This window comes from Cardiocondyla obscurior, linkage group LG03 (assembly GCF_019399895.1).
Source record: "Cardiocondyla obscurior isolate alpha-2009 linkage group LG03, Cobs3.1, whole genome shotgun sequence".
NCBI lineage: Eukaryota > Metazoa > Arthropoda > Insecta > Hymenoptera > Formicidae > Cardiocondyla > Cardiocondyla obscurior.
The window spans coordinates 6,551,605-6,839,962 of NC_091866.1; the positions used below are offsets into that span (position 1 = coordinate 6,551,605).

Here is a 288,358-nt window from a genome sequence, read left to right on the forward strand (position 1 = left end):
CAAGAAGTTTCTTGGCGATCTCAGGTGTCACGTCGATGGGCCGCATGCCGATCGTTCGGTGCTTGCGCCTATTATACTCGTCTACGAGACGCGGTAGCGCGTCGCACCACTCGTAATTGCCGTTGAGCGTAAACATCTTCCACATAATGTTTTTGAGTGTGCGATTGAATCGCTCAACTACTGACGCCTTTAACACCGAGTACGTTGAGTAATGATTGACACCGCGTTTCGTGAAGAGCCGTTGTACGTCGGTGTTGTAAAACTCTTTTCCCATATCGGTTTGTAAATTTTTCGGACATCGCCCGCTCTTTCGCATCAACTCCGCTAAAGCGTCAGCCGTTTCGCTGCCGCCTTTATTCTTCAGCGGTATTGCCCACGCATACTTGCCGAGTACGTCGATGACGGTGAGAATGTAACGGTAACCTCGGTTGAAACGCGCGTACGGTTGCATCTCGACGATATCAGCCTGCCACAAATCGTCGTATCCCTTGACCACGACGCGTCTTCGCGGAAAGTTTCTTCTCGCCGGGGCGTGTAACTCGTCGACAAGTCGCCTCCTCTCAGGACCCGTGTCGTTAGACTTGCGTGATTTAGACATGATCAATCACGTCCCGCAGCACGCCGATTCTGTCGCTTGATTCCTTCAGTCGATTAATTTATAATCAAACCAGCCTCACGCAGTTCCTCGATAATTGACAGAATTTCATTGTCGTGAGCGTTGTGACCGGCTCGACGCGAAGCATCCAGCAATCTAAGACGATCCACGAGCTCGTTGGGATCGTCCCAGTGCACGTAGTCGATCGCGTGATCATTCAACGTCATGAGGTGAGGTAATCCTTTACCGGAACTTTTTCTTCTCGATTTCCTGGCCGAATCGCCCGACATCAGCGGTGCGATCACCTTCAAATACTTTGAGCCTCTGTTACCCATGACGCGACCGTCGTCGCTGAAATTTTTTTATGCGCGTTCGTCGATTCGAGTATGCTTTTGTAGTGACGTTTATCCGCCTCGGTGTAAGCAGTTACGTCGGGTACCTTCTTGAAAATCAACTCATACAGACCTTCCGTTCCAGGATATCTCTTACCAGCGATGATTATATCGTCGTTCTTATGGTCGAATTCAACGTGTTTGTTCCCGAGCATTACTTTGTTTGTGTCAAAGTATATACCGAAAACGTCGTCGATATTTATTCTTCTGTCACCGCTCGCCGCTTCAAGGTACATCGTTGCCAGCGATACGCTGGGTCGCGGTGTCGATACGCCAGGTCGCGGCGTCGATATGCCGGACCGCGGCGTTGATGTCCGGGGCCGTGGCGTCGACGGAGGTTCGACGTTTTCGGTCGTAACGTATGAATCGACGGTCGTATCACCAAATGACGGATTAGCTACAATCGTATCACCCAACGTTGCCGATGACAACGAATCGTCAAACGTGACGTTTAAACGCCGTTCAGGTTTTGATGTCGACCACAATCGTCGCTCCAGTTTCGGCGTCAAACGCTCCGATTTTGACTCCATCTTCGGTACCGCGATACCGGATTCCTCGACGGTCTCAACCATCCGTTTTAGAGGTTCGACGATGGGCTTGAGACGCTTCTCCGACGCAATGTCGGCGTCGATCGTGTCGGTTTTTATGGCTCGATGTTTTCTGCGAATCGCCTCGCTCGTCTTCTCGATCTCCCGCGTAATCTTTTCACGCTCGCGCACGTCGTGGTTGTCATCTTTCCCCGTCATATCGATCAATCGATTGTATCCCCCCCGATCTGTTCTCGACAAAGCGTCTTCGACGACTGGATGTCGCGCGATTTCGACAACCTGTTAAATCAACTCGACGGTACCGCGAACACGTCGAATCCTCGCCTGTATCGCCCGTTGTCGAGCGGACTGTCCTTGTCGATCACCGCGAAACCGTGATCGCGTTGCCAGCATTCGCGACACAACACGCTGAACTCGTCGTACGACATGTCGGTGTTGACGTGATCGTTGTACACGTGTTTCAGATTTGTTCCATCCTGTTTTAACAAAATAAGCAGATTCGCGTTATCGCGTATCAGATGCTTGGGTATCCTCGCGTACGACTGGTACAGATAGAAGCAGTCTACGTTTGAGTGACGACCCATCGCGAAGTACTCCCTCACGGCGTCTTGCTTGTCGCACGCGATATCGTCGAAGATGAAAATCGAATGCGGAAGTGCCTCACCCGGTGGAACGACGTCGCTGTTGTTGGAAAACGTGAAATAGCCTATCTCGTCGATCGGTGTCAGCAGATGTTCCAAGTACTGATACTTGGGCTGTTGCAGCGATTTCGAGTACACGTACACGTTCTCAAAACGCAAACCGTGCGGACTTTCCAACAGACTGATCAGAACGTTCGTTTTGCCACAGTTCGATGGATCGCACACGATCGCGCGCACGGTGTTTGGCAGCATCTCGCCGTGCCTGCGTATTTTCTCTCTCTCGAGACTATCCATTAATCGTAATCTATCATCACAATTCGCGACGCGTATCGTCTGCGGTTGTCGCACGAATCGCATCTTGTCCCCGCTGTACGGAGACAACCGCTCGCGCGCCTATTTATAGTCGCGCGAACCCGCGAATAGCTCATTAATCGATATGTATCTCGCGCTGAAACATCCTCTTGACGTGTTGAACTTAACCGCGGAACAGTTGAGCATCATACCAAAGGACGTGTTACTGCACGTTTGCGGTGATTACATTCATCACGTGTGGGACAAACTTCCCGCGCACTTGACGGAAGATCCGGAGGTTCGAACCTACCGCAGGTGCCTCGAGCATTACAATCAACCCTGGCAAGAAACGCACATCGACGGACCTGCTCCGTTAATCCGAGAGTGCGGCGAGTGTCAACGTCGTCTACCGATTCGTCGGAAGTAAAGTGCTGCGGCAAGGGTCTGTTGAATCGCGCGATAAACGCCCTTCCCTTCGAACTGCACATCCCCGGTTATCAATTTTGCGGCCCGGGAACTCGATTGAAGGAACGCATAGCGAGAGGTGATCGAGGCATCAATCCGTTGGACGAAGCGTGTCGCGAGCACGACTTGGCGTACGCGCGAAGCAACGATCTCACGGACAGACACGCAGCGGACAGAGAACTCGCCAAGAGAGCGGGAAAACGCGTTATAGCGAGAGATTCAGGCTTACGTGAGAGAGCCGCCGCAGCAGCCGTGTGGGCTGCGATGAAAGCTAAAACGAAAATTGGCATTGGTATGTCCACTACGACTAGGAAGAAGAGGTTGAGGATTGTGAGAAACAGAACGATTACGAAGAGGCGGAGAAGTACGATTCGCAAAAAACGCATGCTTCCAACAGCAAAGCGCGGCGGCATGCTGCCGATTATTCCGATTCTCGGCGCAGTCGGATCGCTTGTCGGTGGAGCTGCAAGTATAGCGAGAGCTGTAAACGAGAGAAGAGCTGCGCGCGCAGCAGCCGGTGGATCCGGCGTACATCTGGCCCCGTACAACGGTGGACGGGGTCTCTCTCTCAAGCCGTACAGGTACGGCAGAGGTACGACTGTTGCGAAGAGAGGAAGAAAAAAAAAACGTCGGGAAGACGTTAAAAATGCCCACGGGTGCTACTACGAACGTGCAATTGAATCATCTGGCCAGACGTATGCGCGTTCCGTATTTCAGAGGTGTATTTATGCGCGACGCCCTACCTACAAGTGGCGCACGTACAAACGAGAGCGGTATCGTGAACCTGGATAACGTGACGGGTCCGGGGACTCACTGGGTAGCGTACGCCAAAAGGGGAGATCGCGTCGCGTACTTTGACGGCTTCGGTAATCTCCGACCGCCTGTGGAATTGGTGCGATATCTCGGAGTTAACGTCTCATCGATAGAGTACAATCGACGATCTTATCAAACATACGATCAGAGTATCTTCGGACAGCTGTGTCTACGTTTTTTAAGTACAATCGACGCGATTACGTTTAAAAACTGACGTCGCGACGCACTTTGCCTCATTATCACTTCAAACATGTCGATCACGCTCACGTTAACCGGTAGGAGCAGTGTTCTCCATTCGAGCTACTCACCGGCGTTGGATCTCAGTGACGGTGATTACTAGCTCGGGCTCACGGACTTTGCGACTTACAACACCATACCGAACGTCGATTCTACGAACAACAAATTTTACTATGGCACGGACGGTAAAGAAATTACGATTCCCGAGGGATCGTACGAGATACAGGCCATAGACAAATTTTTGAAACACGCGATGCCGCGACAACGCGACACCGTCGATGGAAATCGTAATGAGAAAAGCGAGAAGAATGAGAAGAATGATGATTTCTCGATAGCGATTCGCGCCAATTTCAACACTATGAAAAGCGAGATCAAATCCGCGTACGTAATGAACTTTTCAAAACCAAACTCGTTGGGACCGCTTCTCGGATTTTCACCGCACCGCGTACTGCAACCGCGAAAGTGGCACGAGTCCGACTTACCGATCAATATAATCAATCTGAATATTATTCGCATCGAATGTAACGTAACCGCGGGAGCGTACTGCAACGGCGAACGCGTGCACACGATTCACGAGTTTTCACCGAAAGTGCCACCAGGATATAAGATCACGAAAACGCCCACGCAAGTCATTTACCTGCCGATCATCGTGCGATACGTTACGGATCTCACGATACGCGTCACCAACCAGAACGGTCGACCGTTCGACTTTCGCGGAGAGGAGATCACCGTCAGATTGCACGTGCGACAACAACAACGACGACCACAACGATAACGTGGTATATTAATACCGAACAAAACGAGTCGCGTTACAACGATCAGTTTCGGTGCTGGGACGATCCAACAGCCTGAACCGCGACAACATATCGCTGTAAATAGCGTTGGAAGGATAAGAAGAAGAAGACTAACCGAAACAAACGTTGAATTTCTGAGATCGCTCGGATTCGCTGTGCGAAATAATTTTATCTGAACGATGGCCGACATTCTGAATATCCAAGACGAACCGGTCTTCGACGATCGAATCGTCAAGATTGAGACTCACGCATACAATCCGTTTGCCAATACGACGTTCGGATACAGCGATGAGATAAGAATACCGATACAGCAACAAGATCTGTACACGCTGCCGCACGAGAGTTTTCTCTACATCGAGGGAAAATTAACGAAGGGCAAGGTGGTTGCGGGAGCTGACGTGACTCTCGGAGACAACTGCATCGCCTTCATGTTCGACGAGATACGATACGAGCTCGACGGTGTGGAGATCGATCGTAACCGAAATGTCGGCATAACTAGCACGCTGAAAAATTACGCGACTGTTTCGTCCAACAGGAGCGTGATTCTGCGGAACGCGGGATGGCTCAGTCCCACGATCAATGCAAACGGTTATTTCAATTTCTGCGTACCGCTCAACATGCTGCTGGGATTTTGCGAGGACTATAGACGCGTCGTGATCAACGCTCGTCACGAATTGATTCTCATACGAGCGCGCAACGACAACAATTGTCTGGTGGGCAGTTCCGCGGTCGAGCCTAAGATTGACTTGCTGAAAATACAATGGCGTATGCCTCACGTACTTTTAAACGAGGTAAAGAAATTGGCGATGTTGCGCACCTTGGAGAGCGGTCGATTCGTCAGTATGGGATTTTGCTCATGGGATCTGTATGAGTTTCCGCTACTGCAACTCACGACCAAGCACTCGTGGGCCATCAAAACCGCCACGCAACTCGAGAAACCTCGATACGTCATCTTCGCTCTGCAGACGGGTCGAAAGAACATCATGTCCGAGGACAACAGTCGTTTCGACGACTGCAAACTGACCAACGTGAAGCTCTATCTCAACTCCGAGTGCTACCCGTACGACGATATGAACCTCGACTTTAGCAAACGTAGATACGCGATTCTCTACGACGCGTACGCGCGTTTCTGCAAAGAATATTACGGCTACGAGTATCTCGAACCGAATCTCACCGTCACGTCGTTTCTGCTCAACGGTCCGTTCGTCATCATCGACTGCTCGCGTCAAAACGAGTCGGTTAAAACCGCTACCGTGGACGTGAGATTGGAGTTTGAATGCAAGGACAATGTAGCGCCAAATACCACTTACTGTCTCATCATACACGATCGTTTGGTTCAATACAATCCGTTGACCAACGTTGTACGTAAGATCACGTAGAAATGATCTTCGACGTGTGTATGTAAAGCGGTGAATCGACGAACGTTGCGTATTCACTTCCATTCCGTCGTATGCGTAACGTCGATAGAGAGAGAGATTGTCATCGTCGTCATGAAACCATCAAAGTATCAACCGTCTTGTTGGTGCGAGAACGCGAGTCGCATGAAGGAAGATAAAACTACGCAAACGGATCCTAGACCGACGGATCACTTATTGAACAGAGGAATGACGTATCGAGTGACATCCACGGGAAACACAGTGGTTGACGTAGCCACGCAAACGGATAAGAAGTCGCGAAGCGAACGACTTCAGGAACGCGTGACGGATTTTGTCTCGAAGCATTTAAAAAAGTAATACAATTTGGAAAAGAGGGGGATAAAATTAAAAGATTGACGAATACGCTCGCGCGTGTTCAGTAACGAAATTTCCTCCGATCGAGTCGCATCGTTATCATCATCATCATCATGTCCACGCCAACGTTCGTCGATCTCCAAGGATATCCCATCGGACGACGTTTCGTCGTGAAGGAAGCGGCGGTGCTGCGAGGTGGTACCGTTCTTGCGCATTACGTCTTTGCAAAGCCTATGCCATGGGGTTTTGTATCGCGAGACGACAGACGCCTCGTTACCTGGTTGGTACGAAATCATCACGGTATAGCGTGGGAAGACGGGGACGTTCCGTACAGTCAGGCTAAATGCCAGATCATCAGGGCCCTACAGAACGAGGAAGATTGCTACGATCACGCCATCGTATACGTCAAAGGACTCGAGAAACGCGATTGGCTGCGAGATATGCTTGAAGAGGATTACTACGGCGACGACTATGACGATGGTCACAAATTCTACACGGACAATCTGATCGTCAGAAACATCGAAGATGATTTCGAACATGTTGAATCACTTAGCGATTTAAACGATTCGAATACTTTCCGCTGTAGGAGACATTCCAAAAATTGCGCCGTGCAAAATGTATTTAAATTGTACAATTGGTGGCGTAACCGTCAAAATGATGATAATGTATAATTTTTGAATAAACTTTTTTTTTTTTTCATACTTATACTTCTGCGCCTTTGGATTATTTTACCCCTCTCCTAATTACCCTCTCTCAATTACCTTCTACCAATCACTTTCTCTTAATTACCCTCTCCGATAATTTGTTTAACTGCGTTTTATATTACCCCACTCTATGCAAAATTTTAAATAATGAAAGAGGGGATTTTTTTTACAACCGTCCTCGACTCGAGGTACCCTCTGATCGTGCGATCAGTACATTTTTCGCTTTGGCCGCAACAGCAGCAACGATTACGACAACGTCTACGATTACGTCTACGATTACGAATACGACAATGTATTACACCGAGAGAAATTGCTACAAAGTGCGTCGAATTGATTGCGGTAATGAACCCTCCTCATCTAACGAGTAAGTATTTTTTTATTATAAAAATTATTTACTTTAAAATTAATATAATAACATTCACGATTGTTCTTATTTAATTTCCAGCGTCCCACCGAAACGATACGTGACGCGCTTACTATGCAGACGATACCCGCTGACCCGCACGGGATACAAATATCTCGAGATCGGCGTGAACGTTGGTCCGCGTAGTTTTGTGGAGATCATCGTAGGCGATAATCGAGGAGTTGAATTGTCGATGTTGCTTGACACCTGGAAGGAACTCTGCGAGCATCGATGGACAATTCAGAATATGCTTCGCGATCGACCGAAGCAACCATACGACTGTTTGAACATAGGTTCGCTCACAGTGCGAATATGTTATATGAACGAAATGAAACTTGTGCGACTTAAATCTTTCGACGCACGTATGGCTATGACCGAGGCTACGTTCACGCGAATGTTGGATTTTGATGATTGCGTCGCTTTGAAATTCAACGTACTCACCAAAGCCCTACCGAAGATCGACGACAAATACGAGCAATTTTGTAAAATCGCTTCCGCATCAAGAAGTCGTACCGAAGCGGTGAGCGCTGTACGCAGCAGCGATTCCTTCGACGAACAACAAATTATAGATTGTGAAATGCTTGCGATTATAATAAATGTGTAAGAAAAAAAAAGTATAATGAAATATATTGTATCGTATATTTAGAAAATATATACTTTGTAGTCTTTATGTAACATTTTTAATTATTTCTATTCCATCCTTCATCTTCTTATAATTGTGAGGCGTAAGTCCACCTCGTGAATCCGCCTTGTTCGTATGTAACGTATGTATCTGAGAGAGAAAGAAATAAGATAAGGAGGAGCGATTACCCGGGGGGTGTGTACAGCGTCACCCGCATTCGAATCGTATGAGCGCATAAAAGAATCGTTGATAAACGATAGGCGGCGCGAACGAGTGTGAGCGAGAGGGAACGATGAGCGCGCCATACTTTGCGTTCAACGGGTGCGAGCGAGAAGGGACGCTGGGCGCGCGACACTTGTGCGTTCAACGGGTGCGAGCGAGAGGAGACGATGGGCGGCGCGAACGAGTGCGAGCGAGAGGGAACGATGGGCGCGATACTTTGCGATCCGCCGCTTGCCGCCCCCGTCGCCGCCCGTTGCCGCCGCGACGCCACACGACCCTTTTTAAAAAAATTGCGACTCTTTTGAAAGTCGCGATGCCGCATAAACATGCCGCTGCGCGACGACACGCTTATCATTTTTAAAAATAATATTGCATTTCAGAGTTTCGATGTTGTTATTATTTTCTAAACAATTTGTTCCTAGAATCGCCGACACAGGGGCGATTTATAAATACCCGCCCCTTCCCCGCATGACGTCATTACCCCTTGCCCTAGGTTTCACGGACCCAGAACCGTTAACACCCCCCCTCCCCGCGTGACATCATTACCCCTCGCCCTAGGTCACATGGATACTCTAACACGTAGTGATCCAGAACCGCTCCATGCGTTCAACGGGTGCGAGCGAGAGGAGATGATGGGCGGCGCGAACGAGTGCGAGCGAGAGGGAACGATTAACACCCCCCTTCCCGCGTGACGTCATTACCCCTCGCCCTATGTCACACGGATACACTAACACGTAGTGATCCAGAACCGCTCAGTATACATCTACTAGCGACCAACTGCATCTCACGTTGTCTTCGTGTGATCGGCTCTTATCGGAAAGATTAACACCCGCGTTCTCGTTATTGTTATAACCAGCCATACCGTATTTACATCCCGGCGGTAGCACTACTTACGTAAAACTCAATTCTTTACACGTTGCTTCAACTGTTTTTATTCCTATTTTCGCCAATGTTCGCTCAGTATGTATTTCAAGGCTGAAACCATTCTCATCTGCATTATAAGTTTCTTTAACTCCAATAATTGGAATACTAGATTTTACGTATGAAATAAACGATTTTGAGATATCTAGTAGATTTTCTATACTTTCAAGCGTAACTCGCGTCCTGAATGTTGTTATCCTACGAATAACAATTCTACGTACATTCTTAAATTTCCAAATCCACCATTTACTTGCCTTAAATTCGGGTAAATCCACTTGATCCTTTGCTTCCAAGGCTCATAATCTTATATTCATATCATGTATAATAGTTTTTCTATCACAAGCTTTTTCAAATCTTTGCAATACATATTCCGTTATAAATGCAAATTTGTCTGCATTTGTTCCACCTTTCTTTATACTCATTTCCCATCTATGTAGCTGTTATAACGATTTAACTTTGCGAAAACGATTTTGTACTCTACTTAAAGTTCGACGTGTCTTTTTTCCGCTTTTCCAAAACTCAACAGTTTTTCTTTTGTAATGAAAACCGATTGTTTCACCTTCATCATCAATAATGCATTCTTCAGATTCAGATGTGTCTTCTTCTCTTTCTGCTGGTGTAATATATTCTACAACTTGTACATCGTGCGGTTCTAATGGATCAGCAAAATCAAGCATGTAATCATGTTCAAATGATGATATTGAACGTGTATCTTGACATTTTTGTATAATGTCACGAATTTCAATATGTACTTCAATTTCAAATGCAGTTAATGGTGTTTGTATGATACTTGCAAATTGAAATGTTGTTGCTAACATATTAATTACGTTTGCAATATTCAACGATATCATATTAAAGAAAATTCTATCCAGAAATAATCACAAACTTTTTAATATAATAATGAAAGATTGCTGCCTTAAGTGAAACTGGAAATAATGTTTCCGACATATTTATATAAATCAAGAGAGGCAATAAAACTCATTTTTATTAAATAACTTGAAATCATTTTTGTTTGCAATAATGTAATATAGTGTTACTCATGTGATAAATAAGAGAGTAAAAACATCCGCATCAAGTTAATCAGAAAATTTGATAAGGTTATCGACACAAACTGACTCCGTTTCATTTTTGTTGTTATTTCTCGTCATTCGACAGATCACGCAAAGTTCACATTTACTTTCAATTTCATAATCGGTCACTCGAATTGAAACACGAACAAAAAAGTTTTATATTAAAGATGAAATATTACACACAAAGTTTCACAATGTTGAATATTTAAAGATTCTCTAACTTTTTTTATGGAAATCTTATTATTATTATTGAGCGTATTACCCTGATTAAATTTTTGTTTTTATAATGAGAAGCTTTACGCATATAAAGTAACAAATGAATTAAAAATTTGTTAGTTGCGGCTCAAAAATAATTCTTACGAAAATAAAGTATTTTCATATGTAGAGGTTTTTCACTTTCCTCCATATAACTCGGAAACTATTGAAGATGTCAAAAACAGTTTTATACAAATGTTTTATGGTTAAAACACCTTCGTTTAACTGCAATAATAGAATTAGAAAAAAAATTTTTTTTGTAATTTTATAAACAATTTTGTTAAACAATTTTTTTATCTAATTCTGTTACTGCAGTTAAATATAGTTGTTTTTACTATAAAACTTTTGTATAAAACTTTTCTTGATATCTTAAATAGGTTTCGAGTTATATAAAAAAAATCAAAAAACCCTTCTATTTGTAAAGGGTGGTTTCACTCCTTTAAAGTGAAATTTAGCACAAACAAAAAATAGTTTTGTGTTACAGATGAACTACTCTACATGCCCACAAAGTATCATATTTTTTTGAATTTCCGTGTTGCTTAAACCTTCCTTGTCAGTCATAATCAATCATCTGTATATTGCTCCATTCAAGTTGCAGGAGATTTAAACTACTTAGATAATTATCTGTAATATACAGGGTGTCCCAGACATAACGAAGGATACTGGGAGAATAGATAGAATTGATTGAGACAAGTAGAAAAGTCCTGTACCATTTTGCAAAATTCTCAACCGTTATTGAGAAAAAAATTAAAATGTATAAATTGTATAGGCGTAAGAGCGACAAGGATGCTACGCGTGAGTGAGCGCGACAGGCGACGGCGCCATTTCTAGCGTTTCGCCTGTCGCGCTCACTCACGCGTAGCTTTGTCGCTCTTACGCCTATTTATACATTTATTTTTTTAATAACGATTGAGAATTTTGCAAATGTACGGGACTTTCTACTTGTCTCAATCAATTCTATCTATCCTCCCAGTATCCTTCGTTATGTCTGGGACACCCTGTATAAGCGTTTTGTATTTTGCGGCAATCACGGTACAGCGCTATCATTCTCGTCAGTCGCCTATTGGTCAATTAAATTGCGAGAGCCAGTCTGGACCCTCACTCATTGCTATTGGGCCATGCGGCTTTGCGTTGCGACACCGAGCCGTTTCTCCCACCTCGAGCATGCCTACTGCGATATCTGTGCCACGTAAGGAAGCTCGCCGCGTGAACACCACTTTGTATTGTGGCGGCCGAAAAGCCGACACAAAAAGAAAAACGGATAAGCGAGCGCCAGGAGAACGGCAATTTGGCGAACGGTAAAACGCAAATAGGCATACAGCCGGGTATGCCGCGGCAACGCGATTGCGGTGATAATGAAATAAACAACTGCTAGGCGCCACAGATAAACAATTAGAAACCCACGAACAAAAAAGAATATGGACCGATATAAATAGAGCCAGGATGCGCAAAAAGAACCACGAGATAGCCAGTTTCGTCAGCCTTTTGAAACGCGCTACCTGTGCTCTGATAAGATGCATGGTAGCGAAGTAAAAGACAAAAAAAAAGCAGACTATACGGATGCCGCCGAAACGTATACAAAGAGGCAAACGACCACCGTTAACATTAAAGTGGGTGCCTGTAAGCCTTTAGAAATCAACTGAACGAGACGAGAATAACAACATACTAAAGGTCCTCGAAGAAAGAGTTTTTCCGCCAGGAACACCAAGGATATTAAAAGGGACCACCGCACTCCAGCCGCCGACGGCGAAAGCCAAGTACATCACGGGCTTCGTGCTTAGGTCCTGAGTGCTGCACAAGATCGATCTGAATCCACCTCGATTGACAAGACCGCCGAAACTTTTCTTACGCGGGTCGTACGATCAAAGGATTTGGCGAGATATATCGCCTAACTGGCCGAAGCCGCCACCAGCATTAATAACAAAACTGGAAGAGAGCGTTGCGACACAGACTGACAAGCATCTGTTTGCACACGCACTGACGGTAGACGATAAGGGGATCTAGACTGACCTGTGGGCGATTATCTCCGCATTCTCTGAGTACGAAGGACCGGTACATTATCCCGGGGACGAAAAGTGGGGCCCGATACGCGTCACCCTGACGGCTCCTTATATAACGCATCGAGAACGATTGTAAAAACTTTTGTAACGGGAGAAGCCCGGCACCGCAAGGTGCACAATATTAAACGAAAGATAATTTGTACAGTGTAAATAAAATATAAACATTAATTATAAAGCTCCGTCATCTTAATTGAAGAACCTCGCCAAGACCGATCCTCCTACGCTCGAAATTAATAAGCGTTCACAGGTATCATACCTTCGACTTGGTAATATACACACTACTTATCTCCAGTCATGTTATGCGATACATTGTGTAATCAGAAAGTTCTGTAAGCTGCTGATAAATAAAGTTAGCTTGTTAAAAAAGCATTTAGTGAAGGAATCGACCGCCACAAGAAATCATTGTTTTTGCAACGTCCCACGGCCTTACAACCGTGCTAAGAAGCGGCGGAGTCTGCCATTTTAACCACTATTCATGTTATAAAGTCAATCTGTCATCAAACCAAAGTACACGAATTTTTGATTTCGGGTTTCCAAATTTATTGTGGAGAAGATTCAAAATGTTCTTTCGAATTTCACAAAGTGATTTTTATGACTATCTCGATAAAACTCGGCGGACCAACGTTAACGCCAATCTCCAAAAACTTATATCCTGTGACCATTATTCTAGCCGGTTATTCTTGAGCCTTTTGTTGCTAGAGGCTTGGAATATAACAATAAATATGATTATGTCTATGTATTGCACATGAGCGAATGTAGCGGTTCGCATTCTGTTTATAAGAGTAGTGTTCCTAAATTCATTCTTTTTTAATGTTGCAATCTTTCTGTCAACAACTGTACACGTAACGCGAAACACTAACGTATCTCTTGATGCTATTATAGCTACAAAATAAATGAAATTCCCCCAAAATTATAAAAAAAGATATTTTTGGCTGTCCACAAGTATTTTTTCTATTGTTAAGGGCGATAGATCTTGATCAGCTACTGATATATGTAAACTTTATTTAATTAACGAAAAGAGAATACGTTGCTCTAACAACTAGTACGAGTATAATTATATAGAAAGTACTACCCGTCCTAAAATCAAAGAGACTCGACAAGAGCGCCTCGCATGTGCATTGCCTTCTATAAGAAACAAAATTTGTTTGCCGCCAACGCGCCTGATTCGAATTACAATATTAAATTCAGAGTGAAATTAAAGGGAGTTTACGACAACATTTTCTTTTATTAATTAAATAAATCGGGGTTTGACGTAACAAAGTAAAAAAAATATTTTTTGTACAAATATGCAAATTTCTAATTCTCCGTTATTAATAATGTAATTGTTACACATATTATTTGTGTAACTTTACATGTATTTTTACAGTGCAAATTAACGCGGTTTGTAGTAGTATGCGCATTAATTGGTGTGATTGACAAAACCGCAACTAGTACCAGTTTACGGTACAAACTTAATGTACTCTAGTAGCATTTGACTAATTATTTATTCACGTTTCATACATATAATGTAACATATTTTAAACAATAATGTGTTTTATATAATAATAAAGTTATATTTTTAAACATAGAATACTTTATTTTCCATAATTATAATAATCATGATAATTATAGTAATTATAATTGTTATCGTAATCATCAGTTATAGGTGGTGTCCAGTTGTAACATTGTGGAAAGTCCCATGGTATTTTTGGAAGATCGTATTCTTTACCAACATGTAAAACAACATTCATTCCAGTTGCGGTATGCCATGAGAAGTGACAATGAAAGAACCACCAACCTGTAAAATATAAATATTCTTATTTTTGTATTTAATTAATATTTTATTTTTTATTTTTTATTCAATTTAATTAATTTTATGTTATTAATTTTAAGTAAGTATACAGGGTGATTCATAATGGATGAAACTCCGTACATATGTACACGTGTATATGAATATCCCCCCAAAATTACCCTTTTTTAAAAAAAGGTATAAAAAAGCGTCAAATATAAGCGCGCAAAATTAAAATAACTACAAAATAAATAAAATTACCCTCAAAATTAGATTCCCCCAAAAAAAACATAAAATGTTTACTGTAATATTGAATATTCTCTATTAAAGTTATGAGATCAAATATTTGCGCCAAGAACCTAAAGAATCTACAAAATTTTAAACAATACAAACCATGTAAAACCGTACAAAAATAGATTTAGGTTTGTCCCGATGATATAACGTGGTAATGTAAAGAAAGAAAAAACAAAAAATCTTGGCACTGCAAAACCAAATCTTTAAAATCTCAATTATAATTTTGTTTTTTGCGTTATGCTACGCATCAGATTTGATTTTGCAGCGCCAAGATTTTTTGTTTTTTCTTTCTTTACATTACCACGTTATATCATCGGGACAAACCTAGATCTATTTTTGTACGGTTTTACATGGTTTGTATTGTTTAAAATTTTCTAGATTCTTTAGGTTCTTTGCGCAATTATTTGATCTCATAACTTTAATAGAGAGTATTCAATATTACAGTAAACATTTTATGTTTTTTTGGGGAAATCTAATTTTGAGAGTAATTTTATTAATTTTGTAGTTATTTTAATTTTGTGCGTTTATACTTGGCGCTTTTTTATACTTTTTTTTTAAAAAAGGTAATTTTGGAGGGATTTCATTCATTTTGTAGTTGTAATATTTAACCAAAAAGAAGTAATTTTAATTGTTTAAACAAATTTTTTTGCAAAGATCGATATCTATACAGTCGATAAATCAAGTACCATCTAGCGGTGCGAAAATAATAACACCACACACTTTCCTTTTTGAAATAACATAATATTTTAGGTTAATATATATGTTATTATAACTATCACCAGAGTCGATAATAATAAAGTCGATAAATCTATCTGCGCCATCTAGCGACGCGAAAACGAAAGGGACTTTTTCGAGACATAAAAATGACGACTGAAAATCTTAATAATTTTACTCTTGTAACCAAAATTAACATCGCGATATCTTTATTTATAGACAACGCAGCGAAATAATAAAAACACTTTTATTATATAAGTCGACCCTAATCTATACTGTTACGCCGAGAACGGGGTCAGCGAACGTCTCTGCGTTCGCGCTACTCGCTCATTCTTCTCGCACTCTCTCACCCGCGGCACTCGGACTCCGCAAAAGAAAAGAGACGGTTTAAGAAAAAGGAACGATAACGATTTAATCAAACATTAACCAAATACAGAGTGACATCCGCGCCGAATAAAGTCACGGGCAGAACTGTCATTTTAACCATTAATAATAATCCTCGTTCCCCTGGCAACGGGGAACCGAAACCTCGGAGCGAGCCGGCAGCTTCATGCTGCTCCGGCGTAACAATACAATAAGCCTATTAAGAAAGCGATTGGTTGAACCGTTATTGAGATCCGGTAATCTACGGATTTCTCAAAACGTCTCGCGTATATAGAGGCACGGCAGTGCCTCGCTGCGCCTTTACTTGGCACGAGGCATTATCGTGCCTTTTGATAGTGTTCGTATTGTCGGAGCGCTCGGTCGGTAAGTCGTATTTCCATCCATTATGAATTACTTTGTATAATATATTATTATTAAGTATACATAGTGTCTCATAGTAAACTACCACTTTTTTAGGAGTAGATAGAATTAGTCGAGACCAATAGGAAAGTCTTATATTGCTTTGTATTCTATACCCTGATAGCCAAATGCCAGCAGATTCGATCATGACATGACAGCAGATCCTAAGACGTCTGTGTCCGCATTAGTCATTAATTTTACTGGAATACTGTGCTATCATGATATGACGACAGAATTGCAACAAGAACGGAGCACGACATGCCGTAATGATGTGACGCGACAAAAAAGAGGCGAGTGAGCGAGGCGAGGCGACGACGCGTGAGGCGGAGTCAACAACGACACGCGAGCGAGACGAGGCGACAATGCGCGCGTGAAGCGAGCCGACAATGTGCGAGGCGAAGTAAAGAATGCCTCGTCTTATTCGCGTGTCGTTGTTGACTCCGCCTCACGCGTAGACGCCTCGTTTCATGCGCACATTGTCGCCTCGTCTCGCTCGCGTGTCGTTCTTTACTCTGCCTCACGCGTCGTCGCCTCGCCTCGTTCGCTCGCCTTTTCCTTGTCGCGCTTAGGCTAGACAAATTTATTATTTTTCTCAATAACTATTAAGAATTTTTCAAAACGGTAAAGGATTTTTTTACTTATCTTCCCAAAACCTACCTATCCGTATAAGATTTTACATATGGGCTGAGACACCCTGTATATGCTACCTATATGATTTTTGATTACGAGTAACGTGTTCCTTTAACGGAAGCATTGTGAACTGTTCGTCGAAAATCTCTTTTAGAGCCACATTGTGATAGCATGTTGTGTTGTGTTTCTGCTACATTTCTGCATTTACATTATGATAGCACGTCATGCCAACAGAAACATAGACAAATACGGAAACAGATGTTTTAAAATCTGCTGTTATGTCATGATATAATACATTGTGCTCGATTTCTGCTGCGATTCTGACGGCATACTCTGATATGGCATATTCTGCTACAATACTGTCAGCATCTTATCGACATAATATGAAGCATATAAATTGCAAACTGTAACACCCCCCTTGATGGTCGTGGCTGGACGTCTGTCCAGCGGGTCGCCGTGGAAAACGGCGGCATTTATCGCGATCTAGGTCCGACCAAGTGTCTCGAGATTGTGAAATCAATGCAGTCGGATTTTAAATAATCTATACACAAAGGCCCACATTCTGAGCTCACTTTTAGAGGCGCCTTTATAAAAGCGCCTCTAAAAGTGTGACCAATTTTAGAGGCGCGCTGCTAAAGTCGCCCGTATTTTAAGCACACATTTAGAGGCGCCTTTAAGATAGAGGTACATTTATGTGTATCATGTTATCTATCTTAATTATTTCGCGTTCAATGCCGCAAACTGTGTATTGCGAATAACGCGCAAAGTTAAATGTGATGTTTACGATCAGTCTGTTGTGTTCTGTTGTTGCTGAAAGTACGAAGCAAGGCTAAGAGCAAAGTAAGTATGTGTAAATGAAAGAAATATAATAATCGTTTAAGTGCTATAACTGATCGCTAACAGTTTTAATATTTTATACCGAATATTGTTAATAATGTTTATAATAATGTACATTGCAATATTGTAAAATAGTATTACAATCTTTTTTTATTACAAGTTATTTTCCGCGGAATCACGCGCTCGATGTACCGTGTTGTCTGACTGTTTTTTAAAAGTTTTTTTTACACGACTCGTCGTCTTCCCGAGTACGCAGGTATTAAACGTATTAAAAAAAACATCACGTGTTGGTCACGTAGATCGCCGATCGGACAAACGAAATAAATAAGGCTTTACATAAATGTACGCGGTGTCTAATTTATCCGCTCTGTACAATTTCATTTTTACAATTATTTCAGTACTTAAACGATTAAAAAAGGTAAAAATCTGAAAAAATAATATGTAATTAAAACGTATTTTATGTTTCAGATGGCTGATAAACCAAAAAAAAGAGAAAACTTTACGCAAGAGGAGAAATCAAAAATTTTAATATTTGTAAAGGATAACGCAACAATTATGGAGGATAAAAGTAGCAACGCCAAAACTCAAATTGCGAAAAAACAAAAATGGAAGGAGTTGGCGGAATTAATGACAGCAACAGGATCGGCAAGAAGTTCGGAGGAAATACGATCTGCCTATCAGCGCTGGAAAACGGCAGTAAAAAAATCAATAAGTGCTTACAAAAAGCACTTAAAGGGCACTGGCGGTAGACCATCCGTTGCAACGCCCTCAGAGACAGATTACGCTCTCTGCGATATCTGTCCTGAGGACTTTGAAATGGATCAAAATATCCACGACAGTGATGGCCAAGTAAGTTTTATAAAAAAATAATAAAATATGATATATAAATATATATTGCACTAATAATATGATAATATTTGTTACAGAGAAGCAGCGGTCCAACTATTACCGAAGAGTTTCGAGATGAGAAATTAATATTGGACCCTGCTACTGGGTAAAATACAATTAAAGATAAATTTTATAATTTTATTACCGTAAATAAAAATTTTTATTATTTTATTATTTATTACTTGTTTCAGATCTTTCATCCTTCTGGAGACGCTCAACAGTACGCAGTCATCGACATTGGCAACTGAAGAGCAGCCGGGTCCCTCCACCACCATCCCGGAGGAGACACTGTTTAGGAGAAATGTAAAAAGTAGACAGATAGGACGAAACGGTAGAACACGAAAATAAAGAGCCGAACAAAGAAATGCGAAGACGTCAATATGACAACACAGTCCGGGTCAGCGACCGCTGTAACCGACGCGAGTTCGAAACTTAGGTCAGGGAAAAAGCGAGGAGATGCGGGGGATACATGTAAATAGACCCGCGATCATCTAAATGTTAGCGTTAGTCCAAAAGTCGGAAAAAACGAACGATATAAAAAGAGAGAGAAATTTAATCATATTTGACGATTACGCGGGCATTTCGGCTTAACTCCGGTCATTTGTAAACTGGTTCGCACCATAGTCTTGAGGAAAGACGATACAATAAAGGCGACAAATTTTAACAAATTTGCTAAAATTAATCATCCATCACGAGACGCTCCTCTAAACACGGGCGGAGCCGTGGAATCGCCTACATATTTTGGTCCTTCGAGCCGGATCTCATTCTGGAAAAGGCGACCAGGGAAGGACGAGACCAGACAACGCCGGACAGCGACGTGAGATTCAGCCTACACCGGAGAAGGACAGAGACTCGGATCGGCGTGGACCACGGACGAGAGGAAGTGACGAGGGCAACGCAGCTGGGTCACAGCCGAGTCACGATCGACGAGACGACGACGAGTCCGGGTAGGGTAAGCTGTATAGATACTGCACCAATTCAAATTTATTTGACGACTTTAATACGGACATAGCGCTCGGGGTTAGCGGAAATACATTAAATTCAATCAAGGCGCGTGACATTTAATAGGCGAGACATGTCGACTGCCGCGAACGATCGCGCCAGCGGCTCGGCATCGGATTCTGCGGCGGCAGAAAATGCGAACCTTGCGCGGGTGTTAGCGCAATTCAAAAAACGGCGTAGCACTTTAAAGGGTGCATGTACGCGAATCGAGTCATACGCAAGCGGCGTTCGAGTTGTCGACGAAGACGTGCGATCGCAGGCGAGAGAACGGCGTGCTCAGTTGTCCGATTACTGGAATGAGTATCACGAAGTGCAGTCGCGAATTGAAGACTTGGACGCGACGGAGGAGAGAGATAGAGAGACGTTCGAAGCCGCTTACTATGCTGTGGCCGCGAAATTAGACTGCTTGTGTCGACCTGCCGTTGTGGCAACTTCCGCGCGATCAACGCCGACACAAAGCGGAGGCACGGAAAACGGTGGCGAGGCAATAAACCATGTACGCCTGCCAAAAATTAACATGCCGAGTTTTTCTGGCAAGTATGAGGAATGGTTCCCGTTCCATGACTCATTCCAGAAATTGATACACGATAATCCGACACTGCCGAGCATTCAGAAATTTTAATATTTAAGAGCCGCGCTTACCGACGACGCGAAAAATGTTATCGAGAATCTCGAAATTTCGGACTTAAATTACTAGAGCTAGCGTGAACAATGTTACGCGAGAGATATGATAATAAGCGAGTGATTGTTAACACTCACATTCGCGCGATACTCGAACTGCCGCGGATGCTCAGAGAAAACGTAAGCGAGCTTTGTCGCATCTGCGACGGCTACTCCAGGCATTTGCGGGCGCTTGGAGCATTGGGGCGTAGTTCCAAACATTGGGACGACATAAAAATTTATATCATTAGCGCGAAACTGGACAGCGTAACGCTTCGCGAGTGGCACGCGTCTTTAACTGGCTCGGAATTGCCAGCATTGAAAAAATTGACAGAATTCTTAATTAGAAGGATTCAAATGTTAGAATCAGTAACGCCGAGAGATGCGATATCGTCCGGGCGAGGCGACGAGCGCGCGCACGGGCGAAATGAGAATAGAAAGCATGCTCTTCACGTGGCCGCGGTCGGAAACAGGTGCGGGTATTGCCGCGGTGATCATGCGATACACGCGTGCGGAACATTTGCTGCGCTGTCGGTCGGACAACGCATTTCGGAAATTCGGAAGCGAAAGATCTGTTTAAATTGTCTGAAATCTTCAACGCATCGTGCGGCGCAGTGTCCGGCCGGGACATGTCGATTGTGCAAATTAAAGCACAACTCACTCCTGCATTTGAGTCAGGGGCCGCGTGATGACGCGGGCGGCCGTCGGTCGCTTCCGTTATCTGCTGCGGACGACGGTGCCGAACCTTCGAACGAGGTAGCCACTATGTTAGCGCGGGAAACGGCCGGGCGTTGCGTCGATTGCGTCTTTTTGTCCACCGCAATTATTTACGTTTTAGACGGCAATAATGTTAAGAAACCGGCGCGCGCGTTGTTAGACTCGGGATCACAGGCGAGTTTCATAACAAAGAGGTTCATAGAGTCGTTGAACCTGAAACTGCGGCCTGTAAATATCGCAATAACAGGTGTCGGCGCGATAACGACTCAAGCGACTCAGACCACACATATTAAAATTTGCTCTCGCACAAATTCTTACCGCACAAATATAGAGTGCATTGTAACGAGTAAAATAACGGACAAGATTCCGACGACCACGGTGAGGCGCGATAAAATAACGATACCCGCGAATCTCGAACTGGCGAATCCACAGTTTTATAAGGCGGCGGGCGTGGATATTCTAATCGGGGCGGATATATTTTGGGAGCTGGTGTGTGTCGGGCAAATCCGGACCACTTCACAGCATCCTACATTGCAAAAAACGCGGCTGGGATGGATTCTGGCGGGGCGTGTGACTGGCGATCCGCGTGTGTCCTCGAATACGTGCGCTGTGCACGCGGCAATCACAAACGCGGGTTTGCACGACAAAGTCGAGCGGTTTTGGCAAGTCGACGAGCTAACCGAATCCCCGTCCAGAACGATAGAAGAGAAAGAATGCGAGGGGCATTTCGCAGACAATTGCGAGATTGACGCGACGGGCCAATACGTGGTAAAGTTGCCAATCAAAGAACGGGTGATGGCCGCAATCGGACGATCTCGAGAAATCGCTGAAAGGAGATTTTGTAATTTAGAAAAGAAATTCGGGCGCGACGCGGCGCTTAAAAAAAAATATGTTAAATTTATAGACGAATACATAAAGTTAGGACATATGAGAGAGGTGTCCGCGCGCGAAATGGAAAGACCGGGGGCGATATACTTACCGCATCACGGCGTATACAAAAAGGGCGACCCAAACGCAAAATTACGCGTGGTGTTTGATGCATCGTGTAAGACGAGCTCGGGCGTATCTCTAAACGACGCGTTGTTAAAAGGACTCACCATTCAGCAGGATCTGATATCAATTTTAATGCGATTCCGAAGTTTTACGCATGTATTTTCAGCGGACATCGTAAAAATGTATCGCCAGATTCGATTGCATGCATCTCAGACGCACTGGCAACGAATCGTTTGGCGCGAATCGCAGAGTTCCCCGTTATCAATTTTTGAGTTAAATACGGTTACGTACGGAACAAGCGCACCGTTTTTGGCGACCAGATGCCTTCAGCACCTGGCACAAAAACATGCGGCGGAATATCCTATCGGATCGCGACATATCCTACGAGATTTTCATGTGGACGATGTGCTAACGGGCGCAAATACCATTGCCGAGGGAAAACGCGCGCGAGATGAAATGATCGAAGTACTGCGCTGCGGCCGATTCGAATTAGGCAAATGGTTCGCCAGTCACAAAGATTTGATACCGGACGATGCGGCGGTTGGCCAGGAGGCAATGAATTTTGATGGAGACGAGTGCAAAATTCTGGGGATTCAATGGAATCCGGCGGACGACGTCTTCAATTTCAAAAACAATTACGAATATAAAGGTGATCGCGTTACGAAGCGAACGATACTGGCGGAGGTCGCGAGCGTTTTTGATCCGTTGGGTATCTTGGGACCGGTAATTGTGATCGCGAAAATCATTCTGCAAGACATATGGCAGTTAAAAATTAGCTGGGACGAATCGCTTCCGCAGAGTGTCCATCGACGGTGGACGCAATTTCGGAATCAATTACATGACTTGAGCGAGTTGCGGATTCCGCGCTGGACCGGAAGTCGAGGCACGCGTAAATATCAATTACACGGATTTTGCGACGCCAGTGAAAAGGCGTATGGCGCGTGTGTATACGTAAGAACAAACGAGGGCACGAGCGGGTACCGAGTCGTGCTGCTGGCTTCCAAGTCGCGGGTGGCGCCGATTAAGGCAATGTCGTTGCCGAGACTGGAATTAAGCGCAGCAGTTTTGTTATCCCAGCTGATTGGGAAAATTCGTGACTCGTACGACGGTCAACAATTTGATGTCGGTTTGTGGACGGATTCCATGATTACGATGCAATGGATAGCGTCACCGTCGCGAAAATGGAACGCCTTCGTCGCGAATCGCGTCGGGGAGATACAACGTACGACACGATTGCAAGATTGGAGACATGTGCCGTCCGCCGAAAATCCGGCCGACATCCTGTCGCGAGGAATAAACGTGCATGAGTTAAAAAATGCTTCGCTATGGTGGAGTGGCCCGGATTTTTTGCGATCGGACGAGGAAATGTGGCCGAGCAAGATAACCGGCGGTCTTTCGGATACAGATCTACCGGAGCAGAAACGAATAATTGCGAATCCAGTGATCGCGCGACAGATGATAATTTAGTCGTTAATAACGAAATTCTCCGACATAAATAAGATCACACGAATTATAGCGTATTGTTTACGGTTCGGCAGAAAGGGAGATAGCGAACACTGTGACGAACGAATTTCTCCGATAGAAAGCAAGGCCGCGCTGCTTGTTTTGATCCGAGGCGTGCAAAGAGAGGCGTTCGCGGAGGAATACCGTAATTTAAAGAGCGGACGCACGTTGCAGAGATCGAGCAACATCTTATCCTTGGCTCCCTTTCTGGACGACAACGACATTATTAGAGTTGGGGGGAGACTAAAAAATTCTGCGATATCGTGCGAAGCCCGACACCCTATATTGTTGCCGAAAGCGCATGAATTCACCAGGCGTTTAATTCGAATGGAGCACATAAACACGCTGCACTCAGGTGTGCAATCGACACTCGCCGCGGTCAGACAGCGATACTGGCCCGTCGCGGCGACGTCTACGGTCCGCGGCATCATCCGGGAATGCGTGACATGTTTCAAGGCCAAGCCTGTAACATCGCAAACTAAAATGGCAAATTTGCCCAAAGGTAGAGTCACCGCGTCCAGACCGTTCACGCATACCGGAATTGACTACGCGGGCCCGATTTTAATAAAAGAAAGCAGAAGGCGCAATGCGAAAATGTGTAAAACATACATTGCGGTGTTTGTATGCTTCGCGGTCAGGGCCGTGCACATCGAAATTGTAAGCGATTTAACGTCCGACACGTTCATCGGTGCGCTAAAACGATTTATATCGCGAAGAGGTAGGCCGGAGTGCATTTACTCTGACAATGGCACGAACTTCGTCGGGGCCAATAAAGCGCTAAAGGAAATGTATGAATTTGTAAAATCCGAGCAGACGCAGACTAAAATCAAAGAATTTGTACACCAGCGTGAAATAAACTGGAAATTTTCGCCGCCGTATGCGCCTCATTTTGGCGGTCTCTGGGAGGCCGCCGTAAAATCGATAAAAACAAACATGCACAGAACATTAGGCAATGCTCATCTCACGTACGAAGAGATGCAGATAGTTCTGTGCGAAATAGAAGCTATATTAAATTCGCGTCCGCTAACCCCATTAAGTTCGGATCCTAACGATCTCTCATGTATGACTCCGGGTCATTTCTTAATTGGTGCAGCGCTATACAGCTTCCCTGTTGCAGAACTGACACAGATTCCAGAGACCAGACTGTATAGGTGGCAACGAGTGGAGCAGCTGCGGCAACAATTCTGGCAAAGATGGAGCCGTGAATATTTGCACACTCTGATTCAAAGATCCAAGTGGCACCGAAGCAAGGGGGAGGAAGTAAGGACAGGCCAGCTAGTCCTAATCGAACAGCCAGGATTGGGCCCGCAGCAGTGGCTATTGAGAAGAGTCGTCGAGGTTCACCCGGGAAAGGACGGAGTGGTGCGTGCAGCCACGCTAAAAACGAGAAACGGCGAAATTAAAAGACCACTTGTAAAATTAGCGGTACTGCCTCTCGATCAAGGCAACGTTAATGCGAAATAAGTATTGTAAAAAAAAAAATGACTACGGTGAAACCAGTCACGCCTAGAACGAAAAACGAAGCAGAATCTAATAACGACAAACCCGCTCGAGGGGAATTATTGTATATTTAATTGAAGGCAATTCCTTCAAGGCGGGCGGGATGTTTAGGAGAAATGTAAAAAGTAGACTGAGCCTTAGAAAAACCAAGGCAGCGAGAGGCCCGTGATTACCGGATTATGTGGTGCAGACAAAAGCAATAAAATCAGGTAACACAATGCGTCGTACGGATGGTAGAAGTTTCCCCACCATCTCTCTTTAAAAATGATAATAAAATTCTGGAAGGCTCGGAAGGGATAACTCCTTGAAGCGGGGGTATTTTATAGACATCTTATTCCTAAAAACCAATGGATCTCGGGAACTCCTCACCAAAATCTAGAAACTAAGGGCGAAAACTTAGAAGTTTAAGAAAATAGAGAAGGGATGGGGTGCGAATGCCCAATAATTGTAAGATAGGAAAAGTGGAGGAACAAGCTCAGCAAATAAAAGATTTGAATTTCAGAAAAGTGAAAATTCGGGAATAGTTTTCCCCTTTTCCGAGCTTATAAAAACTTGTGTTTTGGCGGAGCACTCTCTCTTGCATCCCAGATAGCAGCGAAAACGTTTCTCTAAACTATCGCAAGTGCCACTCAGTGCAAGATCGCAGAACACGCATTAAGAAAAAGCATCGAGAAGATCTCCTAAAAGTAAGTCTCAACGATTAATTATGTATTGTCGCGAAAATTGATTCCACTAAATGTATTATTTAAATCAAGTGTTCTTTAATTTCAATCAAAGAGAGAAGGGAATGTCCGAGTCGGAGTTCCGGAGTTTTGATTCTATCCGTTAGATTCCGTGGTAAATCAAATGTGTGAGAAAAACCGCTTCCGAATATCGGCTAAGATACGCCGTCGAATAACCAGCAACTTACTGTGGTTCACGCCGCGAAATATTGCTGGAAGTTTGGCGACTATCCACGGCTAAGGAAACGGTAAGCGATTCTCGCCAGAGATGAACTACGAAGATTTATTCATGGACGAGTTAAAAGGTTTGGAAATCGTTGGTAACGAGTCTCCTTCGACCCTTTCTTTGTTAATCTCGTGAAATTTTATTTAAATAAAATTAAAATTAAATTGTAAATTTTAGTGAAATCCAATAATAAGAAAACTTTAAAGAAGAGCCGGGCGCGACGGAACAAACAGATCCAGAATCTAAGAGAGTTAGTACGCCGTTTTTTTATCCAATACTTGCTCGCGGCGGCGCCAAGCGAGGAGGTGTTTGTGTCTCCTGCGCGCAACGAGGAGAGACCGTGGTCTCCACGTCTGGGCGCTCCATCACCGTCGCCCATCCATGGAGACCCAGAACCGTTATTCGGATACGTCCCGCCCGAGGAAATTCCTAACGACCATCTCGAAACATCGGCCGACATTCTGAATCTTTCAAACCAGTCCACGGAGCCGGGATCGGAACAATTCCGCCCCACGACTTCATCTTATACTCCAGATTCATCCCTCATCTCCGAACCACGGTTTCCCGGAGGTGAGCTTCGCGCCTGTTTCTCTCCTCTCTCACCGCCTCCTTTTCCGTTTGAACCCGAGGAAGCCGACTCTCTGGGCAAAGATAAATCCATCTCTCTCCCAGAACTAGACTTCCCCGATCAACTTCCATCTCCCGTCCCGAGTATCGAGGTTCTCGAGGAGCATCCGGAACCAAGAGAGGTTAGAGACCCTCTCCTGGAGCTCCTACGCAGGGTTTGTACTCCGTGGACAGATTCCTGTTCCGGAAGGGGCCTACTCCATCGGCCCTGACCATTTTGAACCAGAAGAGATCAGGAGACAGGCAGCTCGTTCTGCTCCTGATTCTCACTTTTTTATTCATTACCCCGGGGTGGAATTTCCTTTCCTAGCCCTGATGCGGCTGATTGACCTCGTTTTCCCAAGGACCACAGCGAGGGTGATTGAAATAGAAGAGATCACGTTAGATTGAATCACCGACACATTTGGTTAAAAGACATTTATACATAGACACATACACACACACACACACACATTTTTGTAAACACACTCCGTTTTTTGTTACAATGTTATAATTATATCTACTAATTAGATTAAAATCATTTTCATATTTCTTAATTTTTTTTGCCAGAACGTTTTTTTTTTTTTTTTTATATTTTAAGCGAAATTTTATTTTTATATTTTAAGCGAAATAATTAATATTAAAATTGTTAATTCTGTCTGCCAAAGCGATAAATCTCTTTTATAATTTTAAACGTAATGATTAGTATTAAATTTGTTAATTTTGTTTTTGAAAATTCTGAGTTAATCATTTTATAATTACTCCATTATCCTTTATATGCGAATAACTACGCCTGGTTCTATCCCAGAGAATAAGGATTCACCTCCTTTTTCTAAAAAAAAAAACCAACTACGCGCTCAATCTAAATCCGAAATTCTTGAATATTTAATCTGCGCGTAAAATAGCGTGGTTTCGAATCTCGAATCCCACGCAAAATTCGGTGGTGCGTCAACTCCCTACCTTACCCACGAATACCTTTCCTGAGGATTTCCTTCAAATAATCATTTAATAAAAATATAATCCTCTTGACGTAACAATATTAACAAATATAAGTAACTAATAGTAGATGAAAATGGTATATTTATAAATGAATAAACTTTTAAAGAAACAAATTGTTAGGATGTTGAAGTTATTTTGTTATTATTTCGTTATATTTATCTCTTTCATACAATAATAATATTAACGTGGTTAAAAATTTAAATTTAACATGGAAACAGAACATTGAACGTTTATGGCGTGATATTCGAAATGGATACTAAAATATAGAACTCGTGAATATCATTACGTACATTATTTAACAGAATTCATATTTAAACAAAAATATATGTATCGTGAACAAATATGCAAATTTTTTGAAATAATGGCAACGTTATATCCCCTGTCTAAAAATACTACATCTAGCGAGTCTTTAATAATCTAAAAATAACTGATATATTTTTCTACTGCTTTAATTTCGTTTATAAATATACTACTTCCACCTACGTTTAGTCACTTATACCCATCAATATACTGCAAATAACACTCATATTTTTTAAACTTTCGATGTTTATAACTTTTCAATAAAAAACGAGCAACAGCTAAAATTTCTTCAAGGTCACTCAAAAGAATGACCTTAAACACATATGTCAAACTCAAGATGATCGGAGCTGACTCTCCTAAAATGCATAATTATCTATTTAAACATAAATGCAATGAAAATAACGCGATGACAGTTTATCAAAAGGCACGGTAGTATCTCGCGCCAAGTATAGGCGCAGTGTACTACCGAGACTCTCTTACGCAAGACGCCGCTTGAAAAAATCTGTAGATATTTGTTTCTCGCTAACGGCTAAACCAATCATTTTAAGCTCTTTGTATAGCTTAAGGTCAATTTATATTGTTACACCCGGTATGGAGAACGGCGCGAAACTCGCTGTCTTGCAGCGGCGCAAAGTCCGAGTTCGGCGACGTTCGGCATGAAGAGTTTTAACGTGAACATTCCGCGAGTTTCGAGTTAGCTGTCACCCGTTGCTAGAGAACAGCTTGTTGTTTTTAAAAAGAATAGTCAGTTTTACCCATGACGTTGACAAGCGATGTATGTCGAGAGGCTAAATAATTAAATCCGTTTCTTTTGTAATATTTGAGTTTTTTTTTACGACGAGAGTGACGCGGAGTGTGAGAGTGAGTGAGAGCGCTGCAGCGGGGAATGAGTGTGAGAGAGTGAGAGGCCGCTACCCGAGTTTCGCCGTCGTGCGTAACAATATTATAAAAATGTTTTAATTTTTCTGCTATAACGTTATCTATAAACGGAGATATCGTGATGCAAAGTTTTCTCTCAGAAGTAAAACGATTTAAGAAACGTCGTTATTATTATAATTATCATCATCATCGTCGTCCAATCCGATGTACTTTTCTCTTTTTTGTTATGACGCTGATTTCTGTACTTTTTGTTTTTCCGCCGACAAATAGCGCTTAAGCTGCTCAAAAATTTCAAAAAGATGATATGTGAATTTTGCATTTATGTCGCTAGAAGGTGTGGATTCGATGACGCATATCTGTCTTCAACGATATCGCCTGTGTTTATTGACATATTAATGATGCAGTAATAATCGTTGAACTGTCGTTATAACCATATAACTGGTTTTATCTCATAATTAACAGATCTTATTTATTTCGTCAAAATAAACTCAAGACTTATAAAATTAATAACAATTGTTGCTATTATTACGTTTGACGCTGTCTCTTTGATAACTTGTATCACTACTGGCGATAAACTTTTCGTCGTAATGTTCACTGCACTTTTAACTTTCTTAAAAAAAATTTGGAAGTATGTTACCCCGAAAACAAGAGCATTTATTTCCATGGGAGAGTAGTTCGACAAAGGAATAACCAATAGAAAGATGATAGAAATGTTAAAAAGATCTTTTTTCATTCCACGCAAAACTATTAAACTCGCCCAAAACTCAGGGAACAAAGACTTTTCCGTTACAAACGAAATATTTTTCTCGGGTGACTGACACCTCGGCTGTGTGATAATCTACGCATTAGAAAACTGATGTACTGTGGTAAATAGGTTGAAAAACACGTTTGTGGGTGATCAACTAATAAGGGAACGAACACAACTGTTTTTCACCGATTTTTATGAATTATGGATATGTTGAAGAACATCGATAAATATAAGACTCGTATTTTTTTTTTGCTTATCTCGACGTTTAAGGGTTGAATCAGCCCCTCGAAAATAATAAATATTTTTGTTTTATGCGAATATGTTCTAGACTATAAGAAATATAAGAAAATGTTTTAGACAAAAGTTTTGTAGTATTTTATGTTCTTTGCAACGATGTATTTACATTATGCAAAACGTTAATTTTTTTAATTGTCTTCCCCTCCTTTAATTTGGCAAAATTAAAAAATTTTATAATGACAAAAATTGAAGAGCATTTGATACCTAAACTATCCGTACAGTTTATAATATTATGTCCTGGCCATTTAATTTTTAAGAATATGGGCAACATCGTGCTATAGGTGCCATACTGTAGTGTCCTTACGTTATTGCTCTTTAATTGTGTTTTTTTAGTTTAATAATTGAACAATATAGCATGCAAATTGTGCAAAATTTATCACACTACTATATTAAAACGCATAATTTTAAAAATATATACATATATTATATAATTTAAAGAAACGTATTATTTAAAATAAAAGTATGGTTGTCAAAACATTGCTAATATTTTTATTATTATTTTTCTCTATTTCATTAACGTATACATATTTTAAAGGTATATATTCGTTGCAAACATGGTGTTCATGACAAAAATGTGTTACACAAAGCAACTTTTTACATCAAAAACAAGTTATTATAGCAATATCGTCACAAAGGTCACGTTTTACTTCTAAATTACGTTGAAAACAGAATTCAACTAGTGTTTCAAATTCTGTCGGTTTATTTTGTATACATCCACTTTTAAATCACGCATATTTTATAGTAATTAATAATTAACTTAATAATTAATTTCAAAATATTATTTCTAGCATAAAAAATAATTTTAAGATCTAACAATATCACGGTATAAGAAATGTATTTAACAAAATTTTTCCATAGTTGAAAACCATATACATCTAATGGTTGTAAATTTCCTTTTATACCGCAAGGAATAGTGTTAGAATTTTAACTGATAATTAGAGAGTGGCCCGTCGCGGGGCAGCACCTCTTGGCCAATCGTGCCAGATCGATATTGTATTTCGCGTTTGATTTTCGCCTGCGATTCTCAAAGGCAGAGAGCCCAACTGGAAATCGCAGCTTTTACGCGTACAGATGCAGAGGCTCGTCCCTGTGAAGTCAGGCGCTTCGACTGCCGTCGGATAGAGGAAAAGGCCAGAGCTATACACTACCTGTCCTTTTTTTTAGCGGCGTCGTCGGTAACTCAGTAGTGTTGGTATCGCGCAAGCATGATGGTAACCGCTCGAATGCAAACGGCTACTCTTATTTACCATGTACCATGTGTTATATCCCGAGCCCCTGGCAACAGAAAGCTCGAGAATAACGATGGAATGTCGCACGCGCGCGACCATTTGCTTGATCGGCAGAATACCGCCGATCAAGGTAACCCGGCATTTCCGGTCGGGACGCGACGTTTCGAGAACATTCGCGGTTCCACCCGCGAATCTGCTGATTGCTATGATTTTTGACATAGTGTTACGTCTGGAGCCGTTTCTTGTATGATCGCTCTCTCAGTAAGCACAGTTTTAATAACTCTGACCAGAAGCTGAGGTCCACGTACACGGAGATGATTAATCAAGCGAAGGCGTTACCAATAAAAAATTAGGAGGAAGAAAAATCTATTCTCATACCCCGTGAGATAATCCGTACGGTAGCCGGAAACGTACAGCTCATTTCGGCCAATAATACAGTTGTAAAACCTAAATTGATCTTACCATGATATCGCCTCGAGCAGTACGGTTTTGACTAATCAACGGAAAGTCGTAAAACAAGACAAAGACTCCCGCAGCCGTTGGCACTTAACTCCCCCCACCCCGAATAGTAAGAATACGAACCCTATGACCTCCGTTTTCAATTTTATTACCTAGATAAAATAGAGACGCCGACTCTATAATAAGAAATATTAAGATATACGATGGGCAGATGCGCCAAAACAATAAGCATTTCGCAACGATCATCAAAGGAAATAATATGTATAATCGCGCCTGGCAACAGCTAAGGAGCTTCAAGGCAATCGGTGTAATAAAAACTCCGCAGGATGACTCAGAATTGGAGTATAATCAGGAAATAGGGAGATGAGACAATACTCCCACCCTTCAATTTTTCTGCTATATAAGGCCCGCGATTTTAGGGCGAAGACGACTACCGAATTAAGATCCAACGTATTCATATCGTTACCCTGCCCGATTTCCTTGCGATCAAACAAGTGGCCCATGCAGAACGTCTGGATCAAAGACTCGACGCCCTCACCAACCTATTCGAACCGAAAATACAAAGCCATTGTCAAGCCTACGCCGTTCACTCCAGAGGAAGCCGCAACAATGACCGCTAGACTGCAACTTACAACCAGCAGAAGTGAGTTGAAGATCAGATCATAAAGATCGGAACGTTTAACAAACCGTAAATTATAGTGCCGTATCCCATGAATCTGACGCGACAACCACCCACTGAGATCCTGCGACCTCCTCCATCCGGGACATCAGCACATCTTAATTCAAACCCTTCGCGTCTATTAACAAATTCTATCACTTATACAACACCAGATATTACTCAATCGGCATCCCGATGCGAAACTGTTCCCCTACCCTCTCAATCTAGCAAAAGAACGCTAATTTATCCTCAGTTTGAAATAGATTCGCATTTATTCCTTTCAAATTCCCAACCTCCTTCCAAGCCCGAAACATACCATCCGTTCTCCGATTTAGATTTTCCTACTTCAATAGCCCGTCCACCTACCGTTATTCCTCACCCTGAAGAAAATTCTCTTCCTACCCTCCGGATAACAATCCACCAGCTTCCCGTTTTTGCGACTCTGAAAACTACCCATATCCCTCCCACCGAAAATTGTACAATTGCAAATCTCATTTACCACGCTGTGGCTATCATATGTGTGGTTATCAAAGCGCAAGGAATTCCGAATTTCGTCCATCAATTCCTTGCTCGCCATGCTCATTTTCAATCGAGCAGCCTGAAAGAAATTATCTTTGGCCAGGCTCTCACCATTTTCATTATAACCGAGCAGAGATAACCAATTGTACCTTCGGGTCAACGCATCCTCCGCCCTTCTTTCCTAGAACTTCCCATTATTCCCATTTTTCCCCGCCCTGCCGACACTCTCACGCACACTGCCATTCACACATTCATCAAGAAAACCACATGTAAAGATACTCATCTACCGAAAAATTGTACACCCGTGAACATTCACAAACACTTGCAATAATTTAAAACAAAGGAAGAATTTAATTGTAACAATTATCTAAGCAATAGTTACCGTGAAATTGTAAAACCATTTGAATAAACCAATATCATTTTTTTCAACACCATCATGCTCTGGTTTTTATTTGCTTAAGACTAGCGCGGCCCTGTCCCTATAAATAAGATTAGATTCTTTTATTTAAAAGGGGCCATAGGCCGCACGCGTTTCGAAAGGAGTGTCATAGCGCCTATTAAAGGCGTTGACCCCCCGACTCGAAACCTCAGCTCGTGCGCCTCTGCCGCAGCGGTACCGTCCCTTCTTTTAGCGGCGAATAAAAGATTTTGCCCCGTTGCATCGTTAACTTTCCGATTTCCAGCTTTCGGACGTAACAATAGCAACAGCAGGGCATATATAGGGGCAACCGCGGTCCGGACGGGCAGTCGTAATTAAGTGTATCGTGTGAAATCGACGATTGTAAGCTACAAAGAGGGAAATAAAGAACGTGAAACAGTTTAATATAAAGGGTCTTTATTCTAAGCCCTGTTTTTCCTCGCCATCAACCCAGTACACATATATCTCTCCGGAGAACGGAACCCACAGCACCTTTGCGGTGCAACACATGAAACTTACCATGTTACCATCATTACCATGTAAAATAAAAATTGAAAATAAATTATTATTCATAAAGAATCTTTCTTTTTTCAAACTAAATCACTTTCATCTTATAAGTTAGTAGTACGAAATGAGCAAAATTAATTTTTATAAATTTGTTGCTAATTTGTTGTTAAAAAGTAATTGCCAAAAAAAAAGTTTATTGCTCTCTGCTTTTATTATTATAAATTTTTTAATAATGTTCTAAAAAAAAGATGAAGTTGATCGCAAAGAAATTTAATTGAGATAACGCTTTGTTGCTTATTTATTGCTAAATATTTGCCAAAAGAAAATATTAAATTGCTATTTTCTTTTCTTAGTTAACAAATTGATATCTTCTACGTAAACGCTCGTTATCAGGTAACGGTTGTTGCTATATATCGATTCGGGATTTCAAATAATTTGTTTAAAAACTGAAAAGAAGTCATTCCAATTATTTAAACAATTTTTTTTACAAAAAAGTCACTCATCGGATTCGGTCGCCGGATGATGTTGCGAGTGACATAGTATAGTCTTTTCTTCAATATTAACATTTTTGCTAGTTAACAAATGGATATCTCCGAGATCGAGTGTTCGATTTTTATAATTTTTTTTTAACAACGTTACAGCATCGTCCGACGACCGAATCCGATGAGTGACTTTTTTGCAAAAAATTATTTAAACAGTTTAAACTTTTTCGTAATGTAAAAGTGCAATACTCAAATTCGGCGAAGTATTATATGAAATGGAGAATAAAAATAATTTGTTGATTCGCAAAGCTTGCTATAATTTCCCTGTTATTAGTCAAAATCCTTGAACTAGTACGCGTGTAAAATGCCGCAAAAACGAGGAATATCAATCCGCGGCGTGCGGCGTTGTCTGTTCAATGAACTCGCCGCTGTCCGCCGTTGCCGTTTCGCTTAGTCGAGTAATGCTCTATTGCCTGGTCGATACCTTGCTTTTTCGATTCGTTCGCCGCCCGCCGTCCACCGCCCGCCGCTGACCACTTGTTGCCTATGTTGATCAATTTGCTACTGACTGTCCCTTTTTCTATTAAATAATACTTGCCGTAACTTGTCGCGAATGTGCTACAACTTTCTACTTTTTAACTGTTATACATTTTTCAAAATGTTGCATAACATTTCTTGTCAATCTAATGTAATCCAACTCCAGATTTCGACGTAAAAACTGCAGTACTTTCGTCAAATATGAATAAGTGGAAATTTTACAAAGGTTGAGCGAGAGATGTTTAATAAATTAAACCGATTACGGCGCTATGTAAATTTTAATTTCTTATTTACACCTTATCATCAGTTTTCTGTTCGGCAGTTACAATTCTGAAAGTTTATCCAACCGATTAGATTTACTCGTGCGTTGGTGAAACCGGGCCTAATTAATGAAAGAAAAATTTCCAATTTTTAATTTCATATTTTTAAGACTGTACTTCCGAAAATGGTGTCCTCCCGATTTTTATGCCCCTCCGTGGATTTGTGTATCTTAACGTGCTATTGACGAATCCCATAGTCAAAGTTGGCGGAAATGGATATTTATGGCGAAAACCATAAAAAACCATAAAACGATTTTTTACGTTTATCTTTTAAAATACTGCAAATTTTAAAAAATGTTTCAAACAAAAGTTGTAGAGCTCATTAAGATACACATTTTATGTTTTATACATTTTTACCGTAAAACAAATATTTACTTAGAAAATTAAATATAAAGATATTAATAACACAATTTTTATATTTTAACGATTTTTGGCTAACTAGTATATTAAAATGGCATAATAACAGTATTATTTACATATTTTCTCGCTAGATGGGTTGACTGTTATTGAGTTGTACTTCTCGATAGTAATTTTACTTTGAACAGCTCATATTAGGAGAGTTGTTTTGGTCGGAAGTTGGTTAGACATTGGAAACTGTGTTGATGTTTACAGTGTGCCCGCTTTCTCTTTCTCTCTCTCTCTATAGATATTTTTTGGTTTGGTTTTTAATATAATGGATCAGAAGTATAATATTTTTACTTTAAATTTAATTTTTCAAGATCGAGAAAAACCCTTTTGTTGGTTAAAAGATTTATAGTTAATTCCTACTGAACGATTTTATAAGAAGCATTACAAGAAAATAAAATTGGAAGACAATGGTTCGTTTTTTGGTCTTTTTTTATGTACAACAAAAAGTTAGAATCGACATTTATTTACATGCAATTGTTGAAAACATTTAATTCGAAAGGTGTCATATTTCAGCAACTGCATGTATGCTAATTACGTACAGTTTTGCGGTTGGTTTTACTTATGAGCAAACTATGCGTGAGTGTAGTATTATTAAAGGACAAACTATTTCAGTAGAAACTGTTGCTGATAGATTTTATTTTTGTAGAGAAGTCTGTTTGGCTGTTTTAGATAAGCAATTTGAAGAAGATGGTAAACTTGGAGGGGTTGGACAAATTGTAGAAGTAGATGAGTGCAAAATTGGACGTCGAAAGTTTGAACGAGGACGTATTGTGGAAGGAGCATAGATTCTTGGGATGATTGAAAGAAACCATTCTTTCAACTGTCGTTTGGAGATTTGTCCCGACAACAAAAGAGATGAAACTACATTAATAAGTTTAATAAAGAAACACGTTGCAAAAGGGACAGAGATCCATACTGATTGTTGGAAGGGATATGTTAATTTAAATCAACACGGTTTTTTGCATCTTAATCATTCGGAGAAATTCGTTAATAGTGATATTGGGGCTCATACGCAAAATATAGAGTCGTCTTGGAGATGGACGAGACGATTTTTTTTTTTGTGGTATTCAGAAAATATGTCTTGCAGATCATCTTTGCGAGTTTTTATGGCGACGACAATTAAAAAAACTTAATAAAGATCCTTTTATTTAATTGATAACAAATACTAAAAATTTGTTATCCAGGATATAAAAGTTAAATGTTATGATTTTTTAAGAATTTTTTTTCGTTATTCATTTCAATTTGGTTATTTAGTTTTAGTTTATATAAAGTATGTGTTACGTATTAACTAAATGTATTCTCACACTATTTTTGTATTGCGCGCGATTTGCTCAGCGAATCGTAACACGAGCGGAACGAATCTACCCGCTCTTCAACTTTTTATGTATAACAGCGCACGAGCCTTAGCGAGCCGTCTTTCACTTCTTCTTTCTGAGTTAATAAGTACACACGTGCTAAGAAATATATATTAACAGTTTTGCTCATACAATGGTATTCAGATTTTCTCTCTCTCCCTCCGTCATACACAACATAATTGGCGACGAGGACAGCGAAGTTAAGTAAACAATCCATATTTATTGTACGAAAAGTTAATATACGAGGCGGCACAAAAATATGGCGCAATCATCATCCAGCACGGATAGTAAGCCCGCCATTCCAGGATCTTTTGCAATTGAGGCTTTCGATCCAGCTACAACCACGTGGAAACGTTGGGTTCAGCGTCTACAAGGTGCTTTCTTAATTTTTGGCATCGCTGGGAACTCAAGAGTTCCATATTTATTGCATTACGTAGGATCATCAGCATTTGATGTGTTATGTGATCGACTCGATCCAGTCGATCCTTTTTCCCAAAGTTTCGATACGCTGGTGCAAAAATTGGAAGAGTTTTATGAGCCAGCTCCTTTGGAAATAGCAGAAAATTATAAATTTCACCAAAGGAAGCAGGAGGCAGGAGAGACAGTGCAGCAATATGTGGCAGCATTACATAAGCTAAGTATTTATTGTAAATTCAGAGAATACTTAAAAACAGCCCTACGGAATCAGTTTGTATTTGGTCTACAAAATAAGAAGAGTCAAGCCCGTTTACTTGAGCGGAAAGATTTAAATTTTGAGGAAGCAGTCAAAATCGCAGTAACAATGGAATTATCTGAAAAGAGTTCCGAGCAGATGAAAACTGGTAATGCATCAACCTCCACCATCGATTATTTGAAAATAGGAAGAAAATTGCAGCACAAGCACGGCAGCGACAAGAATTCAAAGCAAAACTACAGGAAGCCTACAGGTCATACTAATTCTAATTCTAATTTTAGATGCGAAACAAAAACTAATATTAAGTGTTTCAGATGCGGTAAAGCTCATTTAGCAAGTAAATGCACATTAAGTCATGACACTAAATGCTTTTATTTGTGGAAAAAAAGGTCATTTAAATATAGTTTGTTTTAAGAATACAACTACGAACAATCAATTACAGGAGATGCTAGCATTGGAACATGATGATCATCGAGATAAATATTACATTGTACTTAAGGTAAACGATAAGCAAATTAAGTTTGAAATTGATAGCGGTGCCGCAGTCACAGTTATAAATGAAGCAGATTTTAATCAACATTTTCAAAATGCGGTCTTACAAAAAACAAATTTACAATTAATATCATATTGCGGTAATATTTTACAAAGTAAAGGTTATGTTACAGTTAACGTTCAATTTAACGAAATTCAGAAAGAGCTTAATATGTACATTGTTAAAGGTCATAGAAAACCACTCTTAGGTAGGGAATGGATTAGACAATTGTCAAATGGACATAATTTTTTAGTGTGTGGCGCTGCAGTAAATAATATAGCTACGTCTCAAAATAAATTGCACACATTGCTTAATAAATACAAAAAGCTTAATCCTCCGGAATTTTCAGCCATCAAAGGCATTCAAGCTAAATTAACATTGAAAGCTGATGTTACACCAATATATATACGCGCACGGCAAGTTTCTTTTAAACTTATTCCCCTTGTTGAACAAGAATTAGATTCTTTGGAAAAGGCAGGAATAATAGAAACAGTATCAACATCAGAATGGGCTACACCGATTGTCCCCATATTAAAAAAAAATGGCAAAGTACGAATATGCGGAGACTATAAAGTTACTGTAAATCCGAGTTTAATTATAGATGATCACCCCTTACCCACGATCGACGAATTATATTCTAAATTAACGAACGGTGTCAAATTTTCAAAAATTGATTTAATTCAGGCTTATTTACAGTTAGAAATGGCACCTGAATATCGCAAATTGTTAACAATTAGTACATGTAGGGGGCTATACAAAGTTAATAGAATGATGTTTGATATTGCTTCCGGACCAACTATCTGGCAGAGAGAGATTGAAAATATCTTGCAGGGTATTTCAGGTATAGCTATATTTTTCGACAATGTAGTAATTACAGGAGAATCTGATGATTTACATTTGCAAAGACTTGAAGAAGTTTTAGAAAGATTGCATAAATTCAATATTCGTATTAATTTAGAAAAGTCTGATTTTTTCATTGACAAAGTAAATTATTGTGGTTATACAATTGATAAACAAAGGATACATAAAGATCAAAAGAAAATGGAAGCTATTAAGTCCATGCCACAACCTAAAAACGTATCAGAGGTCAGAGCCTTCACGGGCATGATAAATTATTATAGTAGATTTGAAAGAATTGCACAATGGACATTTTGGTGTAATTAAAATGAAAAATCTAGCTCGCAGTTATTGTTGGTGGTCGGGTTTAGATAAAAACATAGAAGATATTGCGAAGAATTGTACAAATTGTAATGCACACAGAAATAATCCACCTAAGGTAGATGTGCACGTCTGGCAACAACCTTCAGAGCCAATGCAACGGATTTATTTAGATTTTGCTGGGCCATTTTTGAGAAAAATGTTCTTCGTTATGGTAGATTCATATTCTAAATGGCCTGAGGTACATGTTATGCCTAATATTACAGCTGAAACTACAATTTTTAAATGTAGACAGATATTCGCAAACTATGGTTTACCCAAAACAATTGTAACTGATAATGGTAGAACTTTCATATCAGATAAATTTCAAAAATTTTTAAGATTAAATGGAATAAGTCACAAACTAACTTCTCCTTACAATCCATCGACAAACGGTCAAGCCGAACGTTTTGTACAGACATTAAAGCAAGCATTAAAGCGTACAAATTGCAATTCAGCAAATATAAATTTAGTTTTATGTAATTTATTGTTACAATATAGAGTTATGCTACATGCGTCGACAAATAAGTCACCTGCGGAGCTATTTATAGGAAGAAAATATGTACACGTTTAGATCTAGTATTTCCGATTAAAGAAGAGAAGATAGTTGATAAAAATTATAATAAGGCGATTAGAAGTTTTAATTGTAAAGACAGAGTATATATAAGGTGTTTATTTTCTCCTCGGAGGTACACCGGGACTTTCGCTTCCCCAATTTTCTGCTTACAATTTCATAAAATATATCTTAAAACTTCATTCTTATCTCTAAACTATTTCTACTTTTATAGTCTTCTTTCTTCTTACAGCCATTTCCTGAAAGTAAAACTTATATCCTACGCCTTTTTTCCTATTCTATTACCTACGCATCAAGAGAGAGAGAGATCACACATCCATTCATTCTTTACATTATTTTGCCTTAATTCTACCTTAAATTCTATCTTTGGACCCCCGCTTCCGACGCTTTTTCTTTCATACTTTCATTCACTCCTATTTTTCTCCCTTGTTCTTTCCAATTTTTCCAACCAATCAATCTCCTTTCCTTCCCCTCCCAGAATTTCCTCCACCATTTCCTCCCAACTATTCTCGTTTCCCCAGTCTATACATTCCTCCCATATATGTTCCCACGTTTCTTCCTTCTCCAAACAAATTCTACATTTTCTTTTCTCCTCTCCCACCCAATATTTATTTCCTCTCATTTCCTCCCCTAATCTAAATTTTGCCACTCTTTGCCATTTTTCTTCCTTCCACCCCAATTTCAAATATCCTGGTATCCCTTCCTCTTTCACTTTTTTATAATACTTATTAAATCTTGACTCTCTTATTTTTTTCCATCTTTCCTCTCTTTGCCATTCTTTATCCTTTTCCACCAAATATTCCCCCCTTATTTCCTCTCTTTTTCTTAGATCTTCCACCTCTTTTCCCGACCATCCAAATTTTTCAAAAAATTCCTCTCTTTCTTTTTCCCATTTTCCTTTGCTTCTTCCCTTCCTTGCTCTTCCCTTAATTTCTTCCCAGCACCATTTTGCTAGAACTCCTCCTTTCCCTTCTTCTAGCCGTTTTTCATATTTCCATGCTCTCATCTCTGCTCTACCTTTCAATTTATCCCTCTGTAGTTCTTCTCTCACCATATATCCTGGTACATATCTTCTTACTCCCAGCACCCATCTCAAGTATTTTTCCTGTAATATCTCCACCTCTTCTCTTTCCTTCCATCCCCATATTTCCACGCCATAATTAATAACCGACCATACCAGTTTATCAAATAGCCATATTCTTTTACTCCAATCTTTTCCGAATTTTCTTTTACCTATACTCCACACCTGCCCCATTATTCTTGCCGTTTTTTTTACTCTGTCCTTTACATGCTTTTTCTGCTGTCCATTTCTCATGATTATGTATCCCAAATACTTGAAACTTTTTACTTCCTTTATTTCTTCCCCTTTCCATACCCATTTAGTTTTTTTCCATCTCCCTTCCCCCTTTCTACACCTCATTATCTTTGTTTTCTTTACATTCACTTCCAATCCCTTTTCTTTTACATATTCTTCCATGTTTTTAATCATTCCTTTCATCCCTGCCTCATTTTCTGCCAGTAGCGCAATGTCATCCGCGTACGCCAGCGAGTAAACTCTCTTGTCTTTTATTCTTATACCCCCCCATCCTCCTTTTTTTAATTCTTCATCTATGTCTGCCAACAAGAGTGTGAACAGGCTAGGACTAAACGGACAACCCTGTCTTACTCCCTTTGTCATCCAGAAACTTTTCCCTTCTTTATCCTTTACCTTAACTTTATTCACCGTTTCCTCTAATATTTCTTCACACCTTCTTATCAATCCCTCCCTTACCCCTTTTTTCTTCATTGTTTCCACCAATTTTCTCCTGTCTACAGAGTCAAAAGCCGCTCTCAAATCTATAAACGCTATTACCATTTTTCCTTCCTTTTCCTCTATCTTCTTATTTAGCAGGTAATTTAACACATATATTTGATCTACTGTCCCCATGTCTCTTTTAAAACCGGCTTGACTCTGCGGTAATATTCCTTTTTCTTCTATTTTTTTTCTTAATCTTTCTGCTAACACAGATGCATACACTTTGTACGCAGTCTGTGTCAACGTTATCCCTCTATACTCTTCTACTTTTTTACCTTTTCCTCTTTTTAACACCGGAACTACCACACCTTCTCTTCATTCCTCCGGCATTCCCTCCCCCCTCCATACTCTTTTGCACATTTTCCATAATTTCTCTTTTACTTCCCCCTCCCCATTTCCATATTTCATTTTCTAAACCATCACTTCCTGCTGCTTTTCCTTTTTCAACCTTCTTATTACATTTTTAAATTCTTCTCTATTTATATCTTCCTCATTGTCTTCTATTCTGTCTTCTCCTATTTCTTCTCTTACTCTCCATTCCACTTCTCCTAACATTTTCTTAAAATATCCGTCCCATTCTTCAATCTTTATTTTTTCTCCACTTTCTTCCTTTTTTTCTTCCCTTGTTTACTACTTTCCATACTTCTCCTTCTGTTCTAATCTTTTCTATTTCTTTCTCCTATCTCACCTTTTCTTGCAATTTTTTCTCCTCACATAGCTTCTTATATTCACTTTTCTTCTTTTTATAATTCTCCTTACTCCCTTCCCCCTTCCTCCATTTTAGCATTTCTTCCTTTACTTCACCTTTTTTCCTTTTACAATCGTCATTCCACCATCTTTCTTTTGGTTTTTCCTTCTTCTTTATTTTCATTTCTTTTTTAACTACATTCTTTGTTTTTTCCAGTTCCTTACTAAAACTTCTCCAATTTTCCTCCGTATTGTTTTCTTTCTCTCTTTTTTCTTTATATTTTTCCCTGAAAATTTTCTTCTCCTTCTCACTCCAAACTAGTCTCGTGCTCTTTTTTATACCATATTTACATCTTCTCCTCTTTCCTCCCTCTATTTTTATTGTCACTATTAAGGGTAAGTGGTCTGAGTCCACTTCCTCCCCCACCTTCATTTCTACTATTTCTTCTTTTGATTCCACGTTACTGATCACATAGTCTATCACTGTTTTTCCTCTTCCCCCTACATATGTCCATTCACTCTTTTCATCTCCTCTTGTACAACCATTGACTATTCCCCATCCTGCTTCTTCCAAAGCTTTACAAAATTTTTTTCTTTTCCTGTAATTTTTTATCCTTTGTTTTCCTTTTTCTCTCTTCCTTATCTTCTTCTTCTTTTTCATCATCCCATAGCTCGCCCTCTTCTCCCGTCCTCACATTAAAGTCTCCCCCTATCAGATATCTCGTTCCTTCCTCTTTTTCATCTATCCAATTTCTCATATTCTCTGTTAAGTCTTCTAAATCCTCATTTACATATACCCCTGCTATTTTCCACCATATTTTTCCACTTTTTATCTTTATTCCTATTATTCCTTTCCTATCTTCAAATTCTAATTTTTTTTCTCCTTCCAATTCCTCTCTCCATCCCATCACCATTCCCCCCATTGCCCTCCCCTTCTTATTTTTCTTTTCTGCTCCCTTATTTATCCATTTGTAGCCTTTTGGCAGTCTGCTTCTTAACCCCTTCCATTTTTTTTCTTCCAATCAAGTTTCACACATATAAATCACCTCCCATTTCTCCATGTTCTTCCAGAAATCTTCATCCTTGTTTTCTATTTCTGCCACGTTCCAAAAAATTATTCTCACGTTTCTATCTTTTATCTCCGCCTTTTCCTTTCCTCTCTCCTTTTTCTCCTTTTTTTTCTTTTTCCTTTTATCTTTCCTTTTTTATTTTTCTTTATCCTTTTCTTTTCCTCTTTCCTCATCTTTTCTCTCCACTTTTTCCAACTCATTTACTTCTCTTCTTCCGCCCCTTTTCAAAAACTTGCATTTAATCTATCTGCTATTACCCTCTTCCTTTTATTTCCTTCTTTTTCAAACTCTTTCGCTCCATCCCATTTTTTCAATTCTTCCTTCAAATCATCTCATATCCACATTTCTTTATTTACCCATATCTTCTTGTATCCTATTTTTACCTGTTTTCCTTCTCTTTTCAATCTATCCGCTTCTCTCTTTATGAGCCATTCTACTTTCCTTTCATATTCTGTCAGATCGTCTCCTATCCATTCCGTCCTGTCCTTTAGTTTTCCCTTGCATTTTAATATTTCCAGTTTTTCTTTAAAGTTTTCCATCTTTACCCACACCATACCATAACCTCCTTTATTTACTCCTCCTATCTTATTTACATCCTCTATCTTTGCTTTCACATCTGTTGCTTCTATTATTTCTCCCACTTGTTCTTTCAACGCCTTTTTTTCTTCACTTTTTATCTTTATACCTCTTATTATTAAATTGTTTTTCTTCCATTCTTTCTTTTCTCTTTCTTTTGCCGATTCCAAATTCTCGTTCTTTCTTCCAAACTTAAAACCTTTCCCTGTATTTCTGCTGGTATTTCCATTTTACCTCCCTCATATTTTTTTTCCCTTATTTTTTTTTCCATCCCATCTATTCTTTTCTCTAAATCTATCTTCTCTTTTTTCCATATTTTCTTCAAATCTTCTATTTCCTTTCTGATTTGTACCTTTATTTCCCTTACTTCCTCCATCTGCGCTTAGATCCTTGCAAATCCACTTCTCATCTCCTTTATCACCTCTTCAAAACCTTCCTTGCTTATTCCTCCTTCACCACTCTCTTCTGTTGCTTTCACCGGCGATCTATAAACTTTTACGTTTTTCCTAAATCCTTCCAAACCCTCTATTTCGCCTTTTTCCTCCTGCCTTTCCTTCCTTTTCTCCCCTTGCTTCCACGCTTCCATAATTGGCAAGCTGTTGGCCCTTTCCCTTCTTAACAGTTCTACCTTTGCAGGTCTACTCATTTTCTTTTTTATTTTCTCTTCTTCCTTTTTCTCTTTTCTTTCCTCACTTCCACTCTCCACACTTTCCTTTTCCTGGTCACTCATTTTCCAAATCTTCTTTATCTCTTTTCCCTTTGTCTTTGTTACCTCTTACTCTCTCCTTTACCCCCTTGCCTTCCTCCTTTCCTTTGTCTTACACACGGTTTTTTCCCCGTCACCGCCGACCTAACCTCAAAAAGAACTCCGCTTTATATCTTCCCCGATTTTTCCCTTTATTCTTACCTTTGCTCTTTATCCTCTCTTGCCCTCCTTAAAGACCCTTCCCTCTTTCCCTCAAACCAACCCTTTACCTCTGAAAAACTTTTTTACTCCCACAAGACCTTTTTCTACATGCACTCGCTCAGACACACAACCGTTCGCTCTGCAATCGGAAACGAAAGACCTTGTAAAGACAGAGTAGCATGCAGGAATTATTCTGGCAAAGATAAGTGGAAGTTTGGAAAAATTCATACGCGTATAGGAAAGTTACATTACAAAATTGTATTAGATGACGGTCGTTTATGGATCAGACACGTTAATCAGATGCGTTTAATTGGAAATCAGACACCTACAATTACAGATAATCAAAACAATGATTGTTATTGGGACACTAGCGATATAATTACAGAAAAGCAAGATACTTTACTTCAAGATAAGGAAAACTTACAACCTACACATAACACAAATCATAGTAACTCTCAAAATACGTTAAGACGTTCAACTAGAGAAAAGAAGCGACCTGATTTCTTGTCATATGAACGAAAGGAATTTTTATTTTAACAAAAGAGGGTGTTACGTATTAACTAAATGTATTCTCACACTATTTTTGTATTGCGCGCGATTTGCTCAGCGAATCGTAACACGAGCGGAACGAATCTACCCGCTCTTCAACTTTTTATGTATAACAGCGCACGAGCCTTAGCGAGCCGTCTTTCACTTCTTCTTTCTGAGTTAATAAGTACACACGTGCTAAGAAATATATATTAACAGTTTTGCTCATACAATGGTATTCAGATTTTCTCTCTCTCCCTCCGTCATACACAACAGTATGATTGATATTTTTTCGTCTCTTTCTTTTATGCAAGTGGGTTAGCAAGTATTGTATAAATTTTACAAGGGGGGGTCGCGCTTAACGGAACACCAATTTTCTCCAAACTCACAGGGTTTGAAGATTGGTGTTCCTAGTAATACGTGGTAAAGTCATACGACGCACTACTCAAAAATAAGAAATAAAAGTTAGTTTAAACATTTCCTATGTCTTGAAGTACAGAAAAGTTAAACCTATTTTCGAAGCAGCGTGGTAGTCCAGAGTGGTCGACTCAGATCTAGTAAGCGTGGAATCACTGGTTCGATTCACGTTACGTATTTTTTTTTTAATTTTTACATTTTGGTATGAAATTTAACAATTATATATCTTATTTCATTATTATAAATACTATATGCGCCATAAATTAGTATATAGACAGAAAGCTGAGCTGGGATGCATCAGAGGATGCATCAGATGCTCTTTATCATTTAAAATATTTGTTACCCTCTTTTGTCTGAGCAATAATCAAGACGAGCTGTAATAAGGACGAGCAGTAGCAAACCAGAAGCCTCTTGAGCAAGTCGTTCATTTTTTATCTCCTCTCCTCCACGCATACACAATAATAATATTATATAAAAAAGAGAAATAAAAATAATGCAAGAATATCTTTTTTTACGAAGTTATTAATTTTATTAATCATATATACAATACATAAAAATAATATTATTAATTCTTAACATCGCGATATCCCTGGGTGGTATTTGTCATAAAAACATTCAAAACAAAAATTTTCCTTGCATCGAGCGCAAGTAATAAGTACTTTGTAACGGCTTAGTTAGTCGTCTAACAAAACAAATCAGTAAAACAGATTTTAGGGCCTGGGCCCCGTTTCATTGATCTTTCAGCGAATGCCCTCTGGCTGACGGTTTTTGAAGGAGGAACAACGGAGCACAAAGAAGTTGTAGTCGGACGCGGAACTCCAAAGCGAACGGTTATAAGAACGGTTGAGAAATTTTTTATGAAAAGAAATTTATAGGCGGAACTCAAGAAATCTCATCAAAGCACGACGAGATTGGCGGAATATCGCATTTATTATAAGAAATTAATAATAAACGTGGTAGAGAGCACGCACTGAAGAGCGCGTGGTAGAGAGCACGTGGTGGAAAACACGTGGTAGAGAGCACGTGATAAGATTGAAAAAATATAATTTTACAAGCAAAAAGACTATTAACACAGTCATAAACATGGAACGTACCGACGAACCTGGAACCCTCAAATATTCAAAAGCCAGAAGAAGAAAATGAGAGCATTGAAAATAAAATAGATATCCGCAACGCTGTGAAATATTACGAGGCGCTATTAGAACAAAATGGCGTCATTTCACAACCATCTTTTTCTACTATTTCTGAGGAATCAATTCTAGTGGCAGAGGATCTTTATAATTACACACAAAAAATTTTATTAAAAAAACATTTTATTACCGACAAAGAATTAATAACGATAGAGGAAAGTGAAACTGACAATAGTTTTGAAGAAGTACAATTTAAAAAAGAATCTGATTACGAACCAGAAAAAAACGTAGTAAAAGCATGGAATTAATTTCGCTTGATTATAAAGTAAAAGTTATTAATATAAGCGAAACAACATCGAACATGGAATTTGAAAACATTACAAAGAAAAGGATATTCAAAATTAAAACGAATAGATTCGTTAAAAATATGGGACGAACAAATAATAAGTGGTGGAACTATTTATGACAAATATTCTATAATTAATTCATGGACCAATGATCGATTTCTTGAGGCTCGACAAAATAATATGCAAGTTACAACAAGAAACTTGCAGCAATGGGCTTTAGCTGCTCCGAGCCAGTTCGAAAATTTTGATTTTAAAACTTCCAAAACGTGGCTAAAATCATTAAAATCCAAGCATCGAATTCGCCAAAGAAAAATTACAAGATATGTTTCGGAAATAGAAAGTGCATCAATCGAAGAAACCTTGACTGCTGCAGAGAATTTTAGAATACAAGCTCGTCATTTAATACAAAATTTTAATCCGAATATGGTAATTAATACTAATCAAACAGGATGCCAGTACCAATCTACATATAATAGAACTCTCGCAGAGAAAGGCGTTAAAGAAGTTCTAGTTAAAAAAAAAAAATATAAATAAAACAACACATAGTTACACAGCACAATATTGCATGACATTAAATGGCAAATTATTACCATTAGTTTTCGTCTGTTTGCAAAAGACAACCGGTATCTTTGAATCTAGAGTTAAAAAAAAGTCGATAAATATCTTAAAAAATACACAAATGTAATTGTAACATCGACGAAATCAGGAAAATTGACAACGGGTTTCTACAAATATTTTTTAAATACAGTTTTAAAATCATATGTTAAAAAAGAAAAGTTTTTATTACTCGTTGATTCTTGGGGAGGACAAACCAAACCAGAATTATATGAGGAAACTTTTATGGATAAAAATCGCTTAACGACATGTACGGTTAAAATAATTTCACCCAAATGCACACCTCTCGTCCAACCATGCGACGTTTACTTTAATAGGCAAGTAAAAAATTTTATAAAACACTTGCAAAATTGTACGTATTTACTAGAACAAAACCGTGAAATTCATTCTCGAGAAGATTGCATAAAAATTCAGTCTATTGTGCACCACCAACTTTCCTCAGAAATTTTTAATAATATAATTAAATACACATGGTTCGTCGCAAAACTTTTTGATGACAGGGAGATATTTATAAATGTTAACGAAATATGCTTTAATATGGATAATTTAAAAAAGAATTGTAATTGTACAAAAGTATCATTTATTACTTGCGCTCGATGTAGACAAAATTTTTGTTTTGAATGTTTTTATGACAAATACCACCCAGAGATATGCGATATTAAAAATTAATAATATTGTTTCTATGTATATATGATTAATAAAATAAATAACTTTGTAAAAAATATATTCTTGCATTATTTTTATTTCTTCTTTTTATATAATATTATAATAATGAAATAAGATATATAATTGTTAAATTATGCCCCGTCTCGTCCGGATGGATACATGTAGTAGCGTTCCGCGCTGCGTTGCTCACAACAGATTAGTTAAACCCAAAAAATAAAAATAGCGCTACAATCGCGCGCCATGTGCGCCAACCCTGCGCGTATACCGATGTCGCCTTATTGTCTTCTTGTTGCGGTTGCTTACAGCAGGTTTTTTCAAATTATTCATCATTCTTCGTGTCTTTCGACTTCAGTCATGGGTAAGCACTCCCATAAGTCTCGAAAAGGAGACATTCTCCTTCGGAGGACCGTTTTAAAGAAATCGAGGGGAAAATTACGCGCATTATGAATTTTATGTCGCACGTAGCTGACGAAGTTAGAACATCTTGTCGTTCCCCGTCGGTCTTGTCTGGTTCACACCTTCCTGTGGAAGTCGTTGAACAACCAGCGAATGCTGTGGATAATGAGCGCACGGCTATGCCGGCATCTCAACAAGGTGCGTACAGACATGCAGGATCTGCATTTGAAAAATGCAGGCGGCATAAAGTCGTATCCTCACGCCCGTCTCTTGCAGATGATCGGACGATTCACTTTGCAGTTTCTACAAATGCTGCCGAGGAAGGAGAGGTGTCGGCGCCAGAGGATGCTACCGAGGTTCAACCGGACGTATAAACAAAGGAGTTATTTGGATCGAACGTTGAAACAACAGAACCAATGCCCTGGAATGAACTGGTAGCACAAAAATGGCTGTCTTTGGCCCGTAAGGGCCTTCCGGAAGAAGATCGAAAGATCCTTCTTAAAAAATATTCGCCTCCTGACGAAACGGCTTTTCTCAGGGCTCCTAGACTTAATCTGGAATGCAAAGCGGCGCTAAAAACAAATCCGGTGGTAAAACAAGATGCTTATATTAGTAAGGTGCAAGATCAAGCAGGCATCGCTTTATACAACCTGGGAGAAGCTCTCTCAGACGTACTCAGACCTGAAACCTAGGCGATCTTGTCCGCAGAGACACGCATTGCCCTAAGCAAAGTTAGAGACAAGGGAAAGATCATGGCGGATCTTTTTTTCCGGATCTCTTTGCACCGTAGAGCCCAATTTAAATTGTTTAAAATCTGGTGGTCAAATCAACAGCGGACTCACTCCCTGCGGACAATTTTTTGTTTGGTGCAACATTTGGAGAGGAGATCAAAAAAGCCAGTTCCATGCAGAAATGCACTAAGGATATTGTCAGAGCTCCGCCTCTTTTATCCAGGAAGCCTCCTCCACCACTACAAGCATCTCAGGTACCTGCTGCTAGGCAGGGAAACGCCCGAGCCCTTCCGAGGTCGTCGCGGACAGTGCCGAGGAAATCAGGGGCGCAGGATATCCGTCGCGGGTCTGCTCACCGCTTCAGATCCCACACGAGAAGGCGCTAGTAGACACTTAGGTAACCGTAGGAGGCAGACTCTCACTTTTCCTTTCTGACTGGGAGAGAATTACGTCTGACCCCGCCATTCTGAAAACCATAGCTGGATATAGGTTATCTTTCAAAAACAGCCCCTTTTTTCAGCAGTGTGAACCTTCTGTTCACCTCAGTAGTTTAGAAAAACATGTTTGCGCTGAGGAGATTAAGAGATTAATTAAAGAGGTAACGGTGAAAACGGTAGAAGACTGATGAACAATATTTATCACCATATTTTGTGCTCAGAAAGTCTTCTGGTGGATGGAGATTCATACTTAATTTAAAGAATCTTAATAAGTTCCTGATTGTTCCTCATTTTAAAATAAAAAATTGGAAGACTATGATTCGTCTCATCTCGCCCGAAGATTTTCTAGCCTCAATAGATCTCAAGGATGCTTATTTGCTTATAGCTGTGGCTCAAAAAGATAGAAAGTTTTTACGTTTCAGATTTAATGATCAATTGTACTAATTTCGTGTTGTGCCTTTTGGTTTAGCACCGGCACCTTATATATTTACTAAAATTCTCAAGCCGATTTTATTCTCTCTTAGGGAAAGAGGTTTCCTGTCGGTAGCCTACCTGGATGATTTTTTGTTAATAGTTCCTTCTTATGAACTGTGTTATGATAATGTTTTTTTATACTACTAAGCTTCTTGCAGATTTAGGTTTTTTAATTAACAAAGAAAAGAGTGTACTCAGGCCAACTAAGTTTTGCCGTTTTCTTGGATTCGTTTTCGATACAGAATCTTTCGCTATTTCCATTCCAGCAGAGAAGAGAGCTCGTTTGCTACATTTAGTCAATTCTACTCTTTCGAAAAAAGATTGCAAAATTCGTTTTTTCGTAAGTGTTATAGACTCCTTAGTATCGGTATGTCCGGCAGTACGGTATGGCATACTGTATACAAAAATTTTAGAAAGAGAAAAGTTCTTGGCTCTTTCTGAATCGGACGGCGATTTCGAGGCACAAATGACGCTGTCAGATTCAATTAAGGATGACCTTTTATGGTGGAGAGCTATTTTAGAAGATAATTCTCAGTGTAATGAAATCAGATCTGGCCGATTTGCGCAAGAAATATTTACGGATGCGTTACTTACAGGTTGGGGTGCCATCTGTGGAGAGAATCGAACTCACGGTTTTTGGTCTAAAGAGAAAAAAATGAACCATATTAATTACTTAGAGCTTTTAGCGGCCTTTTATGGTTTAAAATGTTTTCTCTCATTTGTCGGATATGGATATTCTTTTAAGAATGGATATTTTAACAACTATGGCTTATGTGAATCGCATGGGTTCCGTTAGATTCCTGCATCTTTCCAACTTGGCAAGGAAAATCTGGTTATGGTGCGAAGTGGCGATTCGTGGCATTTTTATATTCGCGTCATACATCCCATCCGCGCAAAATTTCAAAGCGGACGCCGAGTCTCGGGTAATTTCAACCAAAACAAAATGGTCTTTAGGACAGGTCTTTTTTGAAAAAATACAGTCTCAGTTCGGACCTTTTGATATTGACCTTTTCGCAACGCATATCAATACGAAATCTCTTCATTTCCTGGCACCCGGATCCTCGTGCATTTGCAGTAGATGCGTTTTCCTTTGATGGGAGGAAGATTTATTTTTACGCGTTTCCTCCCTTTATTCTTATTTTGAAATGTTTGAGGAAAATTATTTCGGACAAAACAGACAGAGTCTTAGTCGTTCTTTAGTGGCCGACCCAGCCTTGGTTTTTATTTTTGCAACATTTAATCTCTGTTAAGCCAATTCGTTTTAAACCTGATATTAACATGTTGTCTTCCCCTTTTAGAGAGTGTCATCCGGCCTGGCAGAAAATTTTCCTGGTAGCTGTGAGACTATCCGCCAGGCTTTCTTGAATAGGGATACTCCGTCTGCAGCCGTGGAGACTATACTGGCTTCGATCGTGGATTCTACATTAGCGCAATATGCAAAACCGCTTAGACTATGGTGGTCGTTTTGTCAACATCACCAGATTGATGTTTTTTCACCTTTGATTGATTCATTTTTAGTTATTTTATCGTCAGTTTTTTCGGACAGTCGTTCTTACACTTTGGTCAACACGTACAAATCGGCGGTTTCTTTACTTTCATTAAACGAGGTGGGCTTTCATCCCTTGGTTAAGAGATTTTTTTAAGGCGTAGCGACTTTAAAGCCGCAACGCCCTCGTTATGAGTTTGTCTGGGATCCTTTCCCAGTAATCGAGCATTTAGCTTCTTTACACCCGCTCGAAAATCTTTCGTTAGAATGGCTTTCTAAAAAATTAATTACGCTTTTAGCGTTAAATACGGCACAAATAATGCAGACATTTGCAGCGATCCGGATAGGAAATATTACGATTTCGGATATTTTATCAATTAAAATTCCAGACAGACTAAAAACTTCAAGTATTGGGAGGGCCCAACCTCTTCTAATTTTTAAGCCATTCGTCGCCCGACCGGAGTTATGCGTTTATTCGGAGTTATTATTAATTATTATCTTAGTGTTACCAATCCTCTTTGTAAGGAAAATAGTGACAAGTTTTTTATTTCTTTCCGCCCCTCTTTCCACCCAGTTTCGTCTCAGACGTTAGGTCGCTGGCAGGGTGGGCGCACTCCCACCATTTTACGGGGGACGGAAGTTATAATGTAACGGGGACAGCGGCAGGCGGCAGCACTATCAGCCGCCATGTTGAATTTAGCTGTACCAGTGCATATAGCTGCACCGTTCCCGCCAATTTCATGTATGTGAATATAGCATGTCACTGTATTGCAGAGTGCATTGAAGTGTTGGTGTTGCTTTTTGTAATCATTGTGTCAAAGTGATTTGCAATAGAATTTGCAATAATTGCAGTGACAGTGAGTGCAAGTGAGTGACAGCAAGTGACAGAGATCAACGTACTCAACCAGGAGTGATCAGGAATAATCAGGAGTGGCCATCAGGACATCAAGAGTGATCATCAGGACGTCAGGAGTGACCAGGACATTGAAGATATTATAAAGTATCATTTGAGTAAGAATTTTGAGACTTCTTTTGGTAAGTACAATCTTAGTACAATCTAATAAAGATATATATTTATTTTATTAAAAAATAATAAAACTTATGTATATGTAAAATGATATAGAAGTTGTAATAACAATATAATTAGTTTCAGGTGTCGAAGATGGTACGTAGATGTTGTGTGCCAAAGTGCACATCTGCTTCAAGTATGCCAGTGCATAGGTTTCCAAAAAATAAAGAAAAAGCTGAAGCCTGGCTAAAAGCAATAGATCGGAATGATTTAATTGGTAAGTCTTAATTACAAAATAGAAATATTCCAGCAAACACAATGTTAAATGTAACGTACATGTTAATTGTAATTTCCTACTCAATAATATAACTGTTAGATCTGTTTTATAACAGTTACGTTATTGAGTAAGAAATTACAACTAACATTTACATTACATTTAACATTGTGTTTGATGGCATATAACATTAGCTATATTTTAAATATAAAACATTAAAAAGTAAAATTATTAATGTTCTTTATTTAATTTAGAATTTATTTGTTTACAGATTTACCACAGGAGAAGCAGAATGAATTGAAAATTTGCACAGAACATTTTACAGAAGAAATGTTCATCAAGGACAGATCCCGGCGATGTCTCAAAGAAGATGCACATCCTATATCAAATATTAATTTATTTAATACTAATATTAATAATGATAATATTACCGATATTCATTTTTCAAATACTACCGAAAATTCTACAAATAATGTTATTATGGTTGCAGGTTCCCATCAAGATAATATCAAAATTATTAAGAAAGAAGAAGAAATTAATAATCTAAAGTTAAAATTAAAAAGGCAAAAGAAGAGAGTTTATAAAAACAGAATTATTATTAAGAAGTACCGTCATAAATTAAAAGAAAGGAAAAGAAAAAATAAATGGGAACAAGTTGTAACAAATCTATCTGGCACCCAAAAAATTTTTATGGATATGATGTTAAACAACTTAAATGTTGGATTACAGGTATGCTTTTTTACTTTTTATTTACGGTAATTTTAACGGTGTTTATACCTAGTAAACACAACATTAAACGTAACATATGTGTTAGTTATAATTTACTACTTAATAATGTAACTGTGTTTTACACAGATGTGTTTTATAACATTTACATTATTGGTAGAAAATTATAACTAACACGTATGTTAAGTTTAGCGTTGTGTTTGCTGGGTAACTTAATTGAAACATTTTGAACACAATGTTCATTTTTAATCAATTTTTTACATTTTTTAAATTATATTTTATTCGTGAAAAAATAAGAATTTCGCAAAATTTAATATATTTCTTTATTATCTTCTCAACAAAAACAATGTTACACGTCATAAACGTGTTGTAAATTCTTAAGCAATAATGTAACTTGTAAAACATATTTGTTTTATAACAGTTACATTATTGAGTAGGAAATTTCAAGTAACACGTTTATTAAGTTTAACATTGTGTTTGCTGGGTAAGTTAATAGAAACATTTTAAACAGAATGTTCTGTTTTTACACAGTGTTAATTTTTTGTAAAAAGAAAGTGTTAAATAGTTATAAGATAGTGATATTGTTAAATTTAATTGGTTTTGTTATAAGTGTAAAAATATAGTAATAATAAGGTAAGCAGTAATATTAATAATCATAATAATAATACTATTTATTAACAACATTATAAACAATTATTGTTATTTTTTATATTGTATTAAATTGTAAACTTTTTAAATTTGAAGGATATCTGTGACATTTCCACGTACAGTCCAAGATCATCATTATCTTTAACGGATGAAGCCACACATGATTTTTTTTTACGACAAGAAGGGCAAACAATATACGACAGTCAAAATTACAAATGTACAAAGCAGGTAAAATGGTGTATAAAATGTTGAGAATATGTATAAAATGTCCTCATATATTTTTAATGTTATTTTGTAATACTTATATTAATGTGCACTTTTAATTTAAATGATTTTATAGTTGTGTGCATAAAAATTAAACGCTCAGTATTCACTATGTTTTTGTTGCTGTCGGACGATTGTAATATCTGTGATTTAACCGCTGAACAACTACAACATATTCCAAAAATATTCTTATTACAACGATTTTCGCAACATATTAACTATTTATGGAATAAGCTTCCTGAACACTTAAAGGCTGATTTAGAGGTTCAACAATACCGTCGATGTTTAAAACATTATAATTTATTGAGTTATGAAACGCATGTTGACGGTCCTGCGCCATTAATAAAAAACTGTATTAAATGTCTAAGAAAATTGGGCGAGGCTTGTTAAACAGAGCGATTAACGCACTTCCGTTTGAATTGCACATACCAGGGTACCAGTTTTGTGACCCAGGAACTCGATTAAACGAACGATTTGCCAGAGGAGATCGTGGAATTAATCCGTTGAATGCGGCTTGTCGCGATCACGATATAGCCTACTTACGTAGCAACAATCTCGCAGAGCGCCACGTGGCTGACAATATTCTTGCCAATAAAGCGCTGCAACGTATTAACGCAGAAGATTCAAGTTTTGGTGAAAAGGCCGCAGCCACAACCGTATGGGCAGCTATGAAAGCAAAAACAAAACTTGGTATGGGCTTATGTGTAGCAAAAAAGAATACGCTGAAGAAGAAAACGGTGACGAAACGAACACTTCCGATAGCAAAACGTGGTGGCGTTATACCGCTTCTGCCCTTACTGGGTGCTATCGGTTCGCTCACTGGTGGAGCCGCAGGAATCGCAAAAGCTGTAAATGATAAAAAAGTCTCACAACGCCAACTTGAAGAAATGAAACGTCACAATTACGCCATGGAAGGTCGCGGTGTTTATCTCGCTCCATACAAACGTGGTGGTGGAGTTTGAAAAAATAATGGAAATAAGAAAGGAAAAAAAAAAACGCCGATGAGACGTTAAAACTTCCCAAAGGTGCTACTACCGATATACAGTTGCGACAATTAGCGAAACACATGCGCATTCCATATTTTAGAGGCGTTTTTATGCGTGACACTTTACTGATTGGGGGAATACATCAAAACGAGAACGGTATTGTGAATTTAGATAAAGTTGAAGGATTAGGTACCCACTGGGTGGCATATGCAAAAAGAGGAAATCGCGCTATGTATTTTGATAGTTTTGGTAATCTTCGACCGCCACAAGAACTTGCTCGATATCTGGGGAATGATGCAACACAAATTGAATATAATCGCTTACTATATCAACGATATAATCAAAACAACTGTGGGCAATTGTGTCTACAGTTTCTACAGACGATTGATACACAATTTAAGAACAAACATTATGCGCTGTAAACTCAGTATCAAACATGTCGCTGACGCTCACGTTATCGGGCAAAAGTAGTATCCTCGCGGTGAGCTACTTTCCCGCTATAGATTTAAGCGATGGAGAATATGAACTCGGGCTGGCTGATTTTGAAACGTATTTTACAATTCCTAATGTAAACTCATCAAATAATACATTCTATTTCGATAATGCTGATGATGATAATGATGGAGAAAGTATTACCATTCCCGACGGCTCGTATGAACTGTGCGATATTGCCGAATATCTAAAACGTACGCTCGACGAGCTTCATATCAATGATGTTGCAAAGAACATGATTTCATATGGTAATGATGAAAAAGATTATCCTTTAACGATTAAATCTAATAACAATACGATGAAAAGCGAGATTAAGTGTATTTATCAAATAAATTTCACCAAACCATGCAACATTGGATAGTTGTTAGGATTTTCATCAGATCGCATACTCGAGCCGTTACGTTGGCATGAATCGGACGCACCGATACAAATTATCAATGTAAATGTTATTCGCATTGAATGCAGTGTAACGGGGGGTGCATACAGTAATGGAAAACGTGTACATACAATACATGAATTTTCACCTAAGGTTCCACCCGGATATAAGATATCTGAAACTCCAACACAGATCATTTACCTTCCAGTCGTCGTACGAAGCGTTACTGATTTGACGATTCGCATTGTAGATCAGAACGGACGATTGCTTGATTTTCGTGGCGAAGAAATTACCGTGAGACTGCATGTGCGGAGACGACTTTAGTGTGAGATGCTCGTTTTGAATAAAACATTGAACGTGAGACAAACTAAATACACAGCTTCCACCAAAGGGGTTCAATTATTGAAGAAAAAACTTACTACATCAAACGTAGAATTTTTAAAATCATTGGGCTTCATTGTGTGCAACATCTAAAATGGCTGATATATTGATTATTGATGATAAGCCGATCTTTGACAATAGTATTGTTAAAATTGAAATTCATACGTACAACCCATATGCTAACACAACGTTTGGATATAGTGATGAAATACGGATACCAATACAACAACAGGATTTGTATACGTTGCCATGTGACAGTTTTCTCTATATTGAGGGAAAAATAAAAATAAAAAAACCTGACGATAAGTTAACAGCTGCGCTAGGAAATAATTGTGTAGCATTTATGTTCGATGGAATCCGTTATGAACTCAATGGTGTAGAAATTGATCGCAACAGAAACGTTGGAATAACTAGCACTCTTAAAAATTATATATCGCTAACATCTGATAATGCTGTGATGCTGCAAAATGCTGGATGGAGTGAAACATCAACTACGTCAGAAGGATTCTTTAATTTTTGTGTACCCCTCAGTATATTGTTAGGTTTCTGTGAAGATTATAAACGAGTGGTTGTCAACGCTCGCCATGAATTAATTTTAATACGCGCTCGCAATGATAATAATTCCATTATTGGAGATTCGAAATTAGAGCCAGAAATTGAATTGCATAAAATACAGTGGCGAATGTCTTATGTCATATTAAATGAGGTCAATAAATTATCCATGCTGCGAACTTTGGATAGTGGGCGATATTTAAGCATGACTTTTCGCTCATGGGATTTGTATGAATATCCTCTTTTGCAGAGTACTACAAAACATTCTTGGGCCGTCAAGGCTGCAACGCAACTTGAAAAACCTCGATACGTTATCTTTGCTCTGCAAACCGATCGCAAAAACGTTATGTCTAAAAAATCAACCATTTTTGATGATTGTAAATTAACGAATGTGAAACTTTTTCTCAACTCTGAATATTATCCATATGATGATCTGAATTTAGATTTTGACAAAAAAAGATACGCCATTCTTTATGATATGTATATACGTTTTCGTAAAGCTTATTATGGCAACAGTTCTTATGAGGCTTTTTGCAATGTAGCAGCATTTCTATCATATGGACCATTTGTTGTTATCGATTGCTCTCGACAGAACGAGTCAATCAAAAGCGCCACTGTAGACGTGCGATTAGAATTTGATTGCAAGGAAAATGTTCCTGCAAATACAACCGCATATTGTCTTATTTTACACGATCGCATAGTTGAATATAGTCCACTGTATAACGTTGTGCGCAAGGTCTTATAAAAATTGCTATATCAGCAGTTTTTATCATATATAAAGAAACAATTTTATCTACACATCATTATTGTTTCAAACACGCGTTCATCATGATTGCGCCAACGTTTGTTGATCTTCAAGGTTTTAATATTAGGCGGCGATTTATTGTAAAAGAAGTTGCAGTGCTAAGAAAGGGTACTGTTCTAACTCATTACATCTTTAAAAATCCAGTGCCATGGAATTTTTTGACACAATCTGAAAAATCATGCATTTCTTGGACAATAAAATATCATCACACATTGTCATGGGAAGAAGGAACTGTGCCATACAACATGGCAAAACAATTAATTACAACAGCTGTAACAGGTGTAGACGGTGATGAAGTGTCACGTCTTATATACGTCAAAGGATATGAGAAATGTGCATGGTTAGCTGATATGCTCGACGATGATGTTAGAAAAGATTACACCATTGAAACCTTAGACGCTGATTATGAAGATATTGAATCTTTAAATATTTTAGATACTATTAATACCGTGCGATGCGGAAATCATCTTACGCATTGCGCTTTACAGAATGTATTTAAAATATTCAACTGGTGGTCGCAGCGCCAAAAGGAATTATAAAGATTAAAAAAATTTATGTTAACGAGGATGGCGATGAAGTGTAGCATCTTATATCAAAGGATACGAGAAACGTACATGGCTGATATGCTCGACGGCGATGTTAGAGAAGACCACATCATTGAAACCTTAGACGCAGATAATGAAGATGCCGAATCTTACAAAATATTTTAGATTCTATTAATAATCATCTTACGCATTGCGCTTTACAAAATGTATTTAAAAATATTTAACTGGAGCATCAAAAAGTTGTAAAAAAATTTTTATAAAAAATTTTAATAAAAAAACTTATGTTAGCGGATGGTGATAAAGTGTAGCACCTTAAAATATTTAATTAGTGGTTGTGTCAGGAGGAGTTATAAAGATTAAAATAAAAATTATTTTTTATGTAAAATTATGTTTTTTATTTTTAACAAATATATATAAAATATATAAAATATATAAAATATAATTATTAAAATATTTAAAATATATATTTTTAATCTTAATCTAAATCTTAATCTTAATCTTAATCTTAATCTTAATCTTAATCTTAATTTAAATCAGGTTTTTGGCGGCTGAAAAATATATATATATATAATTATAAATAAAAAAAATACAATTATAATATATTAAAGAAATATATATATTTATTTATTTATTTTTACCTAATTCCAACTTTCCGGTGCAAAGGTAATGTCCTCCTCCATATCGAATAAGCGGCGCAGCCCGAAAACATCACCACCTTCATGGAGGCCCATCCAAATATATTTATTATATTCCCTATCCCAACGGCGTTCATTTTTTATGGTATATTTTTTTTTTATATTAATAAATCCTTTTATACAAATTTCTTCCGGATCAATCCAACCCTAAAAATTAAAAAATTAAAAAATTAAATTATTTTATTTCTACATTCTTTATTATTTAAATATATTTTGTGTAAAAAAGATGACTTACGGGCTGTACGCGTGGAATTTTTAGTTTTAAAATGTGCTTAATCTGCACCTCATGATATGGTTCGCTGTCTATGTATATGCGCTGAAAAAAGTATTATGATACATTTTTTTTCATTAAAAATAGTTAGTATTTTTTACATGATAGTACTTACCCCAATCGCTGGATATGTCACATCAATGTGATTTTCTATACAGTCGTTATAAAATGAATCACCCATTTTTAAACAAAACTTTTATAATAAAAATTGGCTCGCAAAAACTTAAATGCTTCACGACTGAATAGATTTTCATCTCACAGCCTCTCTTATATATACATTTTTTGCATATTGATGCATTTTTTAACACGTGTCGATTTGACAGCATTTTTTTCTTAAGTGATTCGCACGGGTATATGTCACACACCTTAGGATAGTAAATGATAAAAAAATTTCAAAAGAAAGATTCGCATGAGTATATGTTTTAAATGTTTATATTATATTTCAAAATGTTTATATTAAATATATTGTTTATAAGAAAAAAATATTTGCAAATTTATATTTTTAATATAAAATAATTTCACATTATGTGCAAGAATGCATCTTGAATTTCAAACGTGTAGCTATAAGAAAAATTTGCATAAGTATATGTCGCATTTTTTCGAGATACATCTTTTAAATGAAATAATTTCTTAATCTCTCATTGCATGATAAAATGCATCTTAAGTTTCAAACGTGCTAAACGCTGTAAAAAGATTCGCATGAGTATATGTCACACCTTCGGGACTGCTGTTGATAAAAAAATGCTTTCGTTTTACTTTCTGACTGTCTGCAGTGAGCTCACAGCTGTAGCCTGTCAGTCGTATGCTGATTTTTTCAAGTGTAACGTCTAATTTCTCTCAAATGGAAAAGTGTTCGTCACTACTGCATATTCTTGCGCGTCGCGAGTTGGGGGATTGTACCCCATTCAGTGCAGGCGGTGTGTGGTGTGGTACACACCAAAATCGCAGTTTAGCTCAATTTAGCTTATATTTAGACAATCGCTTATCTCGTGAAAGCAGCCGTGGCGGAATATTAATATTAAACAGAACTCTTCGTTCAATTCCTGAAAATCATGTGAGTGACAAGCGCATATATGTACTTGATAAGCAGATAAACTTGTGCACCCACATAAAACAATCCGTTTTGGCGGACAGCAAATTGTTGCCGATAAAAAGAATGCAACAAAATTAAAAACGTAAGTTTTTTTTTTGTATTTATAATATATTAACGGTTGTTGCTAGCGCGGGGTGTTGTGAGGGGGAATAAACATAGGAATAAACACGGGTTCTAACTCAGAGGTGGAGGGCCGTGATGACGGGAGAGAGGTGGAATAGACGGGGGTATGAATGGGCGATAAATTCCCGTCTATTCCCACCTACGGCTACCTCTCCCCGCGCTCCTCTCATCGCGGATTTTTTTTCCCCGTCCCCTCGCCTCCCTCAACGCTCCTGGGTTAGAACCCGTGTTTATTCCCTACTTAAAAACTTTTCTATTTTTTAAATGCATGTATATCTATTTTCTATTTTTACTTATTACTACTTTTATATATTCTTTTTCTTTGAATGTGATTTTTTCTAATTTCTATTTTTTTCTGTTTTTTTGGGCTATGTATTATGTGGTATTATGTTTATTTTGCTTGGATTTGCTTGGAGGTTTTTTTAATCACATTTTGATTGTTTTATGCTTTAATATACTGTTTATTATTTTTGTATAGAACTTATATAAAATTATATTCTGTTACAGGGACGTCGATATACAGCGGAACAAAAGACCCTTGCATTGACTTTGTATAAGTCAATGGGAAAGCGTGCATACGGGCGACTTCGGAAAGTTTTTATTCAGATTCCTGCCATTAAAACTTTGCAATTGGTGCTAAATAAGATACCATTGTCCCCTGGGTTGAACCCTTTTATCCTGAGACATTTGAAGCATATTGCTAAAAATATGTCAATGAAGGAAAAAGTGAGCATCCTTATGTGGGACGAAGTATCAATACGACCCAAACTCACGTATAATATCCGGAAGGATATTATATGTGGTTTTGAGGATTGGGGCACCAATCGTACAAGCAAAATGGCAGATCACGCGTTGGTTTTTATGTTGCGAGGATTAACTTCGGGTTGGAAAATGCCAATATCGTTTAGTTTTTGTCAAAATCAAACAAATACCGCTCAACTCATTCGGTGCGTTAAGGAGCATGTTTCAAAAATTAATAATGCAGGCTTTTCCATTGTCGCTACGGTTTGCGATCAAGGGTCGTCAAATATGGCAGCCATCCACGGGCTGCTGCAACAGACATACACGAAACGTGATTTACAGAATAGAAAACAAAGTATTTATAACACTTTTGCATGTTAAAAGTACAAATAATTTATATTTACTTTATTAAAATATTTTTCTGTTTACAGGACAAACTTTTGAGGTGGGGAAAGCAGAAATTGTGCCACTTTTCGATCCGCCCCATCTTATTAAATGTATTCGCAACAATTTGTTGACAAAAGATCTTATTTTGAATTACAACAGAAGCAATACTAATACAAACGAAATTGTATCATGGGATGTTATTAAGAAGGCCTGGATAATTGATCGAAATATTAATATAATTCGTCCACAACTAAAAAAAATAACAAAACGCCACATTCTTGAAAAAAAAATTAATAAAATGCGGGTCAAATATGCTACACAAGTATTAAGTGGAACAGTGGCTAGTTGCATTGAAACGTTAACCAGAGCTAAATGTAAGTATTAACATAAATATATGTATTGTAAAATAGATACATGATATATAAATTGTGTAAATAATACCATAAATATTTTGTTGCAGGTACCGTTAACATCGATGATGAGAAGTTGGAAATTTCTCATGAAGAAGGAATACCAACAGCTGAAGTAATTAATTTCTTTAACAATTTATTTGATTCCGTGAATGGCAGCGCTAAATATAATACTGACGAAGTCGAGCTACGTAGTCCGGTTATTGAAGGTAGTATTCATCACGAATTTTGGACGAATGCGAAACATAAATTAAAAAATATTAAATACGTAGATAAAATTTCGCGTAATCTTGTAACGATTCCGACTCTTGCTAATTGGATTTTAACTTTAGACGGGTTTCAGAAATTGTGGTCTATTTTGCAAAAAAAATTGAACTTTAATAAATTTATCACGCGTTATTGTAATCAAGATCCATTAGAAAACTTTTTTGGCCAAATTAGAAGTCACGCTGCGCGATACAATAACCCAATTCCAAAACATTTCGAAGAATCTTTTATTACTTTATTAATCAGTAATTTAAAATCGGTATCTGTAGCTGGAGAAAATTGTGAAGTTAACGTTGACGATCATATGTTATGCAACTTAGAATATTATGTAGATAATTAGCGTTTTGATGATAACATTAATATCAATAATAATAGTAACGAGGAATCAGATTTAATTTCCGAACATAACATTACAGATAATTCTATTATAGCGTTAATTTTTGATCATCCGGAATTAATTATTTCAAAAATTTTAAAAGAACTTGATAATTGCTCGTTTTGCGAAAGTAGTGCCAAGAGTCGAGAATTTACCGTTTGTGCTAGGCAAATTGTTACCGCGGTTAATAAATTGTTGCGAATAAAAGGTCATTGGCGTAATTTATTTAAAATGATAGTAACGCATTTCGATAATTGGAATATAAAGTTAGATTGGATAGAATGTGATGAACACAGAGAAAATTTTTTTAAAGTTATGGTTAGAGTTATCGGACTTAATAGTATAACGTCGTGGTGCGAAGCAAAAAATAAATTTATTGTAACTGAAGCAAACTTAGATTCAGAAATTGTTAATAATATTAAGGATAGTAGAGTTTTACGCGGGAAATTTTTACAAAATTTGTGTAACGTTCGTGAATTAAAAAGAAAACGTAAATTGTAAAATTAGAATTGTTCTTAAAAGAAAAAAAATTATTATATATGTATATAAGATTAATGTAAGTATGTTTGTATGCATGTATGTATAACATGTATGTATGTATGTATATATTATATATTTGTTAATTTATTGTAAGTATGAAGTGTGAGTGTGTAGTTTAGCAAATGAGATAGGTAGGGTTTTTCTACTTGGCATTACTGCCTAAAGAAGTCATACTTTCTTTATGACCTATAAGCTAGGACATAAGAAGGTATGCCTTTAGGTTGGAGTAATGTTCAAGGAAAGATGCGGCGTCTTAGCAGGCGCAGGACATGTCGCATCTGAGAAGAAGTTTAGTTGTCTGAATGTTGCACAATTGCTCTGACCATAGGTGTATCATCGGAGCACAACGATGATACACGGTAGAGTATATTGTCATAGAACGTCTTTTGAATGTTTAATCAAGTGTTTTATTTGTATAACGTATGTGTATTTTGTATATTTGCATGTTGTATGTGTGTATTACTTTATGTTTATGCATGTTCATATTTTAATTGTGTATGTTTGTTACGTGTGTTATACTTATACGTTGATGTACTTATATTGTTATGTGTATGAATGGATGTGTGCTGAAAATGCATGTTGAACTTGTAAACGGGCGACATATGATGTTCTTTTCCTATTGTTGTCTAAGTTGGATTATATAACATATAATCCAATCAATAATTCAATAAGAGAAAAACAGTATGTTGCTTGTTTATTAGGTTGTGCATCACATTTTTTAACCACACCGGATATTTTAATACTCATTATATATCCGACAGTCCGAAGTCTGAAAAGTGGGACGGAAAAATGTCTTGCAAAATCTAATTTAGGATTTTGCATATTATTGTTGCATAATTAACTTATTATTTTCTCTTTCACAGGCATACAACTTTTAGAGCGTGGCCTAAGCGAACGAGAAACACAAATTATGTGTATCACATGGAATGCAATCAGCGTGGTAATCTTTTATTGACTTTTACTGCTTGGAGAAGTCCCTTGTCAGTGCTTTGGGACTTAGAAAATATTCTACTGTCATCATATATATAAAATGTAGGATGTTGCAGAAAGTATTCTGATTATGTATATACATCAATTAAAATAAAAAGTTTTTTTCCAGTATCTTTTTGCTTATATTTTTTATTGCAACATGTATAAATATATAAATACTGGTAGTAGTAAGCATGTGCGCGCGCGCGCATTCATTTCATTTTAGCGCGAATTCCACGTGACCTATTTTAGTTCGTCTTTTCCGGGGGGACAGCGATAGAGGCGCTGAAAATCGGTCCCCACTTTTTACAAGAGCGAGTGCACCCACCCTGGTCGCTGGGTGAAATCTGTTTTAGGAACAGCGGGCATAGATATTTATATTTTTTCTGCGCACTCCACCCGGCATGCGGCCACTTCTTTCGCGGTCTCGAAAGGCGTTAATTTAAATGAAATTAGACGCACTGCGGGTTGGAGTAACGCATCTAAGATATTCACCCGTTTTTATAACCGACCAATAGTCGAAAACTCTTTCCAGGCCTCTCTGTTAAAGTTACCTTGAGTCTTAAGGTTATTTTCTTTTTCTCGAATTTTATTTTGTGTTCTTTCTTTAGTCCTAAGCAAGAATTTGTTAGAAGCTTCTTTGTTATTTTATTTTATTAAAAAATGTTTTATTTGCTTCTATGATAATTTAATTTATGTAAATTTTCGCTCCTTGTGGATTAAAGACTGATTTTCTTTAATTATATCGCAATATTTTTTCGTTTTCCTAAGTGTTAAAAGATTTGAATTCATAATGATAATTGTTACCGCCACGGGGCAGCACCTCGTGGCCGATCGCCGGTGACGGATCGATATCGATCCGTCGTTCGATTATTGCCTCCGATTCTCGAAGGCGTTGCCGGCTCAAGTCTTATCATTGTCGTTTCAGCTGTGCCAAGCATCACCTCGTGTGCATCGACATGCAGTGTGCTTTTCGTATATTTCTTACTCATCGTGTCACTCATCAGATCACTCATCGCTTTGTCTTTAGTGCAACTCATCCAGATCATCCTCGCCGTGTGCAACACGCCAAGAATCATCTGGAAGACATCATCCTGCAGCACGAGGTGTGTTAAACCTCGTGCTCAGTAGCTTACCAGACGACGCAGCGTTTTGGCCTCATAATTAATATAATTGTGATTTCAGTTAAACTCAGTGCGGACTCTAAAATATATTCAGACGGACAGATCTCAATCCATAGTAAAACTCACGCGTGAACTCATCTAAGAAACACTCAGTGCAGATTTTATTTACCGGCCACGTGCTCATCGCGTGTCTCCGCATGATCTGTTCGAACGAAGAACATAACATCCTATTGCACCACGGAGGTGATGTGGGGTCCGTTCTCCGGAGAGTGTAGAGCGGCGGGACAATAAAGATAGACTTTTTCTTGTGTTGCACCGGAGCGGTGCACGGGGTCCGTCCTCCGAATATACACGTTCCGAATAGAGTTGGTAGTAAATAAATTATTGGTATTTGATACAATCGTTGAAGTATTTATTCTTCCTTGAATCTCGGCGTTGGAGTTACGGGACGCTACCTCGTATACTCCGACTGACTTGCACGAGCTTCGGAGCTCGTGCATTATATATTATTATTTTCGGTCTTGTCAGCGAAATAGCAGAAGGAAGTGGCCGCGTGCCCTACTGCCTTCTGCTGATAGCGCGCGATGTCGAAAGGCTGACAAGACGGATTCTTAGGCTCAGCAGATTCCAACAGTTTGGCAATCTGCTGAGTTGTATATAAAAATGTGGCGCATGCGGTGGTCAATGACCAGCGTGCGCTGTCGGGTTTACAACATCCCTTCCCCCTGAAGGAAAAAGAAAAAGAGTGAGAATTTTTAACTCAATCTTTTTCTTTTTTACAATTTATAATTTTTATAATTTACAATTTTTTATGCTTCTTCGTTCTCCGTCGCAGCGGAGTATTTTACCTTTGGTTTTAGCGTTCGCGGCGGAAGGGCAGGAGTTTTATTTCTATTACATTTCCTAACTAGTGTGATGGTTATGATTACAATGATGGTTACTGTTATGAAGAATGTACCGCCGCTGGTAGAGTACACAAGTATTTTATGTATAGGTATTTCGTTTGCCTTATCTACTTCGTTGTCTAACTCGTCGAGACTATTAGTTAATTGTTGTAGCTCTCGCGGGTTAGATATAATTGTTTTGCTTTGTAACTCATTTTGCTTTAATTGAAGATTTCTTAATATAATGTTTTTTCGGTCGAGTGTCAGGTTATATGCGGGTAAACGTGCCATGATATGTGATTCATGCACGGTTTTGGTTCGTATTGATATGTCAGCTGTTATTACCTGACATTCGCCGAAAATAGTAAGTTTACCGGTATTATAGATTTTAATAATATTCCTCGGGTGGTTTAAACAAAATATCTGAATTTCCTGTTCTTCAGTAGTTGAGAATATCCATGATTGAGCTTCGTGTAGGGAGATCCATATGGTCGCTCTTGATAGGAGGTGTCGGGTTTTGCACTGCGTCGGTTGTTGATCCGGTCTCGTGAGTGCTTGTATTTTGCACGCGGCATTTGCCTTTGCGTGGTATATCGGATGGCTTTGAGTGCACACGTACTGTTTGTCGCTGCGTTAGCATTTTTCTAATTCGGTCGCGGTTAATTTTAGGTAGTTATTATTATCTTTGTCAAAAGCGATTATTTCGTTGTCGTTATTTATGACGTTGAATATGTTTTTACTACTATACACGGGAATTGCCGTGACTCGCATTACTTCAAAATTTTCATATCCCACTATCGGAAATTTTATAATTGTTATTATTGCATTTTTTTTATAATACGCGCTGATCTCTGCGTATTCGTGGATGTACCAACTCTGTTCGTTGATACGAAATGGGAAGTGATTTCCCCTTCTTAAATTTCCTGCGGCTTCCTTTAGTTCCGCTAGTATTTTTTCTAACGGGAATAATCGCAGATTTAGCATATCGGGTTTTGAATGTGTCAAGAAATCCGTGATGTCGTGCACATCATTTAATGTGTCTGTGATTAATGTTCTTACTATAGACACGAAATCTAACGCGTACAGTCGGCGTGTTATCTGGTCGAGTTTCCAGCTCACTGCCGCTGTCACGTTTGCTAGATTTTTAATATGTTGGTCCATCTTATTTTCTGTTTCTCGGATGTGACCTATCGTTGTGTTCAGAATTTTTATCTGATTTTTTGCGATGTGTTGCAGAGTCTGTTGTTGCGAGTGTAGTATTTCCAGTTGTTCCGCGATTTGTTTCTCATCGTCTACGTCCATCAGGCCGAATAATGCTTTTCCTGCCTTTCCGACGAAATCAATTAAGCCTCTCTTCTGTGTTGCGGACCCATATATAACTTGCAGCCGGTTTATTGCGGTTGTTTATTTATCGTATTCGGCGAGCGCTGTATATAATAGCTCGTTGCACTTGCCACCTATGTTTTCTTCGTGTGCCTCATGGAAGTAATCGCAGAGTTTTTCTGCTTTTTCCGTGTAATTTTGTATCTTCCTGTATCGTTCTTCGATGGTTGAGACATCTGTCATAATTACGAACTTCCATGTAGACGTTGCCATTTGCAGAAATCCCTGGCTCTCATAATATAATCCGGGGGTGTGTGTAAACCGGGCGATTGAATACGGTGGTGTGCGTGTATCCGTGTTTTCACCTATGTCCCTGGCTTGCGTTACCGTGAACGCAAGTCTGAAAAATGAGTAGCCTTTCTTACTGTGTGTTAGTTTTGATTTTATATTCTTATGTGGAAGTGTCTGTCAGTGTCGTGGTGTCCAACGTCTACAGTGGGAACGTCTTTTTAATGAGGTGAGTGCATATTCCGATTAAAATTTCACTTATTTAAACTTTTTATTTTTGCACGGCTCAAGTTCTTCTTTCCTTCATTGCTGCCTTCTAATTTCAGAGACTCTTTAGTCTGTCTCGAGCAGTCTATCGCGAACGTGTCCGCGTTTTGTCCTTTTTTTTAAAAAAGTAAAAAAAAATTTTTTATTTATTGTGTTTTTTTTTTTTTTTTTTTGATATAATTAAATTCCTTATTCTATGTGATGTGTGATGGTGGTCAGTTTTTATAAATTTCCTCTTGTTTCCAGTGAGTGAGAACGTGTCATCGGGGTGCTATCGTTGCGACGAGCCCCGCTTTGCCCCCCTGTGCTTGGGACACAGTATGTCGCGGGCGTGCCTGCATTTTTGCCCGCAGTGCCGAAGCACCTATAGCCCGCGGTACTGCGAGGAGTGCTCCGTGGCTACCTTGTCGCCTAGCTCTACGGCGACAACAGTACCGGAGCACTTGGCAGGCCCGTCGACATCGGCCGGGGGGGCACCCGCGGGGCTGCCGCCTTTTCTGTATATGCCGCCCATTGGTGGATTCCCTCCGATGGTCTGCGGGGAGCTTATTACCGGGGGTAGTGGTGGAAGAGATTTCGGAGTTTTCCCATCTTCCACCCTTCCCCCCGGAGAGTCAACCATCTAGCCCCCTGCCATCGGAGGTATCTTCGCGGATGTCGTCACCGGTGGAGCCGAGGACGCCGGATACTGATCCTCCGGCCTTGGATTCTCCTTTTCGGTCGCCGCCCCCCGAATCGCCGCCGCCACCGTATTCTTTGGTGGCCTACCGTTCGGGGGTGTCTGCGGCCCCGGACCCAGGGCCATCGCCGGCATCCACCTTCGAGCTGCGTGAGGTGATCACCCGGGTGGAGGACCGGGACCTGTGCGTGCGGCTCTCCGAGGATGAGTCTCGCACTGTCGACATCTTGCAGGCTGATGGGTGATTTTTATTTGCCGCTTTTGGGCTTTGAACTCCGTCCCTTCAGGCTGCTGATCCGTCGTCCAGTCCTCTCATCCAATGCTCCTGGGTATCAATTTTCTGTTTGCTCTGTGGCATGACTCTTCTTTTGCTTGCTCTCTCTCTCTGCCTGTTTTACCGACTCGCCATCTCCTTTTCCTCTTAATGTTCGATAAATAGTTTTAACCGATTAGCGTGAACGCGAATGGTTTTCCTTCCCTTTTTAATTGTATAATTTATTTCGCCGTGTTTTTCTATTATTACATATGGTCCTACCCATTGCGCGTCGAGTTTTTTTGATCGCCCTCGCCGTACTGATTCGTCGTGTAATAGTACGGAATCTCCGACTTTAAATGATTTAGGGTTTGTTCGTATGTCGAAGTTTATTTTTGCTTTCAATTTTTCCCCCTTAGCGTGTTCTCGCGCTAAGAAATTTGATGCCCGTAGTCGTTCTCGGAGCTCTTGTACGTAATCTCCGTACGAATACGTTTGCTTCGGTGTGCCTGACACTGCTGTAGGCAGCAAAGCTTGATGTCCATATATTAGCTCGAATGGTGTGAAACCTGTAGCTGTGTGTGGCGTGGTATTATACGTGAACATAGCATACGGTAACCATTTGTCCCAATCTGTTTGTTCCTCGTTTAGATAATGCCTTAGATATTCAGCGAGCGTTCTGTGCGATCTTTCCAACGCACCATTTGTTTCAGGGTGGTAGGCGGTTGTTTGTATTTTTTCAATTTTTAGTAATTTGCAGGTTTGTTTAAACATTTCGCTTGTAAAATTCGTCCCCTGATCCGTGAGTAGTTTCTCCGGTATCCCATGCTCGAATACGATCTTCGTTATAAATGCTTTTGCCACGGTCAGCGCTTTCTGGTTTGTAATTGGAATCCCTTACTAAATTTCGTTAAGGCGTCTTGAAACGTTAATATATATTTGTACCCTTCGTTTGACACGGGGAGTGGCCCTTCAATATCCAGGGCGCATTTCTCAAAAGATCGTTTAGGTGTATCCGTAATTGCCAGTGGCATTTTTGTTTGCCTACTTAATTTATTTTTCTGGCATGTTTCACATTTCTTTATGTATTTTTCGACATCCTTTGTTAGTCCGTGCCAGTTATGTTTTAATCTCAATCGATTTATTGTTCGTGATACTCCCTGGTGTCCTCCCAGTGGAGAGTCGTGATATTCTTTTAAAATTTTTTCTTTTTCTTCTGTCGTATATTCTCGTGTTTCAACGGTTGTATTTATGCTGACAATTTTTTCGAGCGGCGGGTTTCTACTGAGCGCGTCTGCGTTCGTATTTTTCTTTCCTGCCTTATGTAGAATTTCGTACGTATATTCTTCTAATTTTAGTTGCCATCGGATTAATCGCGACCCTGGATCATTTACATTAAAAAGCCAGGTTAGTGGTTTATGATCCGTAATGATGGTGAATTTGGTTCCGTAGATGTATGGCCTAAAATGTTTGACGGCCCAGACGATGGCTAGTAATTACTAGTAATTCTTTTTCAGTCGTTGTGTAATTCTTTTCCGCTTTATTTAATATGCGGTTTGCATAAGAGATTGGCCTGTCTTCTCCGATTTCACCTTGCGAAAGTATAGTTCCGATTGCTTGGTCGGAGGCGTCTGTGGTAATTAAAAATTTTTTCGCAAAGTCTGGGTAATTTAATACCGGAGCGGTAGTTAATTTTTCTTTGAGCATTTCAAATGCTTGCTGCTGCTCTATCTCCCACTTAAATTCTTGGCCTTTTCTGGTTAGATTCGTTAGTGGCTTTGCTATTTTCGAGAAGTTAGCAATGAATTTCCTATAGTATCCGGACAATTCGATAAAAGATTGAATATCTTTGATTCTTTTCGGAGTCGGATAATTTCTTACGGCGGATATTTTAGACGGGTCGGGCCGTATTCCGTCCTCTGCTATTATATGTCCCAAGTACAGAACTTTTTTTCATAGGAATTCGTATTTCCCTGGTTGTAATTTTAAATTGTGTGCTCTTAGCCTTTTGAAAACTTCTTTTAGCCGTTTATTATGCTCGTGGAGAGTAGGGCCGTAAATTACTATGTCATCAAGGTATACCAGACACTTGATGCCTTGTAAACCAGATAAGACTGCATTCATCAGCCGTTGAAACGTGGCTGGTGCATTCTTTAGCCCGAATGGCATACGATTAAATTTGTAATGCCCCAGAGTTGTTGAGAAGCGGTTTTGTTCCGATCCATCTCATGCATCGGGATCTGATGATATCCCGATGCTAAGTCTAACGTTGAAAAGTATTTTGCTTGTCCTAGTTGATCTAGGATGTCTATGATGTTAGGAATCGGAAATGAGTCTCCAATTGTGATCTCATTTAATTTCCGAAAATCCACCACAATCCGAACTCTGGGATTTCCATTTTCGTCGGCTTTTTTCGGTACTACCAAAATGGGCGCATTCCATTGACTGGTACTTTCCTGTATTATTTTTTCTTGCAGCATTTTTTGTATTTCATTATTTACTTCTGTTTTATGTCGTTCAGGCAGTCTGTATGGTCGACTATTTATCGGTTTTGCCTTTTCATCCATGGAGATTTTATGTGCTACCGCGTTAGTACATGTTAAGGTATCTCCGTCTAAGTAGAATGTGTCACAAAAATTATCACACATTTCTAATAGTGACTTCTTTTCTTCCTCATTTAAATGCTCGGTGCGTAATGTGTCTCTCAATCTTTTTTGTCGTGACTGTACGAGCTCCGAGTCACGCGTTCCGCGCAACACGAGTATCTCTTCTGCGTCAGCGTTTTTAATTCTTTTTATATCGACGTTCGGCGTGCTAAAGACAATTTCGCTGTTCCAAGTATTTAATATACTTACCAGACAGATATTATTTATGGGTTTAACTAGACAACTTCCCATAAATACTCCAGGTTTACATACTTTCGCCTGAATGATTCCGATGTGGTCGGTATCGGTGATGGCTCGGCAAATTGTTTCGCTGCGAGGTGGCAGAAGGATCTGCTCGTACGGCATTAACTTAAATACGGCGTTGCCCATCGTCAGAGTGCCCCTTTTCAAATCGCATATTGCTCCCTGTTTTTCCAGGAAATCCATCCCTAGTATTCCCTCATAATCCACGGGGAAATTATCCTTTACGATATGTGCTTTATGTATTATTTCTGTTCGGCCTAAATTAATTGTGGCTTTGATTCGTCCTAGCGTGATTGCTTTGTGTCCGGTTACGCCGGTTAATGTTAGTTTGTGTTCATTTAAGGGGGTATTTTCTTTCAATTTTCCCACTTTTATTATTGTTATGGTTGCACCTGAGTCCAATAGGAAAGTTATTTTCCCTTGCTTCGCTTCTTTTACTGGTAAAGTGATTAATTTTAGCCCGCGCGCTTTTTCCTGTGTCAGCATTTGCGACACTTGATGCTTCCTTACCGTTTGCGTAGCCCACGTTGTCGAGTATCTCTCTTTGTCGCTGCTACCGGCGTCTTGTGTATATGCTCGTGTCGTGGTATTAACTTCGCGTTTTCTACGGTTACTTGATGCTTCGCGCGTGGCGCGGGTCGGGTTACGCGAGACCGTTGGTCGTCCGTGGATCTGCCAGCAGTTCTCGCGTATATGCCCGTTGATTTTGCAATGCGTGCAATATTTCGCGGTCGTATTTACCTTTTCGTTTGCGTCGGCTCGCGGTAACGAGAATCGGTTTGCGTGGCGGCTATTTTTACATTCGCGTCCCGTATGTCTTCGTTTTCCGCATTTCTGGCAATTTATATTACTCCGTGAATTTACTGGTGGGTATGATTTTTCGTGTTCCGAATAAACCCGCGCGGGGGTTCCCCGTTGTCGTTCTTCAATTGTGGCTCCCGCGACTGCCTCAGAGAGGGTCGTGTAATTGCGGGAACGTATAATTGTTTGGAGATGAGGATGCAACCCGTTTTCATATGTGACCAGCACTTGCTTTTGTAGAGAGTTCCATATACCTAATTTTTGTTCGTGCGAGTATGCGGTATCATCACTCAATGCGTCGTATAAGTACGTAGTTAGTCGGTCTGCTCTTGCTCCGAATGCTTGGGCGTTTTCGCCTGCTCGTTGTTTTAATTTAAGGAAATCGACTTGTAAGTGTACAACTTCTTCCTTTTGTAAATATGCTTCTTCTATTGCTTTTATAAATTGCCGGAAATTTGTTATTTTCTTAGTTTCAAATCGCATTAGGGCGCGTCCCCTTAATTTTGTATATAATACTTCGGCTAGTAATAACTTTACTTGCGTTGGTTTGATTCTACGCGCGGCGAATTCGCAGGATCGCGTAAAATCGCGGACCTCTCTTGCGTCTCCGTAAAAGGTCGGGACTATCTTAACTGCTTCTTTTAATGATATAAATTCATCCGACTGATCGAGTGTAAGTCTAGCGTCCTCGTCATCGTCCTCTTGTGGTAGTTGATCTATCATTCGCGTAAGCTGTAATTCGGTTCTTGGCGCGTTACGACTGGCTTCCAGTCGATCCATTCTTTTATTTATCTCTTGCATGGCTTCTAGTAGCATGAGAGTGGTTTCGTTTTGCGAGATCTCGGGTTTCGAGTTCGTGATAGGCGAGGAATGAGCGTGTTCGGATCGCTCTTCTTCCTCTGTATTTTCTTGAGGCGGATTTGCACTTCCCGAAGGTCCGGGATTTTCAGTCTCGTGTCCTTTGTCAGTAATTGTCAGCATAAAATTTTTTTCGTTAGCTGTGCGGATAGTTATTTGTGCGGAGGGACGCGTTTGTCTGTCGGGTCTCTCAATATTTTCGTACGTTGCTCCTGTCGGATCGTCGTCAAATTCGTCACTCGAATCATTAAAAACGTCCGCATGCCATGTGGCAGTAGGTTTCGCAGCGTGCTTTCGCGACATTTTAATTTTCAAATTTTCGTATTCTGCGTTATTCGCGGTCGCGTTTGTCTATAGCGTCTGCCAAAAACAGGAAGTCAGTCGTTCGGTTTTGTAAGAAAAGTTTTTTCGTTCACTTACATTAATAGTATAGAATGCATGTTGTCTTCTGCTTGGTCTTTCCTTTTGCTTATGCTTGTGTATTGGCGGGTACTGTAACGTGAGCTGCTTGGCTGTCTTTATCGTTGACGTTGTCCTCACCGTGTTTATCTTTCTGTTTCAGCCGTATATTACCAACAGCACCGGGCTGTGTAAGGGCGAAAATGTAGGGAGCCTTTTCTTCGGGGGCGGATCCCACCGTTGCCACCAATTTGTTGCACCGGAGCGGTGCACGAGGTCCGTCCTCCGAATATACACGTTCCGGATAGAGTTGGTAGTAAATAAATTATTGGTATTTGATACAATCGTTGAAGTATTTATTCTTCCTTGAATCTCGGCGTTGGAGTTACGGAACGCTACCTCGTATACTCCGACTGACTTGCACGAGCTTCGGAGCTCGTGCATTATATATTATTATTTTCGGTCTTGTCAGCGAAATAGCAGAAGGAAGTGGCCGCGTGCCCTACTGCCTTCTGCTGATAGCGCGCGATGTCGAAAGGCTGACAAGACGGATTCTTAGGCTCAGCAGATTCCAACAGTTTGGCAATCTGCTGAGTTGTATATAAAAATGTGGCGCATGCGGTGGTCAATGACCAGCATGCGCTGTCGGGTTACAATAATTGATTATTTGTAGCACTGTATTGTTTCTTCCTTCTTAATTACAGCATTTGACGCCACGCGGTTTGATCTTTAATAGCGACTGTTCGCTCGGGCCGCGGTTGCCCATATATATGCCTTGCTGTTGCTAGGCCGAAAATCTTACAATCAGCAGATTCGCGGGTGGTAACCGCGAATGTTCTCGAAGCGTCGCGTCCCGGCCGGAAATGTCGGGTTACCTTGATCGGCGATATTTTGCCGATCCTGCTAAATTGTCGCGCGCGTGCAAGGTTTCGTCGTTATTCTTGAGCCTTCTGTTACCAGGGGCTCAGGATATAACAATACGCCTTTTCGTGCTATTTTAACCGGCCACGACCGCGTAAACATCCCCGCGGCGTAACTCATAAATTTTTGTAATATCTTATTTTTATACATTTGGTCCTTCGAGCCGGATACAAATCTGATGGTTAAACATCTACATATATCCATCCGGACGAGACGGGGCATAATTGTAGAATTGAACGAACTTAGTGAAGTTCGATTGCAATTATGCTTGTCTCGTCCGGATGGAGGTTTCCTCCCGCCCAACTCCCAGAAATTTTCAGATTTGTATATGTGGGTTAAACTAATGAAGCGGGATCGGTATGCGCGCAGGGTCGGCGCACATGCCGCGCGAGTGTAGCGCTATCTTCATTTTTTGGGTTTAACTAACCTGTTGTGAGCAACGCAGTGCGAAACGCTACTACATGTATCCATCCGGACGAGACAAGCATAATTGCAATCAAACTTCACTAAGTTTGTTCAATTCTACAATTTCATACCAATATGTAAAAATTAAAAAAAAAAAAAAAAATACGTAACGTGAATCGAACCAGTGATTCTACGCTTACTAGACCTGAGTCGCCCGCTCTGGATTACCACGTTGCTTCGAAAATAGGTTTAACTTTTCTGTACTTCAAGACATAAGAAATATTTAAACTAACTTTTCTCTCATATTTTTGAGTAGTGCGTCGTATGGCTTTACCACGTTTTACTAAGAACATCAATCTTCAAACCCTGTGAGTTTGATGAAAATCGGTGTTCCGTTGAGCGCGACTCTCTCTTGTTAGTTAGGTTAGTTTTAAGTCGTGAGGCCCCCCTGTAAGGAGTTTCAACCCACTTTTGGCATTTTACGTTATTTACTATGTACGGTTCTACATAGGAATTTAACGTTTAAAGCGTAAATACGTCCCACCCCCTTCCCCCGACAGCCTAGGGGCAAACTTACGTTTACGCTTATACGTTTCACCCACCTTCCCCGACTGCCTAGGGGCAAACCTACATTTACGCTTGTAAATATTTTTATATTTAATTTTCTAAGTAAATATTTGTTTTACGGCAAAAATGTATAGAACATAAAATGTGTATCTTAACGAGCTCTACAACTTTTGTTTGAAACATTTTTTTAAAATTTGCAGTATTTCGAAAGATAAACGTAAAAAATTGTTTTATAGTTTTTTATGATTTTCGCCATAAATATCCATTTCCGCCAACTTTAACTATGGGATTCTTCAATAGCACGTTATGATATACAAATCCACGGAGAGGCATAAAAATCGAGAAAACACCAATTTCAGAAGTCCATCAATTTTTAATTTACAGAATTGTTAGAACGGGTAGAACATAAAAATATATTGCATTAATTTCTTGCTCTCACTCGTTCATTCTCTCTCACTCTTTTTCAATGCGCTGTGCGGTGGCCGTCGTCGAATCGGTCAACGACGTCGCAACTGCAGTCGTTTAGTGACGTCAATCAACTTTAACGACGTGAACGCCAATAGCAGAGAAGTCAACATACGTACGACTGACCATTGGTTCATTTTGATTTTAATTTTTTCAAACTATCGAATGGCATTTCGTTATACGTTCTGAAATTATGCGATAGCCAACCCACTTCGCTAATTTCGCTATTTTGCTTGGAATTTTGAAAACTAATAACAAAATCGGGTTCTTCGGTCAGTCGTGCACCGTCAAAAACGCAAATAAGTATTGTGTTGATATCATATAGTATCTTATTTATTACCGTAATTTAGAATCTAGATGTTTAGTTAAGATTCTTCGGGCGCGTATTTTTGCGAATGTGAGTGTACGATTAGTAGATAGTAAATTTACAATTGTTTTGTGGGGTGTACAGCGAATCAAGAACATAGTTGTAATCAATATACCTCGCTGCGCCTATACTTGGCGCGAGGCACTACCATGCCTCTTAATAACGCTGTTGTCTTAGTATAAATTATAAGCTAGGATTTAATGGTGCAATAGTGATAAGCTGTAATAAGGTATATTTTAGAATTATTTATATTTTTACATTTTTTGTTAAAATTATAATTTTTTATTAAAATGGAAGCATCCGTGATGGCGCAAGAAAGAAAGTCATGCAAATTTTTTGGACAGTTGGCTTTCTGACGATTGATTTAAATCTTGGATAGGTAGAGTACCTGATGATAATAGTCTTTTTCATTGTTTTATATGTAATAAAAATATGTCATGTTATTCGTCACATGTTTCTAGGCATATGCAATTTGCATGCCATAAAAATAATATAATAAATAATACATCAAGTAGTTCTTGTATTTCAATAGAGGAAGGTACTAACAAAAAGTCTGTAAAAAATAGAAGTTTTCAAAAACAATGACTTGATAATCCAAAATTTAAGCCTTGGTTGCGTGAAGTACCTGACGACAAAAATGCATATTTTTGTACTATTTGTAAGAAATTGTTTAAATGTGTAATTAAAGAAATATTTATTGACATGCAGAATCCAAAACGCACATTGATAATTTAAAAGAGTATGAAGAAACAAACGCAGAGTATGCAGAAACAAACGCACAGAACATAATAAAACATTTTTGTCTTTCGAAGATCGAAAAAAAAATAGCGGAAAATCAATATGCCGCGTTAATTGCTGACAAAAATAATTTATTTGATACTGCCAAAATAATTCTAAATTATTTTCAAGATGTAGGGAAAGATTCCAAAGTCTTGAAAAGTATGAAATTAAGCACGACAAAATGTTCGAATATAATTTTGAACGTTTTAGCTCTAATCGAGACAAATCGCGTAGTAGAAACGTTACAAAATACGAAATTTACAATTTTTATAGATGAAACGTCAGATATTACAAATGAAAAATGGATGACGTTTCACGTTTGATACGTTGATCCAGAAACACTAAATATTCATTCGCAATTGGTAAAATTAATAAATTTAGATGCAAAAGATTGCAGTGCAAAGAAATTATTTAATGCTTTTAAAACAGAAATGTGGAAATTAAAAATTCCGTTTCAAAACATTGTTACTTTATCATGCGACAATGCAGCTGTAATAAAAGAAAAAAATTTATTATTTAAAACACAGCTTGAAGAAATAAATTCAAAAATATTAACTCTTTCATGTTCGTGTCATTCTATTGTGTTGGTTGCAAATGTTGCATGTGATAATTTACCTCATGTTTACAAGAATTTTATTTAAAAAATGGCATATTATGTTAATAGTAGTTCCAAGCTCTCAGCAATTTTTCGCGAATTTTGCGACTGTTTTCAAGAAACAAGTCACAAACTATTAAGATTGATGAATTGAACGAACTTACCTTAGTGAAGTTCGATTACAATTATGCTAGTCTCGTCCGGATGGATAATCGTAGTAGCGCTCCGCTGCTTAGCAATCAACAGGACAAATTTAACAGGAAAAAACAAAGATGGCGCCACAACCGTGGCCCTCACCGCGTGTGGCGCCGCAAACCTCATAAGTTTAACCCAGCAAATTCGAAAAGCAAAAAAGGGGTGGGTAGTGGTGGGTCTCCATCCGGACGAGACTAGCATAATTGTAATCGAACTTCACTAAGGTAAGTTCGTTCAATTCATCAATTATGCGACGTCTCGTCCGGATGGATAATCGTAGTTGTTTAACCTAGAATTTGCTCACACAAAAAGAAAGAAAATATATTTAACGCAATCTGCGAAAATAAAAGGAGAATACAAAAGAAAATACACTTAGTACAGCCTGAGAAAAGAAAATAAATCATTCGTTAATACTAAGAATGGCCGACTGGAAATTCTCCTTAAGAATAGGTCTCTTATAGAATCTTGCAAAAACATCTGAAGATTTAGTCCATCCCGCAGTTCGTCTAATCTCTTCCAGGTTAATCCCTTTACTGGCCGCAAGCGAGGTCGCGGCATGGCGGGTGGAATGTGCTGAGAAGATTGATACATCTACCCCAGCAGCTCCCAGCTCGCTCTTCACCCAATGTCCTAGAGTCTGCGAAGACACTGGTTTGTAAGGTCTACGACAGGAAATAAAGAGTGGGTCACATCCAATTTCCCGAACTTCTCGAGATAATTCGATATAGTGTCTAGTGAGAGAAAAGACACATAATTCAGGGCGCTCCTTAAAGGGTTTAAATGAAAGGAAGGGCTGAGACCTCCCCACTCCCGAAGTCTTTAATTTATCTGGGATCTTGATCGTTAAACTATCCGAAAATCTAATGTTGGAAATTCGAATGGCCGCTAAAGTCTGCATCCTCTGGGCAGTGGTTAGAGCTAAAAGAGTAATTAATTTTCTGGAGATAATCTCCAAGGGAACGTCCTCGTAGGGGTATATTGTCGCCAAATGCTCGATAACCGGAGACGGGTTCCAAATAAAGTCGTATCGCGGGCGTTGCGGTTTAAGTGAAGCAACACCCCTAAAGAACCTCCTTACTAGAGGGTTAGAACCGATATCATTATTAGAAATTAGAGAGATCGCCGATCTGTAGGAATTAAGCGTCGAATAGGAGGAAACCTCTAGCAGTCTGTCCGAGAGAAATTCTAGGAAAGCCGATACTGGTGGTGAAAAACAGTCTACCTGTTTCTCTAAACAAAAATTCTACCACAACCTGAGTGGTTTAGTGTATTGGGCAATTGTAGATGGCGTAATGGATCCCAAGGTGGTCTCTATAGCTACTGATGGAGTGCCTCTTAACCTAAAGGCTTTGCAGATAATCTCGCTGCCACCAGGGAAATCCTTCTCCAGGCTGGGTGAAACTCCCTAAAAGGAGAAGACAATGCATTAATATTGGGTCCAAAGGAGACCAGAGGTTCAATTAAGAGTCTACTGAATAGAGGGAACCAAGGTTGAGCCGGCCACCAAGGGACAACCACAACTCCCTCTGCCTTATCTGAAATTATTTTCCGTAAAACCCTCAGAATCAAAATGAGGGGGGGAAAAGCATAGAAAAAGAAGTTGCCCCAATCTAACAAGAAAGCATCGACTGCCCAAGCCTCAGGATCCGGGAGCCATGAAACGAACCTTGGACATTTCTTATTAATAGACGACGCGAAGAGGTCTATATCAAAGGGCCCAAAGGCCGAATTAATTTCCCTAAAGTACGCTGCTCCCAGGGACCACTCGGTTTCCTCTGAATTCACTCTCGATTCAGCATCCGCCTCAACATTCAGGGAAGAAGGTATGTAGGAGGCGAAGAGAAAAATGTCCCGATCTGCACACCAGAGCCAAATCTTCCTAGAAAGATCAGATAAATGCGGGAACTTAACAGAACCCATACGATTAATATATGCTATAGCCGTAGCATTATCTATCCTTAACAGGATATTAACATGGCAGAGATGGGAGGCAAAGCATCTCAGGCCATGATAAACTGCCAACAGCTCCAAATAATTAATGTGGAATTGTTTTTCTCCAGAAGACCAAAAACCATGAGTACGGCTATCAGCACAGACAGCGCCCCATCCAGAAGTGGAAGCGTCCGAAAAAATAGTCAAGCCAAAATTACCCGGTCTAATCTTATTAATCTGCGAGTTATCCTCAAAATTATCCTTCCACCAGATAAGGTCTTCTCTAATAGACACAGGAAGCGTCATCTGGGCATTAAAATTATCATCCGCGTCAAGTAGAGCCCGAAATTTCACTCTTTCCAGAAGCTTAGTGTGTAAAATGCCGTAAAGAACCGCCGGACAAACAGAAACTAATGAGCCAATAAAACTGGCGAACTCACGAATCTTACAAGATTTTTTACTTAAGAATGCAGATGTAAGCTTCAAGAGATGAGTCCTTCTATCTGGTGGAATAGCAATTGAGAAAGATCTGGTGTCAAATAAAAAACCCAGAAATCTACAAGAGGTAGATGGAATGAGAACGCTCTTTTCTCTATTAACCAGAAAACCTAATTCTGATAAAAGATTTAAGGTCGTAGAGACGTTAACAGAGCATCTGTCAAAGTCCGGAGCTATGAGTAGGAAGTCGTCTAGGTAGGCCACAGAGAATAGACCCTCTTTCCTAAGAGAGTACAAAACTGGCTTAAGAATCCTAGAAAATAAATATGGTGCTGAAGCCAGACCGAAGGGAAGTGCCCTGAACTGATATAGATGTCCCTGAAAACGAAAACGTAAATATTTTCTGTAGCCCTCATGAATTAAGATTGTAAGGTAAGCATCCTTTAAATCTATAGAGGCTAGGTAATCGCCTGGTGAGAGCAGACGCATAGCTGTCTTCCAGTCCTCGAGCTTAAAATGTGGAGCTATAATATAATTATTCAACTCCTTCAGGTTTAATATAAATCTCCAGCCGCCAGATGATTTCCTAAGGATGAAAAAAGGTGAAATAAACTGCCCCTCACAATCAGAAACCAGTTCAATCGCTCCTAAATCCCTGAGTCTGTCTATCTCAAGGGCACAAATAGTTTGCTCAGAATCAGAAAGGTAGACAACCGGTTCCGATAATTGCACAGCAGGATGTGCTCTAAACGGAAGTTTATAGCCACTGACAGCCTCTAGTATAACCTGATCTGTTGTGACAAGTCTCCAGCGTGGGAGAAAACTGGCCAATCTGCCACCCATTCTTACCTGAGCAACGTCTATCTCCTCCTCGAATGAGACCTGGAGCGGTAAGTTTGCCGTCGACTGCTGGTCTGTGCCCCTGTACCCCTCCGATTCACCTGTCTCGGATTCCGTACAGGGGCCTGGGCGTTTCCCGGCTTGGAAGAATTCGCCTGAGCCGACATATTGACAGGAAGAGCTCTTCTAGATAAAGAAGGGGCTGCCTTAACAATGCCCTTGCTAGACTTCTCGATAGTGGTTGCTTTCTTTATCTCCTCTCCAAAGGCAGCACCGAACAGGAACTCGTCCGCCTGTAATTGGTCCGCTGTACCCTTGGCCACTAAGTTTAAGATGGGCAGAATCTGAGCCCTACGGGCTACCGAAAGGCGGTAAAAAAGGTCCGCAATGATCTTAGCGCTGTCGTTAACTTTAGATACAGCTGAGCGTGCCTCCGGACTTAAAGATTGTTGCAGACTAGGCTTCAGAAAGTCAGACAAAGCTTCGCCTAGCGCACATAGAGCAACGCCAACTTGGTCTTGATTTAGACTATTGAAAAAATCTCTCTTCACGACCGCATTATTTTTTAGGCCTGCCTTGCACTCAGGGTTCAGCTTGGGAGCCTTGAGAAAGGCAACCGTGTCAGGTGGGGCGTATCTTTTCAGCAGAGTCTGGCGCTGGTCCTCAGATAACCCCTGGCGAGAAAGGGACTGCCACTTGTTAGAAATTAATTCGTTCCAGGGCAACACCTCTACTTTCTGCAGCTCCTCCCCAAATAACTCTCTTGTTAGGGCACCAATTTCCTCCACAGCTTCCTCTGGAACAGGTGAGGGAGGAAACTCTCCCTCGTTCGGGATGCTTACCACATCTAGAAGGGAAAATTGAGAATCAGCCGAGAATTGAGGGAAGGTTGTGTCGATAGGCAGCCTGCATTTCGCAAATGCAGATCCAGCCATCCCGTACACACCTGTGGGCTGTGGCGCCGGAAGAATTACATTCTGCGAATCCGAGCACCCAGAACCCTTCACCCGCCTCTGCTCGTCCTCCGACGGCGATAAGTCCCCGCCTCTCTGTTGAGAGGGGGGAGGCGAAGGTGAGGAATGTCGAGAAGGTCGTTCTCTAACCTCAATCAAAGCGTCCGACAAAATCTCCATAAGCTGGTCCATCCTGCTTTCGAGCGTGGAAATCCGCTCGTCTGACGGCGAGCGCTTTCTCTTCTTGGACTTATGGGACGATTTACCCATATCAAAAACGAGAATAAAATGTAAAATATCACTGAAATAAAAACTTGCCTGTTAATTGTACGTGCAACAGGAAAACAATGAGGTTTGCGGCGCCACACGCGGTGAGGGCCACGGTTGTGGCGCCATCTTTGTTTTTTCCTGTTAAATTTGTCCTGTTGATTGCTAAGCAGCGGAGCGCTACTACGATTATCCATCCGGACGAGACGTCGCATAATTATGTGAAACGTGATGACTTTCTCGTCATATGTGCGTTGAAAGAATTTTAGTCTTGAAATACTATAAAACATTTCTTGACTGACATGGTTGTGAATGAGAAATCGAGTGTAGCTAAAAATTTATTATGTATTATGCGAAGTATAGACTTAAAGACATATTTCTTATTTTTAAAATATGTTTTACAATTCCTTAATAAATTTAACATATTTTTTCAAGCAGTTGAAACAAGAATACATCTCTTACATCCAAAATTAATGCATCTTTTGATTCAATTGTGTAGAAACTTGTGTAGACGACACGCGAGCGAAATAAAGTGACAACGCGCGTTGTCGCCTCGTCTCGCTCGCCGCGCGCTAATTCCGCTCATCACCTTTAAGATATACTCGCTGCTGTCTATCGCGTGCTTACTCAACCATCGCTTCCTTGTCGCTCTTACGCGTACATAAATTTAAATTTTTTCTCGGAAACTATTCAGAATTTTTCAAAATGGTAAATCTTCACGATTTAACGGGCCCGCTCGACGAGACCGCGCTTTTGTTTAGTGTAGCGCGTAATTACGTGGTGGCACCACGTCACGGATCGGTAATTTATCAATATTCCGCGCCACGTGCGGCTTTTGCCGGTTCTAATCCTCCTTCTTCTTGTTCCGGACGTCATAGTGAACACTTGGCTTTTGGATTTTCTTAGTGATTTTCGTGGTTTCTCATCGTGTTCATCAGCTCCTGACCAGTGGTCAAACGGTATTGCTTATTTCGAAGTGCGGAAATAGTTCTCATACCAAACAGTAAGCCGGCTCACGCAGTTCAACGGATACAGCCTCACAGTCCGTGTTGCGGCACGTTGTCGCGGCGTGCTCGTTTACGGCGTTTTCGCACGTTTGCTCAAAGAAATCGGAATACGCCTCACATTGTTTTATCGCTCACTCATTTTATGTATCGCCGCGCCGGTTTCGCTCATTTTTCAGTTTCGTCAAAAGAACCGCTCATTTTCATGTAATTACTTGCGCGCGCGAGGCAATCATTTCGGTGGTACGTGGCCCATTCCGGTCATCGAGTTGACTCGAAGTTTCGGTGATATCGCGCTGCTCCTTCGAGCAGGGGCATAAAATCATTGTTGGAGGATACCATTTTCTCTAACAGTAAAGGACTTTTCTTCTTAATTCGATTAGTTCTATCTACTACTTTCGGCTCCGTCCACTGATCACCCTGTATATTATTAACAAAGGGAGATCGCGCTCAACGGAACATCAATTTTATTCAAATTCGCAGAGTTTGAAAATTGGTGTTCCTACATTAATATTATCGTTTGCTGTTTTCGAAAAGATCCTTCGGGTGAAGGAAAGTCGCCTTTGCAAATTTATAATGTGGAAACTCCTTTTCAAAAAACTCAAATGGATATTTTGGGTCATTTTCCTTCTTCATCTTCAGGGAATAGGTTTATTTTAGTTATGGTTGATTGTTTTTCGAAATGGGTAGAGGCATTTCCTCTGAAAAATATTAGAGCGAAAACAATTGCTGCGGTTTTCGTTAAAGAAGTTGTTCCCAGATACGGAGTACCTAAAGAGGTACAGTGACCGGCAATAATGTCGCACTGCGGCGATGGCAGCTACCGCGCGTGAGGTGGGGTAGTGTGCGTGAGGCTTCACCGCGGATCGCGTACGTGAGGCGCGGAACGCCAAAAGGAGCGAGAGGACGGGGAAAAATTTGGAGGGAGGCATTTTCATGCTCCGTTCTTGTTCGTAACCGTGCGTGTGAGAGACAAAGCATGAGTGAACGCTAAGGAATTATTATAGGCGCACCTTCGTTCTCTCGCTTGCACGCGTTCGTGTTTATACGGGCGCGCAAGGATAGAAGTAGATCGCAAGAATACGCGAGAATTAATAGCGTACTCATTATATAATATCGCCTCATTTTACACGATGTGGATTTCAAGGAATTGACCCGTCCATGCAGTGGAAGCAGTACATATCGAAACCAGAACGACAACAAACAATAGCTCAGCATCATACGAACGTTAGCGCCGGACATTTCGGCACCGCTAAGACCATTGTCCGCATGGCCAGGCTTTTCTATTGGCCAGGCATATTCCAGGACATCGCTCAATATGTAAGGCGGTGTAAAAGTTGCATCGTTTACAAGGTATCTCCTACCAAACCTGCCAGGAAACTGCAAACTGTACTGGTGACGGCACTCTGGCAATAAGTTTCCATGGACTTGGTGAGATCTATACCTCGTTCACGGAAAAGACACACGTGGTTGCTGGTCATGCAAGACCGATTTTCGAAGTGGATGGAGCTTCAGCCATTACGGAAAGCCACGGCAGAGGCAGTAACGGCAGCCATAATTAAAAGAATTTTATATCGGCACGGTTGCCCCGACCAGATTATCTCTGATAACGGCACTTAATTCCAGTTTCATCTTTTGAAACGTTTATTGCAAGCTTGGCACATTCAGCATCGCACAACGCCGATTTATACACCGCAATGTAACCCGGTCGAACGGACCAATCGTACAGTAAAGACTATGATTGCTCAGTACACGCAGCAAAATTATCGACGTTGAGACGAACAACTTGGCTCTATTCAATTTGCGTTTAATACAGCGCAACACGACGCAACCGGATACACACCTGCTTTTCTCAATCATGGACGAGAATTAGCCCTCGCACATCCCGACGACCGTCGACACGCTACGTCAACGACGCCGCATTGCACGCAGCGCGCGCTTCACGAAGCCTGTCAAGTAGTACAGATCAATTTGGCTCGGGCTTTCCAGCGTCAGGAGGCTACATATAATTTACGCCGACGAGACTGGCGACCTCAACTCAGTGACTCCGTATGAAAGAGGAACATCCATTGTTACGAAAAGCCGACGGTTTTAACGCAATGTTTGCGCCAAAGTATGCAGATCCGTTTAAAATTGCTAAATTTCAATCACCTGTCATAGTTGATTTATGAGACAGCCAAGGGCGCTGGCATCGTCACATACATGTCCAAGACTTAAAACCGGACTCCCCACTAGCTCAATTTGACCAATCAGAAGCCAGTCATCTCCCTCAATCAGGATATATAAAGCGATCACAGTTGAGCCAGCAATCAGTCAAGTAATCGAACTTTTTGATGGAGAAGCGTGAAAAATTGAAAGAACTATTTGATAGCATGAGTGAGGGCAGCGAATCACCATCAGCCAGTCCACCACCTGGGGCCTGGCCGCCGCCGGTCGATTCAAGCCGTCGGTACTCAGTTCCTCGGGTCGGTACGAGCATCCAGAGAGGAGACGACGGCCAACAGCAGCATACCCGCTGGATAGAGGAGCCACCACTCGCTCCTCCAAAAGCTGCTCAAAGGAGGCAGGGACTACTCCCGGTCATGATGGCGTCCAAGGAGCCGGCAGCTGGGACCGTCGCAAACACGATCCGTGTCACGGGAGAGGCAACAACCAGCACTGTGTCTGCCACTCTATCGACAACGGCCACAAGCAATGGACTTGTGACGAGCGGCCAAACACAAAGACCGGTGAAGACCAAAAAGGTCCGGCCTGCAAAGATATTGAGTGCGGCACCATCAGCCGCACCTGGCCGGACCAGTGCCACCGGCCGCCCGTTTTCTACCAGCTCCGGAAGAGCAGCAGCCACCGGGACAGAAGGTTCAGACTCCAGACGGCCAATGGATTCCCGGTCTAAAAAATCTTCGGCACCGACAAAACTACTGAAGGACCCAGCAGGAAAGAATCGCGGTCCTCCCGTACGCCGCGGATCAACGATTAAAGCCATGGAGGTGTTGCGATCACCACAACTGGAATTAAAGACCGTGGCCGGTCTGGAAAGAGATGCCAGTGTCGAGTCTGGTTTCGAACCAGAGCGTGTGTTGGTGGAACAAGTGAACACTCAAGAAACCATGAGATCGGTCCGGCCGACATGTGCTCGGATCACACGGGCCGTCGCAACACCAACAACGGCACCAACGCCGCCGCGGACCGCGCCGCAAGCTACGGCAACAGCTCCACTGGCGACCACACCGGTCATAGCAGGGCCATCAGGCATGACACCAGCCGGGTTAATTCCAACAGCAACCATTGCAGCAGCAGGACGGGCGTCTGAAGTACCGCCAGTGCCACTTTCCCTGCCGTTGCCGCCATTTGCACCGATGATAATGCCAATCTTGGCACCTCTGCTAATCCCGCCGCCAGCTCCATCAGCCTACCTGGCGAACGCAGGCTAAAGTTCAAAACCTAGAATGCCGTTGCTAATACCGATACGGCTGCCGGATGAGGAGTGCATAACCGTGCCAATGTCCGCCATCCGGCACAATTGCAAGTACCGGGACCAGACGGCATCGGGCAAATGGGTACTACGGTTCTTCGCCCGACGGCCGCCTGACGATGTGTCGTAAGGTGCAGGCAGCCGCACCGTAAACAAGAGGATGATGTGATCTAAGGCCACGAACCCTAGAAACACTATCAACCCCGTGTCGCGATTTTACATCTTTTTGACCTAAAACACTGCGCGGGCCCGAATCAGGAATTCGCAACAAGTAGCGTGGGCCGACCAACCACCCGCAGCTGGTAACACGGGCCGACCAGCCGCTTGTGCCGCGCACTGTTACAGTTCGCTCAGGAGAGGGTTTTCCCTCTCTCGGACTGTCGAGTATATAAACCGGCTCAAACGAAAGCTAGTACCCTATATCGCTTTAGAGAGCACTCCAGAAGCAGTTCCACCACGACTTGGGCGCCCCCAAGCCTTCCTCGACCGGGCTTACCCGGCCTTCAATACCGCTACCACCGAGACTCTGGCGCTCCCGAGCTTTTCCCCGACTGGGCTTTTCCGACTCCAGCTACCGTTGCCATTCCGACTCGGACGCTTCCGAGCATCTTTCATTTTCCGGGTTCACCGAGCTCCGGACACCGCGGCCGACACACACATTTTCGCCGAAGACTCGCAGCCGCAAAGCGTTTGTTACACCCGACACGGCCTGGACGGCCGACCTATACACCTGCGTTGAAGACTAGCGACCGCGGAGACGTCTCCGATCGATACGGTCTGGACGACTCCCCCACTTTGTATGTTCACGATAAGACACACGACCGCATAGAATTGTGCAAACAACTCGGTCAGAGCGATCTTTACTCTGTACAGCCGAGACCTGAAGCTCGGTTACACGATTTTGTACCACCAGCGGAAAACAAAACATCTTCCTTGTAAATATTAACCTATGAAATTTCTGAAATAAATTAGTATTTTTGTTTAATTGCGTTTCGGTCTCTGTCCATACCCCGAATCCCGGCAAACTTTATTTCCGGCCAAAGTTACCGTGTTACACTTGTATACATATAAAATAAAAAACTACCATTTTTATTTGAAATTGAAATTGAGTAAGCGCGACAGGCGAATGGCTAGGAATGGCACCGTCGCTTGTCACGCTCACTCACGCGCAGCTTCCTTGTCGCTCTTACACCTATACAATTTATACATTTTAATTTTTTTCTTAATAACGGTTGAGAATTTTGCAAAATGGTACAGGACTTTTCTACTTGTCTCAATCAATTCTATCTATTCTCCCAGTATCCTTCGTTATGTCTAGGACATCCTATATATGGTTAGAATTTTGAAAAAATCGATTTTTATTTTATTTGATTTTCGTAATGTACATATATTCAAGTATACACAAAAAAAATTTTATGCCGATCTAAAAAATATTTTCGAAGTTATACGCACCTTTGTATAGACGTATCAAAGCGTTCGAAAGTACAATGCCGGAGCGGCAGTTGTTACCTGGAACGCTGTCACTTTTAGTTACCTGACTATATTGTTATGCATCTTTTCATTGTATGAAAATTCATAGAATGTCATTACGGTAATCTTCTTCTATACTAATGAGGTAAATTAAATTTTTTCTGTTCCCAAACAGGAAAATATTGGAAAATAGTCAGTTTGAATTGCTAAGCCAAGCAGTGAACTTGTGAGCTTGTTTGTACTTTCTCGTGTGATTTTTTTGTAAAAATAAAGTGCAGCAGAAAATTGAAAAAATCTTCGAAAATTTAAAAGTCGAGAACGAAGAGTCGCAAAAATGTTTTTAATCCAAAAACAGCTGAAACGAATAAAAGCAGTTTTAGTGCGTCTACGAAAAAATTAAAAATGCAAGACGAAATTTTAATTCCGCGTGATACGTCTGTTGAATATCGAATTTTAAACTTTATTACAGTGTTTGCAGCAATTTTTGAATATGTGAAGTGTAAAGTGAGTAATGAAGATATTAAATTTGATACAGCTTCTCAACAAAGACTGGGTTTTAAAATTGTTTTGACATGTGATAATTGTGCAGTTTGTACCGTACATTCTAGTAGTTTTGTCAAACATTCTTATGAAATAAATAAACGTTTCATACTTGCCATGAGAGTTCTCGGATTAAGGTTAAAAAGTGCAGCAAAATTCTGTGGATTAATAGACATGCCAGCTTTCTTATCACAGTGTACGTACGATTCAATTAATAATAATATACATGAATGTATAAAAATAGCTACCGAAAAACTGTTTCAACAGGCTTGTGCTGAAGAAAAACAATTTACTTCTGAACACCAAGGCGATAAAAATGCTACAAAATTAACAGTATTTGGGGATGGAGCATGGCAGAAGCGAGGATTTACTTCTTTGTACGGCGTGACATCATTAATCGGATATTTTTCTAGAAAAATTATAAACATTTTTGTGAAAAGCTCCTACTGTAAAGCGTGTGAAACATGGCGCACGAAACTCAATACTCATGAGTATGATAAATGGTAATGAAGAGCACAAAAATACTTGCGCTGCAAATCATTCAGGTTCTTCGGAGAAAATGGAAGTAGATGCGGTTGTCGATATGTTCCAGCGTTCAGAGGAAAAATTTGGAGTGCAGGACAAAAATTACATCGGAGATGGTGACTCTAAAACGTACTCAAAAATTTTGAAAGCTGCACCTTACGGTGATGATAAAGTTATAAAGAAAGAATGTATTGGGAACGTGCAGAAGAGAATGGGTACGCGACTCCGCGAATGTGTGAGAAAAAATGTGGAAACCATTGAAAAAAAAGTGGGAAAAAAATACAAAAAAAATTCTTAGTGGTAAAGGTAAGCTTACAAGCAAATTAATAAATAAATTGTCAGTTTACTATGATTTGGCAATTAGGAGAAATTGTGATTCTATTGTAAATATGTATAATGCAATCTGGGCTACATTTTATCATTACTGCTCAACAAACGAAGAACCTCAACATCAAAACTGTCCGATCGGACCGGAGTCATGGTGCAGTTAGCAGCGGGCAGCTGCTGCGAATCAATTATCAAATTATAAACACGATTATGAGTCACTTCTACAAGATGTTGCTGAGGCTGTAAAACTAATTTATACAGATCTCAGCAATGAAAAGTTATTAGAATGATGTATGGGTGGCTTTACCCAAAATAACAACGAGAGCCGCGACCAAATTATATGGAAAATATCTCCAAAAATAGTTCCAACAGGTTCAAAAATTATGGAATTGGTTGCATATGTTACGTCTCCGACTCCGCGTCTCTTTTTTTCGACATATATTAAAATTTTAGTTAAGGGGAAGATAGACCGTAGTCCATTGTAACATAAAAAAAAAGAACTTCAGAGCCTTTCAGAAGACAATTCATAAAACACTAACATATTCCGGGACAAGTTGTTGCGTGAAAGTATAAGAAACATGCAACAAATTGTAAACGGGCGCCAACAAAAATCAGACAAAGAATTTGTCTAGACATAATACAAAAAATCAAAACCTAAAGGGGCTCATAAATATTTCAACTTTGATAACCTGTCCGTCACAGGAAAAGAAAAAATAACTTTTTCTTAAAATTGTAATTGCGCATAGATCCTGAGCTTTAGAAAAACCAAGGGCGCGAGAGGCCCGTAATTACCGGAGTATGTGGTGCAGACAAAAGCAATAAAGTCAGGTAACCATACGTCATACGGAAGGTAGAAGTTTCTCCACCATCCCTCGATGGAAATGATAGTAAAATTCTGGAAGGCTCCGAAAAGATAACTTGTGGAAGCGGGGGTGCTTCGTAGGCATATTATTTTTTTAAAACCAATGAATTTCGGGAAATCCTCACCAAAATCTAAAAACTAAGGGCGAAAACTTAGAAGTTTAAGAAATAGAGAAGGGATGAGGTGCGAATGCCCAATAATTTTAAGATAGGAAAAGTGGAGGAACAAGCTCCACAAATGAAAGATTAGAATTTCAGAAAAGTGAATATTCGGGAATAGTCCTCCCCTTTTCCGAGCTTATAAAATCTTGTGTTTTGGCGGAGCACGCTCTCTTGCATCTCAGCTACAGCCGCTATAGTTTATTTGAAATCGACGTGAGTGTCAGACAGTGCAAGACAAACCATCTACTACAGAAGAAGCATTTAGAAGATCGCCTAAAAAGTAAGTCTCAACGTTTTATAATGTATTCCTGCGAAAATTGATTCCACTAAATGTACTATCCAAACCAATTGTTTTCTACTTGTAATCAAAGAGAGAAGGAAATGTCCGAGTCGAGGTTCCGAGGTTTTAATTCTGTTCGTTTATTCCTGTGATCTGTTAAATGTGTGAGAATGCCTGCTTCCGAATATCGGCCAGGATACGCTGTCAAATAACCAGCAATTTTCGGTGGTTTATGCCGCGAAATACTGTTGGAAGTTTGGCGACTGTCCACGGCTAAAGAATCGGCAAGCGATTCTCGCCAAAGATAGATTACGTGGATTCATTCATGGACGAGTCAAAGGCTTCGGAAATCGTTGGTGATGAGTCTCCTTCGCTCCTTTCTTTGTTAACCTTGTAAAAATCTGTTCGAATTAAATTAAAAGTAAATTATGAAATTTAGTGGAATCTTTTAATAAGAAAACCCTCAAGAAGAGCCGGGCGCGAAAAAAAAAACAGATCAAGAATCTGAGGGAGCTGGTCCGCCGCTTCTTTATCCAATACTTGCTCACGGCGGCGCCAAGCGAAGAGGTGTTCGTTTCTTCTGCGCGCAATGAAGAGAGACCGTGGTCTCCTCGTCCGGGCCCTCCGCCACCGTCACCTATCCACGGCGACCCGAAACCTTTGTACGGATATATCCCGCAAGAGGAGATTCCAAGCGTCCCATGCGAAAATTCGGCCGGCGATATCAACCTCTCGAGTCAGTCCACGGAGCCGGGATCGGAACAATTCCGCCCCACGACTCCTTCGTATACTCCGAATTCTTCTCTCATCTCCGAACCACGGTTTCCCGGAGGTGAGCCAAGAGCCTGTTTTTCTCCTCTCTCACCACCTCCTTTTCCATTCGAACCTGAGGAAGCCGACTCTCTGGGCGAAGATGAATCCATCTCTCTCCCAGAAGTAGACTTCCCCGATCAACCTCCATCTCCCGTCCCGAGTATCGAGGTTCTCGAGGAGCATCCGAAACCGAGAGAGGTTATAGACCCTCTCCTGGAGCTCCTACGCAGGGCCTGTACTCCGTGGACAAATCCTGTTCCGGAAAGGGCCTTCTCCATCGGCCCTGACCACTTTGAGCCGGAAGAGATCAGGAGTCAGGCAGCTCGGTCTGCTCCTGATTCTCATTTCTTTATATATTATCCCGGGGTGGAATTTCCTTTCCTGGCCCCGATGCGACTTATTGATCTAGTATTTCCAAAATCCACAGCGAGGGTGGTGGAAATAGAAGAAATCACCTTGGATTAATTCATACAAACATATACACACACACACACATATACATTTTGTAAATACTCTCTCGTCTTCCGAAATGTTAAATTTATACTTGTTTATCCGGCTTTAACCTTATTCATATTATTTAATTTTTACTGTAAGAACTTTGACATTATTTTTATATCTAAAACGAGCTGATTAAATTTTCTAAATTGTTAACTCTGCCATTTATCGTTCAATTTTTATTTGTAATTTAAATTATTATATTTAGTATTAAAATTCTTAATTTTGCGTTACTGAAATTATGAGTTAATTATTTCGTTATTACCCTGAAATATCCTACTTAAACGAACAATCACGCCTGGTTCTATCCCAGAGAATAAGGATTCATTTCCTTTCTCTAAAAAGGAACCACTTACGCGCTCAATCTGAATCCGAAATATTAAATTAAATAATCTGCGCGTAAAATTGCGTGGATTCGAATTTCGAATCCCACGTAAATTCGGTGGTACGTCATTTTCCTACTTTATCCACAAATTCCACTCCCGAAGATTCCTTCCAATTAATTAATTAAATAAAATTAATCTTCTTGACGTAACACATATTTAATGAAGGTACAAAATCACTTTTATACTATATGAATGCTATGGGCATTTCAGTCGGGCCCAATGCACATTTATATGCCGAATAAGAAGATGAAGAGCGCGTGACGATCTTCGACCGAAGAGCACATGAGACGGAAGAATGGAACGAAGACAACACCAACTGGAATTATTAGAAGCTGCCGAAGGTGCTAAAGGTTTATTATATGGCCCTAAAATAGATGACTTAATGTAAGTTAAAAAAACATTTTTACTGTGTGTAAAGTACTTTAAAAACTTTAAACGCGTTTGTTTCAAAACTGTGTTTTTGAAGACGGTGTGCACGATTTCTCAAAAACTACCGAACCGATCAGCCTCAAATTTTAACACAAGCTTTTAGAAATTAATCGAAGGTTTTTCGTCTGTGATAAATATTAATTTTTTTATAAACAATTTAAAGCCAAAATTTATGTCTTGTAAGATTTATTATATTTTAAATCGATTTTTGAGTTTGAAAAACCGCTATTTTATCAAAAAAATTGTTTTTGCTTATTTCTTCGATTAATTACAAGATTATACTTTACTTTAACTAAAAAAATTTGGTTTTTTTATTTCAAATGATCCAGTCTAGAGATATCGTGCACACTGCAAGACGACTTTTTTTAGAGAAGCTACCGAAAATCGGCTACAAAAGCTTTTAAAAAAATTTTTTTTACTAACTGAATATGTTAAAGTACTGTTAAAAGTATACAGAATATATGTACAGATTTTTAAATTAATAAATTCAATAGTGTTTTCAGAAAAAATTCATAAAAAATCGTTTTTTTTCGGCCTTCTAACCATATATAACCTCTTAAGAATTATTCAGAAGAGTGTAACATCCCGCTAAATTTGACCTTGTAATACGAAAAGCACGACAAATTTGGAAACTGCACAAGACTCTGTAGTGTATAGACTCTGTAGCTCTGAGACGTGCAGAATAAAATAGTCAAACCTAGCGGTTAACGATTGGTACCGCAATGGCATTTAAGAAGAATCTGTTGCAATATCACATAATGAAAACGCGAGACTCTCTGCAAAGTGAAAGAAAGTCGGGTTTTCTACCGAAATTAATGGCGATCTTCTTTACGTTCAAATATCGGTATTGGCCTAATTAATGAGTTAGATGAGAAAGAAAGAAAGAAAGAAAGAAAGAAAGAAAGAGATAGAGACAGAGGGTGGAAGGGGGAGGGAGAGAGGGAGGGAAAGAGAGAAAGAACCGCAGAACAGGTTTCGGTGAGAACAATTACCCACACTTGAATCTAGTAATTTTGTACAATTACGCTTTTTGAGGAAACAACCGCGTGCTTCAGATTCATTTTGCCACACCGATGCAGAAAATTAAGATTTTTTAAGACCGTCGGATGATCGCATTTTGCTCTTCACTTTTGAGTACATAGTTATCACGTGGCAGCCGAAATAATTTCGTGTCTGAACACCAATCCTCAACAATTATTTTCGGCAGCGCCACTCGAAAGTATTAATCAATAGTCTTGATCGATATGTGTGACGTACCGTTCTTTCACAAAACGTCAATTTTTATAAGATTTAACTCTCAACAATTACTTATACTTATTCATAAACTTACATTTTTTTAAAATCAGTCCAATTTCATAAACTTTTACACTTCATAAATAAATGTATAATTATAATAAAATTGTTAACCTGGATTATTTGCTTTCAAGCGCATAATCACGAAACCAGTATTTGGTACGATTATACTATCTTTAGGAGCACAATTTTTATAATAACCACTTTGCAAACGATTCATGTGGGCATTTATTTCTTTAGCTACATCCTCATCTGTTATTTCGTTTTTGTTGCGAGCGTTGATAAATTGGCCAGTATATAGTACACAAAAACTATATCCATGTAGATGAAATGGATGATTCATATTCGTCAGAGGCTCTGAAACATTATATTATTTTATAATTAATAACATTTTAATGTGTACTGTATAACTTGTTATTAGTCAGAAAATTATAATTAACTACTTTAGTCCAGTTGTAAATCAGCTAATTTTTTTAAACATAAAAACATTTTATAACGATTAATGACTATAATTGTTTACAGAAATCATACTGTTACGCCCGTTCCCGAGTTTTGGCGCGCAGGATTGTCGTGAAGACGGACGCGCCTGAAAACAGTGCCTGAAGACGGTCCGGATTATCGAAAGCTTGTCAGTCTGTTTTCCGTTGCTAGGAAACAGCTCTCTTCATGTTAATGTTTAGTTGTCAGTCTTCCTTGCGATTTAAACAAGGACGGACGCGCTTTGATTTAATTGCAATAAAGCTTCCTAGTTTTCTTTCTTAATTGTGTTCCGTTTCTTTTCGTATGAGAATGTTCCGCGGATATGAGTGAGGGGGAGAGAGTGTGGCTGGAGCTCGCGAACGCTGCGAGAAGTCGGAGTAAACCGAGGAGCAACGTAACAATAAATATGTGATTTTAAAGTACATCAACGTTTATATACATTAATCTTCGGTAACTATTTCTATACAGGGTGTCTCATTTTAATAGATCCACTCAAATATCTCAAAAACACTGTATTATATTGAAAAATGTTTTATACAAAAATTGTATGTTTTCGAGAAGGATATCGAATGGTGACCTTGACTTTGACTCTAAGATCGAATTTGCAGATTAATTGAAAGTCAATTTTCAAATTTTAAATGAAAACCCATATTGTTTATTTGATGTTGTATCTGATATCGATGGCGACGGCGCCATTCATAATCATTTGCCTGTCACACTCACTTACTCGCAGTTTCCTTGTCGCTCTTATGCTGGACATTTTAATTTTTTTCTCAATAACGATTAAGAATTTTACAAAATGTTATAACTTTTTTACTCGTTTCTAAAACATCTACTTACCTCAAATGGATTCTTCATATGTTATGACACACCCTGTATGTTCAGGATGGTCTATTTAAATTGAGACATTAAAATACTTCAGAAACACTGCGCTAAATCGAAAAATGTTTCATACAAAGGAGTATGTTTTCGACGGGAACATCCGGTGGTGACCTTGAGTTTGACCATGATGTCGAATTTGTAGGTCATTTAAAGGTCAACCTTAAAATCTTAAGTGGAAACCCCAATTTTTTATTGCAGATTTTTATTCTTCATCGAAAAGTAACTAAGTTTAAGTAAAAAAGTTACTAAGTGACTTTTGTCTGAAACATTTTATCAAAAAATGCCAACTTATGTTCTTAAAATGTCCTTAAACTATTCTCAAAAGTTATTTTCAAGATTATTTTAAGGTAATAAGATGACATATTTCGGAAGAATGTTTCAGACAAAAGTTGTGTGGTATAAAGATTTTGTGATATTATTGGTTTGACCTTCAGGTGGAATGTCAAGGAATGCGCACATATGCTGCTGTATATGCGATATAACAAAAACCCCTTACCGGTTAATAAAATTAAAAAATTAACGGAAAAACTTTTAAAAAAAAACTATAATAATCCTTAACAGTGTAAATCTCAAAATAATTTGCAAATATTATTCAAAGATATAAAAAAAAATTATAAGTGTTAGAAAATCAGTGTAATTAGTTAACGGCCGCGGGACAGCACCTCGCGGCCGAGCAATGATCAATATCGATTGTGTAATGTATACAAGAAGTAAGAGATACGCGTAGACAACGGATGACTGCGTGAGTTTGAAGGATGAGACGGGTGAATTAATTAGTTGATATGACATAGAATAAGGAGATGATCGAATGGTTAGTAGCAAACCATGTATTCAGTCCCAATGAAGCCTTCTTTACAACAACAACTCTTTGAGATCATTACAGATTGTAATGCGTTTGATTATTGCGATTTTTGAAAGGCATTACCAACATGCTTCCTGCTTATTATTTTGTTCTCAGGTAGATTTCGTGTTTCAAGTGCGATATCATTGTGTTTGACGTGAATCGATGCTTCAATTTCTCGCAAAAGTATCTTATTGCGTTAGTGTAATCTCATTTCTCATTGCTAGTGACACTCAGCAGCTTCTCACTAAGAATCGTTTCAAGTTGCTTAATTATTAGTTCTTTGTGCAACTCGTTTTGCTTCTCTGATCACGCGATGCGGTGAACTTTGTGTTCAGTAACTCGGGCATTTCCGAATTAAACGTTTTCATCGAATTAATATAATCGGTTTGGTGTCTGAATAGTTAACTTATTCAACCAAATTAGCTCTCACACTATTTAATTTGTACACTCAACCAAACATACTCTTTGCACGTCTCACGTGCGCGTCGCGTGTCACCTTCACGCACTAATATTTTACATCAGTTTCTTAATTCGTGCATTAATTTTCTGACTTAACATCTCGTTGCGGTAACTCATTTTTATACATGATTGAATTGGTTAGAGTCGTTGAAATTGAACAAAAAGCGTGACAGCCAAAAAGGGCAATAAATTCAAGCATGGAGATAAAAACATCATCGAATTTACACAATGTGGGAGTTGTAAGGAAATCAATGAATTAAATAGGACAAAGAAATTGGCGTGAAACATAGCAACATCGATAGACGACTATCAATGCAGCAAGAAACTCAGGAGAAAAAATAAAGAAAAAAACTCTACGGAATCTTAGTACTGTTACTGTTGCAATAAATGTAATCATATGTGTTAGATACGTGCCAACATTTGATCTTGACTAACACTTTGAAGGTTATTAAAAAGGCAAGTCGATTTCACCATTTAGGTTTCTCTATCTTTGAAATAAATACAAGAAAAATTTATACATGTTTCTAATACGCCCTAGACAATTTTCTAATTTGATTAAGATCAAATACAATAGCATTTAAAAAGAAAAACCGACCAGTTATTGGCATAATGTGTTATTGGATTATTTGGTAATAATAACCCAATAACTCAATTAGCTAGTTCAGGTAAGATCTACCGCTGACCTGGCTAGTTAAAGGCAAGATTGCATGTTGGAACGCTGTATGTTTGATTTATAACAAATGTTTAAAGTGATTTCGTTTGGTTGTTTGACAATGGGCTAGCCTGGTATAAAAAGCTTGCATAGACTTTTGAAACATTTCTAAGGGTATATTTTCTATTTCATAAATTTTTCTTGCAAGCAACTTCTAAATTCTATGGTTTCGTTGCGTACACCTTACTTTTTAGATAGCCCCATAGGAATTAGTCCAGTGGCGTTAAATCTGGTGACCCTGCTGGCCATTCAATGGATCCTCTGCGCCCTATTCACCTACCCAGGAATATCTGGTCAAGATATCGACATACACTGCGATTGTAATGAGATACAGCCCCATCTTGTTGACAATACATTTCTTCCATTTGATTATTTATTAGAGCTTGAATGACTGGAACTATTTCCTCACGAAACATTGTTTGATATTTTTGTTTATTCGAATTTCCATTTATAAAAAATAAACCAGCCTTCTGGCCATTAAAAATTTCAGCCCACACTTTCAGTTTTTGTGGATACTGTGAATGATTTTCCCGCAACCAGTGGGAATTACTATCACTTCACTATCTGCAGTTATGTCTATTGACATTGCCAATCAATTCAAAAGTTGCCTCATCATTAAAAAACAATGTTCTATAATAGCGGATCATCATCTATTATAGCCATTATTGTCTCACAAAATTCAACACGCCTGTCGAAATCATCTTCAGACAATTCTTAGTGCAAGTAAATTATAAACGGATGTCATTTATTCATATTTATAATTTTTGAGGCGAATTTAAAGGAAATATCTCGTGCTAAAGCAACATGACACAAAAAGATGTTAGGATCTTCAACAAAGGATTGTAATACAGCTAGCAACTTATCCTCATTTGTTGCCTCTTTTGATCTGCCAGATCTTGGGCGATCTTTAACTGTTCGTGTTTTCTCAAAACGTTGAACTGTGCGCACAAATGTACTGTCGCACCGTCGCCGGTGCCAGGAATCCATATTCCGGAGATCGTAGGGCTGGTGATGGGCGTCCAATAGTTTAAAGCCCAATAAATAAACTTTCTTTTTATCTCTTCTTCTCATTTTATTTATCCTTAATTTCACTTATTACTTAAATCGCGGGGAGTGCGCCGACTCACACCTCTTCTTATGTTACGCGTCGCTTTTACTTAAAACTTTGACTGTCGCGGAAGGTCAATCCGCACATTATATCTGCTACTGCCTCGCCGATTCTTCGGCTGTCAGTGCATTCCGCGAGGGCGTTAACTCTTGTCCACAATCTTCTGCTTACCAAGCGGAAGTATTGTGACATGCTCAAAATCGTTCTTAGTTGTTTCGGCTCGTGTAGAAATCTGCTGATTTCGTTAAATAGCAAACTTCCGAGTTACAATAGTACTTTTAGATATCTTATTATCTTCTTCACAAAACTGCTTATTAAGTAATTGAATTACTCTCTTATATCCACGAACTTGATCAGCCCAACCCATCATTAACAGGGTTATACAATTTGACTCAGATAATTCTGCTATAGTCAGAAAACTCACAAATCAATACTCAGCAAAGTTATCTCAAAAAATTAAGATGAATCGAGAACGGTATGCGCAAAATAAAGTGAGAGCAGAAGTGTAAAAACTAGTGATTAAACACTGTCCTAAGTGAAATTTATCTGAAAAGCAAAAAAAATCGAGGATTCTGTTGTGACCCGAACCGCGTTACAACAATAAATGTTGTACGGCATAAGATCTTGCAACGTAATTCGACTAAAGTTGCATCAGCAACCTACATTTAATTGAAAGATATAAAACAAATATTAATTAAGAAGAAAAGGTTGCGAGACCTTATTGCCGAAACTGATGAGGTTGCATTGACCCGGTAACCGAGTTACGGCCATGAAACCTGCTGACAGTGAAGATTCGATATATCATTTAAATACCCGCAGACCACCGTTCGCAAACAGTTGCTGTAAGAGAATCACACGCGGTGACGATCGCGAACATCACGTTTGTAACGTGAACCCGGGCGCGTGCCGAACGAAGACACCTCGCAGAGACGAGGACACGAATAGTTAGAGATAGTGCGGAGTGTAGTGGAAATGAGATATAATAGATGTGTTATCATATCAGTAAAGTTACTTTATTAAAAAAAATTGTATAATTCTTGATTTGCCACCTTCCATCTACGTCCTTTCTCGACGATCCCAAAGAACGGATCCCGTGCACCGGCCCCAGTGCAACAATTCGCATGTTCTAAGTTTGATGCCAACAGAGACGTGAAAACGTTTGATTAAAAACCGCTGAGTAAATTTTGTTCAATAAGCAAAAAAGAAACAAGCTTTCGTATGCCCGAACAAGAGTTCAATGATAGTACGAGTCGCGCAAACGAATAATAAAAAATAGCACAATGAATTGATTCAGAAAGATATGAAAACGTAAGACGATTGCTCAAGCACATTATTTTGCAGTTATGGAAAAACTAATCAACCTTTAGCGGCATTTTGTTATTAAATGATATTTTTCATGTCAACTTATTACACGAGGGCTTTTGAGCCGCAAAGCACGAAGTAATTTTCATCCTTCTTGCGCGAAACGTATTACTCGGGGGTTTTCGAGGTGGCCGAGCACAAATCTGAAATTAGAAATTGCAAATTTCTAAATCTAAGATGGCGGATAGAAAACGTTGGACATATTTTAAGAAACAAAGTTATTTTTATCCTTTTTTTAGTATTAAAAATAGTAAATCACTATTGAGAAAATTGACGTGACCTTTTAATGACATTCAAGGTTATGGCCGAGATCAAATCTATAACGTTTATCTGATAGCCACGGAAAAACAACTGTAGTTTCAATTTCTTTTTGCAGCTCTCAATTTCATAGCTAGCAATATCCCCTCTTGATTTTTCTTTTAATTTGTCAAAGTTATGAATCTCTCAATATCAATTAAAACTTTTGGTTGACTATGTACTAAGCTTTTCTCCTTAGCATTGTAAAAATCTGTCATTGCCCTAAGTATTGTCATAGAACTATAGCTCAGTAACACAACAGCAGTTGATAACTCTGGTATGATTTGGTTATCATACTTAAAATTAAATAATATCCGTTTCAGTTTAGGCAGACCTCAAAATATATCACTAATCTCTATGAATAATTGCTCATCACATTTAAGTTCTCCAGTTTTTACCCCCATTGAGGAATATACAGCGAAAATTCTATTAGGCAAGTAATTTCTTATTTATCTCTCCCTCTCTGTAGCATCAATGATAAAATTCTTATTCATTACAATAAGTATCGTATGACATGTTGCATATATGTCATGTTCTGAGTATGCTTAATGTCTTTCAGGTATTATAACATCTAAATCACTAATACTTTCCTTGAAAGTCTCTTCATCTTCTGTTTTTACTGTTATATTAGGATTACTTATATATTGAAGGTATCTATCGGTAAACTTATTCTCATATTTACAAAATAAACTAATCCATTGATTAGGTTTTGAAGCTGTTATTTTTACTCTGCCCTTTCTTCAGTTAGCAGCTATATTGTTATAAGTCTTTATCAGTTGTGATGTACTACCTGGGAAGAGAATATTATCACCTGTGTCATCAGTTTTTTTGTATACTCTATGTACTATATTGAAACGACCGTAATTCGCACGCAATCAAATATTAAGCAGGCGAGCGGATGCCTAGTGTGTTCGTCGGTATTACGGGATTCGGTTTAAATTAGAAAGCACCGAGACGTGGTTTTAATAAAAGAATAAACAAGGTTTATTTAAACAAATTGACAAACTGATGCGCGTATAAAAATGACGCCGTTCAACGTGGACAAAGACTTACAAATATAAAAGCGTCAGTGGGTGCGGTCGCAGTAACAATCAGACGAACGCAGTTAACGCGGCGATGCAATAAACGGTAAGCGCGGTTCGGTAGGTGGAGACGTGACAACAGACGCGTAGTACGGCGGGGTATCGCGAAGACGTCTTCGAGATCGTCGCAGGAGTGGTCGCGATGTTTTCGGGACGTGATCCACGTGGATAGACGTGGTTAGCGTTAGGCAATAGACGCGGTACAGGCCGATCGGATGATAATACGCAGAGGATCTTTACAATTCAGGTGGACGCGGAGCGGTTGAGCGAATATGAATCACTGGTAATGGCGGTAGGATGGAGCACTTGCAAGATGTCGTCTTAACCGAGAGTGCTCGGCCGAGACGGAAAACACTTCACTCAAGAGATTGACGACGGTGCGACAGAAGATCTGTCGGTTTTCCTCAAGTCACTCTGACGCGGGATCGAGATCTTTCGAAGGAGGCGGAATGCGCTCCACCCCACGAGCCGGTCGTTCATAACAGAGGTAACCGAAGAGAGTCTGGAGCGAGCGTCAGAAGTGCCTGACCGAGGCAGAGTTTGCTCTACCCCGCTGGTGTGCTCGCAGAAAAAGTCGGAAGATTCGGAGGTTCGCACTAAGCAAACGGATCGAGAACGGTGATCCGGAACTCCGACATCGCTTTTTTATATCCGAAAGTGATGATGGGGTTTGCGGTGCGGCGGAACATATGACGTATTCGCATGTGGCGCCTGGGTTTTCGGTGCAATGTGGCTCGGAACGAGGAGCCTCGGTGCCGCCAAATCATTCGGCGGTCTTCGGTGTGGCTCGGCTAAGTCCGCGCTTTGGACTTAGTACGAGGTTTGATGAACGTCATTTTGCCGTTCGAGCGCTTTCTTAATTAACTTAAAAATGTGTTGGGGCGTCCCACGCTCCAAGTTTTCGCCGAACGGTTCTTTGGCCCGGCGTCCGACTGATGACCGTTGAAGCGATGCTCATTTCGAAGGAGTTTGTTACAATATCTGTAAATCGTATTCCAGTCTTTCTAGTGATTAATAATGCACTTCCTGGATGTAATTTGTCATCTTTAAAAGACATAGATTAATTTCTAAATGTGAAAAATTTTTTAGGTGTTTCTACTGCAATATAGTCTTTTATTGTAAGCTCTTGGAATTTATATATGTCATTTTCATTTTTTAATACTTTGTAACCTTGAATGAATGTTTAGAATTCCATGTTTTCTAAATTTGGTTTTTTGTTTCTTAATGGTGCAATTCCAATAATTAAAAATTTTATTACTGTGATTGTACCTCGATACATAATATATATTAATCAAATTGTAATTGCGTGATGAAATTTCTGACAATGAATTAACTTTATGATTATTTCCTAAATAAATGTGTTTGCGCACGCATGTATGTAAGCTCGTTCAAGCGACCGAAATTTCCTCGATTGCCCGACACAAGCATGTCAGGTGTTTCCTTCGCGAGCGAGCATAAACGGATCATGCATTCGACGCGTGAGGATCGTCGCTCGATCGTGAAGGAGACAAATAAGCGGCCTGGTGTTTTTTCTAATAAATTCCGTTTAGGTTTGCCGGTTGAGCCTGGCTGATCTAGTCCGCCAAAGTTAGTCGCTCACAAATTACTGGGGCTGCAGCATCGCGCGAAACTTCTTATCGATCTCGTCGAGAAAAGCTCCTATCGTCGCGTCTCCGGCGCCGGAGTCTGCCCGCAAGGCCCGCTCAAGTCGTCATTATCCTGCGTATTGTAAAACACCGAGTGTGTGGTGCATTGTTCTTTTTGCTGGCGTAACGGATCGCGACCGCGATCACCTGGCTGCTTCGCGAAATTCCGTCGCGCGCAAGATCTCCGTTCGCGGAGGCCTCCAACTAGGACGCTTCACAAGATTTCCGTCGGACCGTCTTTTGCAGCATCTGCGGGTGAATCAAGATTTCCGTTGCGCTTATTTTTTTTCTCTTTTTTTCTATGTAAACTCCGTTCACACCAGCGAGTATTCATTAATGGAAATAAAATCAATGTTTATTTTTTGCGTTAATTATTGGTTAATTGTAATATCAATCGTGAGTTCCTTTCCATTCCCGTACAGCGTGACGCTCTAGTCAGGGCGAAATCGGCGTTCACTCGTACCGCGCGTGTTCACGCATCGCGTACCGTCGCGCACAAAATGACTTAAATTAACATTTAAAACTCAAGTCTTGTATTCTATTCGCTCCTGACATTGTGTGAGCCCTATCTTTATAAATAGAATTTAGTTCCTTTATTAGTAAGAGACTTAACGCCACACTGGCTTCGAAAGGTGCCAAAGTGTCTCCCCAAGACAAAGACCCTTATTCCAGCCTCAGCACGTGATAATTTTCTTGTAAAGATAACTTCTTTCCGTGTACTTGCCAGAACAACACAACACCTCTGATTACTCATTGTTTTTCTAGATTTCTAATTACTAAATGCCTGAGCACGAACAAAACACTATTTAAAATAATTATCTTTTTTGGCTAAAACGACCTATTATGAAATTTACATCAGTTGCTCATAAAACTGTTACTTGAGTGCTGAAACATGAAAGATTCAATAAAAATAGTAAAAAAAAACAGGCTATCTGCGAATTACAACAGAACAAAGAAAAACTATTTTTTTAATTTATACTTACCTTTATCATAAATTAATATATCTACGAGTGCTCCTAGTGATATATGATAAACATGAGTACACGTGCATGGTTTTGTGCATCTAGATGGCGTATAACGGTCACCACACATAAATTCATATCCATCATATTGTGAAATGAGAGGTCCGGGTGGATTTTGATACGAAATATTGGCAACTAAGCTATCCAAATGGGATCCAGTTGGAGAAACTAGAAATTAAAAAATTTTTATCACAATATAAATCATATATAAGTTTATTCGCACAAGATAAAATTTTCTCTGAATATTTATAACATATTCAAGAATTCCTGGGACATTTGTAGAATTTTTTATTGTATTACTAAAAATGTACAGTACCCTATAGTAAATTTTCACTTTTTGAGAAGTAGATAAAACTAATTGAGACAAATAAGGAAGTATTATATTGTTTGTATTTTTTATAATAGCCAAAACATGAACATTTAAAAATTTGTATTACGCTGCACGAAAAAAGTAATACTTTTCCACTGCATGCGTGAGTTAATCAATGCACGGATTAAGCCACTGTTTAGTGGCAAAGTGATCGAAGACGTGCGAACGAGTCAACCAAGAAGCTTGGTCCGTTTGCATATCTCGTCCGCACGTCTTCGCTCATTTCGCCACCGAAGATCGGTTAATCCGTGTCTCGAATAAGTCGTGCGATGGAAAAAGTACCGATTCTCCACCCAAAATTAATAGTAAAATACTAAATTTGTTAAATGTTTATATCACGGCTATTATCGTGAAAAATATAAAACAACAAATAACTTTTCTATTTGTTTCGATTCTATTTATATCGATTAGTTCTACCTACTCTTGTAAGAATAAGTTTACTAGAGAGCATCCTGTATTTTATTTGTCAAGATACGTAATTGCGTATTACGTCAAGTGTGCGTGCAGCGAAATTGACCACCGCGTATCATTTACGCAAAAACTTGATTTGACAACAGCTGAAATTTTGAGATTTCAAAAACGGCTGAAACGATTGAGTTTTAAGTAGGCCCACTGAAATGCTCTAGGTTGATTTTAATAATAAAAGTGCTTTTATCTTTGCTTTGCATAGTCTATAAGCTGAGATATAACGATATGAAATTGAAAATGCAGAGATTTTCTATTAAGAAACGTAGTCATTAATATTATTGTCAACCGGAAAGAGAAGACGATTTGTTCTTTTTGTTTTCGCATCGCTATGAGGCGCAGATAAGATGTTCTACATGTATCAGTTATGTTTAGTGACATGCGTAGTGATAGCAATTTTCATATTAAAATACGTTGTTACGATTGTCGTCGTCGTTGTCTACAAAACTGCGACTACAGAATTTGATTGCGTCGATGATGATTAGCATGTGTGAACCTCAAACAAAAATTGAAGTTATAAGATTAAACAAACTTGTAAAGTAAAATTTGATCTTAATTATACCGTTGGTCTTATCCGAATTAATATGTATTACTGTTGTAACCCGAGCCCTTAGCAACAAAAACTCAGGTTGCAACCGGCGAGTTTCTGCAAGCGCAAAGTAAATTGCCAAATTACATAAATTCGCCGATCGAGAATGTTCAACCCGGGTGATCGACCGTTATTCGCAAAGGTTGGTAAGTCCGCCGAATCTTGTTGGCATTGACGGATTTTCCAACTCCGCTTATAGCGGCGTTAAACAATTTAGGTCGAACTCTTAGCAATCTTGGAGAGAACTTTCTTGTACATCTTGTTACGCAGGATTTAAATCCGGTTTCTAAAAAGGCCTGGAATATCAAAACAAGCGACGAGGCCGTTCTGTCTACTTATAACAAAGTAAACAAATTTCTATTATCGCGTTGTCGCGCTCTTGAAGAGTGTGGTATTATATCTAGCACGAAAATTGTACGAGTTGCTACGACTTCACGCGTACATGTCGCGACCGTAGCTACGTCACCAATGTCAACTTGTCCGTTATGTAAAGCGCGTTACTATTTTAGGGCGTATTTATCACTGTGCTTCCTACAGTTTGTCTGGAGGTCGCTAAGAAATATAAGCGGTATCTCAATTGTTTGAGCGCCACTCATTCACTCTCGGAATGTAAGAGTAAATACACATGTCGAATATATAACAAATGACATCATTCTATGCTATACGCGGAGCCGGATGCCTCCGCTTCAGGTACTGCGGACGTCAACGGAGAGAACTTTTTGAGCACCTCCGGACCGTGTGTTAATACACTTTTCGCGTCTACGGGAGTTCGTTCTCGTAGTCAGGTGCTCCTTGCTACTGCTCGCGTTAAAGTCCAGGCAGTCTTCTTCTTCTTCTTTTCGCTTATATGGCACCTATTCCTAATATGACCGGAACAATACGGCCATGACTAACCAATAGACGGCGCCACTCATCGGCAGCGATATATCGATAGTCGAGAAATATGAATATAATAGATCGAAATTTTTAAATATAGTAGAAGCATAATGTAATAAAGTTATGAACAAACAGGAGAGTGCCCGAATAGGCTATAGAAAATTAAATGAGTAAATTTATAGATTTCGAAAAGGAGAGAAGCAAACGACAAAGCTTAACCTTACCTTAGGAGCAACGAGAAACGGAATAATAGAGCGGTCAATAAAACAGTGAGGCGATTCTTTAGCAATGTAAGAGCGGAGAAATTTAGATTTGGATTCAAATAGGGGACAATCGAAAATAATATGGTTTATATTTTGAGGTGTGAGATTGCAAGGGCAGCAATCCGTGGGAGACAAAGAGATGCAATGCAGACTTTGATTTAAGTTATAGTGCCCACTTCTTAGACGACTGATTAATGTAATCATTGATCTGTTTAAATCAAGGTTGTGAAACCAAGGTTTGGGAGAAGAATTATAGAAGGTTGAGAAATGAGTGGTTCCCTTGGACAAAGCGGCGTCAGACAAGAAAGTTTCAATTTTGAGAGAAGTTTTAAATATAGCCTTGGCTGTGAGGTCCGAAAAAGGCATGTAAAAGGTGGGAGAGGAGCCTTGTCCGAAGGCTTGACAAGCTAATGAGTCAGCAACTTCATTTCCATGAATCCCTACATGTGAGGGGATTCACATAAATGTGATGTCTAAATTATTAGAAAAGGCCTGAGAACACTTATGCTTGATGAGATGAATTAAATAGTTAGAATTGTAGGAGGTCCTAGAAACAATAGCATCGAGTACGCTTCTGGAATCAGAGAATATAATAGATTTCTGACATTCGAATTGAATGATTGCAACGAGGGCTTGATATATCGCCCAGGCTTCGGCTGAAAAAATGGAAAAACAAGTAGAAAGTTTGTGTGAAATATTAAGATTAAAATCTGGAAAGTGAATTCCGGCGCCTACGGACGGAATTTGATCATTTTTAGAGCCATCGGTGAAAAAGGAAATAGCATTGTGGGTAAGGTGAAAAGTAGCGGCCAGAAAAATATCATTGTAATTGGAACTTGAAGGAATATTTTTGACTTAAAAAAGAAGGAGAGGAGGATGATGATGGGTAGAAAGAAAGTCATAAAATAGAGCAGGAGGAATGACAGACGAATGGATTAGTTTTTTCATGTGAATACAAGAACTGAATTTTTGATAAAACGGAATATCTCTTAAAGCTCTGGCTTTTTTACTGGTTGTAAAAAGTTAACAGTGAATATCGTATGCACTATCACAGACCGGGTTTTAACTGAGAGATAGTTGTTTGTAAATATATTTCTAAAAAAGAAAATTAAATCTGATAAGGAGAGAAGGATCTTTGGCCTCATCTAAAATAACGTTGATAGGCGTGGAAACTCTAACCAAGGGCAAGTCTCGAGGCTTTAAACTGAATGCACTGAATTTTTTAAAAAATAGTTAGATTGTTGCGTACTTGAAAAATATGGCAGCCATATTCAATAACACTTCTGATCATAGATCTATATAAAGTAAGAAGAGCTTTGGGATGAGCACCCCAAGAAGTCCCGGCTAAGGAGGACATTACTTTAACAATTTTAAAGCATTTTTGTAAAATATATTCAAAGTGGATTTTACCAAGAAGTTTGGAATCTAAGTAAATACCTAAAAACCGAACTGTATCGCATGGAGAAAGAATATGATCTTTAATATTAATATTAAACTGGTTATTAAAAGGAGATTTTTTCCTAGAAAATAAAACAAATTGTGATTTGGAAGCGGACAGAGATAGACCTTTGTCATGTAAAAATTTATGAATGTTAGAGAGAGATCGATTGATAGAGTTACTGGCGATCGCTGGATCCTTATGGGAGAAGTAAATGACTACATCATCTGCGTAAAGCAGGATTCTTGTTTTTTTATCAATAATATCTGTGATCCTTCTAATATAAATATTGAACAAAAGTGGGCTGAGAATGGACTCCTGAGGAGTATCTTTGTTAGCAAGAAAAGCGTCAGAAAGAGAACCTTGATTAACGAAAATAATTTCTCTGTTGGATATAACGTTATAAAAAAAAATACGTATTTTTGCGGGGATGCCCAAATCTTCCAGCTCAGATAAAAGTAAATTGGGAAGAACGTTGTCAAATGCGCTCTCTATGTCAAGAAAAACGCAGAAGGTTTCCAGATTGTTGATAAAAGCCGATCTTATGTGATTAGTGAGGATGACCAAGTTGTTATTGCAAGATCTGAAATTATGGAAACCAAATTGCACTTCAGGTAATACATCAGAAGTTCCAAGAACCATCTTAATCGATTATAGATGCATCTCTCTAGTAAGTTAAGGAAACAAAAGAAGAGGGCAATAGGCCTCATACCTCTGCCACCAGATTTAGAGATGAAAATTACAAGAGATTTTTTCCAGATATCTGGAATAAATCCAGAGTTTAAAACATTATTAAAAATGTCCAAAATAACCGATAATGCGCAGGAAAGAAGGGAGGAAATAATATTATTATTGAATTTATCAATGCCTGGAGCTGATTTTTTATTAAAATTTGCAAGAGCAAACTTTAGTTTGCTATTAGAAATAGCCGAGTCCATCCAGACCTGTGAGGGAGAATTGTGAGTCTCCAAAATCAGACGAGATTCAAGAGTAAGAGGCGAGGAGGTAGGGCAGAAAGGGGGATAAATTTTGTTCATAATCTTAACGCAATCCTGCGAAAAGGCGGAGTTAGGGAGCCGAGGGATTGTTGAGGTGTTTATTTTTAAAAACCTTAGCAAGTCTCCATAGTGTAGAAGAGGAAGTGTTAGTGTCGTCAAAGCTTGCACAAACTTTATGCCAACTGAGAAATTTTTGTTTTTTGAGGGTCTTCCGACAGAGAGCTTTGAGCCTATTATATTCAATTAAACTTTGAAGTGTAGGTGATGACCTATAATTTTTTAAAGCAGTTTTTCTTTGATTGACGACAACCTTGCAGGCATCATTCCACCGTGGTGCAGAAGGAAATCTAAACGGAGAGGCGAAAGAGCAATTGGATTCTTTAATAGGGGAATCAGTAATGTCAGAAATAGATTTTTCTAAAAATTCAGTGAACAGAGAATAATTTTCTAAGTGATTTGAAGAGGGGTTAGTACTAAACTGGTCGAAATTATATTTAATATGACCGGAAAGTATATCAAAATTTTTTTGTTTAAGTTTAAACTTGTTACGTATTCTAGAAGTGGGAGGAAAGAAATTTTGAATAATAATACTTATGGGGAGATGATTACTGCCATGGGAGTCCTCAAACACTGCATGAGAGCAGAAGAAAGCCAAATCTTGAGAGGATATAGAGAGGTCGATGCGAGAAGAAAACTGAGTATTGTAACTAATGTGAGTGTGTGCCGAATCGTTCAATAAATGAAGATTGGCTTCTTCTAAGGCAAAGGCTAGATAGATCATCCGTGGGAGATTTGCGTTGACCGCTCCATAGCGGATGGTGCGAATTGAAGTCGCCTAAAAAAAATGACGTGCTCATAAGAATTTCGCAAATTGAATAAGTTTTGAAAAAGTGAGAATGGAGTGCGAGAACCTGGGTGTCTGTAGACATTTATAATAGCAATCCTTTTATTATGATTATCGTGGATAAGGACACCAATTAGTTCTACTGAGGAATGAGAAATGCTGGAGAGATCAATAGAGTAAGATCGCAAGTTTTTGTGCACCAGGATGCCCACTCCTCTTGCCTGAGGGGCGAGAGAGGGATTAATATAAGAAATAAAATTATTAAGTAGGAATGTATTAGTTTGATTAATTAGAGTTTCCTGTAAACACATTATATTGAATTCGTGAGAGAGACTTTAAATTTCAGCTAGTTTACTATAAAATCCGCAACAATTCCATTGAAGAATATTCAATGGAGGATGATGTTGTAGATTTGGAAGGGTGGAATTAAAACAGGGAGTAGATATAAATGAAGTCATAATTAAAAAAAATAGAATGAAAAAAAAGAGTACAAAAAATAAAAATAGGAATAGATTAATTAATTAAAAGGAGAGGAGAGAAGCGAGATTGAATTGACAGTTTGCAGATAGGATAGAATTTTTTTAAAAGAATCAAGTAAAATTTGTTGTTGAGAGCATCGAGCTGAGATTTATTACAATAGTCATGTAAAGTTGTGTTAATAAGGTTACTAATGACCTATGGAGAGCATGAATCTGACAGATGTGAAGAAGAAAAAGGAATACTTTCGTTATGTGAATTGAATTGCGAGGAATGAGAGAGAATAGGACGGGGATTAAGTTTAGAGCGAGGAGCTGACGGAAGATTAATGCGTAAATTTGAGGAATTATTGGAAAGTGAGGAATATGGAACCGAAAGAGAGAAAGAATTAGGGATGAAAAGTAAGAAAGAGGTAGCACGTTTAGTTGTTAAGCTATTATTTGAATCTGAGGGTATTTTAAATTTTGAATTAAATTTGGAAAATTGAGAGGGGCGAAGAGATTTAGGCTTGGCTAAGAAAGCAGCGTAAGATGAAGAATAATATAATTTTTCAGAAAAATTGGATGAAAAGAGGGAGTTAAGTACTGAGAATTGATTAAAAGATTCAAAAAAGAAGGCATGGCTTTTTTGAGAGGAATTAAGAAGTGGAAAGTTAGAAAAATCAAATCTGGGATCAGAGTTTTTATAAGTAGGATAGAAATAAAAAATTTTTTCTTTAGCAAGAAAATACGGAATATTTTCTGTAGGTGCGAGAACTTGAATTTTTTTTATGTTTGATTATTTCAGTGCATTCACTAGAAGTAGACCAGTGATCGCCTTTACAGTTAAAACACCTAGGTTTGCTATTAATAAATTTACACGGATTATCTTTATTGTGGGCTGATTCACCGCAATACAAGCATCTTGGTTTGCTCTTACAAAATTTGCTAACATGTCCTATCCGGAAACACGAATAACAAATTTTAGTCTTGGTAATATAGGGCGAAACATTGTGAAACATTTTGTAAATAGAGATTCTTTTAGGTAAAGATTACCCTTTAAACCGTATACATAAATTCCTATAAGGGACATACTTGGTACCATCCTTGACCCTAATCCTACGATTCAACATGTGTATATCCAGGATTTTTATATCAGAGCAAACTGATTCCAAAATATCATCGATAGAGAGATCTTGTGGAACATCTTTGCAATGCCACATCGTAAAAGTTTATACGAAAGGATAAAAGCTTTAAGTTTATAATTCAACAAGTCTGCACAATCAACAACTTTGTTGGCAGCATTAAAATCTTTAAACTCAACAAGTATTTTACCATAGCCATCTTTCTTACATTCTTTTATGTCTATCTTGAAAAAATTATTAATCGTTCTAGCAACCATAAGAGAATGTAGATTGTTATTACCCTTATCAGAATTAGAATTATTAGACGGAATGATCATCACGTAATAAGGAGCGCGATCAAGGTTAGAATATTGAACAGAGAAGAAACTAGATCGACTAGACTGAGAGGAAGGAGGAAACGCTAGAAGAGAGGAATTTTCGGAAGCCTGTGCATGCTTTTTAAATACATTGTAATTAAGATTAGATTTATTATTATTTATCGAGTCGATCGCTCTCTTACGATCTAAAGAGAAGTTGGAAAGAGAGTTCGAAGTAGAAGAAAAAAACTTATCTGCGAGTTTTTGTGCTGCCGTTGAGTCCTCGGAAAGTTCCATCACGCGGGAAACAGTTGAAGTTTGAAGGGGGGATGGATTTACTTTTTCTGTCGGATCATTGAATATCTGACTATGACGGTTACAGAAATACGTGAACTCGTTGAGTGAAACACTTTTATTTCCCTGCGTAAGCGTACAGGGGGACGAATTGCCAATAATGTCTGAATGAGAATGAAAGGATGTAGAAAAAGTCGGGGCGACGTTCTCGCCGCCCTCGTCTTCTGTGTCCGCAATGGGACACTCGTCATCCATACTCAGGAATTAGCCGGGTAAACCGGCGAGAATTAATGCACCAATATAAAGCGCAGAACCGAATACTAAAGTCTCAAACCAAACTAAAAAGAAGCACCGCCTGAGTATATCTGAAAGAAGAACCACAGAGCTAATACGCCGCTAGGTTAAAATATGTCCGCTCGTGACCGATACTCATGCGCAACTCCAAGTCCAGGCAGTGATGGGAATTTTAGCTCTGAGCAACATCGACGTTGCTGGAGTGGACAACCACGCACACACGCCGGCGTCCTGTCGGTGAGCGTGCTTCGCTCGGCCACGCTCGGCCTCGCTCGGCTTGTAGAAGAGGACAAATATATATATGTTTCGTCTTCTTTGCACCGAGGCAGCTACGAGCCGTAGCCTACGTCGGCCTACGAGTCTACGACTACGATGAGTGCACACATCGCGCGATGCGGCCCGCGTGAATCGCGGGCACTAAGATACATGTTTCTTTACAGGTTGTATATTAGAATACGATGTGGTCTTTCGCACTACCCAGGAAGTGCAACTTACAGTGCGTTAGGTTTTTTAACGTGGACCTTCGCCGGTAGCTATATCATACCACATTTTTAATATCTTTACCATTTCTAAATTGTCCAACACGCAAAGTGTCCAACACATTGCGTATGCTATATGTAGAAAAGATAATTATGCCCCGTCTCGTCCGGATGGACACTTGTAGTAGCGATCCGCTGCTGCTTACTTACAACAGGCTAATTCACACAAATAAATTTTGTGATGGCGCTACGCGCGGCGCCGCGCGCGTTGTCCCTGCGCGCGCCCCGACCCAACGTCATTGTTTTTCCTGTTGCGTTTGCTTGCGCAGGCTAGTTTTTCGGCATCGTGTTTTTCTGAGTGCTCTTATTAATTGACATTATGGGTAAACATTCGAAGTCACGAAAAAGGAGACACTCTTCGTCAGAAAGTTGTCTCGACAATATCGAGGAAAAGATTTCACGGATTATGGACTTCATGACGAGGGTAGCAGATGAAGTTAGCTCGTCTCGCCGTTCCCCATCTGCCTTGTTTGTTTCGCACGCTTCTTTGCAGAAAGTCGTAATTGACCAACCCGAGGCTGTTTCAGCGGTTACTGTACCTCAGGCAGGATCATCTGAGTGTTCGGTTACACCGGCACGTCAGCAAGGTGTGTACAGATATGCAGGTCCTGCATTTGTAAAATGCAGACGGCATAATGTCGCATTCTTAAGTCCATCTTTTGATGTTGACCGGGCAGTTCATTTTGCAGAAGCTGCAGAGGATGGGGAGATAGCAGAAGTTTCTGATGTCCAACCGGATAGTCTGGCCAAGGAATTATTTGGTTCCGATGCAGAATCTGCGGCGTCTATGCCTTGGAATGAGCTTGTAGCTCAGAAATGGCTCGCTTTGGCTCGCAAGGGCCTCTCGGAAGAACAGCGCAAGGGCCTCTCGGAGGAGCAGCGCAAGGCCCTCCTAAAAAAGTATCTACCGCCTGATACTTCAGACTTCCTCAGGGCACCAAAACTTAACCCTGAGTGCGAAGCGGCCTTGAAATCGAATCCGGTGGTCAAGCGAGACGCCTACACCTGCAAAATTCAAGACCAGGCAGATATAGCCTTATATAGCCTGGGAGAGGCGCTTTCGGACATGCTGAGACCGGAAGTCCAGATATCTTTATCTCCGGAGGCGCGCTCGGCTCTGAGCAAGTTCAGAGATGCAGGGAAAATTATGGCGGACCTCTTCTTTCGTATTTTGCTGCATAGAAGAGCGCAATTCACCTCGGTGTTGAACTTGGTAGCAAAATCGACAGCGGATTCACTCCCCGCAGACAATTTTCTGTTTGGATCAACTTTCGGGGAAGAAATTAAGAAAGCCAGCTCTATGCAGAAGTGTTTCAAAGATATAGTCAGAGCGGTTCCGCCTCTCCCTAGGAAGCCGTTGCAACCACTTCAATCTTTTCAGACATCTTCGGCTAAGCCGGGAAACACCCGTGCCCCTCCGAGGCCGTTGAGGATAACGCCGAGGAAGACTGGGGCACAGAACGTCCACCACAAGACGACGCATCGTTCCAGGTCCCGTTCGAGGAGGCATCAATAGAACAGGTACCATTAGGAGGCAGACTATCTTCTTTCCTCCCTAGATGGAAGGCAATCTCATGTAATCCGGTAATTTTGGAAGCCATTGCTGGTTACAAGTTGCCATTTAGGCATACTCCCCCCCCTCTCAACAATTTGAACCTTCCGTTCAACTTAACACGTTAGAGGAGCAGGCTTGCTCTAACGAAATCGGCAGATTGATCAGGAAAGAAGCGGTAGAGGCAGTAGACGATTGCGAGGGACAATTTTTATCTCCTTTCTTTGTTCTTAAAAAACCTTCAGGGGGATGGAGATTTATTTTGAATTTAAAGAACTTAAACAAATTTCATATTGTTCCGCATTTAAAGATGGAAGATTGGAAAACGGTGATTCGCCTGATTTCACCAGGAGATTTTTTAGCTTCTTTAGATTTGAAAGATGCTTACCTGCTCATTGCAGTAAATCATGAGGACAGGAAATATTTACGTTTCAGATTCAAGAGCCAATTTTATCAATTTTGGGTTATACCCTTTGGCTTGGCATCGGCTCCGTATATTTTTACAAGAGTTATAAAACCGTTGTTTTGCTCGCTTAGAGGGAAAAGTCTGTTCTCGGTAGCCTATCTAGATGATTTTTTGTTTATAGGTTCGTCTTATAAGCAATGTTACGAAAATGTCATCTCTACAATGAATCTGCTTTCAGAGTTAGGTTTTTTAATTAACCGAGAAAAAAGTATGCTCGAACCAGCAAAATCTTGTCGATTTTTAGGTTTCATATTTGACACAGAATTATTCGCTATTTCTATACCATCGGATAAGAGATCTCATTTACTTGAATTAGTCAATTCTACTTTTGCGAAGAAGAGTTGTAAAATTCGGTTTTTTGCTAGGGTTATAGGATCCCTGATATCAATTTGTCCAAATACTAAGAAGTTTGAAAGAGAAAAATTTTTAGCTCTCTCTAATGCTGAGGATAATTTTCAAGCGCGAATGACGTTACCAGCCTCCATCAGAGACGATCTTCTGTGGTGGAAGTCGACCTTAGAAAATGATCTTCAATGTAATAGAATTAGATCTGGGCGTTTTGATCAGGTAATTTATACGGACGCTTCTCTTACAGGATGAGGTGCGGTCTGTGAAAAACACCGCACTAACGGATTTTGGTCCAAAGAAGAAAAAAGGTTTCACATAAATTATCTGGAGCTTTTAGCTGCGTTTTATGGGTTAAAATGTTTCGCTTCGTAATTTTCGAATGTAGACATACTTCTTAGGATAGACAATTCTACGGCCATTGTTTATATAAATCGCATGGGATCAATTAAATTTCCACATCTCTCGGACTTAACTAGAGAAATCTGGATCTGGTGCGAGAACCGTAATATATTTATTTTCGCTTCATACATTCCGTCGGCACAGAATGTTGAAGCAGACGCCAAATCACGCGTGGTTTCAGATGAAACGGAATGAACATTAGGTCAAGTATTTTTTGAAGAAATTGAATCTTATTTTGGTCAGTTTGATATTGATCTTTTTGCTACGTATATTAATGCGAAGTGTAGCCGTTTCGTATCTTGGCGCCCTGATCCTCAGGCAATAGCAGTGGATGCTTTTTCAATAGACTGGAGTGATTTCTTTTTCTATGCGTTCCCCCCTTTCATTCTTATCCTAAAATGTTTAAGAAAAATAATCTTAGACAAGGCTGAAGGAGTATTAGTTGTTCCATGGTGGCCAACCCAACCATGGTTTCCGTTGTTGCAACGTATGACAGTGGATCAACCAATTCGTTTTAAACCGAATAGTAACCTATTATCTTCTCCTTTTAGAGAGAACCACCCGAATTGGCAGAAGATTTCCCTGGTGGCCATGAAATTATCCGCCAGGCCTTTTTAAACAGAGGTACCCTTGCGGCAGCCGTGGAAACGATGTTAGCATCTATCACAGCGGGCACAATAGCGCAGTACTCTAAACCGCTTCGTTCATGGTGGTTGTTTTGCCAACAAAGTCATATTAATTGTTTTTCACCACCTATTGATTTATTTTTAGTTTTCTTATCTACTGTATTGTCTAACAGCGTCCTATGCCTCAGTTAACCTACACAGATCGGCGGTGTCGCTAATTTTAATAGACGGAGTGGGTTCGCACCCGTTAATTAAAAGATTTTTTAGGGGTTTAGCAGTTTTAAAACCACAGCGGCCGCGTTACGAGTTCATCTGGGATCCTACTCCGGTGATTGAGTTTTTAGCCTCTCTGCATCCACTCGAAAACCTCTCATTGGAACTTCTTTCTAAAAAATGAATCACACTTTTGGCGTTGTCAACAGCTCAAAGGATGCAAACTTTCGCTGCGTTTCGGTTAGAAAATATCTCTTTTTCGGAGTCTCTAATTATTAGGATCCCAGACAAACTTAAGACTTCTGGTATTGGTAGGGCTCAACCGATACTGAATTTTAAACCATTTACTGCCCGCCCAGAATTATGTTTATTTTCAATTATAAAACACTACCTAGAGGTCACTAAACCTCTTCGGAAAGAGAATGCTAATAAATTTTTTATTTCTTTTCGCCCTCCCTTCCTTCCAGTATCGTCTCAGACGCTGGGTCGTTAAGTGAAGGCCGTTTTGGGAGCAGCAGGCATAGACACTTCAATTTTTTCGGCGCATTCTACCCGGCACGCTGCCACTTCATTTGCGGCCAAAAAGGGTGTCAGCCTAGAAGAAATTAGACGCACCGCGGGTTGGAGTAACGCTTCCAACGTTTTTGCTCGTTTTTATAATCGGCCGATAATAGAGAACACCTTTCAAGATTCTCTTCTAAACTTAAGTTAAGTTTTGATATTTTATTTTGATGCGTTGTACAAAAAGAATTTATGTTTTATTTTGACTTCGAAGTTTATTAATTTTGATTATATCATTTATTATAAGTTTGTGTTATTTTCACGAGAATTAAAGTTTGAATTCCTTGATTATATCACAGAGTATATCTGGTTTTTTCTTTTCTTACTTGTCATTTTTCGGTAGAGATACAAATCTGTGGGTTAAACATCTACAAGTATCCATTCGGACGAGACGGGGCATAATTGAAGAATTGAACGAACTTACCTAGTGAAGTTCGATTACAATTATGCTTGTTTCGTCCGGATGGAGATTCCCTCCCCCCCTAACCCAGCGTTTTATACAGATTTGTATGTGTTAAACTAATGGTGTTGGGTTGGAGCGCGCGCAGGAACAGTGCGCGCGGCGCCGCGCGTGGCGCCATCACAAAATTTATGTGTGAATTAGCCTGTTGTAAGTAAGCAGCAGCGGATCGCTACTACAAGTATCCATCCGGACGAGACAAGCATAATTGTAATCGAACTTCACTAGGTAAGTTCGTTCAATTCTTCAATTTTTTACGGAAGTAAATGAAAAGGAAGAGGGGCTATATTAGTTATTTAAATTTTTATTTTAATTAGAAATATTATTTAAAAATTGATATTTAACTAGGTGTCGGCTCCGGTCTCGTCTACCGCCTCGGCCTCGGCCACAGTTCATTTATTAACAATTTAATATTAATTTGTTAATAAATAAACTGTGGCCGAAACCGGGGCGGACGCCAAGTTATATATCAATTTTTGTATCAAGTTGTAGCTTCTTTTGATGGAAAAATATTATCAATATGTCAACTAATTTCAGAGAAACATGACACTAACATGTTATATTTTTGGCTACGTGAATGGTTGCGTACTCCTGTACCCTGTCTATCTGAAATTGTAGTCGATTAGTCGTTAGCATTATTAAATGCAATTAGTTTTGCATTTGAGAAAGTTAATTTAAATACTTACATTGAACAATGTATAGCATTTTTAGAATGTTCTAACAATATGCATAGACCAAAATGCATTATACGGATTGACATTGCGCATCAAATAAAACTAGTATACCGGTGGAATTGTTTTAATGGCAAACTTTAATGGCAAACATATGCGTATTAAAGATTTTTATGCACGTTACATTGGTCTGATAAAAAACGATCAAATATTATATGAAACTAATTGCGATACAGATATTAATTTTATCGACGAAGATTTGGTAAACGATTTAAATGATGAATGCGATACAAAAATATTAACTTTTTTGCAATCTGTACAAATTGAAAAACAACCAAGCGATACTGACGAAACGCCAAATTCATATTGGTGTCCACAATTCAGTAGCAACTTTATAAAACTAGCTAAACATTTTTCTTTATGGACAGCAGTAATGTCAACCTACGTAGCATTTTTTGCTTGCAGTAAAAAATATTTCAGATAGCTGTTACGTCCACGTTCTTTTTAATTTCTTTCTTTCTAGAACATTCTGATTCTGCTAGATGACTAATAGTTAAGGTAAAGGTCAAGTGGTTTATTTTTAAGAAAAGAATTATCTTTAAAACGGAAAATTTGACAAAAATGAATGAATCAGACGGCCCTACGATAAGCGGTGCACACGGCACCAATAAAAAAATCCTTCAAATTTGTATAAAAAACACAAACGGGCCGTTCACTCCATCATTCTCAAAAAGTTTCTCGACATCGGGCGTAATTATACCCGCAAACCGTGCGGGTTTATCTGGACAATCCAGTGTGCTACCACGACATTCTGACCAGAAGGACGAATCTGCCGATCCGTCAGTAGAACGAATTCATTCGTCAAATCAATTAGAAGCACGGGGCCCAAAACTTCAAATCAACACTCAGTAGTAAGTCGAACATTTATTTTTCTCGAGGAATTATTATAATTGTTACATTTAATATCGCTCAATTATAGTGAGCAGAACAATACCACGCCTTTCCGCGGAATCAGAACATTCTTCCGAGTATGATTATTTGCTAGAAGGGTTAAAAAAAAGACTTCCTTTGCCATGTGGTGGAAGCATTACTTGTAGAATTTATTATCCTGAGTTAAAATTATACGATTCTTATTGAGCATTCCATGGCCCCTCATACACTCCTCCTCTTATTGAACCTCCGAATTTTACTTTTACTTCTTATTATTATCTTTCCTTTAACCCTCCTACCTCTCCTCCAGTTAATGATCAATATCGAAATTTCCTAGATAAGGTCGCAGCCAAATATCCTCAGCCATCTCTATATTCCAGTGAATATCAATTTTTTCTCCACCATCCTTTAAAACTAAATATAATCTATCTGATACCGATATTGTCATTTTTGTATACCACCCTAAACATTTTATTCTTTTTATGCTTCCTGAGTCTCATCTGTCGAATTTCTACTCTCCTCCAGTCTCATAGCGTTCCTTCTTTCCTCTTTTGCGTATTTTATAATATTTTTGTAACCTTTTAATTGTAACTCGTTTTGAAAATATATATATATAAATATATACAGGGTGTCCCAGTTGATATAAAAAAGTTTTTAGTTGTAGGTTGGGCTTCGAAAAATAAGTAGAAAAGTCCTATACGGTTTTGTAAGCTAGGCGTTAATAACCGAGAAAATAACATGTAAAGATTTGACGCCTCCCGTGCGAGTAAGAACGCGCCGCTGAAAGCTACCGAGACGCTGGAAGTACGGCCCATCCCACGCGACTTTACAAAAATCATAGATTGGGCGGTTCGGTTCTTAGGTGAGTCGGAGGACGGTGCACGGGTAAGGGAAGCGACGACGCATGGTGAGGGAAGAGGTTTGGCCGTCCGAAATCACAGCTTACGCTATTATCGCGTTAATGTATATTATCTATTCAAGCATCGAGCAATGCGCGAAGGAAATTGTAGGGTTTATTTTCTATTCGTGTTCGCGATTATTTACTTGATTTAATGTCTTTATTATTATAACTTTAATAGATAAGCAACCTGATGAATAAAGTATTATTTTTTAATTGTTTCGACTATGGAAATTCTATTATTGCGGTATGAAAACGCTATCGTTTCCACACCACCTCGCGAGGTAGATAGCTTGGCGCGTTTTTTTAGTGGTGTCCCCAATAGGCCTAATCCACTGTTAAAAATTAGTGCATTAGCTGCTCAAAATGGTTGCCCTGTTGTTGAATGCATAATCGTGCTCTTTGAATAATTTGACGAGTAGCGCGATGTGCTACGTTCGGCGTAATTGTATTGAAGGCCGCTATGATGTTTTCGCGTACCTCTTCTACATTACAATCGCGCACATTCTCCACTCGATTTTTATGTATCACACAAAATAATCGAGGACGTTAAGATCTGGAGATCTTGCTGGCCACGAAATTGGACCATTTCGGCCTATCCACCGATCCGGAAAGTGTCGATCCAAGACCATTCGCGCGTGACGTGAATAATGCGGTGGTGCTCCGTCGTGCTGGAAAATCATCGTTTGCCGCATTTGTAGAAGCTCCTCTAACAAAATGGAAGATGATTTTCAAAAAATTGCGCGTATCTTTCCCCATCGAGGCGCGGAGGCAAAAGTATGGACCAATCTGCAAATTAATAATACAAATATTTAAAATTTGGTTTTTATTATAATTTTTATGTAAGAAAAATACTTACTACTCTATTGCCAATTATTCCTGCCCAGACGTTTAACTTCCATCTAAATTGGAAGGCACACTGACGGACGGCGTGTGGATTTTGATGTTGCCACATAATGAAATTTTTAGAATTAAATATTCCATTTGGAGTAAAAATTGCCTCGTCGCTCCATAAAATATTGTCAGGAAACGTCTCATCTTGACGACATTGAACTAAAAAGACTGTCAACATACATTATTAATTATTATTAATTGAGAAATTAAATTAATTATAAGTATCAGTTATAACAAAGTATACATACATATGTACACGTTAGACAAATGTATGTATACGCGTTCTCAACGTATTTAGAGTCAAGCAGGTCGACTAAATGTTGTCGCGTCGATTGTGTACGTACATAACGTTTACATCGACCTGCTTGTCTAACAAGATTAAATGTTTTTTCAAATTAAATGAAAACGATCAAATTGCTTGCAAGATTCACGATTCTGATAATAAAACAACGAATTGCTCGAATTAGATTTAACAAAAAGTTTGCGCGTCGATCGTTTTATTCGCTTTTCATGTATTTTGTCAAAACAATGAGTTTTAAGAAATGAAAAAATAAATACCTTGACAAAAGATTGCGCGTTGCATCTGGTCCCGTGGGAGAAGATGTTGCCCGTTGGTAGTGAAACGGATGCAAACCATCCTCTCGTATCACGCGGTGCACTAATTGTCTTGATACACCCACATTTTCAGCCACGCGCCGCACACTATTCGTCGGATCATTTTCGAACTCGTTTAGAATTGCCTCCTCACGATTAATGTTCCGACGAACACCGCGATCAAATTGCACTAACTGCTGTCTCTGCACACTGACAAAACCCGTATTTCGCGCACGCCGAACGCATCTTAAAATTGTCCCAACCGTTGGATGGGCTCGGTTGGAAAATCTTTCGCGATAAATACGGGCTGCTTCTAACGCGTTTTCGTGAGCCATCCCGTAACAGATTAACATATCTGTGTACTCACTAGCTGTATACCGCATTTTTCAAATTGAAAGCACTTAATGTCTCGCAACACGTTCGTACAAAGAAGCACTCGACTGTTAAAAGAAACAACAATTTAAAGTTATAAATATTGCTTGCGCTGCTTTTGTAACAAGGCGCCTAATATTATAACTAATAATTTTAATACCGGTCGGTAAATACATTCAACTTTTGCGTGATAATTCTCATTAACAAAAATTTATTTCGTTTTCTTGTATAATTTTTGTTTAATTTTTTATTTTTTTGAATAAAATTGACCACTCGCAAAAGTTGAATGTATTTACCGACCGGTATTAAAATTATTAGTTATAATATTAGGCGCCTTGTTACAAAAGCAGCACAAGCAATATTTATAACTTTAAATTGTTGTTTCTTTTAACAGTCGAGTGCTTCTTTGTACGAACGTGTTGCGAGACATTAAGTGCTTTCAATTTGAAAAATGCGGTATACAGCTAGTGAGTACACAGATATGTTAATCTGTTACGGGATGGCTCACGAAAACGCGTTAGAAGCAGCCCGTATTTATCGCGAAAGATTTCCCAACCGAGCCCATCCAACGGTTGGGACAATTTTAAGATGCGTTCGGCGTGCGCGAAATACGGGTTTTGTCAGTGTGCAGAGACAGCAGTTAGTGCAATTTGATCGCGGTGTTCGTCGGAACATTAATCGTGAGGAGGCAATTCTAAACGAGTTCGAAAATGATCCGACGAATAGTGTGCGGCGCGTGGCTGAAAATGTGGGTGTATCAAGACAATTAGTGCACCGCGTGATACGAGAGGATGGTTTGCATCCGTTTCACTACCAACGGGTGCAACATCTTCTCCCACGGGACCAGATGCAACGCGCAATCTTTTGTCAAGGTATTTATATTTTTTCATTTCTTAAAACTCATTGTTTTGACAAAATACATGAAAAAGCGAATAAAACGATCGACGCGCAAACTGTTAAATCTAATTCGAGCAATTCGTTGTTTTATTATCAGAATCGTGAATCTTGCAAGCAATTTGATCGTTTTCATTTAATTTGAAAAAAACATTTAATCTTGTTAGACAAGCAGGTCGATGTAAACGTTATGTACGTACACAATCGACGCGACAACATTTAGTCGACCTGCTTGACTCTAAATACGTTGAGAACGCGTATACATACATTTGTCTAACGTGTACATATGTATGTATACTTTGTTATAACTGATACTTATAATTAATTTAATTTCTCAATTAATAATAATTAATAATGTATGTTGACAGTCTTTTTAGTTCAATGTCGTCAAGATGAGACGTTTCCTGACAATATTTTATGGAGCGACGAGGCAATTTTTACTCCAAATGGAATATTTAATTCTAAAAATTTCATTATGTGGCAACATCAAAATCCACACGCCGTCCGTCAGTGTGCCTTCCAATTTAGATGGAAGTTAAACGTCTGGGCAGGAATAATTGGCAATAGAGTAGTAAGTATTTTTCTTACATAAAAATTATAATAAAAAACCAAATTTTAAATATTTGTATTATTAATTTGCAGATTGGTCCATACTTTTTGCCTCCGCGCCTCGATGGGGAAAGATACGCGCAATTTTTGGAAAATCATCTTCCAATTTTGTTAGAGGAGCTTCCTCTACAAATGCGGCAAACGATGATTTTCCAGCACGACGGAGCACCACCGCATTATTCACGTCGCGCGCGAATGGTCTTGGATCGACACTTTCCGGATCGGTGGATAGGCCGAAATGGTCCAATTTCGTGGCCAGCAAGATCTCCAGATCTTAACGTCCTCGATTATTTTGTGTGGGGATACATAAAAAATCGAGTGGAGAATGTGCGCGATTGTAATGTAGAAGAGGTACGCGAAAACATCATAGCGGCCTTCAATACAATTACGCCGAACGTAGCACATCGCGCTACTCGTCAAATTATTCAAAGAGCACGATTATGCATTCAACAACAGGGCAACCATTTTGAGCAGCTAATGCACTAATTTTTAACAGTGGATTAGGCCTATTGGGGACACCACTAAAAAAAAAACGCGCCAAGCTATCTACCTCGCGAGGTGGTGTGGAAACGATAGCGTTTTCATACCGCAATAATAGAATTTCCATAGTCGAAACAATTAAAAAATAATACTTTATTCATCAGGTTGCTTATCTATTAAAGTTATAATAATAAAGACATTAAATCAAGTAAATAATCGCGAACACGAATAGAAAATAAACCCTACAATTTCCTTCGCGCATTGCTCGATGCTTGAATAGATAATATACATTAACGCGATAATAGCGTAAGCTGTGATTTCGGACGGCCAAACCTCTTCCTCACCATGCGTCGTCGCTTCCTTACCCGCGCACCGTCCTCCGACTCGCCTAAGAACCGAACCGCCCAATCTATGATTTTTGTAAAGTCGCGTGGGATGGGCCGTACTTCCAGCGTCTCGGTAGCTTTCAGCGGCGCGTTCTTACTCGCACGGGAGGCGTCAAATCTTTACATGTTATTTTCTCGGTTATTAACGCCTAGCTTACAAAACCGTATAGGACTTTTCTACTTATTTTTCGAAGCCCAACCTACAATTAAAAACTTTTTTATATCAACTGGGACACCCTGTAACATGTGTGAATCCGTTAGAATAGATAAACTGGTAGACAAAGAAAACACATTTGCAAATCTCAATGGTTATTGAGAAAAATTAATTTGTCTAGCGCAAGAGCGATAAGGAAGCCACGCGTGAGTGAGCGCGACAGGCGACGGCGTCATTCCTAGCCATTCGCCTGTCACGCTTACTCGCCCGCAGCTTCCTTGTTGCTCTTGCGCTAGACAAATTAATTTTTTTCTCAATAACCATTGAGAATTTTGCAAAATGGTGTGGACTTTCTTTTGTCTACCCGAGTTCTGTCTATTCCTAACGGATTCGACACATGGGGTGAGACACCCTGTATATATATACAGGGTGTCTCAGCCCATATGTAAAATCCTATACAGATAGGTAGGTCTTAGGGAGATAAATAAAAAAGTTCTTTAACGTTTTGAAAATTCTCAATACGTATTGAAAAAATTAATTTGTCTAGCGCAAGAGGACAAGGAAGCTATAGGTGAGTGAGCGCGATAGGCGACGGCGCCATTCGCCTGTCGCGCTCACTCGCCCGCAGCTTTCTTGTCGCTCTTGCGCTAAACAAATTAATTTTTTTCTCAATAACGGTTGAGAATTTTACAAAATATTAAAGAACTTTTTTATTTATCTCCCTAAGACCTACCTATCTGTATAGGATTTTACACATGGACTGAGACACCCTGTATATACAGGGTGTCCCAAAGTCATGTAGACAAACTTTGGAACTAGGTAGATCTCGTTATTTTAAGAAGAAAAGTTCTTTACCATTTTTTTTTCCGAGTAATATTAAACGAGATATTAATTATTAAAATTATGTCTTTTGGGCGGAAATTACTGCCCTCCACAACGTGCGGAGACGCTCTATCCATCGGTAGTCCCCAATCCTTGCGTTTTCGATCATCGATAAGAAAAATGAAGGCGCGCGGGGTAAGACAGGCGGTTACGATCGGCCCGCCTAGATAAACTGGTCTAAACCAGGAATCAAAGAAAGGCGACGACGCGTAACAATACAAAGAAAATTATCGATGATCAAGAAAGCAAGGATTGGGGACTACCGACGGATAGAGCGTCTCCGCGCGGTGTGAGGAGCAGTAAGATCCGCCCAAAAAACCTAATTTCCAATAATTTTTATCTCGCTTAATATTACTCGGAAAAAAATTGGTAAAGAACTTTTCGTGTTAAAATAACGAGATCTACCTAGTTCCAAAATTTGTCTACATGACTTTGGGACATCCTGTATAAAAGGTGCCATTAATATATCGTAAGTGTTGTAAGAATAATTTTAATCATCTTAGGTTTGTTCTCAATCGCTGCAGCTCTACTGAACTGGTGCACACTAGTACAATAAGTTAAAGTAAAACAAATATAATTTTTTTTATTCTAACTTACTGCATCAGTTCAGCGTGCAGTGACTGAGAACATATCTTTTAATTGCCTAAAACATGTTAACCACGGATATAGTTCACGAAATTGATCATGCGATTTGTTTGAAAGAGTGACGGCAAACGTAGCTTATTTTTTAAACTTTAAATTTTAAACTTTTTTTATGCCAAATAATATTATATGGCTAGTATTCATAGTCGGTCCTTATTTTTAAGATTGTCTTAAGTACAGTCTTATTTAGTTTTAAAACAATTACAAAGTTATATTATCGTCTTAAAGCATTGCTTAAGATAATCTTGAAATACGAACTGACTATAAATAAAAAAATAAAAAAATAAAAAAATAAATAATGTATAAAAATGTATGAAATGAGTTAAACTTTTAAGCCGCGGGGATGGCAAACGCGATCGTAGCCGAGTCGCTTAAACCGAGAGAGCGGGTGTTAGTTCTTCGTGATTTTAGAAAGCTACGCGAAGAAAGCGTAATACGTTCGTGCTGTAGATTAATGAGATCCGCACTGAGTTTTCACTGATGAGTTTTCATTATAGTTTTTATGAGTTCTGACGCTGGATTGTCCAGTCGCCTTCGCACTGAGTAAATACTACCGCATATAATTATATTGAATAGTTCGGGTCACGAGGTTGCAAAAGCTGGCGAGTAATTGAACACGAGGTTCAACACGTCTCGTGCTGCCTTATGGTTCTTTGAAATGATTCTTCCGGTGTTGCACATGGTGCCGATGATCTTGATGATTGAGCACAATGAGACAATGAGATGAGCAGAACGATGAGTAGAGGTTTCGAGAACAAAGCACACTGCACGTTTGATGCACACGAGGTGATCTCTGTACCGTGAATGATTAAGGGACACGGGAGCCGGTAACACCTTCGAGAATCGGAGGCGATAATCGAACGCCGGATCGATATTGATCCGGAACAATTGGTCACGAGGTGCTGCTTTGCGGCGGTCTCATGTTCAACTATTACGTAATTTTTTAACACAAATCAAAAATTACAAATCATATTTGTCGCCAAAACATTGATATTTGCTGTCACTATAGCTATAAAAAAATTTTATTACAGATACTTGTGTTTTGTTATAATAACATAACAGTAAAATATTTTTTTTAGTACGGTTTATAATGGGATATTAATCCCAGTAAAATTTTAAGATGAGCATAGGCACGGTTTCGAAGTTATAAAGAAGTGAAAGTGATATTTTCTCATAATTCATCACTTTTCACACATTTACAGGGATTAATATCGACCCATCATTAAAAAAAAAAAAAAACAAGCATTTTTGCCGTCACTCTTTATAATAAATGGGAAGTTTGACAGAAATATCGGTTGTTTAAACAGTGCGTGCGTTTTATTAATCACGTTAGAGAATAAAAAATTAACTGGTACACATAAATATACCTTTATCTTAAAGGCGCTATGAATGTGTGCTCAGAATACGGGTGACTTTAGTAGCACGTTTCTAAAGTTGGTGCACAGAAAGGTGTTACATATGTTATGTTTAGTATTAACTTTATAATAATATTACAATATAATGATATAACTAGTGTTAGAAATTTAGACTAATGGTAGTTAAGTATGGGCCCGCCGCGGGGCAGCATCTCGTGGCCGATCGTTACAGATCAATATTGATTTTTGCGTTCGATTATTGCTTTCAATTCTCGAAGGAGATACTTGCATGACCCTTACTGCTTACTCATTGTACGGAGATCAAAGTGTGTGTCTCGTGTGTTTACTTTTGTGCGATTTTTGCGGTATTAAGTTATCACTCATCCTTACACTCTTTTCGTTCAACTCATCTTTTTGTGACACTTGTGATTCACTCAGAACAGATCAATCAATCTGCTGACTATCATTTCGTAGTACGAATCAAGATAACTCACCGGTCTGCACGCGGCGTGTTGAGCCTCGTGCTCAATAGATCGGCAGCTTCTCTCAGTGCGCAGCCCGTATTAATTATTATAGTTTTACACGGCAAGACAAAATCAATCAGTAAAGCAAGCGAAGAATCAATACATAGTGCGAATACTCAATTCAGACATTGTGCGAACACTCATTAACTGCAGTAAAACTCATCTTATTACCACATGCGTGATCACTCGCTTTCTGCGTGACCCCCCATAATCGAAGGGCATTTCAACTACCTTCTCGATCTAAGAACGATCTGGCCACGGTCGCACTTATCATCTTCGCGTCGTAACAATTGACAAGTTTTGTACAACTACTTTAGGAAAATAGTATAATAAAAGTTTATTAAAACTATACTTCTATTATTTTAAATTTAACAGTAAAATTTACCAAAATATCTTTTGTAGTCATGGTTTTTTGTTTCAAATAAAACATTCGGTTGTGCACTATAATTAAAAAAGTCAAAAGACATTATAAGTTGTTCATCTGATTTTTTATTCAATGGTATCTTTGTCTCGCCGTGGAGATATATTTTTTTCAGTTGGGATACACATAGACGATTTCCGCACTCTGTAGAATTTGGTGGATTAAACTGAAACGTTTAAGATGCAATAAATTAATATTTTATTTATAATATACACAGGATATGTCATACTGAACAATTATTTTCTCTAAGGTAAGTAGAACTTGTAGACAAGCAAAATAATCTAATACCAATATGCAATATTTGAAATTATAGAATTAATAATAATTATTCTTACTAAGCAAATAAAAATAAGCCAATCAATTCACCTTAAGTATAGTACAACAATATAACGGTAATAAATAGCAATGTAAAAAGTGTAACAGGTAATCATAACAAGGCAATTGTAACAGACAACAATCAGATTAAGAGATCGGTCAGTTGCCAAGCATTGAAAATCAGCCATGAGTCTATCAGTGGCTAAACAACAATAATCGCCCAGTTATTACTTTTTCGCGAATAAATGCTCGTCCAATGTTAGATTGAATAGATCATACTATACTTCTAGCGCATCGATCATTTAATACGACGCTCGCGTTTACTTTGTTGTACAAATTAAAAAAACAAGTTTAGACTATTAATGGAAAAGTGCAAAACGATATAGGACTTTTTGACTCGTCTCCAGAAATTTTACTTATCCATAAGAAATTATCCGTTTATTATGCGATACCATGTATAATTGTTTGAAAACATAATTATTTAAAGTATTAGGTGTACAACTTTGCTTCCGCCATCTTTTTCAAAATTTGGGGTTTTTTTTTGTAAAAAAGTGGTTATACATTTACAATTCAAAGTATTGTTTATCGCTGATGTTATGTATTTAGGAACAAAAAAAAAAATTAGGTGACAGAAAAATAAAGAATATATGCAAAGAGTAGTCAGGTTAAAAAACATAAGTTACGTCGGTAGCCCAGTTGCAACTGTTAGCCATCGTCCGTCAACAGCTTTCCTGGCAACAAAAGTGCGAGCGACTTTAAAACGTCGCACGAGATAAACGTGTAGAATGCATAAATTACCTGAGAGAGAGAGAGAGGGAGAGGCTGAGGGAAAGGGAGAGGGAAAGGGAGACGGAGAGGAAGAGGAAGAGGGTGAGAGAATATGTATGTGTGTAAATGTATATGAGTGTGCATGTGTTACTGTTCACGATTGCCGCCAAAAGAAAATTAACAACGTTTGGCGATACAGGCCGAACTTCATCGAGTTTACGCCGAAAACCAGTTAACGTGTGTGTATGTATGTGCGAACAAACAAAAGAAAGTCGCTAAAAGACAGTCGCGAAGAGTTGATCGCTAAACATAGAACAGAGTGTTTCCAGATTTGCTTACGAGCCACTGGGCGTAAACTCTTTTTCCATATATAAATAAATGTTCTCACATTAAGGCTGGTGTTTGATAGGAAAATAAAGTTTTATTTTATTTCAGTAGCAAAAAAGGTATTTATTGTAAATTGAACAAAACAAGGACTTTTCTTAAGTTGGAGACTCTGAATTCTCTCGTCAACATCTAGATTATACTAAAAGATAAAATATTGAATATAAGAAATTAATAAAAAAATAAATATGCATGCCTTATCTCACAAAATGGCGGACAAAATGGCAGAATATTGTAGAAAACAGACTTGTGGTCAAAATTGGCAATTTACTTCTAAGAATCAAATGTTAGAAATAAAACAGGCCCTACCAATTAATGAGAGCCAGAGCTACGTCTCCCGGGGGGAAACCAAAAGAGTAATATTCAGCAGGCCCAATCTCACGCACTCAGCAGCAGAATAATGGTACTTGGCAACGGCACGGTTTTCACCTGCCGGCCTCTCCCTGGTCTACACCAGACAATACAGTAACAAAAAAGACTTTCAGATTACGCAATCTGGCACACGGAAAGCTCTCTATCTAGTCGTTTATGGCACGCAAAAATTACACGACCTGGCACACGGATTCACTTCTCTATCTCACACGTCTCGATCACACCTAACTAACATCCGCACTGACTAGCGGCAGCCGTTGCCAACCGAGCTGAATCCGCCAATACCAATGCTTCCCGATGGCCGGCCAATCCCGACGCAGCCCCGCAGCCTCCAGTGCAGCGCGCGTATTCAATTTTATCGAAAGTCTCAACAATAAATGTTCATATTAACATAAATAAATCGTCGTTTGCACCCTACAAACTATGCAAGCTGATAACTTTGCGCTGGGCAGAGCCGCAACAATATATTGGAAAAAAAGTTAATAGTGGAATGACGTAATTTTTTTAGACAAAAGCAAGTTTAATTTGATGGAAAGAAATGGTAGAAAACGAGTGTCGTGGAAAGTTAGCAAACTATTAAATCCTAAGGATTTACAAGAAACAGTGAAGCATAAAAGATATTCCGTTATATTAGGTGTACAAATAAATTTCCGCCGTTTTTTATAAAAAATTGGGCATTTGTTACAAAAAAACGGTAGCTGTGTTCTAATCAAAGTATTGTCCGTCGTTTGCCACTACTTTTTGCCATCTTTCAGGCAGCATACAGATACCGCGTCAGAAGTTTTTTTCACTTTTTGAGTTTATCCACGAATTGATCCAATTTTTCGTATCGTCATATGATGTGAAGTGCTGTTCAGACAAGCCATGCGTCATCGATCAAAACAAATGAAAATTAGATGGAACAATGTCTGACGAATATGGTTTGGCGGGTGGGGTAAAACTTCCCAATTAAGTGTTTACATATAAGTCTCGACAGGCCTCAGTTTATGTGAAATTCAATGTCCTTGTTTCTGAATCATTCCCAATGATTTCAACCGATGTGAAACTGCTTGTTAAATCACTTTTAATGTAAGTGTATATTCTTCTTGCGTTTGGCACGAATCTTCATTAAGTAATTCTTCTAATTCCGCGTCGTCGTACACATTTGGCCTTCCGCTAAGTTCTTTGTTTTTAATCTTAAAATCATCGTTCTTGAATTTTTGAAACCACTCAAAAACTTCTTTCACTTAAGGCAGCTCCACCGTTTGCTTCTATAAACAATCGATGCGCCTCAGCTATAGATTTCTTCAAATTAAAGAAATTAATTAATAGTTCCCGCAAATGACGCTTATTTGGTTTAAAACTTCTGATAAAAATTAACTAATATGTCAAGGTTAAATTGTTAACAGGTGTTTAATTTTACGACAACGACGTTTTAAATAACAATTTTAACCATAACTTACTGGTGGGGCCAACTTTGATCAAACAGCGGAAACTTATTTATACAGTCAATAGTTTTGGGATATAATTCTACTTGCAGCGTTGTTAAGGATTATGCTAGGCCTTTTCTGGAAAATTTCCATCGGCTTTCTAATTCTGTCATCTTTTATTAACCAGCCAGCGTCTCTCGCCAGATCACATATGCAGCAGCATATGTGCACAGTTTTCTTAGAACCGTTCGTGCCTAATCTCAGGGTATCTAGGGTTAAATTAGTTTTCCCCCGTATTCTGCCTCGGCACCGTAGCGCTCGTTACGCTACGTTGCCGTGTGTTTGGCTATGTCCGTCGTGGGACTTAATCGCGGGATGGTCTTTTAGCCGGTCCCGCGCGCGTTTTGCTTTTATTAAAAAAGTTTTTGGATTGCACCACACCCCAAGTTCAGGAAGAACGGTTACTCAGTCTGGCATCCTACGGTTGTTTGGCTGATATGATGCTGTTTAAAAATGCATCGTTACAGAATTAATTTTTATAAACTATAAAAAAAAATCTGAAAATTTAGACAACAAAAGTGACTGAATTTTTAGATTTAATGTCTAAAAATAAATTTGAAACAATTTTGTTTTAATATTTAAAGATTTTTTCTGAAAATTCAGAAAAATGACACGTTGTTTTAAATATTTAGAGTTAATGTCTAAATAATTAGATACTGTAAAAATTTTTTGAAAATTTAGAGAATAATAATGTCTGAATTTTCAAATTTGAATGTCTAAAAGTAAATTTGTGGCGGATCCCTCCAACGCTACACGTCGGATGACGCCACCTCACACATTACCAACCGTGCGAAGAAGAAAGCAAATTCTAATCCCACGGCCTTTCTTCTAATAATTATCTACTCCATGAACGGACTTTGTCTCGGGACTTCCCCGACTAATCTTCCGGGACTCTCCCGATTTACTTTTCTTTATACAATAGCTCTGTAGGCTCGTTGCGTCAGTCGAGCCCTCAGAGTCCTTCCGAGTTTCATAGCGAGCACATCGCTGAGCTGTCGTCTTCCACGACACTTTGTATTTTATACTCCATTCGTTTAACCGCGTTCCAGTTTGTGCATCGAGTGCATACGTGCGAAATACTCTGCGTACTCAAGCCTGGCCAGGCCCTTTTGCGAATCACAAATTGCGAACTGCGAACCACGAATTGCGAACCGCAAGCTGTGAACTGCGAGTTCCTTGCGTCTGCTGCCGACAGCATTCTTCCGCCGTTGCGGAATACAGATAAGTGAGACGCGGTCCATACCGACCGCTTTTATTTCCTCAAATGAGAGGATCGCTTCTTTTTATAATTTGTATCTTGCTTTTCATTGTTTTTATTATCGCTTGTTATTTTCTTTATTTGTTTGTTAAATATATTTGATTTTTGTTTATAAATTATCAAGTGTTTGCCTTTCTATCTTAAATTGTGACCCCCTTATTCTGCGCGACTTGTAGCGCCGGCTGGACACCGTCAACGTCCACAAATTTAAGACAATTTTGTTTTATTAATCAGAGATTTTCTAAAAATTTAAAAGATTATTCAAAATATTTGGAGTTGATGTCGAAATAACTAAAGAAAACCTAAGTGTCCTTCGCGATTCGCAGTTTTCTACCTTGATGCTAGCAAGATTACTACAGTCGCGTGCATTACTAGCAACCTAGTACTTTATTCCGTAACATTTCATTGAGCAAAATTTATGTCGTCAATTATAATTGTTATAGCATTCGTATTTTTGGTGCTTGATTGCTATGATAGTACATTTTGGTATTGCTATTGCCATTAATTACAGTAAAATAATTCCAAACAAGACGATTGTGGTTTTATGGTCTATGCAAGTAAAATTATCAGGTAAGTAGAATTTATTTTTGTATCATATTTTTTCATTAAATCGTATCTCATGGAGAATAGACAACGTGCGTATTCACAAAAAGTTAAACATACATATAATAAGCCTTCCGCATTTGGATTTTTTTTTGCAGATTTGTACGTAAAAAAAGAATAAGTGTACGTGATACAATAAATTACTTGTTTATTAAATATTTCAATCATGTTTACATGTCACTTTTATACATATAAAACTCAAAATCTTAGAAGTCATTTAAGATATCGAAAATCTCATCGTCATTATGCAACGTCTCGTCTGGATGGATACTTGTAGTAGCGTTCCGCTGCTTGATCTAAAGGATATTTTAAAAGGTCATAAAAGGCATGCACCACGCGCGCTTTCACCGCGCGCGCCCACACCTGTGCGCCTGCGTGCCGTAGACTTCACAGGTTCCCGAGTATTTACATTAAGTTTTTAAGAGTTTGTTGCAATTTGGATATGGGAAAATCATCGCACAAGTCCCGTAAGAGAAGGCGTTCACTCTTGGAGATCGTATTTCGGCCATGGAGGAAAAGTTGTCCCGCATAATGGACATTGTCTCGAACTTGCCCATGGAGGTTAAGGCTTCCCGTCGGCACGTGACATCCACGCCGTCACCTCTTCCGGCACCGTAAGAGGGCCGGGAAGATTCTCTGTCGGACGGCGAGCGGCCGGCGTCGGTTTGTGGGTGTACGGTCTTTTTTTCATATTTAGAAAATACAGGCGTACCGTCACCGCAGCAGTTAAATGTGTACAGTATTGCTGGATCTGTATTCGAGTATACAGGCGGCATGATGACACATCCTTTCTCTCTTTTTTGGCAAATGCTAAGAGTCTTCCTTTTTCAGCTATGAGTATTCCTGAGGAAGATGAACTTCTTCCGTCGAACTCGGGACCGACGGAGATAGAAGTGGGTGTTTTAACACGCGAGTTGTTCGGCCCAGAGAAAAAGGTCGAGAATCTTTGCTACAACGACTTTCTAACGCAGAGATGGCGTACCTTAGTTTGCCAGGGACTTCCTGGAGAGGATCGCCAAGTTCTTTTTAAAAAGTTTGCCCCGCCGAATTCGTTGAGTTTTCTTAAAGCTCCGGTTCTCAACCCGGAATGCCAGGCGGGCTTAAAGAACAACGCGGTGATTAAGCGAGATTTTTTTTTAGCTCGCAATCAGAACCAGGCTGGTGTTGTTCTGTGTGGTTTAGGGGATGCCCTGTCTAAATTTTTGAAGTCTGACTTACAGGCTTCAATGAATTCTAGGGCTCGTTTGGCTGTTGCTAAGGTCAATGACAGTGCCAAAATGTTAGCAAACCTTTTCTATTGGCTGTCGGTGTCTAGACGGTTGCAGATCACGTTTATCTTAAATCGGGTGGCGAAATCGACAGCGAATGCTTCTCCGACAGATAATTTTTATTTGGAGAAATCGGGGTCTTGATAATACCCTTGGTATTATCAAGACCCCGCTGGTTGTACCAAAGCGGATGCAGCAGCCTACAAAACAACCAGCTCAGCCTTTCTCGAGCAAGTCGGGAAACGCACAGGCTCCTGTGAAAAACTCGAGAGCGACCTTACCGAGGAAAACAGGGGTACAGCATGACCGCAGGTCGCACTACCGAGCCTGGTCCCGCTCCAGGAGGTTTTAGAGGAAGTTCAGTTCAGCGTGGATGACAGGCTCTCTGCCTTCCTACCCCGTTGGTGTTTTCTGTCTTCGGACCCGGCTATTTTGGACGCTATTATTGGGTACAGGCTACCTTTTATACACCAACCTTCTGTACAGCGAACAGAGCCTTCTGTTCATTTAAGCCAAGCTGAGGAACGGATTTGTTCGCGCGAAATAGATAGGCTTATGAGGGAAAGCGCAATAGAATTAGCTGCGGATGGTGATGATCAATTCTTATCTTTATTTTTTGTTATTGAGAAGCCTTCAGGTGGCTGGAGGTTTATCTTGAATTTAAAGAAGCCCTATGAGTTTATCATTACTCCTCATTTTAAACTTGAGGACTAAAAGACGGTCATCCGCCTTCTTTCTCCAGGGGACTTCTTGGTTTCTGTAGATCTGAAGGACGCTTACTGGCTTATAGCTATACACCCGAATAACAGAAAATTTTTACGTTTTCGGGGCCAGCTCTTTCAGTTTAAGGTATTACCTTTTAGTTTGGTCTCAGCTCCGTATATTTTTACTGAATTACTTAAATCTGTTCTTTATTCGCTTAGAGAAAAAGGTTTCCGTTCGATTGTTTACCTTGACGATTTTTTTATTTTAGCATTTTCTTATTCCAGCTGCCTGGAGAATGTTACCTCCACGATCAACCTTCTGTCGGAGCTAGGCTTTGTAATTAATTACGACAAGAGTGTTCTCGTCTTTTCCAAGTTTTGCCGTTTTTTAGGTTTTATATTTGACACTAAACAATTTTTGGTCTCAATTCCACCTGATGAAAGAAATCATCTTTTAAAGCTTATTAATTCTTTTCTTTCCAGGAAGAGTTGTAAGATTCGTCTCCTTGCGAGTTATATCGGGTCTTTAGTTTCTATTTGTTCAGCGGTTTAGTACGGCATGCTGCATACGAAGATCTTGGAGAGAGAGAAATTCTTAGCTCTGGTTTCTGCCAACGAGAATTTTGAGGCTCAAATGTTTTTCCCCCCTTCCATCAGGGAGGACCTTCTGTGGTGGGGGACAGTTTTTGAGAACGTTACACAACACAACAAGATCAGATCAGAACGCTTTGCGTTGGAAATTTTTACAGACGCCTCTTTTAAGGGATGGACTGCAGTTTGTGGTAGTAACCGGACGCATGGCTTCTGGTTAACAGAGGATAAACGAAACCATATTAAATATCTGGAGCTTCTTGCAGTTTTCCCACTCTGGGAGCCATGAGACCTTGCCGTTGGTAAGTGGGCTTAGCCGGGAAAACGGAGGGAATCGCGCCCGTCACCAACTAGTTTGGTGACGGACGGGATCCCGTCGCCTGCCTCATGGCGAATAAAAGAGCTAACGGGGTGTACTCTGCTGAATCAGCTTAGTCCGCCCCGAGTGTGACTGAAAAGGATCCCTATAAACGGGCTCTCCTGTGTGCATGGGACTCTCCGCGAGGAGAGTAAGAATGAATGTAAAGTCGTGGGGCAGGTTGTTCTACCGGGGATCAAGGAGTGGCTCACCTAAGCCAAGGTGTTTAGACCGTGCCGAGAGCTGCGTAGCGCAAAAAGAGCTGCGTCTTGAACGGTTACTCCTGGATACCGGGCGAAAAGAAAAAAAAACAGAAGCCCCGGGCAACGCGGTTCTGTCCGGGTGATACCTCGTTTCCGCGACGCTCGTGAGATCAAAATGAAACCAAGCAAAAATTTTAAGTATTTAAATATAGTTAGCACCCTCCAGGGCGGGGCTTCTGAAAAGAGCCATCGACCGGAGGAAAACTTTGGGGCTGGGGCGGGACCCTCGGAGGAGCGTCCAAAAACCAAAATTAAACTAAGCGAGGCTGCGAAGCGCCGACTTAGGAAGCAGCTGCAGGGATAGAAGAGGGGCAGCAAGTACCTCCCTTGGATCAACCACAGCTGCTCATGAGGGAGGGGGCGATGGGGCCCGGCCTGGGACGTGTAAGCGGACCAGATCGGACCACACAACTCCCAGTCCCAATGACTGCCGGGGCAAGAGACTTAAGGTCATTGACCAGGGATCATATGCCTAGGCAGCCATGAAGATTGTCAGGCTAGCCTTTGTATTAAAGGGCTATTCTGACAAGAAATTGGGAGCTGAGGAGGTCGCCCGGATCAGGAAAGTGATCCGGGAGAGCATCCTCCAGCTCCCGGAGGGCACGAAGGCTCCGACCTTTTCCAGGTCATGAGAAAAAGACGGAGCTCTCGTCTTTGCCTGCACCGACGGAAAAACCGAGGACTGGCTAAAAAGCTGAACCTCGGGCTTCAAGTTGGAGGCGGGCCCTCTGCGTGTGCACCGGCGGGGGAAGTTTCAAAGCGCCACCGCCTGGTAGTGCACGTAGAGAAGCCGGGACTGTCTGCCCAAGAAGCCTTGAGGCTCCTGGACAGACAGAACAAGGATCTCGGAATCGCGGGGTGGCTCGTCACCCGGGAGAACAAAAGGGGAGATGAAACAGGTTCTTATTTCGCTTGCCTGGTGGGCGGGACATCGCTCAAGGTACTGGGAACCTGTGGATTCAAGCCCTTCTGCGGGACGGGTCGAGCGGTTGTAAAGCTGCTTGACAAGAACCGCAAGGAGGGTCCTGACAAGATGGGTAAGACGGTTGGGAAGGCTGGACAGGCTTAGAAATAGCCGAGCTCGGCTTCCCAATAACCCAAATTAACTTGCATCATAGCAAAGGCGCCTCGGCGATCTTAGCCAGGAGCATAACTATGGTGAAACAAGAATCGGATTAATACAAGAGCCTTGGCTCATAAATAATGCTGTAAAAGGCTCGGGAGGATGTGGCAAATTATATTATGTCCGCTCAAGCACCAAGCCTAGAACGTGTATTTTGGTCAAAGGACTTAATGCAGTTTTAGTTCCACAGGTCAGCGGCGGGGACCAGATGGTGATTCGGATCGGACCTTGCAAAATCGACGGGAGGACTAAGGATATGTACAGTGACCGGCAATAATGGCCTGTCGCACTGCGGCGACGGCGGCTTCCGCGCGTGAAATGGGGTAGTGTGCGTAAGGCCTCACCGCGGATCGCGTACGTGAAACGCGGAACGCCAAAAGGAGCGAGAGGACGGGGGAAAATTTGGTGGGAGGCGTTCTCATGCTCTATCCCGCTCGCGACCCGAACGTGTGAGAGAAAAAGCATGAGTGAACGCTAAGAAATTATTATAGGCGCACAAGGATAGAAATATATCGCAAGAGTACGCTATTAATTCTAGCGTATACTTTAAGACATTTCGCCACTTTTGACAACCGAAATTAAATACTCATGTTACTTATATTATAAATATATATTTTTACATTACGTATAATTTAATTTTGGGATAATTTTTGTTTTCTGTCTTGAGAAAGACAATTTTAAATGCCTTGTCTTTCTCAAGACAGAATATTACGCGAGTAGGTAGGTCTTGGGAAGAGAAATCAAAAAGTCCTATACGGTTTTGCTTAATTTTTATTCGTAAGCGAAATAAAAATTTATAAAATATTCCGCGAGTGGGAGCGTACCTTTAAGGAGGAGTTAACGTTGCGAGTATAAGCCCGATCCATGCTGTTTGAAAGACATGAAGAATCGCGCGAGCAACACAAAGGCGACGACGCGTAAGGCGGTGACAAGAACGACGCGCGAGCGATACGAGGCGACAACGCGTAAGGCGGCTTCAAAAACGACGCGCGAGCGAGACGAGGCGACAATGCGCGCGTGAGGCGAGCCGACGATGTGTGACGAAGCGAGGCGAACGACGACGCGCGAGCGAGAGGAGATACCAATTTTAATGATATAGATAACGTTACGAATTTAAAATTAAATAATTACACGGAGTAAATATAACTATCTTTTCCTCACCACCTATCAAGGTAGATAGTACGACGCGTTTTTTTTAGAGTGGTTTCCTCGGTAGGCCTAATCCACTGCAACAACTCAATGCAACAATTGTTCGAAGTGTCTTCCTTGTACCTGTAGGCAAAGTTCGGCTCTCCGAACAATTTGTTGCGTTGCACGTTGTGCCATATCGGGCGTCACTGTATCGAAGGCCGCTATAATTGCAGCACGAACCTCCTCCACAGTACCTCCACGCACGGGTTCTACTTGAGCTTTTATATGGCCCCAAACAAAATAGTCCAGCACGTTTAGATCCGGTGAACGTGCTGGCCAGGTAATGGGTCCACCGCGACCCATCCAGCGCCCCGCGAAACGATTATTCAATACCTGTAGTGCGTTGCGCGAAAAATGCGACGAAGCACCGTCCTGCTGGTAAATTAATCTTAGCCGGACGTTAAGGGGCAGGTTCTCCAAAAGCGGCGGAAGGTCGTTTTCTAAAAAATATGCATACCACTCCCCATTTAAACGAGGAGATAAAAAATACGGTCCAATCTAAAAGTAACAAATAACAGTATTATAAGTTTTGGTTGCATATAAATAAATTAAATTTTTTTTTTAAACTATTTACAATTTGATCTCCAATTATACCCGCCCACACATGTAGCTACCACCGATACTGGAAAGCGGTGCGCCTAATTGCACGCGGATTCTCTTCAATCCAAAGGTCGAAATTTTTGGAATTAAAAATCCCATTTGGAGTAAACAATGCTTCGTCCGTCCATAATATGAAATCCGGAAACAACTTATTTTGCCTGCATTGAGCCAAGAATTCTACACGTATTTTTTAATTATTATTCTACAATATTTACGTACTTTGAAAATATACGGTATTTTTATTATTATTTAAATATCGGTCGGGCAATTTGTTAGAGCAGCGCCGAAGATGTTTTTAATTTTTACTTGTTTTTCTCGATTGCCATGTGCCTTGGTAACGTTAATACTTATTGCGTATCTACCGTGCAAACATGAGTTACACAGCGAGTGAATACACGGACATGATAATTTGCTATGGTGCCGCGGGTAAAAGTGCACTAGCCGCAGCGGAACTTTACGCGGAAAAATATCCGGATCGCGAACATCAATCGTATCGCACAATTATTAGGTGCGTGCAACGAACAAGAGACACGGGATCCGTGGTTCCTCGACAACGTAACGTTGAACGTGCCGTACTTCGAAACGTTGAAGACGAAGAAGAAATACTTCGCAAATTTGAAAACGATCCAAGAAGCAGTATTCGTCGTGTAGCGCGAGTGCTCGGTTTACCAAAAGCTTTGGTACATTGCGTTGTCCGAGAAGAAGGGTTGCACCCGTATCATTACCAGCGGGTGCAACAGCTTCTTCCTCGAGATGAAGAACAGCGCGCTATATTCTGCCAAGGTATTATTCTTTCTGTTACGTATATTTTCAAAGTACGCAAATATTGTAAAATAATAATAAAAAAATACGTGTAGAATTCTTGGCTCAATGCAGGCAAAATGAGTTGTTTCCGGATTTCATATTATGGACGGACGAAGCATTGTTTACTCCAAATGGAATTTTTAATTCCAAAAATTTCGTCCTTTGGAGTGAAGAAAATCCGCGTGCAATTAGGCGCACTGCTTTCCAGTATCGGTGGTAGCTACATGTGTGGGCGGGTATAATTGGAGATCAAATTGTAAATAGTTTAAAAAAAAAATTTAATTTATTTATATGCAACCAAAACTTATAATACTGTTATTTGTTACTTTTAGATTGGACCGTATTTTTTATCTCCTCGTTTAAATGGGGAGTGGTATGCATATTTTTTAGAAAACGACCTTCCGCCGCTTTTGGAGAACCTGCCCCTTAACGTCCGGCTAAGATTAATTTACTAGCAGGACGGTGCTCCGCCGCATTTTACGCGCAACGTACAACAGGTATTGAATAATCGTTTCGCGGGGCGCTGGATGGGTCGCGGTGGTCCCATTACCTGGCGAACACGTTCACCGGATCTGAACGTGCTGGATTATTTTGTTTGGGGCCATATAAAAGCTCAAGTAGAACCCGTGCGTGAAGGTACTGTGGAGGAGATTTGTGCTGCAATTATAGCGGCCTTCGATACAGTGACGCCCGATATGGCACAACGTGCAACGCAACAAATTGTTCGGAGAGCCGAACTTTGCCTACAGGTACAAGGAAGGCACTTCGAACAATTGTTGCATTAAGTTGTTGCAGTGGATTAGGCCTACCGGGGAAACCACTCTAAAAAAAACGCGCCGTACTATCTACCTCGATAGGTGGTGAGGAAAAGATAGTTATATTTACTCCGTGTAATTATTTAATTTTAAATTCGTAACGTTATCCATATCGTTAAAATTGGTATCTCCTCTCGCTCGCGCGTCGTCGTTCGCCTCGCTTCGTCACACATCGTCGGCTCGCCTCACGCGCGCATTGTTGCCTCGTATCGCTCGCGCGTCGTTCTTGTCACCGCCTTACGCGTCGTTGCCTCGTGTTGCTCGCGCGTTTTTTCTTGTTTTTCAAACAGCCTGGGTCGGGCTTATACTCGCAACGTTAACTTCTCCTTAAAGGTACGCTCCCACTCGCGGAATATTTTATAAATTTTTATTTCGCTTACGAATAAAAATTAAGCAAAACCGTACAGGACTTTTCGATTTCTCTTCCCAAGACCTACCTACTCGCGTAATATTCGACACATGGGGTGAGACACCCTGTATACAGGGTGTTCCATACCTCATGACCTACCCGGAAGATATGGGTAGTTCTAATTATTTTCAACAAAAAAGTTTCATACTATTTTTTAATTTGGGCGTTTATTTACGAAAAATCAACGTTTGAAAATTTATTATATCTGACCGAGAGCGAGACGATGCGACGACGCGCGGGTGACACGATGCGAAGACGTGCGAGCGAATTTAAGTACAATCGCATCGTGTCACTCGCGTGTCGTCGCATCGTCTCGCTCGCATGATGTCTTTAACCACGCCTCGCGTATCGCCGCACCGCTCGCTCGCGCGTCGTCGCATCGTCTCGCTCTCGGTCAGATATAATAAATTTTCAAACGTTGATTTCTCGCAAATAAATTCCCAAATTAAAAAATGGTATGGGATTTTCTTGTTCAAAATAATTAGAACTATTCATGTCTCCCGGGTGAGTCATGAGGTATGGGACACCCTGTAGCCTGTGTAAATATACAGATCTTAGGAGATAAATAAAAAGTTCTTTAACGTTTTGAAAAAATCTCAATACTTATTGAAAAAAAAATTAATTTGTCTAGCACAAGAGGACAAGAAAGCTATAGATGAGTGAGCGCGATAGGCGACGACGCCATTCGCCTATCGCGCTCACTCATCTATAGCTTTCTTGTCCTCTTGTGCTAGACAAATTAATTTTTTTTTCAATAAGTATTGAGATTTTTTCAAAACGTTAAAGAACTTTTTTATTTATCTCCCTAAGACCTACCTATCTGTATAGGATTTTACACATGGGCTGAGACACCCTGTATATATACACTGCTCAAAAATGATATAGCATAGAAAAATTTTATGCAAAAACTGTCAAACTTTGACTGACGGTAACTCCGCGAAAAATTATCGTAAAATTATGATTTGTTTTTTAATGAAAGCTTGAAATCTCTACTTTAAGATGCTGTAATTGGATTTTAATTTTGATTCATTTCTACTACGATAACATCTTAATATGTGAGAACATGTTTAATGTATTAAAAATTACAAAGTTTAACGAAACGTACGGACTTGCTGTATTTTTTTGGATGGATTGTGTTTGCAAAAACATAAAGTCTGAACCTTTCTCTTTAATTTAAAAAAAAAGAAAAGTTGCTGCGATTTTTTTTCGCAAAAATACAGCAATTTAAAGTGACCCTTGCATTTTAGCATATACCACCGGCATTAGCATTACCTGATGTGCACCACGGGGAGGTTGCTGGTCGGATTTTGCACATTGTTTTTAACGTGCGTGCATGTGCACACACACTTAAAAACGATTTTTTTCAGGGCCCTATGATGTGCAAAATCTGCTGCTATCTTTACGAAAAAAAATTGCAGCAACTTTTCTATTTTTTTAAATTAAAGAGAAAGGTTCAGATTTTATGTTTTTGCAAACAGAATCCATCCAAAAAAATGCAGCAAGTCAGTACGTTCCGTTAAACTTTGTAATTTTTAATACATTAAACATGTTCTCACATATTAAGACGTTATAGTAGTGAAAATGAATTAAAATTAAAATCCAACTACAGCATCTTAAAGTAGAGATTTTAAGCTTTCATTTAAAAAAAAAATCATAATTTTACGATAATTTTTTGCGGAGTTACCGTTAGTCAAAATTTGACAGTTTTTGCATAAAATTTTTCTATGCTATATCATTTTTGAGCAGTGTATATATATGTATATATATATTTGTTTTTTTTAATTTACCTAATATTCACCCCTACATGTGTACAAAATTTCATCAAAATCTGAATTCTCGAATGCGCAACGTTCTTTTGCGTTAGCAACAAAAAATTCTATAATACTCTTAAATAAAAACCACGTTACTGTTTTATGTAGATAAAGTATGTGAGAAAGAATTTTTGCCAATTAATTATACATATACGTTTTATTTTTATGTTTTATTTTTATTCGCTTACTTAACTCCGACTATTTGTTAACTTGACATTGAATTATTACATTAATTTTATTCATTCATTTATGTGTCTGTATTTATAGTAGAAGTAAAAAAAGGAAAATAGATATGTTTACTATTTAATAACAGTTTTCTTTAACTTTAAGTTTTAGCGTAAGAGCGTGTTCATTTTCTGTTTTATTTTATTTCATTACATGCATAAAACAATTTTTTAATTTATGCTTCGCGCGTTTACGCACATCGGCGCTGTCAACTTAAACTAAAACGCCACCGCAGTGAAAAGCCACGATTATGACGAAGAAGAGACGTTAGTGAAAACTTGGCGAGATAAGCAGCACATTGTAAGTTTACGAAAAAGAAAAATAGTTTAGTTGAGTAATAAATATCATAATAAAGATTACACTAAAGTTATTTAAGGCCATCCACTGGCGAAATATAGACACACTGTACAATAGCGTCAACAAGATATCTATTTAAAAATAGATATATTAAACAATTTGAATCAGAAATTACGTCGTATTACATGTTAAGATAAACTTGATTATTTAAAAGATGTGCAAATTGACTTTCGTTTCCGATAGCAGAGCGAGTGGTTGTATGCATGAGCGTGTGAGTGCAGAGAAAAAGGTTTTTGGGTGTTAAAAAGAATTTAGAAGTAAAGGGTGGTGCTGTGGGGATAAAGGGGAAGGTTTTTAAGGAGGGCAAGTGAAGGGAAAGGGTGGAGGTGAGAATAAAAGGAGAAATCTGGGAAAATACAAATCGGAGTTTTTTGGAGGTTAGGTTGGTGGTGACAGGGAAAAAACCGAGAGTAAGACAAAGAAAAGGAGGAAGGTAAGGGGGTAAAGGGGAAAGTAAAAGGTAATAAAGACAAAGAAAAGAAGTTCAGAACAGTTTTGGGAAAATGAGTAAACAGAAGAAGGAAAATGTTGAGATGGGAAAAGAGGAAAAAGGAGAGAAAAAAACGAAGAAGAAAATGAGAAGGCCGGCAAAAGTGGAAATGTTGATGAGGGAAAGGTTCAATAGCTTACCAATAATGGAAGCATGGAAACAAGAGGAAAAAAGGAAAGAAAGGCAGGAGGAGAAAGGTGAAGTAGAAGGACTGGAAGGATTTAGAAAAAGCGTGAAAGTATATAGGTCGCCGGTGAAAACAACAGAGGAGAGTGGTGAAGGAGGAGTAAGTAAGGAAGGCTTTGAGGAAGTTATAAAGGAGATGAGAAGTGGATTCGCAAGGATCCAAGCCCAGATGGAAGAGGTAAGGAAAATTAAGGTGCAGATCAGGAAGGAAATAGAAGATTTAAAGGCAATATGGAGAAAAGATAGAATTAGAGAAAAAAATAGATGAAATGGAAAAGAGAATTGGGGGAAAAAAATATGAGGGAGGTAAAGTGGAAATGCCAGCAGAAATATATGAAAAAGTTTTAGGTTTGGAAGAAAGAACGAGAATGTTAGAAATGAGAAAAGAAAGGGAAAAGAAAGAATGAAGAAGGAATAATTTAATAATAAGAGGAAAAAAATAAAAAGTGAAGACAAAAAGGCGTTGAAGGAACAAGTGGGAGAAATATTTGAAGCAATAGGTGTGAAAGCAAAGATAGAAGACGTAAATAAAATAGGAAGAGTGAACAAAGGAGGTTTTGGAATGGTATGGGTAAAGATAAAAAATTTTAAAGAAAAACTGAAAATATTAAGAGGTAAAGGAAACTGAAAGATAGGACGGAATGGATAGGAGACGATTTGACGGAATATGAAAGAAAAGTGGAATGGATTATAAAGAGAGAAGCGGATAGACTAAAAAGAGAAGGAAAACAGGTGAAGATAGGCTACAAAAAGATATGGGTAAATAAGGAAATGTGGTTATGGGACGATTTGAAGGAAGAATTGAGAAAATGGGATGGAGCAAAAGCTTTTGAAACAGAAGGAAATAAAAGGAAGCGGATAATTGTGGATAGAATAAATGCAAGTTTTTAAAAAAGGGCGAAGGAAGAGAAGAAAAAGAGTTGGAAAAAAGAGGATAAAAGATAAGGAAGGAGGAAAAGAAAAGGATAAGGAAAAAAATAGAAATGTGAAAGATAAAGGGGGTAAAAAAAAGAGGGGAAAAAAGGAGAAAGGGAGGAAAAAGGCAGAGACGGAAAATAGGAAAATGAGAAAAGTTTTCTGGAATGTGGCAGGAGTAGAAAACAAAGATGAAGATTTCTGGAAGGGCATGGAGAAGTGGGACGTAATTTATATGTGTGAAACATGGTTGGAGGAAAAAAGATGGAAGGGAATAAGAAGCAGATTGCCGAAGGGTTACAAATGGATAAATAAGGGGGCAGAAAAGAAAAATAAGAAAGGGAGGGCAATGGGGGGAATGTTGATGGGATGGAAGGAGGATCTGAAAAAAGAAAGAGAAATAGACTTTGAAGATAAGAATGGATTGATAGGGATAAAGATAAGATGTGGGGAAGTATGGTGGAAGGTAGCGGGGGTATATGTGAATGAAAAGTTAGAAAACATGACAGAGAATATGAGAAACTGGATGGATGAAAAAGAGGAAGGAGTGAGATATTTGATTGGGGGGGACTTTAATGTGAGAACGAGAGAAAAGGGGGGATTATGAGACGATGAAAATGAGGAAGAAGATAAGGAAGAAAGGAAAAGGAAAACAAAGGATAAAAAAATTACAAGGGAAGGAAAAAAATTCTGTAAAGATCTGGAAGAAGCGGGATGGGGAATAATCAATGGAGGTACAAGGGGAGATAAAGAGGGTGAGTGGACATATGTGGGGGGGAAAGGGAAAACAGTGATAGATTATGTGGTTAGTAATGTGGAAACAAAAAGAGAAATAATAGAAATGAAAATGGGGGAGGAAGTGGATTCAGACCACTTGCCGTTAATAGTGACGATAAAAAGAGAAGAAGGAAAGAGGACAAGTTGTAAGTATGGAAAGAAAAAAAGTACGAGACTAGACTGGAGTGAGAAGGAAAGGAAAATATTCAAACTGTGGGAATAAACTTTGGAATGCAACGAAATTTAAAACCAATTCTATTTAAAGAACAATAAGTGACTGACACCGGGTGGGACCGAGCCGGTTACCATCGGGGACCGAGGCGAATAAGCTATATGATTTTATCGATCGAACATCAACGGGTAGAGCTGTTACTAATTAGCTATATGAAATTATCGATCTTAAAGTACCCTTCCTCCTTGATTTCAAAAGAGGTGGTGAACCAAGTCTTTAGCGGGGACAAGGGGATCCACATTCTATAAAAGAACGTGCGAAGAAGCGCGAGCAGTTAGTTAGTTAGTTAGTCAGATAGTCAGTTAATTAATTAATCAATCAATTGTGAAAGAATACAGAGCATTGTGAATGAAGCGATTGATGGTCAGAAAGAGTTGTTTGATTCCGATTGAGTTTAAGGAATAATTGAGCGAAAGGATCAAGGAAGTTAAGCTAAAACTTAGAGAAATTGAAAGTAAAGGATCTTTGGAAAGATTGTGAGAGATTTTAAAAATTAATTGGATATTTAAGGTAAATATTTTATTTAAATAAATTGTTATTTGATAATTGAACTTTAATATTTTATTTTGATGTAACTTGATTTTGGTGTCGGAATTGTTGAATTGAAAAGAGTTGAGTTAAATATTATTTATTCCTTGGAGGTGTTTCTGTAGAACCTCGCGGACGAAGAGTGTCGCGTTGGGTTTGGTCGCTTCTTTATGGAGCGCGCGCAGAAAGATTTCCGAAGATTTTCTGCTGCCGCTGGTGAATGAATAATTTAGATTTTGAAATTTCTAATGAAGAAACGCGCCGGTAAACGAGTTCAAATAAAACGACTCCGATACCAGGTCAAGAGAGCCCTTGAAACGAAACAAAATCCTTTCTCCCTAATCCAGAAATGAAAACAAATAACTGAATTAAATAAACCAAGATATAAATTAATTTTGATTGATTTCCAGATCAATTATCCGAATTTTAATATAATTCCTAAAACTGATCCGCGTTTTGTGACTTACAGAAATCTTTATCTTTGTCGGTCCAGACGATTAAAAGCAAAGAAAAAATCTCGCAATCCTTGTCCGGTCCCGGGTAAAGTTCTTAAATGAATTGACTAAAAAACGGACGAAATAATTACATTTATCAGGACGTGACACAAAGGATGGTAAAGTTTAGATTAGGGAAGGAAATGATAGGAAATAAGTAAGTAATTGGGAAGGGGAGGAGAAGAGAAAATGTAGAATGTGTTTAGAGAAGGACGAGAGGTAAGAACATATATAAGAGGAGTGTATAGATTGGGGGAATGAGAGAAGCTGGGAGAAGGTGGTGGAGGAAATTTTAGGAGGGGAAAGAAGGAGGGTAGAATGGTTAGAAACACTGGAACGGACAAGGGAAAAGATAGGTGTAAATAAAAAACTTAAAGAGGATGAAAAGGAAGAAGAAGTAAAATAAAGAGCGTTGGAAGCAGGGGTCTCCTCTCTCTCTCTCTCTCTCTCTCTCTCTCGCGTAATTAATAAGGTAGAAGTGTAAGAAGGCGTAGGTTAAGTTTTAATTTTCAGGATTTGGTATAAAGAAGAAGGAAGATTGTAAAGATAGAATTAAAATAAAGATAAGGAAATAAGGTAAAGCGACAGTTTTGTAAAGAATTAAAGGTGACGAACAGAAAAGAATGTAAAAACAAAGGAAGAAATTATATGGAGAAATGAAAGAAATATAGAAATGGAAGAAAGAAGCGGTGAAAAGTGATATTGAATGAAAAGTCTATATAGTTAAGTTAGGATATGTTATGTTATGTTTTGTTTAGATGTTGAGTATTATGTTGTTATCTGTTGTATATGTTTATATGTACTGAAAGTTTATGATGTTACGAAAGTCCTCGATGTACCTCTAAGGAGATAATAAACACCTTATATATACAAAGCAATGTTTTACATCATAAACAAGTTATTATAGCAATATCGTCACAAAGATTACGTTTTACTTTTGAATTACGTTAAAAACAGAATTCAACTGGTGTTTCAAATTCTGTCCATTTATTCTGTATATATCCACTTTTAAACCACGCATATTTGAATAACTTTTGAAACCGTGGTGACGAAAATTGATGTTATGTCAAGGATTGTAATTTCAAAATATTATTGCTAGCATAAAAATTAATTTTAAAATCCAACAATATAACGGTATCAGAAAAATATTTAACAAAATTTTGTCATAATTGGAAGCCATATACATTTAATAGTTGTAATTTTTCTGTTGCACCGCAAAGAATAGTTAAGATAATAAAATTTGTTACAGAATTTAATCTTGTTTCTGCAATAATATTTGAACAATATCCGCTTCATGCATCTAGTAATTGTGCCATTGATTGTGGTACGGTTTTTGGAAAAAATACTTCTTTTAACCAAATTTTTTTATGTTTTGGTGTTAATTTGCCCGATTTTGAAACAGTAATAAAGATATAAGGCATGTTGAATAACGTTTCCTTCATTCTAGGATCAAATGTTTTCGTAGTCTCTTTGAATACATTAAAAAGAGGTGATAATAATCTATCATCATCAGCGGAAATAGTCAGTTGTAAAATGTAACTATGCGTGGTTGCTGATACAGACTGTACTATGGTTTCTACTTTTTTTACACCTTTGTTTGCTAAAGTACGACCAGAATGCAATTCTAATTAAAATCCACTTTAATCTGAATTATAAACATTTTCTGCTTCATCTTGATTGTATAATAATGCGATTAAATGTACCGCGCCCATCAGCGGCAGCACTTCATGGGCGCACGGCAGCGCCGATTGATTTCTAATCGATCCGTTAATCGATTAGCGGCGCTTTGATGTTCCGCCCGCTCGATGCCGGTTTCGGTGCCGGCAATTGTACGTTGGCACTCAATGTAATAACACGTGCGCGGATTGTGTAACTCAAGACTTACATTGGCAATTTGGACGACTCAACGGAAGCTGCTCAGTTAAAATTGTAAGCTTTCTCAACTTAGAAAAAGGAGCACCTCAGTGTAAACTACAGGCTTTCTCAATTTATAAGAAGAAGCAACTCAGCGTAAACTACAGGTACATCACCGTTGTCGTCTCATCAACGCCAAGAGGTTCAGTAATATTCGCGGCAAAATAGACTCAAAATCAGATAATAGACTCACATGCGATTAATATAATTTTGTGTTTTCTTAATTGTGAACTCATTGTGTTTCTCAACTCAACTGAACTTACGCCCAGTGCGGTATTTAGCGGACACGTTCAACGTCACGTGAACAGAGCGTGAGCGGCGACCGCTTTATTATAAACGAGGTGTTTTGCGTATTCTAATTAAAATCTGTTGACCTCCTCATGTTTTTGTGCATAAATATTGTATATAATAATGTAAAATAAATTCATCTAGTTTTACAAACATTGATCATTATATTTTTCATTGGCAATAAATGTATTTCACTTTTCTTCCAACTCTTCTTTTGATAGTAAAGTTTTTTTGTTACAAATTTTGTTATTTTCCGAGACACAATACCATGTGCACGTTTCAATCTTAATACTTACTTTTTTGAGACTGAAAAATGTGGTTCATTAATTTTTTTTTGTGCTTGCGAAGCTCATTGAGCAATATCAATATCGCAAATAATAAGTTCGTTCTCCAATGTTTTAATAAACTTGCTCAATGTATTATTGTAAAATTTTGCGCAATTTGTTCAGTCTACTTTCACCTGCTTCAAGGTAATTTTCCCAGCGTCGTAGTTGCTGTATGGATGTCACTTGTCTGAATTTTTTTTTTAACTGCTTCAAATGACCTTAATTTTGTTTCACTGCTTCTCCAGTATATAACAGCATGTCTTTTATAGTCATTTGGTATTGTTGCTTCAACAGAGCAACATATAACTTCTTCTGGAAGATATTCTTTATCATTTTATTCTGTTTCAACAGTTTTTGATTCTGGAATTTTATATCTGTTATAAAAATCTAAAATCTTTTCTTCAACTTCAAGTCGTTTACCGTTTTGCATTTCAAGTAATATACGTTCAATTGTTCTTTTTACTTCTCTTTTGTGCGATGTTATTTTACTTCGTGAAAAATTAAAAACACTGAATGTTACATGGAGTAACAATAATACATAAAATGGATTGAAAAGTATCATTTTGAAAACAATTAAATTAAAATATTATTTTCCAATTTTGATTTTATATAAACAGAACTGCTAAATTAATAATTAATGAAAAAACTTTTTAAGTAATTAGATGTATAAATAGGTTTCCACCGTTTGATCAAAGTTGACGCCACCAGTAAGTTACGGTTAAAATTGTTATTTTAAACATCGTTGTCATAAGAACACCTGTTAACAAGTTAACTTTGACATATTAGTTAATTTTTTTTAGAATAGTATATTTTTTTGTGAGCAAAAATGTCAAGTTTTGAACCGATTAAGCGTCATTTGCAGGAGCTATTAATTTATTTCTTTAATTTAAAGAAATCTGCAGCTGAGGTGCATCGATTGCTTATGGAAGCAAACGGTGGAGCTGCCTTAAGTGAAAGAAGTTTTTGAGTGGTTTCAGAAGTTCAAGAACGGTGATTTTAACATCGAAGACAAAGAACGTAGCAGAAGGCCGAAAATGTACGAACGACGCGCAATTGGACGCATTTCTGAATGAAGATTCGTGCCAAACGCAAGAAAAACTTGCACTTACATTAGAAGTGACTCAACAAGAAGTTTCACATCGGTTGAAATCATTGGGAATGATTCAGCAACAAAGACATTGGGTTCCACATGAACCGACGCCAAGAAACATTAAACACTGATTTTGCACATGTAAAATGCTGCTTGCCAGACAGAAACAAAAAGGTTTCCTGCACTGTATAGTCACTGGTGATGAAAAATGGATGTATTACGATAATCCAAAAAGGATGATGGGGACTACCTGGCCATGCTTCAACATCTACAGCTAAGCCAAATATTCATGGAAAAAAACTTTTATTGTGTATTTGGTAAGATCAAGTTGGTGTGGTATATTACGAGCTGTTTAAACCGAATGAAACTATTACTGGGTCTGTCTACCGAACGCAATTAATGAGATCGAGTCGAGCACTGAAGGAAAAGCGCGCTCACTATTACTCCAAACACAACAAAATTATTCTCCTGCATGATAATGCTCGTTCACATGTTGCGGCGCCTGTCAAGACTTATCTGCAAACACTTAATTGCAAAGTTTTACCCCACCCGCCATATTCGCCAGACATTGCTCCATCTGATTTCCATTTGTTTCGATCGATGGCGCATGACTTGTCTGAACAGCACTTCACATCATATGTAGATACGAAAAATTGGATCGATTCGTGGATAAACTCAAAAAGTGAAGAATTCTTCTGATGCGGTGTCCATATGCTGTCTGAATGATGGCAAAAAGTAGTATCAAACGACGGATAATACTTCAATTAAAACACAGGTACCGTTTTTTTGTAACAAATGCTCAATTTTTATAAAAAACGGCGGAAATTTATTTGTACATCTAATACTTTTGCATAAACACGAAACAACAACGCAGCGAAAGTTAAAGTGTCCGCGAGTACCGCCCGGCGACGTTTAAACGAAGCCGGGCTATACTGCTATCGTCCTACCCACAAAATTCCGTTGACTCCTGGTCATCAGGAGCAACGGATCGCGTTCGCGTTAGAAAACTTGGCGACGAGCCGTGCGGAGTGGGAATTTACGATATGGACCGATAAAAAGAGACTAGCGTATCGCGGAACACAATCCCTGGTGGTCCGTGTACATAGTGCTTTTGGTGCAATCACAACAAGCAACAACATTATTTTAATAAATTGTATTAATTTTTAACAAAATATATTTTCTATTTAATATCATTAAATCTCTCAGAAAAACGTAATATTATCCAAACAAAAAGTTAAGACTTAAACCGACGTAGCACTTAATATGTTAAAATTAATTTATTATTATACTTACGACGTTATTGGAAAAGCCAAACAGATATCCTGGGGGTGACGATAATGATAACATAGAACTACCTTGATAAGCAAGAATTCCTAATTGATATATTTGTTTTTCTTGACATTCACCAAGTCCTCGTACATGTAACCAGTAAAAACTTGGAGTTTGATTCGCATGTAGAACAAAATCAACACGTTCACCTATATTCGAATTGTACATTTTAATAATTATGTTCTTTTTATAGAAAATAAAGCTAGAAAACTATATATTGGGTTGGCAAAAAAATAATTTCTGTTTGCATTAATAGATAGCGGTATGTTTGTTTCGTTATACTTTTGTCAATGTTAAAATTTCTTTTTTTTAAGATTTAGTAGTTGTTAAAAGATTTGAATTATTTAATTATCATTGTTACCGCCGTGGGGGCAGTACCTCGTGGCCGATTGCCGGCGACGGATCGATATCGATCCGTCGTTCGATTATTGCCTCCGATTCTCGAAGGCGTTGCCGGCTCGAGGTTTATCATTGTTTGTTCTGCTGTGCCAAGCATTACCTCGTGTGCAACAACGTGCAGTGTGCTTCTCTGAGAATTCTTACTCATCGTGCTACTCATCGTTTAACTCATCGCTTTGTCTCCAGTACAACTCATCCAGATCATCCTCGCCGTGTGCAACACATCAATAATCATCTGGAAGACATTATCCTGCAGCACGAGGCGTGTTGATCCTCTTGCTCAGTAGCTCATTAGATCTCGCAGCGTGTGATCTCATAATTAATACAATTGTGATTTCAGTTCAACTCAGTGCGGGCTCTCAAATACATTCAGACAGGTAGTTCTCAATTTACAGAAAAACTCACGCGTGAACTCATTTCAGAAACACTCACTGCGGATTTCATCTACCGGCCACGTGCTCATCGCGTGTCTCCGCGTGACTCGTATAATCGAAGGACTTTTCACCCGCCTTTTCGCGTTAATTAAACCGGCCACGACCGCGTTTTCATCCCCGTGGCGTTATTCATAAATCTCTCATTTTGTACATACTCAATTTTATACAGTAGTCGATACCTTTAAATTGTTGTAGAAACTAATTCCGTGTAATTTTGTTTACAAATGTCAAGTTATAGTCAGTTTTAACATGGAATGCAAAAGTGAGCATTTTCAACACATTGTAACGAAGGAAAATTGCGATGCGGATTATCGACTATCTGGAAACTAATTACCGATCAGGGCGCAGTAGGGCTATCGTATTACCGACGATTTCTCGCGTCGACGCATAGTGAATCGAGGATGGTGCTCGGGAGAAGACATGCCGATGTGCTGTTTCTCGAGATTGTACCGTCTAACGTGTCGGTCGAAATTGTGTAAGCCGCAAGAATTGAGATGGCAACGAGATCGGCCACGGGAAGACGACGGCGGGACGAGCCACGACGAACGGATCGGGAGGAGACACGGAAATATATCGTTAACGTACCGATGGGTCGGCGGGGGAAAAAAATGTACATGGGCCTCGCGGCGGGAACTCCTAGGTCCTTGTCCAATTGAAGCCCTCAGGTTAATAAAAATTTATTCCGCAGTTTTAAATACGGGATTGATTACTGGCGTGCCGTGTTACCGGCCTCGTATCAAGGATCCACCGGCATACCGTGTTTCCGGCCTCTTGTCGAAATCTATCAGCGTGCCGTGCCAGCGTGAGCTGCCGAATTCACGCGTGCCGTGTTCCAAAGGAAGCTGGTGAAGATCAACATTCTATTGCTATTGTACGAGGTTCGAGATTCCGGATTCCAGCACGACGGCGGAGTTCACCACCAAGTATTCCTTTCAATGCAGGGAGACTTCGCTCTCGTTGGACTCGAGAACATCACGTGAGCATCACGTGTTCAGAACTTTGTGTCGGCCCGTTGCCATGGACTTGGGTGTGTATGTGAACGTGCGAATCTCGTGTTTGAAAGAAGCGTCGGCCGTTGCCGTTGATGTTAGAATGTGTGCGTGTGAATCAGGCATTTGTAAATAGCGTTGGCCTGTTACCATTACTGAGAGTGTGTGAGTGTCACGCTGTGTTGTAAATAGCGCCGGCTCGCGCCGTCCGTGTTACTGCGTGCGAACATAGGCAGAACGGAATTTTCCGTATAAATACAAATTTTTTTTATAAGTTTTTTTTGATTGTACATTTTGCGAGTCGTATTGGAAATTTAGTCGAGGCTAACAATATTTCTTTTTGTACATTCTTTTGAGTTTATCTTTTTGTAGCCTCCGAGCAAGTATCGCGTTATCGTGGGTTTCATCCCCGAAGTATTATTAGTTACATAAAGGTTGAATTTTTCTTTTGTGTTTAGAATTTTTATTTGATTTGTGATTTACTGCACAACATTTTACTTTTCTTTTTCACAAAGGTAAGAAGCGGTTAAGGCTTACAAACAGATATGTGAAGTTTATGGTGACTGTTTAACAGAACGCATAAGTCAGAACTGGTTTAAAAAAATTTGTTTTGGAGATTTTTTTATTAAAAGATAACCAACGTTATAGTCGATTTTCTGAAGTTGATGATAACAAATTGAAAACCATAATTGAATCGGATCGTTATATAACTGTGCGAGATATTGCAAAACAGTTAATTGTTCACACACAACAATTGAAAACCACAGTAAGAATTGAGTTTTATTTTACACTAAAGAACCGAAATTATTTTCTTACCAACTCAATATATTAAAATAATATAAAAATGTAATTTACAAAAAAACATCATAAAGTAAAAAATTCAAATTGTTCGCGATTTGACGGGGCCGCACATTCCGTTTGGCGTTACGAGTGATTATCATGTGTCCGCTGATTGTCGCAATGTCACCACGTCTCGAACTCGAAAATTTGCTGATCAACTGCGCCACGTGTGGCGTTCGCCGACTTAATTCCTTCTTCTTGTTCTGTACGTCCTAGTGATCACATGGTGTTTTTGGTAGTTCTCGGTTTTGCTTTTAAGTGCGTTAAGGTAAATTGACCACCGGTCATGTAGATAGCTGAATGTAGAAGTTCCGTTAACTTTACTCAATCTAGTTTGTAATTTCGGTCGGCTCATCAAAAATACAGTCTCACGGTGGGCGCACGCTGCGACTGCGCGCTCGCCACGTGCTCAAAGACGTTCCGAAACGTTCGCTCGTCATAAGTAATACACGCAAGCTTATTATCACGCTCATTTCATTTTTTTGGTTTTGCTCACCGCGCACGTTTTATTATCTGGACCGCTCATTTCATTGTATTGTATTCGTGACACGGTAGCTTATTGCTATTGTGTTTGAGCGTGTTTGAGTGCGGTCGGCTGATCTCTCTTAGTTGCGTTACCGGAAGTGCGTCATTCATTCATCAGATATTCTTTTTGTTTTTGTCAAATTATTTCTATAATAAACCACGTTCTTTTTGTTATTTTGTTAATTTTGTAAGTTATTTTGCGAGATACTGATTCTTTTCCCAAAGACTTCTTCCGGCCTGAACTCTGCCTCTCATCGTTTGGATGGACTAGCCTTTGCACGCAGTCAAGGCAGAATTTTGTGTTTTTGTGGTTTTTGGACGTGTTTTATGGTTTGAGTGACATACACGACAAGACTCGTGCCTGGCGCCCATCTAAAATTTGCGCTTAATCCACTTCACCGCGTGTCGGGGTAAACAGGAGGATCCTCTATCCTTCCCTCCCCGCTATCCCTCGTAGCACATTCTCGGGTGTGGATCGCAGGATTCGCGTTCCCTTTTTAATCACAATCTGTTTTTTTCGACGTTGCAAAGAGAGCGACAAAGAAAAGAGAAAAAAAACGTGACGACACATATAAAAATAGATATTTGATAAAAAAAAAATATTTGTCGTTGCTCATAGTCGGTTTTAAATAGTAAAACTGTTCCTCAAATGTGTGGCAGTCAACCCGCTTCCTAACGCTTCCAAATCACAAACGATGTCAGCACCTTCTGCTTTACCGACGTTTAAAACGCCTAGACGTCGTAAACAAATTCTCAAGCCAAGACTTAATTTTTCACCGCTTAGCAACAACGGTGGCGTTAATTTTGTACTACGTAACGGATGATAAGAAGACAAAGGGATCTGAGGAAAGAAATGAAAAGTCTCTAGGCGCTTGAGACGTTATTATTTTTACATTTCGAGTAGCTTTTTCTTTTTTATAAACAATAGTCAATTTGATATTGGATTGAGATCGGCTGGTAAGATAGGCAGCAGAGGAGATGAGGTAGTCTAACTTCTGTGCAGAGAGAGACGGGTCTTAATTCAGTTCCAGCGCCTTCTTAATTTGATAGCGGAGCTGCTTAACTTGCACACGTTTTCCCTCACGTTGCTTTATAAGTTACCAATTTAAGCGCTACGCAACGGTAGCGACGTTTTGAAAAAGCTTCCACGCTCAAAACACTGTGGCAACGATAAGTCCGCTCGCTACGCTCTTTGGCAGGGAGAAAAACTTGGAATGTTTCTTCGAGAGAATGCGTAAACTTGGTGCTGTATTTTAGCGATCCGGTAATGCGGACGCTATTTCCTCAGAAGAGGACTGATTTTTTTTGTAAAATGTACCTGTATTTGAAGTTCAATTGTAAGTTGATAAGAAAACTGTACTCTAAGAAAAAGATAAACTTCAATAACAATGAGGTGAATTTTAGTGCGGTTTCTGTACAAAGGTAAACCCGCATCTCTCGCCAGAAGTGCAAGGTTACTTCATTTAAATTTTGTAAAGGAGGAAAAATTTTACGCCAAGATTTTTAGAAATTTGATTTAAGTATGTCAGTTGATTTCTTTGAAATTGTTTCGATTTATGTTTAATTGCATACCTTGAAACACTTCCGTCGCAGATTAATGATTTTTTAAAATAATTAATTTGCTGATACATGACAAAAAATATTATTATTAAATATTGCAAAACCGTATATAATAAATAGCTTGACACAATAAACCAATACATATACACAATGTAACGTGAAGATCTGCCTAATCTCGCCGTCTCGGCGCGGAATTACCGACTCTACTGATTTATTGACCCATGAATGCTTAGTGTTATCAACAAGATAATGCAAAATTACCCACAGGCACGAAAAAGTATCGCACGTAGTAAAAAACGTGCAGGCAGTTAGTAAGGAGAAGGAATGGAGAGTGTTGTATCGTTCGGAGAATCGTTTTGAGACTGCTTTGTGAATTATATCGTTTGGCTAGGAGAGTACTGTGGAGAAAGGCTGGCGAGAGAGAATTGATCCGACGCCGAGGAAGAGGAACTGTATTGTCCCGATGCCAGGAAGAGTAACGACAGAAGCCAGCGGGCAGCGACCATCGGACCCACTAGAAGATCACGTGAATGTGTGGAAGTATGCATACCGTACCGGTGTCACTAATACCAGGGCCGACTATCAACCGGAATAGCGCTCGCGTCGAAAACCTCGGTGGGGCCTTTCTTTCCCTCTCTCTATGGCCGAAACCGTATATAAACCGGTGCAGTGTTGAGCCGGTACCTAGTCCGAATCTCATTCTTAACCCGAACACTTTCTCCAATCCTTGAACTTCGGGCGCTCTTGAAGTCCCTCGTCTGTTCTTCGATTTGGGTACTCCAGCCGATTTAGGGCGCTCACAAAGTCGACAGTCTCACAATTTCCTAGAATCTTGGGTGCTCCCATGATCCTCCTATTCTCGCGGTTGGGCGCCGACTACCTCTCTAGACGCACCCGGGGCACCGTAATTTCCCGAACAAGAGCTCCCGTCCGGCCCGGATCATCCGCACGACTGCCAACCGCCGACGTCGTTGACGCTTCCAAGTTTACCGCGATCGGGTGTTCTCGACTGCATCCGGACTCCAGCGAGCACGGTTCAAGCTCACAGATACGTGCCATATTGCTACTGTTACAAACTAAATAGTAGTTTAAATCATTGTTTCTTTTTTGTATGTCTGTAAAATATTTATTAAAAAAAGACTTTTTAAAAAATTAATGAACGCAGAAGTGTCTCACGTCAAATGTACGCACAGCAAAACCACCCATGTCTTAATGCAAGTTGTCGATTTGACGGCAAGATTTCGAAATCACAATAAAAGTTCAAGCTGATCTAAGCCAATCAAACTCGGAGTTTAATTGAAGGATTGGAGTTGATTTTATTAAAAACCAGTGTTATTTATTTGCTTTTGTTGTACAGTGACCGGCAATAATGGCCGCACTGCGGCGACGACGGCTACCGCGCGTGAGGTAGGGTTGTGTGCGTGAGGCCTCACCGCGGATCGCGTACGTGAGGCGCGGAACGCCGAAAGGAGCGAGAGGACAGGGGAAAATTTAGTGGGAGGCGTTCTCATGCTCTATCCCGCTTGCGACCCGTGCGTGTGAGAGAAAAAGCATGAGTGAACGCTAAGAAATTATTATAGGCGCACCTTCGCTCTCTCGCTTGCACGCTCTTGTTTATACGGGCGCGGAAGGATAGAAGTATATCGCAAGAGTACGCTATTAATTCTAGCGTATACTTTAAAACATTTCGCAACTTTTGACAATTGAAATTAAATACTCATGTTACTTATATTATAAATATATTGTTACGCCCGGTATACGGAGCAGCGTGAAGCTGCCGGCTCGCTCCGAAGTCTCGGTTCCCCGTTGCCAGGGGAACGAGGATTATTTGTATTTGTTAAATGACAGTTCTGCCCGTGCCTTGAACTGGTGCAGTCGCTGTATTTCATTGTTCTTATTAAACCGTTCGTTCTTTTTATAAATCGTCTCTTTCTTTCGCGGAGCTCCGGCGCCGCGAGTTTGTGTGTGAGTGTGTGAGAGACGCGAACGCGGAAACGTCCGCCGACCCGTTCCCGGCGTAACATTTTGGGGGCTCGTCCGGGATGGCTACGCATGCGGCGAAGAGGAGGCAATCCCGTCAGGAGGATCCTGCTTCGTCTGAGGCGGCGGCGTTCGAGTCGCTTCGCCAGGAGATGCGTCAACTGCGGGTCGAGCAGAAACAGAGGGAGGAGAGTCTGCGAGCTGAGATTCGTCTGCGTGATGATGCGATCACGAGGATACAGAGCCGAATATTGCAGCTAAGTCCCTCCAATAATTTTTCGCGCGTCTCCGGTGTTCTTCCGGCGGAGGGGGGCGCGAGTTTTGTTCCGGATGTCCCTCCCGTTGAGGGTGACGCGCGTTCCGTGTCCGGGTTGAATCTAAAGTTAGACATATATGACGGTTCCGTTCCGTTGCGGGAGTTCTTTTCCCAATTTGATTTAATCGCTCGGGCGAAGCAGTGGGGACAGGAGGCGAGAACTGTTGCCCTTGTTTCTTGTCTTCGGGGTAGAGCGCGTTCGGTTCTTTGTTCTTTTCAAGATTCCGAGGGCATGGGTTACGCGGAGCTAAGAGCAAAGCTCGAGTTGTGTTTCGGGGAGCCGCGGTCTTCTCAGAATTATTATTCGCTTTTTACAAATCGGAAACAGAAGGAGGGGGAAGATTTTGCTTCTTTTGGGACGGAATTAGAGCGGTTGTCTCAATTAGCTTATCCAGAATGTCCCTATGAGGTACGGGACAAGATCGCTTGTGCTCAGTTTATTTCTGCGTTATTAGACGCTAGGGTTAAGAGAACGTTGCAGTTAGAAGGAATTTCTTCACTTAAGAAGGCGATTGAGAGATCGAAAGTGATCGGGACGATTTTCGGGGAACCTTTTGATAGGAGAGTGTCAGGTTATCAGGGACGCGCAAGTTCTTTTAGAAATTTTAATTCTTTTCGTTCGGAAAAGTCCAGGGGGGACGTTAAGGAAAACGAAGGAAAGGGGAAAGTTCGGTAAATTCTAGGAAGAATAAAGGGAGTAAGTTTTCTCGGGAGACGAAGGGGGGGGCTCGAGGAGAGTGTTGGCTTTGCGGGAGGCCAGGACACTTCCAAAATCAGTGCCCCACCCGTAAGGGAAACTCGAAATAGTCGACCTCTTCGGGGGTCGGCTAAAGTAAAGGGGCCCCGAGAGAGTTGTTTTCCAGAAGAATCGGTTATTCTTCACGTGATTTTTGTTTTGCAGGAAAAATTAATGGTAGGGAATGTAATTTCAGAGTTGACACGGGCTCTGATATTACTATTTTGAGTTCTAGGTTTTTCGGAAAGGGGAATTTAGTTTTGCAATCGCTTAGAGAGGGGCTAAGGTTTCGATATCCTACAGGGGAGGATGTTTCCATTAGAGGAGAAGCTAAAGTTTCTTTGGAGGTAGGAAAGTTTGCTCTTGAAATGAGCATGTTTGTAGCAGAAATTTCGGATGATTGTCTTCTCGGGGCGGATTTTCTGAGGAAGGTTGGTTTTTCTAAAATTTTTGACGAAGCTTTTGGTTCTTGTCGGAATTCTTTGAGGGTGGCCAGAGTCGAACAGACTTCCGGGGTGAATTCTTCTTTTTCTCAGAAGCTTTTTGAAGAAAGCTTAAAGGAATTAAATGATGAGCAGAAGAATGTAGCTTCTTCATTCTTTAAAGAATTTCAAGCGATATTTTCGGAGGAAATTGTTGCAGGGAATTGCGAGTTAGTGAAACATAGGATTGATGTAGCGGGCGCTCTTCCGATTAGACAGGTTCCTCGTCGGATTCCTTTTCGAATGAGAGATGAGGTTGATGGGATTATCGAAGACATGAAGAACCGTGGGGTAATTGAGGAGTCACGAAGTCCTTGGGTTTCTCCAGCAGTTTTAGTTAAAAAGAAGGATGGAACAATTAGATTCTGCGTCGATTATAGGAAAGTTAATGCGGTTACGGTGAAAGATTCTTTTCCTCTGCCAAGAATAGATGATATTTTAGATCGTTTGGCTGGGAATTCCTGGTTTGCTACTCTTGATCTTAAGAGTGGGTATTGGCAAATCAGGATGGATCCAAGGGACAAGGAGAAAACAGCTTTTTCCATAGGAAAAGGGCTTTGGCAATTCACTGTCATGCCTTTTGGTCTCACGAATGCTCCGGCAACTTTTGAACGATTTATGGAAAGGGTTTTAGAAGGGCTTTTTTCTAAGAGTTGTTTTGTGTATTTGGATGACGTGATAGTTTTTGGAAGAAGTTTCGAAGGACTTATGGAGAATCTTAATGAGGTGTTTCTTCGTTTGAGAAAATTCAATTTGAAAATCAATCCAGGGAAGTGTGTTCTTTTCAGTAGGAAAGTTAAATACTTAGGTCATGTGGTTTCTTCAGAAGGGGTAGCTACTGATCAGGAGAAAGTAGCAGCAGTAATAGATTGGCCAGTTCCTCATACAAAGAAGCAATTGAGAAGCTTCTTAGGTTTTTGCTCGTATTATAGGAGATTTGTGAAAGGTTTTTCTTCGATAGCGAAGCCACTTCATTATTTGACGGAAAATTTGGTGAAATTTTCTTGGACGAATGATTGTCAGGAGGCTTTTGAATCCTTGAAGCGAGCCTTAACTTCTCCTCCAGTGTTAGCGTTTCCGAAGGAAGAAGGTCAGTTTATTTTAGATACTGATGCTTCTGGAATAGGAATCGGGGCTGTTCTTTCACAGAGACAAGGGGATGAGGAGAAGGTTATAGCGTATTTCAGTCGGGTTTTATCGAAGTCTGAAAGGAATTATTGTGTTACTCGACGCGAGCTTTTAGCTATTGTAGATGCAGTTAAATCTTTTCGTCATTTTCTTTTAGGAGGGAAATTTTTAATTCGTACGGATCATATTTCTTTAAGGTGGCTCTTGTCTTTTAAGGAACTCGAGGGTCAGTTAGCTCGCTGGGTAGAAAGATTACAGCAATTTCAGTTCGAAATTGCTTATAGGAAGGGGACTTCTCATGGGAATGCCGATGGTTTATCGAGGCGGCTTTGTGAAGCGGAAAACTGTCGGTATTGTTTTAGGGTTGAGCAAAAAAGTCTTCCCGAAGGAGGGGAGACTGTGGCTCGAATAGTCTTCCATGAAGAGGAGTTAGATCTTTGGAAGAGGGATCAGCGGGAGGATCCGAGTCTTAATGTTTTAATACAGGCGAAAGAGTCTGGGGAACGTCTTTCCCGTTCGGAATTTTCTTCTTCAGATTCAACGGGAAGAGTTCTTAATTCTTATTGGGATTCCCTCGTTCTAGAGAACGGAGTTCTTTATAAGAAATGGATAGCTCCAAATTTAAAGAAGGTGCTGTTGCAATTAGTGGTTCCTCGTAAACGGATTAAGGGGATTCTGGCTGATGCTCATGATTCTCCTTCGGTTGGGCACTTTGGAATCAATAAGACTCTAGATAGAATTCGAAAGCGTTTTTATTGGGTTTCTTGCAAGCAAGATGTAGAAGATTGGTGTCGTTCATGTTCGGTTTGTTGTTCAAAAAAGGACCTTCTGGCAAAGGGAAATCTCCTTTGCAGATTTACAATGTCGGGTCTCCGTTTCAGAGATTACAGATGGATGTTCTTGGTCCTTTTCCTATATCTTCTTCTGGGAATAGGTTTCTTTTGGTAATTGTAGATTGTTTTTCTAAATGGGTGGAAGCATTTCCGGTGAGGAATATTAGGGCAAGAACGGTAGCTGAGGTTTTTGTTAGAGAAATTATTTCAAGATTTGGAGTTCCTGAGGAGATACATACAGATCAGGGGCGAAACTTTGAGTCCGGTCTTTTGAAAGAGTTGTTGAATCTTTTGGGGATTAGGAAAACTAGGACTACTGCTTTACATCCACAATCGGATGGGCAGGTGGAGCGACAGCATCGTACGGTTTTGGAATATCTTTCAAAATTTGTTTCAGAAAATCAAAAGGATTGGGATCGTTGGATTTCAATGTTTTTGTTAGCCTATAGGTCTTCGAAGCATGAGGTCACTGAGGTTTCTCCGGCGGAGCTCTGTTTTGGCAGGGATTTGAGGTTACCGTTAGATTTGACGCGGGGAATGCCTCCTCAGTCTTCTCAGTTTTCAGCTTCTCAAGGAGAATTTGTTAGGAGTTTAAGACAAAGGCTTGATGAAATCCATTCTCAAGTCAGGAGGAAGATGGCGGTTAAGTCCTCTCGTGTTAAGGCGTTTTATGACAAGAATGTTAGAGATGTTTTATTCCAAGAGGGACAGAAGGTTTGGTTTTTTAATCCTTGTAGAGTTAGAGGTAAGGCTCCTAAATTGCAAAGTAATTGGGAAGGACCTTACTTGATTTTGAAAAAGTTAGGGGAGGTGGTGTTCTGTATACAGAAGTCGCCTAAACATAGAAAAAAAGTCGTCCATGCGGATAGGTTGGCTCCGTATTTTGAAAGGGAAATAAAATAGATTTTGGGGGCCGTGTTTGTTTTTTTTTTGGGGGGAGAAAATTGATTTTTCTTTGGAAACTGCTTTTCTTCTTTCTCTTTTGAGGAGGAGTTTAGCTGGACGGGGAGAAAGAAGAATTTTTCTTCAGGAGGAACGTGTTCCGCTCCGTTTCAAGATAAAGGAAGATTTTTCATTAAGAAGACTGTTCTTCCCATGGTTTTTGATCTGTGGTTTTCCATGGGACGAAGGGCTAATGCCGGAACAGGAACTTGGGGAGACCTTGAGTCGGAGGGTCCACAGAAAGTTATGCCCCCCTTTTGTTTGAAGATTTTAAGAGGAGCAGCGGAATCGGGCTGGGAGCCAAGGACGGAAGCATCTTCGCGCTGAGGAAGATTCTTCGCGTCGCTTCGTGGAGTTCAGGAACTTGGACAGGAGTCCAAGGTGGAACAAAAAGCCACGGAGGCCCCCCCTGATTGTCGGGGCGACAATCTGGAGGAAGGGGGGGGCAGTGTTACGCCCGGTATACGGAGCAGCGTGAAGCTGCCGGCTCGCTCCGAAGTCTCGGTTCCCCGTTGCCAGGGGAACGAGGATTATTTGTATTTGTTAAATGACAGTTCTGCCCGTGCCTTGAACTGGTGCAGTCGCTGTATTTCATTGTTCTTATTAAACCGTTCGTTCTTTTTATAAATCGTCTCTTTCTTTCGCGGAGCTCCGGCGCCGCGAGTTTGTGTGTGAGTGTGTGAGAGACGCGAACGCGGAAACGTCCGCCGACCCGTTCCCGGCGTAACAATATATTTTTACATTACGTTAAATTAATATATATGCCTAAGCCTTGCTGAGTCGGGGTTCACCCGCGACAACGTCTAGAAAAGATCTTTTCTGAGTTGTGACATTTTGTGATATGGAGAACACTCGCGATAACGCTTGGGAAATTGAATTCCTGAATCGTGATAGGATCACGACTTCACCTAGGAAGTACTCTCTGATTCGTGATCACGGGTCCGTTTGTCAAAATTGCACACATCGCGGTTCGCACGAGACTGAAACTAACTTTTTCGTCAAAGATAAAAAAGATATAATAGATGGAAGAGGACATAAAAGAAAAAGTAAAGAGCAGGGGAAGAAAAAAATAAGAAGAGGGGAAAGAAGTATAATACACAGTGAAAAGGATGGAAAAGATAAAGGGAAGGGAGAAAAAAGAAAGAAATAGGGAGAAGAATAAAACAGGAAATAAAAGGTAAAAAATAAAGAGTTTTGGGAAGAAATAAAAAATTTAGATCTAGTGTTTTAATGTAAACATGAATTGAGATAATAAAAGAAGATTAAGAGATGGGTTCTGGGGGATTATGTATGGGAAAAACAATGAGCTACGAGAAAGAATAGGAGGGGTAAAGCAATAGCAAGTATGATACTAATTGTAAGAAAAAGAATAAAGGAAGAAAAAGAATAGGGAAATTGGGATTACGGGGAAAATATCATAGTAAAAGTGATAACGGTGGAAGGGGTATGATGAAAATTGGTAAGAGTATACATGTGTGATGTATTAAATGTATTTAATAAAAGATTACATTAAGTTCGCAGAACCGTTATTCGATCCGGAATGCCCCATCGGAATGCCCCGTCGTAAACAATTCTTCAATTACATTAGTCAATCGTAGCCAGTCTGCTCCTGGCCGTATGAGCATGCACATGAATGTATTGATTTGATAATGCATTAATAAAGTTCTTTGTTATATTTTAATTAAAAATCTAATCATTACAACATGAATAAAAAAGAAAAAGAGAAATGGGAGATTCTGAGATACTAGATGGAGGACGAATGAGGGGAAAAAAGGTGTTTATAAGAGGAATTTTAACAGAAGGACGGGAAGAAAGGGAGGAAAAATACAAGAAGTGGAGTTGGAAAAAGAAGTAATAAAGAACTTTAAGGACGAGAAAGTTAATAATGTGGGCAAAAAAATGATAAAGATTCTAGAAAAAGCAGTATGAACGGTGATGAATGAGGCAATAAGAGAAGACGAGAAAGAAAGCTGGGCATATAAGGAGTCGAGGGGGAAATTGGTAATTGATTATGTATTGGGAAATGAGAAAACGTAAGAGAGAATACTGAATAGACTCGAACCATTTACCAGTAATAGTGAAGATGAAGACGAAGAGGGTAGAAGAATGCAAGGTAATAAGAAAAGTAAAGAAAAAAGGAAAGAGAAACTTGAAGAAAAAATAGGGATTTGGGGAGGGGAGAAAAAACTGATTTGGAAAAATATAAGAAGTAGGATAGAAGATATTCTGGATGGAGAGCAAGAGATAAGGAAAAGAATGGGTTATAGAGAATGGTGAGATGAGGAATGTAGGGAAATAAAGAAAAAAGTTAGGAAAGAATTTAGAAAGTAAAGAAAAAGAAAGTAGGGGAGAGAAATTTATAGAATAAAAAAAAAGAGTATAATGTGCTGTGCGATAAAAAAATAAAAGAAGAAGCAGAAATCTGGTTAGACGAGACAAAAAGGACAAAAACAAAAAAGTAACTATAAGAAGTAATGAATAGGGAAAGAAATAAATAGTGCAAAGATGGGGAAGAAATAGAAATGGAGAAATGGGAAGATTAATTTAAAAAAATATTGGGAAGAATGGAGTATATGTTGCATTGTAGCTGGGTGCACGGGGTTCATCCTTCGAGACCGCTCGAGGTTGTTGATGAGTGGTCAATAAAAGCGTTCTTTTTAGTAAAATTAAGCTTGTATTTATTTCACCTCCAGAACTTGTGTATTATATTGCTGGCTGTTTATTAACAGTCAGCAATTTAACGGAAGATGACGACCGGCCTAGTTCCTTTTGCTGATATCGCAGGTGGCAAAAGTGCTGTCAATGAGTCGTCGTAGGTTCAGCAGATTCCAAGCGGTTTAGCAATTTGCTGAGCTTCGAGTTTTCATTAATACGGCATACGATGTGTCAATCGTCTAGGGATCGGGTTACATTACATAGGATAAAAATTAAAAGATGGGAAAGCGGATGGGAACGCGATTCCGTGGGAAGTACGGGGGTATAAAAATGAAGGAATAGGTGTAGAAAATCTGTTTTTTGTGGAAAAGTGAGCAGAAGGTATGAGAATGGGAAGAAAGAATAGCAGTACCGGAAAAGCGAAAAACAAAGGAGATGGAGAAAAAGTTGAAGAATATAAAAGAATAACAATTATGCCCACGTTATAAAAAGTATATGCAATAATCTGAGCGGAAAAAATAGTAGACGAATTAAAGGGAAAGGAAATATTAAAATTGGAGTGGCAGGTGGGTTTTAAAAAGAAAATGCGAGCGATGGATAATATTTATGTGATAAAGTACTTAATTCATAGACAGTTAAATAAGAATGGGGATAAGTAAGTGTTAACTTTCGAAGATTTAAGTGCGGTGTTCAATATGGTGGACAGGGAAAATCTACTAAAAAGTTTGGAAAAAAGAAGAATAAAAAAAGGGCTAATAAAGAAATGCTAGGAATTATTGGAGGAGGCCAGAATCAGAATATAGGGGTTAGAAGAGAAATGAGTAAAGAGTTTCGGATGAAAAGAAGGATGAGACAAAAATATCCGTTGAACCCAAGATTGTGTAATGTGTTGTTAGCGGATTTAGAACAAGAAATGAGTAAAGTGAGATGGGGGGATAAGGCTAAAAAAAAACAAATTTTTGAGTTCAGCTATAAAGATAATGTGATGTTGATGACAGAAAATGAAGATAATATAGGAAGCATGCTAGGAAAATTGGAAGAGTATATTGAAAGAAAAAAATTGATAGTAAATACAGAGAAATCCATGATAATGGGGTGCAAAAAGAGAGGATATATAAATATAGGAAAAAAAAGAGAGATACAATAGAGGTGGAAAGACAAAAAGTTACAAGAGGTAGAAACATATGAATATCTAGGTTTATACGGTAAAGAGAAAGAAAAACCAAGAAGAACAGATGAGATAAGGAAAGCAGCGGCAGTGATAGGAAGGGTACGGAGTATAGAAAAAAAAAAATTAAGGGAAAACATGGGAAAGAGTATGGCTATTCGATGTCTTGTTGAGAGTTAATGAATAGAGGTATAGAGTTGGAAAGAAAGAGAAGGAATGGAAAAATTACAGGAAAGATATATAAAATGAGTAATCGGGGTAGATAGAAACACGCAAGGATATATTGTGAAAGAGGAGTTGCAAAAAGAGAAGCTAAAAAAAAGAATAGAAAAGAAAGCATGGGGGTACAAGACGAGGTTATTGGAGGGTAAGGGAGTGAGGTAGAGAAAAAATTTTGGAAAAGGAGTAAAGAGGGGTGGAAAAGTCTTAGTCGGAAAGGGAGATAAAGAATTTTTCAAGGAAAAGGGGGTAAAAATGAAGGAATCGGAGGTAGTGGAATGGAATAATAGAAGGTAGTAAAAGAAAACGGAGAAGAAAACAAAAAAGAACAAAGAGAAGAGAAAAAAAATAAGGGAGTCGAATTATAACTGGTGTTCGGAATAAGCCGATGCACTCCTCATAACATCGCGCGATAGTTAGTTATTTAATCGTACTTTATTGTCTATCTTATTTTGTGTATCGATTAAATAACTGTTTGATTTTTGGTGTTGTCATCTTGCATGTTTACATCAGAGCGTTGAAGTACTAACGAGTGCCTTTTTTGACCTAGGCTTTGTTGTTAACATTTATTTTGTGTAAATAGAATATTTTGGACGTCAATGGAATATTCTCTAGTGACGTATTTCCGGCATTCAATTATTCTCGTTTTTTTCTAGAAGCGCTCTTGTATATAAAAAGACCAATTATCGCCAGCGAGTTGTTAGTCGCGACTTTTCCGTCACTCACTGTGCACAGTGAACGTTGCTGAGTTCAACGCCGAACCGTATACATACTCGTCTTGTATCGAGTTTTCAGCTGTTTACCGTTTTCGCTGTTTTTTTTTTTTTTTGTATTCTTGCGTTTGCCGTTTCGTGTCGCAATTTTTGTAACTGTTTACTTTGTGAATTTGATAAGCTTTAATTATATTAAAAAATTGACTTTTAATGTTAAACGGTTTCTCCTTTCTTTTTGTCTTGATCCGCTGTGCACTTTAGTTATATTCAAACAATAGGTAATATAAGAAGATAAGAAGAAAGAAAATTCTGAAATACTTAAAGAAGGGATAAAATAAAGGAGATGGCAGAGATTAACTAAATATAAAATAAAAGAGGTATGAGTGGAAACAAGTAATAGCATGAAGAAAAGAGGAAAAGTTGTAGAATGTGTGAAATGGAAAATGAGACGTGTTAACATGTATGGAAAAATTGTGGAAGTTGGGGGACGGAGAAATATAAGAAGATTGGGTGAAGAAAGTATTGAACAGGGAAAGAGAGACAGAGAAGTGGATAAAAAGATTGGAAGAATTTAGAGGACAAATGGAAAAGAAATGGAAAATAGAGAAATAAACGGAAGTGAGCGAGAAGGAGATAGTAAGAGAGAATGTAGAAAAGATAGGACAGTGGGTAAAAAAGAGAAAGGGGGCTCAAAGGTGAGAAGAGAGGGAAAAAATAATAAGGAAAAATAAAAGAGAAAAAAGTAAAATAAGACGCAAAAGCTCAGGAAGCGAAGGTCCATAAGCAGTAAAAGAAGAAGAACAGGAACAATAGAATAAAGAAAGAAAAAGTGATAAGATTATGAATTGAGATGAAAAAGAGACGGAAATATAAAAGAGCAAAGCAGTAAATGCGGAAGATGGTATAATTGTTAGATAGTTTAAGGAATTATTAATAAATAATTATTAAGTTTAATTAGATATGAGTGTATGATGTAGTAGTGTATGATATGTATGAGTATATGATATGAGATATGAATTGTATGTAAAAAAAAGTTATAACTCCAAAGTGATTAATAACATTATCTATATATCTATTTATCTATCTAGCGATCTATTTATCTACAAGACCCCTTGTTGCACCGAGGCCGTCCTTTGGGGATCGTCGTGGGTGCAAGCTGGATAGGGTCGAAGTGTCCACTTTTAATAATACAATTGTAACTCGTTTCTGATTAAACTTTATTCTTTATTTGTAAAATAGTGTTTTATTTATTTCACTCACTCGTGATTGCCGGTTTACTTAGGATTTCGTTTGCGGCGGTTCCTTGTCTCAGCGAGGACCAGTGGTACGCGTCACGCTACGTGTCTCACGTTATGATTGAGCTTTTTTGACGGATTTGCCTGCGAGTGACGACCCGCGGATATGTAACGTGATGCGGGTGTGTAACTAATTCTTTGGCGTCAGCAAGTGGCATGGCCGTAACTCAATTAGTCAACCAGTGCAATTTCAGCAATTTTGGCAATAAGGTCTTACAACTGTCGTTATTTCTATTCATTAATGTGTTTATATTTTTTTTTACTTTTATCATTTTTAGTGAGTTGCTGATTCAGCCTCATCTAACAGTTGTGAGATCTTATGCCGATATCTTTAGTACTTAATTATCGTAATGGTGGCATAAATTACAATATCTCAGAGCGGAGTCTCTCTGAGATGCGGACAATCTTTGGAAAACCAAGGTGCAGGAGCGGAATTCTCGAGGAATTAATTCAGTGCTAAAACCAAGAAAAGTTATAGTAATGCTGCAAGAAGCTGCTACACAAAACGGAAACAGAAAAATTGGGAAATGAAAATAGCAACTAATGCCTTCCCACCTCATTTGCTACTCTACAAGACAAGGAGATGAGTGTACACTCGAGGGCCGTAAAACGATTCGTGCCAATTACAACACTATAAAGAGTGAGATCAGATCTGCGTACATAGTGAACTTTGCCAAACTGATCTCGCTGAGAACGTTGCTAGGATTCTCACTGTATTGTATACTGGAACCGCAAAAATAGCATGAATATGACATACGGATTAACATATTCAATTTGAACGTTATTTGCATCAAATGTAACGTTACCGCGGACGCGTACTGAAACGGCGAACGCGTGCACACGATACACGAATTTTTGTCGTGAATACCACCGGGATATAAGATCTCAGAAACGCCTTCGCACGTCATTTTTCTGCCAATCATAGTATGGTACGTTACGAATCTAACAAAATGCGTCACCGACGAGAACAGACAACCGTTTTTCGCAGATAGGCGATCATCATCAGATTGTATGTGCGACGACGACAACGATAACGTAACATGCTAATACCGAACAAAACAAGGCACGTTACAATGATCAATTTTGATTCAAATAAGATTTAACGATCGCAGCAGTAACTCGTGTTAAATAGTGGTAGAATTAAAAACTTCATGAAAACGAGTTAAACGTTAAATTTATGAGATCGCTGCGTAAACAATGATAGATATTCTGAACATCAAGGCTGGTCTTCGACGATCATATCTTAAAGCTCTATTTTTTACAGTCTGTTCGCCAATATGACTTTCGGGGACAGCGACGAGATACGAATACCCATACAGCAGCACAATTTGTAAACGCTGCCGCACAAAAATTATCTCTACATCGAAGAAAAATTGACGAAAGGCAAGGTGGTCGCGAGAGCCAACGTGACCCTAGGAGACAACTGCGTCGCCTTTATATTTTACAAGATGCGATAAGAGTTTGATAACGTAAAAATCGATCGCAATTGAAACGTTGGGCTAACCAGCACGCTGAAAAACTACGTGACCGTTTCGTCCAATAAGCGTGTGATCCTACAATAACGCGAGATGGCTAATTCCCACGACAAACACGGCCGGTTTTTTCAATTTTTTCGTACTGCATTAAGTACTATTAAAATTTTACGAAAATTATAAGTTTATTGTGATCAACTCTCGTTATAAATTGATTCTCATTCGATCGCGCAATGACAACAACTGCTCGGTGAGCAGTCTCCATGATCGAACCTACGATTGACTTATTCAAAATACTGTTACGCCAATGCTCGTTTTTTTTTTTTAATGCGCTCGTTCGCCTCTCTTTTACACTCTGGCTCACTCGCTCAAGAAAGACAAACAGAATTTTCCGTTAGAAATAACAAGGCTTTTATTGTACAACTAAAATACAAAAAAACTCGAGGAGTTTTGGTTATGCGACCGTTCATAACTAGCTAGATGTTTCTCACCGCCGAGATTTGGCTTGCAAAATCCGTGAGTCTTAAGGTGCGATCACGGCAGGCGTAACAATACAATGCCGAATGCCCCACGTGCTACCGAACGAGATAAACAAGTTAATGATGCTGCGCGTTTTGAAAAGCGGTTGATTTGTCAGCATCGGTTTCCGCTCGTGAAATCTATACGAGTGTCCATAATTGTAGCTCACGGTCAAGCACATGGGCCGTCAAAACTGTCACACAATTCAAAAAACCGCGATACATTTTCTTCGCTCTTCAGTCAAGTCAAAAGAACATCATGTCCGGGATCACCAATCGTTTCGATGACTGCAAACTCACCAACGTGAAGCTTTAACTGAACTACGAGTTCTACCCATACGACAATATGAATCTCGATTTTGACTGACAAAGTTATGCAATTCCAATCCCGGGCACGGCAAACCACTTTCCGGGCACAACACTGCAAAATGTTGCACTCGTCCGACGGAACGCAGAGGCAGTTGCTTGCCTACTCGCTTTTTGCTACACTCTCACTCTCACTCTTAATACTCTTGCTCCGCGAAAAAAAGCAGCTTGGATTTTAAAAAAATCGAAGAACTTTAATAACAACAGAATAACCTATTTACATCAACTTTTGTCAAAGTTATGCCTCGGAAAAACTTTCAAACATAAGTAATGACAACGATCTGTTCTTCAAGCATGTCGAGCTTTGCGTCATGCACCAACCCTGGGCATGGCAAACTACAGTCTGGGCGCATCAATATAATTACCTATAAGAATGTGTTACGTCTCCGACTCCGCGTCTCTATTTTTCGACATATATTTAAATTTTAGTTAAGGGGAAGGTAGACCGTAGTCCATTGTAACACAAAAAAAAGGAACTTCAGAGCCTTTCAGAAGATAATTCATAAGACGTCAACATATTCCGGGACAATTTGTTGCGTGAAAGCATAAAAAACATGCAACAAATTGTAAACGGGCGCCAACGAAAAGTTAGACAAAGAATTTGTCTAGACATAATACAAAAAATCAAAACCTAAGGGGCTCATAAATATTTCAACTTTGATAACCTGCCCGTCACAGGAAAAGAAAAAATAACTTTTTCTTAAAATTATAATTGCGTATGGATCCTGAGCTTTAGAAAAACCAAGGGCGCGAGAGACCCGTAATTACCGAAGTATGTGGTGCAGACAAAGGCAATAAAGTCAGGTAACCATATGTCATATGGAAGGTAAAAGTTTCCCCACCATCCCTCGATGGAAATAATAGTAAAATTCTGGAAGGCTCGAAAGGGATAACTCGTTGAAGCGGGGGTGCTTCGTAGGCATGTTATTTTCTTAAAACCAATGGATTTCGGGAACTCCTCACCAAAATTTAGAAACTAAGGGCGAAAACTTAGAAGTTTAAGAAATAGAGAAGGGATGAGGTGCGAATGCCCAATAATTTTGAGATAGGAAAAGTGGAGGAACAAGCTCTGCAAATGAGAGATTAGAAATTCGGAAAAGTGAAAATTCGGGAAGAGTCCTCCCCTTTTCCGAGCTTATAAAATCTTGTGCTTTGGCGGAGCACGCTCTCTTGCATCTCAGCTATAGCCGATACAGTTTATTTGAAATTGACGTGAGTGTCAGAGTGTGCAAGACGAACCACCAGGTATCGAAGAAGCAGTTGGAAGATCGCCTAAAAAGTAAGTTTCAACGTTTCAATATGTATCCCCGCGAAATACGATTCCACTAAATGTATTTTCCAAACTAATTATTTTCTAAGTATTATCAAAAAGAGAAAGAAATGTCCGAGTCGAGGTTCCGCGGTTTTGATTCTGTTCGGATTGTTCCTGTGATCTGTTAAATGTGTGAGAATGCCTGCTTCCGAATATCGGCCAGGATACGCTGTCGAATAACCAGCAATTTTTAGTGGTTTACGCCGCGAAATACTGTTGGAAGTTTGGCGACTGTCCACGGCTAAAGAATCGGCAAGCGATTCTCGCCAAAGATAGATTACGTGGATTCACTCATGGACGAGTCGAGGTCTTCAGAAATCGTCGGTGACGAATCTCCTTCACTCCATTCTTTGTAAAATCTTGCAAAATCTGTTGAATCAAATTAAAAATAAATTGTAAATTTTAGTGGAATCTCTTAATACGAAAACTATCAAGAAAAGCCGGGCGCGAAGGAATAAGTACATTAAAAATCTGAGGGAGCTGGTCCGCCGCTTCTTCATCCAGTACTTGGTCGCGGCGGCGCCAAGCGAAGAGGTGTTCGTCTCTCCCGCGCGCAACGAAGACAGACCGTGGTCTCCTCGTCCGGGCCCTCCGCCACCGTCACCTATCCACGGCGACCCGGAACCGTTACACGGATATGTCCCGGAAGAAGAGATCCTAAACGTCCCGACCGAAAATTCAACCTGCGAAATCAACCTCTCGAATCAGTCCACGGAGCCGAGATCGGAACAATTCCGCCCCACGACTCCTTCGTATACCCCGAATTTTTCCCTCATCTCCGAACTACGGTTTCCCGGAGGTGAGCCAAGAGCCTGTTCTTCTTTTCTCTCACCACCTCCTTTTCCATTCTCACCTGAGGAAGCCGACTCTCTGGGCGAAGATGAATCCATCTCTCTCCCAGAAGTAGACTTCCCCGATCAACCTCCATCTCCCGTCCCGAGTATCGAGGTTCTCGAGGAGCATCCGAAACCGAGAGAGGTTATAGACCCTCTCCTGGAGCTCCTACGCAGGGCCTGTACTCCGTGGACAGATCCTGTTCCGGAAAGGGCCTTCTCCATCGGCCCTGACCACTTTGAGCCGGAAGAGATCAGGAGTCAGGCAGCTCGGTCTGCTCCTGATTCTCATTTCTTTATATATTATCCCGGGGTGGAATTTCCTTTCCTGGCCCCGATGCGACTTATTGATCTAGTATTTCCAAGATCCACAGCGAGGGTGGTGGAAATAGAAGAAATCACCTTGGATTAATTCATACAAACATATACACACACACACACATATACATTTTGTAAATACTCTCTCGTCTTCCGAAATGTTAAATTTATACTTGTTTATCCGGCTTTAACCTTTTTCATATTATTTAATTTTTACTGTAAGAACTTTGACATTATTTTTATATCTAAAACGAGCTGATTAAATTTTCTAAATTGTTAACTCTGCCATTTATCGTTCAATTTTTATTTGTAATTTAAATTATTATATTTAGTATTAAAATTCTTAATTTTGCGTTACTGAAATTATGAGTTAATTATTTCGTTATTACCCTGAAATATCCTACTTAAGCGAACAATCACGCCTGGTTCTATCCCAGAGAATAAGGATTCATTTCCTTTTTCTAAAAAGAACCACTTACGCGCTCAATCGAAATCCGAGATATTAAAATAAATAATCTGCGCGTAAAATTGTGAAGATTCGAATCTCGAATCTCACGTAAATTCGGTGGTACGTCACTTTCCTACCTTACCGTCAAAGTCCATTCCCGAGGATTCCTTCCAATTAATTAATTAAATAAAATTAACCTTCTTGACGTAATAAATGTCTTGGTCTCTGTTGAATTAAAGTTTTTATCGCGTAAACACGTGCGCTTAAAAATTCTTTTAATCTAGTTTGGGAACTATCATTCATATCGTGTTTCAGATTCTTAGCTTTTTTTAACCGTAGATAATTATAGGGGTACGTTTTGTGATTTCTGATATCAAGAAGTAGCGCGCCGGATAATATCGAGGCATAACCGCTTGCTATGCTTATGTGTCACCTGCTGCTGTGTCGAGTTGCGTCGCGTTATTTATTAACTGTTCAAAGTCCTGCTTAAGACTGATCTCTAATTCGGTTAAGGGATACTTGCACACGACTGTGCGTTTACGGGAACAGATTTTTAGGGGGCGTTTCAGTTTCTTGCTGAGCATTTAAGGTTCGCTGTATATGTAGCTAGAAGGCTAGAAAATCTGGTGCGGAGACTCCTACGTTTTGCTGGTTTTTTATGTCAATGAAGTGCATTTTCTGTGGTGGTACGTGGTGAAACGGTAGAGGTTTCCGAATCCGTCTGCCACAAAACACGTGCGGAATTCCAGCCCCCAGATATCGGTACCTATTGGTACGATATTTTTGAACGTTTTAGAGCGTTTAACATCGATAGCACTTCTGCAATCAAAACGCAACGCAATGCTCAACTTCGTCACCATGGTTGAGATATTTTACCGCGCAGCCGCAAAAGCCAGCGTCATCCGCTCGGGCTCGTTTGTAACGCGATAATGGATCGGTATCGAGTAACTACAGTACCGACGCTATGATCGCGTGATAATTAAGTTTACAAGTTAAAACATATTGTAATTAATGCAAATAGAATTTTTTATACTATTTATGTATAAAAATTAAATTAAATTCTTTTATGCATTATTAAAATTGAAAAAGTTATGTTTTTAAATAAATAAATAATTATAATATGGTTCAATAATAAATTGATCAAAGAGGTTTCAATGAAATCCGAGCACACCAATTTTTTGTACGACAATTTAGCTTTATTATTTTACGAACAATTATGAACTTTTTACATTTTATATAAATATTTCCAATACCTGAAGCCAATGTAATGGCATCTGCTGATATTGGCTGAACATTTTCACCATCTGTGGCAATTATCTGCATTGAATGGTTCTCAATCCTAACTTCAGCTAAACAAACCGTACTGAATGCACTGATTATACGATATCTGTATCTTTTCCCATTTTCAACCATAAACATTGAGAGAGAAACATTTGTGCTCACTCCAGTTGAAGGATCCTACAAATATTATTTTGTATACAGAGTGTTCAAAACAATATGTCACTCACAAAAATTGTGAGTAGGCAATAATAATTTGAGATAAAATGTTTTATATTATTTTACAAAACTTATTATTATTATCAAATAATAAATTAAAACGTCTGAGCAAACTTGCATTAAAAAAGGTGTGAAATAAGCACAATAGTCAATGGCGAGTATTACTTATAGGAAACTGAAGGAATCAGCAAGTAACGATAGATGAACGGTGCGTACAAATATGTCTCATGTTTGCTGCTCTCCTATTGTTGCACGTTGGTTTCTTCTATTTCCTCTAAGAAGTATTTGCTGTTGTCTAGCGCGTCCGTCTCGGAGTTTTAACGGTTGTTTACTCAAACGATCGTTTGTTGCACCACAGTGGGTGCACGAGATCCGTCTTTCGGTGACCGTCGAGATTGGACGAAATAAGGAGATATAAATAAAGTCCACTTTGGTTTTAAGTATAAGTTTCAGTCTTTATTTTACATTTGTTTTTCTTTCCTTCTTACTTTTAAGTATAAGTTTCAGTCTTTATTTTACATTTGTTTTTCTTTCCTTCTTACTTCCACCGTACTCCACAGTACACTTGATAATCGCGCGGCCTCGTCTCAGCGAGGTAACATGACGTTTGACATGCGACACATTTCACGTTTTGGAAGTGAAGTGATTAGCAACTGCCTGTGGGCGGCGGCTTGCGGTGATTTAACTGAAACGCTGGATCTTCAGCGTTAGCAGGTTGCATGACTGTAAATTATTTATTGGGCTAATGCAACCTCAGTGGTTTCGGCAATAAGATCTTGTAACTTTTTTTTCTTATTTATTTGTTGTATTTTAACCTTCTAGGCACAGGTGATTGACACCGCGTGTGCCAATTTTAAGTGAGAGCTCAGCAGATTGCCAAACTGTTAGAATCCGCTGAGCCTATAGTGCTGATATTATGTCAGCACTTTCGACAGGTCGCGACATCAGCGGAAGACAGTAGGCCACCCGACCAATGCCTTCCGCAATTACGCTGACGAGAAACAATAAATTGCTATAAATTGCACGAGCCCCGAAGCTCGTGCAAATCAATAAGTTACGAGTAAGCGGCACGTAACTCTAACCGCGACAAGAATCCTGTACATATCAAAGAGGAAATAAATCAGCGCCAGTTTTTTAAGATATAAAGAAACCTTTATTTTAAAAACCACCTTCGCTCAAACGGACGGTTTCGAAGGACGAACCCCGTGCACCCGCTGTGGTGCAACATATTATTAGTTTTAGTTTTTTTTTTATTTAAAGTAGGTTGCTGGTGCAACTTCATCTGAATTGTGTGGCGAAATCTTATACCTAGCTTCTTTTCATATTATACTGTTGTAACGGGGTTCGGATTACAACAAACTCAACGTGAATTCTTGTCCGAATGTGGACAAGACGTTTTACTAATTAATTATTTTACTTTAATAAACTACGTTCTTTTTGTTATCTTGTTAACAATTTGTGAGATTTATTTCGCGTGTTACCTACTCTCATTTTGAAGACGAGTTCTATTCGTCTAACTCCGCCCCTCTCCGTTTGGGTGAGCTAGCCCCCGCAGCTGGTGACGACGTATTCTTACTCTTTTCGTGATTTAAGGATCGTTCTGTGGCGCAATCGGTACGATAAGGCTCGGGCTTGGCGCTCAAGTCGAACTTCTGCGGGAATCGTGTCACTGCGCGTCGGGACAAACTGGAGGATTCTCCACCCTTCCTTCTCCGCTACCTCTTGTGCACACGGTCGAGCCCGGATCGCGGATTCGTGTTCGTTCTTTTTGATCACGCCGATCTCCGCGATAAGATAAGACGTGACAATAAATAAAGAAAGTGATTATAAAAAAAAAGGAAAAGTTAGGCAGGAGTGAGGAGTAGAAGAAAATTGGAAAGAGTAATGGGATAAGGGCAAATAAAAAGAAGAAGAAAGCAAGGATGAAGAAAGGTAAAACACAGAAAACCTGGGAAAGGTTTGGATATTAGCTGTAGAAAGTAGACAAAGCATAGATGATCATAGAGTATATGGAACTAAGAAAGAATAGGAGAAATAGAAGAGAGAAAGAAATGGCGACTTACAATAAGAGAAATAAAGAGTTAAAGAAGTAAGTATGGTAGAGAATAGATAGAAAAATAAGAAATTAAGCTAAACGATGAAAGATATGAAAGGGAACAGATAGCAATTAAAGAGAAGACTGATAAAAGAAAGCAAAAAGAGACGAAAGATAAAGAAAAGATGAAAGTTGGAGAGAAAAAGTATATAAGAAGGGTAAGAAGGCCGACGAAAGCAGAATGTTTGATGAGGGAAAGATCAAATAGTTCTCCATTGATAAAGTTGATGAAAAAAATGAAAAAGAGAAAAAAGAAACAAGAAGAAAAAAAAAGTAGACGAGATGAAAGTATTTAAGAAGAGCACAAAAGTTGAAAGATCATTAGAGGAACAACAAAAATGATGGATAGAGATTATCAAGGAAATAAAGGTAGGTTTTGGTGAGATAAAAAAAGAAATAAAGGAGATAAGAAATCGGTTAAAAAAAAAATAGATAGAAGATGAAAAAATATGAAAATCAGCAAATAAAATCTGTGAGTTAGAGAAAGAAAGGGATGAAAAGATTAAAGACAGAGAAACAAAAAAGCAAATGTAGAGAAATAAAAAGGGGCTGATACATAAGGTAAAAAGCATAGAATTAGACAGAAAGAGAAAAAGAAGAGAACTAAGAAAATAAAATATAGTAATAAGAGAAGTATAAATAGAAAAAAAAAAGATGAAGAATTGTTGAAGAAAGTAAAAAAAGTAGTAAAGACAGGGGCAAAAGTGAAAATTGAGGTGAGAAAAATAAGAAATAGAGAGAAATCAGGAATAGTGATAGTGTGTGGGTAAGATTTGGGAATCTGAGAGAGCAGTTAGAAGTTTTCAGAAGAAAGGAAAAATTGAAAAATAAGAAGGAGTAGATATTTGATGATATGATAGAAATGGAAAGAAAAATAAATTAAAAGATAAAGAATAAAGAAGAAAAATTAAGGTGAGATGAAAAAGAGGTTAGAACAGAGTACATGAAATTATCCCCTCAACGTGCGCTACTTTGACGTGGTAAATGGGCTTACAAGCTGATGCTTAATTAAGAGCGCACAGTGTTAAATAACATCTAAACACACAGGAGAACTACGATACGAGAGGGACCCCTGGTAAAAACAAAAAAAGGAAAAAAAGCCGCTTGAACGTATTTCAAGGTTAGGGCTTCATAGAGAAGCATGAGTAGACTGTGCTCAATGGGGTTGGATCTCATCCAGACTAAAGATACAAACCAAAAGAATTAATAATGAATATGTTTAGTCGCAAAAAGGGAAACTTACCGCCGCAGGGTGAACGGACACCCAGTGGCCGGCAAGAGGGGGGTACCGTCTCGGCCTTCCTCTCGTTGTCATCAAACGTCGGACTATCCACTGTTTGCACCGCAGGGAGGGTGGAAGAAACAGCAGCTGCGAGGACACAAACGACAACGATAAGAAAGAAGAATAAAGTAAGTTTAAACTTACCCTTTATGGAAATAGAAGACCCAGTGACCGGAATAAAAACCAGAGTAAGAACGCATTTCTCGGCAACCTCAAATGTTTCTGGTTATACCGGGGATGCGTCTTTAAATACAATCTTTGCATCTGAGGAAAAATCTGGATATTCCGCGGAAAAAAGAAACAGAGTGGACAATAAAAAACAATATAGAAAACAAGAAGAAAATCTATCCAAATTAGAAAAAGCAACTGTCTTAGAAAAGAAAGAGAGCAGGATATTAGACCCGTCTTTTCCCTTAACTTCATGGGTACAAGCCAGAGCTGACAAATTAGAGGTGGAGTACATAGAAGAAAGCAGACAAGCTCCTGCTAGGGATTTTGTCTGTTCAGTACTGAAAGATATGGCTGGCGTATTGAGAGTATACGGGCTTTCAAAGGGCCTTAAAGAACAATACGCTAAGGCCCTCAGAAAGGCGGCCTGTAGGACCAGAGCAAATGTTACCATCCTAATGACTAGGGTAGGCCCGGTCAACTCTAATGGAAATAAGGAAACAGCAAAACTTGCAAAGACACTGCAAGAAGCACAGGAAGAGGTCAAACAACTAAAGGAAGAAGTTAATAAACTTAAAACTAAATTAATGGAGATCTTCCCTGGATTACCTGTATACAAAAAAAAAGGATGTCTCACCAGCTACGACATCTAGAAATCGAAAACAACAGGAGACATATAGCGAACCTACGCTTTCAAAAAAGAGACAAATAAACCCTATAGTGGGAAAAAGATCCTAATTGTGGAAACTGGCACAGACGAGGAAGAAGAACTTCCACCTGAATATAAGTATCTCGAAAGAATATTTTTGACATGATGCAAAAATAAAGGCTTAAACGTAGACGCGACCAAGAATGCTGTGAATAGGCAGACAAAGTTAAATATCCAAAGTAGGAAGCAAAATAAAACAAGGCAAGAATTAAATAAAGAATACACTGCAACAACAAGCAAAATAAATAATGTTACGCAGGCTTGTAACGATAAACAAAAGAAATGAACTGAGGTCCTACAAAGGAAAGCCAAAAAACAACAAAGCAAGGCAAAGAACAATGTAACTGCAATACGGGAAAAGCAACAGACAACAAATACAATACAGCGTATTCCAATTAGAATTAAAAAACCGCCAAAAACAGCGGCCATCTCTGTTACGTGTGCCCCAAACGAGTACCAAGATATTTTAAAAATAGCCAAGTCAAAAATCAACTTGGAAAAGTTTAGGATCACTAAACTAAGGACAAGAAGAAGCATGTCTGGCTCAATCATATATGAAATTACCGGAGAGAACAATACAAATAAAGCCAAGTTGCTAGCACTAGAAATGAGCGATGTGCTCAAGGATAAGACAAATGTCAGAATATACTGTCCAACAAAAATGTCTGACATACGTATAAGAGACTTGGATGACTCAGTCTGACAAGAGAAAATTACCGTAACTATTAATGAAGTTACGGGATGTAATTCTAGTGAAATCAGAATAGGCTCATTGAGACTAACATATAACGGACTATACACTTCATTATTGCGGTGTCCGGTTACGTCAGCTGTTTAGCTAGCACAAGAAAGAAGAATTAAAGTCGGATAGATCTCGGCCAAGATAAAACCACTTGCCGAAAGATCGCTGCACTGCTTTAAATGCCTGCAAAAAGGACATGTAAGGGACCATTGTCCCGTTAATATTAACAGGTCAGACTGTTGTTACAGAATCGGGGAGAAAAGGCATATCTTCAGAAACTGTAACAACTTGCCCAATTATAGCATATGCAAGAAAGCAGGTAAGCAATTTAGGGATAAGATGGGAAGACCGTACCATGTACGGCAATTGCTAAACAAAGACAAAAAAATAACCACAGGTAAGGCAAGCGAGTTGATACATAATAAAATAAACGTAGCTAATACAACTTGCAAAGAAAAAATGGAAATATCACCGCCTGTACCGTAAATTCAATGCATGGAGGTCGATATAAGCAATTAACATATGAACGAGCAGAGTGAGCAGATATCCCACATCTCGCCAAGTGTTGGAACAGAGGAAACTGATAGCACTACTAACAAATGGCTAGTAGTAACATCATAGAAATTAATCTCAATCACGTGCGGCAGGCACAAGGTCTTCTTGTCCATACATTGACTGAGTTTGGAGGAGAAATAGCGATCATCTCCGAGCCAAACAATATTCCGGCGGCACATGTTTGCTGGTTTGGCGATAACTCGAGGATGGCTGCGATCCTGTGGATAAATCCAAACTATGCATGTACCAATATAGCAACAAACCACAACTGGATTGACTCAACAGAGCATACGCTACTTAGGTGTAGCAAATTTCAACAGGAAGAAAAGAACTGACTAACATGTTAGGACCAGGAATTAGCTTAGCTAATATTATCCTGATCATCCTTATTGATAAAGATACAAGAAGAATCTTCACAGAGTTCTGTAAGAAAGTAATAAACGAGAAAGAAGAGAGTGAAAAAAGACGTAGAACTGTAATAGATAAAGAACGTAGAAAGCGCAAAAAACTAGCACATTTTCGATAGGATTAGAAAGTAAAGATAATAAATCTGCGATTTCCGTAGCAAACGGACTCGCAGAGAATCACCCCCTTACTAACCGACGCATGACGATTACCGGACATGATACTACAGCCCTTTTAAGGGCTGCGAAGTAGCCAATTAGGGTGCGTGGAGCGATGCTGCGGTGTCGGCAATCCAATAGCTCCTTCGGGTGAGGACCGTCCGGGGCGCGGTGCTGCACCATGCACCACATAATAAAACATGGACCCACAGTTACATTGGACTTTGTTTGGATGGGTACCATACAATAGATATACAACGTGATATGGACAACATAAATACGAGAAAAAACATTTTTAAACTATAAGGATAGGTGCTGAAAGCGGAAAAAATGTAACACAACCTCCGCATCCGGCACCGTCAACCCTTTCGAGACAATCGTGTGGGTTTTAGTAAGTAGTGGGCAGTAAGACATAAGACCTGAGTGAGGATGAAAGCACCTATAAAGAGTTACTTGGCCGAAACGGAGAAACCTCCATTCCTAGTATCACGTCGGTGCAAAGGGAACTGTGGTGAGTCTAAGACGTGAACGGACAAAACTGTCCCTCACCGATTTTGATGAATTTTGGATATGTTGTAGAACATTGAAAAATATTAAACTTGAATATTTTTATCTGCTTATTTTGACGTTTAAGGGTTAAATCAGCCTCTCAAAAATAACAAATATTTTCGTTTTATGCGAATATCTTCTAAACGATAAGAAATATAAAAAAATGTTTTAGACAAAAGTTTTGTAATATTTTGAAACAACCTGACAATTTGGCGTAACCGAATGTCGGCGTGGCGAGCGTATACCCGGGGCGTCGGGATGCAGGATTCGATTGTGTGTAAGTCCGAACAAAGCACCAAGACTAGATCACAAGTTTAATGAATATAAAACTATTTTGTTGTAACCCGAAACCCAGTACAACAATAAGATTAAGTAAGCATTAAGTAAATAAGTAACACGGAATAAGATCTCGCAACATTATTAAAAGAAATCTATATCAGTAATCCACTTAAATTAAAAAGCCCGATTAGATAAAAATCATCAGAATAAAGGGTTGCGAGATCTTAGTACCGAGAATAACAGATTGCATTACCCAGTAACCAAGTTACGACAATGCAATCTGCTGACATCAACAAAGCGCCAAAGTTAAATACCCGCGGACCGGCAGCGACGAGCAGTTGCTAATCACCTCACGTGCGTAACGTGAGATCTGTTGTAGGCTGGCAAAAATAAGACACCTTGCTGAGATGAGGCCCCGGGATTACACAGCGGAGTGGAGCGTAAATAAGTGATGAGAAAAAAAACACGGTGTACTAATAAAAGTGATATATATACATGGTGTCCCATACCTCATGACCCACCCGGGAGACATGAGTAGTTCTAATTATTTTGAACAAGTAAGTCCCAGATCATTTTTTAATTTGGGCGTTTATTTGCGAAAAATCAACGTTTGAAAATTTATTATATCTGACCGAGAGCGAAACGATGCGACGACGCGCGAGCGAGCGGTGCGACGATACGCGAGATGTGGTTAAAGACATCATGCGAGCGAGACGATGCGACGACGCGCGAGTGACACGATGCGATTGTACTTAAATTCGCTCGCACGTCTTCGCATCGTGTCACTCGTGCGTCGTCATAATATAATAAAATTTTTTAAAGAACCTAATCTAGGTTCTGCAATAATATTTCGACAATATCCGTTCTATGAATCTAGTAATAACACTGATTGTGGTTTAGTTCTTAAAAAAATTAAATTTTTGACAAAATATGTACATTGTCTGATGTTAATTTGCCCGATTTTGAAACTGTAACAAAGATATTAGGCGCGTTGAATAATGTTTCCTGCACTCTTCAACCAAACGTTCCCATAGCTTTTTTTAATACAATTGTTACGTTTTCTACTTTACATTTCTTTTTTCGACGCAGAATTAATAAATTAGATAAGAAAGAGTAGACCATATTTTATTGAAATACAAAGAGAAATACTTCTAATCTTCAAAAGAAGACAATTTTGCAACAGAAAATATCCGCTATTGCTAGACGTATAAAAAATCATAGTAAAACAGAATTGTGAAACGGGTGGCAGCAAATTAAGACAATAGAAATTTGTCTGGACATTGCGTACTACATGACATAATCAAAGCGTTTTACATGACCAAAAAAATCAAACTTTGAAACTTAGGAAATATTTAAGAATACTAACCGAGCGTCTGACAATAGCTAAATGGATTTAAAATTAATTCTCATTTCCTGGAATAGAACCAGCGGGGATTTCTCGCAATTAAATGAATATGGGATTTCTTAAGTAAAATAAAAAATTATAATTTCAAAAATAAAATAAAACAATTTTATAACTCTAATTAATACAAAATTTATACTTTAACATAATAAAAATATTTAATTGATTTAAGCTGAATTATAACATAAAATGATAGCGGGTTAACTCGGAGTAAAATATAGCAGTTTATTTTATTTATTGCGTATTTGTGTGTTAACGGAATGTATATGTGAATATATGTTGTGACGTGGTGGCTTTCGCTGCTTCGTCGCAGCTTCCCGCGGCCGTCACAAAAGCGCAGCGGCGCCGAAAAAAATCGCGGTAGAGAGGAGAGCGGGAAGGGGCCGCGGAAGTCTTCGGGGGTTTTATCTTTATTTGCGAGACAAAAATTAACGATCGCGATTTTATGAATTGTGTTGCTACCGTATATCGTCGAGACTGTGAGTCGTTCTTGCCAGGAGAGGAGCGAAAGGAACGGATCATACGCGGAGGCGCAAACGTCCTGACTAGATGATGACCAGATACGGGCCCGGGATGGGAGGCCACCCATTCCGAGGGCCTTGGAGGAAACCCGCCGCCTACGCATCTCGGCGCCGGAAGGGACCTGCGAGGAAATTAACACGACCGCGGACTATCCAAAGCTCGCGCCAACCTATTAGTACCAATAGGGCTCTGTGAGAGCAGCGGCTCCCGCGGGAAATCGGCAGCGTAGCGCGCGGAAAAATCCGCGAGACGCGAGAGTGGGGATACGCCGGGCCTCGTGCCGAAAATTCGCGCGGTCCTCGCTCTCTTCCGTGTAGACAAGCGACCGAGGCGGACGATAGCCTGCAATAACGAGAGCGAGCGGAGACGATAGCTAGCGAGCGAGAGCAAGAGAGTGCGAGAGAGCGAGGACGACTCGAGGGCCAGGGAGTGTTTATTCGGTGAGATCTTCCACCCGCATTGCGGAATTATTATTTTGTACAGCCCTCCGCTTCCCAGGGAGACCGACGCGGATTTAGACGATACCCGGCCACGTAGAACGGGCACGCGAGCCCGATAGATTATTTGGTGGATCCTTGTCGCGAAGCAAGGACTTAACGTTAGAGAGTGGCAGCCGACGGGCGTCTGAAGGCCGGTGCCTGGACTCCGCGGGAAACACCGATACGGTTTATTTGCGCTGATTAATTTTATGGTTTGCGAGGCTGTCGTACATCGTGTCCGCACGGAGAGCCCTCGGCAGCGGCCGAGGTTGGGAAAGAAATCTCGCAATCTCGTCGACGACCGGCGACAGTACGCGGAGATTCTTCCGTGTTGTAACGTCCCGCGAAAACACGTCGCGTGCACGAGAGGCGCGTGGCCGGCATCACACCAGTCAAGGCCGACGCGATAGTTTCGAAGGGACGAGATCTGAATAAACGAATTGTTAGCGATTTTGTATTGTTAGTGTGCCGCCGCGATTGAGGTAACTCTACGGCGCTCGATCGCGTTTGTTTTTTTTTTTCTTTTTCGTTATTTTATATAATTCTTTTTCTTTATTATTTTTTTTTGCAATAAACGGCTTATTTGTTCACTCGCTTTCTGGGGTGTTGCGTAACATTTATTTTGTATCGTTGTTTCCGTCTGTCCGAGAATTCCGCCTGCTATACCCCGCCCTTCTCCGTTCGGATGAGCTAGCCCCCGCGCGTGACGGCAGTTTGAGTTCCCTAATTATTTGCCGGGGAGACAGTAATTAATTCGTGAGAAAAGTCGGCACGGCTGAGCCCGTGCCTGGCGCCCAAAAATATCGGATTCAAGAGATACGCCGTCCCGCGCCGGGATACGGCTGAGGAGCCGCGATCCCTTCTACCTCCCTGCCCCTCGTGTCACGACGGTGCACGGATTTTCCGTCCGTGCACGGCCGTCTCTTTTTGTTCGCGACTCTCCTCCGCGAGGAGGAGAGAAAATATCGTGACAATGTATGTAACCGTGTACAGTTTTTATTTAAGATCTACTTTTATTATTTCTGCAACCCGCGCCGTCGATCGCGAAAACGCGTGATCGATCAACCTAACAGGTACTAAAAGGGGAAATCCGCCCCCGGATAATGAATGAAAAAATGTTTATCAGGAGACGCGGCACTTGCCTGCCTCCTGATCTCCTCGGGACTAAAATGGTTGGGGCCTATAGTGAAAACGCCTTCTGGAATGGAATTCATTAACGGTGCATGTCCTCCGCAGGAGATCAAGGAAAGGATCTACGATCCTCCTTGGTCCTGCTGCTCCTCGAGGAACTCGAGGCACTGGAGGCCGGCGACGAGGGAGAATTCGGGAAGTCAAGACCCGGTAGAGATTCAGAATCTTCCACCGGGAAACCAACTTGCTCAGATTCAAGGAAAGATCTAGGAAGAGAAGTACACGGGGAAGGAGGTAGAGAATGATCCAGGAATTTACCCGGAGGATAAAGAAAGTCGCTGCTGTTGCTTAGAAAAAAACTGACAGGATATGTCAACCCGACCTCGGCAGGGATAGGCAAAGGAGAATATAAAGGAGTCGTGGGGCGGAATTTCTCAAGAGTTGACGCATCAGAAATCGATAGTGATGGTGACTCTGATTTTTCAAATAAATAAAGTGGATCCGGTTGTCCGTAAACCAGTAACGACAGTGGGGCAGGTAGAAAGGGAAACCACAATTAGTTCTCTTTTTGGCTCTTCGCGGCGGTCAGAGGTATTTTTCTTGGTGCCTTCGCGAAAAGGAATGATATAAAGAAACGGCAGACTAGTTCTCGGAGGTTTCTAATCTTACGATTGCTTCGATTCCGGATTTTTTTAATGAGTAGGGAATAAACACGGGTTCTAACCCAGGAGCGTTGAGGGAGGCGAGGGGACGGGGGAAAAAATCCGTGATGAGAGGAGCGCGGGGAGAGGTAGCCGTAGGTGGGAATAGACGGGGGGGTCTATCGCCCATTCATACCCCCGTCTATTCCACCTACATCCCCGCTACGGGCCCTCTCGTGTTTATTCCGTGTTTATTCCCCCTCACAACACCCCGCGCTAGCAACAACCGTTAATATATTATAAATACAATAAAAAATTTACGTTTTTAATTTTGTTGCATTCTTTTTATCGGCAACAATTTGCTGTCCGCCAAAACGGATTGTTTTATGTGGGTGCACAAGTTTATCTGCTTATCAAGTACATATATGCGCTTGTCACTCACGGGATTTTCAGGAATTGAACGAAGAGTTCTGTTTAATATTAATATTCCGCCACGGCTGCTTTCACGAGATAAGCGATTGTCTAAATATAAGCTAAATTGAGCTAAACTGCGATTTTGGTGTGTACCACACCACACACCGCCTGTACTGAATGGGGTACGATCCCCCAACTCACGACGCGCAAGAATATGCAGTAGCGACGAACACTTTTCCATTTGAGAGAAATTAGACGTTACACTTGAAAAAATCAGCATACGACTGACAGGCTACAGCTGTGAGCTCACTGCAGATAGTCAGAAAGTAAAACGAAAGCATTTTTTTATCAACAGCAGTCCCGAAGGTGTGACATATACTCATGCGAATCTTTTTACAGCGTTTAGCACGTTTGAAACTTAAGATGCATTTTATCATGCAATGAGAGATTAAGAAATTATTTCATTTAAAAAGATGTATCTCGAAAAAAATGCGACATATACTTATGCAAATTTTTCTTATAGCTACACGTTTGAAATTCAAGATGCATTCTTGCACATAATGTGAAATTATTTTATATTAAAAATATAAATTTGCAAATATTTTTTTCTTATAAACAATATATTTAATATAAACATTTTGAAATATAATATAAACATTTAAAACATATACTCTTGCGAATCTTTCTTTGAAATTTTTTTATCATCTACTATCCTAAGGTGTGTGACATATACCCGTGCGAATCACTTTAAGAAAAAAATGCTGTCAAATCGACACGTGTTAAAAAATGCATCAATATGCAAAAATGTATATATAAAGAGAGGCTGTGAGATGAAAATCTATCTAGTTGTGAAACATCGTAGTTTTGAGAAGCATTTAACTGTAAAGTTTTTTTTGTTAAAAAAGAAAAAATGAGTGACTCATTTTATAATGATTGTATAGAGAATCATATTGATGTGACATATCCAGCCATTGGGGTAAGTACTATCATGTAAAAAATACAAATTATTTTAATGAAAAAATGTATCATAATACTTTTTTCAGCGCATATACATAGACAGCGAACCATTTCATGAGGTGCAAATTAGACATGTTGTAAAAATAAAAATTCCACGGCCCGTAAGTCATCTTTACACAAAAAATATATTTGAATAATAAAGAATGTAGAAATAAAATAATTTAATTTTTTAATTTTTAGGATTGGATTGATCCAGAAGAAATACATATAAAAGGATTTATAAATATAAAAAAAAATACTCAATTAAAAATGAACGCTATCGTGATAGACAATATAATATATATATATGGATGGGCCCTCATGAAGGTGGCGATGTCTTCGGGCTGATCCGCTTATTTGATATGGAGGAGAACATCGCCTTTGCGCCAGAAAGTTGGAGTTAGGTAAAAATAAATATATATTCTTTAATATATATTCTTTAATATATATTGTATTTTTTAATTTATAATTATATATTTCAGCAAAAACTTGATTTTAATTAAAATTAAAATTAAATTTATTAAATATTGTTATGAAGTTTAAAAGAAATTATTAGTATTTAAGTTTTAGAGATTTAAAGATTAAGATTATTAAATAATAAATATTATTATTATATTTAAATATTATATATTTGTTATAAATTTTTTATATATTTATTAAAAATAAAAACATAATTTTACATAAAATAATTTTTATTTTAATCTTTACAACTCCTCCTGACACACAACCACTAATTAAATATTTTAAGGTGCTACACTTCATCACCATCCGCTAACATAAATTTTTTTATTAAAATTTTTATTAAATTTTTACAACTTTTGATGCTCCAGTTAAATATTTTTAAATACATTTTGTAAAGCGCAATGCGTAAGATGATTATTAATAGGATCTAAAATATTTTGTAAGATTCGGCATCTTCATTATCTGCGTCTAAGGTTTCAATGATGTGGTCTTCTCTAACATCACCGTCGAGCATATCAGCCATGTACGTTTCTCATATCCTTTGATATAAGATGCTACACTTCATCGCCATCCCCGTTAACATAAATTTTTTAATCTTTATAATTCCTTTTGACGCTGCGACCACCAGTTGAATATTTTAAATACATTCTGTAAAGCGCAATGCGTAAGATGATTTCCGCATCGCACGGTATTAATAGTATCTAAAATATTTAAAGATTCAATATCTTCATAATCAGCGTCTAAGGTTTCAATGGTGTAATCTTCTCTAACATCATCGTCGAGCATATCAGCCAACCATGCACATTTCTCATATCCTTTGACGTATATAAGACGTGACACTTCATCACCGTCTACACCTGTTACATCTGTTGTAATTAATTGTTTTGCCATGTTGTATGGCACGGTTCCTTCTTCCCATGACAATGTGTGATGATATTTTATTGTCCAAGAAATGCATGATTTTTCAGATTGTGTCAAAAAATACCATGGCACTGGATTTTTAAAGATGTAATGAGTTAGAACAGTACCCTTTCTTAGCACTGCAACTTCTTTTACAATAAATCGCCGCCCAATATTAAAACCTTGAAGATCAACAAACGTTGGCGCAATCATGATGAACGCGTGTTTGAAACAATAATGATGTGTAGATAAAATTGTTTCTTTATATATGATAAAAACTGCTGATATAGCAATTTTTATAAGACCTTGCGCACAACGTTAGACAGTGGACTATATTCAACTATGCGATCGTGTAAAATAAGACAATATGCGGTTGTATTTGCAGGAACATTTTCCTTGCAATCAAATTCTAATCGCACGTCTACAGTGGCGCTTTTGATTGACTCGTTCTGTCGAGAGCAATCGATAACAACAAATGGTCCATATGATAGAAATGCTGCTACATTGCAAAAAGCCTCATAAGAACTGTTGCCATAATAAGCTTTACGAAAACGTATATACATATCATAAAGAATGGCGTATCTTTTTTTGTCAAAATCTAAATTCAGATCATCATATGGATAATATTCAGAGTTGAGAAAAAGTTTCACATTCGTTAATTTACAATCATCAAAAATGGTTGATTTTTTAGACATAACGTTTTTGCGATCGGTTTGCAGAGCAAAGATAACGTATCGAGGTTTTTCAAGTTGCGTTGCAGCCTTGACGGCCCAAGAATGTTTTGTAGTACTCTGCAAAAGAGGATATTCATACAAATCCCATGAGCGAAAAGTCATGCTTAAATATCGCCCACTATCCAAAGTTCGCAGCATGGATAATTTATTGACCTCATTTAATATGACATGAGACATTCGCCACTGTATTTTATGCAATTCAATTTCTGGCTCTAATTTCGAATCTCCAATAATGGAATTATTATCATTGCGAGCGCGTATTAAAATTAATTCATGGCGAGCGTTGACAACCACTCGTTTATAATCTTCACAGAAACCTAACAATATACTGAGGGGTACACAAAAATTAAAGAATCCTTCTGACGTAGTTGATGTTTCACTCCATCCAGCATTTTGCAGCATCACAGCATTATCAGATGTTAGCGATATATAATTTTTAAGAGTGCTAGTTATTCCAACGTTTCTGTTGCGATCAATTTCTACACCATTGAGTTCATAACGGATTTCATCGAACATAAATGCTACACAATTATTTCCTAGCGCAGCTGTTAACTTATCGTCAGGTTTTTATTTTTATTTTTCCTCAATATAGAGAAAACTGTCACATGGCAACGTATACAAATCCTGTTGTTGTATTGGTATCCGTATTTCATCACTATATCCAAACGTTGTGTTAGCATATGGGTTGTACGTATGAGTTTCAATTTTAACAATACTATTGTCAAAGATCGGCTTATCATCAATAATCAATATATCAGCCATTTTAGATGTTGCACACAATGAAACCCAATGATTTTAAAAATTCTACGTTTGATGTAGTAAGTTTTTTCTTCAATAATTGAACCCCTTTGGTGGAAGCTGTGTATTTAGTTTGTCTCACGTTCGATGTTTTATTCAAAACGAGCATCTCACACTAAAGTCGTCTCCGCACATGCAGTCTCACGGTAATTTCTTCGCCACGAAAATCAAGCAATCGTCCGTTCTGATCTACAATGCGAATCGTCAAATCAGTAACGCTTCGTACGACGACTGGAAGGTAAATGATCTGTGTTGGAGTTTCAGATATCTTATATCCGGGTGGAACCTTAGGTGAAAATTCATGTATTGTATGTACACGTTTTCCATTACTGTATGCACCCCCCGTTACACTGCATTCAATGCGAATAACATTTACATTGATAATTTGTATCGGTGCGTCCGATTCATACCAACGTAACGGCTCGAGTATGCGATCTGATGAAAATCCTAACAACGATCCAATGTTGCATGGTTTGGTGAAATTTATTTGATAAATACACTTAATCTCGCTTTTCATCGTATTGTTATTAGCTTTAATCGTTAAAGGATAATCTTTTTCATCATTACCATATGAAATCGCGTTCTTTGCAACATCATTGATATGAAGCTCGTCGAGCGTACGTTTTAGATATTCGGCAATATCGCACAGTTCATACGAGCCGTCGGGAATGGTAATACTTTCTCCATCATTATCATCATCAGCATTATCGAAATAGAATGTATTATTTGATGAGTTTACATTAGGAATTGTAAAATACGTTTCAAAATCAGCCAGCCCGAGTTCATATTCTCCATCGCTTAAATCTATAGCGGGAAAGTAGCTCACCGCGAGGATACTACTTTTGCCCGATAACGTGAGCGTCAGCGACATGTTTGATACTGAGTTTACAGCGCATAATGTTTGTTCTTAAATTGTGTATCAATCGTCTGTAGAAACTGTAGACACAATTGCCCACAGTTGTTTTGATTATATCGTTGATATGGTAAGCGATTATATTCAATTTGTGTTGCATCATTCCCCAGATATCGAGCAAGTTCTTGTGGCGGTCGAAGATTACCAAAACTATCAAAATACATAGCGCGATTTCCTCTTTTCGCATATGCCACCCAGTGGGTACCTAATCCTTCAACTTTATCAACATTCACAATACCGCTCTCGTTTTGATGTATTCCCCCAATCGGTAAAGTGTCACGCATAAAAACGCCTCTAAAATATGGAATGCGCATGTGTTTCGCTAAATGTCGCAACTGTATATCGGTAGTAGCACCTTTGGGAAGTTTTAACGTCTCATCGGCGTTTTTTTTTTTCCTTTCTTATTTCCATTATTTTTTCGAACTCCACCACCACGTTTGTATGGAGCGAGATAAACACCGCGACCTTCCATGGCGTAATTGTGACGTTTCATTTCTTCAAGTTGGCGTTGTGAAACTTTTTTATCATTTACAGCTTTTGCGATTCCTGCGGCTCCACCGGCGAACGAACCGATAGCACCCAGTAAGGGCAGAAGCGGTATAACGCCACCACGTTTTGCTATCGGAAGTGTTCGTTTCTTCACCGTTTTCTTCTTCAGCGTATTATTCTTCGCTACACATAAGCCCATACCAAGTTTCGTTTTTTGCTTTCATAGCTGCCCATACGGTCGTGACTGCGGCCTTTTCACCAAAACTTGAATCTTCTGCGTTAATACGTTGCAGCGCTTTATTGGCAAGAATATTGTCAGCCACGTGGCGCTCTGCGAGATTGTTGCTACGTAAGTAGGCTATATCGTAATCGCGACAAGCCGCATCCAACGGATTAATTCCACGATCTCCTCTGGCAAATCGTTCGTTTAATCGAGTTCCTGGGCCACAAAACTGGTACCCTGGTATGTGCAATTCAAACGGAAGTGCGTTAATCGCTCTGTTTACAAGCCTCGCCCAATTTTCTCAGACATTCAATACAGTTTTTTATTAATGGCGCAGGACCGTCAACATGCGTTTCATAACTCAATAAATTATAATGTTTTAAACATCGACGGTATTGTAGGGATCTTGGTTCGGAGGTTGATGACAATATTTGTATATGATATAAAATATATATTTAACAAGTTTTAACAAGTACAATTTGATTAGGATATGTTAACAGTTCGATTTCTGATCAGACAATGAATATTAATTTTTGATTTGCAGGTCTGTTCCTTGGATCACGGAATAATTGATATATAGAGGGTAGCCCGCTGTGTTGTTGGGTTACGGATGGCGCCACATCTACTTGGGTTGTTCGTTGCGCTGTTGGACTAAGGATGACGCCACAGTATTGTTGAACATCTAAATCAGCCTTTAAATGTTCAGGAAGCTTATTCCACAAATAGTCAATATGTTGCGAAAATCGTTGTAATAAGAATATTTTTGGAATATGTTGTAGTTGTTCAGCGGTTAAATCACAAATATTACAATCGTCCGACAACAACAAAAATATAGTGAATACTGAGCGTTTAATTTTTATGCACACAACTATAAATATATCAGCATGGATGATATTGATCTCATTTAGAAGGTAGAATGCGGTTCATACAGCAAGCGCCACCAATCAAGGTGGTGAATTTCGATGACAAGTTATTATCTGAGTGTGTGTTACGTAGACATGGAAATATGTTACCGAGTTCTATTCGCGCTATCATTTGTGGTCCATCAAATTGCGGCAAAACTAATGTATTAATAAGTCTGTTGGAAAGTCCGCATGGTATACGATTTGAAAACGTTTATGTATACTCGAAATCGTTGCAACAACCAAAATATCAGTATTTGAAAAAGATATTGGCACCAATAGAAAAAATTAATTATTTCACATTTTCAAATAATATTGATGTTGTTCCACCGAGCGAAGCACTTCCGAATTCTATATTTATTTTTGATGACATAGCATGTGATAAGCAGGATGCGGTAAGAGAATACTTTGCAATGGGGCGACACGCGAACGTTGACAGTTTTTATCTTTGTCAAACGTATGCGAAAATACCGAAGCATCTTATACGTGACAATACGAATTTTTTAATTCTATTTAAACAGGATGTTACAAATATGAAACATATATATAATGATCATGTTAACACTGATATGTCATTCGAAGATTTTGATAAATTGTGTCGAATATGTTGGCAACAAAAGTATGGATTTGTGGTGATTGATAAGGACAGTGCTATTTCAAACGGTCGCTATAGAAAGGGATTTAACGACTTCGTGGTATCATAATGTGATCAGTCGTTGTCGATACACCGATTGATAACTGTCAAGCTCAATATGAATAACAACAGTAAACTTAAAAATCGAGAGATAATTGCGAAGAAAATTGCTCAAACGAGCGATTCGATTCGCAAAAAGTATCATACCATGAAGACGGGAAAAATGGAAGAAGATATCGCGTTGGAGCGACATTTAAACCCATCGTTGAGCCTCTTAAACAGATTGTAGAAAACACCGTTGGAAACAACGAAGTTGAATCTGCCATATCAAAGAACGAATCGTATTTTCCGGAAAAAAAAGATGTGTTAACACCAAAACAAAAACGATTAATTACAGCATCTCCAATATCATTACCTGAAGAAAAAGAAGAAAGTAGATCGACACCAAAACGGAATCGATTAATAAATACATCGTTGATATCTTTATTGGGAGAAGAAAAAGATGAAAGTAGATTGACACCAAAACGAAAACGATCAAATGCAACGTCATCGATAACAGCATCGACTTCAATTAAATCAGCGTTAAAACGATCACACACCATACCGTCCACATTAAACGAGACGCTTAAGTTCGCGCAACAACGAAATTTTTCATCAAGGGAACGTTCACACTCACATTCCATTGAAGACGTTTTCGATACCGCAGACGAACCGTTGGTAACATCTATTCGACAAAAGTTGCAAACATCAGAAGGTTGAAAGACTCTTCAAACTCATTATGGACCGTTGGGGCAAAAGTATCTAGGCGCTGTTTTGAGCGGAAAAAAATCTATTAACATCATAGCGTTTACGGAGTTTATTTCAACGACAATGGAACAATGATTGGCAACAAGCGTGTTGATTTAGATAAAAACGATAATATATTGATAGATGGTAAAAAGTATTCGGGAACAGTGGGACTTTATGAATTGATTTTTATGAGATTTCCCGATGAGAGCAGTTATACTGATACCGATAAAAAAAATTATAAAAGTATACTCATGGCAACGAATGCACATAAACGTGACTACAATTCTCAAAATCAAGTAAAGAGTAACAAGGATCTGTAGTAATAATAGAAGTTAGAATTCTTAGTAGCAATTTAATCAATATCACGTAGCGAAATATCATATCATATTAATTTTAATTCGGCGTACTCCTATCTCCTTGTGCAAAATCCCCTAACTTGGCCTTGGTGCAAAGGCTAGCGGTGTAAGTTGCATCGAGCGAGTAGTCTCGCCTCATCATTGTAACAGAACGGAGGTCCGCTCTAATCAATAAATTCTTTTTTGAAGCATTCTTTAAATCAATTTTTACTTTACAATTTATCTGAATCCCTTACAAAATCAGAAGTGGGATCGAGACTCCGAATTCCTCAGGTAAAAACGAGGAGAAGTGATTTCGAATATCTCAAAGGAGATCGAAATAAGTTTGAAGTGAATAAGTTGTGCGCGAAAGCGTGAATTGGAACTGTGAATTGTATGAGTCAAGGAATCGTTATGAGAGATCCTAGTACATTCACTGTTACGACATTAAAGGATAAGCTGCGTGAGCTAAACCTGGCTACAACAGGCATTAAAAATGAGTTAATCAAGAGGCTTCAAGAAGCGGATCCGTCAGGACAATGGATCATAGATCTTGATTCAACGGAGGTAGACGCGTCGGAAGAAGAGCGAAGTGAAACCTCGAGTCCGAGTGGGGCAGCAGACGACCGGGAAAATCCACCTGGTAGAGAAGAAATGCTCAGAAGGGAAAATGAGTTAGCGAAAAGAGAACGATCTTTGATGGCTCGAGAATTGGACGTTATGCGAAGAGAAAATGAGCAGTTACGCGTTTTGACACAAGTATCGCAAAACGAAAGTTTCAGTGCGTCAACCTACAAGATTAGTTTGACTAGTTTAAAGGAACTGTTACCGGCCTTCAGTGGAAAATACGGAACTTTTCAGAAATGGAAAGAGCAGTTGACGTTGGTAAAGCGAACGTACCAACTGGACGACGGTATGACAAAACTACTGATAGGAGCAAAACTAGAAGGAGATGCAATCGAGTGGTTCCATTCGGTACCGGAGCACCTTTCTATAACTCTTCAGGACCTGTTAGGACGTATGGAGATAATGTATGATCAGCGTGAAAAGAAGTTGACCCTACGAAGAGAATTCGAAAAAAAAAAATGGAATTATGGCGAAACGTTTGCCGAGTATTATCACAAGAAAGTTATTCTTGCCAATAAGGTTCCGATAAGCGAAGAGGAGATGGTAGATTACATCATTGAGGGAATTCCAGATGACTCCATCAGACGACAGGCAATGATGCTGCGATTCGTGGATAAAGAAGCAATGCTACACGGAATGGAAAACATCTCGCTGCCTACGGAACATAAAACGCAACAAAAAATGGAAAAAGGGGCCACCAAGATAACAGGCAAAACAACGGGTGCACATAAGAAAAGTAGTGGTGAAGTGAATGTGAAAACAGAAGTGCGGTGCTATAATTGCAACGCGGAAGGTCATATGGCAAACAAGTGTCCGATGCCTAAGCGAGAAAGAGGAGCTTGCTTCAAGTGTTACCAGATGGGACACCGAGCCAAGGACTGCCCGATAAAAGGACGCCCGAAGAAAGAAGTTAACAGCGTGTCAACCACCAGAGGAGACGAAAAAAGCGACGGCATGTCAAATGGCGAGAGAAGCGAAATTATTAATAGCGTGTCTAATAGCGAGATTAAGGACTTTCATAGAAAAGTAAGTTATGAACTTGTAGATAAAGCAAATGATATGAAGATTTCTCTAGAACTCGATACGTTATTAGATACCGGTAGTCCTATAAGTTTTATTAAAGAAACTCTCGTGCCACCAAAATTTGTAAGACCTGTTTCATCGGATAAAAATATGTATTGCGGATTAAATAATAGTAAACTACAAATAAAAGGGGAAGTAAAAGCAAATATAATATTAAACCGGAAAGAAGCAAAGTGTGTAATAATAATGGTTGTTACAGAACGTTCAATGAAGGCATCAGTTGTAATCGGTCGAGACCTGCTAATACAATTTTTTGGAAAAGAAAAGTCAGATGGCAAAATCTCAGAAGATGAAGTGATAAAGGAAATATTGCAAATATCCATAGACGAAGTAAATTGTGATATAAAAAAAACGATAAACGTTAATCAAAAAATAAGTCCCGAAATACAAGTATCCGTTAAGAAACTATTTGAAAATGAATATGTAAAACCCGATAGGCCAGAAAAACCAAAGGTTGACGCGGAACTTTGTTTAAAATTACGAGAGAATAAGCCATTTAACTTTCCTTCAAACCGGCCTTCTTATGCAGAAAAAGGGAGCTTCGAGTATTATTAGATTCGTTAGTTGAGAAAAATTATACGCCCAAGCGAATCGGAATATGCATCTCCGGTTGTGTTAGTACGTAAAAACAGGAGATATACGACTATGTGTAGATTTTCGCGAATTAAACAAACTATTGGTTAAGGATAATTATCCATTGCCAAACATAGAGGATTTGATAGATTCATTGTATAATAAAAAATACTTTACAAAGTTAGACTTGAAAAACGGATTTTACCACATTAAAATGTCAAAAGATTCAGTAAAATATACCGCGTTTGTAACGCCGTTAGGGCAATTTGAATTTTTGCGTATGCCGTTTGGTTTAAAAGTAGCCCCCTCCCGTTTTCAGCGTTATATTAATCAAATATTGTCTAATCTCATTCGAGAATCGAAGGTGATAGTTTATATGGATGATATTTTAGTAATATCGGAAACAATTGAGCAACATTTAAATATATTGCGACAGGTGTTTAGATTATTTGTAGCAAATAAACTCGAATTAAGAATCGATAAGTGTATTTTCCTCCAAACAGAAATAGAATTTGTCGGGTATTTGATTACAGGCACCGGAGTAAAACCAACTAAGGCAGGAATAGAATCCGTAAAAAGAATTCCAGTACCGCGTAATATTAAGGAGGTACATAGTTTTGTCGCTTTATGTTCCTATTTTAGAAAATTTATTCAATCCTTCTCGTTGATTGCTAAGCCACTGTACGAATTATTACGTAAAAATGTGACATTTACCTTCGGACCGCGTGAATTAAAAGCATACGAGGAATTAAAGATTAAATTAACACAGGCACCTGTACTAGCGATATACAATCCAAATAGCGAAACAGAGCTACACTGCGACGCGAGTACGAGCGGTTTCGGGGCAGTATTAATGCAACAAGGTAAAGACAAATATTTTCATCCAGTCTTCTTTTTCTCAAAACGAACTACAGACGCAGAAAGTAAATATCATAGTTTTGAATTGGAAATGTTATGTATAATATATGCCCTGCGACGATTTAGAGTTTACTTAAATGGAATTAAATTTAAGATAGTTACGGATTGTAATGCGTTAGCCTTAGCAATTAAGAAAAAAGAAATAAATCCTCGAATAAGTCGATGGGTGTTAGAATTAATGAATTATGATTATACAACCGAGCATAGACCCGGAAAACGAATGGGACATGCAGATGCGTTAAGTCGATTGCCACACGAAATAATGGTAATCACCGATAATCCGTTCGAATTAAACCTTGCTCTTAGTCAAAGTCGAGACGCCAAATTATGCGAATTAAAAGATATATTACAAAAAACGGAAGACTCGGTCTTTGAAATGCGAAACGGAATCATATTCAGAAAACGTAACAAAGATTTATTGTTTTATGTACCACATGCGATGGAGATACATATAATGCAAAAATATCACGATCATATGGGACATTTAGCAGTAGAAAAAACCTATGATAATATATCTAAAAGCTATTGGTTTCCAAATATGAAAGAGAAAGTTAAGAATTATATTTTAAATTGTTTAAAATGCATTGCATATTCTCCTGCCGACGGAAAAAAGGAAGGAAATTTACATTGTATCCCTAAGGGTGAAACTCTCTTTGACGTATATCATATCGACCATTACGGTCCGATAGATAAAGAGCGATTAGCTAAACGATATATGTTAGTAGTTATTGACGCATTTACGAAATTTGTTAAATTGTATCCGACTAAGACTACCGCGACTCAAGAAGTAATAAGTCAACTACAAACACATTTCTGTAATTATAGTAGACCGCGTATCATAATATCCGACAGAGGGACAGCTTTTACTTCAAGCGATTTTGAAACATTTTGTAAAGAAAATAATATTTGGCATATCCTTACCGCTACACAATCGCCTCAAGCAAATGGACAAGTTGAACGCGTAAATCGTGTTATAGGACCTATGATAGGAAAACTTATAAATAATGACGAAAAGTTATATTGGTACAAGATAATTTGGGATATTGAATTTGCATTAAATAATACTATTCATAAAACAACAAGGGAAACACCAAGTAGACTTTTGTTTGGGGTAGAGCAAAAAGGAAAAATTATAGATGCTATACGAGAATATCTGAACTTAAACCTTACCGATAACGATCGAGATCTGCAATTAATGCGTGCAAGAGCGGCGGATAGAATAATGCGAAGCCAAAAATATAATAAGGAATATTTTGATAAAAAGCGTAAACCAGCTAAAAAATACGAAGTAGGAGATTTTGTTATGATAAAAAATATCGAAACTACTCCCGGAACGTCTCATAAAATTATACCTAAATATAAAGGACCGTATGAGATATGTCGCGTTTTAAGAAATAATCGATACGTAATTAAAGATGTAAAGGAACATCAGATGTCTCAAAAACCGTACGAAGGTACGTGGGAAGCTGCAAACATAAGACCATGGAAAAATTGCGGTGAACTTTGAGGACAAAGTATGGTCAGGACTGGCCGAAAATTGTAGTAATAATAGAAGTTAGAATTCTTAGTAGCAATTTAATCAATATCACGTAGCGAAATATCATATCATATTAATTTTAATTCGGCGTACTCCTATCTCCTTGTGCAAAATCCCCTAACTTGGCCTTGGTGCAAAGGCTAGCGGTGTAAGTTGCATCGAGCGAGTAGTCTCGCCTCATCATTGTAACAGAACGGAGGTCCGCTCTAATCAATAAATTCTTTTTTGAAGCATTCTTTAAATCAATTTTTACTTTACAATTTATCTGAATCCCTTACAGATCATAAATATAAGAATATAATCGCTTCTGTGCTGAGTAAAAAAATTGGACAAGGTATACCATACGCTGTAACATTAAACAATAACAAAATCGATTATGTTCATTGGGATGATCCAAACGAGCTCGTAGATCGTCTTCGATTGCTCGAAGCCTCATGTTACGCGGGTCATAACGCTCATGACAATGAGATTTTATCAATTATTGAGGAACTTCGCGAAGTGGGGCTTATTATAAATTGAAGTATGCATACACAATTTAATCATTTTGTAACACCCCCCTTTCTCCCCTCCGTGTGGCCGGACACGGTCAAGCGACTCGCCACGATATTCGGCGAGTCGTCGCGTGCGTTCAGGGCCGGCCGGGGTGTCCGCGGGAAGGAACGAAATTACTTCAAGTCTCGTGTCTTTTCGAGTTGACTATTTACATTTATTTTTAGCTCTTATATTTACAATATGTACAGCTGTTCCGCCGCGGTGCTTGTCGCACGAACGACGTAAACAGAGTCGCCGGCGGTCGCGCGAGTTTCGCTTTTCTTATACGCACGTTTTTATAACGCGGCGCCTATCGCACGGGTGACGCAAACAGTATCGTCGTCGGTCGCGTGAATTCGCGCGCGTGGATATAATACCGTGCCCTCCCTATGCTGGACCGCGGTTTTCCCTTAGGAACGGGAGCGCGGGGGGCAATCGCCGAGAACGCTCAGCAGAGGCAAAGTACTCTTTACCTCAGGACTGCGCCACGCTCGCTAGGAACCGCCGATGCGGCTGGAGATGCTGCCCGGGCGTCGTCCACGGGATAAACCGAGAACGCTCGGCGGAGGCGAAGCACGCTTCACCCCGCTTTATCCGCTGTGGCCGGCGACCTGGGAGCTTCGGAGGAAAGGAGGCGGTGTCGCGGCCAAGAACTCTTGGCGAAGGCCGAGAACGCTCGACCCTCGTGCTTAGCGACTCCTGGGTGATTCGGTTGTCTAGGAAGCTACTGAGCGGAGGCCCGGAACGGAGCTCAGTGGATCGGAAGACTGCTCTCGATCGCTCGGTACCCGGCCTTTTTATTCGGTGTTTCGCGTGGCCCGGGGTGTTCGGGTTCCCGGGGGTTGGCGTCGCAGCGCCCGTCGCGATCGTAAAAAGTATTAATTTTCGCGCGACGCGGGACGGTGGTACGTTTACCGAGAACGGTGCGCGTTACTTATTGCGGTGTATTAAAAAAGGGTCGGGGCGCACCGCGCCCCTATTCCGTCGGACGATGTTCGGTCCGACGGTCCGGCCGCTGTTTTGCCGGGACGAGGTAGATGCCTACCTCGTTACATCACCCCCCTTCCTACAGATGCCTGAATTTTGAGGCATTTAGCAATTTATTTTAATTTTGCCGATCGTACTCGCCCCGCCCGGTCGAAACGGATGTGCCATCGCTGGCGGCCGACGCGCGCTTTGTATTCCCGGGAGACGTGCGCCGAGAAATGTGGCACGTCCACGATTACACCGGGGGCCACCTCTACTGGGATCGGCGGCGGTGGTAATGGCCCCATGACTCGTAGAGGTTCCAGCGTGGGTCTCTTTGGCGGCGGCTCGGTGGTCAGTCGCCGTGGCCTGGCTGGTGGCGGTGGCGGTGTCTCCAAGAGGCCCGCTTGCTTCCGTCGGTTGGTCGCGTCGGACCGTTGGATGACGGTGCCGACTCGAGGCACCGTGGTGATCGGTGCGCCCGCTCTCTCCTGACGGGCCGGCGGTGGCGGCATTGCCGGCCGTCCGGTCTCCTCCTCCGTATCGCCGCGGTATACCCGAATCCACTCCTCGTTGATTCCAGGCTCCGCGGGATCGTACGCTTCTCCTAGTAGCTGGTTTATTTCCGCGAGTATATCCTGCTCCATGGCTGGTGTTATCGCAAGTGTCGAGCCGGTGTACCGCTGTCGTCCGGCTCTCGGTATCGTCCTCTTCCTCGTCGTCCTCGTTGTTGTCATCCGCGTCTTTGTTGATATCGGTTGCCTGTTCTGGCGTAACGCTCTTAAGGTCCTTTACGTGTACGTGCCGGTACCAACGGCCGTTTGGACCTTTCAGATCGACGATAACGGGCGATATTATTTTTCGTACTTCGAACGGGCCGGCATATTTGGGAGCTAATTTTGCATTGAATGCCGCTCCTTTATCTGACAGCGGGTGTTCCCGCCGCCACACGCTTTCTCCGATTTGCGGCCGCCACGGACGTCGTCGGAGATTATAATATTTCTCCTGTCTTTGGAATGCCCGGGCCAATCTTACGCGGACAAATTCGTGCGCTTCCTGCAAACGCCGGTGCGTTTCGGTGACAGGGCCCGTATTTTTGCTCGGTTCGGTCGGTTGCCGTAGTTCTCGGCCGTAATTTAGGTACGCAGGGGTGTAACCGGTCGCGTCGTGTGTCGCTGTATTAAAGGCGAATTGTAGCGCTTCTATTTTTTCATCCCACGCTCGGTGTTTATGCCCGACGTACTGTGCGATCATGGTTTTGACTGTCCGGTTCGTCCGTTCCACCGGATTGCATTGCGGTGAATACGGCGGTGTTAGGCGGTGGGTGATTCCCATAGATCGCAACAGAGTTTCGAGCTGGTCGGATCGGAACTGCGTCCCGTTGTCAGACGTGACAATTTCCGGACACCCGTGTCGCAGGATTACGGCTTCGGTTAACGCTCGCGTGACGCTCAGGCCGTCGCTTTCGATAGGGCTCTAATTTCGATCCATTTCGTAAATCGGTCTTGGAGATTTAGTAGCCATACGTGGCCGCGCTTCGACCTGGGGAGGGGCCCGACGAGGTCGATTGACACATGTTGCCACGGGCGTTCGACCGGTGTGGCATGTAATAAGCCGGGCGGCTTTTGTTGTGACGCTTTGTAGGCCAAGCAGTTTTTGCATCCGCGCACGTACCGGGTGATCTCGCGAAACATCCCGGGCCAATAGTAGTGTTCGGCGATACGCGCGATTGTTTTGGCGATACCCAGGTGGCCGGCAGTCGGCTCGTCGTGGTAACGCGTTAATATTTCCTGGCGATGGTCACGCGGTACGCATTCCTTCCATTCGTCGTCCGGCGAAAAAACAAAAAAAAATTTTTGAAATCTGGCAACGTATCATTGTGCAGTGACGTCAGCAGATGCCCACGTGACCATTTTCAGCGTTCTACCCTCACCAGAAACAGGATATTGACAAAAACGAAAAAAAATTTTGAAAATCTGGCAAAAATCATCGTGCGGTGACGTCAGCAGATGCCCACGTAACATTTTCAGCGTTTACCTCCACCAGAAACAAAGATATTGACAAAAAACGAAAATAAATTTTTGAAAATCTGGCAACAAAATTTCGTGCGGTGACGTCAGCAGATGCCCACGTGACTATTTTCAGCGTTCTACTTCCACCAGAAGCAAAGATATTGACAAAAAACAAAAAAATTTTGAAAATCTGGCAACGAATCATCGTGCGGTGACGTCAGCAGATGCCACGTGACAATTTTCAGCGTTCTACCTTCACCAGAAGCAGAGATATTGACAAAAACAAAAAAAAATTTTTTGAAAATCTGGAAAAAATCATCGTGCGGTGACGTCAACAGATGCCCACGTAACAATTTTTAGCGTTCTATCTTCACCAGAAGCAGAAATATTGACAAAAACAAAAAAAAAATTTTGAAAATCTGGCAAAAAATCATCGTGCGGTGACGTCAGCAGATGCCCACGTGACCATTTTCAGCGTTCTATCTTCACCAGAAGCAGAAATATTGACAAAAAACAAAAAAAGTTTTGAAAATCTGGCAACGTATCATCGTGCGGTGACGTCAGCAGATGCCCACGTGACAATTTTCAGCGTTCTACTTTCACCAGAAGCAAAAATATTGACAAAAAACAAAAAAATTTTGAAAATTTGGCAAAATCATCGTGCGGTGACGTCAGCAGATGCCCACGTAACAATTTTCAGCGTTCTAATTCCACCAGAAGCAGAGATATTGACAAAAAACGAAAAAAATTTTGAAAATCTGGCAACAAATCATCGTGCGGTGACGTCAGCAGATGCCCACGCAATTTTCAGCGTTCTATTTCACCAGAAGCAAAGATATTGACAAAAAACAAAAAAAATTTTTTGAAAATCTGGCAAAAATCATCGTGCGGTGACGTCAGCAGATGCCCACGTGACCATTTTCAGCGTTCTACCCTCACCAGAAGCAGAATATTGACAAAAACGAAAATAAAATTTTGAAAATCTGGCAAAGAATCATCGTGCGGTGACGTCAGCAGATGCCCACGTGTCATTTTCAGCGTTCTACCTTCACCAGAAACAAAATATTGACAAAAAACAAAAAATTTTTGAAAATTGGCAACAAATTTCGTGCGGTGACGTCAGCAGATGCCCACGTAACAATTTTCAGCGTTCTACTTCCACCAGAAACAGAAATATTGACAAAAAACAAAAAAATTTTGAAAATCTGCAACGAATCATCGTGCGGTGACGTCAGCAGATGCCCACGTGACCATTTTCAGCGTTCTACCTTCACCAGAAGCAGAGATATTGAAAAAAACAAAAAAATTTTTGAAAATCTGGAAAAATCATCGTGCGGTGACGTCAGCAGATGCCCACGTAACAATTTTCAGCGTTCTATCTTCACCAGAAGCAGAAATATTGACAAAAACAAAAAAAAAATTTTGAAAATCTGGCAAAAAATCATCGTGCGGTGACGTCAGCAGATGCCCACGTAACTATTTTCAGCGTTCTACCTTCACCAGAAGCAGAGATATTGACAAAAAACAAAAAAAAGAATTTTTGAAAATCTGGCAACATATCATCGTGCGGTGACGTCAGCAGATGCCCACGTAACAATTTTCAGCGTTCTACTTTCACCAGAAGCAGAGATATTGACAAAAAACGAAAAAAATTTTTAAATCTGGCAACGAATCGTGCGGTGACGTCAGCAGATGCCCACGTAACAATTTTCAGCGTTCTACTTTCACCAGACAGAAATATTGACAAAAACAAAAAAAATTTTGAAAATCTGGCAAAAATCATCGTGCGGTGACGTCAGCAGATGCCCACGTGACAATTTTCAGCGTTCTACCTTCACCAGAAGCAGAATATTGACAAAAAACGAAAAAATTTTTGAAAATCTGGCAACGTATCATCGTGCGGTGACGTCAGCAGATGCCCACGTAACAATTTTCAGCGTTCTACTTCAGAAGCAAAATATTGACAAAAAACAAAAAAAATTTTTGAAAATCTGGCAACGTATCATCGTGCGGTGACGTCAGCAGATGCCCACGTAACAATTTTCAGCGTTCTACTTTCACCAGAGCAGAGATATTGACAAAAACAAAAAAAAATTTTGAAAATCTGGCAACGAATCATCGTGCGGTGACGTCAGCAGATGCCCACGTGACCTTTTCAGCGTTCTACCTTCACCAGAAGCAGAGATATTGACAAAAAACAAAAAAATTTTTGAAAATCTGGCAAAAATCATCGTGCGGTGACGTCAGCAGATGCCCATGACTATTTTCAGCGTTCTACTTTCACCAGAAGCAAAGATATTGACAAAAACGAAAATAAATTTTGAAAATCTGGCAACGTATCATTGTGCGGTGACGTCAGCAGATGCCCACGTAACAATTTTCAGCGTTCTACTTTCACCAGAAGCAAAATATTGACAAAAACAAAAAAATTTTTTTAATTTGGCAAAATCATCGTGCGGTGACGTCAGCAGATGCCCACGTAACAATTTTCAGCGTTCTACTTCCACCAGAAACAGAAATATTGACAAAAAACAAAAAAATTTTTGAAAATCTGGCATCATCGTGCGGTGACGTCAGCAGATGCCCACGTGACAATTTTCAGCGTTCTACTTTCACCAGAAGCAGAGATATTGACAAAAAACAAAAATTTTGAAAATCTGGCAAAAATCATCGTGCGGTGACGTCAGCAGATGCCCACGTAACAATTTTCAGCGTTCTACCTTCACCAGAAGCAAAGATATTGACAAAAAACAAAAAAAAAATTTTTGAAAATCTGGCAAAAAATCATCGTGCGGTGACGTCAGCAGATGCCCACGTAACAATTTTCAGCGTTCTAATTCCACCAGAAGCAGAGATATTGACAAAAAACAAAAAAAAATTTTTGAAAATCTGGCAACAAATCATCGTGCGGTGACGTCAGCAGATGCCCACGTAACAATTTTCAGCGTTCTACTTTCACCAGAAGCAGATATTGACAAAAACAAAAAAATTTTTGAAAATCTGGCAAAGAATCATCGTGCGGTGACGTCAGCAGATGCCCACGTGACCATTTTCTGCGTTCTACCTTCACCAGAAACAGAGATATTGACAAAAAACGAAAAAAGAATTTTTGAAAATCTGTCAAAGAATCATCGTGCGGTGACGTCAGCAGATGCCCACGTAACAATTTTCAGCGTTCTACCTCCACCAAAAGCAAAGATATTGACAAAAAACGAAAAAAATTTTTGAAAATTTGGCAACAAAATCATCGTGCGGTGACGTCAGCAGATGCCCACGTAACAATTTTCAGCGTTCTACTTCCACCAGAAACAGAAATATTGACAAAAAACAAAAAAAAAATTTTTGAAAATCTGGCAACGAATCATCGTGCGGTGACGTCAGCAGATGCCCACGTGACTATTTTCAGCGTTCTACCTTCACCAGAAGCAGAGATATTGACAAAAACAAAAAAATTTTTGAAAATCTGGAAAAATCATCGTGCGGTGACGTCAGCAGATGCCCACGTAACAATTTTCAGCGTTCTATCTTCACCAGAAGCAGAAATATTGACAAAAACAAAAAAAAAATTTTGAAAATCTGGCAAAAAATCATCGTGCGGTGACGTCAGCAAATGCCCACGTGACTATTTTCAGCGTTCTATCTTCACCAGAAGCAGAAATATTGACAAAAAACGAAAAAAAAGTTTTTAAAAACCTGGCAACGTATCATTGTGCGGTGACGTCAGCAGATGCCCACGTAACAATTTTCAGCGTTCTACTTTCACCAGAAACAGAAATATTGACAAAAAACGAAAAAAAATTTTAAAAACCTGGCAACGTATCATGTGCGGTGACGTCAGCAGATGCCCACGTAACAATTTTCAGCGTTCTAATTTCACCAGAAGCAAAGATATTGACAAAAAACGAAAAAAAATTTTTGAAAATCTGGCAACAAATCATCGTGCGGTGACGTCAGCAGATGCCCACGTAACAATTTTCAGCGTTCTACCTCCACCAAAAACAAAGATATTGACAAAAAACAATAAAAAATTTTTAAAATTTGGCAACGTATCATCGTGCGGTGACGTCAGCAGATGCCCACGTGACAATTTTCAGCGTTCTATCTTCACCAGAAGCAGAGATATTGACAAAAAACAAAAAAAAATTTTTGAAAATCTGGCAAAGAATCATCGTGCGGTGACGTCAGCAGATGCCCACGTAACAATTTTCAGCGTTCTACCTCCACCAGAAAAGATATTGACAAAAAACAAAAAAAAGTTTGTGAAAATCTGGCAAAGAATCATTGTGCGGTGACGTCAGCAGATGCCCACGTAACAATCTTCAGCGTTCTACCTTCACCAGAAGCAGAGATATTGACAAAAAACAAAAAAAAATTTTTGAAAATCTGGCAACAAATCATCGTGCGGTGACGTCAGCAGATGCCCACGTAACAATTTTCAGCGTTCTAATTTCACCAGAAGCAAAGATATTGACAAAAAACAAAAAAAATTTTTGAAAATCTGGCAAAATCATCGTGCGGTGACGTCAGCAGATGCCCACGTAACAATTTTCAGCGTTCTAATTCCACCAGAAGCAGAGATATTGACAAAAAACAAAAAAAAATTTTTGAAAATCTGGCAACAAATCATCGTGCGGTGACGTCAGCAGATGCCCACGTAACAATTTTCAGCGTTCTAATTTCACCAGAAGCAAAGATATTGACAAAAAACAAAAAAAAATTTTTTGAAAATCTGGCAAAAAATCATCGTGCGGTGACGTCAGCAGATGCCCACGTAACAATTTTCAGCGTTCTACTTTCACCAAAAGCAGAGATATTGACAAAAAACAAAAAAAAATTTTTTGAAAATCTGGCAACGTATCATTGTGCGGTGACGTCAGCTGATGCCCACGTGACCATTTTCATCGTTCTACCCTCACCAGAAGCAGAGATATTGACAAAAAACGAAAATAAAATTTTGAAAATCTGGCAAAGAAGCATAGTGCGGTGACGTCAGCAGATGCCCACGTAATCATTTTCAGCGTTTTACCTTCACCAAAAACAAAGATATTGACAAAAAACGAAAAATAAATTTTTGAAAATTTGGCAACAAAATTTCGTGCGGTGACGTCAGCAGATGCCCACGTAACAATTTTCAGCGTTCTACTTCCACCAGAAACAAAAATATTGACAAAAAACGAAAAAAAAATTGTTGAAAATCTGGCAACGAATCATCGTGCGGTGACGTCAGCAGATGCCCACGTGACCTTTTTCAGCGTTCTACCTTCACCAGAAGCAGAGATATTGACAAAAAACAAAAAAAAATTTTTTGAAAATCTAGGAAAAAATCGTCGTGCGGTGACGTCAACAGATGCCCACGTAACAATTTTCAGCGTTCTATCTTCACCAGAAGCAGAAATATTGACAAAAACAAAAAAAAAATTTTGAAAATCTGGCAAAAAATCATCGTGCGGTGACGTCAGCAAATGCCCACGTGACTATTTTCAGCGTTCTATCTTCACCAGAAGCAGAAATATTGACAAAAAACGGAAAAAAAGTTTTTGAAAATCTGGCAACGTATCATTGTGCGGTGACGTTAACAGATGCCCACGTAACAATTTTCAGCGTTCTACTTTCACCAGAACCTAAAATATTGACAAAAAACGATAAAAAAATTTTTAAAAATTTGGCAACGTATCATTGTGCAGTGACGTCAGCAGATGCCCACGTAACAATTTTCAGCGTTTTAATTTCACCAGAAGCAAAGATATTGACAAAAAACGAAAAAAAATTTTTGAAAATCTGGCAACAAATCATCGTGCGGTGACGTCAGCAGATTCTCACGTAACAATTTTCAGCGTTCTACCTCCACCAAAAACAGAGATATTGACAAAAAACAATAAAATAATTTTTTAATATTTGGCAACGTATTATTGTGCGGTGACGTCAGCAGATGCCCACGTGACTATTTTCAGCGTTCTATCTTCACCAGAAACAGAGATATTGACAAAAAACGAAAAAAATTTTTGAAAATCTGGCAAAGAATAATCGTGCGGTGACGTCAGCAGATGCCCACGTAACAATTTTCAGCGTTCTACCTCCACCAGAAACAGAAATATTGACAAAAAACGAAAATAGAATTTTTGAAAATCTGGCAAAGAATCATCGTGCGGTGACGTCAGCAGATGCCCACGTAACAATTTTCAGCGTTCTAATTCCACCAGAAGCAGAGATATTGACAAAAAACAAAAAAAAATTTTTGAAAATCTGGCAACAAATCATCGTGCGGTGACGTCAGCAGATGCCCACGTAACAATTTTCAGCGTTCTAATTTCACCAGAAGCAGAGATATTGACAAAAAACGAAAATAAATTTTTGAAAATCTGGCAACGAATCATCGTGCGGTGACGTCAGCAGATGCCCACGTAACAATTTTCAGCGTTCTACATTCACCAGAAGCAGAGATATTGACAAAAAACAAAAAAATTTTTGAAAATCTGGCAACAAATCATCGTGCGGTGACGTCAGCAGATGCCCACGTAACAATTTTCAGCGTTCTAATTTCACCAGAAGCAAAGATATTGACAAAAAACAAAAAAAAATTTTTTGAAAATCTGGCAACGTATCATTGTGCGGTGACGTCAGCAGATGCCCACGTAACAATTTTAAGCGTTCTACTTCCACCAGAAGCAGAATATTGACAAAAAACAAAAAAATTTTTGAAAATCTGGCAACGTATCATTGTGCGGTGACGTCAGCAGATGCCCACGTGACTATTTTCAGCGTTCTACCCTCACCAGAAGCAGAGATATTGACAAAAAACGAAAAAAAAATTTTTGAAAATCTGGCAAAGAATCATCGTGCGGTGACGTCAGCAGATGCCCACGTAACTTTTTCAACGTTTTACTTTCACCAAAAGCAAAGATATTGACAAAAAACGAAAAAACAATTTTGAAAATTTGGCAACAAATTTTTGTGCGGTGACGTCAGCAGATGCTCACGTAACAATTTTCAGCGTTTTACCTTCACCAGAAACAAAAATATTGACAAAAAACGAAAAAAATTTTTGAAAATCTGGCAACGAATCATCGTGCGGTGACGTCAGCAGATGCCCACGTGACTGTTTTCAGCGTTCTACCTTCACCAGAAACAGAGATATTGACAAAAAACAAAAAAATTTTTGAAAATCTGGCAACGAATCATCGTGCGGTGACGTCAACAGATGCCCACGTAACAATTTTCAGCGTTCTATCTTCACCAGAAGCAGAAATATTGACAAAAACAAAAAAAAAATTTTGAAAATCTGGCAAAAAATCATCGTGCGGTGACGTCAGCAGATGCCCACGTAACAATTTTCAGCGTTCTATCTTCACCAGAAGCAAAATATTGACAAAAAACGGAAAAAATTTTTGAAAATCTGGCAACGTATCATTGTGCGGTGACGTCAGCAGATGCCAACGTAACTATTTTCAGCGTTTTACTTTCACCAGAGGCAAAGATATTGACAAAAAACAAAAAAAATTTTTGAAAATTTGGCAACGTATCATTGTGCGGTGACGTCAGCAGATGCCCACGTAACAATTTTCAGCGTTCTACCTTCACCAGAAGCAAAGATATTGACAAAAAACGAAAAAAAATTTTTGAAAATCTGGCAACAAATCATCGTGCGGTGACGTCAGCAGATGCCCACGTAACAATTTTCAGCGTTCTATCTTCACCAGAAACAGAGATATTGACAAAAAACAAAAAAAATTTTTGAAATCTGGCAACGTATTATCGTGCGGTGACGTCAGCAGATGCCCACGTAACAATTTTCAGCGTTCTACCTCCACCAGAAGCAGAGATATTGACAAAAAACGAAAAAAAAATTTTTGAAAATCTGGCAAAGAATCATCGTGCGGTGACGTCAGCAGATGCCCACGTAACAATTTTCAGCGTTCTACCTCCACCAGAAGCAGAGATATTGACAAAAAACGAAAAAAAAATTTTTGAAAATCTGGCAAAGAATCATCGTGCGGTGACGTCAGCAGATGCCCACGTAACAATTTTCAGCGTTCTAATTCCACCAGAAGCAGAGATATTGACAAAAAACAAAAAAAAATTTTTGAAAATCTGGCAACAAATCATCGTGCGGTGACGTCAGCAGATGCCCACGTAACAATTTTCAGCGTTCTACTTTCACCAGAAGCAGAGATATTGACAAAAAACAAAAAAAAATTTTTGAAAATCTGGCAACGTATCATCGTGCGGTGACGTCAGCAGATGCCCACGTGACCATTTTCAGCGTTCTACCTTCACCAGAAGCAGAGATATTGACAAAAAACAAAAAAAAGTTTTTGAAAATCTGGCAAAGAATCATCGTGCGGTGACGTCAGCAGATGCCCACGTAACAATTTTCAGCGTTCTACCTTCACCAGAAACAAAATATTGACAAAAAACGAAAAAAATTTTTGAAAATTTGGCAACAAAATTTCGTGCGGTGACGTCAGCAGATGCCCACGTAACAATTTTCAGCGTTCTACTTCCACCAGAAACAAAAATATTGACAAAAAACGAAAAAAAAATTGTTGAAAATCTGGCAACGAATCATCGTGCGGTGACGTCAGCAGATGCCCACGTGACCTTTTTCAGCGTTCTACCTTCACCAGAAGCAGAGATATTGACAAAAAACAAAAAAATTTTTGAAAATCTGGAAAAAATCGTCGTGCGGTGACGTCAACAGATGCCCACGTAACAATTTTTAGCGTTCTATCTTCACCAGAAGCAGAAATATTGACAAAAACAAAAAAAAAATTTTGAAAATCTGGCAAAAAATCATCGTGCGGTGACGTCAGCAGATGCCCACGTGACTATTTTCAGCGTTCTACTTTCACCAGAAGCAAAGATATTGACAAAAAACGAAAAAAAGTTTTTTGAAAATCTGGCAACGTATCATTGTGCAGTGACGTCAGCAGATGCCCACGTAACATTTTTCAGCGTTCTACTTCCACCAGAAAAAAAGATATTGACAAAAAACGATAAAAAAATTTTTCAAAATCTGGCAACGTATCATTGTGCTGTGACGTCAGCAGATGCCCACGTAACAATTTTCAGCGTTCTAATTTCACCAGAAGCAAAGATATTGACAAAAAACGAAAAAAAATTTTTGAAAATCTGGCAACAAATCATCGTGCGGTGACGTCAGCAGATTCCCACGTAACAATTTTCAGCGTTCTACCTCCACCAAAAACAAAGATATTGACAAAAAACAATAAAATAATTGGCAACGTATCATTGTGCGGTGACGTCAGCAGATGCCCACGTGACTATTTTCAGCGTTCTATCTTCACCAGAAACAGAGATATTGACAAAAAACAAAAAAAAAATTTTTGAAAATCTGGCAAAGAATAATCGTGCGGTGACGTAAGCAGATGCCCACGTAACAATTTTCAGCGTTCTACCTCCACCAGAAACAGAAATATTGACAAAAAACGAAAATAGAATTTTTGAAAATCTGGCAAAGAATCATCGTGCGGTGACGTCAGCAGATGCCCACGTAACAATTTTCAGCGTTCTAATTCCACCAGAAGCAGAGATATTGACAAAAAACAAAAAAAAATTTTTGAAAATCTGGCAACAAATCATCGTGCGGTGACGTCAGCAGATGCCCACGTAACAATTTTCAGCGTTCTAATTTCACCAGAAGCAGAGATATTGACAAAAAACGAAAATAAATTTTTGAAAATCTGGCAACGAATCATCGTGCGGTGACGTCAGCAGATGCCCACGTGACCTTTTTCAGCGTTCTACCTTCACCAGAAGCAGAGATATTGACAAAAAACAAAAAAAAATTTTTTGAAAATCTGGCAAAAAATCGTCGTGCGGTGACGTCAGCAGATGCCCACGTAACAATTTTCAGCGTTCCATTTTCACCAGAAACAGAAATATTGACAAAAACGAAAAGAAAGTTTTTAAAAACCTGGCAACGTATCATCGTGCGGTGACGTCAGCAGATGCCCACGTAACAATTTTCAGCGTTCTACTTCCACCAGAAGCAGAGATATTGACAAAAAACAAAAAAATTTTTGAAAATCTGGCAACAAATCATCGTGCGGTGACGTCAGCAGATGCCCACGTAACAATTTTCAGCGTTCTACTTTCACCAGAAGCAGAGATATTGACAAAAACGAAAAAAATTTTTGAAAATCTGGCAACGAATCATCGTGCGGTGACGTCAGCAAATGCCCACGTGACCATTTTCAGCGTTCTACCTTCACCAGAAGCAGAGATATTGACAAAAAACAAAAAAATAATTTTTGAAAATCTGGCAAAAAATCATCGTGCGGTGACGTCAGCAGATGCCCACGTGACTATTTTCAGCGTTCTATCTTCACCAGAAGCAGAGATATTGACAAAAAACGAAAAAAAAATTTTTGAAAATCTGGCAACGTATCATTGTGCGGTGACGTCAGCAGATGCCCACGTGACCATTTTCAGCGTTCTATTTTCACCAGAGGCAAAGATATTGACAAAAAACAAAAAAATTTTTGAAAATTTGGCAAAAATCATCGTGCGGTGACGTCAGCAGATGCCCACGTAACAATTTTCAGCGTTCTATTTTCACCAGAAGCAAAGATATTGACAAAAACAAAAAAAATTTTGAAAATCTGGCAACGTATCATTGTGCGGTGACGTCAGCAGATGCCCACGTGACCATTTTCAGCGTTCTACTTTCACCAGAAGCAAAGATATTGACAAAAACAAAAAAAATTTTTGAAAATTTGGCAAAAAATCATCGTGCGGTGACGTCAGCAGATGCCCACGTAACAATTTTCAGCGTTCTAATTTCACCAGAAGCAAAGATATTGACAAAAAACGAAAAAAAATTTTTGAAAATCTGGCAACAAATCATCGTGCGGTGACGTCAGCAGATGCCCACGTAACAATTTTCAGCGTTCTACTTTCACCAAAAGCAAAGATATTGACAAAAAACGAAAAAAAAATTTTTGAAAATTTGGCAACGTATCATTGTGCGGTGACGTCAGCAGATGCCCACGTGACTATTTTCAGCGTTCTATCTTCACCAGAAACAGAGATATTGACAAAAAAAAAAAATTTTTGAAAATCTGGCAAAGAATCATCGTGCGGTGACGTCAGCAGATGCCCACGTAACAATTTTCAGCGTTCTACCTCCACCAGAAACAGAAATATTGACAAAAACGAAAAAAATTTTTGAAAATCTGGCAAAGAATCATCGTGCGGTGACGTCAGCAGATGCCCACGTAACAATTTTCAGCGTTCTAATTCCACCAGAAGCAGAGATATTGACAAAAAAAAAAAAAATTTTGAAAATCTGGCAACAAATCATCGTGCGGTGACGTCAGCAGATGCCCACGTAACAATTTTCAGCGTTCTAATTTCACCAGAAGCAGAGATATTGACAAAAACGAAAAAAATTTTTGAAAATCTGGCAACGAATCATCGTGCGGTGACGTCAGCAGATGCCCACGTGACCTTTTTCAGCGTTCTACCTTCACCAGAAGCAGAGATATTGACAAAAAACAAAAAAATTTTTGAAAATCTGGAAAAATCATCGTGCGGTGACGTCAGCAGATGCCCACGTGACAATTTTCAGCGTTCTATCTTCACCAGAAGCAGAGATATTGACAAAAAACGATAAATAAATTTTTCAAAATCTGGCAACGTATCATTGTGCGGTGACGTCAGCAGATGTCCACGTGACTATTTTCAGCGTTCTATTTTCACCAGAAACAAAGGTATTGACAAAAAACAAAAAAAAAATTTTTGAAAATTTGGCAAAAAATTATCGTGCGGTGACGTCAGCAGATGCCCACGTAACAATTTTCAACGTTCTATTTTCACCAGGAGCAAAGATATTGACAAAAAACAAAAAAAAGATTTTTGAAAATCTGGCAACGTATCATTGTGCGGTGACGTCAGCAGATGCCCACGTGACCATTTTCAGCGTTCTACCTTCACCAGAAGCAAAGATATTGACAAAAAACAAAAAAAATTTTTGAAAATTTGGCAAAAAATTATCGTGCGGTGACGTCAGCAGATGCCCACGTAACCATTTTCAGCGTTCTATTTTCACCAGAAGCAGAGATATTGACAAAAAACGATAAAAAAATTTTTCAAAATCTGGCAACGTATCATTGTGCTGTGACGTCAGCAGATGTTCACGTGACCATTTTCAGCGTTCTATTTTCACCAGAAGCAAAGATATTGACAAAAAACAAAAAAAAAATTTTTGAAAATTTGGCAAAAAATCATCGTGCGGTGACGTCAGCAGATGCCCACGTAACAATTTTCAGCGTTCTATCTTCACCAGAAGCAGAGATATTGACAAAAACAAAAAATTTTTGAAAATTTGGCAACGTATCATTGTGCGGTGACGTCAGCAGATGCCCACGTGACTATTTTCAGCGTTTTACTTTCACCAGAAGCAGAGATATTGACAAAAAACGAAAAAAAATTTTTGAAAATTGGCAAAAAATCATCGTGCGGTGACGTCAGCAGATGCCCACGTAACCATTTTCAGCGTTCTATCTTCACCAAAGCAAAGATATTGACAAAAAACAAAAAAAAATTTTTTTTAATCTGGCAAAAAATCATCGTGCGGTGACGTCAGCAGATGCCCACGTAACAATTTTCAGCGTTCTACTTTCACCAGAAGCAAAGATATTGACAAAAAACAAAAAAGAGATTTTTGAAAATTTGACAACGTATCATTGTGCGGTGACGTCAGCAAATGTTCACGTAACAATGTTCAGCGTTCTACTTCCACCAGAAAAAAAGATATTGACAAAAAACAAAAAAAAAATTTTCGAAAATTTGGCAACGTATCATTGTGCAGTGACGTCAGCAAATGCCCACGTAACAATTTTCAGCGTTCTACTTCCACCAGAAGCAGAGATATTGACAAAAAACGATAAAAAAATTTTTCAAAATTTGGCAACGTATCATTGTGCGGTGACGTCAGCAGATGCCCACGTGACCATTTTCAGCGTTCTACCTTCACCAAAAGCATAGATATTGACAAATAACGAAAAATAAATTTTAAAAATCTGGCAAAAAATCATCGTGCGCTGACGTCAGCAGATGCCCACGTAATCATTTTCAGCGTTTTACCATCACCAAAAACAAAGATATTGACAAAAAACAAAAAATAAATTTTTGAAAATTTGGCAACAAAATTTCGTGCGGTGACGTCAGCAGATGCCCACGCGACTATTTTCAGCGTTCTATCTTCACCAGAAACAGAGATATTGACAAAAAACGAAAAAAAAATTTTTGAAAATCTGGCAAAGAATAATCGTGCGGTGACGTAAGCAGATGCCCACGTAACAATTTTCAGCGTTCTACCTCCACCAGAAACAGAAATATTGACAAAAACAAGAAAAAAATTTTGAAAATCTGGCAAAGAATCATCGTGCGGTGACGTCAGCAGATGCCCACGTAACAATTTTCAGCGTTCTAATTCCACCAGAAGCAGAGATATTGACAAAAAACAAAAAAAAATTTTTGAAAATCTGGCAACAAATCATCGTGCGGTGACGTCAGCAGATGCCCACGTAACAATTTTCAGCGTTCTAATTTCACCAGAAGCAAAGATATTGACAAAAAACAAAAAAAAATTTTTTGAAAATCTGGCAAAAAATCATCGTGCGGTGACGTTAGCAGATGCCCACGTAACAATTTTCAGCGTTCTACTTTCACCAAAAGCAGAGATATTGACAAAAAACAAAAAAATTTTTGAAAATCTGGCAACGTATCATTGTGCGGTGACGTCAGCTGATGCCCACGTGACCATTTTCATCGTTCTACCCTCACCAGAAGCAGAGATATTGACAAAAACGAAAAAAAATTTTGAAAATCTGGCAAAGAAGCATAGTGCGGTGACGTCAGCAGATGCCCACGTAATCATTTTCAGCGTTTTACCTTCACCAAAAACAAAGATATTGACAAAAAACGAAAAATAAATTTTTGAAAATTTGGCAACAAAATTTCGTGCGGTGACGTCAGCAGATGCCCACGTAACAATTTTCAGCGTTCTACTTCCACCAGAAACAAAAATATTGACAAAAAACGAAAAAAAAATTGTTGAAAATCTGGCAACGAATCATCGTGCGGTGACGTCAGCAGATGCCCACGTGACCTTTTTCAGCGTTCTACCTTCACCAGAAGCAGAGATATTGACAAAAAACAAAAAAATTTTTGAAAATCTAGGAAAAAATCGTCGTGCGGTGACGTCAACAGATGCCCACGTAACAATTTTCAGCGTTCTATCTTCACCAGAAGCAGAAATATTGACAAAAACAAAAAAAAAATTTTGAAAATCTGGCAAAAAATCATCGTGCGGTGACGTCAGCAAATGCCCACGTGACTATTTTCAGCGTTCTATCTTCACCAGAAGCAGAAATATTGACAAAAAACGGAAAAAAAGTTTTTGAAAATCTGGCAACGTATCATTGTGCGGTGACGTTAACAGATGCCCACGTAACAATTTTCAGCGTTCTACTTTCACCAGAACCAAAAATATTGACAAAAAACAAAAAAAAAATTTTTGGAAATTTAGCAACGTATCATTGTGCAGTGACGTCAGCAGATGCCCACGTAACAATTTTCAGGGTTCTAATTTCACCAGAAGCAAAGATATTGACAAAAAACGAAAAAAAATTTTTGAAAATCTGGCAACAAATCATCGTGCGGTGACGTCAGCAGATTCCCACGTAACAATTTTCAGCGTTCTACCTCCACCAAAAACAAAGATATTGACAAAAAACAATAAAATAATTTTTTAATATTTGGCAACGTATTATTGTGCGGTGACGTCAGCAGATGCCCACGTGACTATTTTCAGCGTTCTATCTTCACCAGAAACAGAGATATTGACAAAAAACAAAAAAAAAATTTTTGAAAATCTGGCAAAGAATAATCGTGCGGTGACGTAAGCAGATGCCCACGTAACAATTTTCAGCGTTCTACCTCCACCAGAAACAGAAATATTGACAAAAAACGAAAATAGAATTTTTGAAAATCTGGCAAAGAATCATCGTGCGGTGACGTCAGCAGATGCCCACGTAACAATTTTCAGCGTTCTAATTCCACCAGAAGCAGAGATATTGACAAAAAACAAAAAAAAATTTTTGAAAATCTGGCAACAAATCATCGTGCGGTGACGTCAGCAGATGCCCACGTAACAATTTTCAGCGTTCTAATTTCACCAGAAGCAGAGATATTGACAAAAAACGAAAATAAATTTTTGAAAATCTGGCAACGAATCATCGTGCGGTGACGTCAGCAGATGCCCACGTAACAATTTTCAGCGTTCTATCTTCACCAGAAGCAGAAATATTGACAAAAACAAAAAAAAAATTTTGAAAATCTGGCAAAAAATCATCGTGCGGTGACGTCAGCAAATGCCCACGTGACTATTTTCAGCGTTCTACCTTCACCAGAAGCAGAAATATTGACAAAAACGAAAAAAATTTTTGAAAATCTGGCAACGTATCATTGTGCGGTGACGTCAGCAGATGCCCACGTAACAATTTTCAGCGTTCTACTTTCACCAGAACCAAAAATATTGACAAAAAACAAAAAAAAAATTTTTGGAAATTTAGCAACGTATCATTGTGCAGTGACGTCAGCAGATGCCCACGTAACAATTTTCAGGGTTCTACTTTCACCAGAGACAGAGATATTGACAAAAAACGAAAAAGAAATTGTTGAAAATCTGGCAACGAATCATCGTGCGGTGACGTCAGCAGATGCCCACGTGATTTTTTTCAGCGTTCTACCTTCACCAGAAGCAGAGATATTGACAAAAAACAAAAAAAAATTTTTTGAAAATCTAGGAAAAAATCGTCGTGCGGTGACGTCAGCAGATGCCCACGTGACTATTTTCAGCGTTCTATCTTCACCAGATGCAGAGATATTGACAAAATACGATAAATAAATTTTTCAAAATCTGGCAACGTATCATTGTGCGGTGACGTCAGCAGATGTCCACGTGACTATTTTCAGCGTTCTATTTTCACCAGAAGCAAAAATATTGACAAAAAACAAAAAAAAAATTTTTGAAAATTTGGCAAAAAATTATCGTGCGGTGACGTCAGCAGATGCCCACGTAACAATTTTCAACGTTCTATTTTCACCAGGAGCAAAGATATTGACAAAAAACAAAAAAAAGATTTTTAAAAATTTGGCAACGTATCATTGTGCGGTGACGTCAGCAAATGCCCACGTGACTATTTTCAGCGTTTTACTTTTTCCAGAGGCAAAGATATTGACAAAAAACAAAAATAAATTTTTTGAAAATTTGGCAAAAAATTATCGTGCGGTGACGTCAGCAGATGCCCACGTAACCATTTTCAGCGTTCTATCTTCACCAAAAGCAAAAGCATTGACAAAAAACAAAAAAAAATTTTTTTTAATCTGGCAAAAAATCATCGTGCGGTGACGTCAGCAGATGCCCACGTAACAATTTTCAGCGTTCTACTTTCACCAGAAGCAAAGATATTGACAAAAAACAAAAAAAAAATTTTTGAAAATCTGGCAACGTAACATTGTGCGGTGACGTCAGCAGATGCCCACGTAACAATTTTCAGCGTTCTACTTCCACCAGAAAAACAGATATTTACAAAAAACAAAAAAAAAATTTTTTTAAATTTGGCAACGTAACATTGTGCGGTGACGTCAGCAAATGTTCACGTAACAATGTTCAGCGTTCTACTTCCACCAGAAAAAAAGATATTGACAAAAAACAAAAAAAAAATTTTCGAAAATTTGGCAACGTATCATTGTGCAGTGACGTCAGCAAATGCCCACGTAACAATTTTCAGCGTTCTACTTCCATCAGAAGCAGAGATATTGACAAAAAACGATAGAAAAATTTTTTAGAATTTGGAAACGTATCATTGTGCGGTGACGTCAGCTGATGCCCACGTGACCATTTTCATCGTTCTACCCTCACCAGAAGCAGAGATATTGACAAAAAACGAAAATAAAATTTTGAAAATCTGGCAAAGAAGCATAGTGCGGTGACGTCAGCAGATGCCCACGTAATCATTTTCAGCGTTTTACCTTCACCAAAAACAAAGATATTGACAAAAAACGAAAAATAAATTTTTGAAAATTTGGCAACAAAATTTCGTGCGGTGACGTCAGCAGATGCCCACGTGACCTTTTTCAGCGTTCTACCTTCACCAGAAGCAAAGATATTGACAAAAAACAAAAAAAAAATTTTCGAAAATTTGGCAAACAATCTTCGTGCGGTGACGTCAGCAAATGCCCACGTAACAATTTTCAGCGTTCTACTTCCACCAGAAACAGAAATATTGACAAAAAACAATAAAAAAAATTTTCAAAATCTGGCAACGTATCATTGTGCGGTGACGTCAGCAGATACCCACGTGACTATTTTTAGCGTTCTACATTCACCAAAAGCAAAGATATTGACAAAAAACGAAAAAAGAATTTTTTAAAATCTGGCAAAGAATCATCGTGCAATGACGTCAACAAATGCCCACGTAAAAATTTTCAGCGTTCTAATTCCACCAGAAGCAGAGATATTGACAAAAAACGAAAATAAATTTTTGAAAATCTGGCAACGAATCATCGTGCGGTGACGTCAGCAGATGCCCACGTGATTATTTTCAACGTTCTACTTTCACCAGAAGCAGAAATATTGACAAAAAACGAAAAAAAAATTGTTAAAAATCTGGCAATCAATCAACGTGCGGTGACGTCAGCAGATGCCCACGTGACCATATTCAGCGTTCTATCTTCACCAGAAGCAGAGATATTGACAAAAAACAAAAAAAAAGTTTTTGAAAATCTGGCAAAAAATCATCGTGCGGTGACGTTAGCAGATGCCCACGTAAAAATTTTCAGCGTTCTACCCTTACCAGAAGCAGAGATATTGACAAAAAACAAAAAAAAATTTTTTGAAAATCTGGCAACGTATAATTGTGCGGTGACGTCAGCAGATGCCCACGTGACTATTTTCAGCGTTCTACTTTTACCAAAGGCAAGAATATTGACAAAAAACAAAAAAAAAGTTTTTGAAAATTTGGCAAAGAATCTTCGTGCGGTGACGTCAGCAGATGCCCACGTAACAATTTTCAGCGTTCTACTTTCACCAGAAACAGAAATATTGACAAAAAACAATAAAAAAAATTTTCAAAATTTGGCAACGTATCATTGTGCGGTGACGTCAGCAGATACCCACGTGACTATTTTTAGCGTTCTACATTCACCAAAAGCAAAGATATTGACAAAAAACGAAAAAAGAATTTTTTAAAATCTGGCAAAGAATCATCGTGCGGTGACGTCAGCAGATGCCCACGTAACAATTTTCAGCGTTTTATTTTCACCAGCAGCAGAGATATTGACAAAAAAACAAAAAAAAAATTTTTGAAAATCTGGCAAAAAACAATCGTGCGGTGACGTTAGCAGATGCCCACTTAACAATTTTCAGCGTTTTACCCTCACCAGAAGCAGAGATATTGACAAAAAACAAAAAAAAATTTTTTGAAAATCTAGCAACGTATCATTGCGGTGACGTCAGCAGATGCCCACGTGACTATTTTCAGCGTTCTACCTTCACCAAAGGCAAAGATATTGACAAAAAACGAAAAAAGAATTTTTTAAAATCTGGCAAAGAATCATCGTGCGGTGACGTCAACAAATGCCCACGTAACAATTTTCAGCGTTCAACTTTCACCAGAACCTAAAATATTGACAAAAAACGATAAAAAAGTTTTTGAAAATTTTGCAACGTATCATTGTGCGGTGACGTCAGCAGATGCCCACGTGACTATTTTCAGCGTTCTAATTTCACCAGAAGCAGAGATATTGACAAAAAACAAAAAAAAATTTTTTGAAAATCTGGCAACGTAATATTGTGCAAAACTTGAAAAATTGCATACGGGCCTATTTTGAAACTTCTACCTTCACCAGTAGCTGAAATATAGCCAAAAAACAATAAAAAATATTTTTGAAATCTTGCAATGTAGCATTGTGCGGCACTTAACAAAGATGCACACGGGCCTATTCCGATCCTTCTACTTTCACCAGTAGCCGAAATACGGCAAAAAAAACAAAAAAAAATATTTTTGAAATCTAGCAACGTAGCATTGTGCAAAACTTGAAAAAAATGCATACGGGCCTATTCCGAGCTTTCTATTTTCACCAGTAATCAAGATATGGTCAAAATACGATAAAAATTATTTTTAAAAACTGGCATCATAGCATTGTGCGGCACTTAAAGGAGATGCATACGGGCCTATTCCGAGCTTTTTACTTTCACTAGTAGCCGAGATATGGCAAAAAAACGAAAATAAATATTTTTGAAATTTGTTAACGTACCATAGTGCGGATCTTGAGAAAAATGTATACGGGCCAAGTCCGAGTTTTCCACTATCATCGATAGTTGAAATATGGCCAAAAAACGATAAGAAATATTTTTGAAATCTGGCAACGTAGCATTGTGCGAAACTTGAAAAAAATGCATAAGGGCCTATTCCGAGCTTTCTACTTTCATCGGTAGCCGAGATATGGCCAAAAAACAACAAAAAATATTTTTTTAAATCTGTTAACTTAGCATTGTGCGAAACTTGAAAATAATGCATACGACCGTATTCCGAGCTTTCTACTTTCACTGGTAGCCGAGATATGGCCAAAAAACGATAAAAAATATTCTTGAAATCTGGCAACATAGCATTGTGCGACACTTAGAAAAGATGCATACAGTTCTATTCCGAGCCATTACTTTCACCAGTAACCGAAATATGGCCAAAAAACAATAAAAAATATTTTTAACATCAGGCAACGTAGCATTGTGCGGCACTTAACGGAGATGCACACGAGCCTATTCCAAGCTTTCTACTTTCACCGGTAACCGAGATATGGCCAAAAAACGATAAAAAATATGCTTGAAATTTGACAACATATCATTGTGCAACACTTAAAAAAAATGCATACGGTCCAATTCCGAGCCTTTTACTTTCACTAGTAGCCGAGATATGGCTAAAAAAAAAAAAAAATTTTTAACATCTGGCAACGTAATATTGTGCAAAACTTGAAAAAAATGCATACGGGCCTATTTTGAAATTTCTACCTTCACCAGTAGCCGAAATATAGCCAAAAAACAATAAAAAATATTTTTGAAATCTTGCAATGTAGCATTGTGCGGCACTTAACGGAGATGCACACGGGCCTATTCCGATCCTTCTACTTTCACCAGTAGCCGAGATATGGCAAAAAAACGAAAAAAAATATTTTTGAAATCTAGCAACGTAGCATTGTGCAAAACTTGAAGAAAATGCATACGGGCCTATTCCGAGCTTTCTACTTTCACCAGTAACCGAGATATGGCCAAGAAACGAAAAAAAATATTATTAAAATCTGGCAACATATCATTGTGCGGCATTTAAAAAAGATGCATACGGTTCTATTTCGAGCCTTTTACTTTCACCAGTAGCCGAGATATGGCTAAAAAACAAAAAAAAATTTTTTGAAATTTGGCAACGCCCAATAAACACAGATTAAAATAAAATACAAATAATAGTCAAATAATACGTACGTATATACCGTGTAATAAACATATGAGATAGACGTATATTACTGGTAGACATGTCCCCGACCTATCCCATTTTATATACGTATTTATTTACTTATTTATAAACGTATTTTTTTTTATATTAATAAACGTATTAAGAAACATATTTTTATACGTGTTAAAAAACTTATTAATAAACGTGTTACGGTACATAATAATAAACGTATTATTGACTTTCGTTTCCAATTGCAGAGCGAATGGTTGTGTGTCTGAGCGAGTGCATGTAGAAAAAGGTCTTGTGGGAGTAAAATAGTTCTTCAGAAGTAAAGGGTTGGTTTGAGGGAAAGAGGGAAGGGTTTTTAAGGAGGGCAAGTGAGGGTAAAGAGCAAAGGTAAGAATAAAGGGAAAAATCGGAAAAGATATAAAGAGGAGTTCTTTTTGAGGATAAGTTGGCGGTGACAGGGAAAAAACCGTGTGTAAGACAAACAAAAGGAGGAAGGCAAGGGGGTAAAGGAGAGAGTAAGAGGTAACAAAAACAAAGGGAAAAGAGATAAAAAAGATTTGGAAAATGAGTGACCAGGAAAAGAAAAATGTGGAGAGCGGAAGTGAGGAAAGAAAAGAGGAAAAAGGAGAAGAGAAAATAAAGAAGAAAATGGGTAGACCTGCAAAGGTAGAACTGTTAAGAAGGGAAAGGGCCAACAGCTTGCCAATTATGGAAGCGTGGAAGCAAGGGGAGAAAAGGAAGAAAAAGCAAGAGGAAAAAGGCGAAATAGAGGGTTGGGAAAGATTTAGGAAAAGTGTAAAAGTTTATAGATCGCCGGTGAAAACAACAGAAGAGGGTGGTAAAGGAGGAATAAGCAAGAAAGGTTTTGAAGAGGTGATAAAGGAGATGAGAAGTGGATTCGCAAGGATCCAAGCGCAGATGGAGAAGGTAAAGGAAATAAAGGTACAAATCAGAAAGGAAATAGAAGTTTGAAGAAAATATGGAAAAAAAGAGAAGATAAATTTAGAGAAAAGAATAGATGAGATGGAAAAAAAAATAAGAGAAAAAAAATATGAGGGAGGTAAAATGGAAATACCAGCAGAAATACAGGGAAAGGTTTTAAGTTTGGAAGAAAGAACGAGAATGTTGGAAATGGCAAAAGAAAGAGAAAAGAAAAAATGGAGGAAAAACAATTTAATAATAAGAGGTATAAAGATAAAAAATGAAGAAAAAAAGGCGTTGAAAGAACAAATGGGAGAAATAATAGAAGCAACAGATGTGAAAGCAAAGATAGAGGATGTAAATAAGATAGGAGGAGTAAATAAAGGAGGTTATGGTATGATGTGGGTAAAGATGGAAAACTTTAAAGAAAAACTGGAAATATTAAAATGCAAGGGAAAACTAAAGGACAGGACGGAATGGATAGGAGACGATCTGACAGAATATGAAAGGAAAGTAGAATGGCTCATAAAGAGAGAAGCGGATAGATTGAAAAGAGAAGGAAAACAGGTAAAAATAGGATACAAGAAGATATGGGTAAATAAAGAAATGTGGATATGAGATGATTTGAAGGAAGAATTGAAAAAATGGGATGGAGCGAAAGAGTTTGAAAAAGAAGGAAATAAAAGGAAGAGGGTAATAGCAGATAGATTAAATGCAAGTTTTTGAAAAGGGGCGGAAGAAGAGAAGTAAATGAGTTGGAAAAAGTGGAGAGAAAAGATGAGGAAAGAGGAAAAGAAAAGGATAAAGAAAAAAATAAAAAAAGGAAAGATAAAAGGAAAAAAGAAAAAAAAAGGAGAAAAAGGAGAGAGGAAAGGAAAAGGCGGAGATAAAAGATAGAAACGTGAGAATAATTTTTTGGAACGTGGCAGAAATAGAAAACAAGGATGAAGATTTCTGGAAGAACATGGAGAAATGGGAGGTGATTTATATGTGTGAAACTTGATTGGAAGAAAAAAAATGGAAGGGGTTAAGAAGCAGACTGCCAAAAGGCTACAAATGGATAAATAAGGGAGCAGAAAAGAAAAATAAGAAGGGAGGGCAATGGGGGAATGGTGATGGGATGGAGGGAGGAATTGGAAGGAGAAAAATTAGAATTTGAAGATAGGAAAGGAATAATAGGAATAAAGATAAAAAGTGGAAAAGTATGGTGGAAAATAGCAGGGGTATATGTAAATGAGGATTTAGAAGACTTAACAGAGAATATGAGAAATTGGATAGATGAAAAAGAGGAAGGAACGAGATATCTGATAGGGGGAGACTTTAATGTGAGGACGGGAGAAGAGGGCGAGCTATGGGATGATGAAAAAGAAGAAGAAGATAAGGAAGAGAGAAAAAGGAAAACAAAGGATAAAAAAATTACAGGAAAAGAAAAAAAATTTTGTAAAGCTTTGGAAGAAGCAGGATGGGGAATAGTCAATGGTTGTACAAGAGGAGATGAAAAGAGTGAATGGACATATGTAGGGGGAAGAGGAAAAACAGTGATAGACTATGTGATCAGTAACGTGGAATCAAAAGGAGAAATAGTAGAAATGAAGGTGGGGGAGGAAGTGGACTCAGACCACTTACCCTTAATAGTGACGATAAAAATGGAGGGAGGAAAGAGGAGAAGATGTAAATATGGTATAAAAAAGAGCACGAGACTAGTTTGGAGTGAGAAGGAGAAGAAAATTTTCAGGGAAAAATATAAAGAAAAAAGAGAGAAAGAAAACAATACGGAGGAAAATTGGAGAAGTTTTAGTAAGGAACTGGAAAAAACAAAGAATGTAGTTAAAAAAGAAATGAAAATAAAGAAGAAGGAAAAACCAAAAGAAAGATGGTGGAATGACGATTGTAAAAGGAAAAAAGGTGAAGTAAAGGAAGAAATGCTAAAATGGAGGAAGGGGGAAGGGAGTAAGGAGAATTATAAAAAGAAGAAAAGTGAATATAAGAAGCTATGTGAGGAGAAAAAATTGCAAGAAAAGGTGAGATAGGAGAAAGAAATAGAAAAGATTAGAACAGAAGGAGAAGTATGGAAAGTAGTAAACAAGGGAAGAAAAAAAAGGAAGAAAGTGGAGAAAAAAATAAAGATTGAAGAATGGGACGGATATTTTAAGAAAATGTTAGGAGAAGTGGAATGGAGAGTAAGAGAAGAAATAGGAGAAGACAGAATAGAAGACAATGAGGAAGATATAAATAGAGAAGAATTTGAAAATGTAATAAGAAGGTTGAAAAAAGGAAAAGCAGCAGGAAGTGATGGTTTAGAAAATGAAATATGGAAATGGGGAGGGGGGGAAGTAAAAGAGAAATTATGGAAAATGTGCAAAAGAGTATGGAGGGGGGAGGGAATGCCGGAGGAATGAAGAGAAGGTGTGGTAGTTCCGGTGTTAAAAAGAGGAAAAGGTAAAAAAGTAGAAGAGTATAGAGGGATAACGTTGACACAGACTGCGTACAAAGTGTATGCATCTGTGTTAGCAGAAAGATTAAGAAAAAAAATAGAAGAAAAAGGAATATTACCGCAGAGTCAAGCCGGTTTTAAAAGAGACATGGGGACAGTAGATCAAATATATGTGTTAAATTACCTGCTAAATAAGAAGATAGAGGAAAAGGAAGGAAAAATGGTAATAGCGTTTATAGATTTGAGAGCGGCTTTTGACTCTGTAGACAGGAGAAAATTGGTGGAAACAATGAAGAAAAAAGGGGTAAGGGAGGGATTGATAAGAAGGTGTGAAGAAATATTAGAGGAAACGGTGAATAAAGTTAAGGTAAAGGATAAAGAAGGGAAAAGTTTCTGGACGACAAAGGGAGTAAGACAGGGTTGTCCGCTTAGTCCTAGCCAGTTGACACTCTTGTTGGCAGACATAGATGAAGAATTAGAAAAAGGAGGATGGGGGGGTATAAGAATAAAAGACAAGAGAGTTTACTCGCTGGCGTACGCGGATGACATTGCGCTACTGGCAGAAAATGAGGCAGGGATGAAAGAAATGATTAAAAACATGGAAGAATATGTAAAGGAAAAGGGATTGGAAGTGAATGTAAAGAAAACAAAGATAATGAGGTGTAGAAAGGGGGGGAGGGAGATGGAAAAAACTAAATGAGTATGGAAAAGGGAAGAAATAGAGGAAGTTAAAAGTTTTAAGTATTTGGGATACATAATCATGAGAAATGGAGAGCAGAAAGAGCATGTAAAGGACAGAGTAAAAAGAGCGGCAAGAATAATGGGGCAGGTGTGGAGTATAGGTAAAAGAAAATTTGGAAAAGATTGGAGTAAAAGAATATGGCTATTTGATAAACTGGTATGGTCGGTTATTAATTATGGCGTGGAAATATGGGGATGGAAGGAAAGAGAAGAGGTGGAGATATTACAGGAAAAATACTTGAGATGGGTGCTGGGAGTAAGAAGATATGTACCAGGATATATAGTGAGAGAAGAACTACAGAGGGATAAATTGAAAGGTAGAGCAGGGATGAGAGCATGGAAATATGAAAAACGGCTAGAAAAAGGGAAAGGAGGAGTTCTAGCAAAATGGTGCTGGGAAGAAATGAAGGAAAGAGCAAGGGAGGGAAGAAGCAAAGGAAAATGGGAAAAAGAAAAAGAGGAATTTTTTGAAAAATTTGGGTGGTCGGGAAAAGAGGTGGAAGATCTAAGAGAAAGAGGGGAAATAAAGGGGGAATATTTGGTGGAAAAGGATAAAGAATGGCAAAGAGAGGAAAGATGGAAAAAAATAAAAGAGTCAAAATTTAATAAGTATTATAAAAAAGTGAAAGAGGAAGGGATACCAGGATATTTAAAATTGGGGTGGAAAGAAGAAAAATGGCAAAGAGTGGCAAAATTTAGATTAGGGGAGGAAATGAGAGAAAATAAATATTGGGAGGGAGAGGAGAAAAGAAAATGTAGAATTTGTTTAAAGAAGGAAGAAACGTGAGAACATATATGGGAGGAATGTATAGACTGGGGAAACGAGAATAGTTGGGAGGAAATGGTGGAGGAAATTCTGGGAGGGGAAGGAAAGGGGATTGATTGGTTGGAAAATTTGGAAAGAACAAGGGAAAAAAATAGGAGTGAATGAAAGTATGAAAGAAAAAAGCGTCAGAAGCGGGGGTCCAAAGATAGAATTTAAGGTAGAATTAAGGCAAAATAATGTAAAGAATGAATGGATGTGTGATCTTTCTCTCTCTCGATGCGTAGGTAATAGAATAGGAAAAAAGGCGTAGGATATAAGTTTTACTTTCAGGAAACGGCTGTAAGAAGAAAGAAGACTATAAAAGTAGAAATAGTTTAGAGATAAGAATGAAGTTTTAAGATATATTTTATGAAATTGTAAGCAGAAAATTGGGGAAGCGAAAGTCCCGGTGTACCTCCGAGGAGAAAATAAACACCTTATATATATAATAAACGTATTAACACGTACTTATAAACGCATTTATATACTATATATATATAGAGTTTTCCGTTGCAGCATGTTACTTTCAAAAATTATAGATAGTGAATTAAAATTGTAGATAAAAAGTCCTGATACAGTTCTGTAAAATTTGTACAGAACTTTTCATCTCCAATTTTAATTCACTACCCATAGTGTTTGGGAGTAACATGTTGCAACGTAAAACCCTGTATATGTGTCTAATTTGAAACAAGAAACAAGAAAAAAGACAAATATTTCCAAAACTATTAAATAACTTATTAATACACAAAAATAGTAGTTTATTTATCAGCTTTAGTTACTTCACAAATTAAATAAAAAAACAAAAAATATTAAATTGCAAATGTAATTATAAAGAATGTTCAACCATAATAAACAATTAATTCTACATAAGTAGTAACATTTTGGGTACTATATGAAGTAACCACATATAGCAATATTTTTAGTGGTTTAATAAATAAATTTTCAGATCAAGTATTAAAAAAAAATTTTGTAGCAAAACTATTTTTTGTGTATACAAGTATATTTAAAAATTTTACAATTTTTATAATTTTTAAATTTATTGTAAAAATTTAATGTTATATGTGATAGCCATACAAAAAAGTTACAAAATAATTATTGAAATTATTAGTTTTTATAACATAAATAAAAAAAACGTGTGATAAAGTAAACATTATAAGAATTAATTAAATAAAAATAAAAATACAACATCATAGGCGGATTATAACAAATGTTATTAGTTTTCTATTAAAAAATGATAAAAAAAAGTATTTTAAGAGAAGTTAGTTTTTTTAAAATCATAATAACTTAGTCAATTACTTGCTAACTTTAGCCAATCTTTTACAGAGTTTTCAATGATTTTATCTCCAGTATATGGTCCATTTATTTCTCCGAAGACAAGTCTAGCACTTTCTAAAAAAATAAATACGTGTAATAATATTTTTATTAAATTACATTAAAATTGTTATTGCTTAACTGTAATACTTATTATAAGTTATACGTACCATAAATAACATTCATAATTTTCTTATTTTTAAATGCGATCTTATTTTTTGGTCCAGCCCAATTAAAGTATGTTGCTAATTTATTACTTAACAAATATTTCAACATACTCATCACACAACTACGTTGATTTTCACCTCCAATTGATGCTAGTCTTGTGCGCTGTAATGAAAGAAAGAAATATATAATTTATAATAAAATACGTTTTTCTGATCATACAAAAAGAAAACGTAACAATACTTACATAATAATTATAGTTTTCTTCAGTATCTAATAATGTTTCCATTTTTTAAAATTGTTCCATTGTTGAAAGAGGAAGTTCTGGTAATCCTTCAGGTTTAGATGTGATTATTTGTGTTGAATCCTTATTCCGTAAAAGTATGTTAATTTTTGACAAAATTTGTTTGTATGTTATTTCAATACTTTGTAAATATGAGAGAACAACACGCTGAAATTCAGTTTCAGGTAATAGTACAAAATTTTTCTTACAAGAAGTTTCGATACTACAACCAGGATTAAACGTCTTATCAATAGGTTGACACTTCTTATCTGTTTCCATTAAATCAAATGAAGTTTCTTTGATATTATTACATCCAAGTTTTGGTGTTAATTTTGTGATAATTCCACTGACGGGCTGAATAGATGTGATAACAGGGCCCGCAGATATTTGTTGTGATAAAGATTGTATATTTTTTATGTGTTCTAATTGATTTTGGAGCGGACCACTAACTGTTCTTTGTAGCAAACAACCTGTATTATTTTGGGATCTGTTCATAAAGATATGGTTTTTAATCTCTCTTTTTTTGTCAATATTAAGACTATTACTTGATGTCACATCAATTGTCGAAGAACTGTCCACTGAAGCTGTTAGATCTTCTGTACTAGTACTTGAGGACGGAGTTGGACTTCGTACTACTTTTTTATTTCTTTTAGAGGACATTTTTTTATTTTTTTGTTTTTTTTTACGCTTTAGAGTTGACGAATTGTTATTTTTGTTACTATTTTCTATTTTATTACATTTGGATCTAACTAAATTATTTTTATCAACTATTGTAGTGTTATCTGATGTGCTTTGTTCAATATAAGTGTTAAGAAACTGCTTAGCAGAATCATAATTATCTAAACATTTATATAAGTAAATATTAAGATACATCTATTTGCAGAATATTAAACGTATAGTACATTTGCATATAGTTTTCAAATATAAGTTTCATATATATACAAACCATCTGTATGTAGAACAGTGTCAATATCATATTTTTTCCATGAGGATTGATATACTGCATTAGACTTTACTAAAGATGTAAATTTCACATCAGATTTGGTGTTTGGCCAGTAACAATCTGAATTGTTATCAGTTATCCAAATGAGAGGAACAATTGAACATTCTTTTTGACCTTTTTTCAAAAATTGCACTACAGCATACGTACTCATTTCTGTCTACAAACTTTTTACGGGTTTTTTCTTTTACGGTGCTATCCTTAAAGTGTCCTGTGTTTAATTATAAAAACTCTGTATATGTGCGTATAACATATTTATGTTACTCTTGATGTTTAATTAAAAATGCAGCAAATCCATTTTTAAATGGAAAAATAAGATATTTAAAATGTATTTCTTCTACGTAAAATGTTATTGATAAATCATAACTGTAAACAAAATATATTCCTAATTTGGAAGATGGTTTAAGAGAATTGTATAAATTACGCATATATCTAAAAGGTGTTCCAACACGTTTGTAACGGCCTTCTATATAAAAAATATGTTTAACTTCAACAACTTTATTGTAAACCGATACAGCATTGTCTGGTCTTTTTATAGAAATTTTAAAACGATCGGTTATTAAAATCAAGCATTCAAAGGAATGTTTATTTTCAGATTTATTAATAATTTTTTTAGGCATATACTTTTTCACAATAGAGTTGTTTAAAGATAAAGAATCTAATTCTGTTACTCGATTAGCTATTTGTTGAATAGGGAGCCTGGTACCACGAACTAAATTTTTTACTTTGCCTAAATAATTTTTATATGGGTAACAACTAAAACTTTCTAGAGGACCATACATTTCAACATCTTTGCAAATATGAAGCAGTAAATGTACATTATATACTACAAAACAAGGACCATAAATGATTGCTGACTTCTGAACAAATTTAAGTATAGTTTGTTTAGCAATATGTAAATATGAATCTATTAATATTTTGCTGCATAATATTGTTACAGCTATATGCAGCAATAAGAGATGATCGTATCTTTTACTATCTAAATTATTATACATAACAATAGGAAACAAATATGTTATAAAGTTCCGGAATTCTGTAGCTTTCCATCTTTTTATCTTCTCAAAACTTCGTGGTTTTCTAATAAATTCGCATGGTACATATTTTCGTAATTGTTCCATTCTATTGCTCATATTAATTAATTGTCTTTTCGATAATTTACATTTACGTGTTCCTTCTACTAAATAGTTTACCAGAATCCGTTTTACAACAACCAAATATATCAAGTGCATAGGATCTAAAGGAAATTGTGTTACTAATCCTAAATCTTTGATTTTAAGTAAAAGAGATGTACCTTTAATATGTGTACGGACCTTATCAATACAAATTTAATTTAATAAAAAATCACTATCTCTTCCTTCTTTGTATTTTTTCTTTACTGGATAGTACAATTTTCTTTTACGATAGAATTTAGGAAATTTATCATGTTCTTTATTAGAAGTTTCGATTTCTGCTACTATCCAACATTTTTCGCATCCGTGTTTGCTTGTATGTCCCATAATCATTTTTAACATTGCTCTCGCAGGTGCGTCACAAATAAAAGATCTTATTTTTATTCTATATACATTATCTTTATATTCAATATTATTTAATAAAAGAGAGTTTAATTCTTTTATAAAATTGTCTAAAAACAATTCCAATGGATCAGGTTTTCCACTTCCACAAAATAAACCCACCCTACATGGTGAATTATCAATTAATGTGTCACTTCGTAATAATATAGGCCAAACTTCAATCGAGCTACTTTTAAACAGCGGTAAACCGTCAATATTAAAATCCAATTTAATAATATAATGTATTGATGGAATTTTTAACCCATATTTTAATTTTTGTTTTAATTTTGTTTCTATGCCAAAATAACACATTTCACCATTATTTAAAGAAAATATTTTTGTTTCCCGTGGAGTGTTTAAGAAACATCTTGCAGTAAGCGGTAAATAATCATAAGTTATTTTCAACATTTGCAAAAGTTCATCGAGTGCAGTATGCGTGATATTATTTTTTAAAGCCCATTTACGTAAATTATCACTACTGAATATTGTACATTTAGTTCTATTATATTCAAAATAATTTTCTTTTAAATCACGTATGGGAGTATGTTTTGCATCCTTTGTGTTCATAAGTGACAAATAAGTTTTCACATTATTAAAATCAGTCGTTTTACAATTCAGCATATAATTTTCATTAATCTTAAATATATTTTCGCAATTATAAATACCATCTTCCAAATTCAATTCTTTTTCATTAGTAAAATTATCAAACGTATTTTTATAGTCTACATTATTACGAGATAAGTTTCCAATATTAATAAAACACGATTCGCACGTACAATTAAATTCTGCATTATTTAGACATGCAAACTTTTTATTTTTTAAATTTAATTGTGTAGAGATGAAAGAAGTATCATTGTTTTTTGATAAACTGCAATTTTCTAGTACTGTTTTTAATTTTCGTTCAATTTTTCTACGCAATTGCCGTTTACCAACAATTTTCTTTTCGACTGGCATATTATCCCTAATAGCACATGATATCATTCGAATATTCTACATTTTTACTATAAATATACGTAACGTAAGTAATATACAAAGAATATTCGTACAACATCTTAATAGTATGTTATTTTGTTGTATATTCTCAGAATAAACTCACAATATCTACACTAAATGTAAGTAATATACTGAGAATATTTGAATAACATCTGAAAAGTATTTTTTCGTATGTTCTCAAAATATACTAAGAACATACCGCCATATTAAGTATGTTTAGAAAACGTTCAAAGAACGCTCGTGATAAGTTGCATCTAAATATATCTTCTGAACATACTCATTGGTACGCCATTTTGAATTACTGTTTCTACAGTCTTTTCTTCCGTTCCGCCGGCCCGATCGGAGCTTTACGAGCATAACCTCACAGGTAATAATCTAAAAAATCTTTTACATCTTTGTATTTAAACACATTTTAATATTCATTTTATTAAAATTAAAGTTTATCTTGTATAATATTATACTATATTTTTATACACATGTCCATATTTTTCTGTTATGCAGTTATGCTCGTGCGGCTAAAACTAAGGTTAAGTAAGGTTCTGGGGGGAATTGCAGTACAACGCCACGCACATTGTCGCTAGAAATACAGGTTCGTACGATATTTATTTGCATGAGAGATTACACATTGCCTTGTACGGTGACACTAATTTTTAATAACTCTTGTTTTTTATGTTGCAGGTTAAACGAGCATGTAATAAGCACACATACGTGCTGCACGAACAGCGTGAGCTGGAGCTGGATTTTGTATTTATTTCCACGCACCACGGACATTGTCAATTGAAATACAGGTTCGTACGATATTTATTTGCATGAGAGATTACACATTGCCTTGTACGGTGACAATAATTTTTAATAACTCTTGTTTTTTATGTTGCAGGTTAAACGAGCATGTAATAAGCACACATACGTGTGCACGAACAGCGTGAGCTGGAGCTGGATTTTGTATTTATTGCCACGCACCACGGACATTGTCAACCGAAATACAGGTTCGTACGATATTTATTTGCATGAGAGATTACATTTTTTACATTTTTATATACATTTTTACGTTTTGACACTTTGGTACTTTTATTTTTGTTTTTGTTGTTCTTATTTCTTTCTTTATTTAAATCGTATTATTTGCATATGTTATTGTGCATATTTTATCCTTTTTTATTACTATTTTTCCCGTTTGTATTCTCTTTATTTTTTTTTTGAGATTCTTGAAGTAAACATTAAAAAGCGTCAGGTTCTGTGAACATTTTTATCTGACTCCGAAATTCGTCCAAAGTTTCTCTGATTTTTTTTCTTATTTTAATTAAATTTCTTGTCTCTTTGTATACTTTCATAACTTTTTTACTTCAAATATTTCTTATTTTTATTTCTCTCAATATAATATTAAATTTGCTTCTATATTTCCTATCAAAAGCTGCCTTAATATGTACAACGAATGCAAAAACTTTTTTTTTCTTCTTTTTTAACTGTGTCCTTACATATACTGCATTAATCATTCCTCTCTCTTTTCTGAATCTGAATTACGTTTTGTGTAACTTTTTTCATAACTTCTTTTTTTTCGTTAAAGATGCTTGCATATATTTTATATGCCGAATTCAATAGGGTTATTTCTTTAAAGTTTTTGGCGTTGCTCTTTTTCTTTTGTTACAAATCGAATATATGATTCCTTTTCTTTACTTTTTTGAACATCCTCTTTTGGTTTTTACATTATTTAGTATCTTTTATAATACCTGTTCTATTTTTTTGGCATATATTTCCATATTTCGTCATATAATCTGTTTTTTTTGGCGCTTTTCCTACTTTTATTATAATTAATAAAGTGTTTTATAGTTGATGTTTAAATACTTTTGTGGGCTGTTAATGTATACATACTCATACATACAGCGCATATGTAAATGAATGATTTTTTTTTTTTACGTTTATTATGTTAACAGAAATAAGATAATTTAAAATGGATAAAAAACGGAAAAGAAAAGACATTGCATTTATGTCTAAACGACATATGAACAGACTAATTCTACAAGAGTCACAAAATGTTTCAAATGCATTATTTAGTTCAAGTGTAACATTATATAATAATGTTCAATGTAAATCTACAGAAGATTTACACATGGAAACACATCTGGAAAATTGTACAGATTCAAGTATAAAACAAAAAGAAAATGATTTATTTCACGAGATGGAAAACGTTATCGATTTCTGTCATTCAGAAACTAACACAAAATCAGATAATGAAAATGTAATAGAAGATAGTATAAAAAAAATTCTTGCTACCTGGGCAGTACAATATCAAATTTCGCATAAGGCTCTAACAGCATTGCTTCAGAAAATAAAAAATCATTCATGTTTTTCATTATTACCTTCGGATGCACGTTCGCTATTGAAAACTCCGAGAAATCAAGAAGTACGCTTGGTTCCACCAGGAACTTACTGTCATTTTGGATTGAAAAAAGAAATATTAAATATATTAACCGGTATCAAGGAAAATGTTGGAAGTATCAACATAGCTGTAAATATTGATGGATTACCAATTTCAAAATCATCCAAACAACAATTCTGGCCCATACTTGGTTCAATTCTTTCGTACAGTGATGTATTTGCAATTGGAATTTATTATGGTCATGAAAAACCTGCAGACGTAAATGATTTTTTAAAAGATTTTGTAAATGAGACAACTGAAATATGCACAAATGGAATTGATATTAAAGGTCGTAATATACAATGCAGAATAAAAGCTTTAATTTGTGATACACCAGCAAAAGCTTTTGTTTTATGTATTAAAGGACATACTGGATATTCAAGCTGCACGAAGTGCAGTACAGAAGGAGAATATATACAAAATCGTTTATGTTTCCCAGAAATTGATGCGCCACTAAGAGCGGATGAAGATTTTATTCAAAAAGTAGATGATAGCTTTCACAAAGCTAACTTAACATGCAGCTTACTGCAAATACCTTATTTCAAGCCTGTTTCAAATGTTCCGCTTGATTATATGCACTTAGTGTGCTTGGGAATAATGCGCAAATTAATATACATGTGGTTAGATGGAGATTTATATTGTCGGTTACAACATAGAGCAATTGAAGAAATATCGACACGTTTAACAACTGAAATAAAATCATCGATACCTACAGAGTTTGCCAGAAAACCACGAAGAATAGAAGATGTAAAACTATGGAAAGCCACAGAATTCAGGTTAATACTGTTGTATACAGGACCAATAGCTTTTAAAGGCATATTAAAAAAAAACTTGTACACTCATTTCATGACTTTACACGTCATTATAAGAATCTTATGTTCAAACAATATACGTTATGAATATCTAGATTACGTTCAAGATTTGATACGGTTTTTTATTAAAACATTTGTCAAACTGTATAACAAGTACAACGTGTCACACAATGTTCACAGTCTCATACATATTGTGAACGATGTCAGACAATTTGGATCTCTTGACAACTTTAGTGCCTTTAAATTTGAAAACTACATGCAAGTGTTGAAAAACTATCTCAGAAAAGCGGATAAACCTTTAGAGCAAATTGTACGAAGACACATGGAAGAAGAAATTAATTTAAATACTGCACCGATTGATTCAGTGGATTTAGAACACAATTTATTGTCATCACATACCGATGGTCCTCTTTTACGTTATTGCAATAATCCACAATATAAAGTTGTTAAATTCAAAGGATTAACATTTAAAGCTAAAACACTTGCTGATAGTTGTTGTGGTTTGAGTTGTGGTGCTATAGTATGTATTGAAAATGTGGCTCACTGTACAAAACAAAATATTCCTGTCATTATCGGATACCAATTTTTGGATAAAAAAGATTTGTTTATTACTCCTTGCCAATCTTCGTTGCTTGGAATTTAATCTGTGAAATCTTACTCTGATTTGAAATGCTGGCCATTAACAAATGTTATTGAAAAATATGTCAAGTTTTCTCTCGAAAATTCAACATATGCAGTTTTTCCATTACTACACTTTTAATGACAAATGAAAATTGATATTTATCTACGCAGAATGGGTGAAAAATATGCAATCGTAGAATTCGAAGATGGATTACAAGTTATACCAAGTAAATGGTTTAATGCAGACTTAAGTGGAGCTTACTGGCCAACATTTACAACCTTAAACAACAAGCGTTACGATAAAGCTGTTAAATTGATGGAAGATCCAAAATGTACGTGGGTGCAACATCCCATTGTAAAAATTTATGGAACATACAGTAAGTAGCACACAGCTATAGTATAAAATTATTTTTTATTTATTATTTTTTACTGTTTGCATTGTACCTACTTATTTTATTAATATAATAAATTGTGTTTTTTAGATAATTACGAATTGGCAAGAAGAAAGTTAAAAGATGCCGAATTATTATCTGATATTAATTCTGGAAGTGAGGTCCAAGAAAATTTGAAAAAGTCAAGAAAAATCAGAGCAGCTAAAACATTTAACGACTCAAGTAACGACGAATTATCAGACGACCTGGTATTGACAGACATTCCACAATTTCCTACCAAACGTTTCAAAACTGCCAAAAATAGACTTACACCGTTCAAAAATAACAAGAATTTGCAAATAGGTAAAAAGTATTGATAATAGATTATACATATGTAATAATATTGTTAAAATTAAATGTTAATTTATGAATTACAGATCACCATTTCTCAGAAGGAGTAAAACAAAACAAAAAAATTCCTGAAAAACAAATACATGAGCCTAGTAAGTCACATTTTTATTCAACAACGTTATTGCATTAGAAATAGTATAATACTAAAATTTATATTTACAGATATACTCAAAAATGAAAATGTGCCACATACATCTACTACATCCGATTCTTATTTAAATATGCCAATATGTTCAGAAACAGAGACATCAAATGTATTGGTAATTAATAAAGAAGGTAAAAAACACGTAATTGTAGTTAATAATTTGAATATTTTGTTATACATTAACAATTGTAAAGATTATTCAACAGAACGCTTTAACTTTGTATTTATTGAAATATTAATTTTCAGATTTGTATTTGAATGAAGAAAACCTGGATACATGTGTTGCATCATTTGTTGTAAATGAACAAAATACTCCAACGTATTAATAGAAAATAGCAAATCTCTTCTTTCGCAGCCTTCAAATGTCTCTGTTAGCAACAAAGGTAATTAATGTAACTGAACATTTTTTATTAATTTAAAATTCAGTGAATATTAATTTAAAAATGATTTATTTATGATTATTTTTCTCTTTTATGTGTTCCAGAAACGGATAATTTTCAACGATTTGTAATAAAAAAATTGGTGGCCATTGAATTAAAAATAAATGCTATTGAAAGGCATCAAAAGCTTATTTTGGAAAAACTTCCATTTAATAACAACGAAGACAAAAAAAATATTGACGTATCACACGATTTTCCGTTAAAAAATGAAAACGATCTCCAAGATATGGAAAATAAATTACAAGACAATGAAGTCTACAGAAAACAACTGGTAAGTCCATTACGATTATCTAATAATATCAATTTAATCTAAAGTTAAAATTTTGTACTAATATTATTTAATATTACAGATTAAACAATTGTCTCGCGTAACATGTCGCGACATAAAGACATCATGTATCCATTTGATGAAAAAAGTATTTTCAAATTATTTAGCAGCAAATTACAGCTGGTATGGAGCCAAAAAGAAAGAAAAATTCTCGCAATTACAAATCTGTAAAGTAATTATGTGTGAGTAAAATTAATTTACTTTGACAATGTACTTTGATTAACATTTATTTATGAGAATTTAAATAAACATTATGTGTTATTGTAGGTGCAATAAGAAGACTACATGATAATGCGACGGACGAAGATATTTCAAGTCCCATCAAAATATGGTTGGCCCATGCCAAAGAACGTCTGGAGAAAGAAAGAAAATGAAATAAATTAGTCTTTCGATTTACACCAATATCTCCGGTGGGTGCTGGGACTGTCACTTTCGAGTGGCAAAGTCCGCACCGGTGATATTAGTGTAAAACGAATGATTAGTTTATTCCACTTTTCAGACAAAGTTTTCAAAATTAACAAAGCAGTTGTTAGTTTTATACCAATATCTCCGGTGGGTGCTGGGACTGTCACTTTCGAGTGGCAGAGTCCGCACCGGTGATATTAGTGTAAAACGAATGATTAGTTTATTCCACTTTTCAGACAAAGTTTTCAAAATTAACAAAGCAGTTGTTAGTTTTATACCAATATCTCCGGTGGGTGCTGGGACTGTCACTTTCAAGTGGCAGAGTCCGCACCGGTGATATTAGTGTAAAACAAACGACTGTTTTGTTGGTTTTGGAAACATTGTTTTGAAAATGGAATAAATTAGTTTTTCGATTTACACCAATATCTCCGGTGGGTGCTGGGACTGTCACTTTCGAGTGTCAGAGTCCGCACCGGTAGTATTAATGTAAAATGAACGACTGCTATGTTCTTTTTCAATAGTTTTGTACTTAATAAGGAATATTCTTTCGTATTGATTGGTGACTGTTTATCGGCAAACACAGAAACATGTTACAATAACGTAAATTATCTTAACGTAATCTAATATGTAATTTTCGTTAAAATTCAAGCGCAAAATTTGGAATGCCGCGTATATATTTTAATTTGTCGTTACTTAGAAAAGATGTTACATGTATAAGGTATAATATGAGATTGTTAGATAGTTTTACACTAGTCTGAAAAGTACTTCGAATTATATATAATTATTACGATAATATTTATGTTTTCTGTTATTAAAATGCGATTCTAAATTTTGTTTTACAGTAATTAACAGAAGTATAGTAACAGTTAATGGTTATTTTGAAACTATTTTTTTTTTATGCGGCGTTGTATTGTAAGAATAAGCTGATAGGTGCTAAGATCGCTACATGAAAGTAACAGAGTCGCACCGGTGATGTTGATGTAAAATAAACGACTGTTTTATTGGTTTTGGAAACATTGTTTTGAAAATGGAATAAATTAGTTTTTCGATTTACACTAATATCTCCGGTGGGTGCTGGGACTGTCACTTTCGAGTGTCAGAGTCCGCACCGGTGGTATTAATGTAAAACGAACGACTGTTTTGTTCTTCTTTGAGGATTTTGTAATGAAAATGTAACATAAGAATTGTAATAGGATTTTTTGTTATTTATAATTTTAATACATAAAAGAAACAATATAAATGCAATATAAAATTTATAATAAAGTAATATATTCATTAAATTTCAATTTAATTTTATTTAATTTAACCTAACCTAGTAATAAATTAAACCTAACCTAATAAATATACCATGTTATGCATATGAGTGTGTGCGTACATGATATACTGCGTAATTTACTATAGACAATCTATTAACATTTAACAAAGATACTGATGGATATTTTGAGTATATTATTTTAATCAAAATAGGCGGACATAGAAGCATTCTTATAATGTACTCAGAATATCAAAATACGTATTTCGAATGTTCTGAGAATATACGCAATATACTTATGTGATATTCTTCGAACATTCTGAGTATGCAAATGTGCTATTAGGGTAGTAAAAAGAACTTACCGAAGTGATATACAGGGTGTCCCAGACATAACGAAGGATACAGGAAGGATAGATAGAATTGATTGAGACAAGTAGAAAAGTTCCGTACCATTTTGCAAAATTCTCAACCGTTATTAAGAAAAAAATTAAAATATATAAATTGTATAGGCGTAAGAGCGATAAGGAAGCTGCGCGTAAGTGAGCGCGACAGGCGACGGCGCCATTCCTAACCATTCGCCTGTCGCGCTCACTCACGCGCAGTTTCCTTGTCGCTCTTGCGCTAGACAAATTAATTTTTTTTTCAATAATGGTTACGAATTTTACAAATTCGTAAAGGACTTTTCGTCTCCAAATCTAACTTTCTACCCACAGTTTTAATATTGCTAATAATATTTCGGACACCCTGTATATGTATATATATATATCCGAAATGAATTACGAAGATATTGTCGGGGTGCCGTTCGCATTTCGCAAATTCGGCATCTCTCTTGAGTCCTTCGAGTTCTCCAATGACTCGACCTGGTTAATGGACTTCCTTTTGTCGGAGGTTGCGATATGCCGCCAGTAAATGGTGACTATCAAAACTTTAGCTCGAGTGAGGGTCCATCCGGTCAGAAAAACCGGAAGAATCTCTAAGGCGATGTATAGAGAGATCCGGAAGGAGGAATGCGGCGTGATGCCCTGACATTTTCCCTCTACAATTATTTCGTTAAATCAAATTCAAATTGATACCTTTTAGTGGAATCAAGAAACCTTCGGTCGATTAAGAAAAGCCGTGCCCGGAGGAACCGGAAGATTCGGGAATTACAAGAATTAGTTCAAAGTTTCTTCGTTCAATTTTTGTTCGCGGCGGCGCCAAGGGAGGTCACACCTGAACCTCCGAAACGAAGATCGGAGCGGCCATGGTCGCCTCTTCCTTCCGTACCTCACAACTCGCCGTTTAACGGCGAAGATTCGGAAACAGAGGAAAACACTCCGCCTCGAACACCGTTACCATCGCAATCAAAATCTACATCATCCGAGCTTGAGTCAAGGCAATTCCGCCCTACTTCTCCATCCTACACTCCCAATATTTCCCTAAATTCCTCCGAACCTTCTCCTGGAATTGCTCCTAGAGCATGCTCCTCACCTATTCCATCACCAATTCCTTATCCTGGGAAACCCGAGGAGGTCGGCTTTTTTGCTGAGGACGAAACCGTCTCTTGGCACAAGCCTGACAGCCCGGAACATTCCTCTTCCCCCGCCCCAAGTGTAGAGTTCTTCGAGGAGCAAGAGGAATCGAGAGCGGTCGTAGACCCTCTCCTCGAGCTCCTCCGGAGGACCTGCACTCCGTGGACGGATCCTGTCCCAGAAAGGGCCTATACCATAGGCCCTGACTACTTCGATCGCAAAAAGATCAGGAGGGAAGCCAGGAGAGCGACTCCTGATCAAAATATCCTTATTTACTTTCCCGGGGTGGAACACCCCTTCTTAGCTCCGATCAGGCTTATCGAGCGAGTATTTCCGAGGTCGACAGTCAGGATTTCGGAAATAATCGAGATCGATTTAGAGTGGCTTTACGGCAGTTTACACTTCCTACATACATGTACATACACATTCGCATATATTTGTTGTTTAAAATCATTAGAATAAACTATTTTAATATTCTAAACGCTAGACTATCAATTGCCGCCCGGACGACGCCAGTCCGGTTATATGAGAGGCTTTGTTTCAATAATATTAATTTTTTTTTATTATATAACTCATACTAAATTTTTTGTGCCTTATCGCTTAAGACGGGCCAGTCCCGAACGAAATCTAAGATGTTCTTTGTTACAATAGAAAACTACTCTGCTTCATTTGAAATAATGCCTCTCAAGTCAGTCGCTTTCTTATACGCATTAAGAACGCATCTCTCGCTACTACTATCGCGGCCAGCAGTGCCATTGATTGTTAAATTAAAAGACTTTGCTATTCTGTCTATTGTTTGTGCCCAGCAGAGGCCAAGTGTTGATACTCACAAAATAAAAGTGGAAAAAATAGTGAAACCTGCAATACAAGTTTTTCTTTGTTGTTCGAACCTTTATCTTATCGCAAACACTTGTAAACATTTAATTTCCTTTCTTTTCGCTTTAAGTAATTATCTTGTTTTTTTATTTTTAATATGTTTAGAATATACATTTTGTTAAGGCCAATTCCTCTTTCTTTTTTTGGTAGTATTTCTCTAAATTTATTTAATCTGTTTATATATCTTAAAATTGTACCAAATCAACATTAAATTTAACCACTTTCACTATTGGGAGCCCAGAATTAATTATTTCAATATAACCCAAATGTCCTTTACTGCGAAAAATCACCTCCGGTTTTGTCCCAGGGAATAAGAATTAAATTTCTTTCCTTAAAAAGAACCAAGATAACGCGCTAGTTTCACCTCGTAACCGACTCGAACCCATTTCTAGCGCGTTTACGCGTGGCATTTCTAAACACGTGCCAAGCAAAGATCGACTGTTGCGTCACTCTCCAAATCTTCCTAAGCACCCGAGAAGCGGTTAATAAACTCCTTAAAAATACTCACATCCCTGACGTAACAGCATATTTAGAAAAATATATACTTTGTAGTCAACATGTATCATTTTTTAATTATTTCTATTCCATTTTTCATTTTCTTATAATTGTGAGGCGTAAGTCCGTCTCGTGAATCCGCCTTGTTCGTATGCAACGTACGTATCTGAGAGAGAAAGAAATAAGATAAGGAGGAGCGATTAGCGGGGGGATGTGTACAGCGTCACCCGCATTCGAATCGTATAAGTGCGTAAAAGAATCGTTGATAAACGATAGGCGGCGCGAACGGGTGCGAGCGAAAGGGAACGATGGGCGCGATACTTTGCGATCCACCGCCCGCCGCTCGCCGCCGCCGCTTACCGCCGCCGCCGCCGCCGCCACCGCCGCCGCCGCTGCGACGCCACACGACCCCTTTAAAAAAATCGCGACTCCTTTGAAAAAAATCGCGACTTCTTTGAAACTCGCAATGCCGCATAAACATACCGCTGCGCGATGACGCGCTTATTATTTAAAAAAAAAAAAAATATTGCATTTTAGAGTTTCGATGTTGCTATTATTTTCTAAACATTCCGTTCCTAGAATCGCCGACACAAAGGCGACTCATGGATAACCACCCCTCCTCCCCGCGTGACGTCATTACCCCTCGCCCTAGGTCTCACGGACTCCAGAGCCGTTACCACCCCCCTCCCCGCGTGACGTCATTACCCTTTGCCCTAGGTCACACGGACACACTAACACATAGTGGTCCAGAACCGCTCCATATACATCTACTAAGATGTACGGGAGTTGATAAGTAAAGAGTCTTTTTGTAATCTATAACTTCTCCTTTTATTACACAGTTTTGTTCAGACGTGTGACGAGCAGCGTAACGCGTAACAATCGATCTTTGCGAATAACTCGCGACAATTGAGACAATTTGAAATGCCGTTTTCTGTCTTTAAAAAGATAATTTATTCTGTCTTTTTCAAAACAGAAAACAAAAATTATCTTAAAATTAAATTATACGTAATGTAAAAATATATATTTATAATATAAGTAACACGAGTATTTAATTTCGATTGTCAAAAGTCGCGAAATGTCTTAAAGTATATGCTAGAATTAATAGCGTACTCTTGCGATATACTTCTATCCTTGCGCGTCCGTATAAACACGAACGTGTGCAAGCGAGAGAACGAAGTTGCGCCTATAATAATTTCTTAGCGTTCACTCATGCTTTCTCTCTCACACGCACGGTTGCAAACAGAACAGAGCATGAAAATGCCTCCCTCCAAATTTTCTTCCGTCCTCTCGCTCCTTTCGGCGTTCCGCGCCTCACGTACGCGATCCGCGGTGAGGCGCGCACACCACCCCACCTCACGCGCGGTAGCCGCCGTCGCCGCAGTGAGACAGGCCATTATTGCCGGTCATTGTACAAGATCCTTTAGTTGCTAGAGTCGGGTTACAACAACACGCCCGACTTAAACTAAACTGTGCAATAAAGAAAGAAGTTTGACGATTGAACCAGCATCTTTATTTGAGACTCCTGTACACCTCCGCGGGTTTAACTTACAGTTTGAGAGAACGAATCCTTTGCACCGACTGCGGTGCAACATTGAGTTGCACATGAAAATGCATGTTAGCAGATTTATCGTTCTACTCTGAGTGAATTACGAGTGACACATGGATGAATCGAATGAAATGAGAGAAAACAATTAGTGATTAATGAGTACCGCGAAAACCGCACAAGAGAAGCACACGAGGCACACACAATGATTTCTGTACAATGAGTGAGATAAGGACCACGTGAGCCGGTAACTCCGTCAAAAATCAAAGGCGACAATTGAACACGAAAATCGATATTGATAATTAACGATCGGCCACGAGGTGCTACCCCGCGGCGGGCCCATAATTAACAGTCTAATCTAAATCTCTAACAGGAACATTATACTATTAAATATATTTTAGTAATAAATAATACACAGTAATATAAAAGTTAAAAGAACATTATTTTTACATTTATTCTTTTATTTTTATTTCATTCTCAATATGTATGTTCTTTACAGAAATAAAATATAAAATGCTAACATACATATAATATATCAGGTTATAAGCATACGCTAACGATTTAGCGCATGCGTATAGCAAACAAAAGTCAGACACTACCTATCTTTGTCGCACAGATGTTGGACACAGTTTCAGTATATGGACGGTATACACTATTCGTCTTCCATTAGTATAGTTTTTCTGATTTTAAAAAACAAAGTTTTTTAATTCTTTTTTCAGTATTAAAAATAATAAATCACTATTGAGAAAATCGACGTGACCTTTAATGACATTCAAGGTCATGGTCAAGATCAAATCCGTCTGATAGCCATGGGAAAACTTGTGGCCTGAGGCCACGTACTTCAGACCCCGCGCCGCGACCACCACCGTTCGCCCGAATTAATCGCGCGGTCCCGACCACGATTGAAATTACGCGCGGGCCGACCAGCCGCCCGCGGCGAGTAGCGCGGACCTACGCAACGAGCAACACGGGCCGTCCAACCGCCCACACCGCGCACCGCCACCCGACCGCTCGGGAGTGGGGGCCCCCACTCCCGGGCCCACGGGTATATAAGCTGCCTCGAGCGCAGACGAGGCACCTTGTTCCGCGCTGGGGAGCACCCCAGCATCCGATCTTCCAGGTCTTGGGCGCTCCCAAGACTTCCTCGACCGGGCTCACCCGGCTTCCGAAACCGACTTCGCTCTTGACGACTCGGGCGCTCCCGAGCCTTCCTGTGACCGGGCGCTCCCGAGCCTTCCTTTGACCGGGCGCTCCCGGCCATCCTCGACACCGACATCTCCGAGACTTGGGCGCTCCCGAGCCTTCCTTTGACCGGGCGCTCCCGGCCATCCTCGACATCGACATCTCCGAGACTCGGGCGCTCCCGAGCCTTCCCTTGACCGGGCGCTCCCGGCCATCCTTGACACCGATATCTCCGAGACTCGGGCGCTCCCGAGCCTTCCTTCGACCGGGCGCTCCCGGCCGTCCTCGACACCGACATCTCCGAGACTCGGGCGCTCCCGAGCCTTCCTTTGACCGGGCGCTCCCGGTCATCCTCGACACCGACCCCTCCGAGACTCGGGCGCTCCCAACTCTCTCTCTCGCTTCTTCGCGCCAACACGGCCCTGGCGTTCCGACGCACGATTGAGTTAAGTCGCGGCGCCGCCGACTCGCGAACGCGAAACCTGTGCGTCCGACACGGCCCTCACGGCCTGGTTTGTAATCCGCGCCGCCGACTCGCGAACGCGAAACCTGTGCGTCCGACACGGCCCGAGCGGCCCGTCCTGTAACCCGCGGAGACCAGTGTAACCGACACGCGAAACCTGTGCGTCCGACACGGCCCTCACGGTCTGGTTTGTAATCCGCGCCGCCGACTCGCGAACGCGAAGCCTGTGCGTCCGACACGGCCCGAGCGGCCCGTCCTGTAACCCGCGGAGACCAGTGTAACCGACACGGCCTGTTATCTAGGATAAGCCCCAAAGCGACCCGCACTAGCGTTCCCTGGGAATCCAGCTCACGGCAGATAGCCGTTTTTCGTTGCAAGTTATTCTTTCGTTTTATTACTGTATATATTCCTTTTGGTAGACTAAGTGTATTACTTCAACTAAATATTCTTTCTTTCTATTAAAAATAAATTCTTTATTTTTCGATTAACTTAAGTCTCGGTTTTCTTTATACTCGTACCCTGGCTTCCGACGAGCCCTCCGGACCGGAAATTACCGTGTTACAAACTTCTGTAGTTTTATTTTTCTTCTGCAGTTCTCAATATCAGAGCTAGCAGGCCAAATCACTCGTGATCTTGATTTGACCTTTACTGACCATCAGAGGTCAAGTTTAAAATTTTTTGCTCTTTTCATTTCCAGGGTTAAAAATAGGGCATCCTATTAAAAAAAAACCAACTTGACTTTAAAACGACCTTCAAGGTTATGGTCAAGGTCAAATCCATTATAACTATTAAATAGCCAAGGAAAAATTCTATATTCCTGTATTCGAAATTTTTTTCTACGGTTTGTACTTTTTGAAATAAGAGAGGGTCCAATACTTTTTAAACACCCTGTATATTATAACAATAAAATAATAGCATCATATTCTGATTTTATAGAAACTTGGAAAATTGTCAATGCAACAACAGAAAGCTCAAATTTATTATCTCATATTATTCAAGCACACATTCATCCCAATTGAATTGATGCTATAAATGTTAAAAGAACATTTCAATTATTTAGCAAAAAATTTGCAGCTGCAATAAAAATAGCTGGTGACGCAAAAGAATTAAATTTGTATACATGAAAAAAACAGTTGATTTTGCAGAGCATGTAAATAATGTAATTAATGATTTTGACTTATATAGTCTTAATATTATATTTAGTGAAAAAAGATCACTATTAAAGAAAAATTCTGATATTGAGGATCTATTATCAAACTTTGTGCAATGATCTTCAGGATGGTCTAAATTACTAAACAAAATACATCAAATTCTTTGTTTTAAAGGTTTTATCATTACGATACAAGCAATTCTTGCATTGTATAAAGAACTTACAATTAAAAATGAAAAATTTAAACTTGCAGCAGGTTTATGCAATCAGAATTCAGTTAAACATTTATTTTTAAAACTTTGACAGCGCGGAGGATTTAATCCTAATCCAACTGCAAGAATTGTCCGACTATCAATTATGTTCTGTAGTCTCGCCTGGATGTAAAACTATGTGTCGTGCTGCTGTACGCACTCCGACAACAGAATTCAAAGTCCCGCAAAAAATGAAAGAAGCGCCGCGGCTTAACCTCACGTGGGCCAGCGCGCCACCAGCGCTACTCATTGTGTTCTGTTCGTATATTTGTGCAACACGTGCAGTCCCATTCTTCTTAGGTTTTTCCAGGTTTTTCTTCAGATTTAAGTATAAAATACGATTTAGAATGCCGAAACATAAAAGCCATCGGCATAAATCGTCGAGACACAGTCGTCGGTCTCGTGAGTATTCTCCCACTGAGAAAAGATCTTAGGATCGTTCGCAGCAAGTTAAAATGCCGGACGTTTTACGTCCTTCAAACAAAAAAAAATATGCGAAAGGCTCTTATTCAGTGAGGGAAGCTACGGAGGATTTGATTGAGGCCAGGATACTTGAGCAGGTTCAAAGCCTTATCGCAAGTTTACGTAATCGACGTACAGAGGTTACATCGCCCCCAGCCACTTCTCTAACAATCGGCAATCGCGGCTCGACTTCCCCCGGATATGAGTTACAGGCCGATGAGTCGATGATGGAAACGCAGACGATCGCTCAAGCTGACCGGGGCAGTGAACCAGGTAAGTCCACTTGTCGACTCACGTTTTCTCTCAATGTGGCAAAGAGTGGACATAATCGACTATTATTTCCGGTCTTTTCTTTATTTTCAGATGCTTCCGACCCCATCAGCGGAAATGACATTCACCCCCAGGAATTAAATAGTTCCTTTGTTAATGCAGCAGTGGATGATCTCTTGCAGCCTCAAAATTCTAAGGCTATGTCTGAGGCTCAGGCTCTGGCAATCAAGCTTTTTGAAGCAAACAAGGATCTAGCTCCGTCGTCTTAATGGAATGCAGTTATGCTTAACGCAATTAAAACTAAGGTACGAAAGGGTTTGAGTGAAGAAGTGCTCACCAGCCTTCTCACTAAGTTTGAAGTGAAAGCAGACCTGACGATCTTGGCTTCGCCAAAGCTAAATAAAAAGCTTGCGTCCGTATTAGCACTTTCGGTTCTCAAACGAGATGAGTATCACGTGCGTTCTCAGGCACAAGTGGGTGCTTGTTTAAACGCATTCGGCTCAGGAATCTCAATTTTGCTGAATGATGAGATTCTTCAGGAGCTTAGTGAGGAGACTCGCACGGCTCTTACGTTTCTCTCAGAAGACATGCCTTTTCTCGTAGATTACCTCTATAGACTCTTTTTAGCTCAAAGAGCTTTTGCGAAACCGTCGTTCAACCTTGTGGGCAAAAACGCTGCAGATGCAGCAGAGATTGATGAGTTTTTGTTCGGTCAAAACTGTACGGAAACTCTTAAGATGGCTCAAGCATGTGAGAAAACCGACTGTGACATATCCAAGGTCACACCTCAAGTGGGAAAAAAGACCTATGCGTCAGCAGTCTTTACAGCAGCAGCTCCCGAAACGAGTATCTCAGGCACCGGCATCTAGATCCCGTTATCAGGGAGACTGCAGAGCTCTTGTTCGTCCGACGTCGGCTAGGTCAACAGGAGCTTCTTACTCGAAAAGCCGTCATCCTCAACGATTTTGTTCCCGATCTCGTCATCAACGGTAGACGAGGTAGGTTCTGCTGGACAATTGAGTGTTTTCATTTTGCAGTTGCAGAACATTACAAATAATCAGACGGTCTTAGAGGCGGTGCAAGGTTATCGCTTACCCTTTTCAGCTTTTCCCTACCCTGACCATCCTTAAAGGAGATAGAGTTCTTCAGATCTGAGCAAGACTTTTGTAAAGGGAAAATTGAGTACCTTTTCTTAAGAAAGCTATAAGACGAGTCGAGTCTTGTGCGGACCATTTCTTATCCCCTTTTTTTCTAGTTGACAAGCCATCGAGCGGAAAGCGTTTTATCTTAAACCTGAAGAAGTTGAACGTTTATCTCAAACCGCCACATTTCAAATTAGAATACTGGCGTACGGTCATTCGTCTCATGTTACCGGGATATTTTATAGCCTCTCTTGATTTAGAGGACGCCTACTGTAATAGATTAAACTAATTACGTGAGATACCCAAGATCTTACGGGCAGCGCGGAAAACTATCACGTGAGAAACCGAATCAGCTTGATGGCCGGAATGGGTCACGTGCCACCAGGATGATTGCGTCCGCGAGCGGTGACTGTTCACACGAGATGAGCGGTCCTTAATTAATTAAGTAATGAGTAAACCGGGCGCGGCGATGCACACAAAACGAGCAATCTCTAGAAAATGAGGCGTATTTCGCAATTGAGCGCGCGTAGCGAGAACGCCGTGAGCATGTGCTCGAGCATGTTGCTACCACGTGCACGGACAATGAGGCTGTATCCGTGTTTTCTTGAGCCGACTGCTTGTACAATGAATAAGAAAGATTCTCGCACTTCCTGAGAAACACCGCTTGACCACCGGTCACTTTACGAATGAGCTAACACCACAAAACTATGAGACATTCACAGACAATTCTAGAGCCGTCCGTACGCACTGACTTTTAAAACGAGAAGAAGCATTAGAACCGGCAAATGCCGCACGTGGCGCGGATTATCGATAATTTACCGGTCCGCGATGTGGTGCCATCGCGTAATTATGCGCGACACTAATCAAAAGCGCGGTCTAGTCGAGCGGGCCCATTAAATCGCGAACACCTACCTTCAGGTTCCTATTGATGAAAGAGATAGAAAATACCTCCGCTTCCAATGGCGCGGAGTAACTTACGAATACAACGTTTTATCTTTTGGCTTGTCACAAAAGTAATGCAACTTGCTTTTTCATATTTACGTCAAAAAAGTTTTCAATTTGTGATTTTTCTTGATGAATTTCTCTTGCTTAGCTCGTCTCTTGAGAAATATCAGGTCAATATTAATACCTCTCTTAATCTTCTTTTATTTTTAGATTTCAGAATAAATTTTGAAAAATCTCAGCTTCAACCGTCAAGCAGTTGCAAATATCTAGGCTTTGTTTTTAACTAGCAGAAGCAATCTATTTCGATTCCGGTGCATTGTCGTGAAAGATTACTAAATTTAATATCTGGCATGGCAATGTTACGTCTCCGACTCCGCGTCTCTTTTTTTCGACATATATTAAAAATTTAGTTAAGGGGAAGGTAGACCGTAGTCCATTGTAACACAAAAAAAAACTTCAGAGCCTTTCAGAAAGACAATTCATAAAACACTAACATATTTCGGAACAAGTTGTTGCGTGAAAGCATAAAAAACATGCAACAAATTGTAAACGGGCGCCAACGAAAATCAGACAAAGAATTTGCCTAGACATAATACAAAAAATCAAAACCTAAGGGGCTCATAAATATTTCAACTCTGATAACCTGTCCGTCACAGGAAAAGAAAAAATAACTTTTTCTTAAAATTGTAATTACGCATAGATCCTGAGCTTTAGAAAAACCAAGGCGCGAGAGGCCCGTAATTACCGGAGTATGTGGTACAGACAAAAACAATAAAGTTAGGTAACCATACGTCATACGGATGGTAGAAGTTTCCCCACCATCCCTCCATGGAAATGATAATAAAATTCTGGAAGGCTCGGAAGGGATAACTCGTTGAAGCGGGGGTACTTCGTAGACATATTATTTTCTTAAACCAATGGATTTCGGGAACTCCTCACCAAAATCTAGAAACTAAGGGCGAAAACTTAGAAGTTTAAAAAATAGAGAAGGGATGGGGTGCGAATGCCTAATAATTTTAAGATAGGAAAAGTGGAGAAACAAGCTCTGCAAATAAAAGATTAGAATTTCAGAAAAGTGAAAATTCGGGAATAGCCCTCCCCTTTTCCAAGCTTATAAAATCTTGTGTTTTGGCGAAGCACGCTCTCTTGCATCTTAGCTACAGCCGCTTAAGTTTTGTTAAAATCAACGTGAGTGTTATTCAGTGCAAGATTGTAGAAGAAACATCGAGAAGATCGCCTAAAAGTAAGTCTCAACGTTTCATATGTATTGCCGCGAAAATTGATTCCACTAAATGTACTCTTCAAATCAATTGTTCTTTAATTTCAATCAAAAAAAGAAGGGAATATCCGAGTCGGAGTTCCGAGGTTTTGATTCTGTTCGTTTGTTCCTGTGATCTATCGAATGTGTGAAAATGCCTGCTTCCGAATATCGGCTAGAATACGCTGTCGAATAACTAGCAATTTTTGGTGGTTCGCGCCGCGAAATATTGTTGAAAGTTTGACGACTATCCACGGCTAAAGAATCGGCAAGCGATTCTCGCCAAAGGTGAATTACGAGGATTCATTCATAGACGAGTCAAAGGCTTCGGAAATCGTCGATGACGAGTCTCCTTCGCCCCTTTCTTTGATAATCTTGTAAATTCTGTTCGAATAAAATTAAAAGTAAATTATGAATTTTAGTGGAATCTTTAAATAAGAAAACCATTAAGAAGAGCCGGCGCGAAAAAACAAACAGATTAAGAATCTGAGGGAGCTGGTCCGCCACTTCTTTATTCAATACCTGCTCGCGACGGCGCCAAGCAAAAAGGTTTTCGTTTCTCCTGCGCGCTACAAAGAGAGACCGTCTTCTCCTCGTCCGGGCCCTTCGCCACCGTCACTAATCCACGGAGACCCGGAACCTTTGTGCGGATATATCCCGCAAGAGGAGATCCCTAGCGTCCCATGCGAAAATTCGGCCGCCGATATCAACCTCTCGAGCCAGTCCACGGAGCCGGAATCGGAACAATTCCGCCCCACGACTCCATCGTACACTCCGAATTCGTCTCTCATCTCTGAACCACGTTTTCCCGGAGATGAGCCAAGAGCCTGTTCCTCTCTTTTTTCTCCGCCTCATTTTCCGTTTGAACCTGAGGAAGCCGACTCTCTGGGCGAAGATGAATCCATCTCTCTCCCAGAAGTAAACTTCCCCGATCAACCTTCATCTCCCGTCCCGAGTATCGAAGTTCTCGAAAAGCATCCGGAACCAAGAGAGGTTAAAGACCCTCTCCTGGAGCTCGTACGCAGGGCCTGTACTCCGTAGACAGATCCTGTTCCGGAAAGGGGCTTCTCCATCGGCCCTGACAATTTCAAACTAGAAAAAATCAGGAGACAAGCAGGTCGTTCTGCTCCTGATTTTCATTTCTTTATTTATTATCCCTGGGTGAAACTTCCTTTCCTGGCCTCGATGAGGCTTATTGATTTGGTTTTCCCGAGATCCACAGTAAGGGTGGTGGAAATCGAAAAAGTCACTCTGGACTGAAGAAGTCATACAAACACGCACGCACGCACGCACGCACGCACGCACGCACGCACGCACGCACGCACGCACGCACGCACGCACGCACGCACGCACGCACGCACGCACGCACGCACGCACGCACGCACGCACGCACGCACGCACGCACGCCTTTCTCCTTTTTTCTGTTCAAAACACGTTGCAGTTTTTGACACGCACAGTGACGTTTCGTTTTTGAAAGTAGACAAACGTTGCATAATAATCATGGATATAGTTGTCGACATTCATGGTTTCCGTGCTATTAACTCGGGCTTTATACCAAAAGAAGTCGCGATTGCTACGATTCATGCGCTGTTCGCGGGGCATTGGATTTTGCTACCCCGTTATGCGTTTGGAGTTTTGTCTGAAAAAGCAAGAACCGAAAACAACTGGCTTACGCAAAATTATCACAGAATCGAGTTGTTCGACGGAGAAACGGATGAAGTATGTTTCACGGCACAGCTACGAAAAATTACGCAGGTAGTGCGTAATATTTACACTAGAGGAAAAAAAACCGCGGATTTTTTGCAGCGATTGCTTTCCAGAAACGTATATAATCTCGAAGGTATTTCCCCAGCGTTAAAAAATTTACCCGAGGACGAAAAAGACGGAAGACAACGCTGCATTCACCACGGATTTTGTAATTCCCCCGTTACTAAATATCGCTGTTCGTTACACAATGCCTTCAAACTAAAACGCTGGCTGTTTGAGCAAAGCATTAACGCACAGGACAGTGACTCTGGATACGGAGATTTTTCTCACAAAATTTTCACGCATGATCGAGTAGTCACTGAAGAAATAGAAGAAGAAGAAGAAAAAGAAATTTCGGTTCGATCCGTTGATGAGGAGGACGACTGTTGTGAGGTGGCTGGATCCTATTATACACCACTCTCAACACATCACTCTTTCGTAACTCGTTCAATGCCTATATTACCACACGTGGACAGCAACGCAAATTTTTCTAAAAAAGAAGTAATACTCGTAATTGAACAGCTAATTCCAGTGACGACGAAATCACCTTCGCGTGACGTAAAAAATGAATACACTGAAAATATTACAAGCGCTGCGCCAACTCCATGCCGGACATGTAGGGGTCTATCCTGCCGACAGACTACCAAGGGTGTAAACGAAACCGACTGCCATTATCACCAACACTAACAACCACAGTCGTCCAGAACAGCATTTGGTTGCTTTCTACGTCAGTGAAAAAGGCACGGAAACTTACTTCGATAGCTATGGAATGCCTCCATTAAACCAGCGATTTTTTCTACGACTCTGACGAAACTCCTCCGCCACGTATCGATGGAATACTACGATGCTACAAGGAATGCAATCTCAAACCTGCGGACAATACTGCTGTGTATTTCTATATTTTATGTGTAGCGGCTATACTTTTTGTCAATTTCTTAGCCTTTTCACCGATAATTGCGACCACAATGATCGATTAATTGTAACGCTGTTTCGTAAAATTTTTCTTTGTAATAAAAACAAAGCGTGTGTAAAACCTCACACATGATGTCGATACGTTCAATCATGTAGTCTAAAAAAATAATTGTAAACCATATTTTTTTCACCATTATGTAATAATAATATTATACTAAATAAAAATATACTTAATCTTATATTCGATATTTTTTCATCTTACCTCTCCCCCCTTTTTTCCATTTTCCTATTGTAACTCCAGTCGAAGTGCTAGCGGTAGGATATTTACGAAGTAGCTAACTTACCGCTAGCATTCTCCAATTTTAATATTACTCTTTTTTCGCGCTACTTATAAGAAAGTAACCGCTTTACCCCAAACCCCAGAAGGTCTCTAGCAGACAGTCGCAGCAAAAACAGACTTCCAAATTCGATCTCCGCCATTTTTTACCCTTCTTAACCCTCCCCTTTTTAAATAAGGCCCCAAATCTTTCCTCCAATCACGGAACGGTCAGTTACAGGGTATCCAATCAGAACACTACTAACTCGGGGTGGCCACGCCCACCAGACACGCCTCTGGCGCCAGTCGGAAAGTGTGACGTCACAACTGTCGCCCCGGTGCTGCTCACTTACTACTAACGTCCTTAGAAACAAAGGCAGGTCAGCTAAGCCTAGCAACAACTTATACTGAGCAGTTAGTCGCAATTTCAGTCTTAATGCATCAAGATCGTCCATTTTTTAAATTCATCTAATATTGACTCCTAAATGTGTGCAAAGTTTCAGATTTTTTTGAATTTTCTATTTTGCGAAATTTCCTTGTAAGTTCCGATTTAAATTATCCCACTCCCGGACATTTTCTAATTTGCGATGCGTTGAATAGCTTCTCTTGCCACAATTTAACGGAGATTCGCGAGAATCGATTGTTACGTTGGCAACGAGTCAAACAATTAAAACATCAATTTTGGAAGCGGTGGAGTTATGAATATTTGACTGAATTACAGTTACGCCAAAATGAAAGGTCAACAAAGGAAAACAATTACAGCAAGAACAGATGGTGTTGATAAGACAGCCAGGGCTAGATCCATTACATTGGAATGTTGGACGAGTAAACAGTGTACAACTAGAATCAGAGAGAATTACCAGATCAGCAAAAATAGTTAACTCAAAGGGCATTTTAACACGACCATTGACGAGACTGACAATTTCACCTTTGTGGCGAGGGCTTAGGCCCCGCCACTAGACGGCAGACGCCGTCCCTGAGGGCAAACACCGATCCGAACAGGACGGACGCGCCAAGCAAGGTTCGGCGGGCGACCACCGGCCCGACGATGGCGCACGCCACCGAGGTAAGAGTGGAAACTCCCCCACTCTCATCTCAGCGGCTATATAAGCCGAGCTCGCGGCAGAGCAAGTACCTTGTCCGTTCCGACTCCTCGTCACGAACACTAGTCCTCCAGATCCGATAGGCTTCGGGCGCTCCCGAAGCCCTCTCTAGTACTCTCCGACTCGGGCGCTCCCGAGTCGTCCCCGGGCGCTCCCGGCGAGAGTCTTCCGCTGCTTTGGGCGCTCCCAAGGCAGAGTAAACTTCAGGTTCCTGGAGACTTCGGGCGCTCCCGAGGCTCCACCACCGAGGCGACCGGATACCGCCGGCGCCCCCGGCTAGTCCGGACCACCGAAATTCCCTGGACGGGCGCTCCCGCCCATGTTGTAGGATCTATCGTACGGCATACCGCCGACGACATCGCCGCGGTCGGGCGCTCCCGACTGCAGCCGCTTCCAGGGCACCCAGTGCCACACCGAGATCCCCTGGACGGGCGCTCCCGTCCAGGCCGTAGGATCCGTCGTACGGCACGCTGCCGACGACACCGCCGCGGTCGGGCGCTCCCGACTGCCGCTCTCCGGATTATCCCGGACAGCCTTCGGTTCTCTTGGACGGGCGCTCCCGTCCAAGCCTAGAGCCTGCCGCACGACTAACAGTCGTCGGCATCGCCGCCGTTGGGCGCTCCCGACGGCCGCCACCTCCAGGGCACTTCGCGCCCTCACGCGATCCCCCGGACGGGCGCTCCCGTCAGGTAACGGATCCGCCGCGCGACAACCAGTCGCCGGCACTGCCGCGGTCGGGCGCTCCCGACCGCTGCCTCTCGGGCTAGCCCGAGCAACCTCGGCCCAGACCCCGACCAACCGCTTGGTCCATCGTCGTCTCAACGAACTCAGGCTCCGGCGAGCCTCAATCCGGCAACCCCCCGCGACACGGCAAAACGCCACCGTTACACCTTTAAACGACGAGCAATCCAACAAACAACCTACTGACACATAATTCTTTTTGTTTCATTATTATTATTTTTTTTATATGTTATTTAATTATCAAAAAATTTTCGTTTTATCTACTTAATTGGTATTATCGGATGTTTTCTTTCACGGTTTATTTGTAATTTCAACGTTACATCATAATTTAGTAAAGAACATTTAGTAAAGAATAATCTTTACTAAATGTTCTTTACTAAATTAAACTTTTGTAATTATCTATGTTACGAAAAACATTATAGAAAATTGTAAGACAGAGTCTTCCAAGGCGGGTGGTGTTACGTAGCTTGATAAATATTGACCGGACACATAGTCTAACAAACAATGCTTGGTGACGTATGCAAACAAACAATGCTGGATGTTGTATAGCCTAATACATAACACAATTAATATGGAAGAAAAGGTATAAAAGATATAAAAGCGAGAACTAACAAAGCGAACTAGTCCAACGAAAGTTTAATAAGAACCAAATAATACCGCTGGCCTTTCAAGACGTTTATACGATAATTAAACGTATATATTATACATTATTCGGGACGGTTACTTCATACAAAATTCTCCTGCATCTCTATCTCCACTTCGGAGAATAAAAAAGCGAGAGTAAGTGCTCTTATCTCACACATCTGTAGAGAACCAGGACCAGCGTAAGAAGTATCGTAATTCCGTTCGAAGAATTACGTACAAATTACAACCATAAAACCATTCAAAGATGCGTCAAAAGATACTATTGGCAAATAGACTCAAGCATTCTTAATCAAGAGTGGAATAAATAAAGTCTACGGGACTCATGGTATACGTCATGCTGCCACGTCAGCAGCGTTCAAAAAAGGTGTGGATTTAAACATTATGTTACGTATTAACTAAACTTATTCCCACACTATTTTTGTATTGCGCGCGTTATGCTCAGCGAATTAGAATACGAGCGGAACGAATCTACCCGCTCTTCAACTTTTTATGTAAAACAGCGCACGAGCCTTCGCAAGTCGTACTTTACTTCATCTTTCTAAGTTATTGAATATACAAGTGCTAGAAATATATCTTTATCAGTTTGGCTCATTACAATAGCGTTCCTATGTTCTCTCTCTCTCTCCTTCGGCATACATAACATAATTGGCGACGAGGACGGCGAAATTAAGTAAACAAACCACATTTAATGCACGAAAAGTTAATATACGGGACGACACAAAAAAAAAAAAAAAAAAAAAAAAAATAAAATATGGCGCAATCATCATCCAGCACGGATAGTAAGCCCGCCATTCCAGGATCTTTTGCAATTGAAGCTTTCGATCCAGCTACAACCACGTGGAAACGTTGGGTTCAGCGTCTACAAGGTGCTTTCTTAATTTTTGGCATCGCTGGGAACTCAAGAGTTCCATATTTATTGCATTACGTAGGATCATCAGCATTTGATGTGTTGTGTGATCGACTCGATCCAGTCGATCCCTTTTCTCAAAGTTTCGATACGCTGGTGCAAAAATTGGAAGAGTTTTATGAGCCAGCTCCTTTGGAAATAGCAGAAAATTATAAATTTCACCAAAGGAAGCAGGAGGCAGGAGAGACAGTGCAACAATATGTGGCAGCATTACATAAACTAAGTATTCATTGTAAATTCGGAGAATACTTAAAAACAGCCCTACGGAATCAATTTGTATTTGGTCTACAAAACAAGAAGAGCCAAGCCCGTTTACTTGAGCGGAAAGATTTAGATTTTGAGGAAGCAGTCAAAATTGCAGTAACAATGGAATTATCTGAAAAGAGTTCTGAACAGATGAAGACTGGTAATGCATCAACCTCCACCATTGATTATTTGAAAACTGGAAGGAAATTGCAGCACAAACACGGCAACGACAAAAATTCAAAGCAAAACTACAGGAAGCCCACAGGTCATACTAATTCTAATTCTAATTTTAGATGCGAAACAAAAACTAATATTAAGTGTTTCAGATGCGGTAAAGCTCATTTAGCAAGTAAATGCACATTAAGTCGTGACACTAAATGCTTTAATTGTGGAAGGAAAGGTCATTTAAATGTAGTCTGTTTTAAAAATACCACTTCGAACAATCAATTACAGGAGATGCTAGCATTGGAACATGATGATCATCGAGATAAATATTACATTGTTCTTAAGGTAAACGATAAGCAAATTAAGTTTGAAATTGATAGCGGTGCCGCAGTCACAGTTATAAGTGAAGCAGATTATAATCAATATTTTCAAAACGAGGTCTTACAAAAAACAAATTTACAATTAATGTCATATTGCGGAAATATTTTACAAAGTAAAGGTTATGTTACAGTTAATGTTCAATTTAACGAAATTCAAAAAGAGCTCAAAATGTACATTGTTAAAGGTCATAGAAAACCACTCTTAGGCAGGGAATGGATTAAACAGTTGTCAAATGAACATGATTTTCTAGTGCGTGGCGCTGCAGTAAACAATATACCTACGTCTCAAAATAAATTGCACACATTGCTTATTAAGTACAAAAAGCTTAATCCCCCGGAATTTTCAGCCATCAGAGGCATTCAAGCTAAATTAACATTAAAAGCTGATGTTACACCAATATATATACGTGCACGGCAAGTTCCTTTTAAACTTATTCCCCTCGTTGAACAAGAATTAGATTCTTTGGAAAAGGCAGGAATAATAGAAAAGGTATCAACATCAGAATGGGCTACACCGATTGTCCCCATATTAAAAAAAATTGGCAAAGTACGAATATGCGGAGACTATAAAGTTACTGTAAATCCGAATTTAATTATAGATGATCACCCCTTACCTACGATCGACGAATTATTTTCTAAATTAACCAACGGTGTCAAATTTTCAAAAATCGATTTAACCCAGGCTTATTTACAGTTAGAAATGGCACCTGAATATTGCAAATTGTTAACAATTAGTACATGTAGGAGGCTATACAAAGTTAATAGAATGATGTTTGGTATTGCTTCCGGACCAACTATCTGGCAGAGAGAGATTGTAAATATCTTGCAGGGTATTTCAGGTGTAGCTATATTTTTCGATGACATAGTAATCACTGGAGAATCTGATGATTTACATTTGCAAAGACTAGAAGAAGTTTTAGAAAGATTGCATAAATTTAATATTCGTATTAATTTAGAAAAGTCTGATTTTTTCATTGACAAAGTAAATTATTGTGGGTATACAATTGACAAACAAGGGATACATAAAGATCAAAGGAAAATGGAAGCTATTAAGTCCATGCCTCAACCTAAAAATGTATTAGAGGTCAGAGCCTTCACAGGCATGATAAATTATTATAGTAGATTTATTCCGGACTTATGTACAATTTTACAGCCTTTAAATAACTTGTTACGTAAAAATGCATCTTTCGTATGGTCAAATTCGTGTGAGATAGCTTTTCAGAAAGCAAAAGAGACTTTCGCAAGTGATAAAGTTTTAGTTCATTTTGATCCTAAGTTGCCTTTAATTTTAGCCACTGATGCTAGTGCATACGGAGTGGGAGCTATTTTATCACATCGTTATCCTGACGGTTCGGAAAAAGTAATCCAATTTGCTTCTCAGTCATTCTCAGATACGCAAAAGAAATATTCGCAAATTGACAAGGAGGCTTTTGCAATAATGTTTGGAGTTAAAAAATTTTTTCAGTTTCTATATGGCAATAAGTTCACATTAATAACAGACCATAGACCTTTAGTTCAAATATTCTCACCAAGAAAAAGTTTACCCATTTACACAGCAATGAGAATGCAGCATTATGCGATTTTTTTACAAGGATTCAATTACGAAATCGAATATAGAAGGTCAGAGAAACATGCTAATGCCGATTGCCTATCAAGACTTCCAATTAATATTGCAGAAGATTCTCCAGACGTTATAGATATTTTTCATTTTCAAACAATTAATACATTGCCAATTACAGCAAAAAGAATTGCATTAGAGACAAGTCAGGATAAGGAACTTCAGGATTTGTTGCAAGCGCTTCATACGGGAAAACATGTTCATAAAAATAAGCGTTTTAATATTGAACAAACTGAATTTAGTTTATTAAATAGTGTTATTATGCGTGGACACCGCGTAGTTATTCCGAAAAAGTTACAAAGTCAAATTTTGAAAGAATTGCACAATGGACATTTTGGTGTAATTAAAATGAAAAATCTAGCTCGAGGTTATTGTTGGTGGTCAGGTTTAGATAAAAACATAGAAGATATTGCAAAGAATTGTACAAATTGTAATGCACACAGAAATAATCCACCTAAAGTAGATGTGCATTTCTGGCAACAACCTTCAGAGCCAATGCAACGGATTCATTTGGATTTTGCTGGGCCATTTTTAGGGAAAATGTTCTTAATTATGGTAGATTCATATTCTAAATGGCCTGAGGTACATGTTATGCCTAATATTACAGCTGAAATTACAATTTCTAAATGTAGACAGATATTCGCAAACTATGGTTTACCCAAAACAATTGTAACTGATAATGGAAGAACTTTCATATCAGATAAATTTCAAAAATTTGTAAGATTAAATGGGATTAGTCGCAAACTAACTTCTCTTTACAACCCATCAACAAATGGTCAAGCCGAACGTTTTGTACAGACATTAAAGCAAGCATTAAAGCGTACAAACTGCAATTCAGCAAATATAAATTTAGTTTTATGTAATCTATTGTTACAATATATAGTTATGTTACATGCGTCGACAAATAAGTCACCTGCGGAGCTATTTATAGGAAGAAAACTATGTACACGTTTAGATCTAGTATTTCCGATTAAAGAAGAGAAGGCAGTTGATAAAAATTATAATAAGGCGATTAGAAGTTTTAAATGTAAAGACAGAGTAGCATGCAGGAATTATTCTGGCAAAGATAAGTGGAAGTTTGGAAAAATTCATACGCGTATAGGAAAGTTACATTACAAAATTGTATTAGATGACGGTCGTCTATGGATCAGACACGTTAATCAGATGCGTTTAATTGGAAATCAGACACCTACAATTACAGATAATCCAAACAATGATTGTTATTGGGACACTAGCAATATAATTACAGAAAAGCAAGATACTTTACTTCAAGATAAGGAAAACTTACAACCTACACATAACACAAATCATAGTAACTCTCATAATACGTTAAGGCGTTCAACTAGAGAAAAGAAACGACCTGATTTCTTGTCATATGAACGAAAGTAATTTTTACTTTAACAGAAGAGGGTGTTACGTATTAACTAAACTTATTCCCACACTATTTTTGTATTGCGCGCGTTATGCTCAGCGAATTAGAATACGAGCGGAACGAATCTACCCGCTCTTCAACTTTTTATGTAAAACAGCGCACGAGCCTTCGCAAATCGTACTTCACTTCATCTTTCTAAGTTGTTGAATATACACGTGCTAGAAATATATCTTTATCAGTTTGGCTCATTACAATAGCGTTCCTATGTTCTCTCTCTCTCCTTCGGCATACATAACACATTATAAAAAGTTAAGTAGGATGGTCTAAAAACTCAAATACTTTTGATAGGTTTTATAATCGACCGATTACCAATAAAAAGAATTTATTTGCAGAAACTATTTTATCTAAAGGTAAATATAAAGATGCATTCTATGTTAATGCTCTAAACATTTACATTGTTATTGTTAGTTATAAGTTCGTATTTGGCGGGCGACTCGCTATGCGCGGGACTTATGTATATCCTGCCATCTGTCGGCGGGTTACGTTCTTTAGTTACTTTTCTTTTTTGTTAGTACGTCCGCTACGCCTTTCGCTCACCGAACCGTATTGTACGTCGTCGTTATTAGTCTGTTAACATATTCACATGTGTCTCGCGCCGATTACGTTAAGTTGCGTTTTACAATTATTCACGTTTGTACGCATTGTGTTTTTTGCCTCCGTACTTCCGTACTCGAAATGCTAACAGTTATCATTTAATGATCTCGAGAACGAGACACGAAGCATAATCTCAATCGAACTTCGCCCGCCTTCGGCGGGCTCGATCGATTACTCAATTTTTTACGTATTTGGGTACTAGACAAATTTTCACTGCTTCAATTTTCTTAAGATCCGGTTAGACCCCATCTTTTCTTATTATATTTTTTAAATATGTAACTTCTTTTCTTAAAACTTCACATTTATCCAGTTAAAATTTTAAATTTGCTTGTCGCAGACGTGTAGTTATCTAAAATTTAATTGCGTGTTTTATTAATAAACACAAATATAAAACAGTATCATCTAAATGTATGAAAATTTCGTTTCCTTGCGTCCCAGTTAGAATTAAATCCGTTAATCTTTGAAAAATTGCCCGTGCGTACTTTAAATCAAAAGACATTCAGTCAAATTCGTAATAAACATGCGGTTTTGAAAATGCAGTTTTATGACTATCTTCCAGATGCATTTTAATTTGGTGAAAACCCGAGGTTAAATTAAATATTGAGAATTATTTTGCTTTTTTTAACTGACTTAAAATTTCAGTTATGTTTGGCAACGGATATACGTCGCCTACCGTCTTATCGTTTAATCCACGGAATACTTACGTTTCAAATAACGTCCATCAAGAAGCAATAATTAAAAAAAGGAGAGTTTAAATTATCTGGATGTGCACAAGATGTCATCTGTTTACGCAATCAGCCCAAAAATAGCATAAGTCATGCTTACTATAAAATTTTGTTCTTGTTCCGAAGAAGAAGCATAACAAGTATGTTAGCACAGATGTTTCGTGAATTTTGTAACAAAGTCAATAGTTTTATTACCATAAATATAAAGAATTTTTGTGAAAGCTAATAATCTTGATACTTGCGGTTAACTTATAATAAAAATTATATCACTTATCGATACTTTAACTTTGAGTTCAGTTAATATTTTTTATATAGCTGAGTTAATCGAACAAACTAATTTTTTTTGTAATTTAATTAAAAATTTTTTATTATTGTATTTTTTTGTATCAGTAAATAATTTTATTCATGCAAATTCATTGTTGATCAATTTAATAACAAAAAAGTTTCTTATTTATTTATATAAATATGTATTTATTCATTTTAATAATATTTTTTATTGTTACCTCATATATAATAAATCTTTATTGATATATCAAATGTAGTCCAATCGCCATACTACGTTAGAGATTGATATTAAAGAAATATGAACCTTTTCTGTCAATAGAAATAATGAATATTAATATTTTGTTATAACTGTATAAAAATAATTGTTAATTCGTTTTTTTATACTGATAATTAAATAAAATGTTATGTACTATCTTACATGTTTGTCGCATTATAGCCAATACCGATCTCAATTTTCACACATCTATTCAGTATTGTATTTAATCTATATTGAATATAGGAAGCACACTTTTCTGCATCGTACGTAGCAGTTTTGTACTTTGAATCAGCATAAACTTTGACTGAGGCTTGATAACTACAAAGATCTAGTAACAATATAAAAGAATAATCAGAAGGCATTAATAAATTAATTTGTTTTAATTTTGTATTAAACTGCATAACGATTTGACATAATTATTTTTAAACATTTCTCAACATAAATTCTTAAATATTTAAATAGTAGATAATTATAATTAATTAATTTTTTCCAAATTTTTAATTTAATTAAAATTCTTTTAATTTGATTAACAATTCTTAACATATAAGTTAAATAGTAAATATTAACATTAATAAAATTTAAGAGTAAATAATTTGCTAAAATTGCGTAAAAAAATTATATTACAGAATTGACACATATAATATTACGTATATTTAGTTGCATTAATTATTACCTTGAGGGCTCAATGGTATGCTAATTAATGAACAATTAGGTTGAGGACGAAATCCATCGGTCACGTAATAATCCGCGGTTCCTGTAGAGAATAGGGTGCCATATTCACCCATGTCCGTATGGATAACATCGACCCATGCTGCATCGTTAGACCTGAGATAACATCCAGAAGGATAGAAAAAAGGAATTGCAGGGTCCAATCCTACAAACAATATTACGCTGAGAAACATTTAAAAATAATTAATTGCTTTTAGAGTGTAAATTTTAAACATATTTTTTGTTAATTTTTTGTTAACGTGATCAATAATAATAAAGAAAGAGACATATAATTTAATAGTCACTTAAGAGTTAATTATTTAAAATAACAATAATTATTAGAAATAAAAATAAAGCATACATTTTGTGAAAATATATAATTTAATAACATACCTGTAATACGAGGTATTTCAAAAAAGTTGCATTTACCAACAATACCAGCAATATGAGCACCCAAGAAGTATCCAATGATGTAAATTTTTGATAAATTTGCACCACTATTCACAAGCAATTGTATACTTTGTGCAAATAAACGTCCTACTTTTTCACCATTTTTGAAAACAATTGAGTCAGAACCATTAGAATATCTACTCCAATCGAGTAACACGACGTTGTCTGTTTGTCCATAACAAAGTGCTAATAATAAAATAAAATAAATCGAGAATGAATACTAATTCTCATTGTTTTATTTACTAATAATATAATATACAAATACTTTACCATTTATCATTAACTTAACATTTTCATGCGTCGGATATTGCATGTTTCCAAAAATATAAAATATTATTCGTTTATTTGGATCTAAATCATTAAGCAAACTTTGCGGTTCTGTGATTGGATAGGAGATTGTTGCAGGAGTTTCGTTATTACTATAAAAAGTAAATTTACATTAATTAACATTGCTAAATATTATTATCTTTCTATATCTTTCTATAAATACAAACCATTTGTAATAAAGCAAATTGATACCAGATGCGAAATCTGAATTCGGTAGATTACCTGAAAAATAATATACGCACTGTATTAGAAACAGTGCTCTTTATTTTTGTAAAAATATGTGAAAAATTCATACTTACAAGAACATGACGATTGGCCGTCTACTGTGCTTATCGTAAAAAATAACAGAATATACGCAACACATGATATCATTTTAAAACAAACAAATTATTACGAGTTGTATTAAACGCGAGAACTCTGTTTCAACTGGATTGTATCAGGTTACTGTTCTGCACTCTCTTCCAACGTATATATATTTGTACCACCTTCAAATGTGTCAAACTTTAATGTTTTCATATGTTAAATACATAATAATGCAGCTTCAGAATACATTATTTCGGTTTTTACATTTCTATATGCTTGTTAAATTAAGAAAAATATATTTATTTATAAATTAAAAAATGTACAACTTATAAAAGATATAATTACTATTTCTTAAACATAAGAAATTAGTTTTTAATAATTAAATAATAATTAAAAATTATTAAAAATAATAATAATAAGTATAATAATTTTATTTTAATTAAAATAGGTAACAACTTATTTTAATTTCAATAAAATTATTCTACAATTCAACGACTGTTGTGTGCATCGAAATTGGCAAGTAAATTTGATCTTTGATAATACGGGTCGTGTTATCTCTGTTATCGCTACTGACCCACTAACAACGATGATCTTTCGAAACCTAGCGACTCCAATTGTTTTTCGACCAAAACACCAAATTTGATGGAACAAATAATTCTTTAAAACTTACTCTTATTTTGTAAGACTAGGGCTGCTCATACACTTATACGATTACCCATATACGATTCATTGCATACAACCAAGAAATCGTTTCTTCTTTATATTGCATGCAATAGACGACAAAGAAAAAACGATTATTTAATCGTATGCAATGGATCGTATACAACTGATCGTAAAAGTGTATGCACAGCCTAAAACTACGCATAATATATGTATATACATTCGACATGCGAAAGAAAAGCGGAGCAATGTGCGTTGTTTTTATTAATTTTTGCACAATAATATTAATTCTTAATATGAAATTTGTCAAGATAAAAAGTGCAAATACTGTAAAATAAATATTAATTAATACAAATTTGTTAGAAATACAATAAATATATTATATAAAAATCTACTTTTGGTTAATATGTATAGTTCTATATTATGTTCTATATTATGTATAGTGTATATATCATGTATAGTTTAGTTAACAAAGTCTTGAATAAAAAATTAACTTTTATAAAATAAAATATTCACAAGGGGTATTTAATAGTGACAGAAAAGTTATTATTTAATTTATATTTAATTACAGTACACATATTGTTGCTAAAACTGAGAGAAGATAGTGGTCTTCTTTGTCAGGAAGAAAATAAAAAAAATTTTTAAAAGAATAAAAACAATTTTTTATATTTTTTTTTACGGTACATGTACGTGTAAATACATGTACGTGAAAATATGTGTGCATGTAAGTGTGCGTTCGTGCGCGCGCGCGCGCGCGCGCGCGTGTGTGTGTGTGTGTGTATTTTGTACTCACCTTGGTCTCAAACTGATAACAGGTTTTGTGATAATTGTATAGGAAATAATGTACTGTTTAAAAAAGAATTAACGTTGACGAAAGATATAATTATTATGTATTTTGCAATATTTTCGTCAGAAGAAAATAAAGTTGTAAAAACAATATGTAATTGTAATATATGTCATGTTCCAACGACTACAGTACTAATAGCAGAAAAATCATATAAAGTTATGAATGCTATATTTCATTATGGTTCTAGTATTGAAGAAAGAAATTGTAAAAGTATTCCTAGAGAATCAAATAGTTGGATTGAAATTGATAATGCGCAAATTGAAAAAAGACAATGGCCCAAAGGTGCTAAAGATCTTTTTATACTTTTTTACGAAAGATTGATAGAAAATAAACTTACTTAACAAATTGCATGCATGGACCAATAAGTAATTAATAATTAAAAAAATAAAGTCAAATTTGATTGATATTTAGATTAGACATTAAAATAAATTTTGCCAAAAAATAATGATACGAGTTAAATTTAATTGATATGTTTTTACTAAAATGGAAAATAGATTTTTTTGCTGAATGTACCCAAAGATTTTTTTCGAGAATCTCGAGTTGTGATAAAAAAATTAATAATTATAAGTTTTAAAAAATTATATATAGAAAGTGATCGATTGGACCAATGTTGAGATTAGAAAATATCAATATCTTTGAATAAGAAATCTTCCAAAATGATTAAAATATTGGTTACTGTACGCAGTAGGCTGCTGTGCGCCGACAAATAGCTGCTGTGCGCCTGAGACCGATATTTACAAAAACGTTACAGGTGTCAAATGTAACATTGCAACGCAGAGACGAAAAGTATTAATTTGGTGCGTCTCACGAGAATGGGCGTTGAATGGGGCTCATTCTATTTTATATGTCAAACATTTTGTAAAAAAAATCAATCAATAATATACAAGCTTTTAAAGGAACCTATTTAGAAAGCGATTGGTTGGACTGTTGTTAAAATCTGAAAATCTCAATAGTTAAGGATAAATAACATAGCGTATAGGTGCGCGAAAAGTATCCTTGAAAATGTTTTTAAGAAAAACCAAGACTTCCCCAAAAAGACTACACCAAAATAAAACACAAAATGTGTAAAACATAAAATTTTCGGAGCTTGTGTATTATTGATTGATTTTTTTGACAAAATGTTTGACATATAAAATAGAATGAGCCCCATTCAACGCCCATTCTCGTGAGACGCACCAAATTAATACTTTTCGTCTCTGCGTTGCAATGTTACATTTGACACCTGTAACGTTTTTGTAAATATCGGTCTCAGGCGCACAGCAGCTATTTGTCGGCGCACAGCAGCCTACTGCGTACAGTAACCAATATTTTAATCATTTTGGAAGATTTCTTATTCAAAGATATTGATATTTTCTAATCTCAACATTGGTCCAATCGATCACTTTCTATATATAATTTTTTAAAACTTATAATTATTAATTTTTTTATCACAACTCGAGATTCTCGAAAAAAATCTTTGGGTACATTCAGCAAAAAAATCTATTTTCCATTTTAGTAAAAACATATCAATTAAATTTAACTCGTATCATTATTTTTTGGCAAAATTTATTTTAATGTCTAATCTAAATATCAATCAAATTTGACTTTATTTTTTTAATTATTAATTACTTATTGGTCCATGCATGCAATTTGTTAAGTAAGTTTATTTTCTATCAATCTTTCGTAAAAAAGTATAAAAAGATCTTTAGCACCTTTGGGCCATTGTCTTTTTTCAATTTGCGCATTATCAATTTCAATCCAACTATTTGATTCTCTAGGAATACTTTTACAATTTCTTTCTTCAATACTAGAACCATAATGAAATATAGCATTCATAACTTTATATGATTTTTCTGCTATTAGTACTGTAGTCGTTGGAACATGACATATATTACAATTACATATTGTTTTTACAACTTTATTTTCTTCTGACGAAAATATTGCAAAATACATAATAATTATATCTTTCGTCAACGTTAATTCTTTTTTAAACAGTACATTATTTCCTATACAATTATCACAAAACCTGTTATCAGTTTGAGACCAAGGTGAGTACAAAATACACACACACACACACACGCGCGCGCGCGCGCGCGCGCGCACGAACGCACACTTACATGCACACATATTTTCACGTACATGTATTTACACGTACATGTACCGTAAAAAAATATAAAAATTGTTTTTATTCTTTTAAAAATTTTTTATTTTCTTCCTGACAAAGAAGACCACTATCTTCTCTCAGTTTTAGCAACAATATGTGTACTGTAATTAAATATAAATTAAATAATAACTTTTCTGTCACTATTAAATACCCCTTGTGAATATTTTATTTTATAAAAGTTAATTTTTTATTCAAGACTTTGTTAACTAAACTATACATGATATATACACTATACATAATATAGAACATAATATAGAACTATACATATTAACCAAAAGTAGATTTTTATATAATATATTTATTGTATTTCTAACAAATTTGTATTAATTAATATTTATTTTACAGTATTTGCACTTTTTATCTTGACAAATTTCATATTAAGAATTAATATTATTGTGCAAAAATTAATAAAAACAACGCACATTGCTCCGCTTTTCTTTCGCATGTCGAATGTATATACATATATTATGCGTAGTTTTAGGCTGTGCATACACTTTTACGATCAGTTGTATACGATCCATTGCATACGATTAAATAATCGTTTTTTCTTTGTCGTCTATTGCATGCAATATAAAGAAGAAACGATTTCTTGGTTGTATGCAATGAATCGTATATGGGTAATCGTATAAGTGTATGAGCAGCCCTAGTCTTACAAAATAAGAGTAAGTTTTAAAGAATTATTTGTTCCATCAAATTTGGTGTTTTGGTCGAAAAACAATTGGAGTCGCTAGGTTTCGAAAGATCATCGTTGTTAGTGGGTCAGTAGCGATAACAGAGATAACACGACCCGTATTATCAAAGATCAAATTTACTTGCCAATTTCGATGCACACAACAGTCGTTGAATTGTAGAATAATTTTATTGAAATTAAAATAAGTTGTTACCTATTTTAATTAAAATAAAATTATTATACTTATTATTATTATTTTTAATAATTTTTAATTATTATTTAATTATTAAAAACTAATTTCTTATGTTTAAGAAATAGTAATTATATCTTTTATAAGTTGTACATTTTTTAATTTATAAATAAATATATTTTTCTTAATTTAACAAGCATATAGAAATGTAAAAACCGAAATAATGTATTCTGAAGCTGCATTATTATGTATTTAACATATGAAAACATTAAAGTTTGACACATTTGAAGGTGGTACAAATATATATACGTTGGAAGAGAGTGCAGAACAGTAACCTGATACAATCCAGTTGAAACAGAGTTCTCGCGTTTAATACAACTCGTAATAATTTGTTTGTTTTAAAATGATATCATGTGTTGCGTATATTCTGTTATTTTTTACGATAAGCACAGTAGACGGCCAATCGTCATGTTCTTGTAAGTATGAATTTTTCACATATTTTTACAAAAATAAAGAGCACTGTTTCTAATACAGTGCGTATATTATTTTTCAGGTAATCTACCGAATTCAGATTTCGCATCTGGTATCAATTTGCTTTATTACAAATGGTTTGTATTTATAGAAAGATATAGAAAGATAATAATATTTAGCAATGTTAATTAATGTAAATTTACTTTTTATAGTAATAACGAAACTCCTGCAACAATCTCCTATCCAATCACAGAACCGCAAAGTTTGCTTAATGATTTAGATCCAAATAAACGAATAATATTTTATATTTTTGGAAACATGCAATATCCGACGCATGAAAATGTTAAGTTAATGATAAATGGTAAAGTATTTGTATATTATATTATTAGTAAATAAAACAATGAGAATTAGTATTCATTCTCGATTTATTTTATTTTATTATTAGCACTTTGTTATGGACAAACAGACAACGTCGTGTTACTCGATTGGAGTAGATATTCTAATGGTTCTGACTCAATTGTTTTCAAAAATGGTGAAAAAGTAGGACGTTTATTTGCACAAAGTATACAATTGCTTGTGAATAGTGGTGCAAATTTATCAAAAATTTACATCATTGGATACTTCTTGGGTGCTCATATTGCTGGTATTGTTGGTAAATGCAACTTTTTTGAAATACCTCGTATTACAGGTATGTTATTAAATTATATATTTTCACAAAATGTATGCTTTATTTTTATTTCTAATAATTATTGTTATTTTAAATAATTAACTCTTAAGTGACTATTAAATTATATGTCTCTTTCTTTATTATTATTGATCACGTTAACAAAAAATTAACAAAAAATATGTTTAAAATTTACACTCTAAAAGCAATTAATTATTTTTAAATGTTTCTCAGCGTAATATTGTTTGTAGGATTGGACCCTGCAATTCCTTTTTTCTATCCTTCTGGATGTTATCTCAGGTCTAACGATGCAGCATGGGTCGATGTTATCCATACGGACATGGGTGAATATGGCACCCTATTCTCTACAGGAACCGCGGATTATTACGTGACCGATGGATTTCGTCCTCAACCTAATTGTTCATTAATTAGCATACCATTGAGCCCTCAAGGTAATAATTAATGCAACTAAATATACGTAATATTATATGTGTCAATTCTGTAATATAATTTTTTTACGCAATTTTAGCAAATTATTTACTCTTAAATTTTATTAATGTTAATATTTACTATTTAACTTATATGTTAAGAATTGTTAATCAAATTAAAAGAATTTTAATTAAATTAAAAATTTGGAAAAAATTAATTAATTATAATTATCTACTATTTAAATATTTAAGAATTTATGTTGAGAAATGTTTAAAAATAATTATGTCAAATCGTTATGCAGTTTAATACAAAATTAAAACAAATTAATTTATTAATGCCTTCTGATTATTCTTTTATATTGTTACTAGATCTTTGTAGTTATCAAGCCTCAGTCAAAGTTTATGCTGATTCAAAGTACAAAACTGCTACGTACGATGCAGAAAAGTGTGCTTCCTATATTCAATATAGATTAAATACAATACTGAATAGATGTGTGAAAATTGAGATCGGTATTGGCTATAATGCGACAAACATGTAAGATAGTACATAACATTTTATTTAATTATCAGTATAAAAAAACGAATTAACAATTATTTTTATACAGTTATAACAAAATATTAATATTCATTATTTCTATTGACAGAAAAGGTTCATATTTCTTTAATATCAATCTCTAACGTAGTATGGCGATTGGACTACATTTGATATATCAATAAAGATTTATTATATATGAGGTAACAATAAAAAATATTATTAAAATGAATAAATACATATTTATATAAATAAATAAGAAACTTTTTTGTTATTAAATTGATCAACAATGAATTTGCATGAATAAAATTATTTACTGATACAAAAAAATACAATAATAAAAAATTTTTAATTAAATTACAAAAAAAATTAGTTTGTTCGATTAACTCAGCTATATAAAAAATATTAACTGAACTCAAAGTTAAAGTATCGATAAGTGATATAATTTTTATTATAAGTTAACCGCAAGTATCAAGATTATTAGCTTTCACAAAAATTCTTTATATTTATGGTAATAAAACTATTGACTTTGTTACAAAATTCACGAAACATCTGTGCTAACATACTTGTTATGCTTCTTCTTCGGAACAAGAACAAAATTTTATAGTAAGCATGACTTATGCTATTTTTGGGCTGATTGCGTAAACAGATGACATCTTGTGCACATCCAGATAATTTAAACTCTCCTTTTTTTAATTATTGCTTCTTGATGGACGTTATTTGAAACGTAAGTATTCCGTGGATTAAACGATAAGACGGTAGGCGACGTATATCCGTTGCCAAACATAACTGAAATTTTAAGTCAGTTAAAAAAAGCAAAATAATTCTCAATATTTAATTTAACCTCGGGTTTTCACCAAATTAAAATGCATCTGGAAGATAGTCATAAAACTGCATTTTCAAAACCGCATGTTTATTACGAATTTGACTGAATGTCTTTTGATTTAAAGTACGCACGGGCAATTTTTCAAAGATTAACGGATTTAATTCTAACTGGGACGCAAGGAAACGAAATTTTCATACATTTAGATGATACTGTTTTATATTTGTGTTTATTAATAAAACACGCAATTAAATTTTAGATAACTACACGTCTGCGACAAGCAAATTTAAAATTTTAACTGGATAAATGTGAAGTTTTAAGAAAAGAAGTTACATATTTAAAAAATATAATAAGAAAAGATGGGGTCTAACCGGATCTTAAGAAAATTGAAGCAGTGAAAATTTGTCTAGTACCCAAATACGTAAAAAATTGAGTAATCGATCGAGCCCGCCGAAGGCGGGCGAAGTTCGATTGAGATTATGCTTCGTGTCTCGTTCTCGAGATCATTAAATGATAACTGTTAGCATTTCGAGTACGGAAGTACGGAGGCAAAAAACACAATGCGTACAAACGTGAATAATTGTAAAACGCAACTTAACGTAATCGGCGCGAGACACATGTGAATATGTTAACAGACTAATAACGACGACGTACAATACGGTTCGGTGAGCGAAAGGCGTAGCGGACGTACTAACAAAAAAGAAAAGTAACTAAAGAACGTAACCCGCCGACAGATGGCAGGATATACATAAGTCCCGCGCATAGCGAGTCGCCCGCCAAATACGAACTTATAACTAACAATAACAATGTAAATGTTTAGAGCATTAACATAGAATGCATCTTTATATTTACCTTTAGATAAAATAGTTTCTGCAAATAAATTCTTTTTATTGGTAATCGGTCGATTATAAAACCTATCAAAAGTATTTGAGTTTTTAGACCATCCTACTTAACTTTTTATAATGTGTTATGTATGCCGAAGGAGAGAGAGAGAACATAGGAACGCTATTGTAATGAGCCAAACTGATAAAGATATATTTCTAGCACGTGTATATTCAACAACTTAGAAAGATGAAGTGAAGTACGATTTGCGAAGGCTCGTGCGCTGTTTTACATAAAAAGTTGAAGAGCGGGTAGATTCGTTCCGCTCGTATTCTAATTCGCTGAGCATAACGCGCGCAATACAAAAATAGTGTGGGAATAAGTTTAGTTAATACGTAACACCCTCTTCTGTTAAAGTAAAAATTACTTTCGTTCATATGACAAGAAATCAGGTCGTTTCTTTTCTCTAGTTGAACGCCTTAACGTATTATGAGAGTTACTATGATTTGTGTTATGTGTAGGTTGTAAGTTTTCCTTATCTTGAAGTAAAGTATCTTGCTTTTCTGTAATTATATTGCTAGTGTCCCAATAACAATCATTGTTTGGATTATCTGTAATTGTAGGTGTCTGATTTCCAATTAAACGCATCTGATTAACGTGTCTGATCCATAGACGACCGTCATCTAATACAATTTTGTAATGTAACTTTCCTATACGCGTATGAATTTTTCCAAACTTCCACTTATCTTTGCCAGAATAATTCCTGCATGCTACTCTGTCTTTACATTTAAAACTTCTAATCGCCTTATTATAATTTTTATCAACTGCCTTCTCTTCTTTAATCGGAAATACTAGATCTAAACGTGTACATAGTTTTCTTCCTATAAATAGCTCCGCAGGTGACTTATTTGTCGACGCATGTAACATAACTATATATTGTAACAATAGATTACATAAAACTAAATTTATATTTGCTGAATTGCAGTTTGTACGCTTTAATGCTTGCTTTAATGTCTGTACAAAACGTTCGGCTTGACCATTTGTTGATGGGTTGTAAAGAGAAGTTAGTTTGCGACTAATCCCATTTAATCTTACAAATTTTTGAAATTTATCTGATATGAAAGTTCTTCCATTATCAGTTACAATTGTTTTGGGTAAACCATAGTTTGCGAATATCTGTCTACATTTAGAAATTGTAATTTCAGCTGTAATATTAGGCATAACATGTACCTCAGGCCATTTAGAATATGAATCTACCATAATTAAGAACATTTTCCCTAAAAATGGCCCAGCAAAATCCAAATGAATCCGTTGCATTGGCTCTGAAGGTTGTTGCCAGAAATGCACATCTACTTTAGGTGGATTATTTCTGTGTGCATTACAATTTGTACAATTCTTTGCAATATCTTCTATGTTTTTATCTAAACCTGACCACCAACAATAACCTCGAGCTAGATTTTTCATTTTAATTACACCAAAATGTCCATTGTGCAATTCTTTCAAAATTTGACTTTGTAACTTTTTCGGAATAACTACGCGGTGTCCACGCATAATAACACTATTTAATAAACTAAATTCAGTTTGTTCAATATTAAAACGCTTATTTTTATGAACATGTTTTCCCGTATGAAGCGCTTGCAACAAATCCTGAAGTTCCTTATCCTGACTTGTCTCTAATGCAATTCTTTTTGCTGTAATTGGCAATGTATTAATTGTTTGAAAATGAAAAATATCTATAACGTCTGGAGAATCTTCTGCAATATTAATTGGAAGTCTTGATAGGCAATCGGCATTAGCATGTTTCTCTGACCTTCTATATTCGATTTCGTAATTGAATCCTTGTAAAAAAATCGCATAATGCTGCATTCTCATTGCTGTGTAAATGGGTAAACTTTTTCTTGGTGAGAATATTTGAACTAAAGGTCTATGGTCTGTTATTAATGTGAACTTATTGCCATATAGAAACTGAAAAATTTTTTAACTCCAAACATTATTGCAAAAGCCTCCTTGTCAATTTGCGAATATTTCTTTTGCGTATCTGAGAATGACTGAGAAGCAAATTGGATTACTTTTTCCGAACCGTCAGGATAACGATGTGATAAAATAGCTCCCACTCCGTATGCACTAGCATCAGTGGCTAAAATTAAAGGCAACTTAGGATCAAAATGAACTAAAACTTTATCACTTGCGAAAGTCTCTTTTGCTTTCTGAAAAGCTATCTCACACGAATTTGACCATACGAAAGATGCATTTTTACGTAACAAGTTATTTAAAGGCTGTAAAATTGTACATAAGTCCGGAATAAATCTACTATAATAATTTATCATGCCTGTGAAGGCTCTGACCTCTAATACATTTTTAGGTTGAGGCATGGACTTAATAGCTTCCATTTTCCTTTGATCTTTATGTATCCCTTGTTTGTCAATTGTATACCCACAATAATTTACTTTGTCAATGAAAAAATCAGACTTTTCTAAATTAATACGAATATTAAATTTATGCAATCTTTCTAAAACTTCTTCTAGTCTTTGCAAATGTAAATCATCAGATTCTCCAGTGATTACTATGTCATCGAAAAATATAGCTACACCTGAAATACCCTGCAAGATATTTACAATCTCTCTCTGCCAGATAGTTGGTCCGGAAGCAATACCAAACATCATTCTATTAACTTTGTATAGCCTCCTACATGTACTAATTGTTAACAATTTGCAATATTCAGGTGCCATTTCTAACTGTAAATAAGCCTGGGTTAAATCGATTTTTGAAAATTTGACACCGTTGGTTAATTTAGAAAATAATTCGTCGATCGTAGGTAAGGGGTGATCATCTATAATTAAATTCGGATTTACAGTAACTTTATAGTCTCCGCATATTCGTACTTTGCCAATTTTTTTTAATATGGGGACAATCGGTGTAGCCCATTCTGATGTTGATACCTTTTCTATTATTCCTGCCTTTTCCAAAGAATCTAATTCTTGTTCAACGAGGGGAATAAGTTTAAAAGGAACTTGCCGTGCACGTATATATATTGGTGTAACATCAGCTTTTAATGTTAATTTAGCTTGAATGCCTCTGATGGCTGAAAATTCCGGGGGATTAAGCTTTTTGTACTTAATAAGCAATGTGTGCAATTTATTTTGAGACGTAGGTATATTGTTTACTGCAGCGCCACGCACTAGAAAATCATGTTCATTTGACAACTGTTTAATCCATTCCCTGCCTAAGAGTGGTTTTCTATGACCTTTAACAATGTACATTTTGAGCTCTTTTTGAATTTCGTTAAATTGAACATTAACTGTAACATAACCTTTACTTTGTAAAATATTTCCGCAATATGACATTAATTGTAAATTTGTTTTTTGTAAGACCTCGTTTTGAAAATATTGATTATAATCTGCTTCACTTATAACTGTGACTGCGGCACCGCTATCAATTTCAAACTTAATTTGCTTATCGTTTACCTTAAGAACAATGTAATATTTATCTCGATGATCATCATGTTCCAATGCTAGCATCTCCTGTAATTGATTGTTCGAAGTGGTATTTTTAAAACAGACTACATTTAAATGACCTTTCCTTCCACAATTAAAGCATTTAGTGTCACGACTTAATGTGCATTTACTTGCTAAATGAGCTTTACCGCATCTGAAACACTTAATATTAGTTTTTGTTTCGCATCTAAAATTAGAATTAGAATTAGTATGACCTGTGGGCTTCCTGTAGTTTTGCTTTGAATTTTTGTCGTTGCCGTGTTTGTGCTGCAATTTCCTTCCAGTTTTCAAATAATCAATGGTGGAGGTTGATGCATTACCAGTCTTCATCTGTTCAGAACTCTTTTCAGATAATTCCATTGTTACTGCAATTTTGACTGCTTCCTCAAAATCTAAATCTTTCCGCTCAAGTAAACGGGCTTGGCTCTTCTTGTTTTGTAGACCAAATACAAATTGATTCCGTAGGGCTGTTTTTAAGTATTCTCCGAATTTACAATGAATACTTAGTTTATGTAATGCTGCCACATATTGTTGCACTGTCTCTCCTGCCTCCTGCTTCCTTTGGTGAAATTTATAATTTTCTGCTATTTCCAAAGGAGCTGGCTCATAAAACTCTTCCAATTTTTGCACCAGCGTATCGAAACTTTGAGAAAAGGGATCGACTGGATCGAGTCGATCACACAACACATCAAATGCTGATGATCCTACGTAATGCAATAAATATGGAACTCTTGAGTTCCCAGCGATGCCAAAAATTAAGAAAGCACCTTGTAGACGCTGAACCCAACGTTTCCACGTGGTTGTAGCTGGATCGAAAGCTTCAATTGCAAAAGATCCTGGAATGGCGGGCTTACTATCCGTGCTGGATGATGATTGCGCCATATTTTATTTTTTTTTTTTTTTTTTTTTTTTTTGTGTCGTCCCGTATATTAACTTTTCGTGCATTAAATGTGGTTTGTTTACTTAATTTCGCCGTCCTCGTCGCCAATTATGTTATGTATGCCGAAGGAGAGAGAGAGAGAACATAGGAACGCTATTGTAATGAGCCAAACTGATAAAGATATATTTCTAGCACTTGTATATTCAATAACTTAGAAAGATGAAGTAAAGTACGACTTGCGAAGGCTCGTGCGCTGTTTTACATAAAAAGTTGAAGAGCGGGTAGATTCGTTCCGCTCGTATTCTAATTCGCTGAGCATAACGCGCGCAATACAAAAATAGTGTGGGAATAAGTTTAGTTAATACGTAACATAATGTTTAAATCCACACCTTTTTTGAACGCTGCTGACGTGGCAGCATGACGTATACCATGAGTCCCGTAGACTTTATTTATTCCACTCTTGATTAAGAATGCTTGAGTCTATTTGCCAATAGTATCTTTTGACGCATCTTTGAATGGTTTTATGGTTGTAATTTGTACGTAATTCTTCGAACGGAATTACGATACTTCTTACGCTGGTCCTGGTTCTCTACAGATGTGTGAGATAAGAGCACTTACTCTCGCTTTTTTATTCTCCGAAGTGGAGATAGAGATGCAGGAGAATTTTGTATGAAGTAACCGTCCCGAATAATGTATAATATATACGTTTAATTATCGTATAAACGTCTTGAAAGGCCAGCGGTATTATTTGGTTCTTATTAAACTTTCGTTGGACTAGTTCGCTTTGTTAGTTCTCGCATTTATATCTTTTATACCTTTTCTTCCATATTAATTGTGTTATGTATTAGGCTATACAACATCCAGCATTGTTTGTTTGCATACGTCACCAAGCATTGTTTGTTAGACTATGTGTCCGGTCAATATTTATCAAGCTACGTAACACCGCCCGCCTTGGAAGACTCTGTCTTACAATTTTCTATAATGTTTTTCGTGACATAGATAATTACAAAAGTTTAATTTAGTAAAGAACATTTAGTAAAGATTATTCTTTACTAAATGTTCTTTACTAAATTATGATGTAACGTTGAAATTACAAATAAACCGTGAAAGAAAACATCCGATAATACCAATTAAGTAGATAAAACGAAAATTTTTTGATAATTAAATAACATATAAAAAAATAATAATAATGAAACAAAAAGAATTATGTGTCAGTAGGTTGTCTGTTGGATTGCTCGTCGTTTAAAGGTGAAATTGTCAGTCTCGTCAATGGTCGTGTTAAAATGCCCTTTGAGGTAACTATTTTTGCTGATCTGGTAATTCTCTCTGATTCTAGTTGTACACTGTTTACTCGTCCAACATTCCAATGTAATGGATTTAGCCCTGGCTGTCTTATCAACACCATCTGTTCTTGCTGTAATTGCCTTCCTTTGTTGACCTTTCATTTTGGCGTAACTGTAATTCAGTCAAATATTCATAACTCCACCGCTTCCAAAATTGATGTTTTAATTGTTTGACTCGTTGCCAACGTAACAATCGATTCTCGCGAATCTCCGTTAAATTGTGGCAAGAGAAGCTATTCAACGCATCGCAAATTAGAAAATGTCCGGGAGTGGGATAATTTAAATCGGAACTTACAAGGAAATCTCGCAAAATGGAAAATTCAAAAAAATCTTAAACTTTGCACACATTTAGGAGTCAATATTAGATGAATTTAAAAAATAGACGATCTTGATACATTAAGACTGAGATTGCGACTAACTGCTCAGTATAAATTGTTGCTAGGCTTAGCTGACCTGCCTTTGTTCCTAAGGACGTTCGCATAATATTACAAGATAGCCCGAGTTTCGAGAAAAATGACACTTATCAGGTTGCCTACGTGACCGGATAAGATGTTATAAACAGTTCGGCGCCAGGAAAGCCAGGAAAGCCAGGAAAATAAAAGAAAAGAAGGGTCTTCAAGCGCTTAAAGAGAATATCGTTTTGCATTTTTTTCTAATATTTTTTCTTTCAAAAACAAGGCTGTTGTAGGACCGAAAATGGAGTTTTTGAACCTTGTTCCGGAATGGTTTCCGAGCCACTATGATAGTAGAATATTTCAAAATTCTTGGGTTTTTACGAGATTCCAGTAACGTGAGCTAACAGGAATGTTAGTAAGAGACGCAGGATATCCTGCTTTTACATTTTTTCTAACTCCATTTAGAAATCCTCAAAACGAAGAAAAATACAGGTAAGGCTAACAGATTTTTAATAAATTTTAAGAAATTTTAATTGTAATTAAAATTTTTTTTTTTATAATTTTAATTGTTTACCACAATTTATTTTATTTATTGTTATCATAAATGTATAATAAATGTTTATAGACTTTCGTTTCCAATAGCGTATAAGACGTGAGATTCTGTGAGTGTATGTTCTGAGGGTGGAAAGGATAGAATAAAAGGGTATTTCGAAGGGGTGCTGTAGTGTAGAAGGTATAGGGGTAGGTAAAGTAGAAGGGCTGTTGAAGGGAAGTAAGGGCAGGAAAGAAAAAAAAATTAAATAGAAAAGTAAAAGGTGTGAATATTTGGAGGTTAGGTTAGGTTGTAGGTGTACGATCGTGAAACAAAGGAATTGAGACAGTAAGACAAAGAAGAACAAAGGAACAAAGGAAGGATAAAAGAGGAAAGAGTAAAGCAGTTAAAGTGAGTAGGTTAGAAAAAGGAAAGATAAAGTAAAAATGAGTAAAAAAAAAGGAATTAGAGAAAAAAGAAAAAATGGAACTGGAGTTGGAAGGGAAGAAGGAAACTGAAGGTGGTGAGGAAAAAGGGAAAAAAAGGCTAGGAAGGCCTCCTAGAGTGGAAATGCTGGGAAGAGAGAGATCGAATAGCTTGCCAATTAAACTGGCATTTAGGATGGGTGAAAAAAGGAAAGAAAGGCAGGAAGATAAGGAGGAAAGAATAGAGATAGAAGGTTTTAGGAAGAGTTGCAAGATTGGAAGGTCACCAGTAAAAGGTCATGAAGGAAAAGGGAAGGAAAGAGATTATGAAGAAGAAGGTACTAGTAAAGATAAATTTGAGGAAGTGATTAAAGAAGTAAGGAATGGCTTTAAAAAGTTAAATAAACAGATGAAGGAAGTGAAGGAATGTAAGGCGCAAATTAAAAAAAAGATGGAAGAATTAAAAAAAAATGTGGAACAGGGAGAAAATAGCGCTAGAAGAAAAATTGGATAAAAGATTGAAGGAATTAGAAAAAAAAGTGAATGAAAAAGGGGGAAAAGGAACAGAAGATACGGCAGAAGAAATTGATTGGAAGATGATGAGCCTGGAGGAAAGAGTAAGAATAATGGAAATGGGTAAGGAGAGAGAAAGAAAAAAATGGAGAAAAAATAATGTAATCATCAGAGGAAAGTTAAAAGAGGAGGGTAAAGTGGCATTGAGAGAAAAGATGGAAGAAATTTTTGAGAAAATTGGGGTAAAGGCCAAGATAGTGGATGTGAATAAGATAGGTGAGGTTAACAAGGGATTACAGTATGGCTTGGGTAAAATTGGAAAGTTTTAAGGATAAAGTAGAGATACTGAGGGAAAAGGGAAATTGAAGGAGAAAACGGAATGGATAGGGGATGATTTAACTGAGTATGAAAGAAAAGTAGAATGATGCATTAAGAGGGAAACAGAAAAATATAAAAAGGAAGGAAAAAAAGTGAAAATAGGTTATAAAAAACTGTGGGTGGAAAAAGATTTTTTGGTGTGGGACGATTTAAAAGAGAAACTAAGATTATATGAAGTGGTAAAAGAAATGGAGGGGAAAGGGAGAAGGATAAGGGAAGACAAGGCAAACATGAGTTTTTAAAAACAGACGGAGAAAGAGAGATAAGGAAAGAGGAAAAGGAAGTGGGGAAAGAAAAAAAGGGATCAAATTATAAAGAGAATGAAGAAAGAAAAGGAAGAAAAAAAGATAAAAATACAGTGGAAGGTAAAAGAATAATGAAAGTGGGATTCTGGAATGTGGCGGGGTTAGGAAATAAGGATGAAGAGTTCTGGAAAAGACTGGAGGAGTGGGATGTGATTTTTTTATGTGAGACATGGATACAGTCAAGAGGTTGAAGTAAGTTGAAAATGCGTGTGTCAAAAAGATATGAATGGAAAGTAAAAGGAGCAGAGAAGATTAATAAAAAATGAAGGGCAATAGGGGGCATAGTGATGGGATGGAGAAAGGAATTAAAGAGAAAAATAATTTTAGGAAGAGACAAGAAAGAAGGAGTATTGGGATTAAAAATAAGAAGTGGAAAAAGATGGTGGAAAATTGCAGGAGTATATGTAAATGGGGACTTGGATAAGATACTGGAAGAGATAGTAATGTGGATGGAAGAAAAGGAAGAAGGTGTGGGATGCCTAATAGAAGGAAATTTTAATTTAAGAACAAGGGAGGAGGGGGGTTTATGGGACGAGGAAGCAGAAAATGATAAAGAGGAAAAAAAGAGGAGATCAAAGGATATAAAGATAACAAATGAAGGAAGGAAGTTTTACAAATTTTTGGAGGAAAAGGGGTGAAGAATATTAAATGGATGTACCAAAGGGGATAAAGAGGGGGAATGAACTTATGCGGGAGGAAGGGGTAACACGGTGATTGATTATGTAATAAGTGATGTGGATTCAAAGAGTAAGATAAGGGAAATGAAAGTAGGGGAGGATATAGAATCGGATCATTTTCCGTTAATAGTGAATTTAAGAAAAAGTGTGAGGAGGGAAAAAGGAGGAGGAAAAGGTAAAAAAAAAAAAGATAAGATTAAACTGGGATGAAGAGAAGAGAGAATTGTTTAAAGAAAAATATGAAGAGTTGAAAGAAGAAAAGGATAAAAATAGAGAAAGCTGGGAAAGATTATGTAAAAAGATAAAAGGGGTTAAAAAAGTTGTTAAAAAAGTAATAAATGGAAGAAAAGAAGATAGGAAGGAACAAGCAAAAGAAGTATGGTGAGATAAAGAATGCAGAGAAGGCAAAAAGAATGTAAAGGAAGAACTAGAAAAATGGAGAAGAAAAGAGAATAATGGGGAAAAGTATAGGAAGGCAAGGAGTATATATAAGAAGTTATGTGAAGAGAAAAAAGGGATAGAGAAAAATAGATGGGAAAAGAAAATAGAAGCAGTAAAGACGGAAAGAGATGTATGGAAAATAATAAATAAGGGAAGGAAGAGGAAGCAGGAAATAAATGAAAAAATTGAATTAAGGGAATGAGATGAATATTTCAGAGAAATGCTAGGAGGGGGGGGGTAAAATAAAAGATAGAAGAAGATCTGGAAGAAGAGCGGAAAGAAGATGAAGAAAAAGAGCTGGAAAGAGAAGAATTTGAAATGGCGATAAGAGGATTAAAAAAAGGAAAAGCAGGAAGTGATGACTTAGAAAATGAAGTATGGAAATGGGGGAGAGGAAGTGAAAGAAGGATTATGGAAAATTTGTAGAAAAGTATGGAAAGAAGGTGGAATGCCGAAGGAATGGTGGGAGGGTATTGTAGTACCCGTGCTGAAAAAAGGAAAAGGAGAGAAGGTGGGGATTACAGAAAATAACACTGACGCAAACGGCGTATAAAGTCTATGCATCGGTGTTATCTGAAAGATTAAGGAAAGATATAGAGGATAAAGGTATATTACCGCAGAGTCAGGCGGGTTTTAGGAAAAATATGGGAACGATAGATCAGATTTTTATATTGAATTTTCTGATTAACAGAATGATTAAAGAGAAAGAAGGAAAAATTGTGATAGCATTTATAGATATGAAAGCAGCGTTTGACTCCGTGGACAGAAGAAAGCTAGTGGAAGCTATGAGGAAAAAAGGAGTAAGAGAAAGTTTGGTAAAAAGATGTGAAGAGATATTAGAAGAAACGGTATGTAAGGTAAAGGTAAGAAATGAGGAAGGGGAGAGTTTCTGGACTGGGAAGGAAGTGAGACAGGGGTGTTCGCTGAGCCCGAGTTTGTTTACAGTTTTATTGGCAGATATAGATGAGGAATTAGAAAAAAAGGGGTGGGGTGAAATTAAAATTAAAAGAAAAAAGATTTTCTTATTAGCATATGCGGATGACGTGGCTCTGGTGGCAGAAAATGAGGCAAAGATGAAGGGCATGATAAAAAGTTTGGAAGAATATGTGGAAAAAAAGGGTTTAGCGGTGAATGTAGGGAAAACAAAGATATTAAGATGTAGAAAAGGAGGTGGAAAATGGAAAAAGGTAAAGTGGAATTGGAAGGGAAAGGAAATTGAAGAAGTAAAGAATTTTAGATATCTTGGTTATACAGTCACGAGAAATGGAGACCAGAGGGAACATGTGAGAGAAAGGGTTAAAAAGGCGGCAAAGGTAATGGGACAAGCCTGGGGCTTGGGGAATAGTAAATTTGGAAAAGATTGGAGTAGAAGGATATGGTTGTTTGATAGACTAGTATGGTCTGTGGCAAATTATGGGGTAGAAATATGGGGGTGGAGGGAAAGGGAGGAAGTGGAGAGCCTGCAGGACAGATACTTAAGATGGCTGTTAGGTGTGAAAAGGCAAGTACCGGGATATATGATAAGAGAAGAATTACGAAGAGAAAAGTTATGAGGTAAAGCTGGAATGAGGGCATGGAAATATGAGATGAGACTGGACGAAGGAAGAGGAGGAGAATTAGCAAGGTAGTGTTGGCA

At 38.4% G+C, this 288,358-nt stretch overlaps 9 protein-coding genes and 7 pseudogenes across 9 annotated transcripts; 10 read left to right on the plus strand and 6 right to left on the minus strand.

The window, feature by feature from the left end:
• Positions 1-9,037: 9,037 nt before the first annotated feature.
• On the minus strand, positions 9,038-11,331 carry LOC139113575 (uncharacterized; annotated as a pseudogene).
• Positions 11,332-14,228: 2,897 nt separating this feature from the next.
• Positions 14,229-178,993, minus strand: LOC139101421 (uncharacterized). The gene is made up of 6 exons (XM_070654558.1): positions 177,542-178,993; positions 153,772-153,956; positions 129,515-129,716; positions 105,315-105,521; positions 95,574-95,816; positions 14,229-14,540 (listed from the first exon to the last, which is right to left on the minus strand). Exons 1-6 carry the CDS (start codon positions 177,705-177,707, stop codon positions 14,338-14,340), a joined length of 1,206 nt encoding a protein of 401 aa, XP_070510659.1. The 5' UTR covers positions 177,708-178,993; the 3' UTR covers positions 14,229-14,337.
• Positions 47,335-49,182, plus strand: LOC139113781 (uncharacterized; annotated as a pseudogene).
• Positions 49,217-50,330, plus strand: LOC139113827 (uncharacterized; annotated as a pseudogene).
• LOC139113908 (uncharacterized) lies at positions 82,200-83,231 on the minus strand. Its single transcript, XM_070675356.1, has one exon. It carries the CDS (start codon positions 83,112-83,114, stop codon positions 82,200-82,202), a length of 915 nt encoding a protein of 304 aa, XP_070531457.1. The 5' UTR covers positions 83,115-83,231.
• LOC139101422 (uncharacterized) lies at positions 89,769-92,924 on the plus strand (annotated as a pseudogene).
• LOC139113676 (uncharacterized) lies at positions 114,521-118,508 on the plus strand. Its single transcript, XM_070674990.1, has one exon. It carries the CDS (start codon positions 114,539-114,541, stop codon positions 115,733-115,735), a length of 1,197 nt encoding a protein of 398 aa, XP_070531091.1. The 5' UTR covers positions 114,521-114,538; the 3' UTR covers positions 115,736-118,508.
• On the minus strand, positions 149,354-153,047 carry LOC139113782 (uncharacterized; annotated as a pseudogene).
• A 47,852-nt stretch (positions 178,994-226,845) lies between the features above and the next one.
• LOC139113886 (uncharacterized) lies at positions 226,846-227,253 on the plus strand. Its single transcript, XM_070675334.1, has one exon. The coding sequence runs from the start codon at positions 226,846-226,848 to the stop codon at positions 227,251-227,253; it is 408 nt and encodes a 135-aa protein (XP_070531435.1).
• Positions 227,254-227,346: 93 nt separating this feature from the next.
• Positions 227,347-227,820, plus strand: LOC139113887 (uncharacterized). Its single transcript, XM_070675335.1, has one exon. It carries the CDS (start codon positions 227,347-227,349, stop codon positions 227,818-227,820), a length of 474 nt encoding a protein of 157 aa, XP_070531436.1.
• A 491-nt stretch (positions 227,821-228,311) lies between these two features.
• Positions 228,312-229,601, plus strand: LOC139113888 (golgin subfamily A member 6-like protein 2). The gene is made up of 3 exons (XM_070675336.1): positions 228,312-228,912; positions 229,030-229,223; positions 229,356-229,601. The coding sequence occupies exons 1-3, from the start codon at positions 228,312-228,314 to the stop codon at positions 229,599-229,601; spliced, it is 1,041 nt and encodes a 346-aa protein (XP_070531437.1).
• Positions 229,602-232,431: 2,830 nt separating this feature from the next.
• LOC139113890 (uncharacterized) lies at positions 232,432-234,095 on the minus strand (annotated as a pseudogene).
• A 4,459-nt stretch (positions 234,096-238,554) lies between these two features.
• On the plus strand, positions 238,555-240,469 carry LOC139113792 (uncharacterized; annotated as a pseudogene).
• On the plus strand, positions 240,374-242,901 carry LOC139113891 (uncharacterized). Its single transcript, XM_070675337.1, has 7 exons — positions 240,374-240,707; positions 240,813-241,064; positions 241,139-241,204; positions 241,275-241,388; positions 241,742-241,968; positions 242,048-242,207; positions 242,293-242,901. Exons 1-7 carry the CDS (start codon positions 240,476-240,478, stop codon positions 242,397-242,399), a joined length of 1,158 nt encoding a protein of 385 aa, XP_070531438.1. The 5' UTR covers positions 240,374-240,475; the 3' UTR covers positions 242,400-242,901.
• Positions 242,902-267,459: 24,558 nt separating this feature from the next.
• Positions 267,460-272,702, minus strand: LOC139113892 (lipase member H-like). Its single transcript, XM_070675339.1, has 7 exons — positions 272,693-272,702; positions 272,288-272,440; positions 268,954-269,008; positions 268,730-268,878; positions 268,403-268,645; positions 267,975-268,175; positions 267,460-267,629 (listed from the first exon to the last, which is right to left on the minus strand). The coding sequence occupies exons 1-7, from the start codon at positions 272,700-272,702 to the stop codon at positions 267,460-267,462; spliced, it is 981 nt and encodes a 326-aa protein (XP_070531440.1).
• A 1,156-nt stretch (positions 272,703-273,858) lies between these two features.
• Positions 273,859-275,701, plus strand: LOC139113893 (lipase member H-like). Its single transcript, XM_070675340.1, has 6 exons — positions 273,859-273,929; positions 274,115-274,207; positions 274,283-274,431; positions 274,516-274,758; positions 274,986-275,186; positions 275,532-275,701. The coding sequence occupies exons 1-6, from the start codon at positions 273,859-273,861 to the stop codon at positions 275,699-275,701; spliced, it is 927 nt and encodes a 308-aa protein (XP_070531441.1).
• Positions 275,702-288,358: the final 12,657 nt, after the last annotated feature.

Bases quoted from the DNA above. Each gene is read 5' to 3' on its own strand.
- LOC139113676 (XM_070674990.1), top strand. From the start codon at position 114,539: ATGGGTAAACATTCGAAGTCACGAAAAAGGAGACACTCTTCGTCAGAA.
- LOC139113892 (XM_070675339.1), bottom strand. The intron at 268,646-268,729 runs GTAAAGTATTTG...TTTTATTATTAG, and splicing joins TGTTAAGTTAATGATAAATG to CACTTTGTTATGGACAAACA. The intron at 268,176-268,402 runs GTATGTTATTAA...TATTGTTTGTAG, and splicing joins TGAAATACCTCGTATTACAG to GATTGGACCCTGCAATTCCT.
- LOC139113893 (XM_070675340.1), top strand. From the start codon at position 273,859: ATGAAAACATTAAAGTTTGACACATTTGAAGGTGGTACAAATATATAT. The intron at 274,208-274,282 runs GTTTGTATTTAT...TACTTTTTATAG, and splicing joins AATTTGCTTTATTACAAATG to TAATAACGAAACTCCTGCAA. The intron at 274,759-274,985 runs GTATGTTATTAA...TATTGTTTGTAG, and splicing joins TGAAATACCTCGTATTACAG to GATTGGACCCTGCAATTCCT.
- LOC139101421 (XM_070654558.1), bottom strand. From the start codon at position 177,707: ATGTTTATGGTTGAAAATGGGAAAAGATACAGATATCGTATAATCAGT. The intron at 153,957-177,541 runs GTATTGGAAATA...ATTCGAATATAG, and splicing joins TGCCATTACATTGGCTTCAG to GTGAACGTGTTGATTTTGTT. The intron at 95,817-105,314 runs GTAAGTATAAAT...ATAATGTTTCAG, and splicing joins TATATTAATTTATGATAAAG to AGCCTCTGACGAATATGAAT.
- LOC139113891 (XM_070675337.1), top strand. From the start codon at position 240,476: ATGAAAATTGATATTTATCTACGCAGAATGGGTGAAAAATATGCAATC. The intron at 241,065-241,138 runs GTAAAAAGTATT...TATGAATTACAG, and splicing joins TAACAAGAATTTGCAAATAG to ATCACCATTTCTCAGAAGGA. The intron at 241,389-241,741 runs GTAAAAAACACG...TATGTGTTCCAG, and splicing joins ATTGGTAATTAATAAAGAAG to AAACGGATAATTTTCAACGA.
- LOC139113886 (XM_070675334.1), top strand. From the start codon at position 226,846: ATGAGTGACCAGGAAAAGAAAAATGTGGAGAGCGGAAGTGAGGAAAGA.
- LOC139113908 (XM_070675356.1), bottom strand. From the start codon at position 83,114: ATGGCTGGATCTGCATTTGCGAAATGCAGGCTGCCTATCGACACAACC.
- LOC139113888 (XM_070675336.1), top strand. From the start codon at position 228,312: ATGGTGATGGGATGGAGGGAGGAATTGGAAGGAGAAAAATTAGAATTT. The intron at 228,913-229,029 runs GTGAGAAGGAGA...CAAAGAATGTAG, and splicing joins GAGCACGAGACTAGTTTGGA to TTAAAAAAGAAATGAAAATA. The intron at 229,224-229,355 runs GTGAGATAGGAG...GGATATTTTAAG, and splicing joins AGAAAAAATTGCAAGAAAAG to AAAATGTTAGGAGAAGTGGA.
- LOC139113887 (XM_070675335.1), top strand. From the start codon at position 227,347: ATGGAAATACCAGCAGAAATACAGGGAAAGGTTTTAAGTTTGGAAGAA.